Raw genomic sequence first — 267,697 nt, forward strand, 5'->3', positions numbered from 1 at the left:
AATACAATTTTAGCAGAAAAGGGGGAAAGGCCAGTTATAAATTATTCTAATAACTTGCTCACGTGCATTCCTGCTATTACCAATCCAGCCATCTCCCATCACCGCAACCTAACCCAGAGACGGAAGTGTCCGGAAACGCTGCGGTTAATAAGAGAAAGATCCAATCTGAATTTGGGCAGTGCTTTAAATCTCCCTGGAGATAGGGTGATGAGCAGGCTGAACAGCCAATTGCAATTGTAGAACGGCAGTCAGCGGAAGCCCAAATGATTGACAAGCATATTGGGCCAATTCAAGTTGGGAAAAGTACCTTCTTTTATGAATGAGGCGCCAATCAGTGATGAGGAGGGTGGGAGTTGTACAATCAGCTTAGGTTGAGGTGGAGTTGCCGTTCGACCCTTTCATTTGGGAGTTTATACGTTAAAAGTGAGGGAAAACCGTGCTTCAGTGAGGTGAAAAAAAGAGTGTATTGTTTTGACGCTGTTGTTGCTCTGGGGAGGTTGTGAGAAACGATTTTTCTAATTTGTAGGGGCACTTTATTTTAAACGAAAGGTAAAATATTTTGAGTTGTGACTACATTGTGTCCTCCGCGGGATCGTTCGCAACTGAAACGTGTAACATTGTTACCGTTATCTGAGGAATTTTTGTCTTGGCTCAATCAGCCGTGGGTGAGGTAATTGAACTACTCTGCTAAACTGAATTGTTTCAAGCATAGTTTAGTTGTAAATGATTTATTTATTTAGATTGAAAATCTCGGAGCTACCTTTGTCACTTCATGCTTTCCGTTTTGGCATTCATTTGGTGTGTTTTTTTTCTGCATCTCACTTTTTTTTAACTCCAATTTATATTTTGCTTACCATGCATTCTTAAAAGTGTGAACTTGTAGAGATTTGTTGTATTCAAGGGGGGACTGCATGTCTGCGGGCAGAGAGACTACAGCAAGTGAAAAGTAAGCCACGTTCTGGAGTGGGAGCTGGTCAGAACTCGTGAAATACTCTTGCATGTGTCCACTCAGCCACAATGGGAGCATTATTTTTTTCATAACTGTCGAACTGTGGGTTTTGAAATCTTAGAAAATCGGTTCTGAAGGTACCAGCACTGTATGCTGGTCATTCTTATTTAAACTCCACCAACGAATACAACTGTAGGGCAACTCTCGCTAGAATTCTGAGTTTTTTTCCCAGGTCATTCAAATATAGGACTTTATGTGGGTCCTCTGGCATCTGCCATTTATCGCATTGGATAAAAACAGCTGTGACTTCGCATGTTTGTGTTCTGAGCATTTTGTACTCTTAATGATGCAGCTTGTTGTTCACCATTCTATTTATAGTACCTGCATAAGCCCGAGTGAAGAAACCATCGAAGTCGGGCAGCATCTGTGCAGAGAAAAATATTAATGTTATATTTTAAGGTTAATGATTCTTGATAAAATAAAATCGCCCAGAGACATTCTTTCCTTCCACAGCTGCCCGACCTGTGGTGTACTTCCAACATTTGGATTTGCAGAATTTTACTTTTGTCGAACATCTTTTTGAAAGAGAGCGCTTAAAAGGCAACTGTTGGGTGAAGTAATTTGCATTGAATCTTAATTTACTGAATGCAAGTCATTGTGTAGCTTGTCTCTCTTGCAGTCAATGAGATACTTCTGTTGTAGCAACCAGTTTTTTTCCCCATGCTTGTATTTTTTTTGCTGTAGGGGTTCTTTCATAACTCTAGCAGTGCATTATTTTAAATATTGAGCACCACAGTGAGATAGCAAGTGGCTATCACTGACGGATGGGAATATTTTATTTATAAGGGTTGTCTCAGATTTTTGTCAGAGTAGGAGCTATTTTTGTAATTGTGATAATGGTTTTTAAGGGAATTTGGGTATTGCTGGCAAGGCCAGTACTTCCTTTGGGAAGGTAGTGGTGAGCTGCTGCAGTACCTTCTAGTGAAGGCATTCCCATTGGTCTGGGTTTTAGATTGTGGAGAGAAAAAGTTGTATTTCCAAATTATAGTGGTGGGAGATGTGGGACCTGCATTCCCATTTGCCCTCGTCCTCTGTGGCATAGATCATGGGTTTGATGGCTGCTATCAGAGTAGCCCTTGAGTGATTTGCAGTGCACGTTGAGAATGGTACACTTCATTGTGTAAATGAAGGGAGTGAATATAATTGCCACCCTATTAACTGCCAATCGGGTAGACTCCCCTGAACCATATCAGGGTGCTTATGTAATTGGAGCTGCATCCATCCATGCAAGTGGCCAATATTTCATCACACTTCTGATGTCTGCTTCATAGATAACAAGGCTTTGCAGTCAGGAGATTTAGAGGAGGTACTTGCCAGCAGTACCCAGCTTACAACTTGAAGCCACAACATTTTTGTGGCTGGTATTGTTTAATTTCTGGCAAGTAGTGAGGCCATGATTTGACTGTGGCAGACTTTTATAGTTAATACTGGTAAACATCAAAGGTTACAAATTCTTGGAGATGGTTGTTGCTAACACTTGTCTGTTGCAAATGCTGTACATGCTTGAATGTCACATTGGTCTGACTGTGCATTCATAGCCTCCCATTTTTTAGCAGTCATCATATGGAATTGAACATCCCTCTTGCACCTCTGCCCCTTTTTGGCTTAAAGAAGGAAGAATATTAAAGCAGCTAAAAAGGTTGGAGCCAAGGTACTGGTGTGGGAATTGTGGGGTTGTAATTTGATCTCAAATTACATCTATTTTTCTTCATTGTATGTCTCCAGCTTTTGACGTGACTTCCCTCGTTTCCACTAACCAGTTTTACTAGGGCTCAGTGAAGTAGAGGGCATTGATACCTGTCTCTGGAATTCTGCACTTTGGCCCATGTTTGGATTAAGGTTGTTCTGAGGTCTACGTTCCTGACAAAACCCAAATGGGGCATCAATGAGCAGGTTATTGGTTAACGTCACTTGATAGCAGTGTCAACACCTTCCATGGCTTGAGGACAGGGTATACCTTGGGAATTTCCCACAGTGGCTAGATGACAGTGCTGTAACTAGAATAGCTTGTTGGAGATATGGCTAATTTTCAAGTATGAGCCTTTGGTTCGGTAAGGTTGTGTGGTCTGTAGCCTTTGCCGTATACAGTGCTGTTCCTTGATCTAACATGGAGCAAATTGAACTGGGTGAAGAATGGTATCGGCGGGGATCTTGGGAGGAAACTGGGATGGATTTGGTACTTTGTTTGGCTGAAGATTTGCAGTTGTCCCTAATGGTATTCATGCAGAGTTTTGTCACTGAGGATTCTGTTGTTGGACCTTTCTTCACAACCCCCCCCCCCCCCCCCCAAAAAAAAACTAGTTGTTTGTGTGCATTGTTAGCCATGGCCACAACAGCAGATCTTTAGTTGTAAGGATTCCTTAACTCTGTCTGTTACAGGAATGGAGTCCTAGGTGGCAGCAATGGCAGGTTGGTACCTAGTGTTACTCATGGCATCAAATTCCTCACTTCACTATACTAGGGTTTTATTTTCCATTTGCCATTTAGTTATGTGATTTCTTATGAGCGAGTTCAATTCTGCTGCTCACGATGGCTTGCACCATAAAACTCAACATCCATAAAATGCAGCAAGATGTCTGTTGCAAAGGGAGGTAGCCTTGATGTGGCAGTGTGCTTGCATACTGCACACTTAACTGCATGCCTTGAGGATTTGGTCATTGGACTGCAAGAATCTGCAGTTCCATTGACGGTATTGTGGAGTGTGGTCTTGGTTTTACTTGCATATTTAATTGAGTATTTGCACTTTTACTACTCAGTTTTATCCTTGATCTAAATTAAATGACATCATAAAGGTATTTGGAAAAGGGGATGATTCAGATATGTTGTGAAATTTTGGATACAAGGTCACTTCAAAAGTGGTTGAAGTGTCCTCAGATAAAATGTAACCCAGACTATGTATGAAAAGGAGTAATGCTGGTTACTGGGATCTTTATCAATTTTTTTTTTGCCTTTGGGCATGAAAGGAGAACTAAAACTTATAATTTGCTGCAGTCTTTTTCTTTTGGAAAAGAGGATAAAGCTGAATAACTACAGTCTTGCATCATGGACAAATTTATAAGAGACTTAAGAAGTTGTAATTCGGCATTTGGAGCAGAAAAGGACAGGCAGCGTGGACTTGAGGCTGTTGTATCTGACAAAGAGGGTTGATTAAAGGTAGAACTTCTGATGCAGTAGCATGAATCATTTCACAAAAGTCCCACATAGTTGTGAAAGAGGTGATGGGATCCAAGAGAGAGTGCCAAGTTATTTATATGGTGGGTGAAAGAATAAGTCAATAGGAATTTGGTGTCTGGTGGTCTGTGTGCTTTGTAGGGTCCAGTACCAGTCTCTTTTGTGCTGTAAATTATTTGAACTTTGACACTAAAATTGGCAATTTTTCCCCAAACTACTTAATGTGATTACTTTTGTGGAGTATATGGAGATGGATTTAACATGAATTGTGAGTTGCAGAATAAACCTGAGGTGTTAGATGGTGCAGTCCTCCCTCCCTCCCTGCCGATTCAATAGTGAAACACTTAAGGACGTTGGGTTTAAACTATCATTGTAGTTGGACAACACGTGTTTGTAATGGCTGAAAGTTCTAAGCTTGAATATCACTTTTTTTTAATCAAGCCTTTCCAACTGATTTGGAAAACAATGTCATCTCATCACCAAACCCCAGTGTTCATCCTCTGGGTTGGAGTTAAGCTCTGCAGTGTCATTTGGGTTGCTTTAATCTTGCAGGACAATGCCTGCCTAAGTGACAAAGTAAATAGAACTTGACTGGAATTTTAAGAGAATGAGCAAGAAAGTATTTCCAGGGTTGATTCAAGTATTAGGAAACTTAAAGCTACACAGGAGAAGGACAGCAAAAAGGTGTCAAAAGTAACTGGAAGGAAAATATGGGAGAGTGGGAGGTGAAAATACTACACCATTGACATTGGCAGTTACCTGTGTTTTTATGTATATTGTCTTGGGAATTTGACAAATACAAATTCTCAATAGTTTTAGTGAAACAAGGGAGGAGACTTTACACATTGACATTGAAGACAAAGGAGTTCTTGATGGACTGGAAGCTCACGAATGCATATTCAAAAGGGAGGATGTATCCAAACCAGGGTGCTATGGAACCCATACTGAAGGCAGAATAATTGAATTCTAAATGAACTGCTCTCTATAGGTCATATTAATGTTTCAAATTTTGCTCATGTAACTCGTACAGGACTTTGGCCTGGCTTTTCTCAGTGTACTGTAGGAACAAGTACCAGTTGAGTGTCATGGGCAAGTTATCCTTGGTAGTGAATTACTGCATTTCTACTGCTGAAGGCACTTTCAGGGTGTTAAAGCAGTTTGATAGCAACCAAGCAGTGAAGGGACGATGATATTTCCAAGTTGAATTGCTGTGCAGGTTGGAAGTGGTGGTGTTGCCACATGGCTGAAGCCCCTGGCTGCCTTGGTGATTGAGGTCATGGTTCGAAGGTGCTGTTAATGAATCCCTGGTGAGTGACTGCAGTGCACTTTGTAGATGATTTGCACTACAGGCACAATGTACTCTGGTTCTGGAGGGAATGAATGTTTAATCTGGTGGTCAGACTACCAGTTGAGCAGGCTGCATATGTTGTTGGAATTCTACCCATCTGCGCAAGTGGAAAGAATGCTATCACACTTTGGATTTGTTTTATTATTAGAAAGGGGTGACTTTTTCACAAGATTCTCGTAACATGTTCTTGTAGCCATTTGTATTAGCATAGCTAGTCCATTGGAAATTCTGGTTAGCAGTTGATAGTGACTTGGCGGTGGTAATGTCATTCCATGTCATTACATCTTGTTGAAGGTGTTTGTTATCCACCACTAATCTGCCTGAATGTTTTTGTCTGGCTGCATCCAGACATGGATCCTTCACTTTCTGAGAAATTGTGAATGGAGTTGGATGTTTTGTGGATATCATCACTTCTGACCTTGTGATGGAAGGGAAGTCATTAAAGTGGCTGAAGATGTTTGGGTTACTGCCCTGAAGAACTGCTCCTGAAATGATGTCCTGGAATGACTGATGGCCAATAACCAGTTTTTTTTTCTTTTGAGGTATGCTCCAACTACTGGAGTGTTTGTCCCCTTAATACATGCAAAATATTTGGAAAGAAATTGCAGGATTTGCTCCTTTACTAGGATCAGTAAGTATTGCAGCCCACATGGATGATCAGTAATTAACGAAAGGGAGGGAAACTGATTGTTATGGACAACTCTACTCCTGCATCAACTTGCTGCTGGAACGTATCCCATACCATGACATTCTGAGATGCTTTCTGGCAATTCTTCCTTATCTATTTTGCATAAGCTTCGAAGTGTCCACTAATTGGCACCAAGTTCTGTTTGCCTGACACCCTTGTGCCTGTTGACCTACTTTGGCTCTAATTTGAAAAGAGCACAACATTTCCAAAACCTCAGTGAGCTTGCCCTTTCCTACCTCTGTACTGCATTGCACCATTTCTGGACTCCTGTGTATCCCCGAAGTTAATCACTCCTCCATTGGCTGTTAAAGCCCTTGGATTCAGCTTTTTTATTTTGCACTTCTCCTCTTTTCAAAGTGTTCCTTGCACCTGACTTTGTTCAAACCTTTCATCACTTGTCTTGTGGACTCCTTTTGTTTTTGTGGCTAGGCATCAGTTTTCTTAATGGTTCTGAGAAGTGTCTGGGGACACTTGCTATGTTAAAGGCGTTAAATGGAAGGCTTGGAGATGTTTGATGAAGATGATCAGTCCGGGAGTGCCTGTCATTGTGTGAGTTACATAGACATTGGTTTGATCCCTTGCTCTGACAATGGATGTAATCAAGCTCATGCCACCACTTGAAACAGATGTTGCAATGAAGTCTTGTTTTCTCTGAATAGCAGCACATTTGGGGTAGGTTTGCCATTGTTCCTGACCAGCAAGAAAGTAAGGGGCATATTCTAACTTGAAATAACAAGCCCTTGGGAGCACAGTATTCCCACTGAAATCCTAAAACTCAGCAATGAAGAACTTCAGTCACATCCACAGTCTTGTTGCCCACATAATAGCAGAGGAGAGTATTCCAGGGGATCTCAGATACTGTAATTATCTTCAGAGGGTCCTCCCTGTTATCTCCCACAGGGAAAGCCATTGCTAGGGTCCTCCTCAACCACAACCTCCCAGTGCCTGAAGAGCTATTCCTCAAATCAGTGTGGATTCTATCTGTCGAGCAGCACATTAGGCATGATCTTCACTGTATGACAACTCCAATAAAAGTACGAGGCACAACACCAGATACTTTGTTCTCGCCAAAGCTTCTGCTCCATGAATTGTCTCCATCTTGTGTGTGCAGCATGAAGGTACGTATGCCATGATACTAACCAATATAACAAACATGTCAGTGAAGACCAGTGTCAAACAAGGCTGCATCATTACCCCAACTCTTGGTCTTTCTTGTGGCAATGTTATATTCCTGTCTTTGGAATGGAGCTGATCTTTAAACTAATGGGAAGCTGTTTAACCTACAGCAACTACACTCCTGAACCAAGGTTATCCAAATCAGTCAAACTGCAGTATGCAAATGACACTTGTTTGCAAAAGCTCAGATCAAACTTGAAGTAGTCTTTATTTTCATATGAGCCATAAGCAAGATAAAAATCCTCTATCAATCTGTCTGCATGCACCACACTGCCTCCTGACAATAAAAGTTTATGATGAGACTCTGGATGTGGACCACTTGCCACACCTTGAGTTCCACACCTTGAGTGCTACCTCATGGCAAAGTTGGATATCACCAAAGTTCTCCACTGCCTTCAATGTGCCAACAGACTTTTGGTTGATGGATGACCTCCCACAGAAATCATGGTCTACTGGACAGCAGCAGTCCCTATCTTTTTCATGCTACTGAGACCTGGATCACCTTCAGCAGGCATCTCAAGACATTGGAAATATACAGTGCAATGCTGTCTCTGTAAAATTTTCCAAGTTTATTGGAAGGATAAGCAAATCAATAGCTGTCCTCGCCTGGCCAATCTCCTTGTCATTTGAGGCCCTGGTTATCCTCAGTTGGCTTTAGGCAGGCCATGTTGTTCACATGCCCATCACTAGACTTCTGAAATGTACTTAATTCTGAGCTCCTTCATGGGAAGGAGATGATGACGCAGATAGAGAAAGATTAAATGATGTGCACCTTTGAGCAACATGCCAGCTGAGTCTTCAGAATCTCTGGCCTGTGATCACTCAGTTGAGGAGTCTCTCAGGATGGTATTGAGAACCTTGGCCATGCATTGGGAGCTTGTCATCCATGTGTGAGAGGTGTCCACTGCTCAAACCACCTTTTCTGCCCTATCTATGCAAGAGTCTGTGGTTCTCAAATTGGCCTCATTACTACCTCCAGAATGCACCCTTGATTGGTAGCTCCATAATGTGCTGCTTCTAATGCAGTGTGACTTCAGTAGATGTAGTCTTCTGTAATCTTTTATCAGGTATTTTGTTTTTGATTAAGTACTGACCAAGTCTGGAATGGTTTGTATTTCAGCTCAGTGACTTCATCAGGATATTTCGGGTTGTTAGTCTCTCATCCATTAACTCTCCTCCACAGAAGCTGCCTGACCTGAGTGTTTTGCAGTTTTTTTTTTGTTTTCAAAATTTTCACCATGAGTAGCTTTTGCTTTTCAGTTACTTAAGCAGCACATTTTCTGCAGTAACCTATACCAGAAAGAATGATGGGAGAAGCAATTTTGTTGGTAGTGTTCCCATCAGGTTATCCTACCACTTGTTAACCTTATTCAGAATTTTGGGAACACTATGGAAACTTGTTAATTGAGGATCACAGCAGTTTGGGATTCTTGCAGTTATCATCTGGGGGCAAGGGATGGGTTGGTGGAAGCTAGAGAAGGGAGGAAACTGATGGAAAACAGTACTTAATAGTACTTGCATCTTGATTACAACAGTCAAATTTGCAGATGGCACTCATCTGAGTAGACAACTCCTGTGAAGATGACTTGTAGGGATTGTGTTTTAATGTGCATGTGGCAAAATGATAAAATTGGAGTGTTTATTTCACTGCATGGAATTGAACTTGCAGAGATGGATGTTGAAAGAATTTGGTTGAACACCCTGTTGCTCAATGTCCCACTAGTGAGAAGTATTAAGCAAATTCAACAGGATGCCAAGGTATTTTGCCAGAACATTTTGCCAAAACATTTTGAATTAATATCTCAAAGTTGTGCAAGGCTCTGGCCAGATTATTACATTTTGATTTTTGTGTACATATGTATCCTTAATGTAAAAGGACAATTTATGTTCTGGGAGGAATGAATTTAAGTCTTTAATTTGTCTGTAAGTAACTGAAATTGGTGCAAATAATTGCTTTTGCTTGGGTAATTATTTGTATTTTTTAAAAAATGCACACGCATAGCAGAAGCTCATCAAAATGCCCTGCATCAGATATTACTTGACCTTGCAGATCCAACAACGTTTTAAGAGCCTGTCTTGATCCAAATCAAATTGTAATTTGAACTCCATGACCTAAGTGACGCATTCACTTTTTATAAATTGACATGAAAACGTTTTTTGTTAACCCAGTAATGTTGCTATGTAATTAGGATACAAATGTACAAAAAGACAGTTGGCTTTTAATAAAGACCTTGCCCAAATTTAATATAGGCATGGAGGTGAGAGCAAGATCAGGATTTCTTTTTAAAGCCTTTGATCAGATGTGGGCCAGCTTGTTGCTTTTGTGCCATTTCTTTGTTTGTATTCTGTTGCAATATTTAACTACTGTTTGTGCCTTCATTAAAAATTGTTCTAAAATTCTTTTCAGAATTCTAAAAAATATTTACTCATTTTGTTCAGTGAATACTGAACCCCAGTGTACTTTTGTAAGCTGACATTTTCCCTCTGGTTTCCATTCTGCTTTTGGCTGTAAAATTGATAACCAGCCAGTGTTTGAAATGTCTCCAATTATTAAATTTTAACAAAACTAAATATGACATGTAGATTTGTGACCCTCACAACTTCTGAAATGATGCCAAACTCTGGCTTAAGTCCAAGATTTTGAGTTGATTTGCGCAGAATGAGTCCATAATTTTATTGCACACTTTTTAAAGGGTTTTAGTCTGTTGACATCCATTATGAAAGCCATATCCACATATTATAGGTGTCGATAAAAAGCTTGGTGCATTGTTATACCTCCAAACCTGTAAGCAGCTGCACTACTTGCACTGAAGTGGTTGATTATAACCTGACGACAGTTTTTATTTTGACTTTTTTTTCCATTGCCAAACTGATATGGGAATTTCTAATTGCTGTCTTGGATAACAGTAGTTGGTTAGTGGCCCATCTTAATGTTTGGGAGAAACTTTGTGGGATAAGTCAAGTGAATGGAACTTGTGACTGAGATATTTGAGATGCCTTGTGTTCAAATGGGGATGTGTAAAACTGAAGCATAGGTATTTCATTAGGGGTCTACGTGAGTGGGATATTCTGGAGAATGCAAATGCTTTAAGTGAATTAAACCTGAAAGTGTTGGAAACATCTGTGGACAAAGTGTTTCAGATCAAAGGCTCTCTGTCAGAATTGGAGCAGAGAGAAAACGAGGTTGGTTCTGAAATAGAGGCTCTGACCTGCATCTTTTTTTACACTTGTATCATTATGTACATTAGGAAAAGACTAATGATCAGAAATGGGATCTGACAAATGATCAGAGATGGAATCAAATGATCAAGATTTATGATCTAAACTCATTCACTGTAACAGTGGCAGAAAACTAATTTTCATGTCATGACTGCAGTAAGATTGGTGTTTCTTCATTTTGTTTTAGTGGGGTTAGGGTGTTGATGAGGTTAACATTTACATGTGAAAGGGGTGATGGAACTGCTTAGAACTATTGGTTTGTTGGAAAATACCTTTTAATAAGTCTTTGAGGAGTTCCCAGTTTCTGCCACTTTTTTTTTGGATTCAGGGTCAATCCTAAATTTATTTTTATTTCATGATCAATCAAGTGTGACCTTGGAGAATTTGGAAGTGCTGGTGTTCCTGGTAGGTTTAGTAGTTGGATCTTGGGGTTAGAAGTTGAAGAAATCCCTCTTCAAAATACCTCAGGGAATGTGTAGATTTTGCACACTATAGCTGTGGTGGTGGAAGGAGTGAAAGTTGGAGCTGTGCTTGTCTATGATAGTGGAAAGTATTCTACCATGTCCAATCTGTTTTGTGAACAACAGGAGGCTTTAGGGAATTGGAAGTGAGACATGTGCTGCCTCTGACCTGCTGTGCCACTGTGTTTATGTGAAATGGACTAGTTGCATTTCAGGTTGATGACTTTTGTGAAGACGTTGATGTTGGATTTGCTGGTGGCAATGCTTTTGAGTGTCGGAGGTGACTAGACTCTGTTCCTGTTCGCTTCCTGGTACTTTTGGTATGCCTTTTTAACCTGCCACTTACTAGCATGGGTGCAGCAGTAGTTCATTATCAAGGGACTCTAAATGTGATGTTCAATACCATCTGTGAACATCACCTCCTAAGAGCAGTTTTAATTGATGTCATTTGTGACCGGCAAAACTATGACCTGACCCCTGGATTTTGGGATCAATTGCTATCTATAGATTGCTGATTCAGCTGTTTCACTTGTGCAATTTCTTCCATTAATTACAAAACATTTTGAAGATACTCACTCAAGATCAGGCAGCATTGGAAATTGTTCACATCTCCAGTTAATTGCCTTCTGTTGGGGGGGGGGGGGGGGGAGGAGGAGAAGTTTATTTTCATTTCAGATTTCCTGCATCTGTATTTACTTGCTTTTAGATTTCTGTATTGTGGTTCCACCAGGGTGATGCCTCCTCTTTGGGTATGTCTGATGCTTTCCCTGGCATGCTGTTCAATGTGCTTCTCTTTGAACCAGGACTCATCCCTTGTCTTCTGTTCAGTGAGGGATATGTTGGACCATGGCTAAAGGTAGTTGCTGTGGAATACAATGCTGCAGTACCTTGTGGATGCCAGATTTTGAACTGTTGAATTTTTGGATCTATTCCTTGTGGCCTAATGCTTCCAATATGCCACATGTCCTTGTATGAAAAATGGAAGTCACTCTTACCAATATGGCTATGGTGATGGATATATAGTAGATTTAGCAATAACCATGTAGAGTAAGATTTCCCTTGCATTGATTTTCTTCCTACTTCTTTTGGTTTGTGTACTCTCTTCCACCCAAGAATTTTTTTACACCATATAACTTTGTTAACAACATTTTCATGGATTCTCTTTTTTTTATATATAGGTGAAGTTTGGCTGCTCCTAAATTCCGATGGCGCAGCGGAGTCTCCAAGAAGACCCAGAGAGGTATCTCTTTGTGGATAGGGCACTGGTTTACAACCCTGCTACTCAAGCTGACTGGACTGCCAAAAAACTTGTGTGGGTGCCATCAGAACGTCATGGTTTTGAGGCTGCAAGCATTCAAGGGGAGCGAGGCGATGAGGTCGTGGTAGAGCTAATGGAGAATGGCAAGAAGGCTCTGGTCAACAAGGATGACATTCAGAAAATGAATCCACCCAAGTTCTCAAAGGTGGAAGACATGGCTGAGCTAACCTGCTTGAACGAAGCATCAGTCTTGCATAATTTGAAGGATCGATATTACTCTGGTTTGATTTATGTAAGTTTCAAGCATGTAAACAATTTTTTCAAATTTTAGTCTTTGTAGAAAGTGACTTGATGTACCTTAGCTGAGGTTGCTCAAGCTGGAAGAGGCTATGTGAGATGTAGTGCATTTGCTGTCTTTTTTTAAAAAAGTCCTGTTGGGTGGGGGAAGAGGAATTGACAAATCTATTCAAATTACAGAAAGTTCTTCCCTTTGAGGGAACTGGAAATTCTTGTCTTGCTGCTACAAAACTTATCCAAGTTCAATCATTGCCTCGAATATTGCCAGCTCTTCCCTTTGCCTTGTACCCCTTCCTCTTGAGAAGTGATAAATAATGAAGTGTCATGCCTATCAGTTAAGTTATTGTTTAGTTATTAAATGATAAAACATGGGTATTGTGTATTTTTTGACTGAGTTGTTTGCCTGTTAACTTCCTATTATATTGACTTGATTGGCTATCCTGCATCCCAGTGTCTGTTTAATTCAAGATTTTCAATCATGATACTAGTTATACCACTTGCATTATACAACCTTTTTAAGAGGTTTTAAGCATGCTTGCCATTCTCCTTGCGTCAGATCACTGGCGTTGCTTTTCATCTGCTACTTGTTAGCTCTGTTGGACAGTGATCCAGTGCTGGAAAGCTGAGAGTTTCCATCTCCTGATCTCAAGTCTGTCCCAATTAAATGCAAATATGCATCTTCATTGGTTGTAGAGTCCACTGATTTTTATTTTTGAGATGCACAGTATTTCCCATAACTTAACACCTGATACAGAATTGTCACTCTCTCAGAATAAAGTTGGGTGAAGGGAAGTTACTTTAACATGCAATGGATTTGGTATTGTGATGTTGGGTTAAGCACATTGTTAGAGCAGAGTTCTTGATTTGAAAGTATGTGATGCTGCCCAAGAAGCAGACCTGTTCCACCAACTACCAATGGCATTTCCCCTCATCTTGGCAATAAATATCCAACAGATACGATGCAAGTTCCAGCCACCCTTTAAGCATATGAATGTTTTAATAATCCATTTGGGAAATGATCACTTTTAAATGTCACTTAAGTTCTTCCTTATTGTCTACAGGTTAGCCTGGTATGCCGGAAACAATTTAAACTATTGTTTTCTTGAATGTTAATTTCTGAACATTATATGATTGTTGCAAGTTAACAGCTGTGAAAGACCGCAAGCAGACAAGTTCCATTTCTTCGTGTCCAAGATGTATTGTTCCATTCATTGTAGCATTTGATGAAATGCCTTGATTGGATTTTTGTTTTGTTCTGTTGTGATGCATCCACATGTCCTAGAAAATTAACAACGAGCTAATATGTATTGGGGGCATTACTCTGGGTTCACTTAAGATTTCTGCATGAACAGTTTCTTCAGAATGAGAATTTTGAAGGTTGCAGAAATTGCCAAGTATCATCTGTTGAATGCAGATGCTGGTAGGGTGGCAGACGAGAACAGGGCAACTGTATCCAACAGGAAGGTGTTGAGAGCAGAGGTGAGGGAAATTGTATTTTGGGTTTCAAGTATCTGCAGGTTTATTTTTAATTCTTTAAAATCCCATTTAGGATTTTTTTTAGATTATTTGTAGGTGGAGAATTGTAGGTTTGGCATTTTTAACCTTGTATAAATTAAGTTTAGACCATCTGTATTTTTAGGGGAATTTTGGGTGGGTTGAATTTATTTTTTGGCGCCATAACTGACTTGTGTAAAAGGAATAAGAAGGTTAATGACCCTTCCCCATTGCCAGCCTCCGTAGCTTTGAGGCCTTGTTCAGTAACTTTGACGTACCTAATCAATATGACTAGTAGAATAGCTATAAGATAATTCAGTTTTACAACTTAAGGATATGACAGATTATTCTGTCTGGGTTGTTAATTTATTGACTATAGTTGAAAGTCTGCCAGGACTTGGAACGAGTTCTGTTGTACTTGGTTTCTCAGTATTATGTAAGCACTTTTTGAAGGCCCACTGAACTTTGTAAAAACATTCTGAATAAATGCCTGGAAATATTATCTAGCTGCTCAATGAATATTCTATTATCCAACAATTTTCTCCTTTTCCCATAACTCTCCCCTATTTTGTACAAAGGAACTTGTGTTGAGGGTCTGTTTGTCCCAATGGGTGTGGTTCACAAGCACTTGCAATTTGATTTGATGTAAAATATCAAGAATCTGGTCATCAGAGCCAAGGGTTGTTGCTCTCATTTACTGTGCAGGACTGTTGAGGTTTTAGTGCAGCTTGGTAACTGCATCTGATGATCCTTGATATTTTTGGACAGTGCCATCAGTTGTTAATGTGCTCAATCTTTCTTCCACCCCTGGGGATATTTGGGGGGGGTGGGGAGGGGAGGAGAAGGAGAAGTGTTGTCTTTTTTTATATAAGGAATAAATATTACTAATACTAAATTGTCTGCATGTTCTCTTTCTTAAATGGGTGAAGTCAGATGAGTTGCTGTTGCCTTGTTCAAATTCAAATGATGGGCAGAACTAAGGGCAGGGTGTGAACTTTTTTGCATGTTGTGTTGCATTCTTTCCTTCAGATTAAGTACAAATATGTGATGGTTATTAATCCAATAAAGAATTTGGATGAAACTTGTTAACATTTGAATAAATCTGGTATTCTCAATCATGTGACATTATTGATCCATTGAAGGAAATGGAGGGATATTTTAGGGTCAGGTGAAGTAAATCTGGAGGATGATTCTCTGGAACTTGCCTTTGCAAGATGTATTGGGATGAAGTCAGGTTTTAGTGAAACTAAACATTTTAAACTGCATATGGTCTTTTCAAAGTATTCCATTATCACTCTTACTCCCATAATGTCAGATCTACACTGTCTGCCCTACAGATTGAGGGCATACTATTGCAATGTCCATTACTGAATTTGTGGGTGGGTCGTCCTCCTGAACTGCAGCCAACCCCAATGTCACAAGTAGGAAAGGTAAATATAAACACAGCATCTGCTTTGTAATCTTAAAGTGGGGACAGTAGCTAAGGAGGTATCTTGGGCTGTAACAGCCCAGTTATTAATACCACAAGCCCAACAGTAATTGACCTCTTCTGCAACTCCCAAGATAATTGACATCAAAACTAGACAGCATGTTTTTGTAGTTACTCTCATGCCATGAAGCACAAGAACTGAATATTTCATCTCACAAGCTGAACATGTAAATTGTGTTTGTGTCCATGCAGTCAAATTCAAATTGTTCAATCAAAAATGGGCTATAACAATGGTGCTGCCTCTAATGTAGGTCAGTTTAAATATAAGCTAGCTTTGCATTCCTCTGAAGATGAATGTGTTGTTCATTACCATGACTGATTTAGCTGTATAAACATTCCTTAAAAATGAGGCTTGTAACCATAACCATGGCCAGGCTGAGCCTTAATTTAACAAAACAGCAATCAAACAAAACAAACTTAAGTGCAAAAACATTTCTAAGTGATTGTAACCACACCTTTCCTCCAATACACTAGAGTCTGGTTGCTTTGTAGTACAAGGCTGAAAAATGGAAAATTGGTTTTATTTTTGATCTATGGGCCAGTTTTGGGTTTGGGATTTAAGTGTCTGAGTTTAATTTCTAGGTCCCAAAGTTAATTGCCTCTTCGTTGGTGGTTTTGGCCCATTTTTGGGGGAGAAACACCTTTTTGGCTATACTCTGCAACAATGAGCTAGAGAATTCTACTAACATTTGTTTATCAGTTTTAAATTTGACTTGTGACAGCTTGAGGCATTCTTTTATATTTGGGCTTCCTTATTTCTCAGATTGTGCTGTGATCCAGTGGGGAACCTATCTGGACCTGATGCAAGGGGCTTATTAAAACAAGTGTTTCAATTTTGGGTGGGGAAATGCAGAACTAACTTCCCAAAATTTTGATTTCACACTTGATGTATTCTGTGGTCATGATTGCTCCTTCATTTTTTCATGAAGGGGTAGGGTACAGCTGACAGTGGAGGAAAGAGAAAGTGATTCCCTTTCAGGGATCGACCCAAATAAAGCCCCTAATTTCTTGGAGCAAAATTCTGCTTGAGAATTGACAATTAACTAACCACCTAAATGCAATGAAAGGTCATTTTGCATGATGTAGACAGCAATTTGGTTCCACGTTTGTGTTGGAGCACAAACTGCTATTCTATGCCAGTGAATTTGATCATACATGTACAATATTACAAATGTTGTGAAGCATCATTAATAAACAAATTTATGTTTAAATCAATTTAATTGGAGAGCGAAGGATCAACTTGGTTGGGTCCCAGGAACTAAGATACTTGGAGTGACCAAGCAGCAACTTAAAAGCTTTCAATAAAGATCTTTTATTGAAGCAGTACTGCCTCGTGGTTTTAAAATGACTGCCAGTATTTTCAGAATTTTGGGTGATCAGGCATTCATTTTTACTCTGCAGCTTAAAGTTTAAGATGTGCAACAGCAGATTTTAAATACTTTTAAGTACCATTGCCATATAAACTAACTTAACCATGCTTGATGCAGATGTGCTTTTCCCACTAAATTCCGGAAGGGTTGCTCCCAATTTCCTTTCAACTGCTCAGCAAAATAAATGTGAAATATCTTTCTGTTAATGCACACAAGTGCTGGAGCAAATCTGGCATGGGCTCTAATCCTGAACAAATGTGACATTATAATCCAATGTCTCCCTTCTGACCCACATTGTTGACATGAAAATGAGCCACTCAGTAATGAGCTTTCTATATTTATTTTACCTGACAAACAGGCCAAGGGTTCAAACCTTTCTGCCAATGCTGAGATTCATGCACCTCAGATCTACATGATAATTACAAACTTTCCTGCAGTTGGTAACTTGTGCTCCCAAGCTGCCTGGATCCTCAATGTTCTGGGCAATGTAATATCACTTTGTGGGGTTGGGGAAGAGTATAATCTCTGTCTATGATGCAACTGACCAAACTTGAGAGACAAAATGTTTGAGTTTAATTTCTACGCTCCAGACTCTATTACCTTTGTCACTAGTATTTTTGGCCTGTTTGATAAAACCCTTTTCAGCTATACTCTGCAACTATGAACCAGAGTTCCAATAATTCTGTTTATCATTTTAAAATTTGTTTTGAACAGCCAAGGCATTTATATTCAGGGTCCCTTGCTGGCTTGGTCATATCCACCCTGTCAAAAACTGCTTAAACACTAAAATATTCAAGAAAACTTGCACACACTTTTAAAACCTTTTGGTTACAATTTAGATTTTGTTTTTAAATGGAGTTGATATTTGCTCGCTCACACAGATTCCTCTCCCATTCAAGTAAATGGAATTGCTGCTCCTGTGCCAGGTTTTACCTGGTATAGATCCAGTGGGCAAATTTCCCCAGTGTAAATGCTAGACAGCAGCTTCCAACTTTGCTCTTGGTGATTGGCTTCCAATGCAGTCCTCTCAGAAAAAACACCAGGAAGTACATTCATGACTGAGTTTAGACTTTCTGGAATTAAGGGAATGAGAATTATGGGGTCTGTCTGTAAAATGAACTTGAAGCCCAGGATCTACCATGATATTTAATGGTGGAGCAGATCTAGGCGGCCTTGTGGCCTACCCCTTTACGAAGAGCAGCCAGCAAATTTACACCAGAATTCCTATCTTTACGGTGATCCCCTGAGGGTGAAAAACCAGCCATTATCATGGAACTGCCAACGTTTCTCCCCTTTTTTTCCCACCCCCTTAAATCTGGTCCTATGATTGAGAAACTCATGTTATTTCCATTATTACTCAATGAAAGAGGGCAGTCTTTGTATTCCAAGTGATGAGAATAAGGGGAGGAAAACAAATGTGACCTTGCCTTTCAATTGCTGAAGCAATTCGCTGACTACTGACTTCAAAGGAAACACACCATGAAGACTAATTGACCTGTGCAACGTGGGTTTTGCTTTCTGGTTTGCAGTTGAACACTATCTGAATAGATTCTTGATATACAGCAGCAGTGATGTCATCAATCTGGCTGAGGAGCCTTTTGCATTGAATTCTCACTATGCAATGCAGAGCTATAAAGTGCTAATTTTATTTCTTGAACAGTATTATAATTGAGCATGGATTTAAGGAAGAAGCCAAAATGCCAAACATCAGTGTTAATGTTGAGTGATATTCCAGTCAGGAAGATTATTCAGTAGTAGTAACATATTAGTACTGTTACAGCTTGCTCAACCAAGCTTAACTTTTGATTTTTATGACAGCAATATTAATTTAAAATTTGAAGATTGCTTCAAATTGCTAAAGCATACACCTACTGAGGAGCAGTGCAACAGTAGCAAGTTCTAGATTTCCAGATTTAACTACATGTCAGGAGATGCCAGGAGTTACTGTCAGTTTTACAGAGTAATGATGGCAAGTGTTGATAGTTTTCCTATCATTGCAGCTTCCAAACTATTTGAGTTCCAGTAGTGGATTTACAGAAGTTTTCTACAAAGATGAATTTGGCTTGTGATGCTTCTGGCTGATTATCAGCCAAATCAGATACTGTTTATTTCTTAAAATAGCAGAATAGGTAGGAAGATTTGAACCGTTTCTAAAACTATTAGAAAAGAGACTTATCAGGATAAGAACCACCAAGTCACATATTCTTATGGAAAATAAAATCAAAATCACAAGCTGGCAGCATAGAATTTATTGTCCCAGTTAGCTGGTAGTTACTGTAAAGTAGTATAGAGTTAATCCCAGTTTCATCTTGTGTTCAGTCCCAAGTTCGTAGTGGCAAAGGGTTGGTCGTTTAGAAATTCTGATGGTTACTTACAAAATGGATAATTATGCAGAACTGAATGTTTGGATTTTGGAATTTCAGAATAGTTTTACATGAGTCCCAAAACTTGCAATGCTGATTAAGTGAGATGCTGAACAACAATATTCTTGCCTTCTAAGCATGACCTTTGATAGGGGAGTGTGGGGATATGAAGACTAGTAGTTTAAAATGTGTTTTTTTTCAGTTTTTTTAAAAAATTATGTTTGTGATTCTTGGTGTTGGACTGATATCTTTTGATCTTAGTTATATACCACTATTTAAAATGCTATTTTTCTTAATGATTTCTGTTGTTTTCCTCGTTTAGACATACTCTGGACTGTTCTGTGTGGTGATAAATCCATACAAAAATCTCCCCATTTATGCGGAACAAATTATTGACATGTACAGGGGGAAAAAGCGACACGAGATGCCACCACACATCTATGCCATTTCTGAAAGTGCCTACAGAAGCATGTTGCAAGGTAAGATGCAAATCTGGATTGTCTGGGAATGGAATAAGTAATGTAAAATTCCTTATGCTCATTTGTATTGTTGCGTTTGTTGAATTTGTAATGGTTTTCAAAAGGATGCAATGGAAGGAGAGTTTGGGTTAGAGATGTCATGAATTTTTCCCAAACCCTTGGGCCATGCATCTAACCTGACTGATATTGTGTGGTGCTTCCTGTGGTGTGACCCTGCAGGGCTTACTACTTTATTTGTTCACATGAGTGGCCATTTATTGTCCATCACTAATTGCCCTGATCTGAGGTGGCAAGCTACAAGCTTTAAGAGTCGGCTGCATTGGTGGATCTGGAGTCGTACAGGACTAAATGGTAAGGAGGCCAGAAATCCTTCCCTGAAGGACACTTGGTGAATTGAATTTGTGCATACCAATGCAGAGCCCAGCTTTAATTCCATATTTATTTAATTTTATATTCCTCTGCCAGTAGTGGAATTTAACTAGTGGACTGGACTAATGAATCTGGTTGCTCGTCCAGTAACAAACAAGATGCTGGAGGAACTCAAGTGGGTCAGGCAGCATCTGTGGAGGGAAATGGACAGTTGATGTTTTGGGTCAAGATCCTTCATCTGGACTGAAAGATAGAGGGGAAATGGCTAGTACAAAGAGGTGAGGGCAAGGGGTGGAATGAGAGCTGGCAAGTGTTGAGTGGATTCAGGTGAGGAAAGGTGACGGGCAGCCGGAGTGAGGAGTGGAAATTGTGACGGGTGGGCGCGGGGATGATAGGTGGAGGCAACAAAGGGCTGCAGGTGGCATCTGACAGGAAAGGAAGGTGGAGCATGGAATTGACTAAGGGAGGTGGGCAGATGGGAATAGTAGGGGTAGTGGACCCAATGGGGAGAGTGTGTGGGTGATGGTGGAGAGGGGAAAAGAAATGGTGTGGTTGGGGGACTGGTATGGGTGTAAGAGAAACTGGGTAGATCAGAGGGAAGAAAGAAAAGGGATGGAGGGTGACACAAGAAATTCTGCAGATGCTGGAATCTGGAGCAATACACACAAAGTGCTGGAGGAACTCAGCGGGTCAGGCAGCGTCCATGGAGGGAAATAAACAGTCGACGTTTCGGGCCGAGACCCTTCATCAGGACAGGAAAGGAAGAGGGCAGAAATCAGAGTAAGGAAGTGGGGGGAGGGGGAGGGGGAGGAGCACACGCAGACAGGTGATAGGCGAGCCCAGGTGAGAGGGGGAAGGGTGGGGGAAGGGGGAAGATGTAATAAGCTGAGAGATGATAAATAGAAGAGGCAAAAGTCTGAAGGAGGAGGAATCCGGTCAGTGAGGGCAGTGGACCATGGAATAAAGGATGGAGGAGGGGAGGAGAGGAGATGGGCAGGTCATCAAGTTGGGGTAAGGGAGCTACAGGAATAAGGGAAGACAAAGGAGTGGTGGGGGGAGGGGGGAGGAAAAGGTGGGGTTACCGGAAGTTAGAAAAATTGATGTTGAGGGCATCGGGTTGGAGATTCCCAAGGCAGAATGAGGTGTTGTTCCTCCAACCTGCGCCTGGCCTCAATGTGGCAGCAGAGGAGGCCATGGATGGACATGTCAGTATGGGAGTGGGATGTGGAATTGAAGTGGGTGGCCACTGGGAGGTCATGGCTGTTGCAGCAGACAGAGCAAAGGGTGAGCAGTTTATCTGAAATTGGAGAATTCAATGTTCTTAGTCCAGTAACTGTTTTAAAAAAAACAAAGAAGAAAATTCCAAGTTTATGCTACATTTGCAGCAGAGGAGGATGAATTGGGGAAAATTCCTACAGTTCTTCAGGAAGAGATGACATATCTATGAGCACCACTTGTAGTCCAGAAACTAAGCTGATGGTGTGGGTTGGAAAGGGAGAAGAATGAATCACTGGATTAAGATATTTTCACAAAAGGTCTGACCTCTTCTGCAGGAAAAGCTTTCATCCATTCTTGTAGGTGGGACATTAAAGCCAAATGAGCTACTGTGCTTGTGTTGGAGTGAGTGTGGTATCAAGTGAGTTTGGGGTTAATCCTTCCAAACTTAAATCTTGGCTCATGGTAGGACCTTTTGAATTGCACATCCACTCCAGGGCCTTGCAGGTTTTCTAGGCTGGTACTGCTGTCCTGTACTGAGAGACCCCTATTATTGCTAGAGATGACTGGGGTAGGCCATGTAGCTCCTCTACTCTGGTCTACCATTAAGGTCATGGCTGATTGCCATGTCTGATCCCAGTTTTATTGGTGTCCAAAAATTTATTGCTCTTGTCCTTGAATACACTCCGACATCCACAACCTTTTTGAGATGGAGAATTCCAAATATTTACAGACTTGTGCAAAAAAATCACTATTTTGGTCTAAATACTCCGCATTGGTATGGAGTTGCCTTCCTTTGTATGTGTTTAGTAAGTCGGCAATCCAGATTCTGGTTTTGGAGGAAGGAGAGTGGATGGAATTGTGGATTATGAAAGAATATGGGCAGATACTAGTAAATAGTGATGTATAGATCAGTATTTGTCTAATAGGCTTAAGTTTTATAGCAGAATGTGAATTTACTTGACTCTATACTTCCTAGTTAATGAATACACTCAGATGCAGGAGGTATAGCTTGTCTTCCAATCGGCTGAATCTAGCTTGGTGGTCCTGCTATAACTCACTTGGAAAAGGCCAACTCACATAAGTGAACTTGAACAGTTGGCTTGGGAATGGTGTCGTGCCAGCCATGACACCATCAGGTACTTGGCAGCACACTCCACTCAGAATTTCAGCAAACTTTTTTTCCCCCTTATTGGTTTGCTCACTTTGACCTGAGTGGATGTGATGCAGTTATAAAGGTGAATAACTGAAATGCACATTGAGAATGAAAGTTGATGATGATAAACTGCAGTGCTTAAAATGGCACAAGAATTGGTGCATGTAAGTGTTTTTGAACATCAGATGTTCATAACTGCTGTTACAATACATGTTGGGCCAGCTTGGAAATGAACCAAATTTTTGACTGTTAATGTAAGCCTAAATCGCTACATAATGGTTGTTTTGTTTAGAGGTTATATCATAGTGAAAGCCAACATGGTTACTGAGTTTTTTTGTTTCCATATCTTTCAAGATTGAGTAGAGATATGCCAGGTGGTCTAGTCAGTTGCATGGGCATGAGTTAAGCAAAATGGACTTTAAACAGCTGCTTAGTGATTGCATTGTTATGGTTTCACTACAAGAGACTAAATGTTAGCTTTAGACTAATCCTTTGTGTGCAGCTGGATGAATTTTGTGATCGTTTTTATTGGTAAGCAGCTGTGTTAGTCTATCTGGGTAAGAGGAGTTGTAGTTGCCGTGCAGTTAAATTACAACTGAGCTAGTGATCAGGGTTCTAGACCTCTGGTTCCCAAATATTGAGCACAATTTCATCTAATTGGTAATTTATGCAAGTTTGGATAATATGATTAAATAACCTTGGGTCAGTTCTTTGAGCAGATGTACAGGTTTACATAGTTTCTTCAGTGGCATTTTTTTTCCACTGGAATATGATCCTTGAATTGCTGAGAGTTGTTCCTGCAACCTTCACATCCTTGTTCATTCTGTGTTCAAATAGTTACAAATGGACTGTACTCCAGTCACGTATCCTTTCTGACATCAGGGTTAGGGGAGGGGTGTGATAGATGGACATTAGGATATAATTTTAGTTTGTCCCATTTTGGTACATTTATATAGGTATTGGTAGTAAAAGTACATTTTGCTTTGTGTAGAACTGTCTGGTTGAAGTGCCGACTGGTCCCACAGATAATGAGTGTAAGATCCCAAATGTATAATCACAGATCATATGAAGCAAGGGAAGTCAAGGACAGCATAAAAACAAGAGAGGGCATACAATATTGCAAAAATTAGTGGAAGCTAGAGGGTTGGAAGCTTCTAAAAACCAATAGAAGGCAACTAAAAAAGCATTAAGGGGAGAAAAGATGAAATATAAAGACAAGCTGGTCAATAATATAAAAGTTTTTTTTCAGATATATAAATAGTAAAAGAGGCAAGAGTGGATATCAGGCTGCTGGAAAATGACGCTGCAGAGAGGTAGTAATGGGGAAGAAAGAAATGGCAGATAAACTGAGTAAATATTTTGCATCAGTCTTCACTGTGGAAGACACCAGCAACGTGCCATAAATCCATAAGAGTTGAGGCAGAAGTGAGTGTAGTCGTTATTACTAAGGAGAAGGTGCTTGGCAAGCTGAAGGGTCTGGAGGTAGACAAGTCACTTGGACCAGATGGACTACATCCCAGGCTTCTGAAAGAGGTAGCTGAAGAGATTGTGGAGGCATTAGTAGTGATCTTTCAAAAATCAGTAGATTCAGGAATGGTTCCAGAGGACTGGAAAATCACAAATGTCACTCCACTCTTAAAGACGGGAGGGAGACAAAAGACCGGAAATTATCAGCCAGTTAGCCTGATTTCAGTGGTTGGTAAGATGTTAGAGTCCATTATTAAGGATGAAGTTTCGGGGTACATGGAAGCACATGATAAAGTAGGCTGAAGTCAGGATGGTTTCCTTAAGGGGAGATCTTGCCTGACAAATCTGTTGGAATTCTTTGAGGAAGTAACAGGCAGGATAGACAAAGGAGAGTCACTGGATGTTGTTTACTTGGATTATCAGAAGGCCTTTGACAAGGTGCTGCACAAGAGGCTGATAAACAAGATAGGAGCCCATGGTATTACAGGAAAGGTACCAGCATGGATAGAAGATTGGCTGACTGGCAGAAGGCAAAGAGTGGGAATAAAAGGGGCCTTTTCTGGTTGGCTGCCAGTGACTAGTGGTGTTCCGCAGGGGTCGGTGTTGGGTCCACTACTTTTCACGTTATATGTTAATGGTCTGGATGATGGAATTGATGGCTTTATGGCCAAGTTTGTGGATGATACAAAGATAGTCGGGGGGCAGGTAGTGTTGAGGAAGCAGGGAGTCTGCAGAAGGACTTGAACAGGTTGGGAGAATGGGCAAAGAAGTGGCAGATGGAATACAGCCTAGGGAAGTGTACGGTCATACACTTTGGTAGAAGGAATAAAGGCGTAGACTATTTTCTAAATGTGGAGCGAATTCAGAAATGGGAGGTGCAAAGGGACTTGGGAGTCCTAGTGCAGGATTCCCTACAGGTTAACTTGCAGGTTGAGTCGGTAGTAAGGAAGGCAAATGCGATGTTAGCATTCATTTCGAGAGACTAGAATATAAAAGCAAGGATGTAATGCTGAGGCTTTATAAGGCGTTGGTCAGACCACATTTGGAGTATTGTGAGCAGTTTTGGGCCCCATATCTAAGGAAGGATGTGCTGGCATTGGAGAGGGTCCAAAGGAGGTTTACCAGAATGATCCTGGGAATGAAAGGGTTAACGTATGAGGAGCATTTGATGGCTCTGGGCCTGTACTCTTTGGAGTTTAGAAGGACGAGGGGGGGATCTCATTGAAACCTACCGAATATTGAAAGGCCTGGATAGAGTGGATGTGAAAAGGATGTTTCCAGTAGTTGGAGAGTCTTGGACCAGAGGGCACAGCCTCAGAATAGAAGGATGTCCATTTAGAACAGAGATGTGGAGGAGTTTCTTTAGCCAGAGGGTGGTGAATCTGGAATTCATTGCCACAGAGAGCTGTGGAAGCTAAGTCATTGGATATCTTGAAAGCTGAGGTTGATAGCTGCTTGATTGGTAAGGGTGTTAAAGGTTACGGGGAGAAGGCAGGAAAATGGGGTTGAGAGGGAAAAGTACATCAACCATGATCGAGTGATGGAGTAGACTCGAGTCTGTTGGTGGCGCTCCATGGACTAAGTCATAATTTGGTTTTGGTCCAGGCACTTTTCAATCTATTATTTACCACCCTTTAATAAGTCTTTTACAATACTGGCATAAGTTTAATCTTGATTTTTAACTGTGAAAATGACCAGCAGATCTAAAGCCTCTGCTAATGGTAAAGGTAGTGGAGAACAACCTACTTTGGAAGCTATTTCTAATCTGGACAGAAAGTTTGATCGGAGCTTTGCCGAATTGAAGTCTATTTTAAAAGACTTTGAAGGAAAGCAAAATACTCTTATCCAAGAGAATGCCAAACGAAGGCAATTAATTGCTGATGGAGTAGACTCGATGAGCCGAATGGCCTAATTCTGCTCCCATGTCTTATGGTCTAATGGAACTATTTTTTGTTCGACAAAACTCCCACTTATTTCATGATTAATTATGTAACTGCATTGAATCCCATGTAATTACCAGATTGAGTTTAAGCACAACCATGCTTGATGCTCTGTTGCTTCAGCAGAATAAGTATAGGAAAAGAATAGCCAGCTACAATATGTGTGAAGAGAACAATCCAGTTCAGTAGATGCAAACAGGAAAGGCAAGGTATTAGCTGCAGAGGCTGTTTATAGCAGTGTACTTGAATGTAACAAAACAAAAAAAAACGTTTGTGTTCTTGGAAAGCTACAATAATGTTGAAGGCATTGTAATTTGAGTATCAACTTTTGAATAACAATTGTTTGCGTTGCCCTTGGAGAGAAACTGGAAGAAGCAAGCTGAAGTAGAAACGGTGGACTCTAAATACTTCTATTGCAATGAAGAAGTCTACATTAGCTTGCTGCAATAAGCATATTTAATAATATTGCAGACAATATGGAATGGAGATACTATACAAGTACCTCATTCAAAAAAATTTTCAGTTTCAGAACTGAATTTTTTGTGACTGACTTGAGTTGGAATCATATTTAGAATTTTGATCATAAGCAGCAAGGCAGATGTGGAGGAAAATCTTTTAATGTAGAACTCATTGCTTGTGAAGGAGAAGGCTTCCAACAGGGGACTGGGCAGGCAAAAGGAAAATAATTTGTGGGGCTTTCGGGGTAAATGGGAGACTGGAGTTGATTGAAGTGAAACTGATGCAGGCCCAAATTAATCAATTCTGTGAATGTACGTTAGCAAAGAATTTTTCAACTTTCCTAAAGGGAGGGGGAAAAGAGACTTCAATTTCTATGTGACTTGCTGGAAAGTGCTTCAGGACCTCTTAAGAAATACAAGTAGGGTCCTTGGGTCCTGCCTTTGTTACTAATTTGCCTACCAAAGTGGTTTGGTTTATTGTTTCATGTGAAAGACAGCACCTGGCTTATTGAGTTGAGTTTTGGAGCTATTTGCCCTGGGTTTAGTGACATCAGATGCATCCAAGTAGAAAATGCATCCAAGTAGAAAATGCATTCAGCACCTGCTGACATTGCCTCCTGCTGCAATGTCTAATCAGTTACCTGAGGATATTGTGGCAGTATCCCCCAGTTGAACCAGAAGTCATGTTGTGTATGCTTCTCCAGTCTCTTCAAAGGTTAAGGGAAGGTGAGTAAGCCAAGGGCGGATATGAGTCATTATTGATTTGGTTTGTAGAAAGTAAACGTGCAGAAAGACCATATGTTTGGATTTGTAATTTTGTGAAATGATAGAATGAATCTTTCCCAAGTGAGGTTTCATTGTTTGACATCCATTTATATCTAGTGAAATATTGCCCTTGCACCTTTTGTTTTGAAAATTCTTAATTGTCAGTTGTTGCCAACTTGGATAGAGGGCTGGTCACATGGGAACTTGAGAGCGAGGAGCAGGAGTGGGCCACTTTGCCCCTCAAGCCTGCTCTGCCATTCAATAATAGCATGCTAATCTGACTATAACTCTCACATTCATGCCTACTTGCAATGATCTTTTGCCCACTACTTCTCAAGACTCTACCTCTGCCCTATAAATATTTTTTTAAAAATGGTAGAAACAGAATCTTTAAGAGCTCCAGAGACTTTTGACATTCTGAGAGAATTTTGCCCCTTATTTTTAAATTGTGATCTTTGTTTTAGATTCTCCCACAGGAGGAAATGCCTTCTCCTCATCCTCTGTCGAAACTCCTCAGGAACTTGTACCTTTCAGTCAAGCCAGCTTTCATCTCAACTTAATTGGGTACAAATATAGCCTGTTCAATCTTTCATCCCAAGACAACCCTGCCCATTCCAGGCATCAGTCTAGTATATCTTCAAACTTCCAACACATTAACATCCTCCTTTATGTAAGATCATTCAGTGCTGCTTACAGTACTCCTTGTGTGGTCTTCCATAGCCCTGTATAATTGAAGCATAACATTTCTCTGCCTTCCACCCCCAACTCCACTCCAAACTTATGTATTCAATTCCCCTTGCAATAAATATTTATGTTCTGCTAACTTTCAAAATCACTTGTATCTGAGCACTAACCACATTGTCTTTTGTAAATCATGCACTATGGTACCCCAAGTCCCCTGCACCTCAGAGCTCTGCAAACACTTATTTATATGGTATGCATCTTTTTGTTTTATCTGCCAAAATGAGCAGTTTCATTCTCTCCTGCATTATGCTCCATTTGCCAGATCTTAGTCCACACATTACATATCTATGTTCCTTTTGTAGTTTCCATGTCATCTTCAAACTTTCCTACTTTGTGTCATTAGCAAATGTATATCTTTTTGGTGCATCCTTCCGAGTCGGTTTCTACCATTCTTTTTAAATGTTTACAAGGCAGAGGTAGAGTCTGGAGAAGTAGTGGGCAAATGATCTCTGCAAGTAGGCATGGATGTGTGAGCTCCAGTCCTATAATTTCCCGGTTTGTCCCTTTTGCCCTTTTTTTTAAAACAAAGGAATAATGTTGGCTATTCTCCGGTCTGCTTGGATCTCACCTATAGCTAAAGAGGATGCAGTGATCTCTGTCAAGGCCCCAGCAATCTCATCTCTTGCGTATCTCAATAATCTGGGATAGATACCATCGGTCTCTGAAGATTTGCCTACCTTAATGTTCTTCAAAAGACCCAACACCCCCACCTTGATATTAACATTCATAGAATATCAACATACCCCTTCCAGATCTCCCTATCCCCATCTCATTCTTGGTGAATACAAATGCAAAGTATTCATTTAGTATCTTGTCCACTTCCTCTAGCTCTTGGCATAAATTCCCTCTAGTACTTGAGTGAACCTGTCCTTAACTACCCTCTTTTCAATGTATCTATAACATGCCTTAGGATTCTCCTTAATCAAATTTGCTGGGGACATTTCATGGTCTATTTTAGCTCTCCTGATGCACTGTTTAAGTTCTTTGCGCTTCCATTATATTCCTCAAGGGCCCAGTCTGATTTCAGCTTCCTAAACTTGTGCTTTCTTTTTTGACTAAATTCACAATGGCTCATGTCAGGCAAGGTTGTCTGACCTTGTCTGTCTTCCTCATGGGGACATGTTGGTCCTGAATTCTGACCAGTTGGACTTTAACTTCCACATGTCAGATCTGGACTTGCTCAATAACAGCTGCTCCTAATCTGCTTCCTCCAATTTGGCACTTTCCACTGAGGTCCAGTCTTATCCTTTTCCATCACTATATGGAAACTTAAAGTTATGGTCACTGTTTCCAAAATGCTCTCCCACTGATACTTTTATCATCTGGCCAAGCACATTTCCCAATACAAAGTCAAGTATACCCCCTTCTCTTGTTGGACTATCAAGATATTGTTTCAAGAAACCCTCCTGGATGCATCTAACAATTTCTGCCCTATCTCAGCCTCTGGCACTAGAGAACTCCCAGTCAATATTGGGGAAATTAAAGTTGCCTATAACTACCCTGTTGCTTTCATATCTTTCCACAATCTTGCTACATATCTGTTCCTTTACCTCCCATGGGCTTTTGGGAGGCCTAAAGTATAACTCTAAGGAATGGTAAGAGGCACCCATGTTGTATTCCTCAGTAAACTAAAACTCTAATTATCAACTTTTTGCTAATGCATCTACTGAAGATTTGTATCTCCTAATCATTTTTGTAAGATTATTTGATAGTTTTGGATTGATCAGCATTTGGAAATAGTTTAATGAGGAAATACTAGGCTATTTATAAGTGGATCCAGCTGTCTTAAATTTGGCTAAGTGGGAAAATTTTTTTTGCAATATTACATTAACTTGAGGCTGAAAGTTATGAAGCAGTTATGTTCCTAATAACAATGTCATATGATGAATGCAACACAGTTGCAAGATTTCACTAAAGGTGTACTGTCTTGGTTGTGATGGGCACCAGTCTGAAAACTTGGCATGCAGGCATCCCTGACCCATTTAACTGAAATTATTGAAATCTTTTGCTTTTTGTATGCTGAACTTTGAACTTCAGTAGTTTACACCACCAGTATTGTGGGATGTAGCTTTAAATTGTTTTGTTAAGCTGAAGAGTTAAAGCTTAAATTTTCCTGTAAAGTGAGTAAACCTTGGCATTGTGTGTTAATGGAACAGCAACTTCAGATAAGGACAGATGTGCAGTTAATCTCAATCCAAATGCCACTTCCTTAGTTGCACATCTTTGCTGTTACCTACATGGAAATGGCATCTGGCATCAACATTGGCTATGGATTTGTACACTGCAAAGTCACACCCAGCCTCATTGATCTGGTAAAGCAGGCCCTTGTTAATGGCATTTCAAGGTGTTGGTGATGGGCAATAAATATTAGCCTTGTTAATGTCCAGTTAGAAATTCAAAAATGAGTGGTCAAATTTAAACCATCTGTAGTATACGTACTGTTCGTTAGTCCTGGAGGACAAGTGTGCAATGGGGTAACGTGTCCTTTCTGAGGTATTGCCAGATTTTTTTAAAATGAAAGATGTGCAATGGTGTTTTTTTTTAGCAAATCCATGTATCAAGGTAAAATTCTCGGTGGCTGTCTGGAGTTTGCTAACTGTTATTTAGTCAAATTCTGAAAATTAATTGCTAATTTTATTTGGTGCACACAGAATGTATTTGAAATAAGTTGCAACAAATGGTTTGCTGGAGGAACTCGACGAGTTGAGCAGTATCTATGTTTGTGGGGGAAAAGAATTGTTGATGTTCACGTCAAACCCCTGCATCAGGACTCCAGCAGACTATTTGTTGCTCCCAGTTCCAACATCTGCAGTCTCATGTTTCCTAAAGTTGCAGTTTGATTTACTGCTTTGGTGATCCTGTTAATCCTTTCCAAATTTTTTGGTTGGTTTATGGACCTTTTTTTGTTTTGGAACATAGAACAGTACGGCACAGTATAGGGCCTTCAGCCTAGGCTGTTGTGCCGATCTATATAAACCTACTGCACAATCAATCTAACTCTTCCCTCCTACACAGCCCATAATCCTCCATTTTTCTATCTAAGAGTCTTTTAAAGGTCCCTATTGTATCAGCCTTTACCACCACTCCCAGCAGTGCTTTCCAGGCACCCACCACTTTATTTTTTATGTAAAAAAAACCCTACCTCTGACATCTTCCCTAAACTTTCCTCCTATCACCTTAAATGGATGTCCTCTGGTATTGGCCATTGCCACCCTGGGAAAAAGGTGCTGGCTCTCTATTCTATTTATACCTCTCATAATCTTGTACATCTCTGTCAGGTCATGTCTTATCCTCCGTCATTCTGAAGAGAAAAGCCCAAGCTTGCTCAACCTTTCCTCATAAAGACATTGTTCTCTAATCCAGGCAGCATCCTGGTAAATCTCCCCTGCACCCTCTAAAGCTTCCAATGATGAGGCGAAAACTGAACACAATAACCAATTTTCTTGCTTAACTTTTTTAAGGTGCCTGTAATTTAAATTTGCATTTGTGATCAATTCAGTAAATTGCTTTCTGAGCTATGAAGCTGACCTGCTAACTCATCTTGATTTAAGTGCTTGACCAGTTTTCAAAGAACATGATATCTTCAATCATTAAACACAAGTTTAATTCACACCATGCACTTATGAATTTCTTGAAGCATTTTCTATGCACAAGATGGGAATATCTTAAGCATGTAGTCATTCTGGATTTAAAAAGATGAATTTAAAATGCCATCTCAAAGCTGGAGTATATTCATCCTATTAGACTAAAGTGACAGTTTATTTTTATTTTTAAAATAAAAAATAAGCTGTCCCTTTAGTCTAATAGGATGAATATACTCCAGCTTTGAGCATGCTGATGACCTGTTTACGCATTTGTCCATTTCTTAAATTATTCTTTGGCCTCTTGGGTTACCAACTTCTCAATTTTGTGTAATTGAGCTGTGGATTCTTTCTGATGAGGGACTGGGTCACAATTGCTTCATTTGGGCCTCTGGCAATCACATCTGGATTTGAATCCTGGTGTATCATGAGGCTTGTTACTTGTACAAACCCACTCTCATCTCCCTTAAGAAACTGAACATTAAGGATGAGGCCAGAATTTCATGTCTTGCAAGTGGGCAGAAAATGAGCAAAGAGAATTGAATGATGGTTAAATTTGGCCCCTTAACAATAAAGTAATAAATTGGGAGGATGTTGTGGATTTATCAGTTTAATTTATAATAAGAATTAATGTGGTCTGCATAGTAATGATACTAGTTGATCTGTTGTAAAAGTTTATACACTAATAATTTAACTTTCACCATTAGTTACAACTTTGTCATCCGTAACATTGGATATAACTTGCTATTAAAATATTGTACTTTTTTATATAGCTGATCCATTTGGTTTTGTGCAGAAAATTTGTTTTTGCTTCATGGAATTTATGGTGGAAAATGTGTCGAAATTTACTTAATTTAAATGCTTGAATAAACACTTTGCATGAATAATGACCTTTTCAGCTCTCCTTGACAAGCCGGAAAGAACACTTAAGGACATGAGTTACTTAATGTGGCCAAATACAGCGCACAATTTGTTGGGTGCTGCTTGAAAAAGATGTTCATATGATTAAGTAGTTTCTCTTTCAATAACACAAACTTCTCTTTGACAGCAGAGCAAGGCTTAGTTTAATGCTTTCATGCCAAGCACGAAATGACCTTTGAATAATACTGCATGAATAAGCCATTAGACGTGTCCAATCTTTCCCACAGATCACAAAGTAGTTGAATGCAGTTGCACAAGGCTTCACAACATTCGCACTTTCTCTTTCTCTCCTTCCTTGCACAAAAATCTTTGGATCTAAGCTAAGGCATAGTTTTCATCCAGATGAGTGACAGGACATGTGACATTCGGGGGTAAAAAAACAGTCAGCTCGGGAAACTCTGGGTCAAGCAGCATCTGTAGGGTGGGATAGACTTGGTGCTGAGGCATTAAGTCGGTATTCAAAACTGGTGTGATAAAACTGCAGATTTTAGTATCTAATTCTTTTACATTAGTTGCATTATATGGTGCACAGTTGTCACAAAACCAAGTTTTTAGTAATTGAGCATCAAATGAACTGGTAATTAAGTTGTTTAACCATCCACCCCTAGCCTTTACAACTTAAAAATCTGCATTGACTTTTATTGTACAAGGATAGGAGAGGGGTCTGTTACAAACCTGGAAAGATCAAGGTATTATGATACAGGTGAATTACTAATTTAAGCAATTCAAAACCTTGCTTTTGTTTACCGATACTGAATTACCAGATGTATTATTTTGAAGTTTGAAGTGTTAAATGAAATTTTTATTTCAACTGGGCTTTGTGAAATTCATGAAAAAGCTGGTTAATGTAAAAAGGGCCAGTAACTTCCTGAATGGACTTCCTTTTTAAGTATTTTTGGTAAAACAAAGGTAAAGTTTTTAAGTGTTTTCGAATTGTGCAAACGCAAAACTATTTTTTAATTATTTCACATCATCTAAATGAGAATGGAAAACGAGTAGAATCTGATCTAAGTCTGAAGGGAGTAAGTTTTTTAAGTCTGTCACATTTTTTTGGGTGAGTTGAGCCCACACTTTACATTGGTATTCCATTTGCCTTTTCACTCCTTGTCGTCTTTGTTTTAGAAGACAGCATTGAGTATACGGAAATGATATCTAGTATCAGCCAATGCATAACTTGAATTTTTTTTGATGGGGCAAACTCATGAAATGAGGATGTGCGTAACAGCAGCTTGGGATTCTCTTCCTTGGTATCTTTACTTTCACTACCCCTCTTGAGTTTTCAGCAGTAGAAAGCAAAATATTCCTTTTGATTAATTGCCATTTGGAAATTGAGTAGCCATAGTTCATATTTTATTTACCAATGAGTTAGAAGTTCAGATATTATTAATATATGTTAACCTGGTTTTTGAGGAATTCGTGACTTATTACTTTATTTCATTGGGTTTTAACCTGATGAATCGTATGGACATTATTAGTTGCTTTTGGCCCTCTACTGTCATGTATCACTGCAGATCCCTAAATAACACTAAATTTTGTCTTATTTCTGAATGTCTTTTGCTTCAAAACCTAGTGTCCAGAATGTACTGAAAAACTGTCGAAGACATCTGAAGATGTCTGGATTTTTTTTGTAATTTTTTTGTACAATACTCTGGGAGAAACTTTTGATTTTAGTTGAATTTTCAAACTGTGGTATTAAATCCATCTTTGCCCTCCTATTCTGCATCCAGCTGGAAAGCTGTTGTAAATTTCTGGGTTGCCTTGTTGTGATTTTTCCCTTTTTCCCCTTTTCCCCCAGTTGACTGCAGTTCTCTTCTGGAAAAAATTGGAAATTTTTTTGCCTTTTACTTTTTACTGCAGTCAATAAGTTAACCGATTCTGTACTTCACACTCTAAGAAGGTATTGTCCACTCATTTCTTTGGGATGATGTCTGCCAGTAGCTATTTTGAAAGTTGATGTTTAGGTTGGCAGTAATGGATGAAGCTTATCTTGGAGAAAATAACCAGACTGTGCTCTCCTGACCTTCCAGGATTTCAGCACTAAAATTTTGGCATGTTTTTTTATTCAAACAAGTAATTTATCAAGTCTATTTGATTTGACAGCCACACAAGAGCCTGAGGAAACCATTTCACATTACTTTTTTTTTTGGAAACAAATTTTCCTTCCTGACACTTTGGTTTCAATAATAAGCCAGTGATGCAAAGCTGGTGCAAAAGAGTTTAGTGTCAAGAAATTTGAAGGCTTTTTCATCTGTACATCTGATGGTCCTGGCTGGAGAACTTGCAGGTTTAAGAACATTTGGTAGTAGAAAATGGTTGTCTCCTACTACTGAATCTGCAAATCTTCCCTCATCTAAGGCATGAGATTTGATCAGTTTGTCCCATGCTGTTTTATTGTCCTGGAGTTTTAATAGCAAGGATTTGTGGGGGGGGGGGGGGGGGGGGGGGGGGGGGGGGGGGGGGGGGGGGGGGGGGAGGGTGGGGGGTAGTTCATTGAATTTTATAGTACAGGAGGGGGTCATTTGGTCCATTGTCTTTGCCAGCCAAAATTTGAGTTTAGGTTGATCCTATTTCTCAGCATTTAGTTCCTGGCCCTGCAAATGATTTGCTTTTAGGATATGAAATTTCAGTTGGACTTGATAACCCTGCATACAGGGGATATCTCTGAATGTTAGAACTACTGGTAGTGATAAATGAGGCTGCCTTTACTGGAGTCTAAGTGGCAAACTTAGTACTGCTACAGGAGAACCAGCTTTCATTGCTAGTTGTGTGTTTGGTTTACCTGTGTTGGCCAGTGAAGTCATTGCTCCTTTACTGGTCCGAACCCCTTCACCACTAGGTTTGACTTTTGAACCACTTGCATAATCTCTCATCTATACAATGTGTACTATGATGTTTGGATATTCTGCAGTAATGACCTTTCGCAAGACCACTGCATTAAAGGCAGTGGGTTTATTCTGAGAATCTGGATACCTATATATCCTTTGAGGAAAAATGGAAAACTATATGTATTGCACTCTGCGATGTCTGAAGTATAATTAGAACATATTTTCATGTAATTGAAATCCTTAATTGACTTTTTCATTTATTTAATCAAAGTTCAGTTTTGCTGTAGCCTCTTAAATATATTTGATTCCACGGTATAGCAAAAACTGATCCCAAGTGTTTTATTGTGCTTGGTACCTATAACAAACCATATTTATGAAAGTACACTTTTTAAGGCCGTGCGAACTGGAGTCTTTGCTAACTATATTGCTTTAGTTAAGATCTGTATTAAACTTTCTTGATGGCCATCTGACTGCCTTCTCTGTATGAGAAGATGGAATTTAGCTTCATATTCTGTATCCTGTGGTGAATAATACAAATTTGCGTCAATAAATCACATTGCATATAGTTACCAATCAGTGTACTTGCTTAGGATTAGCAAATTGATGAAAGTACATGGTTATAACATGCTTGAAATTGGTTAATTTAGGAAAAAGCAACTATTTCTTTTCCACAACTCTCCACCTTTTCAAACATGGCAGAAGAATGTGGATTTATAAAATCTTAGTGTTGAAGCTCATCCCAAACACTGCTTTTTCACTCTTATTGTTAACTTTGGAAGAGTTCTGTTAAATGGAATGTGAAAGGGCCATACATGGTCAAGGCTAAGTTTTTTTTAAGTAGCATATTATTCAAAATAACAAAGAAGTGAGTACAGCTTTCCTGTCTGGAATGGTTGGAATGAGCAGTCTGTAACGTTATTTATCCAGCCAAGACAGATTAACTAGCTCCAGTGAATCCCCACGGTGATCTTGATGTACAAGCGGTGTACTTATGTGTCAGGATCACTTTTTTTCGATGCCAGCTTCTTGGATACAGTTTTTTTTAGTTATTTTGGATTACGTTGTTGCAGTTGATAAGGATTTAGAAATGATGTCATTTGTCTTTCATGGAGGAAGGGTATCCGTGCATGTCATTTCTGTTAATGTGATATTAAACTGCAATTGTAGTTTATTATTCTAATTCCAGGCACTATTGCCTGGATGGAGTCAATGGATGACAATTATTTTACGATCTAACCTTTATAAATGGGTGGTCGACAGTCAATGTGGACTCAATGGGTCGAAGGGGCTGATTGAAGGCCACATCTCTATTTTAAAAAAAACATAACATTGCATTCTTCCTGTTTGAAATGGCCTAATGCTTTTTGAAGACACAATGCTTGGAAAAGGTTATTGATCAAGAAAATCTCTGGTAGAGCATATACCCTTAAATCCAGGTGAATGTAGAACAAGGTTTCACTGTGCAGATCAGTTAGACAGTGTACATGTTCAATATGATTTAGACTTTAGATTCTTATGAGACACATTATGGGAGACACCATATAACATGCTGTGTTTTTTGGGTGGCCATTGTGTGAACTAAGATTTGCAGAAGCTACGGCATCAAAGGTTGTGGATAATAAAACCTCCTAATGAAGGAGGTAATATACTTACAGGCTGAAGGGAAATGGGCATGTAGGTCTAGTTGGCAAACTGGAAACAGTCACATGGCATGGGGATTGGTCCTGGGGCCTAATACCTTTCACTTGCCGTGATAAAAGAATTTAAAAATTCAAGCATTCTGTCTAATGAGCAGAAATTTATCTTGGCTTAGTAAAAGTGAATAAGAACTTCTGGTGTTTCCTGTGGGCCTAAAGAATAAATTTTGCAGGACGTCATTAGTGAAAGATCCAAGAGATGGGCTTCAATGTCTGAAAGCAACTCTTCTAAAAATTAAAATGATTTCCTCTTGGCTAAATATCATTGCCACAGTTAGCTTTTGTACTGTGGGCAGCTGATCTACAGTTAAGTCAGTTGGAAATGGGATTATTACATTCATTTATATGGTTTCCTTAATTACGGTACATTCTATGCCAACAAAACAATTCCAGCTCTTACTTTTAATTTGAAACTGGCTGCCCATGAAACATCGGGAATGATTCAAAGGCTTTGTGAAGTTGAAAAATGAGCATTTGAGGTAAATGGTATTCGTAGCATTTTCTGCCACAGATGGGTTAATATTAAGAACAATTTGCATGGTGTGAAGTTTTGATCACTTTTTTTAATTATAAATTAAGGAACTGGGAACTGCTGGAAGTGTTTACTTTTGCTGCTCTATTGTTGACTCCTCTCCATATGGCAGCCATTCAAGAGAATGCACTGTTTTATTGTAATTAAAACATAATGTGCTTCGCAAAGCAATCAAGCTGGACTGTAATGTCAATTTAAGTTGTGCAGAATTAGATGTTAACTTCACTGCAGCAAAAAGTGCACAATATTGGTCTAAAACATTAACTGGTCACTTTTCTGTCTAGAAAATGAGTCTTCATAAAAATTACCATAAAGCAACATTTCGCACCCCCCCCCCCCCCCCCCCCCCCCCCCCCAAAGGTGAGTGGATAGAAAATAAACTGGGTGGCAAATTTTATAGTCAATTTAACATTCCTTGAGTGTGGCAGAGATTGACACTTGAACTACTTTTCAGTACACTTTTGGTTATGGTAATCCAAGGGTCACTTTTCAGGAAGAATGTTCATTATGCACTTGCATTGATCCAGTGTAACGTGTAAAACCAGGCTGGTTTCCCATAATCACACCAAGATTTATATGGTCAGATCAAATGCTGATAAGTTGCAGTGGTAATATTTGCTCATTGTTGCAAAAATTGCACTCATGGCTCTCTCAAAGAGATCTGAGTAATTAACAGCATGGGATGGGCACATATGCTGCCTATTTAAAATGTTTATTACAGCCTCTTAGCCTCTATTTCAAGTTGATATCCTATCCAGGAAGCACTCTACAGTAGTTTCTTGTGTCAAGACCCTGTAGGGAAAATGGGCTTTGATACCCTACAGATTGGACCAAATCAGGGTAAAAGTGAGGTCTGGTTTCTTAGTGTTGTATCAACAATGTCAGATAGTGGGAGTAAGCTCTTTACATTTAAGTTGATAATCTAGGATTGCGTGCAGTGGAACATTAATGTTGGGTTGTCATAAGCCATCCTTTCAGATGATTAAAATGATGTCCAAGCCCACAATATTTAAAGAAATGGCTTTTTTTTATGTGAGGCAAGGAAAAGATGAAGCAAGTGGTTCTTGGAATGTGATTATGAAGTTGTAATGAGCACATGATTGATCAGTCCCAAGGGGTATAAGATTACTACCTTCCTATTTGAACAAAAGCAAAATTCAATGGTTGTTGGGAACCTGGAGTACTGGAAGCACTCAACAGGTCTGACAACTTGACCATTCAGTCCTGGGCTGTTCTCCTTTTTTCTGATGGTGTTACTGGTATCTCTTGATGAAGGGCTGGGAAAGAGTCAAAACACTTTCAGAAAGTACCTCAGCCAGCATTGGTGGACAATGCAAGAGAAAACTTCTGAGGCAATTTTCGTCAGAACTGGAAAATTGTCATTGAAACTTTTTCACCAGATTTGGTCAACAATCTTAATGCAAGTGCTATTTAGAGTGAACATTGTAGAAAATGTTTAACTTCAGAATATTACAACATATATATGTGTGCTGGTTGAAATTGGTCTTGTCCCATTATCATGTGGGTCAGGTCACCGACTTTTTAAAGGAAACATTTGTGGTAATGTATGAGGGATTTGTAGAATCCTGAACTTCTGAGCAATTTTCATTAATCTGTTTATAGGGAATTTGGAGTATGCTGCTTGGAATGATCAGTACAATTGAACATGAGAAAATTTGATGTTTGTTTTTGCTTTAGTATGTTTGGCTATTAAGAACCATCTTTTAAGTTTAAGATACCCAGTCAGTTTTCTTCTATACCCACTCAGTTGCTTGCACTAATTATGTCACAACTTTGTAGTGGCCTTGAGTTATATTTGGGCAAATGTTGGTCTGTCCAAGAAGTTGATGTCAGGATGTTGATAAATGGATTTGTCACAGTCATACAGCATGGAAATAGGCCTGTCAGCCCCCATCAGGCACTTATTTACTATAATTCCTTTTTGTTCTTCTCACATTCTCATTAACCCCCTCCCCAGGTTCTGTTGCTCTCCTACACATTAAGAGCAATTTACAATGGCCAATTAACCCAGATCTTGAGGATGTGGAGAAAACCTGAGCAGCCAGAGGAAACCAATGCTGTCACAGGGAAATTGATAATTTCATTAAGATTGGAGCTGTGGTCATGATCAAACCTGGGTTAGAACATAGAACAATTACAGCACAATTCAGGCCCTTCGGCCCACAAATCTGTGCCGAACATTTCCCTACCCTAGAAATTACTAGGCTAGAAGCTGTGAGGCAGCAGCTCTAGTACTTTGTCTCTGCCACCCCTAGAGACTGCAGTTAGTCTAAAGTACAAGATCTAATCTTGATTTAAGTTGTATAAGATCTGAGAATTGCCTTATTTTTCAATCAAAGTTGTTTGGTTTCTTGCTGGTCTTAGTTAGGAAAATATTTTTCGAAACTACCGACATATATTTGGAATGTGAAGTATTTCCCTCTGCAACAAAGTGTGGAGATTTATTTTGTGTGGGCACTTAGTGAAATACAGGATTGTACTTTATGGGGAGAAATATTTATTCATTGAAACCATGAACAATGTAGACAGATGTGCAAGGTCTGTCTTGATTCAATGATGTTAGTTAATGACTAAGAGGTTGCTGAGTGTGAAATTGCAGGGGTGGCAAAATTAAATGCACAGTAGGTGATCCCAAATTGCAAATGACCCAAACTTAATGTGTGTGACTCAACTTGGACAGGAATGATTTACTGGTGCATTACATCAATAAGCCATTGAGTTTCCATGCCATGTGACACACTAAAATCTTTCTCCAGAAAGTAGATGGTATTTTAATTTGCTCAAATATGTGATGTTGAGGTTCTTTTATGCTCAGATCTAAGTGATTAGAGAGAACGTGGGTTTGAAATAAAAAAAATGCCTGTGGTTTATAATGAGGTAATCTGGCGCCTAAAGCAATGTTATAAAGGATTCTGCTGCACAACATGTGGACCATTAAATCTATATCCAGTTCTGCACATTTTTTCCTGTTGGAGTCGGGGCTTGATTATTGCCATAATGTTATCCAAATACTTGATGGTTACTGTGTCTCATAGTTGGCTGGTTTCTATAAAACCATATTCGTGTTTGAGATGGCTGTTGAAGGATACTGTTGTCACCTAACAAAATTGGAAGGTAGTCATTAGGAATAAAGAAAAAGGTCAGCATGTATCCAGTATTGTTGGCAACAACAAATACCATAGTTTGTCTTATAACTTGAATTGTTAAGTCTTTAACACTTTTTCCTGGACGTTGATCCAAGGAATGAATTTCATGATTAAGAAAATAGACTGTGAGGTGAGCATGACATATTAGCATGTGGTTCCTTCAAATTAAAACTTATTCATTTCAAACATTCAGTTGTTAAGTTCTAATATTTTTGTTTGTCTTTGCCTGCGCTGCACCTGCCTACACGCCTTTCCACCAGCTCCAATTACTCAAGGGCAATATGTAAACAGGATATTCTTCCATTTTTTTAATTCTAGTTCCTTGCATGAAAAATAATTTGGGACCCCAGGGGATATGATAAAATCCAATCCTGTTTTTAACCTGCTCCCTTAAATAATATGCAGTACAGTTTGCTTGAGGAAAAAGATTGTCCCTTTCTGCTACTGCCTCCACCTTTCTCACTGAAGCTTCATGAAACAAGGTCTACTGTCCCTGATTAAGATCAGCCAATTTGTCAGATTGGGTTTCACCTGAGATCTTTTCAGCTAATCGAATTGTGGAGCCATTCATAGTTGGGTATAAAGGTGGGCAAATGTAGATTAGTAGGTGTAAATGCCATCTATAAAATGACCAATATTTGGTAAGAATTGATACCACTAAATGCGTATCTGCTGTGAAAACAGAAACTTTTGGAATAAAACATTGAGATTCAAACTGAAATATGAAATTTAACTGAAATCAATTTTCAGATGTTGCAGATCGGAAATAACTGAAGGATCTTCAACCTGAAATGTTAACTGTTTCTCTTTCCAAAGGATACAATTTCAGTGGAGTGTTTTCAGCATTTTCTGTTTTTGATACTACTACTTGGCATCCCAAAACCTTAGTTTGTGTATGACTATGTTATAATCAAGCATCAATAAGATGTTTACAAGAGTATAAGTTTTTGAGATAAAAGTTCAACTAGCCTTACAGAAAATGTAATCACTTGAAAAGGATTGTACCTGATGTATGGAGCTGGTGTAGTGATTTGATTTTAATGCAGTGAATTCTTTACCAACTTCTACTGTATGATTTGAAATATTTATCCATTTCACCATAAGGGTATTTTTTGGGTAAGTAAATTCACCTGTAGCAATGATTTGTAAACATTAAAACTGAAGTCTTAATCATTTCCAACAAAATTAAGAAGCTCTTTTAGTCAGTTTCATCCTATGGTTTTACATTTCAGTTGCCAAGCTGCTAAGCTTTGCTGGTGTGCTCCACAATTTCAAACTTGACATTTTGAAATGTATATTTTAATACTTATAAAGAAGCAAACAATAGTGGACCTCTTCCTAAAGACAGAACAGAGAAGTCTTTTTAAAAAAATCCTTCCTGGAGAGAGACTTTAATGCAAAAAAAAAATTTGCTTTTACAATATATTCTGTGTTGTCTAAGTGTTTTGGAATGACCCGAGGTTGTGGAAAGTGCTATATTAATGCATTCAACTTTGAATTGGAGAATATTTTTATCATAGAACTGTTACGCAAGTACTAGTGAAATATTATAGTCCCATTGAACTACTGTTCCCTTAAAATTCCACATGGAACTTTCAACATTTATTTCTCCTTTGTTTTTTTCACATGATTTAAAAATGTGCATCACTGACTTGAGAATAATCAAAAACTAGTTGTGAAGCTGAATCCCAATTGGATATATATTTTCAGAAATGACAGTGGTCTTCATAGTTTTGTGTGGAATGCCTTTTAAGGGGTGTACTAACAATGGGATGGTAAGTCATTGTCCTGGTCCAGTTCAAAGTTAGTTGGCTCTCTGCTGTTCCAAATAATTGAACTTTAATCACTGACCAGATATACTTAATCCAAAATTGGCAGAACTATTTGTTTTGAGAATTACTGAGAAATGTGGCAGTTTTGTTCTAATCCATTTGAGCTCTGGTTACAATTTAAAACGGTGCATCATCAGTATGTGCTTGGCTCTGTTCTATTTTCTATGGGGAATGTCTCAATTCAGACCACATTGTACCAAGGATTGTCTCCTTGATCAAGGTTGTTTGAGTAGAAGGGATGACTTGACTAATATTTTATAAATGGCTGGTATCTATTGCAATTCTGATTCTAATACTCATAAGCTTTATTCGGAAACTGTCTGCATGGAGTCTGAAATGACTCCAAGTCTCGATTCATCCTAACTTGGAAATGTATATATTCATAACTTTGCCCTCAGTGCTGTTGGAATATTCTAGGATAAAAAGGTGCTGGAAATGCTCAGCAGGTCAGGCTACATCTGTGGAAAGAGAAACAGTTAACATTTCTTCATTGGAGCTGGTGAAAGGAAAAAAAGTTGGTTTTAAGTTGTAGAGGGTGGGAGGGGGCAATGCAGTGGGAGAGGCAAACAACTGAACTAATGATACAGATGGATGATGTTACAGCAGAAGTATCCAGTTCTGATGCAAGTTATCTGAAGTAGTTGAATTGAATATTGAATCCCAAGGATTACAAAGTGCCTAGATGAAAGATAAGGTGCTTTTCTGCAAGTTTACATTGGACCTCAATAGAACAATGAAAGAGCTGCAGGCAGATGAGTGGGATGGAGAATTTGGTGGCAGTGGACAGGCAACTGGAAGCTTAAGGTCCTCCTCGTGGACTGAATGGAGGTATTCTGCAAAGCAGTCACCTAATCTGTGTTTGATTACTCAGTGTAGGGGAGGCCACATGAATACCAAATATAATGCACTGGATGGGAAGAAATGCAAATGAATAGCTGCTTAATCTAGAAGGACCTATCTGGATCCCTGGATGGTGGGAAGAGGAGGTAAAGCAAGATGTGAAAGTTCCATAAGAAAAGGGGTGGTTGGTGGAAATGGAAGTGTGAATCAGGGAGTCTCAAGAAATGAAGAGAGGAAAATATGACTGGTGATACAGCACCTTTGGGCATGGCAAGGAGGAAAGGGAGTTCTCCTGGCCTTCCATCCATTACATAGAACACTACAGCACAGTACAGGCCCTTCGGCCCACAATGTTGTGCCGACATTTTATCCTGCTCTAAGATCTATCTAACCCTTCCCTCCCACATAGCCCCCTATTTTTCTATCATTCATGTGTCTATCTAAGTCTCTTAAATGTCCCTTATGTATCTGCCCCCACAACCTCTGCAGGCAGTGCATTCCACGCACCCACCACTCTCTGTGTAAAAAAAACTTACCCCTGACATTCCCCTTATACCTTCCTCCAATCACCTTAAAATTATGTCCCCTCGTGTTAGCCATTGTCGCACTGGGATAAAGGCTTCTCATTCCATGCATCGTTCTTCAGTTTCCAGCACCTTAAATGAGATTCCACCACCAGATATGTACATCTTCCCCTCTAAGAAACACTGACGTTTCCAGCATTCACCCAATTCATTCCAAGTTCACCAGCAACAGTTGACCTCCATCTCATAGCTTTGTGTCCCTTTTGTTTTCTCACTCTGTCTTCAACCTATTGCCAGATGATTCTGTAAACCTTGGAATCGCTTGAGCAACGTTGGCCTTGCTATTTTGTCCCCCTCCCCCTTCCCAAGCCTGCCATGCCCTCTGAAATGTAAAACTAACTTGTTTTCTCACATAGCTCATTCTCTGTTCCTATCCCTGAAGTGCATGGACTTGCTGTGGTAAAATTATGAATACATTTTAAAACTTGCTTTAGACTTGTGTAAGATTTTGTTTGAAGAGCTGAAAGGCAGAGACAACATTTGTGAAAGATTGAAGAAAATCTTTGAGTTTATGAGACATGCATCTGAGGCAGTTGCTTGAGGGAGTGAGGTGCCTTCTAGTATGTAGGTCACCTTGCAAACTTTTTTTAAACATGTTTAATCAACATTTAAACTACATTTATTCCAGCTCTAGTTATTAATCACCAAAATAAATCCATGCAGTCAGTTTCTGTTGGAATTTGAAGGACACCAGTGAATATGCAGGACTCAAACTGTGAGACCAACAATTACACTTGATAAGCATTCGAAACAAAAACACAATTAATTGCCCTTTGCCTAATTACTGTCTGGTGAGCCTCTAGCTGTGTTTGCCTCTAAAATACTAACCTTAAAGAAATTTATTGGGCTACGGAAATATAAAGTTCTGAATATAGTTTTCCTAAGGATGTGAAACTTGGCAATGTAGAATTTTTGTTTTACACAGTAAATGGGACACACGGAAATCATTATCAATGGTGAGCTGTTCCAGATTTATAAACTGTACAGTTCATAATTAGCTCCAATGCCTGAAGCCTGATTTTTTTTCCCCCCTGTATTGGCAAAGCAAAAGTTGTTCTATTGCTCGGTGCTTTTGTTTTGCTCTTCATACAACTTGGGATATAATGTTTAAATGTCATTGTGAACAAAGAATTTGTTGAGCCTGGAACATTTGATTATCATATCCTTGCCTGTTGATTCAGGACATGTAACAGTACAGAAAAATTGCTCTCAATTTGCAAGTGAAGTCTATAGAAATCTGAAGATACTTGTTGCATTAGTAATTTATTTAACATTGCAAGTTCATTATTATCCTTAGAAATTGAAAGAGCTTGTTTTGTAACTGATTGGATTACCAAATAAAACTTGAAATGAATTTGATAACTGACCTATAATATAAAATAATGGGCAATAAAGACATTTTCTTTCTCGTAACAAAAAAAAATTGTCATAGCTTTACACTGGTGACCAGCGTCTTAGCTGAAAATATGTTCAATATGTCACGTTTCTTTCCCGTGTTATATTTACGGTTAATTATTGTACACATGGCTTCAGTGAAACGTACTCATTATTCATTTATCAGATGCTTTGCTGGCAAGGCCTGTTTTTATCACCCTCCCTCATTCCCCTTGCAAAAAGGGAGGTGAGCCATTTCATTCAACTGCTGCAATCCTTCTGGTAATTTATTCTGTAGACTTTAGACCTGATGACGGCAGCAGAATAATAGTTAGAAGATAGAACAGTGCAGCATAGGAACAGTCCCTTCAGCCCACGATGTCTTTGCCAACTATGATGCCAATCCCATCTGCCTGCACATGGTCTATAGCCCTTAATTCCCTGCCTGTTTGTCCAACATCTCCTTGTAGGTAATATACTCTAATCCAGGCAATTTCCTGGTGAACCTCTTCTGCACCCTCTCCAAAGCTTCCACATTCTTCCTGTAATATAGTGAACAGAACTGCACACAACACTCCAAGTGTGGCCTAACCAAGGTTTTATACAGCAGCAACATGACTTCCCTTCTTTCGTACTCAATGCTCCAACCAAGAAGGATAAGTATGCCATACACTTACTTTACCACACTGTCAACTTGTGTTGTCACTTTCAGGGAGATATGGACTTCCACCCCAGTATCCCTCTGTACAGACAAGTGACTTCATTCTACTGCTGACAAGTTCCTTGTAGACTGTTGAAGGGCTTTGTCTTGTTATTTGCTGCAGGATACTTGGCTCCTTCAGCACTGTATTTATATAGTTGAGTTTCTGATCGTGGGTTAGTGGGGGGGTACATCATTGGTACTGCTTTGAATAACAAGTGCTTGGATCTGCTCTTGTGGGAGACAGTTGATCATCATCCATCCAAACACTGCTCTAGTTGTTTGATAATCTCCTGTGTGGTACTTCATTGAGGAATTTCTAGAAATACACTATATTAGCTGGATTGCCCTGGTTTGTTAGTGCATTAAATCTACAACTAAAATAAAGTTGGCAAATGTGATTTCCCTTTTATAAATCCATATTGTCTGTCTAATCCTATTATTTTCTGTGTCCTGTTAGCACTTTAATGGATTCCAGCATTTTCCTATAGCCGGACAGGTCCATAAGTCCCTTTTCAAATAGGAGCTTGTTATGTTTATAGCTAGCATACTCTCGTATTCTACTTTGCCACATCTGTGCTTTGGTCCACTAAATTCTCAAATGTTCTTGGTCCTCAGGCTTGCTGTGCTTTTGGCAAGATTATTAGGCATTTCTTTGCTATCATCTGTAATTGACAATCATGATTTTGACCACTTTTTTTCTGTTTTTAATCCCCTAAATATTACTTGTATTCTTTGTGTTTACTGCATACCTTAATGCATTTTTCTTAACCACCATAGCCAATTCCTTCTTGCTGTAAGTATACTTGCAATTTGAGAATCAAGAGGTAGTCTAGAATTGTTCTGCTACTGACAGTTTTGGGATAATCTTGCTCATTGTACCATCTGGCTGTACCTCGTCCTTGCTGTAGTTGGAGTTCATGAGTGGAGGAGGACAAAGGCAGACCAAAAACAAGTAACGTAAACCCGTGTCTGTTGTTAATGCAACCCAAAACTGAATCTCTCACTTATTGAGTCCTAGTTTTGTCACTCATGTTGTCATAGCAATGTGGCCAGATGGTCATCTTTGAAACCCCAAGGACACAGCATTGTGTCGTAAAATGTCAGGTAAAAACAAAATGCTGGAAAGGCTGAGTAGGTCATGTAGTATATGTGGAAAGAGAAACAGAGTCAGCACTTCAGGTTGAAGTCCCTTTTTCCCACAGATACTACTTGACCTGTTTTTATTTGAGACTTGCAGCATCTGCAGTTTTTTGCCTTTCATTTAATGTGAAATGTCTCTTGATTGGAATGGAATTTGACCTTTCTATTTAAATCAAATCTAAAGCATAGCATTTTTTTGAGCATCAATTAAGCAATGAAAATAAACACTTCAAATAGTATTGCCTGTTCCTCAATTCTGTTTAGTTTGTCCCTCATCTGGTGGCCAGAAGTTGCATTGTTACAATTGTACTATTTTGATAACTTGTAGACAGCTAAGTCCACTTCATGTACCTGAGATTTTAAAGGACGATGTTTCAATGTAATCAGTTAATATAACCACAATGTCGATCATTACTGACTTTTATCTTTTGTCTTCTTCCAGATCGTGAAGATCAATCGATTCTTTGCACGTAAGTACATGTTTTGAATGCTATATAACAATGTGTATTGTTCTGTTGGCTTTTATCCTGGCATTGGCCAAATGTTTTGGAATTGCAGTCAAAATAGTACTTTAAAAAGTTAGTCTGTGTTTAAATTTAAAGTGCATAGAATTTCACCAGCAATTGTATACTTGCAAATATTTGCTTATATACTCCACGAGCTGCTTTACTAGCCCCAAACGTAAAATGTGAATCAGATGATAGAACTGTGCTATTTGTTTTAACCAGTGAGGAAACAGCAGTCTTGAAGAATTTGAATCTATTTACTATATGAACTCTGCATCCTCAAAGTACCATTCATGTAGATAATGGGAATGCCTAAAAATTCAATCATTTAGTGCTTCATTTTTTGCCATGGATGATCACTGTTCATTGTAAAACAATGCGCATGTAAAGTGTCTAGATTTAGATTCATGACCTTCGTGGCAGGATACGTCATGTATTATGCAAGTAGCCCACAGAAGAGACCTGAAAATGGGCAGGATTTTCAGTTGTGAACAAGTGGTCCACAAGGTCTGTGTGGCACTTTAGAAGCAAGTTTCTAATGTGCCTGTGAAGCCTACTCTAACACAGGAACCCTGATTCTGTTCTATCTCCTTTAACATGCTATCCTTGAGAGCTTACCATCACCCGAATGCACAGCACCTTATCTCACCATTCCACGTTGCAAGCGCTTAAGCAGAGGTGCTCAGAATTGCGAAGTCCCAGGTAGCACTAGAGATTAAAAGATGCAACCCATTTTCCCCACCCACCACTTCAAAGGACATGTGAAGAACTAGCTCTGAGCTGAAGCAGTACAACTGATTAATGCCCGCTTTGGGGATTGAGGAGTGATGAAAGGTGAAAACCCAGGGTTGAATTATGATGGATAAGTGTTGAAGACTTTGAACCTTTGGAGGGCTAGAGTGTAAGTATTCTAAGAATTGCTATGTAAGGTGTGATTTGAGAGATGTGAAATGTCTTGCTGTCCTGGGGTAAATGATCTATGTTTAACAGCCTGCTTTTATTATAAAATTAAGGACAGAACAAATGTCCTTTCAGGTTTGAAAACTAAAGGTGCAGGTTAGTTTGAATGTTGCACAGTGCAAGCAATTTTTATGTATTTTGGAACACTCTGAAACAGTGAAATTAATCTGGTGGGATGATTTTTTTGTCAAGATTGACTGGTTTCCCTCTGATTTTGTGGGTGGCTAATGAGGCCAATGTGGAACTGCAGACTTGTGCCCAGATGGGGAAGGTCATAGTTAATGGGGCAGATGGCTGGGTAGTTTGTCAGGTGGTCAGCTCCTCCCTCCGGTTTTTAAACCCCTTGATGCCATTCTGAACACTGCTCCTCCATTTTGATCAGTTATGGGCCAAGGATTTGCAGGAGCTAGTGGTAATGTTGCATTTCTTCATGGCGGCTTCAAGCACATCCTTAAATGTTTTCCTCTGCCACTCTAGTACTCTGTTCCATCGTAGAGCTCTGAACAATGTGTCTTTTGGAAGTCTAATGTTGGGCGTGTGAATGATGTAACCTTTATAGCGTAACTGAACGTAATTGGGGCCCAAATATCAGGAATATTGGCTTGAGAGAAGTCACTGAAGTTGTTTCACTCATCTGTCCAGGGAATTGTGGATGTTAAGGAGACAGTGATATTTTGCCAGTGCCTTGAGATGCCTCAAAGACGTTCGTGCTTAACTTGGGCTTCAGACAAATATATAAAAAAACACAGACAGTAATCAGTCCTACACTTTCAAGGTTGAGTTCAGAATGTGGAATTCATGTCCTTCTTGCCTTTACCTGAAATGAACATTCTATCAATGGCTTGCCTTGGTTGGAAAAGGCAGTTCTTGTATTTGATATGCAGAATGACAGGAGAGGTTAGGCATGCAGAAAGCAGTCCTGGCACAGTGTCATCTTTAATTTGGCTTAACCATTTTCAGTGTTTTTGCATATAATTTTGTGCTACAACTCTGGCCATGTCTCTTCACCTGAGCCCTAAGGAAGTCAAAGATTCAGTGGTAAAAAATCTTTTGGACTATGACTAGTGGCCACTTTGTAGTTCCCATTTGGTGTCCATGTCACAGCTGAATTATTCCTTTGCAGGTACAGCCATTTGGAAAACCATTTTTTTCCCCTGTTTTCAAATGCAGTACTATATTGCAACTAAACTTTAACACAAACAAAAATTAGACCAGTTTTTGTTTTGCTCAAGTTTGCATCCCATTTAGAATATTGCTTCACAATTTTCTCTCCTGTTTTCATTTGTATCTCTTGCACACAGATCACCTTCACCCCAATTCCTCTCTACATTTCTCATGTGGCACCAAGGCCACTAGTTGATCTCTACTTGTTTCCCTCCTAACTAAGAAATTCCCATTGTTCACTCCCTTCTTTGCAATTTAAGACCTGTTTGATTTCTATCTTTGTTCTCAACGTGTGAAAGGTCACTAACCTCAAACGTTAACTCATTACCTTCATAGATGCTGCTTGACCAGAATATTTAGCTTTTCTTTTCGTGCATACCTGTTCAACCTCAGAAATTTAACAAAATAATTTGCTGTTAGAATTCTAAACTCTAATTGTTATTAGTAAATTTGAATGAGATGTCAAATATTTGTCCTTGTTAAGTTGTGCAACCTACTTAACAATAAAGTTTCTGTCGGCAGTAGACATCATTCCATTTTTCTTGCTGAGCTGTCTGGGTTTCTTAGTCTTTGGCAAAGTGCCAGTGCTTGTCACTGATCTGGAAGGAAACTGCTCAGCAGACCAAGTGATCTCTTAGGTAGGGATTTCCTTTCTTCTGATCTCCAGCATCCTGCAAGTGATATCATCAGTCAGAACAGCCAATTGCGTTGAAGAATTTGCAGCAAACGAGGAGGTGCAAAGTGCAGTTTTTAATTGAGATTAATATAGGGTGACTAACCTGAAGCCTATGTATGAACGGATTGGGTATGATTCCATTTATTTTAGTAAATAGAGAGTTTTGAAAGAAGAGGGAATAACAGCCCTCACACAACTGTTTTCTTGGTCCTCAGAGGTGAATCAGACAGCGATCCTGCATTAATCTGGTATCTAAAATCTTCCCCATTGTGCAACAAGGTTATTTTTGTAGTGAGAATTGTTCATAAGCATCTGAACTTGCTGGTATTTAAATTTAAGAGCTGCAGAACAGTTTGCCCTGTGGAAGAGCAAAGAATTACTTCTGGATTTCAGCATTTGTCTTGTGTGTTCTCTAGAACTTTAGTTCTATGGTATAACACAAACTGAGTCTCCCAACTGCAAACTGACTCTCCCAACTGCAACCACAATATCTGGGCCATTACTGTTAGAAACTCAGTTTCATATCCAATGGTTTCCTTATCTGATTTCCCACGGAGTTGTACACAAAGACACAGTCTCTTCGACTCACCACATCCATTCTGATCATCTTGTAACCACCTACACACATCCCATTATTTCCCATCCTCATCAATAACAACCCTCGCTGATTCTCCTGCCACCCTTCTACACGAAGGGCAATTCCAAGTAGCCAATTAATAGACCACTATTAATATATTGAATACTTGGGGGAAGACCACAGATCACAGGGGGATTGTGCAAAGTCTCGACAAATAGCACCCAATGTCAGGATTGTCCCTGGGTCTATGGAGCTGTGAGGAACTGCACTAACTATGGCACTATGTGTTGTACTTCAGCTATTTGTAACACCAAATTTACCATTTCTTTAGAAGTCTTCTGGAGTACCATATTTCAAAGTATTTGCATAAATTCCATTTTCTTGCATAATTGTTAAAATGTTATTTATGCTGACATGATGCCTGCATGTACATAAACCTTGAAGCAGTGACTTTTTTGTTCTTTCCTCATTCCAATTTTGAGCATCCATTGCACACAACCCCAACATTCGGAATTCATCTAGCTTGCACCAATTTTAAAGGTGTGCATCTTTTTCCTTTTGAGGTTAACTGAAGTGAACACTGTGTCCTGCCAAAGACTGCATTTGCTAAATGGCCTTAGCTTTGATTTTGGGGAAGGATTTTAAATATTATTGCCTTAAAAGGAAATGTGGCTGTAACAGGGCTTCAGAGAATAGAAATAGCAGTTTGGCTTTGAATGCCAACAACAATGGATACCACACATTTTTGTAAACTAATTCAGGACTGATTACAGGTTCCTATCTAGATATCAACAGGAAATTTACTGCTTTTAAAGCAGCAGGGGATGTGACCTCCATAAAAAGAATGTGACCTGATGTTCAGTCATGCATTTCACAGATTGACTCAAGTCACTCTTATAATGAATTACCTGCTGTGGTTACTCCATGATCAGTTGGTCAGTGTGACAACGTTGTCTAACAAATGTTACTGGGTGTCAGCATTGCAATGCCAACTGCTGCTATTTCTTGTGTCATTGCTCCCTTGTTATTCCGTAGTGCAGTTTATGTAATTAAACTGAAATTATTGCTGAAGGAAAATATTATTTAGTCCTGAGCATGGAGTACACAAAGAATGGTTTAATGGTTTTGTCATTTTCCAGTACTCTTCAGAATTCATTTGATACAAATGTATTATTGTTAACACTGGTTTTCCACATTCACCTATCTGTTTTCCTTTGAAAATTAAGGGGATTTGGATTATGAAGAAGTTGAGTTGCAATGGGTAGATAAATAAATACTGTGCTGAAACTTGCTCAGTCTAGCCCATTAACAAGCACACCTCTTCCATGCTGCAATTCCATGACACAAGTCCAAGATGAACTGACTTTTGAAGAACCACCTTCTGTTGGTTCTCCACCAAAGTGCTGAAGAACAGGAAGTATGCTTTGGACCATTAGTTTCACCTATTTACTACTTGGGAGCAATCCTGTTTTCTAGAATGTAATATGAATTGCTGGAGTATTTAAGCATTTTGCTGTAATAATGATGTGTGGTTTTGTTGTGGTTCAAGATGTTTCATGTTTTTACCCTGAGATCAGCTATTTTTATTGTTGCCAATGGGAAAGATTTGTGTAAAAGTCTAGGAGCCTAGAAGATTTATTGTTTATCTTGGGGATTTTTTACAGTGTAGTTTGTATTCATGGTTGCACTCTTGTTACTAGAGTTGGCACTAGCCTGTTACTGCAATGGCCTAAGTAATATCATAAGTCATACAGTTGTGTAGCATGGAAATGGGCCCTTTGGCCCAACTAGTCCATGCTGATTAAGATGTCTATCTGAGCTAGTCCCATTTGCCTCAGTTTGGCCCATATTCCTGAAACTGTGTCAAGGTTATGAGGGAGTGACTTTCTGCTGACTCTTTTCAGCTGGTAATCATAGCTGACATTTTGGAGAGGGTCCATGAAGAACCAAGGGCCCACTGAGAACCAAAGTTTCTCTTGGGGGAGAGGGGGATGACTCCAAAAATAAAGTCCTCTTGTCCCTAGTAGTGACTAGTGTAAAGAAACCTGAGCTCCCTCTAAATTCTTTCAGGCATAAAAAGCATATCTGGCCTGTAACTGGGCATTAATTTAGAAGTAAAACACTATTACTTCAATGGGTAGAGCAAGTTAAGAGGCTATTAGATGCATGAATATGCAGGGAATAGAGGGATATTGATGTACAGACAGAAGAGATTTGGTTTAATTTGGCATCCTATTCGGCATAGACATCGTGGGCCAAAGGGTCTGTTCCTGTGTTGTACTGTTCTATGTTCTGTTTATGTTCTAAATCCCTTCAATTTTCGTTCCAGTATTTAAGCCTCTGTAAATAGATGCTGATTCATCCATGTTCTCTTGCCTCTTTCAGCTATTCAGCTGCTGAACTGGCCAAAATATAGGCAGCATCTTCCCCTTTCAGAAAGTGTATATTGTTTGCTTTGTCTTGGTTGCTTAATTAAAAAATTTCTCTGCTTTCAGCATACAGGAAGAACATGTCACTAAAACCTAGATGTTTAATGTGACCTTGGGCTGTTTGTTCAACTTTACTGAAGTTAATTGTTTCCTAATTTTTTTTAATATAGAGGAGAATCTGGTGCAGGCAAGACGGAAAATACGAAGAAAGTTATTCAATATCTGGCCCATGTAGCTTCCTCTCACAAAGGACGGAAGGACCACAATATTCCAGTGAGTTAAGTTTTCCATAAAACTCTTTTGACATTAATCCCAGGTAATTGGACAGGTATGCTGGTTACAACATTTTCTGATGCTAATACATTAATGCTGTTGTGGCTTATGATTGAATAATGCAACTAACTGACAATATTGTGTTGCAGAATATTGAATGCAAATGTCTCATTGGTATTCACGATATGGCATATGGATATCTCCTTGCTTACAGCTTTAAGATGGTTCTTGTAATATCTATATGCTGAAATAACCTGTAATGTGAGAATTTGCATTTTAAAGTGCTGTTCTGTTTTGCTTCACGGAATTTTCAAAATGTATTTTTTTCCAGAAAATATGGTGATGACCACTATGAAATGATTTGCAAATCAGGAAAAAAGGGTTATTAGAACCTTGATACAGCATCAATTGTTGCTCCAATTTGAGCACAAAATCCTGGCTATAATGTGAGCTGTAATGAGAGAAAGTGACATTGATAGTGGTGTCATTAGTCATTATTTAGCTTTGGTATTAAACCAAGGCTTTTTCTTTTTGAATCTTTTAATACTGGGAAGTGGGCACTGTGGAATGGTATTTCCACATTTATTCCTCCAATAAATGGGTTTTAAACAGAAAGATTGGCTGGTTATTGTCACATGGTGAAATAATTGCCTTTTGGGTTTCTTGCACTTCAAAAGTACTTCATTATCTTTAAATTTCTTTGCGGCATTATTGTATGTGAAACATACAGTGAACCCAAGTTTATTCTTTGTTTTGTATACTACAGGATATTGGGATTATATAAACCAGTTTATGGTTGCAAATGTTAACACCTTTTGGGGTGCTTGTAATTTTGTGGTCCTCTTTTGAAAATATTTCGTGTTGTGGTGAGCCCCTCTTGTATTAGTTACAAAACATTCCAAAAGATGTTCTCAGCATGGTAAGAGCAGATGTTTTGAAATTGCTATTCCTGCCCCATCTGCAATTTCCACATTGGGCTCATCAGATACCTCAGAAGCCTCAAAACCAATGGACGCAAGTCGTGCTTGATTCTGAGAGTCTGTCTGAGATGAACAAAAATGTCAAGAGCTTTTCCTAATCCCATGCGCACTTCTGCTTCCCAAACTGGCATCACGACTGTTTATCTGTGGAAAAAACTTTCCTACCTAACTTTTTTTAGATGTGTATATACAATATATAATAATCCAAAGGATAAAATACCAGCCAATTCCTTCTTACTATATTTAATCATTCAAGCTGGAAGTATATCCTTCTTGGCATGCTAATTGCTTAACCAAAATAGTCTTCCAGCTATCTTCACTGATCTGGACAAATACCTTCATATGCTGTTAACACTCCACGGGTCAGGCAGGATCTGTGGACAGACCTCTCAGAACTGAAAATATTGTCATTTAACAGGGCCCCAATCTTTCAAGTTGCCACATACCTGTTCCAGATCTCTGCACTTTAACTATGAGAAATATTTTGAGATAGTAGTTCATTATATAGTGCAAATGAATTTAACTTGTTTTCTTTCCAAGATTATTATTGCCTGAAATTTAGTTTTGAAATGCTATTATTGCAGTACAAAACCTAGTACCTGTTATAACAGCCCCTGTCAAGTCAATTCTTAAGTGTTGGATAAAAGGGAGTTTTTTTTTAGTGCAACTCTTCTCGGACTAAAGTACTGTATAAACTCTATTTCATGGTGGTGATCATTTCATAAATTGAGTCCACCAAGATTTTTAATTCCTTGAGCAAAATCTGCTGTCTTGTGCTTCATTGAAATGCTTGCTCTGTAGAAGTTGGAGAGATGTTCCCACCCGTTTTGAAGTTTATGCATATTTGAAGTTTGTGCATATTTCCTAACAATACTATTTAATTTGTTTGCGACAAGCAGCTCGAATCGCCTAAACCAGTGAAGCATCAGGCAAGTGTTGAATGCTGTTCAGTTTAACTATTTGCAGCATGTAATTGACAGCTTTTTTCCAGTTTGATTACATTTATTATTCTGAATCATCTCTGCATGTCTTATCCTTTTGCAATTACACTGAGAACTCTTGAAGGAAGTCAATAGACAACTTTTCACACAACTGTGTCTTAAAATCTGAATTGAACTGATTTGCACGTTATATCAGTTGTAACAATTTTGTAAATGGACCTTTCACTGTTCAGTTTTGCAACTGTTGTTTTGAACAGCATTTCAATGCTACTATGCAGATGACAGTTGAACACCTATGACAAAATGTGTAATTTCCAGCTAAACTGAAGAGTCTCTCCCAAATGTTGATACTTTTCATAGGAGCATTTGTTAGCCTGAAGCTGCTTCACTTGAATTTATCTGTATGACATTTCTAGTAGAAAATGGCATAACTTGGGCCACAATTTATTAATGAAAAGTTATTGGAACATTAGAAGGTTGACTTCTGTGGCACACCAGATTTTCAAAAGCAACTTGTTTGTAAGAAGGGATTTTCATTTCAAAAAAGAATACTGCCTTGAGAGGAAGTTACTGTCTGGCCTTTATATGTGAAATCGTCCTTGACTGTATTGTCTTCCCCAGTGTCTGATCTTTTGATGTCCTGCTCATCTCTAGAAACCTGAGCATCTTATTAGAACTTTGCCCGTATTGTTCAGCTGAAAACAAATTTTACCTGCTTCCCTTAAACTCCATACAATGGGTGGTGATTTGTTCATTCCTTAACCACTCAAAGTTCTTTGCCAACAGAGGAAACTTGCCAGCCACAATTGGCAATAGTTCAAAAAATTGATGTTAAAATGGTTAGTGTGGCATTCCCATTTCTGCAATATAGTGTTATCATGTCCATTTGTTTAACAAGTTTCCAAATTCTTAGATAAATCTCTGGTAGAATCTTTGTAGAATCTCTCTTGGTTGCAATCCAGACTATAGATGCACTTTAAAATCAATCTGTCGCTAAAACTTTAACCAGCTTTTTAATCTTGATTATTCCAGCGCTCTTCAGGCTGGTTTGTCATCATCCATCACCTTTCTATCCCATGAGCCTGATATTATCCAAGGTTTATGCCCACATCCAAGATTCTGCAAAGTTCTGTTTGCCCAATACCTCCAAGCCTTAATGGCTTGCTTTAGTTCTCAGTCCACCAATAACTTTAAAATTCTTACCTCAGTGTCTGAAACATCTTAAATGGCCTTTTCCTGTCCAGTCACTTACTCCTCTCGCCCTATAACCCTCAAGACTTTTGTCCAACTCTGTCTTCTGTGCTATAATGACTCTCATCCCTCCTGTTTTCCTTGACCACCAAGGAAACTCATGAATATCTTGAATTCTTTCATTTTCTTATTGGGCAATCCATAATGGGACATTGTCGTAGTTTAAATTCTTGATATAAATGATCAAGTTACTGATACTGGAAATGTGACCACATAGATGCTGCACTTGTGCATCAGATTTGATAAAATAAAACTAGTTATCCATCACAGGGCATTGGGGGGGGGGGGGGGTAGAAATGGAAAGTGGAAGAGATGAGAATAGGGAGGAAAAAGTCCCATTAATTCAATTTAATGCTGTGTTCTTGAGAGTGTGGGGAATTATGGTTAAGAATGTTGAGCATGTAAAATAAAATATGTTGGGGTTTAAATATAATCTTGTGATTATAGATATTTTGTTCATTGGTTGTTTAAGCCATTTGAAATGCTATATTTTGGGTTTACTTCAATATAACTGACCTACCTAGGGCTAGAGAAACTGAAGATGCTGGAACCTAGATGAGAAAAACAAGATGCTGGAGGGACTCAACAGGTCAGGCAGCATCTGTGGAGAAAACCAGTCAATATTTTGGGTCAGGACCCTTCTTCAGGACAGAAGATAGGAAAAGGGAAAGCCCAATAAATAGGGGGATAAAACAGAGCAGTGATAGGTGGACAAAAAAGGGGAGGTGGGGTGGGCACAAGGTGGTGATAGGTGGATGCAGGTTAAGAGATAGTGATAGGCAGATACAGGGGAGTAGGGAGAGCAGATCCACCAGGGGATGGGTCACAAGTTGGAGGGGAGGAGAGGGAAAGGAGAGAAGCTAGGAAAGGAAAGAAAAGGCAAGGTTATGGAGGGGGGTTGGTTTACTTAAAGTGGGAGAATTTGATGTTCATGCTGTTAGGCTCTAAGGTCCCAAGACAGAAAATGAGGTGCTGCTCTAGTTTGTGTTTGGAATTCTCCTGGCAGTGGAGAAGGCAGAGGACTGTCATATCAGTGATGGAGTGGGAGGGGGAATTGAAGTGACTGGCAAGGGGGAGATGCAGATTGCAGTTATGGATGGAGCATAGGAGGTCTCCTCTATATTGGCAACACCTATGGTCTGTCCATAGCAGTGATCTGCATCTCCCCGTTGCCAGTAACTTCAACTCCCCCTCCCACTCCATCACTGATATGTCAGTCCTCGGCCCCCTCCACTGCCAGGAGAAGTCTAAACACAAACTGGAGGAACAACACCTCATTTTCCAACTTGGGACCTTGCACCGAACGGCATGAACATCGAATTCTCCCACTAAGTAAACCAACACTCCCCCCCCCTCCCAACTTTGCCTTCTCTTTTATTCCCTTTCCTGGCCAATCTCTCTTTCTCCTCACCATTCTTTCCCCTTCTCCTTTCCCTCTCCCCCCCTCCCCTCCCCCCATGCCGCCTGCCTCCGTACCTGTGACCCATCCCCTGGTGGAGCTGCTCTCCCCTCCTCCCCAATACCTGCCTATCACTATCTCTTACCTGCACTTTGTGTCCAGCCTGCTTCCCCTCTTTTGTCCACCTGTCACTGCTCTGTTTTTCCCCCCCTATATATTGGGCTTCCCCTTTTCCTATCTTCTGTCCTGAAGAAGGGTTCTGACCTGAAACATTGACTGTTTTTCTCCAAAGATGCTGCCTGACCTGTTGAGTTTCTCCAGCATCTTATGGTTTTTTTTCTACCTACCTAGGGCTGATCAGGTTCACTTTGGGATTGCATTGCTATATTGAGATGTAAATTTTTAAAAAACAAAATGAAACACTTCTGCCAGAATTTGTAAATTGTGCCTTTGATTTAATTAAATTGCATGTATGTAGTGTAACTTTGCATTCAAAGTTAATGTGCTTCCCGTCTCTGGTACAGATCTAAAGTAGTTTGAGTAAAACTTGTGTTGTCATGTCACTAACATTTTTATTTTGGTATGCTATCTGTTTCTGCCCATTGACTACAGAGTGGAACATCAATGTTGTATGTGAGTAGCATGTAGTTTTAAGTCCATTATTGTGACTGGTAATAATTTCATATTTAATCTCACAATGGGCACAAGAAACAGGATGCTATTGGTTTGTTTGCAACAGATGAGGTATTTTGCCTCTAATTACAACAAGCAAATAGCATCAATTCTTGATTATGTCTTGCCTCTTGCTTTGCATGACTTTACTGCTTTATCTGCTGAAGCCAAAGCAGCCCTGCTCTTTTCCTTCATTACAGAAATGCTGCCCTGTTTCCAAGGTATTTATCAAATGAAAACTCTCTTGTGCTTTGCCCTAAATCATTTGTTTATCCTGTTTTACTCAACATTGAAGGGAATGTAAACACTTAAAAGCTACCATTTTTTAGATTTGAGACATTGCACTTGAGATTATGATCTTTTAAGATACTCAAATGTATCAAGTTTATTATTCTGCATCTTGATTTATCCCCACCAATAGTCTTGGCATTCATCCCTTGGTGCATTTTAATGTAACTATTTAAAATGCTTTCACACGTGTTTGAGGCGTGCAATTTACTTTATAGGGGGCTGGGTTTTTTTCTAGTATTATGTCTTAAATGGCTTTATTGAATACAATCTGAAGCTTATAACAGATTTAGGAATGTGTTTGGGGCTCTAACTATATAATTTCCTTATTTTTTAATGTCTTCTTGTAATTGCAGCCAAGAACCTAATATACCCCACCCTGCAAAACAATAAATGGAAAGTAGTTTTTTGTGCAGTATGTCAGGAACTTTCTTTCAACTTTTGGAAGTTGTTTCTCAACGCCCTTCAAAGCCCTTTCATGTTTGTTAAGAAAGCTGGCTTCTGAAGAATATAAAGAACGGGAATATTTTATTTGCTGTTCAGAAATGTGAATCTGGATGTACTAAATATTTGACCAACAGCAAGCTAAGAGATTACATGTGAAGGACATCTGTTTTCCAATATACCTAGCCTAAATTTTATTCGGAAATTCATCTTCTGCTTTCAAAAGTTGTAGGGTCAGATAGCAGCATTCATTAAATGTGCCAGATTTCTGAGAGGCTAAAGTCTTGTTAAATAATCAGCTGTGCAACTCAGAGAAGCAGTTTTGTTCCACTGCAACTGTTTCTTATCGGAGATTGACTTGAAATGCACATTTCCTCCCTCTTCCCAGATATTTAAACCTTCACCTTGTCTGTATGCAATGAAAAATAAGGAAGATGCAGGCCCATTTATAATATATGGGCTCTAATGAAATCTTTGCAGAAAATATCTGCAGCTTTCAAGATAAGGATTTTCTTCTTTGCCTTAATTGAAATTACTTGCTGAATTTATTGCCCTCTTGTAGTTAAATGAAATACATTTAAAAGCGTGTATATTGTTAAGATTTGTATGTTGGATGTGATATAATCTGAAGGTTGGTACTGCATATTTTTATTTTAGTCTGGTTTAGCAAGTAAAATTGCCATCAGATGGCAGTGAAGCATGGTGGTAATTGCAGTATCAGATATTTATCATGATAATGTTAGGGTAGTTCAACTGATGCAAGGTGACTTTTTTGTTTGAAGATCAGATTGAGGCTTCAGATCCAGACATGGACAAACTGGTTTGAAACTTGTTTGAGATTTTAAAATGAGTGAGGAAAGGTCAAGTGAAATTACAACTGTTAGTAGGACATTTGTAACTTCAGTGAAACTAAATGCAGAATTTCAGGAGATCATTGTGTATCAGTTGAATGCATAGTATGTAACCCCAGTTGTTATGTCACTTAACATACTCAAACTTGCTTTTGTCACTGAAGATGTGACCTCTTTTAACCACTGCTTAATTGCTCCAACGAGGAGCATTTGAGTGAGAAAAACATGCGAGTTGATATTAGTCAGAGTTCAAGCAATAATCTTGCTTCCTGTCCATGGCATTTTCAGGCTACTGGGAATGTTGTTGACATCACCCATGCTGAGATCAGCAACTCTGTCCAGACCTGAAAATCGGCCTGAGAGCTTCCTGGTGTGAAGGGTCTCAATGTCCCCTGTTCTTCTGCTGCCAAACAGCCAGGAAAATCTTAAACTTAATCTGATTATCCAGTTATTTGTGTTGGTGTTTACATATAGGCTGACATGGCTGTAAGTACAGAAAATGCTGGAAATACTAACAAGTCAGGCAGCATGTGTGGAGACAAAAATGGAGTTGATATTTTCATCTCTGAAATCACACCTGAAATATGAACTTTTTTTCTCTCCACACATGCTGCCTGACCTGTTAAGCAGTTTAACATTTTTTGTTGGGGTTTTTTATTATTGCTTTTAGCTAATGTGCTAATCCTGGACAAAATTTTACTTTGTGGGACTATTTGATGTAAATTAAAAATTGTTGCTGAAAAATTAAATCATCCTAGGAAATGTGCAGATTGCTGGTTCATTTATTTTTTTAAAAAGAAACACAGTACAATAGGTAGCCATACAAAGTTGTTTTGAATTTCCCTTCCATTGCTAATACCAGGAGGGGATTTGTGTACTGAGATTTTTCAGGATGTGAGTTTTCAAAAAAGCTTAACGATGCTCAATCAAACTGTTTTAAATTAATTCACATTTTAATGGATTGTCAAATAGGGAATGTTACCATCCATTAAACTTTGAATTCATTTAAAATGGTTTGATGACAAATGTGTGAAGTCGACAGAAGATGATTTGCAACAGCAATTTTTGCATTACACCAAGTCTACAAGGGATAAAGGCATGGACTTCCAGCGTATAACAAAATTGCAGATTCCACGAGGGCCCTTCATACTCAATGCACTCCTACTATTGATTGTAGTGATAAGTGCAGGTAGTGATTGGTTTTGAAATTATTAGGTGCAGCAACGTAAGCCAAGACTGTGCTCTATTCAAACCATTCACAGCAGAAACTCAACTGACACGGGTGGTCTGGAAATGGATCACTAATTAAACAGACGGTGGTTGATAGGTACTTCAGTGTGTACATATATGTAGATGCATTTTGTTAGGGAAAGTCTTGAGGTATGGCCTGGAGCTGACCTTGCATGAGTGTGGATCTGCAAATAGAAAATCAGCAGACAATGAAGGCTGTGTATAGGTGTTTTTCAATGAATTGAAAGCCATGGTTTTGTTCTTGGTGGGGTTGGTTGAAGTTTTTGATCTGGTTTAATGAACTGATGGTGTATTGGCATGAATGAGGGAAAAATTGCATTAAGAACAATCAAAACACGTAGTATGATCTGGTCAGAGAGCTGCACGAGTCTGTTCTGCTTTTCAATGACTGGCTGATCTGATCTGGACTTCAGTTCCACTTTCCTGCCTGATCCCTGTGATTTGTCTGGTCCAAAGATCTGTCTTGAATATATTTAATGGCTCCATCTACAGAATTCCATTGGTTTGTCACTGTTTGAAAGAAGTAACTCTTCCTGCTCCTCATTCTTAAATGGGTGGTCACTCATACTCATTTAATGTAACAAATTCTTTTGCTGCTTCATTGGCTGTAGTATGGATCTATTGGTTGCAGGGAAATCAGTGAATTGCTATTCCAGTATTCTAGTTGATGATAAGATACAATTGGGAAAGCTAAATTTGAAATATAAACAGAATTTTTTGGGGTGAAAAGTAGATTCTGAAATCTTGTTTATTCCAACCAATTACATTTAACTGGTCTTTGGTCAAAGGATGCCTAGTGCACCAACCAGCAACTATCAGCTTGGCTATCCATAAACAATTGAGACCAGAAAAGGAGATTAATAAATTGAAAATTCCACAGATAAATGTGTAATATCGATAATCTGCACGTGATACAATTTTGGAAGCTGCAAGTAGCAATTTTCTATTATAAACAAAAGGAGAATGTAATATTTTTAACATGAGCTCTGAGCTGTGCTGTCATTTGGATGTTAATAATATTTCTTTCGGAATACCAATTTGCATATTAAGTGATTACATGAGAAATATTTTATCTGATGAAGGTGCAATTGATAATTCTGGAAGATGCCCTTTGGCCCATCACATCTATGCTGACCATCATGTCAATTGACACTGATCCCATTTAGAACAATACAGCACAGTACGGGCTCTTCGGCACACAATGTTGTGTCGACCTATATAAACCTACTCTATGATCAATCTAACCCTTCCCTCCTACACAGCTCATAACTTCCAGTTTTCTTACATCCGTGTGCCTATCTAAGAGTCTTTTTTTAAATGTACCTATTGTATCAGCCTCTACCACCACCCCCAGAAGTGCATTTCAGGCACCCACCACTCTCTATGGTTTTTAAAAAAAAATGTAACTACCTCTGGCATTCTTCCTCCCCCCACACTTTCCTCCACTGATCTTAAGCTGGTGTCCTCTGGTATTGGCCATTGCCGCCCTGGGGGAAAGGTGTTGCCTGCATTAATTCCATATCTCTCTCTGCCCTGGTCATTCAAGTTTCTGTTCAGATGCCTCTTAGAAGTTATTACTGCTGCTGGCAGCTCATTCCAGATATCAACTATTTTCTGTGAAGATTTACCCCTCTGGTCACCTTTAAGTCACCACCTCCCCTTGAACCTATCCCCTCTAGTTTTAGGCATCCTTGCCGTTTTGGAATTATCAATCAAGTGTTCAGCAGTGTTGAACTGAAGCCAATTAGAGGTTACAGTTCTAAGCATTAAACATATTGCTATTTGTGAAGATGAGCTAATATTTCCAGACTAGAAGGTAAGGCAGTAGCAGTGAATGCAGTAGCAGGGAAATCACAATTAGCTTTGTTTGAAAGCATATTGAGCAGCTTTTGACTTTCATGTAGCGAGTCAAATGCTTTCTACTAATCTTAACTTTGTGCAGAAGGTATGGATATTAGAACTCTATAGGTTTGCAATTTTATGTAACTGCTTAGAGTTCAACATGGTGCTCCTCATTGTTGCTTCCCAGTGGGGAGGGGAAGGGTGTATATTACATGAAAATCAAACTGCGGATGCTGGAAATCTCAAACAAAAACAGAAAATGCTGGATATTAGCAAGTTGGGCCACATCTATGGGCAGAGAACCAGAATTGGCCTTTCAGGCGAGGGACCCTTCATCAGAACTGAAAAGGAGACACAAGTTTGTAAAGCTGCCGGGAGGGTGGGGAAGAGGGATGCCTTTGATAGGGTAAAATCAGGGAGACCATGGAGATTGGAAGGAATTGGAATTGGTTTATTATTGTCACTTGTACAGAGGTACACTGAAAAACTTGTCTTGCATACCATTCATACAGATCAGTTCATTACACAGTGCATTGAAGTAGTCCAAGGTAAAACGATACATAATGCAGAATAAAATGTAACAGGGTAGAAACAAGGATATCAAGTTGATGAATGAATGGGAGCAGTTAGAGAATGGGGACATGGACCGAAGAATGTGGGTTATGAAATACAGAGCGGGAAGACATGCCCAGCAGCTCAGGCATGTCCTCCACTCCCAGAGAGAGTGAAAGGAAGGGGGGCGGGGGGGAAAGAAACAGCTGAGCTAATATTACAAATGGATGACTGATGCAGACAGATCAAGTTCCCTGAAGTTAAGAATTCTAGAATATTGCAAAGTGCCCAGACAGGAGATGAGGTGCTGTTCCTCAAGCTTGCATTGGGCCTCACTGACAGTATAGGTGGCCACAGACTGACAGATCAGAGTGGGATGGGGATTTAGAGAGGCAGGCAACAGGAAGCTCGGGCAACTCCTATGGACTGAATGCAGGTGCTTTGCACAGCCATTGCCCAATCTGCGTTTGGTTTCTCCAATCTAGAGAAGACTACATTGAATGCTGAATGTTGTACACTAGATTGAAAGAAGTGCAAGTGAACTGCTGCTTCAACTGGAAGGCTGTTTGTGTCTCTGGATGCGGGGAATGGAAGAGGTGAAAGAACAATTGTTTCATGGCCTGCAGTTCCAAGGGAAAGTGTTGTACGAAGGCGGATGGTTGGTGGGAACAGAAGAATATACAAGGAAGTCATGCAGGGAGAGGTCCTGTGACATCCTGAAGGGGGAGGAGAGGGGTAGATGTATCTGCTGGTGAAATCTCTTTTGAAGATGGCTGAAATGGTAGAAACTGATTTGCTGAATACAGAGGCTGGTGGGGTGGGAGGTGAGGACCAGGAGAACTCTTATCATTGTTCTGTCCCAGAGGAGAGGTGAGAGCAGAGGCATGCAAAATAGATGATGTGGTCAGGGCTTTGTTAACAGTGGTAGAGGGGAAGCTGTGGTTCAGAATGGAAGACATTTCCGAGGCCCTTGTATGGAAAATCTCATCATTGGACCAAATACTACAGATGGAGGAACTGAGAGAATGTTATAAAGCCCTTACAGGAGGTAGGATGGGACGAAGTTGTTGAGATAGCTGTGGGAGTCGGTAGGCTTGTGATGGATGTTAGTAGCTAGACTGTCTTCTGAGAGGGAGACAGATATCCAGAAAAGCAAGAGTCAGCAGTTGACCATGTGAAGGTGAGGGCAGGGTGGGAATTGCCAACAAAAGTAATGAAATGAGTTCTGCAGGAGGCAATACCAAAGCAGTTATTGATGACTGGATCATAGATGGTCATCAAGGTGTTTATCACTATTACTTATATGCACAGAGTACTTGAACTATCTTGAGTACATGGCAAATAATGCAATGGGCATGCACTCTGTCTGCAACAATAACTGGTTGTGACAGAATAGCCTTTAAAATTTTTGAATGCTGCTTTGAACTGGGGACTTAACCAGTGCATAACTTCAGCTCTGCTAATTAATCTCTTGAATAAACTTGGTTATTAAACAAGTGCGAAAATGTCCAGAAATCAAATGAGAGGTGGCAAAGGTGATGACTTGGACTTAAATGGTCCTTAAAATATAGCTTCGATGGCAGTCGATGAAAATGTGCTCATCTTCAGTAAAGATATTTCTGTGACTATTTCCCTCGTGATTTAATTTGCTTTCAATGCTCCAGGTTTGAGCTACATGCAACACTGATCAGTTTATAATCCAAGTCAAAAGCAATTGTATTCTATCCAATTTAATATTACTCCCCACTGAAACCACTACTTTGAACTTGCTCTTTGGATATACAAGTGTCGGAGGATTTTCTGTGAACTACAGAAGTAGGAAGAGCTTGGATCAGTGTTTCAATTCACAAGCGAATCTGTGGTGTTGGCATTGTGGCTTGTGAAATAATAAAACCATGGAATAAGTTTCAACAGTTCAAAACGATGCAGTACAATCTGTATGTAATCAGAAAAGAAACTTTACCAGATCTAAGTCTTCCATCGATTTGTTAAATGCTGTACCAATTGCATAGTGGAAGCAGTGCAGTGCAAGTATCTTGTTTCTCCAGTTTAAGAAAAAAACTTAATCCATTCTTTTGGCATTCACATCTGACTTGTGTGGATATTTGAACAGCTTCACTTTTCCTGGCTAGAATGCAGTTGCTTTCAGTAACATTATCTTGATTGCTTCTGCATGTTGCTTCTATCAGGTGCTAGTCTCAACCATTCTTGATTATATTAAAAAGCCTAAAAAATTACAAAGTCTGTGTCTCACTAATTTTGTTGATGTGCAGAAATTGGGGCCGCCATGGTGGTATCGCTTTAGTAATTTTTGATTGTTGTAAACACTCTTATTTGTCTTTTTTTTTAAAAGGGAGAACTGGAACGGCAGCTTCTGCAAGCAAACCCTATACTAGAATCATTTGGCAATGCCAAAACTGTGAAAAATGACAACTCTTCACGCTTTGTAAGTAAACTAGGTCAAGTTTTGAGGGTGACATACTTTTCATAACTACCAATGCTCTAAAATATATTGTGTACATTTTGGTTCCAGTCCAGTTCCAGATTTAGCTCTAACCATTCAGATTGATGTATTGGCTCAGTGCTGAGAGAGTACTGAGTTTTGAGAGGGTCAGATAGAAAGTGTGTAGCATACAATGAGAAATGGGAGAGCTAACTATTTTAGGATCTGTCCTCCACCCAAATTGATCAAAACAAATCATTGGGGCTTTCATTATCACTCAAACTTTTTGCTGTTTACAGACTTATAGCCACGTTGAGCTGTAAACTATCATTTTCTCAACTAATGAGCTGCAAATGTCTTAAGTTATCGTCTGTCTAGCTGGGTGTCTGTTTGAGGCGGGGGATAGACAGATTTTCTTTTTTTCCTCAAATTCCCTTTTCTGAATGTGGATAAAAATTCATCAATTGGCCTAGAGGTGCAACTGAGAATTTTATTTCCTTCTGTATTGATAATGTTTTACCAAATATTATTATTTTGATAGTTGGTAAATGTAGGCCATAAGGCATTGTGTAATGTTGTATTTAATAATGGAATATACTGTCATATTTGTATACTAGCTTTTAAAGAGTATTAAGCTACTTTATGAAGTATTAATGAATGATATTGTACACTAAGCCACAGAATGCAAGGCCAAAAGGCCACATTTGTAGGTTTTAAAGAGCATCTTAAATGTGGAAAGAAGGTTAAAGATAAATTCCAAAGTATTACTGCCTTAGCTAAAATCACAGGTGTCAGTAGTAGTGAAAATTTGGGTCAGGATTGAAAGAGCACTATTGTTTAGGCTTTCAAATTTAGTTGTGGTACTTGGCTATATTTTGGTAAAATAAAAGCAGTGAGTTGTCAAAGAATTTAGCTTGGCATTTATTCTTAAATATGAAAAGCAAGTTGAATCCATGTGACTGTTCCTGCAACAAAGAAAACAGTATTGCTATTTTATCTTGTATAGCTCAAAGTTTTACATTGGTTATTTGTCAAAATTTGACTTTGCCGTGGGCACTCCCCTAATTGCTCTTGCATGTTTGCTGTTTACCTAATAGGACTAATGATTATAAAACACTATTCAAGAACACTGGAAGCCTTGATGTCACTTAATGATGCCACAACCTGCATCTTTATGTGTGTGTGGTATATATATTTCTACTGGGGAAATGGTGAAATAACTTTTAAGCTTTAACTTTTCAGAAGTAAATCCATTTCAGAAAACAATAGGCATCATTACTGCATTTTTGCTCTTGACTGGCCTTTGGTTAATAATTTAGGATTTCTCCATAGCCAGAGGCAAGAATAATTCCATTCAAGTAAAAGTGTTCCCCTTCCAGTTGGACTCTTGACCTATACTATTCTATCAACTGAATCACATTCAATTTGGGGGATTTTCTTTAAGCTGTTGGAGGAAGGGTAAGGCTGCAGTTGACCAGGTGATCACATAGCTAATCTTTTTTGTGCCCATTATCAAAATTCATCTTGAATTCTGATATTTTTTGGGCTTTAGTTACCCATGCAATTTTGAAATGAAATCAATGTCCTTTGGCCAAATATGGCTTTGTGGGGGGGGGGGGGGTGGCGGGAGCTTGCTTTGTGGTGGAAAGCAAGTTCCTGGCTCAATTTGTTTCCTTGAATATAAACTAAGGTGCATTTTCATAACTAGGGATAATTCAGGCAACTATCATCACACTGCTCTTGTATCTATTGAACAGCTTTGGGCAGTATGATTGAGAGACCAGGACATAACTTTAGTGCTGTATTGACTGCAGTTGGGATAAGACTTCAACTCACATATTGTCATGACTATCTAATCTGGCTTTTTGAATCGGAGAAAGAAAATTTATTTTTTAAATAAACTTCATTTTTGTGCCATTTTAAGTTGCACACCACATTATTCTAGTAGGATTTTAGATATTGGGTGTTAAAGGGAAATAACTGTGGATGAAAAACAAAATAACCTTAGCACAATAAGGCTAGCAGTTATAGATCACTGTTTAGTTGTGATATTTTTAGACATAGACAAGTAATTTCAAAATGGATTATTAAATTTAGTATGCAATGCTCTAACTATTTGCAAGAATCATATGCTCTGTATACCTAAATGATAAAGTGCCAGTGAAGGTTGAAATGTACATTAGATTTTAGTTTTGTGGATGAGCCAACAATATCTTTGCGTACAACTTTAGGGAGCAAATCCATGCCTGGCAATTGTTTTAATCATGTGGTAACATTTGGCTGATAAGCATCAATATGACTAACTTTTTAAACTGAAATTACCAACCTGGATTGCAAAAGCCAAACTTGAATTCATTCAATCTTTGCCATATTTGGAGTTTTGGAATAGAAAAAGGATTTGTTTGCTTAAATGTTTGAGGCTGAAATGCTGATTCCAGAATAATTGGGCCAAGATCTTTAGAAGTGTGAAATGCTAAGAACATTGTAGCCAAAGTTTGAAATATTTGATCCAAACCAGGGCATCTGCAAATTATTTTCATGTTTTCAGACTGTTGTGCTGTGATTCTCAATGTCTTTATTCATAAACCCAGTGGACATCATTGGAGCTTTAGAAGTGGAAAGGCCCATATCTCCAGCCACAACCTCTTGAATATAAAAACTTAAAATATATATAGCAAACAATTGATTATCAAATGGAGTTGGTAAAATTACCTGAAAAATTTTCAAATATTAAGTGATACTGGGGGGAAGGAAAATTTGAATGACTGGTGACATTTCTTAATGCATTTTCAGTTCCAAAGCTAGATTCCAAACAGTTTATTGCTCTTGAAGTCCAAAATATTTCAAGTGTTAAAAGAAAGATTTGAGGACAGATAAGTAAAATGTTACACTATAGACATGGTTTTCCTTGTTGACTTTTCCAGTCAAGCATCAGTTGTGGCTTTGAGAGACATTCTCCCTAGAGTCCGTTAGTTTGGATTGAAGTTCTATGACTGGGATGAACACAAAAATCTTGTTTCATGCTGCACTGAGAATTTACATCCACCATAGCCAGATACCTCAATCGAGATCACCAAAAACAGATTATCTAGTTATTTTTCATGTTGCTGTGTGTATGCAAGTTTGGTTCATGCTGCCTGCTGGAGTTGGCTGAGCAGAGGATTTGAAATCTGATCTGCATCAGACCTGACCAAGACCATTCTGAACCTAATATGACCTGAAAGTTCTTAAAATTATTTTGGTGCCTGCCATGCACAGTTTAGTCCTGTCAGGAAAACACGAGGCTGCAGATACTGGAATCTTCAGCAACAAACAATCTGCTGGAGGAACTCTGCGGTTTGAGCAGCATCTGTCTGGGGAAAGGAATTGTCGAGTCAAAACCCTGCATCTGTGGAAAGATGATCTGTTAACATCTGAGCCTTTATCAGAAACCCATACAGTCACTTGCCCTTCTAAATCTAGTTTATGGCACTCAGTACTCATTTGTCCATTGCTTTATGGATCACCTTTTTTGTTTTCAGTCTGCAGAAAAACCCTGAGCTTCAAGTTACGTATAGTATACTCTAATTCTCTTCCCCACTCCTACTTCCTGTGTGTGGTCTTCTTCTTCATTCTGGGCACATTACAGCCTATGTTGATTTTGAGTGACCCACTTTCTTGGTTTGTATCAGAACTGTCCAGTTCTGCTGCAGTGTTATCCATCTGTAATATTAATGTGTTTTTTTTCTCTCTGCTGACATAGCCTGGACATTTCCAACACCTGTTTCTTTTGGTTTCAGTTCTCTATCAGCTCTGGCCTGCATTTCACAGCTTTTGCACAGCTTTCTTTCCTACAGCCCTCATTAATACATTGTCCAGATGACTCTGTAAATATTGGAATTATCTGGGCAACCGTTGCCCCTCCCTATCAAAAAAGATTTCCGTTGGCCTAACCACCCCCTCCTACCATCTCTGCAACTTTAACTTGCTTGCTTATTCTTTCCAGTCTGAATGGTTAACTGTTTCCATGAGTACTGTCAGTACACTTGTTCTGTATATTTATTTTATTTCTCTTTTTATTGTTGAGCTTTCCTTCTTTCCTACCTTTTTGCTGGGTGTCCAATTCCTACCATCCTGTCTTTTCATTGACGATAATAGTGGGGTCCACAGTGGTCAGTGCTCCTGCCTCGCAGTTCCAAGGACCCAGGTTCAATCCTAACTTTGTAGAGTTTGCATGTTCTCTCCAACTGCATGGGTTTCTCCAAGGTACTCTGGTTTCCTTGCATGTGCAAGTGACGGTAGCCGACTAACCGACCCACCATTCAAGGTGTGGGTTTGTAGGCTAATTAGTCTTGTAACTTGCCCCTCATAGGAAGAGTGACAGGGCTGGTGGGTGGGGAGGGGAAGCTAGCTGATAGGAATGTGAGATAAACAAAAGGATGAATGTAGGATTAACATAGACAGATATTTGGTATGGATGTGGTGAGCCCAAGAGCCCGTTGCTTTGCTGTACAAATCCAACATTCTCTATGAATAGGTTCCTTGTCCTATTTTGTACAAATTAAATTTTGTTCAATGATGTAAAACTGTTTCTTAAGGATCCAACAAAGTTGGAAGTTGCTTCATAAGCCAATTATATGCTGGCAGCAGGATCTTTAAATGTAGAAGAGAACCTTCTGTGAGAAGACTTAATTCAATCTTCTAACTAACAATTACATCTTCTGTAAGAGATTTTGGAAATGTACCTTAAAAGTACAGGAGTGAATTAACCATTTATAAATAATAAATTAGCGTCGGATTTCCATTGTATAAGATGCTTATCAGTAGCTGATTGAGATGTCATTGTTTAAGACCTCATGTACCTATTATTGACATCTTTGTTTTAAAACCAAATTATAGAGCATAAAAGAGTGGAGTTATTCAGCTGTGGAGAAAATGCATGTTCGAATTAAAATAAAACCTCTGGCCTTAACCCTTCAGTTCTTGCATTTACTATGCAAGTTTCATTTTGTAGCTTGAACAAAGAATTTCAGTTATAAACTTGTGCTGGGAGTGCAAAACTGTGTATAATAAATTGGATGTTCTGCAGTAAACTAGTGCATCATTGGAATATCAAGCGTTAGAACTCCATAGGAATGTTATTCTTGATCATCAGTTGCAGATTATTTAGAACTGATCCAGGTAGAGATATTATTTGAGATTTGTTCTCATTGCTATAAACTAATTTTATTTATAGTTGCCTTCCTGGCATCCACCCAACTACTGTTAGTATCCTGCTAGCTGACAAAGAATAGATACTTAATGTGGTATGGTGATACTTAAATAATTTGTAGGCAATAAATTAAGCTTCACGGGTACTTAGATAACTTCTTAATGGTAATGACTCAAGTGTAGTGAGTGTTAAAATAAATGTGACCACAGCTGTCTTATGTTCCCAGTTCCCTTAACAATCATATTCTTAGCCAACTATGAGATTTGTCAGTAGGAATTTCAACGCTTGGTCTTGAGAGGCAAGCAAAAATCTTATTCTTTCACAAATCTTTAGCTGTGGGCTTGGTAATGATAACCAGATGGAGTAGAGCTGCTTGCGTAAAGGGTACTTCACCTCCACCTTCATCCAGCATAGCACATTTATATCCTTGTATTCACAATACTTTCTCATGCAGAAGCCGTAAATTAAGACTCAAATGATTGTGCATTATTTCAAAGGTCTAATGCACTTTCCAGCCAGAAAGAATAACAAAATATTTGAGGATAGATGAAGTATTTGGAACACCAAGTATGCTGGAGGTGGACTGCTTCAGCTTTCTGTGAAACCCAATACTGAAAAGCAAGTTCAGATTCAGCTGCTTAATCTGATGCTCAAGTGGTAACGTCAATGGAATCGATTCCTCTGAATGGGGCTCCTCCTGATATTGGTCATGAAAGTAGAAGTTTAAAACATACTGAATGGAAAGATGTTTTTAACACCAACTTCCTACTGAAACTAGAGCAAGCAGATAAATGTCCAGTTAACTTAAAACCCTGGTATATTCCCTATTCCTGGGGTGATATGAAACAAGAGGCTAGAATGGCAAAAATATTAACATGTAGAATACTCTAAGCTTTGTGGCTTGGGTAGACTGTTCTGAAAGTGTGTGTGAAGCAGGAATATTTTCAAAGTTTAAAATGGAATCTTTATGAATAAGCTAAAATCCCTCCTTTTTAAGTGCTGTGGCTTTCTGGCATCATTTGGGATTTTTTTCTTTTAAGCTGTGCTTAAGTGAATGTCTTGTGTAGGTGTTCAGCCATTTACTCCTGGAGTTTGGCTGGATTTCCACTTTTAACTGTTGGTGCATTCTTTCTGAGTGATCTTTACTCATGAATTTACAAGAAAAAAGTGCTAGAAAGGATTATTGAAGAGATGCTTTGTTTTCTTTTTTTCTTTCAAATTAAAAGAATCATCACAACAGTTTGAAACATTATGGCTTGGGCAACTGCAAAGAAATGCTTTTCTACCTAGTGGTGGAATGTGTAGTAAATCAAAGTTTACTAAAATTCAGCCATGAAATTATCAAAATTGGTTTATGCCCAGTTGGTATTCATTCAGCCTTTTAACTTTGTACTTTAAATTCTTCTCCTCTTCTACCCTTCCTCCCCCTTCAATTTTTATTTACTTGCATCCTTGTTCTCTTCCCATCGACCAATCCCCCACTGAGTTTTCTGCTGTACAGCACTCAGTAAAGCATATTCTTTTAAACAGTCTTCTGGGAGCCATCAAAGTTGCTCTTGATTTAAGTTTTTCAGAATGAAAACAATCCAGTTACAGTGGAGCAATATGACTTCAATCCTCCAAGGACTACAAATTAGTAACAGATACATGTTCATATGCTGTGCCGATACGAGTGTTGGCAGTACTTTGTGGAAGAATTTTAAAATGTTATGGTTCACGTAGGAAGTTTAAACTTGTGAAATAGCAATTTGAGCTATTTCTTAATAAAATTCCATAAACCACACAGCTCATCAGTCATGAGTCTTAGACCGTAAGATATAGGAGCAGAATTTGGCCATTTGGCCCATCGAGTCTGCTCTGCCATTCGATCATGGCTGATTTATTTTTCCCTCTCAACCCCATTCTCCTGCCCCCCCCCCCCCCCCCCCCCGTAACCTTTGACGCCCTTACTAATCAAGAGACTCCTCCTCATTTCTATTATAAAGGGACACCCTTGTATTCTGAAGCTGTGCCCTCTGGTCCAAGACCCTCCCACTACTGGAAACATTTTCTCCATGTCCACTCCAGGCCTTTCAATATCCAGTAGGTTTCAATGAGATTTACCCCCCCCCCCCCCATCATCCTTCTAAACTCCAGTGAGTACAGGCCCACAGCCATCAAACGTTAACCCCTTCATTCCTGGGATCATTCTTGTAAACCTCCTCTGGACCCTCCCCAATGACATCAAATCCTTCCTTAGATATGGGGCCCAAAACTGCTCTCAATACTCCAAATGTGGTCTGATCAACACCTTATAAAGCCTCAGCATCACATCCTTGCTCTTATATTCTAGTCTCTCGAAATGAATGCTAACATCGCATTTGCCTTCCTTACAACCCGACTCAACCTGCAAGTTAACCTTTAGGGAATCCTGCACTAGGAATTCCAAGTCCCCTTCAATTTCTGAATTTACTCCCCGTTTAGAAATAGTCTACACCTTTATTCCTTCTACCAAAGTGCATGACCATGCACTTCCCTACGCTGTATTCCATCTGCCACTACTTTGCCCATTCTCCCAACCTATCCCAGTCCTTCTGGAGACTCCCTGCTTCCTCCTATGCTTCTGTGCTTCAACCTAATTTTGTATCATCCGCAAACTTGGTAACAAAGCAATCAATTCCGTCATCCAGATCATTAACACCGACCTCTGCAGATTACCACTAGTCACTGGCAGCCAACCAGAAAAGGCCCCCTTTATTCCCACTCTTTGCCTTCTGCCAGTCAGCCAATCTTCTATCCATGCTGGTACCTTTCCTGTAATACCATGGGCTCCGATCTTGTTTAGCAGTCTTATGTGCAGTACCTTGTCAAAGGACTTCTGAAAATCCAAGTAAACAACATCCACTTACTCTCCTTTGTCCATCCTGCCTTTTACTTGAATTCCAAAAAAGTTGTCAGGCAAGATCTCCCCTTAAGGAAAACGTGCTGACTTTGTCCTAGTTTATCATGTGCTTCCAAGTACCCTGAAACCTCATCCTTAATAATGGACTCTAACATCTTACCAACCATTGAAGTCAGGCTAACTGGCCTATAATTTCCTGTCTTTTGCCTCCCTCCCTTTTTAGAGTAGAGTGACATTTGTGATTTTTCCAGTCCTCTGGAACCATTCCTGACTCTAGTGATTCTTGAAAGATCACCACTAATGCCTCCACAGTCTCTTCAGAACCCTGGGGTGTAGTCCATCCATTCCAGGTGACTTGTCTACCTTCAGACCTTTCAGCTTCCCAAGCACCTTCTCCTTTGTAATAGCAACTACACTCACTTGCAAAATACTTATTCAGTTCATCTGCCATTTCTTTGTTCCCCATTACTACCTCTCCAGTGTCATTTTCCAGCGGTCCGACGTCCACTCTTGCCTCTCTTTTACTCTTTATATATCTGAAAAAACTTCTGGTATCCTCTTTTATATTATTGGCTAGTTTGCCTTCACACTTCATCTTTTCTCCCCTTATTGCTTTTTTAGTTGCCTTCTGTTGGTTTTTAAAAGCTTCCCAATCCTCTAGCTTCCGGCTAATTTTTGCAATATTATATGCCCTCTCTTTTGCTTTTCTTCTGCCTTTGACTTCCCCTGTTAGCCACGGTTGCCTCATCCTCCCTTTGGAATGCTGCTGCTTTGGGATGAAATGATCCTGCATCTTCCGAATTACTCCCACAAATGCCCGCCACTGCGGCTCTACTGTCATCCTTGCTGGGGTTCCCTTCCAATCAACTTTAGCCAGCTCCTCTCTCGTGCCTCTGTAGTTATCTTTAACTCAACTGTAATACCAATTCATCTGATTTTTAGCTTATCCCTCAACTGCAGGGTGAATTCTATCATATTATGATCACTACCCCCTAAGGGTTCCTTTACCTTTAAGGTCCCTAATCAAATCTGGTTCATTGCACAACACCAAATCTAGAATTGCTTTTTTCCCAGTGGGCTTGACCACAAGCTGCTCTAAAAAGCAACCTCGTAGGCATTGCACAAATTCCTTCTCTTGGGATCCACTGCCAACCTAATTTTCCCAATCTACTTGCATATTGAAATCCCCCATGACCACCATAACATTGCCCTTCTTGCATGCCTTTTCTATCTCTTGTTATAATTTGTACCCCACATCCTGGCTACTATTTGGAGGCCTGTATATAACACCTATTGGGGTCTTTTTACCCTTGCAGTTCCCTAACTCTAACCATAAACATTCTACATCTTCTGATCTTGTGTCACTTCTTGCCAAGGAATCGATTTCATTTCTTTTAAACCAACAGAGCCACCCCACCCCCTCTGCCCACCTGCCTGTCTTTTCGATGGGATGTGTATCCTTGGATGTTTAGCGCCCAGCTGTGATCTTCTTTCAGCCACGACTCTGATGCCCACAGCATCATACCTGCCAACTTCTAACTGCGCTACAAACTCATCTACCTTATTTTACATACTGCACGCATTCAAGTATAATTCCTTCACCGGTGTTGTGTCACTGATTTGAATTCAAAAATGATATTTTAATTGCTGTTAATGGAATCACAATAGAGTAAGATAAATTCTGACCCATAGTGATAAACTTTAACAAGGGGAAGTGGTGGGGAGGTAATGAATTTGATAGACTTAGAGTTGAGCCTAACTTTTTGCCATCAACTTCCATCTTCTTTTGACGAAGGATTGCTCAGTTCTGCAGTTCACTCATCCCATTCGGCACTCGCATTTGTGCATGATCTTCACTTGTCAATTTTTATTAATAGACAGTACATATTCCTAGATTTCAGTGAGGTAATACAAGTATTTGTCAGAGGTATTTGATCCCCTTGTTGGCTTTACTTGGGTATTTGAAGTTTTCTAATAAGTGTTTAATTTTGGAATCTTCAAAAATGAACGTGACTTCTGTACATATAAAAAAAATCTGATTATATATGCACTTCCCCTTAAGTTTGGGGCAAATTCTATTACATTGACAGAAATATTAAGACCATATGACTTTGATAAAATGCTCCTTCTCTCTTGCAGGGAAAGTTCATCCGAATCAATTTTGATGTCACTGGCTATATTGTGGGGGCCAACATTGAGACCTGTATCCTCTTCACTGCTGCGTTTTAGAGAGGGTGGTGGCAATAGTGTGCTGAGGTGGTACATAAAATAACCTGAGCTTATGCCTGTATTTGTGTAAGAAGTGTTCAGCACTGTGATTTTTCACAGTAGCAAACTGTATTTGAATATGGTGGTGTGAGGGGAGAAAAAATTTTAAATGAGTGCAACTTTGGTATACCTTCACTTTGAAATCGGATGACCATGTTAACTCAGCAGCCATTTCATCCTTGCTCTATCTGAAACCCTAACAGCAAAAGAGGAAAGGGAAATTGCAACTTGTTGTAAAAGATTATTCTTCCATTTGGTTTATAGAGTATAAAAGCAGGAGGGTTATCATAAAGCCATTTACTACTGTTTTAGATCCCAGTGGAATATTATGGTCAATTCTGTGCACCATTGATTAGGAAAGATGTGGAGTCACTAGACATTGCAGAGATGTGCCAGAATAATTCATGGAATGTGAGAATTCTGTAATATGGAGAAGCTCAACTGGTTTTCCTCAAGAGAAAAGATTAAAGGAAGATGTAATGTGTTCAAAATCGGGGTCATAGAGTAAATTTGAAACGGTTTCCATTGGCAGAAGGGTTGATAACCAGATGATGCAAAATTAAGGGTGACTTTGAAAAGAACCAAAAGAACAAATGAGGGGAAAATAAAATTTATACAGCAAATTAAGTTCTGGAATGCACTACTGTAAGGATGGTTGGAGCAGACTCAAAAAATCCTTAAATGCAAGTTGAGTTCTGTTGCTTTAGTTAAATCTTTGGGCAAAATTGGCTTGTGGGATCCCATTCAATATGAAAGACCTTAATTTGTGCTGTGCTTCAAACTTGAATGGAATAATGGTTAAATCTCTATTTTAATTACATTTATTGTATATTTAATGTGCATTTTGGTTTAACTGGTTTTCAGCCATCGGTAGGAAGTTGTGGTTTGGCTTTACACACGGGTATGTCATTAACATCAATAAAGGGTTCCACTGTTCAAAGTAAGTTGTGAAACTATGAAACCATGTAATTCGGTGCGTAGAAACTGTTCAAGCAGAGGAGCCCTGTAATCTTTACCTTTTTAACTAGGACAAACTGGCCAAATAGCTTTGTTAGCAGGTAGATGACAATTTATAATTGCAAATAGTCTTACATGGGTTGGTAAAACTTTTTGGTCTATTAGGCCCAGATTCCTTCCTTGAAAACTTGTGAAGCTCTAAAATCAGCTGCTGTTCCTCATGTCACCATCTCCAAGCAAAACAACTTGGTTATCAGTTTGATTTTGTTAACTAACCTATAAGGTACAAATTTTTATGTTGCCAAATGTTCAACTGTTTCACATTCAGCACTGTTTGAGTAAAGTTTATATTTATTAGGATTTTGTTCACAGCTTAAGTGTAGACTGCTACAGAAATATCTGCATTTTGATTAACTGATCAACATGTTTTAGTAGTTGCAAATCATTTAGTAACTTGACTTGACTTTGTCAAGATCTTCTGGAAAAATCCCGTGCAATACGTCAGGCAAAGGAAGAACGAACGTTCCACATTTTCTATCAACTACTTTGTGGAGCAGGAGAGCATCTTAAATGTAAGTCAGTTCTGTAATAAATCATGTTGAGTGTATTCTCTTTTACCTCCTGCCCCCCCCTCCCCAAAACCACCACCAATTTTCATCCATCACCCACTCACTAGTCTCAAATGTATGAATTCAGCTTGGGTACAGAAGAATTTAAAAAAAACTGCTGCTTTTCTTCATCCCAAGTATGATGGGTTAGAAAATCGAGGTCAGGTATGGTTCAAGAACATAAACCACCATTTCTTTCCAAATTTCATTGGCAGTGAGACATCTGGGATTGATCTTGATTTCATTTAAGGCTTTGGTCTCAGAAGTGGTTGCAAAATACACAAGCTGGAAAGTTTACAGTCTTCGCTAAAATTAGACTTGATGTTATCCATTGTTGATTTGCACAAAATTTCCTGAACAATGTGGAAAGCATCAGTGCTTAATTTTTATAATGCAAATATTTTGGCTGCTTTGAGAGAACTGGAATGCTTTAGTGTTGACCTGTTGTCTAAATGTTAAGTGAATACAGTTTTGCAATGTTCTGTCACTTCAGTTAAATTCATATTCTATTAGTTTATGGGTGTGGTGGGATGAGTTTTATCTTGCATTTCCTTCATGTATCAGTTTGTTGCTCTAATTGCTTAATGGGTTAAAGCACTAACCATACAGACTAGGTTTAACTCTGTGTCTGCTGCACTAGGTCCTGTTGGCCTCTATCTTAACTAGTTAAGAGGATATCACGGCACACAGTGAGGTTCTGCAAGACTTACATTTCAATGATTTGGATGTTAGTATAGGGGCTAAAATAAAAATTTGCTAATAGTACCCAAATTGGTAAAGTTAATGAGAAACCTGTATGTGGCCAACAAAGTTGTAAATGGAATTTGATCTGGTAAAATAAGGTCTAATATTTGGGAAGGGCATACAAGGCAAGGGAATGCTGCAGTGAATGGCAGAATTCTGAAGTGGAAATGAACAAGGATCCTGGAGTGCATGTTCAAAGAGATATGAAGGTAGCAGGACAGGTGGTTAAGGCAATGTAAGGGTTACTTCATAGGCTGAGATACAGAATACAAGAACAGGGAGACAAGTGTTAGAACTAGAATAAAGGCTTGACCATAGCTAGAGTGTTCCGGCTGTCATAGCCGAGGAAGGATGTGATGAAACCAAAGAGGGAACAGAAGAGATTTGAGGATATGCCAGAGCTAAAGAATTTTGTTAATGATTGTTTACCTATACTGAGATTGGTTACCTTTAGGAAAACAGTGGGGGTGTATCAAATTGAGATCTAGGCAGGAAAGACCCATTTCCCTTTTTGGAGGTGCTAATAACCTCAGGATGTGGATTTAAGTAAATTTGATAGAGTTGAGGGGAAAAAAATAGACTTGGGGATTTCTCTAATGTAGTAGCTTAGATCCCCTCTGCTGATTTGCCACTGAGTAATCTTTGCTCTGTGTGTACATTGGCTCAGCAGGCTGGGGTTCAACTCTGGTTTCCACTGTCAAAATGATGTTTATTAATCTGTTAATGTAAAACTTATTATGAAGCTGACTGGATTTTTGGAATCTCAAATCAGCCAGGCATTGCACTTGAGGGGTCATTGTAAAATGTGGGGTGGTTGGAGTGCTGCGGGAGCCTTTCGTTTGAGACAGACTTGTTTAAATTATCACCTTAAACCTGTTTTATGCAATTTTTCCCATCTGTTCTTAAATAACTTGTCCTCTATTTAATAATAGAATTTGCTGGGAGGATCCTACCCTTCCTACAATATGCTGCCTTAATTTGCAAGTAATCATTGCTATGAAATCAATGTTGATGTTTTTTTTAAAAAAAAATTATTTTTGCATTCAGCTGATTTGCTGCTCGAAGGATTCAATAACTACCGGTTCCTATCCAATGGGTATGTTCCTATCCCTGGACAGCAGGAGAAGGACAACTTCCAAGAAACCATGGAGGCAATGCACATCATGGGTTTCTCCCATGAGGAAATCATGTGTAAGATGCTGCTGGCTACAATATTTATAACCAGTCCTTGTGCAAGTGTCAAAGTTATTGAAGGATTCTATGATAGCTGTGTGATGAGAAAGCATGAAGATTGAATGATTTTAAATGGAGATTTTTGAGAAGAATGATGTAAAATGCGACAATATTGTCTGGTGGATGGTTAACAAATAGAGAACATCTTAATAATAGAACCTAATGAGGTTACTCTAAATTGGTTTCCGGTCCACATCAGAAAATTTATTCATTTGTACAATTTTGTAGCTGGAATCACCAGCACTGTGTATGAATGGTTCAGAAACAAATGATGTAAAACACCAAACTCCCTGGGCATTTTGTAAGTTTAACACCTCTCCAACCACATGTAAACTCTGCAACTAATAAAAAAACAAACTCTGCTTTAGATTTTAATAAAATATTTCGGTCTTGTAGACTTCAAGATCCATTTGCTGATATCAGATACTTAAATGGGAGAGAAAAACTAAACATTATACTTTGCACACTGCTTGCTTTTCAGTGCATTTGGAAAATCTTGAATGCAAAGATTATAGTCAATATATTAACATTTGTTGGGCATATTGAGCTCTGGATTTATCATCTGAGAGAAATGATTTGCCTATAAATTGAATATGAAGTTGAGATACAATTAACATAAATGCAACCTTGGCAAAACTTATTCAACCTCTCCTAGCTCAGTATCTCATTATTTTCCTGGTTCAGCTGTCTCATGCAGGAAGATAGGATTTTTTTGGTACATTGCTTGGTTTTTAATGTACATACAATATTAACTTATTGAAAGCCAGTTAAGAATGGAATTCATATTCTTCTCTGCAAGCTAAATGGATTTGGATTAAATAGTTTGATTTTTAAAATGCAGCAGTGTTTTTCTTGAATCTAATTAGTCAACATAACTTATTCCAAAAAAAAGACAATATTTGCTAAGAAAATGCTGGAAATATTTGGCAGGCCAGCAGCATTTATCTGAAATGTTAACTTTCTTTCCTTTGCACAAATTGGCTGACCCGAGTATTTCCATTTTCTGTTTTTTTTTCCAGATTTACAGCATCTTATTATTTTGCTGTTGCGTTTTCCTAGAACCTAGTTTCTGCATTTCATTTGAATGTGATGCTAATTCCACTGTGTTCGCTCTCTTGGCCCAAACTTGCAGTGTAATATGGTGGTAGTTATGCAAAAGGATGAAAAGGAATTGTAGTGGAAAGCAAACAGCAGATCATTAATTCCTTCAATACAATAATACAGCACACTTCTAATGTAGTTTTAGCTTCCAGTCAATAGTAAAAGTAACATTTAATGTGTGAGCAATCATTAAATTTACATATAGGCAGATATAATCAGAGGACAGTCTAAAAAGATTACAAATGAAGTCTGAGTACATCACTTTCTCCCTTTTTTTTAAGCCCACCTTTAACAGTAGTGTCCAAGATTTATATTGTGCTAAAATTTGTTCAATATATTTCAGCACTTCAGTAGGAAAGTAACAGCATCAAACAATACTAGATGTACAAGCTTGTTTTTCTGGAATGAGCTGTGGTAGAATTTGACAAGTTTGCCTCCCAGATGAATATTTATTCACTCTAAGAATACTCAAATATTTGACATATTTTGTCACTTGCATTCTTTGCATTTTTTTTGCTTGTGGTCTCACATGTTCATGTAGCTGGTGTTGCATGCATGTTGTCTTTGGATGGCTAGACATCTGGAGTCCATGATGACCCAAATGTTGAGTGGTATTTACTGGAGGAGGAGTTGTTGCAAAGGTATGCCTAGATGCATACATGGCTTATGATACTTTAGGTCTCCAATATTTAAATTTCAAGAGCACTTTTTCTCTCGAGGGTTTTGTACTATTTTAAAGTTGCATTCATATTCAGATTATTGCAAGTGCTTTTGCCAAGTGCTTTTGTTTTACTGTAAATAGTATTAATGATTTGTCTGACACCTGAACAAAGTACTTCTGGTTTACTTGGCACTGCCCAATTTGTATTCCCAGTTTAACTTCTATACAAACCTAATGTTGCTCCACCCATCAGTAAAAGTTGAGCTGCACTGCCTCACCTATATCCACCGATGTCACAATGTTTATTTTCTTTGTTAAAGCAGAGATGATTGGTTGGAAAGATGGAATCTTAGATTTGTGGGAAACGTGCTAACACCAGACAAAAATCTGGGGGTTACTCCATGTTATTAGAATGATATACAATTTTCTTTAACCTGATATTTGATAGATGCTTCATTAAATTCCATCCCGTTAATTGTTCTAATTTAATATCACAGCAATGTTGAAAGTGGCCTCATCAGTCCTGCAGTTTGGTAATATTGTGTTTAAGAAGGAAAGGAACACAGATCAAGCATCGATGCCAGACAACACTGGTAAGTTATTTCATCAGTTCCTATAGATTGTCATCATCAATTCCAACATAAGTGGGCATTAAGCTTTTTGCCATTTTTTTGAAATGCAGGTAAAAATTCCATCATGGGTCCAAATAATATACATTTTGGTAGGAAACATCATTACTCTGGCAATCCTGTGTAAACTCTTCATATTCTAACCTCAGCTGTCTTTCCTCTTCTAAACAAAAGCTGCTGAAACTATTTGAAGTTCTATACCACCACCTTGGCTGGGTTAATTGACACATCAATCTAAAGATCAACCAGGGATCTCATTTCCCCAGTGGATGCAAATACTTAAATTGCTGGAAGAGAATTTTTTGTGCATAAAATATGAGGAATGTATTTGAACTTGATTCAATGTCTGTTTAATCACACACAAACCCAGAAACTTAAGGTACAGTAGAAGATTGCACCAGAGAGAGCAGATTTTCCCTTCACTTCTGTTTTAAAAGAAACAAAATTAGTTTTTTGAATTCCTTTTTATAGAACTTTGGTTAGACTTTGTGTAAGGTTATGGTCTCTCCTAATTATAAAGAGAACCACCAGAAAAATGAAGGTTTTTGGAAGAATAACGAAGTCTGAAAATCAAAAACCTTTAGAAATGAATGATCAAGCTTTCTTTAAAAAAATAACAAGACTGAGAGCTTGATGTTTTGAGAATTCTGATAAGCTAGGTAAAGCGTACATTTTCATTTGAAATCCCCAAGTTAGGGGGCCGTAAATAAGGGTCCCAAATAAATCAGTACAATCCTCTGTACCCAAGGAGGGGTTAGAATGTGGATCTCAGACCACAGTAGTAGAGTTGAATTAAGGGAAAGACTAGGTGTATGAAGGTGAAAGGAATAGAGGAATGTGTTGATAGGGTTAATGAAAGCAGAATGATTTTTCAGGCATAAACTGACACATACCTGCATGATGAATAATGGTGTTCTTGGGTTAAGTTCTATGGCATTATATTGACCATATTTGCATACAGGTTTGCAGCACCAAATATTATCTTTCACCTGCAGTGTTTCCAAAAATCATCCTTGCCCATATGCCTACATCTTCTGTTTGCTATGTTTCTTCAATTTTTTTAAAAGGTGCAGTAGTCTCTGCCTCACACTAATTATCTGACAGTGTTCCATGGTTTAATGACTTTATCCATGAAGGAATTTTGCCTAAACACACCTTGCTTTTTGCTCACGCATACACACTATATACTTAGTTGGGTATTGGAAGGCAACTGCTGCTAGTATGATATTTAATACCTAAGGGAGCAGAATATCAAGTTGGGAGATGTACATAATTGTACTTCTATTCTATTCCAAATTTTGATGGCATCAGGCCCCCATTGAGGGTTTATCAACAAATTGGCCTGTTTTTGTTTAATGCTGGTCTCCAGTTTGAAATATTTTTACTTTCAGTAGTTTGTCTTCCATATTCAAACCTAATAAATCAAAGTGAGGATTTATCCGTAATCAATTACAAAATCATTCATCTTAGAGATGCTGTCCATAGAAAATTTTGACAGCATGTCTGTTGAAAGGGGATTTGTATTTGGACTTGCATGGAATATTATGAAGTCACGTATTTCGAGTACCTTATAGATTAATGAATGTCTTCTTAAGCTGCTCAGAAACTCTGTCACCTGCTGGGAATGAATGTAATGGAATTCACTCGTGCTATACTCACACCACGCATCAAAGTTGGCCGAGACTATGTTCAGAAAGCGCAGACCAAAGAGCAGGTATGGTTGAGGCTTGTAGAGATGCAAATGAATTGAAGCTGCTGCATTAGTTTGATATGTTTTAAAAAAAGAATATTTTGATTCAAGGCTGACTTTGCAATTGAAGCATTAGCAAAGGCTACTTATGAACGCCTCTTTCGTTGGCTTGTCATCGCATCAACAAAGCTTTGGATAGGACAAAACGACAGGGAGCTTCTTTTATTGGCATTTTGGATATTGCTGGTTTTGAAATCTTTGAAGTAAGTCCATTTTGATTTTCTAAAATCCTATCCCTTCCATAACTTGTTTCCCAGTAGAATCGCAAGAGTAACCGGGTAGAAAATGCAACTTGTTTTCAGACAGACGTGTGTCTCAAGATTGGGTTTTGCAGACTGGCTTCTGCATAGAGATCTGCTTAGCTTAGCTCTGAGCTCGAGTGGGTGGTGAGGAAAATGGTGGTGGGACATAGTGCAAAAAGAGCTGAGATGGAAGTTACAATACAGTCCCAGGATGAGACTATGATAAATTTGAATGCACTGAGCTGGGGTGGGAGCAGAGCTAGGGATGGGGAAAGAAAAGAAAACTTGGAGAAAATTAAATCTTTTGCAAAAGATTTGGAAACAAAAATCCAGTTGCATTTTTGCAAAATTCATTTTCCTCATTGATCTTCTAACCAGTGCATCTAGTCCCCAGTGAATGAAATCATGTGTATGGCATGCTCCAAAAAATCACCTCATTTTTGATATCTGCATTTAAGGCTGATAAAAGAAATTTCTTGGAGGAAATTGAGAAACTTTGGAATTTTCTACAAGAGAAGACAGTGGATGCTCCACCTTTGAGTTCATTCTGGTCTTTGGGGATTGTGAATCTTGGATATCTGGGATGAGGTTGGAAAGATGACTAGAAGTGAAACATTAATGATACTGTAAGGCAGAATGGGATTAGTGGAAGGAGGGGGGCAGGGCCTTTTGACCCACCCTAATTTTCTTGTTCCTATGTTTAGGCTCAACAGACAGATTTTGTTCTAACAGAAATATTACTTTTTACTGCAGCTAAATTCATTTGAGCAGCTGTGCATCAACTACACCAATGAAAAATTGCAGCAACTGTTTAATCACACCATGTTTATCCTGGAGCAAGAAGAATACCAGCGAGAGGGCATTGAGTGGAATTTCATTGACTTTGGTCTGGATCTTCAGCCTTGCATTGACCTCATTGAAAGACCTGTAAGGATAAGAATTCTGCACATTGATTTGTTTCATAACTACCACTTAAGAAATATAGTTTTCAAATTATCTCATCGACTTCATTTGGGAATAAATTGACTAGGTGATAGCAGACATAGGCAAGTTGATGAAAGTGACATAAAAAAACATTATGAAGACACCTTTAACAGCAGGGAGAAAAGAAAAATAGTAAGTTCTAAACAGTAGAACCTGTGGAAATGGACAGAAAGTCAGGGTGTGATGCCCATCATTTGAAAACTGCCCTGTACCATCTTCAAAAGTTGCAAATGTATTACCCCCACACACAGAACTAAATGTTCAGGACTTCAAACTAGTTTATACCCTTTAACCAAACAAGCCACAAGACTGCCCTTAAATTTTTAGTCACTCCAGTGGAGAAGTAACTTAGCTCAATTTGGGTGTTCAGTTTTGGACACCATTATCTGCGAATGCTTAAGGGACATGCAATTTTTTTAAAAAACAGAAGTTGAAGCTATGGTCAAAAAATTCTAACTTAGAAGATTTAAACACTCCTAATATTCTGTGAAGAAAATGGTTTGAAGAATATTAAACATCAACTTCAATCTGTTAAGTATTTACTTGTTTTGCCAGGCAAATCCTCCTGGTGTGTTAGCTCTGTTGGATGAGGAATGCTGGTTTCCTAAGGCTACTGATAAGACATTTGTGGAAAAATTGAGCCAAGAACAAGGTACTCATTCAAAATTCCAAAAGCCAAGACAACTCAAAGATAAAGCTGACTTCTGCATTATTCATTATGCTGGCAAGGTATGTCTACTAAATGGAATGCTAAATGTTGAGAATAGATTGTACTGCCTGTTCGTAACTTCTTAAACTGAAAACCTTAAATGGGCACTTGGGTCAGGTAAACAGCTTCAAGCTGGTTTGTATAGGTATGTTTTTAGGATTATGACTTCACTGGATTGTAAGTTTGTTGGATGATGTACCAATTTATTTAAATAGAATTTGTTACCATGCCTTGGCACACTGTTTTTAAGCATTAATCATACTGAGAAATGAACAATATTATCTGACTTTGCCTTAGGTAGAAAACTTGTTTATTCTTTCTTTCTAGTCCCAGTGTAACAAATACAAAGGAAATTTTTTAATGTAACTCTTGACATGTACAACTATCCCTTAAAAGGAGTTGTTTTTCAGTTCCTCAATGGATCTGTACATCACTCTTAATTTTAGCAACTTTTTTTCCGCTCAAGAGCATTGGTGACCAGGCCAGCTTTAGTTCCCAACCCTAATTACTCTAAGTAAGTGGCTTGCTGAGCTTTTCTGAAATCATATTGGGGTGTGGAGCGACCCTGTGTAAGGAAAGTACATTTCTTTTTCCCTTAAGACATTTGGTTTAAGGACAAAGGACATTTGTGGAACTCCAATTTCACCATTACCACTACTAATACTGGATTGTAATTCCATTTTAACTTGTTTAATTACTGGAATTCTAGCTCTCTGGCTGACAAGGTAGGATTGGAGTTGACAACACACCTCCTAGTCCACCAACTTAACCACTGTGCAAAGTGGTTTGACGCACAACTACTAATGTATAGAGATACGAGACTGCAGGTGCTGGAATCTGGAGCAACAAACAAAATGCTGGAGGAACTTGGTGGGTCAGGCAGCATCTGTGGATAGAAATGGACTGGCTGATATTCCGGATCGAGACGCTTCATTGGCTGGAGTCCAGAAGAAGGGTCTCAACCTGAAACATTGACTGTTCATTTCCCTCTACAGAAGCTGCCTGGCCCACTGAGTTTCTCCAGCAATTTGTTTATTGCAATGAATAAACTTTTCATCCTTGAGGTGCAATTATCCTGATATACTGCTTCATTTAGTAATTTGAATTCAAACTAGGCTTTTTAGCTGGGTTCTACTTAATTTGACAAGAAATGCTTTTTCCTAAAGTAAAGCAATTGCAGATGAAAGTGAGTGATTCTTTCGAGGCGCTCTGAAATGTAGCAATTTCCAGGAAGTATTTTGCAGTGGTTTTTAAATATGCCACAAGTACCAATAGTGACAGATAATCTGTATATAATAATTTAAAAAAATTTGGTACCAGGTGGATTACAAGGCAGATGAATGGCTTCTGAAAAACATGGACCCACTCAATGACAATGTTGCAACCCTCCTTCATCAATCATTGGACAAGTTCGTGGCAGAGTTGTGGAAGGACGGTCAGTAGTTGTATTTTTTTTAAATAATATTTTGTGAAGATGGTTTATATATTCACTCGGCTTTCTCTAAATGTTGTTAAATTGCAGTAATATTTATCTCAATAACTTTAATTCTCAAGCTTGAAGTACATTTAGTTTTCGAGTGGGTTTTGGAGATCCTGTTTCATTGTTTCTCCTAATTTTCAGCATTTTATTTGGACTTCTGAATGCTTCAATGATCAGAATCAGGAAAAGTTAGAGAAACAGGTTTAATGTCGAGAATAGGAGAAGAAAAAGTTTTGTGAAAGGCAGGAAAGAGTAAGCGACAGAGGCAAGCAACTGTAGATGCTGGAATCTGGAGCAAAAAGCAAACTGCTGGAGGAACCCAGCAGGTCGGCAGTATCTGTGGAGGCAAAGGGGTAGTTGACATTTTGGGTCAAGACCCTGCATCAGGACTGTTGACTATCCTTTTGCCTCCAAGGATGCTGCTTGATCCAAATAACAAAGGATGATGGCCCAAGGTAAAAGAGGGTGATAATGGGATAAGCAGTCTAGTCTGAGGTTTGACTGGGAGAAGCAGAAGGATTATCTAATGATCAAAGGAAAACGCAGCAAATACTACAAATAAGAATTTTTTTAAAAGCTGGAAATAATTATGTAAAATTAATCAAATCTGAGCACCTGGCCTTCTAGATGAGATACAATCAGAAGATGAGGTGCTGGTCTTTAAACTTGCTTTGATCTTCAGTGGAACAAAGTAGGAGGCCAATTCTGCAGTGGGTCAAGGATTAAAGTGACAGGCAACCAGAAGTTCAAGGGCACACTTGTGCACTGAACAGAGGTGTTCCTCCAAAACACTTGACCAATTTAAGAAAGGCCACTTCAGATGGAGTGGATACTGCATATCAAATTGAAAGTACAAGGAAATTGCTGCTTTACCTGGGAAGTGTACTTGGTGCTTTGAATGGTGGGAACGGAAAAAACGAATGGTATGTGAGTGCACGTGAAAGTACTGTGGGAATGGAAGTGTATTTTGGGGATATCGGGGTGGGTGGTATATCAGTGACCTGGAAGAAAATGTCCTGGAATACTGTGAGGAAGTGATGTGCTTGATGGTGGAAGTTGTGGAGATTGTTGCACTTAATGTGCAGGGTGGAGGAATGGGCAAAAGGACTTCTTTTCTAGGTTCTGGGCAGGAGTAGAAAATGTGTAGAAAATGGAACAAACATGATTGAGGGCCTTCAGTTATGCTAGAGAGAACTCCACTTAGAAAAGCCTGTCAGAAATGCTGGTTTGGAATGTGTTGTTGTCCAATTAGGAACTCGAGACCTGAAACGAGAATAAAATTGGAGGCCTTGCTGGAGGCAAGTTGAGAGGAATTGTAGTTGAGAGATGGTGTGTGGGTTTGCAGTGGATATGGCAGCTTATCTAAACATCGAAATGGAGAAGTCCAGAAGTAAAAATGACCATGTTGAGGATAAATGTTGGCAGCAAAGTTGATAAATGTTTTAGTTGGGCAAGAGTAGGAAGAAACATAATCAATATATTATAGAGACCATCCAAGTGACTTCTTTCTCATGGAAAAAAAACTATTTCTCTTTAGTCACTTCCTCAGTGGGGTGTTCAGCTTCTGCAAGACTTCGGCTTTGTTCTTGTAAAGCCTGATGGAAACTTGAGAAATGATGCCTTATCTTTTGGTTTGCACATTATAGATGTCTACACTTGAGAGTTCAACATTTTTAGCATTTATGACACTTTATTTCAGTGTTTTCCTTTAGTAATTTCAGATAATTCAGCTTTGCTCACTTAAACATGTTCTAGAGATGTACAGCACAGAAATAGGCCCTTCGGCCCATCATAACCATGCCAACCTTTCTACCCATCTACACTAATCCCATTTGCCTGCATTAGGTCCATATCCTTCTATGCCTTGCCTGTTCAAATGCCTGTCTAAATGTCTCTTAAATGTAGTGATTGTTACAGATTCCATCACCACCTCTGTTAGTGAATTTCAGTTAGCAACCATTTTTTTTACATTTAAGAACTTTCCCCTGAAATCCCCTTAAATCCCTTCCACTCACCTTAAACCTCTGCTGTCTTGTTTTTGATACCCCTACTATGGGAAAAAGATTCTATCTACCCTACCTGTAATTTGTTACATACGTCTATCACCCCTCAGCCTCCTTCACTTCAGGAAAACAAGCTCACCCTCTCCCCATAACTGAAGTCCTTCAATCCAGGCAACACCCTGATGAATCGTTTCTACACTCTATCCAGCACAAGCTACAGAATTCCTGGCGATCAGAACTACGCATACTCCAAGTGTGGTCTCACCGGTGCTTTGTAAAGTTGCATCCTAACATCCCATGTTGCACCGGTTCTAGACTGACTTTTTGTTTCTTGTTCCTTTCCCACCCTCTCGCCCTGCAGTATCATTGGATATCACTTGCCCTTCACTTCATCACATTCCTTTGTTCTGTCCTCCTCTTCCATCTTTTCCATCACCTTAACCTTTTAAAATCTTCAACTGAAACAGTAACTGCCTTTCCACAGATAATGCTTGACTCAATATTACTGGCTTCTCAATATTTTTCTCCATCATATTTATCTTGTGCTTATGTCGAAGATCAGTGATTATTTAATTGGTGGTGCAAGCACGAAGGGCTGAATGATCTATTAATGTTCTGTTGATCTAGTAGTCCAAGAACATCTCGCTGCTTTTGTAATTCGTGAGATTTCACATTGCATAAGTACAACATAGTGTTTTTTTTTTAAATCGCAAATTATTTTTGCAGTTGATCGCATTGTGGGTTTGGACCAAGTCGCTGGAATGAACGAAACTGCCTTTGGTTCCGCTTACAAGACAAAGAAGGGCATGTTCCGCACAGTGGGACAATTGTACAAAGAGTCCTTGGCCAAACTAATGGCAACTCTCCGCAACACTAACCCCAATTTTGTTCGGTGCATTATTCCAAACCATGAGAAAAGGGTAGGTATATTTCCAGAAAGGGGGAATGGCAATCCCCTACAGTGCCATTATAAGAACAAAGTTACTCATTATGTAAAGATCTTTCAAAAGTGACTATGAACCTGGGAGGATTTCAGCAGATTGGAAGATCAAAAATGCAATGTCCTTGTTCAAGATGGGAGAGAGTCAACAAGTAGGAAGCTATAGGCTAGTTAGCTCAACATCTGTTGGGAAAATGCTGGAGTCTGTAATCAAGGAAGAAATAGCTAGTCATTTAGAAAAGCTTAATGCAATCAAACCAAATCAGCATGGTTTTATGAACAGGGAAATCATGTTTGGCTAATTTGCTAGAATTCTTTGAGGATATAACAAGCTGAATCGATAAAATGGGACCTATAAATAGTGTTTGGATGCTCTGAAGCCGTCCAATAAGATTAAAAGGCTAAGGCATGAGATCACAGTAAATGGAGTTTGATGTTGGAAAGTCTGAGAATATATAGTTTGGTAGAAGGCATCAAAAATGAGCTATTATCTAAATGGGGAAAGAGGCAAATGATTGGTGTGCAGTGGTATCTGGGTGCTTTTGTGGCTGAAACAAAGACACGGAAATTGATTAAGAAAGGTAAAAAAAAAAGCACACTGGCCTTTATTGCTCGGGTGTTTGAGTTTAGAAATGTATTGTTATAGGATATTGGTGAAGCTGCACATAGAATACTGGGGAACAGTTTGGCCCCCATGTTTAACAAAGGATACAGCAGCATCAGAGGCTGTCCACGAGATTCGTTGGGTTAATTCTTGGGATCGGAGGGTCTCCTGTCATAAATAGCTTAGAGTTTAGCATGTTTTCTTTGGAGCTCAGAAGAATGAGAGGTAGTCTTATTGAAGCACACCCTTGGGGGGCATGACAGGGTAGATGTTGAGATGTCTCCAATAGTGGGAGAGATGGTCATACAGCACAAACATGCCCTTTGGTCCACCACGTCCATCCCAGTCATAAAATACTCATCTGTATGAATTGCATTCACCGGCACTTGGCCTGTAGCCTTCTGCAGATTACTGCTGTAACCATGTGTTGATTGTTCACTTAGCAAATGGCAGTAATATTTAAAGGGAAATTCAATGAAATTGCTTGATAATTTGCTAATGTACATGGCCTCGTGTTTTGCAGGCTGGAAAGCTGGATCCTCATTTAGTTCTTGACCAGCTGCGCTGCAATGGTGTATTGGAAGGAATTAGAATCTGCCGTCAGGGTTTTCCAAATAGGATCGTCTTCCAGGAGTTCAGACAGAGGTAGTGTGTTTGCAGGGGGCGGGGGTTGAATTACTGACTACAAGTGTTCTTTAATTTGCATACATAATGAATTCTACATGTGCTCTATCCAGTTGTTTTGGAAACTGATGTATCAAATTTATTGATCAATTTGATCTGTTTTTGTAATTCTAAGATGGTACCAGTCAAAGGGGTCATTAATGAATAGAACACTAGTTGGTGCATATTCTTAATTTAATATCTCACCTATAGACAACTTCTCCCACCCAGCTGTCAAACCATGTTGGCCCAATATATTTCAATTTTGTTGTATTGTCTTTAGTTAGTTCTACACTAAACAAGGGTGAATGGAGATGAGAACTGCCGTTAAGGTAAGATGGAACAGTTGACAGGATGAATCAGATTTATTATCACTGACATATGACATGAATTTTGTTTTATGGCAGCAGTTCAGTGCAAAGATATCAAAAGCTGTAAATTATGAAAATAAGGAATAGTGAGAGAGTATTCATGGATCGTTCAGAAATCTGATTGCAGAGTGGAAGAAGCTGTTCCTGGATCGTTGAGTATGGATCTTCAGGCTCCTGTACCTTCTCCCTGATGGTAGTAACGAAAAGAGGGCACGTCCTGGATGGTGATGGTCCTTAATGACGGATGCCGCCACCTTGAGGCACTGCCTCTTGAAGATGTCCTCAATGGTGGGGAGGGTTGTGCCTGTGATAAAGCTGGCTGAGTCTATAGCCCCCTGCAGCCTCATGTGATCTTGTGCATTGGAGTTTCCCTACCAAGCTGTGATGCAACCAGTCAGAATGCTCTCCACTGTACATCTATAGAAATTTCTACGAGTCTTTAGTGACATACTAAATCTCCTCAAACTCCTAATGAAGTATAGCCGCTGGCATGCCATCTTCATGATTGCATCAATGTGTTGAGCCCAGGATAAATTTTCTGAGAGGTTGATGCCCAGGAACTTGAAGCTGCTCACCCTTTCCAATGCTGACCTCAGTGAGGACTGGTGTGTGTTCTCCTGACTTGCCCATTCCTGAAGTCCACAATCAGTTCCTTGATCTTGCTGATGTTGAGTGTGAGGTGGTTGTTGTGACACCACTCAACCAGCTGATCGATCTCACTCCTGTACCCCTCCTCATCGTCATTTGAGATTCTGCCAACAACAGTGGTGTCTTTGGTAAATCTTGGTTGAATAGAGCTCTTTTATAACTTTGCACAAATTTAATCATTTGACTTGCCAAATTTCTATTCTAACCAAAAGCAAACTATGGATGTTGGCTGAAATAAAACCAGAAAATACTGGCAATACTCAGCACACCAAGCAGTATCTATGAAAAGAGAAATAAAACAAAACTTTCGATGATGCCTTTCACATGCTGATGAATCATTAGATGCAAAATCTTTGTTCGCTGTACAGATGTTGCCTTACCTGCTAACCAGCATTTTCTGTTTCAGTTCTAGGCCAGGTGAGGTCCATTTGAAACTGGCTGCTCTATGGTGAATTTTGGCTCTAGCAGTGGGGCTGAATTTGCTTAACAGACATATTTTGCACAATGTTCTACTGCAAAATTGGGTTAGGAATGTTTTTGTTGGTCATGGAAAATGGACTTAAATTTAGAAGCCATTTAATCTAATCTTTCTGCACATCAGGAACAGTGTAGAGGAGCCAATGTTTTGATCTAATGTGAATTTTCTTGGTAGATTAAGCTCTTCATGTTGAAGTAACTATGTATGCATGTTCAAAGGGAAGATTGGTGTGTGGAAGTATCAACTGCATGTTGTTTAAAATGAAGAGACAAATTTAAATTGACAGATTTCTTAATTTTAACAAGGGGATGAAAAGGATCTTTTGAAAGTTGGATGTTTGTAATCAGTTTGTTTCCTTTCCAGGTATGAGATCCTGACCCCCAACTCCATTCCAAAAGGTTTCATGGATGGCAAGCAAGCCTGTGAACGAATGGTAGATAATGTGTTCTTTTGTCATTATTGTAGGATTTTGATACTGCGCAAGATGCTTGCTTATTTATTTATTTACTTTAAGATTGGACAGCACAGTCATGAAGTAGTTAATTCTGCTACATCATAGCTCTACAGATGTAGGTTTGATTTTGACGTTGGATGCTTTTGTGGAGTTTGCACATTCTCACTGACAGCTTGGGTTTCGTCCCTCATGCCAGAAATGTGCTTGTTAGTGGATGGAAGGAGAATTGTATGGGGTGGGGCACAATTTATAGGATGCAAGAGGAAAAATGAGGTTAGATCCATGTGGATGTCGGTGTGACTACAGTGGGAAGAGGGCCCATTTTTGTGCTCTATGATCTACTTGGGAATGCCTATACATTTCTTTATGGATATTTTCTCTTGTTTACCTTTTTCTCTTTACTCTGAAATCAGATACATGCCTTGGAATTGGACCCCAATTTATTCCGTATTGGCCAGAGTAAGATCTTCTTTCGTGCTGGGGTTCTAGCGCACTTGGAGGAAGAACGGGACCTAAAGATCACGGATATAATCATTCTCTTCCAAGCTGTTTGCCGTGGATATTTGGCCAGGAAGTAAGTTCTACATGTTCCAAGTTAATTTTTGTTGCTATCCAGAATGGAATCCAGTAGAATTTTGAATGATAGCTGGGATCTGTTGTAAATGATTTTTGACCAGTGAATGAATCATTTTTTCTTGTGAACCAATAAGTTTGGGGGAAAAATGGAGTTAGTCAGATTTAGGAGAGGAGAATGGTTGTTCCAACTGAACGTTAGAAATTCGCGATAACCAGGTCCAAAACCTCAATTTGGTATTAATCTACTGTGTTTAGAGAAACTAGTCAGATAAAATGAATATTTTCAATATCTGTTGGGCAGTTCTTTGTTTGGCTATCACTCAAACCACAGTGCAGTGCCTGACTTATGAATCAATCCTGTCTTCTCAAAGAAAAATCTTAAACATTATAAACTCCTGCTGGTGTAAAATGATCTTTTCATCTTCCCAAATGAATAACTTGTGTCAAGCTTGCTAATGGTTGATTGATGGCATTAACTACAAGAGAAAAATGCGTAAGTTCACTTCAGGTCACAGAGGAAGACTGAGGCTTGTTACTAAAAATAGCATGTCCCTCCTGGGCAATTTAATATCACAGCTAGAGTTTGGAGCAGGAGACGTATACTGATGGAGCTTTTTGTTACTTAACCAGCTTCTGGCTGCTGCAAAAATGTCATATACTTTTGTCTGTTGTACACCATTATTGTCCTTTGTCCTTAAGTCAATGTGAAAACTGATGCTGCTTAAAAGTCAGTGCATTTCTCCAGGGTTTTTAAGGGTATTGTGCACAAATGTTTATGATGTAAGAGGACAAGTAGATCATGTGTACAGCTTCTATAACATGTCAACTTTCCTTCAAAGGGTTAAGAAAAATGGCCTTTTTTCATAGAACAGTGCAAATATATCATTGAAAGCTGTCCAGAATTTGTTAGGCTTCAGCCCATGTTATTATTGGGCATTTATCAGAAAGGAATACTGTGAACAGTTACACCTTTAGTTGTAATTCAGCATTAACACTATTGGATGAGCTGCATTGCTCTGCAATCAACCTTTCAAAAATTTAAGCTGCTCTTAAATCACTTTTTCAAGAAGTTGCAGGGTTTAGATTTGTGCTCGTGTATTTTTTCAGAAAAGTGGTTCACTGTATTGAAGTTGGTATTTAACAATATAATGATCTTTTTAATCAGATATATGCTCCTGCTTTACCACTTAACCTTGAAGTTGCAGAAATTGGAAGAACTGAATCTGTGTCTTACTCCTGCAGGAGGAATATGTCTGGAAGTTTTGAAATGTTACCCTTATAAATTTTCTCCTCAATACTACTGTTTCCCTCTCCCATGTCTAACTTGACTCCAATTAATTTCCTTTTGTCTGTATTTCATGCTATCTCCTATATTTAACGAGATAAACTCTGCCTACCTTTGCTGAGTCTTGATAACTTGTTTCCAAACTGCAGTCTTTTGTCTGTGTGTTGCAGTGGAGTTAACCATCAAAGCTGCTGGAGAATAGAATTTTGTCTCCTTGACAAATTTAGACAATGCTAATATAATGTGATAGAAAAGACAAAAGCAGCACAGCTAGTAGTCCTGCTGCATCACACCTCTCGTGACGTGGATTCATTTCTGACCTTGCGTTGTCTGTGTGGAGTTTGCATGTTCTCCCTGTATTTTGCTCTGGTTGCTCCAGTTTCCACTTGTATCCCAAAGATGTGGGTTTGTAGAATAATTGGCTGCTGTAAATTGCTCATAGTGTGTGGGGTACTTGAGAGGATGTGGGAAGAATAAAATGTAGGATTAGTGTAAATGGGAGCTTGATGGTCAGCGTGGTCTGAGAAGCCATGATATATGCCTTTTATGATATTTACAACTGAATTAGCTTAATCTCTAAACTAATGCTCTTCTTTGCTTTACAGAGCATTCTTAAGAAAGCAACAACAGTTGAGTGCACTGAAGGTTTTGCAAAGGAACTGTGCAGCTTACCTAAAGCTCAGACACTGGCAGTGGTGGCGACTCTTCACAAAGGTTGGATTTGCATCTTGTCTCCACAGATAGAGGTCCAAAATAGGTCACCCGGACTTGCAGATGTTAGCTATTTGCTCTAAGACAATGAACTTCAGTATGCTTGGATTTGTATTTGATGTCGTGATGCACTCAGGATCACTCAGTTTTTATTAAGTGATGAATTTTCTAAAGAGATTGACAGAGGTGCTAAAATATTTTATTTTTGTTAGCAAGACATCATTATTTACTATGTTATTTTCTTGGTCTTTTAGGTTAAGCCACTGTTACAGGTAACCCGTCAGGAGGAAGAATTACTTTCTAAGGAGGATGAGCTGACAAAGGTGAAGGAGAAACATGTAAAGGTGGAAGCAGATCTTACAGCTATGGCAAGAAAGCATCAGCAGGTGTGTAGACCCATAAACACTGTACATGGCCTCTAAGTTCCATGGCAAATATTTCTGAGTTGTAATATGACCTAAACATCTAAAATATTTTTTCCCCAGAAGTAACATAAATTAGAGGAGCCAATTCCAAACAAATAGCAAGATCTGGGGGTATTTTTTTTTTGCATAGTTTGAAAGTGGCAGAGTAGCTTTTTGGGGGTATCGGGAAATATATAGGAACCTGGGCTTTGCAAGTAGAGGCAAAGACTAAAAAGCAGAGGTCATGAAGAATTACAAGAGACTGCAGCCATAACTGGAGTATTTTCCAGTTCTTTGGCCATATCTTATGGAAGAAGTTAAGACTTTGCAGAGGGTATTGATGAGAGTAACCAAAAAGATTCTAAGGACTTCAGTTTTACAGACAAACTGGAGAACCTGTTTTTGTCCTTGGACAGGGAAGATTTTTGAAGGGATTGAACAGGGGCATTTCAAAATAATAAGCGTAGATAGTAGATGATGAGAAACTATTCCCATTGGTAAAGGGTTCAAGAACTAGGGGACACAAGTGTGAGTGGCAAAAGTGACATGAAATATTGCATGGTGAGTTGTTTGGGAATGGAATGTTGTCAGAAGTAGGACTGGAGACAGATTCAATTGCTGGGTTTACAAGAACTGAATAAGTGAAATGTTTGCAGGGCTGAAGAGTGGGACTAGCTCTTGTATTGAACCAGTATGATCTAGATGGGCTGAATGGTCTCTTTCTAAGTTGCAACTATTGCGATTGTTGGGTTCTGTCTGGAGTCTGACTTGCCACCAAAATGTGCTTGACAGTTTAATGATCTGTGTTTCTGCTTGCAGGCTGTTGATATTTGACTAACTGAAAAGTCAAAGCATTAAGTCCATTTAGGTTGAAGTTACTAATGACTTCCATGCTTTGTTCTCTGCTATAAAATCTCTAAGGAGGTGTGGGAGAAAATGTAACAACTGAAAGGGGATGAGGTGGAATTGAAACCTTTTTAATTGCTTAGTCTAACTGCTGGGAGGAAGGGGGGAGTTGGATCCTTCCACGAAGCTTATAATTGATCATTCTGTTTGGTTTTGGAAAATTGTGATGGGTTGATCTATGTTATGCCAATGCACTTGTGAAGTTGGTTAAATGTGGGAATTTAATGTCTGCGAATGAATTTTAATTAACGATAAACTTTAAAAGAACATGATTGTTAGGTGTTGTCTACAGCAGTATATAGCTACCACAGTTGAATTGGTTGGGTAGGAGCTTGGTGTAAAAGTGTATTTTCATTTGAGTTACCCATCTTTTTGTGAAGGGTTTTGTAAGTGTAATTTGTCGCTTGGTGTAACTGTAATGAATGCTCCACCTAGATAATTGAAGAGAAGAATATTCTGGCTGAACAACTGCAAGCCGAGACTGAGCTCTTTGCAGAAGCTGAGGAAATGCGGGCACGTCTGGCTCATAAAAAGCAAGAACTGGAGGAAATCTTGCATGACTTGGAAGCAAGAGTAGAGGAAGAAGAAGAAAGAAACCAACAAATGCAGAATGAAAAGAAAAAAATGCAACAACATATTCAGGTCCGTGCACAGATGCTAACATTTAACCTTCATTTTGAAAATTGTAGGAGGGTGGATACTGGGCATTGCCACTGTAAACTACAATTTTATTGCTTGAGGCTCCTAATTGATCGTGAGGTTGGGTAATTTCAGTGGAGAGCACATTCAGGCAACTTTGGTCATTGATCTGTAAGTTTTTGTGTTGTTAAATCATGAGGTTCCAGAAAATATTTGCTCTGCGTCCATAATTTTTTCAAGAAATTGATGTAACGTAGTGCTTGAAGTTCAGTTTTTCCTCACTCCTATCTCCCTGTAACACCCTCTTGCCAATTGTCATTTTTGCCCTCATCCCTTATCTGTCAAATCTTTTAAATGATTCAGACAAGTAACATTTCTCAAAGTAGCTCTTGAATAATTCTCAAACACTCATTTATTTACTTATACGGATATGATCTTTGACATCACTTTTATCATCAGGGTTCTAATTCGGTTGAGGTGAAACAATTATGTGCACAAATCTGAAGTTACTATTTGGTAATGTTTTCTTACCAGGATCTCGAAGAGCAACTCGATGAAGAGGAAGGAGCTCGGCAGAAGCTTCAGCTCGAGAAAGTAACAGCAGAGGCTAAAATCAAGAAAGTGGAAGAAGAAATCTTGATGTTGGAAGACCAGAATTCTAAATTGGCCAAAGTGAGTTACAGCATAGGAGAAAAAGAAAATGGTTTTGTTTTTTTGAAAATTGTAGAATAAACAAAAATGTAATAAGTAACAATTGCACTTTAAATGATTAGAAAAATGTTCTCTCTGTTGAACTATTTGTGTTTCATATTTCCAGTAGTTTAATTTGTTTGATTCATTTCATTTTTGATTTAACCCCTTGCCAAAGTTAAGGCTGCTTTAAATTTCTACTGTGTATTCCTCAGAAGACAAATGAACAAAAATTCCTTCCCTAAACTGTGTGCTTTTACAAGTGATATTGAGGCTATCAGAACTTGTCTTTAATGGGATCTAAGCTCTTAATCGCCCAGCATCATATTAAAGGATGCTTCATTCTGATTTAGATTGCGTGCCTTCCTTTCTGAGTTAGGTCATTAATGATTTGTTTCCCTGACTTTTCAATAGTAGCTTAAGTTGGGAAAATAGTTGGTTTTGGAAAATTACAACTTGCTATTAAATTTAACAAGTGATCAATTTAAGATGTTTTTAATACAATAGGAGAAAAAGTTGTTTGAAGACCGGCTTTCTGAGTTTGCATCACAACTAGCAGAAGAGGAGGAAAAGGCAAAGAATTTGAGTAAGATTAAGAACAAGCAGGAGATGATGATTACAGACCTAGAAGGTAAGGCGGCCTTGGTTCTAAGCCAATCCAGACATGCTGCCAATGTTATCAGTTCCACAATACAACTTGAGTTGTAGCTTTGGTCCACAGGTCCTCAACCTGAAGTGGATGCATTTAATATAATGATTAAAATGTGAACTTTTGAATCTGATAAATCAAAATGGGAAATAGGTTAATATTTAAAATGTGACCCATCAGGTCCCAAAAGGAAACAATATTGTATGCTACTGGACTCGTAACCCAGAGGCCCAAGCTAATGACATGGGGGCACGTGTTCAAAGCCTTCCATGGTAGACTGTGAATTTCAGTTAGTTACATGTAAAATAAAACTGGTGATCTAAAATAAAACTAGTAATTTTGGTAATTAAACTATCAGCTAATTATGTAAACCCATCTGTTTCACCTGCCCTATGCAAGTCTAGACCGATAGCAATATGATCAGCTCTTAACTGCATTGTGTAAGTCAGTGCCTCAGTTAGCTTTGAGTAGTTTAAGAAGATTGCTCACTACAGTTTCCTCAAGATAAGCTGGAGATAGGCACATCCTGGGAGAAAAAAAATCATCTCTTCAAAACAGGTTCTCAATGGATGGTTAAAATGGTGCAGGGCCTTTCAATTTGGCTTTTACTTTTTTTAAATAATTGTAAAATTTGTTTATAAAAAGTTAATAGGCTTGAGTCTTTCTTAGCTCAGCTGTTGCACTGGAATATATACTATAACTCTTGCATTCACTGGAACAATCCCAAAAGTTTTTACAAAACTTCTGCCCTGGCATTCCCTTCTGTTTAGTCCTGAGGCATGGTTCCAGAGGGGACAGCAGTTTGTTTTTGCTTTGAGCAAGTGCCTATATCTTTGTAAATCTGACAGGCTATCTGTCACAGAAAATTCGTGTCCTGTAACTAGTAGCTGCTTGTGGCAACTTCCCATGGAGGAAGCTGGATAGTTATGGGCAGTAGAAATCCAGTAATTTAATTTAAATCTGTTCTCTCCACCTAGGCCCCACCTGTGCAGACAGTCCAAATGTCCTTTTATTTCCTGCACAATAAAGTAGCATGGTTTTATGAAAGCATAAATTATGCAGCTTGAATGTTTTGCTTTGTGAAATATGGTTGATGGCAGTAGATCAAAATTCTTACTTTGAGTTCTGGCAGATAGGGCATTCAGACTAATGGGAGAAAAGAAAATGAGTATTCTTCATTGTTGATCTAATTATTTTGTGTAGAACGTTTGAAGAAGGAGGAGAAAACCAGACAAGAACTGGAAAAATCAAAGAGGAAACTGGATGGTGAAACTACTGACTTGCAAGATCAAATTGCTGAGTTGCAGCAGCAGATCGAGGAACTGAAGATACAATTGGCAAAGAAAGAAGAGGAGCTGCAGGCTGCTCTGGCTAGGTCAGTGACCTAAAAATCAATTCTACTAATTGTCGTGATATAGGCACAGCAGCATTTATGAACTATTCCTATTTGACAGTGATTTAGGAATTCTAGTATTGAGTCACAGATCTGGGAGTTGCTGTTGAAGTTCTGGTGTGTACCTGTATTACACCTTGTAAGTGTGCCAAGAGTGACTTCTTATGATACTAGATAGGATGTCAATCAAATAGGCTGCTTTGTATTAGACACTGAGCAGGTTTTGTTGGAGCTTCTCACATCCAGGCAAGTGGAGCGTATTCTACCACCTTCCCGACACGTGCTGGGTAGTTGCTGAACTAGTTTTGACGAGTCAGGAGGTGAGTCTTGGCATTGTAGACTAGTTCTAGCAGCTTTAAAACTTGGACTTCAGGAATCTAATCACTAAAAGATGTAAGGATTGTAATCTGTGTAAAATTAAGTGGTGTCTTGATCCAAGTTTTCCAGCATCCCGGGGGAAATGTTCAAGAGAGTATTTCTACTGCACGTGGAGTGCAGAATTAGGGTCATAACCTTAAAAAAAAATAGAGCCAGCCTTTTTGGAAATTGGGAAGGTTTTACATGCAAAGCATGATGTTTGAAACTTTCTTCTGCAAATGGTAGGTGATACTGCATCAATTCTTAATTTTTAATCCAAGACTGAGGTTTCTTTTAGATCAAAGGTATTGCTGAATGTGAGGTCAAAGCAAGTATATGGATACGGGTCAAAAATTGTCCATGGATCAATAGCTGAAGGGGCTAAACTTCCTGCTCCTATTCCTACACAAGCGCAGTTGGGTGTCCTGTGTTTCTGTTGCTGTATTATTAAATATTGTTTTATTTTGGACTGCACATGGATCCAATCTGCACCAGGAAACTAACCTGTTGAACTCTGCAAACAATGTCTGAATTTGAGTGATGGTTATGGCTGGGACTTAAACTCTTGTCAGTTTGAGTCTGTAGGAGATTTGCTAACTGGTGGAAGCATAATGAATGGAGTGATGGATGTTTTATTCTTCAATCCATGGTTTTCTTTCAGAGGTGATGAGGAAACTGTTCAGAAAAATAATGCTCTCAAGCTAATCCGGGAGCTGCAGGTTCAGATTTCTGAGCTGCAAGAAGACCTGGAATCAGAGAAGGGTGCCCGCAACAAAGCAGATAAGCAGAAGAGAGACTTAAGTGAAGAGCTGGAAGCTTTGAAGACTGAACTGGAGGATACTTTGGATACCACAGCAGCTCAACAAGAACTGAGGTAAACTTTTTTTTACACTGGAGCAATGAATTTATTTTAGATTTACTTGATTATACCACCTGATTTATACAAAATTTTGAAATGTTATAATTCCTTCAGTGTTTTTAAAAATAAAAGGTGTACAGTGTACTGTACATTTACTTTTAAAACAATAATTCAGTCATTTTGTGAATGAAATAACAAAATTAATCTGTCTGCAACACTGGAAAAGATTACACTAAAACTATTCAAATATCTGAAAGGTAAAGCAAAATTCTTGACTAAATTTACATTATCATTAAGACCTTAAGATTGCAGCTAAGAGGCAGATGAGATGTTCAAAATTGTGGGAAAATGTAATCTCTTGTTAGCTGTAATTTTCAAAAGTCAGGCTTATTTATGTGGATGAAGCAGCTTCAACCATAAGTACTTGTAAATCATTTTGTGCCTTATGGCTGATATTGAGAACCAGCTCCTGTCTGTACTTGGCAGATAGCCATCATTCTTCATGAGGATGATGGAGGTGAGTGAGCAGGCACACAGCACTGACTGAAGGTGGGGTTGCCTCACTGCCTTGCCTTGCCCTGCCTTGTCCAGACCATGAGAGTGGCTGCCCAACATTTGGTCCTGGGAGCAGCTGTCATCAACTGCCACTCACTGATGGGTCAGAATGACTTCACAGGACCTCTGTGGGCATTTCTCTGTATCCACCATTTTGGCAATATCCTCACAACATGGAAGAAGACACTTGGCCCACCAAGTCTCTGACTCTCAGAGCAACCCCAGCAGCCCCATTTTCCACATGCTCCCTGTGCCAAACTCTGCCAAGACCCACTAGGGGCTATTTGCAGTAACCAATTAATAACCAGCACTTCTTTCGGATGTGGGAGGAAACCAGCACACGTAAGAGAAACGCATGCAGCCACAGGGAGAATATGAAACTCCACATATAAAGCAGAGGTCAGAATTACACTGGAGTTCCTGGAGCTGAAGCAGCTACACTGCTACCCTTTCTGTGGCAATCACAAACCTGGGCCCAAACGTGCTTCTGCACCACTCATTAGCCACTGCAGCTACATAGTCTCTTTCCCTTTTGTTTCCCCTTTCCTTCTGGTTTCCCATTGTCTGGAACAGAGTTGGCCAGTAAATGAGGCAATGATGTTGGACTCTGCCTCAGGCCAAATCATTGCAGTAGAGGCCTAACTGCAGATTCTGCAAATTCCACACATTGCATTTAGGTTTGTCTCCTTGAATGTAACAAGTTATACATTACGCTTCAAGAAAAAATGTCCCAGGAATTTTCTTGCTTTGATGTAATTGAGCAATTTTACTTTGACATTTTTTCCTTATTATTCCTCTTGAATGTGAGGATTTGCACAGAAATGTAGTTCTGAGTGCAGGTGTACTTATTGTCTCATAGAACTGACCTTTTGTCCAGTAAAGCCATACAATGGCATAATTGGGACTTGCCCCAGCCAAGCCTGACATCTTCATGCCCATTCCCCTTCAACTCTGGAACCTTCCTGTGCAGTGTGCTGTTCTCCTATTTTACAGACAGACTGTGATAAAGTTTATGTTGAAGTTGATAGCATGAAAAAAGCAAGTCCAATATTTTGGATAAAAATTCTGACATGTCTGTTACTTGAACTAATGACAGATCCAAACGTGAGCAAGAGGTGGCTGAGCTGAAGAAGGCCATTGAAGAAGAGACAAAGGCCCATGAAGTTCAAATCCAGGATATCCGCCAAAGGCACAGCACAGCCCTGGAGGAGCTCTCGGAACAACTTGAACAAGCCAAGAGAGTCAGTACCACGGAACTTAAAGTACACTTCGAAATATACTCACAGAATGGGATTGAGGGCTTTGGCTCATTAAACTGTGCATGCAACAAAACATTTGGCAGATGTCAAATTTATAGTATTTAATTCAGTTACCAGATGCAACCCTGGAATTTGCCATAAATGTTAGAAAGCCTTGGATCAGTATGACTGTGGTATAAAATAGTCTGAGGAGCTCGCTCAGAATTATTATTTCTTGAATAAATCTTTCCTTAGTTGAGTGGGTTTAATTATTCAATGCTCATTAAAAGTGAAACTCTTAAATTTTGGTTACAAGTGAGAACTTGAACAAGTGACTTATAAATTGTTTCTTTTTCATAAACAGCACAAAGGCAACTTGGAGAAGAGCAAACAGGGTTTGGAAAATGATAACAAGGAGTTGGCTGGTGAAGTTAAGAGTTTGCAACAAGCAAAGGCTGAGTCCGAACACAAAAGAAAGAAGCTTGAATCTCATGCACAGGAGTTGCAAATCAAGTTTGCAGAGAGTGAAAAGGCAAAGTCTGAACTAGCTGATAAGACCCACAAACTTCAGGTAAGAACCTTGAGATCAAAATTTGCAGCAGCTGAACCACAAGAAATGGATCTTTTTCTGTGCTTTGGAGTTCTTTGGTTTCGTTTTGACCTAGGACCTCGTCTGTAGATGGTGTATATTGAATAAAACAAATGCTTTTTTGTTTTCTTTTAAAACTTCGGGAGGACAATTTCAGAAAAAGCTGATGTTCTTTTTTTGGTCAGTCAGCAGCTCTGCATCAATTGAAATGTTTTTTTGATACTGTGTATTAATTTTAGCATCCCTAGTGGATGATCATATGGCAGATGGAAGTCATTAACAAAGGGCAGCAGTCTGGAGAGGCTACCTTGGTTATGCCAGAAGTGAACCTGTTGTGTATCTGATATGTTAAATTGATTCCAGATTCAGTTAGCTTTTTACAATTCTAACAACAACTTTAAGTTTGTTTAAATAACTTTTTTTCAGGATTTTTAAAATATTTCATCCTATTATCTGATGGCAGTAGTGCAGAATATACTTGTTAAGATACTGGAAATGTTGTATTTGAAATTGATGCCAAATATTCAGTAAGATACATAAACAATCTCATGTGAAGTTTCTTTTGCAAAGACATACACATTGTGAATTTATCCTCTCCTTTACTAGAATGAATTGGACAATGTCTCTGGACTTCTCGAGGAAGCTGAGAAAAAAAGCAATTAAACTACCAAAGATACTGCCAATTTGGAATCTGCACTCCAGGACTGCACAGGTACATGAATTGACATTTAACTTTTTGTTAACCCGCAGATCTTTAGTTGGGAGGAAGAGAAATGGATCACTTTGTATAAGTTATCAATAATATGAGGGAAGAACTGTGTGGATTTTTATGATAATCTTGCATTATTTCCCTTTTAAAATCAGCTTGATGATGATGAACTCATCCACTAATGGAGAAGGGTGTGCACAGGAATCGATGGCCTTTGGATGCACCACATAATTGAAACCTTTGCATTCTTGTATCGGGGGAGCTGGCTGTGTCTTGCCTATTTCCAGATTGTAGGCTCCTGATCAAAATGAAATGTCCAAATGCAAATGGTATCAAAAAGCATGCTGGCAATCTGAATTGAAAACCCAATATGCTGAACTGGGTCATCTGAGAAGAGAGAAACGGTATTAATGTTTCGGATCAATGACCTCATCAGAACTGATGGCTTAAATGTGTGATTACTTTTGCAAAAATGTACAATTATGAATTTAAGGAGTAGGAAAACAGTTACATCTGGAGTTGATGACCCTTTCATCAAAACTGATGAGGTGTCATCAATCTGAAACATTAACTATTTCTCTCCAGAAATGTTGCTGAGGATCTTCAGCAATTTGTTATTGCAAATATTGCTTGTGGTCATACTCTGGGTACAATGAAGCTTTGCATTGAGTAATTGTATCTTAAGCAACAGAGGGCTAAGGATGAAGTTGCAGTGTTTGTCACCTTCATTTGGAATGAACCAGCTTCATTTGCATTGAAGTTGATTTTTGGTGAGAGTCTAATCCCTGTCCTAAAAATTAAGAGGTTTTAATGTGTGAGGGTCAGAGTCACAGTGGAAGAAAAACAAACAGGAATTTTTAATCTGCCACAACTTGTGTTTTTGCATTTTTTCATTTGTGAATTGCACTAATTTAGCAATATGATGTTTAACTATCTTTGCATTGCCTTTGATAGGAGCTGCTTCAAGAGGAGACGAGGCAGAAATTGAACCTCAGCAGTCGAATTCGACAACTGGAAGAAGAGAAGAACAATCTCCAAGAACAGCAGGAGGAAGAGGAAGAAATAAAGAAGAACCTTGAAAAACAGTTAGCCTCTCTCCATATGCAGGTTAGTTGTTGGACCATGTGGAGGAAACTGCTGCTATGGTTACTGGTCCTCTGCAGTCAGTTCTGTTTTCTGTATAAATGTCTGTTAAAGAATTAAACTGACCCTGAACCACTTTGATTCAAGTTCAAATAAAAATTTCAAGGTGCTTTAAAAATCGGGTTTAACAAAGAAATGGAAGTTAAAGTATTGACAGACCTTCTTTCGCCCTATTTAGTAAATTCTGTGCAGAGTATCAGACAACAAATTGTTCTGTAAATATTGAACTTTTAATCTTTTAACCTATGTCTCTTCAAGAAATATTACTGAATTCTTTGAAAAGTAACACAATATTGCAGATAAAATTTTACAAATAATCTTTTTATTGAGTATTTAATACTTCTATTTTTCTACTTGCAATGTGTATCTGCTTTGCAGTTGAGAGCCAAAGTCATGGTATAACAAAAGTATTTCTTTGAATTCCAGAAAAGAGGCCAGATGCAATAACTAATCTATTTTTTTAATTTAGCTGGTTGATGCAAAGAAGAAAGTGGATGAAGATGTGGCGACAATAGATGGGCTGGAAGAGGCCAAAAGAAAACTTCTGAAGGATGTGGAAGCTCTCACTCAACGCTTCGAAGAGAAAGCAGTGGCCTTTGATAAAATGGAGAAAACCAAAAACCGTCTACAACAGGAACTTGATGATTTGTTGGTGGACCTTGACCATCAGCGTCAAATTGTCTCCAACCTTGAAAAGAAACAGAAGAAATTTGATCAGGTACTTTTGGTTGAGTAAAGTGAGCCTCCAACAAATTTTTTTTCCAACCCCAAAATTATTAACATATTCAACAATTTTATGGCTCTGCAATACTGGTTAAAAGGCTCAAGTTAAATATATATTTCTTTGTGACTCAGACTATGTAGCTTGACGACTATTCTGTTCTTGGCCTCAGCATCTGCATCATAGTTCAGTTGAAATTACTAAATTGGAAAGAGCTAAAGAGAATTAAAACCAATTTGAAATGCACACCTTAATGGAATCCTAAATAGATTCTATAGTTGGTTAAAATATTATAGATTAATGCAAAATAAAGATTATAGCTTCATTATTCCAAATGAACTTTGCTTTGTTAATCAGATGCTGGCTGAAGAAAAGAGCATTTCTGCTCGCTATGCTGAGGAAAGGGATAGAGCCGAGGCTGAAGCCAGAGAAAAGGAGACAAAAACCCTGTTGTTAACCCGAGCACTGGATGAGGCTCTTGAAGCTAAAGAAGAGCTGGAGAGACACAACAAGCAACTCCGTACTGAAATGGAGGACTTGATGAGTTCCAAGGATGATGTGGGCAAGAATGTAAGTTGACTTAAAGAACCACAGAGTAATGCATAACTAAAGTACTTCAGCACTTTAAGCTAGCCTTCATATGGTTCAGTGCAATCATCAGTAGTTAAGTTTTTAAGATGAATTTAAAATGGTATTGTATCCCAAATGGATTGTATTTGGGTTTCCTGTTGCAACACAATTTGTCACCTCCATGAGATTTGTTGCTGCACCTGTCCATGTACCATTAGGCCTTTATCTGAAGTTGGAGGGAAGTAAGAAGTCACTGTGTGGTTACCTGAAATGGTTAGTTTAATTTTTTTGGTTTTGAACTAATTTGTCAATTTCAAGGTTTTTAAAATGGCATGAACAGCAATTGCCTGAACACAAATATTGTGACATGGGCATCAATGGAAAAAAAAAATCTAGCAAAATGCAGTAGAAGGTTCAAGATGAAAATCAAGAAATAGCCTTTTCATTTGAAACCATTTGAATAAATAGAACCTGCTGGATCCTTTTGAATCTATTTTTTTTCCTCTAGCAGTAGAGTGAAAAGGTTTCAATGGATATAACTAGTATTTAAATTTTTGTATTTCTCAAAACTGAAAAATAACTGTCAATTTGGCACTTATGCTTTTTTCCCCTCTTGGCATTCTGTCTATTTAAGGAGTTATTCCTATTGTGCAGTTATGAATTTTTTTCTGCAAGTTTTTAGCCTTGTCTGAAGTTGGAACCCCAAGTGGTTCCCATCCAGTGTAGGACTGCATCCCTGGAAGAAACAAAAATACCTTTGCAGCTAAGCAGCCAGTAAACAGAGTTAAAATGCATTTTTGATTTTAATATTACTACAGTACTAGATTACTTTAATGTTATGTACTGAAAGATATTAGATGTTAATAGTAATTTTAACATTAAGTTGGAAAATGTTTTGGATATTCTGGTCTTCATAGCGTGACAATAAATCTACAGGCTAGTATAAATGTTATGATGTAAACTTGCACACTTGGTTTCAAGATCATTTACCATTACCTTATCACAACTGCTTTGTTCAATGGCATGTAACATCTTGGTATGTAGCAAGGGAAGGTGAAGCTTTCCTCAGTTTGGGAAAAGTCCAGTTACCACAGTGTAAACTTTAAATTGTAGCTCCTGAAAAACAACGTTATGACCCTAGAGTTGATCGATAAATAACTGTACCTGATCGATCTTGTCTTTTATTATGGAAGGTGCATGAACTTGAGAAATCCAAGCGGGCCTTGGAGCAACAGGTGGAGGAGATGAGGACTCAGCTTGAGGAGCTGGAGGATGAGTTGCAGGCCACTGAAGATGCCAAGCTTCGTTTGGAGGTCAATATGCAGGCCATGAAGGCCCAATTTGAGCGAGACCTGCAAGCCAGAGATGAACAGAATGAAGAAAAGAAGAGAATGTTGGTTAAACAGGTAAATTCTTCATCAGAAGATAGCCTACTCATCAATGTCCTTTCCATGAATACAAAGTAACGTGCTAAAGTAAATAGTGTTAGTTGTCTCAAAGTAACGTGCTAAAGTAAATAGTGTTAGTTGTCTCATTATCCCAGTCCAACATTCAGAATTAAGTTGTAGAACATCTGCAGTGATTCTCGTGAGCACTCTGCCACAATATTTGGTTAACTTGAATGGCTGCAAACTGACCTGCAACTCAGTTACACCAGGTTCTGGGTTCACCCTTTCATTCATGTATGACCTTGTATAGCCAGAGCACCCAGTCATCTGCTTGAGGTCATTTACACACAAGTGGCTCTAACTTCCTGACCACTAGTTAAGACTAAAGATGTACTTAAGTGTGCATCAACGATAAATTTGCCTACTCATCCCATCCTGGCTCACACCTCATGATGGAGGAGGCTACTCACACCGCATTCTGTACCAGTTCACTTAGCAAGCCCATTCCCCCACTTGGCATGGATGTTACATAAACCATTAGGTGCTTCATCTGGTGTCTTTGATCCCAAATATTTTGACATGATCAACAATTCCTAGCTGTTGGAATATGCTATTCCCAACCCCAATGGATATTTTCTTTTAACCATTGATCATACAATTAATTTCAGACCAGCTACATGGTTATTTACTTGAGTTTAAGATCTGGGATTCCAGTCTGATTTAATATTTGCAATTTAAATGCTATAAGGTTAATACTAGGATTATCAGTCATTCAGTCATGGTGGAATTCTTGAGAGCTTTAGTTAATTCTGGCATTATTCAGAAATTTGGGCTAAGTATCCATTATATAAAAAAAACATTTTATATTTGATCCAGCTGTCAACACTAAACACCTGAAGCAAAGGGCCAAACATTAAGCTGGAATTTCAGTTATAGGCATATCAACAGACCCAAATTAAATACCTTTACTAATAGCTTTTGGTTGAATGTGATTACGTTTGCAGTGGAGGTGCTTTGTGAGAATTGTGACAACAGCAGCTATAAGTGAACCCAGTTCATTGTCAGTGACACCAAGGTTAACGGTATCTGGAAGACTGAATGATTTAGTTTCTTGGTGATTGGAAAATGTTCCCATTATCGAGTCATTTTCATAGAGATCTCCCTTTCAACAACTTCATTATATGAACTCTACCAAATATTGAAGAAAACTTTGGCAAGAATTGTCTTGAAACTGCACATTTTAGCCCATCTGCTTAGTGGTTGCTCATTAGGCCACTTAGCACTAATGTTCTGATCATTTAAACTAGACCTTGTTTGTGTTGATAAATAGGACAATTGTAATAGTGAACATAAGAACAACAATGTGGCTTTGCATTTTAAGCATTTAGCATTTAAATAAGTAGCATTAGATCTAAACTGAATAGATGGTCACATTACCATGAGGTTGAGCTTGGATTTAGTGATGCTTGGAAAGAGTGAGAGTTTGCAGTTCAGTAATTTTATTAATGCATGCCGTAGGTTCGTGAGCTTGAAGCAGAGCTGGAGGATGAACGGAAACAGCGTGCTCAAGCAGTTGCTACAAGGAAGAAGCTGGAGATGGACCTGAAAGACCTGGAAGCGCAGATTGAGGCAGCGAATAAAAGTCGCGAAGAGGCAATTAAACAACTTCGTAGGCTTCAGGTAAATCATTTTAAACTTTCACAATTATAGTTTATTTCTGCAAATAAAGGGATCGTGGTTCTTGAAGTCAAAAACTTTAAACTACTGCAGGATGCAGTTTATAATGCTTTTTAAGTGAGTGACTGTATAGTTGAGCAACAGTGAGCTACATTAAAGTTGTATAAAGTGTATTTCATTGCCTGATGAACTTGGAGGATGTAAACAAAGTTCACACCTTTTTTCAGGCACAGATGAAAGACTACCAACGTGAGCTGGAAGAGGCTCGTGTTTCCAGAGATGAGATCTTCGCTCAGTCAAAGGAGAATGAAAAGAAGCTGAAGAGTCTAGAGGCAGAAATTCTGCAGCTTCATGAGGTCTGTTGATCCAAGCCGCCATACTTTGTTATTTAGCCATCAACCAATCCAAGGAGAAATCTCATGCTTATGTGCAGATAAAGCAAGTTTGAGTAAAGAAATTGCACATCTGGTACAACCACGTGAACAGAATTGAATGGTTTGATGATTTGGTCAATGGACAAGCTTCTAATTTATTTAATTGCAAAATTTTCGAAATAAATTACAAAAACTCTGAAATTGGGAAAATGAAACTATCTGTAGTTGGGCTTCTAGCAGGGCAGGCTATATTGAGCTGTGACTGATTAAATTATGATCTATAGATATAGTATTGTTCCTTTAAAATTTTATACAACAGTATGACTGACACAAAACAACTCCCCGTGGAAGCAGTTTTTTTAAGTTCAGTGACTGATAGCTCATCTCAATATATTGAATTTGGCAGCCTAAAATTAATTGGATTTTGGCTATTTTTATATTGCAGCTAAATGTCTACAGCTTGTTCATGGCTTGGATTATATCCTAGAAAATGAAACATCCAAGATTGTCTGTGGCACAGTATAGTCATCAATATAAAATTACAGAAATGCACTGATATACTTGAGTGTGAAACAAACTGACATACATTTCAATACAATTAAATCTGAGGGCATCTATTTGCATCTAACTGATAAAGTATGGAACACCTCCACAAATAAAAGTTGATGATGGCTTAATTGATTTTAAATGTAGTAAACATTTTGCAAGCCAAAGGTACACTGGGTATATGGAGCCAAGGTTAAAGATCAGGCATGATCTCATTGAATGATAGAAGAAGTTAATAGTTCTAAAACTTGATGTACGTTTGAGGAAATTTATTGCAACACTGATTTACTCTCAAGAACTGGTATTTTTTTTAATATGCCTGCCATATGATGTGATCAGCTTAGCTGGAGCCCAATGACTGATCTGTGCCTTTGGGCCTTGCATGGAACTAAACTTTGCGCAATTTTACAGGAACTGGCTGCTTCGGAGCGAACACGTCGCCATGCGGAGCAGGAGCGTGACGAGCTGGCAGATGAAATTGCAAACAGCACGTCTGGAAAGTAAGGAAGCGTGACATAGGCCCATTACCCCAGTTCTTAATATAAACTGGTTTATTTAAAGCACTTGAGGTACCAAGATTTAAATCTAAATGAAATTCATGTGTCAACAGCAATAAAGACTAGATCTGATGTCTCCAGAGTTTGCAGTTGTCTGAACATACCCAGCTGTAAGATGTTTATAAAGGGAGCCAAACTGATTCAAGCTTCATGGTTTTCTGAGGACATGTCTGCATCTTTTGAGTAAAGGTCAAAGTAGTAGTTGATTTAAAGATTGTCTTTCAGTTGTAACATTCATATTTTACTTAATCTGCCTCCACAGTTTTATTCCCAGAACTGAGATGTACTGCTTCATATAAATCACAGATGTCACATATTGCCACATTTCAGGGCACCCTTGGATAACGTGCTTTCCCAAAGACTTTTCTCTTTCTCCTAGGACTTTGCTATCCTCTTTAGTTTCACAGATACCTATACTGCTTGTCCAAATTGTCATGCTTTGTGTTGGCTGGGTCTTGGCGCCAAGAGACTTCTGGGACAAAACCTGATTTGGTTTTTGACCAATGTATGCAAAGCACTTACTATGAAACAGTATTCAGCCATAGAAATCTTATGCATACAAGTGTCTTGTTCAACACACTTGGAAAGGAGAGTGGGGTGACGGGGAAGCTGTATGTAAGCACACATGATGTCTTAAGGTTGCAGATGGAAACTGGTGCATATTTTCCCCCAGCCATATTGCTCTTGCAACCTGTCTTTCAGTCAAATGCTAGAAACAAATCTCAGCTAATTAATGGCATAATTATTGAAAAACCAACTCCCTCATTCTTGTGGATGATAACTTTTTTTTTACCTCTAGGTATTTGTTAATAGGTGGCTAATGCAAAATTGGAATAAATTTTTCATGGTTTAAGTCAGTTCCTCACATTTTTGCGCCCTACTTCTAATGGCACATGTCCAGCTTTTGCCTGATGTTTATATCCTCCACTCCAGACCATGTTCTTGCTTTTACGTTGTTGGGAAATCTTAATTATTTTCACCAGTCCTTGAAACTGTGTAGTTTTATCCTCATGTTGGTTTCTGGTTGGGAGCTTTAACAATTCATTATACTCTGTTCAGATCTCTGAATTTGCTTATTATTTCTTGGAAGCTCCCAGAGATTTTGAAGCCAAAGTAATTGTCCAGCTTGATAAGGTCCACAAATTGTTTTCCTTTAACCTCCACGATTCAATTCACAAGAGAAATGCCTCCCTAAATTGTGCTCCTCTGTAAATTGGCAGCAGTGAGAGTGGTGTCAGGATTTTTCCATCTGTATTTCTGGATTTTGTTTTCCAGTCAGGTTACACAATAGAATATGCAAAGCAGCACAAGGAGAAATATACTTGTACATTTGGCAGGATCTGGTTGCTGCACACACGATGGTTGCTGGTAAATTTCAGTCTTGTGAATTGCCTTTACATTTAAAGGTACTAAATAAATGTGAATCACTTGATTCTGCCTGCTTGCAATCATTCTCCATTTCAGTTTAGATTTTGTGTGCTTCACTTGGAATATGAAGAATGCGTAGTGAGTGATGGATTACTTGGCTTTGTATTTTCATTCTTTGAATTTGTATAATCCATATACAAAACTCTAATTTCTAAGGATATGGGAAATTAAATAACTGTTACCCAAGCACTGCATACCTGGTCAGTGTGTCACAGCACTGGTACCTCATTAAATAGCTGATTAGCCTGAAATTGAATTTTGAGTAGTTTTATTTCCAAAATAGAACATTTAAGTGCACAGCCAGTCACATTTCCTGAAGCTTAGGGCTACATTTGAAATCTTAAATTCCAGTGTTAATGTGTCCTTGTCATGGTTCCTCAGGTCTGCCTTACTGGATGAGAAGCGTCGCCTGGAGGCTCGTATTGTCCAGTTAGAGGAAGAGCTTGAAGAAGAACAGAGCAATATGGAGCTCCTAAATGATAGATTCCGAAAGACCACGATGCAGGTTTGATCTTTTTAATTGGTTGATTAAACTTACTGTTGTGTAAAGCTTCCCAATGAAAATATTTTGTCAATCCTTTTAGCCTTTGACATCTTTTTACTTTAGAAATCATGTTCATGTGTAGTTTGCATACCAGAAATTTCTAACCTGTATGACCCTGTTACTATTGCTTCTGTGGTCCTGGATGTAATTAAATGTTAGTAATTTGTAGAAAAAGGATAAAGTACAGTACAGGCACCATCACACATAGTTCTGCAGCAGCTGCATTTACTTTGGCTTTTAGTGGAATGCTTATGTTGCCAGCTTCTGTTTGAAACAACCCGGGTACCCTGGTCAGAGATGGCTTATCTTCCTGCTTTCTAGTGAATTAACAAGTTCCTTTTAAAAATACTCCAGAACAATAATTCTAAATGATTAGAGCCATAATTGTCAGGGCTGATACTCTTACCATAATGGAACCCCACGTTGAATGCCCTAAACACATTCTAACCAGCTATCATCCAGCCTTCATCTTTGTGTGAACAGAATTCTTAGTTATTTTGGATACCCTATATACTAAAGGACAGCATGAGAGTTAGAAGTCATCCCAGCTTGGAAACCAAATTTTCAACTGTCTGGATCTTTCTCCCAATTAGCTTGGATGTTTTATGGAAAGCTGATCCGAAACGGTGGGATTTTGACAGATAAATTACATTGGAATCTTCCTACAAGTGATCATGAAATGGTTTTTAATTTAAAATGGGTTCAGTTTGTGGCGTGTTGATTTCTTATTCCATGCCGTCTGTTATCTGCTGATTTCAGCTGGACACAGCATTCTTTTGCTAAGTCAAAACATTCCGCTTCATTTTGATACATTTAGCTTATCAAGGTTTTGCAAGCCAGCAGGCTATTGTAGCATAGACCATACATAGATACTGAACAGTTGTTGGAAATAAAAGGAAGGTTATTCAGAGTTCAAACATGAGAAATCCTTTCCAGCAGTGGACATTCTAAAATTAATTCTATTTTATGCACCTCAGTTGATGACGTTTAGTGATTTGCTCTTGATAAAATTTGCTTCCTTTCTCCAAACTTAAATTTCAATGCAACTTGTAAAATTAAATTTAAGAATGTTGTTTCGCTCACCAAGAGTCAACTTGGCCAGCAAGACATCAGACACTTTGCTGGATCAATACTAATATGAAAGCCAAAGGCTTGGAGAGAAACTTGGCAATTATTACGCTCATGAAAGACAAATCCTGGATTTCTGACACATAATCTACTTGTGGTTCAACTTTCTTTGTGGCAGGTTGAAACTCTGAATTCAGAACTTGCTAGTGAGCGCAGTGCTGGACAGAAGAGTGAAAATGCACGGCAACAACTTGAGCGCCAGAATAAGGAACTAAAAGCCAAGCTGCAAGAGCTGGAGGGATCGGTCAAGTCCAAATTCAAGTCAACAATTTCAGCATTGGAGACTAAGATAGCACAGCTGGAAGAACAACTTGAACAGGAAGCAAAGTAAAACAACTATATATTAAATTTGATATGAAGCAGTTGATGCCTGGTTCCTTGGAGGTTCACTCGTTGGTTTAGTAATGCAGTGAACTAGTCCCACTAAACACCAGAAAATGAATGTGGCTGCTTGAATTTAACTGAAGGGCATTTTTTTTTCTAGAGGCCTGTATTTCTGTTGTAAAGTGCACTTGATAAATTGGCCCCAAATCAAAACTTGCAAGTTTTGTAGAAGCAGTTTCCTTTATTCCAGAAAAATACTCATTGGAAATTTTTGTTTTGCTCATGAATAATGACATGTTCCTAAAGCTGGATTGATGTGATTATTGTATTAGATGACAAAATGAGGATAATAATTAGCTTGAAAAACACGATGATGCTAGAGGAACTCAGCAGGCCAGGCAGCATCCATGGAGAAAAGCAGGCGGTCAACATTTCAGGTCAGGGCGCCTGAATAATTCGCTTGATTAGTGCAGATCTGGTGGAAGGAGTGCAGAAGAGATCCACCAGGATGTTGCCAATGGAGGGCTTCCATCACAAGGCAGGGTTTGATAGGCTGGAGCGCAGAAGACTGTGGAGTGACCTTGTTGTAGAGGCTTATAAAATCATGAGGGGAATAGATCGGGTAGATGGTCACAATGTTTTTCCAAGGATAGGGGAGCCTCGAACTAGAAGACACAAGTTTAAGGTGAGAGGGGAACTATTTAAAGGAGATCTGAGGGGCAAATTTTTCCACATAGAGGGTGATGGGTATGTGGAACAAGCTGCCAGAGGAGGTGGTAGAAGTAGGTTTAATCAGTGTTTAAAAAGCATTTGGACAGGTATATGGATTGGAAAGGAATAGAGGCATATTGGCCAAATGCAGGAAAATGGGATTAGCATAGATGGGCATCTCAGTCTGCGTGGATGTCAGGCTGAAGGGCCTATTTCTGTGCAGTTTGACTCTGACACACAATTAGTGGAATGGCACTGTGGTACAGCTAGTAGAGCCACTGCTTCACACCTCTGCCCAACCAGGTTCAGTCCTGATCTCTTAAAGCTATCAGTGTGGAGTTTGTAGGTTTCCTCCAGGTGCTTCAGTTTCCTCCTACATCCTAAAGATGTGCTGATGGGTAGATTAATTGACTGCTGTAAATTGTCCCTAGTGTGTAGGTGAGTGATAGAATCTGGGTAGAGTTGATAAAACCAGTGGGTGGTTCAGGGTTGGCACAGACTCAGTGGACCTAAGTGTAGTCTGTGCAGTATGAATCTGACTTTAATTTTGGTTAAAATAATTTAAGCCTTGAGCTTTGCTTGTGGTAGCTTATTTAAGCTCCAGTGTTAGTGGCACTTCATTAAAGACATTAGTGGTGGAGCAGGCAAGCCATCAGGGAACAGATGTGTGATGTTTGTAGTTCAGAATGATGTAGACTTGACTTTTGACTAATTGATGTGTAATTTTAAAAATGTAACTTAAAATGTGGCAAGTGATCTTTCTCTTTATTCAGTACAATCTCCTATGCAGTTAGCCATCTGCTCCACTTACCACTTTGATTTCCAGGAAAGGAAAAGCATCTGTGCATTTTTCCTGTACATTGGTATTGGGGATTGTACATGCAGCTGGGAACCTGGAGACAATGGGGATGGATTCATCTGTCTATCAAACATGTATTCTGTTCATTCTAGTGTAGTGAAGTGAATTGAACAGAAATGCAGCAATATGTTGACGTTCGGAAAATCTGAAGGCATTAGAAATTTAAAAATGCGCATGTTAGAATTGTCGGCATTGTAATAGTTCGCATTGTTTTTTCAAATTACCATTGTGTATGTAGCACTTGAACTGAAGGTTTTGAAATTTGGTGCTCCGAATTTCTTAGTGAGTAGAAATCTTAAGAATTTTATTTCAATTAGTCAAAAGTGCATCATCTTGTACAGGCCCAATTTGGTCCTTCTAATAACTGGTCTCTATCTCCAGAAAAGAGGAGCTGTGATACACAGGCTTGTACTATGATCAAATAACGTACCTTGGAACTGGCTTCCTCAATGCCCTGAATGTGTTCCTCAACAAAAAAAAGCTGATGAACTTATTTCCTTTTTCAATTCATCCAAATTGCTTTGGAATTAAATTTGTTTAGATATCTTCATCCTTCCATCAGTGTTTGTTGGAGCCTGCTGCTACTTTTCTCTGAGCCTTTGCCAATTTGATTTGTACACTGTAGTAGATCTGGTTTGTTTTTAATTTGGTGACACTTTTATTCGCAGAGAGCGAGCAACTGCTAACAAGTTGGTGCGCCGCACGGAGAAAAAACTGAAGGAAGTGTACATGCAGGTGGAAGATGAACGCCGACATGCTGATCAGTACAAGGAACAGGTAGCATTTCAGCTTCCAGTATTTCTCAAAATAATCTTCCACTAATGGTTGATGGGTTAATTGGCCACTATAAAGAGCCCCTAATGTACAGGTGAGTGGTAGGATCTGAGAGGAGTTAGAGTACTACAGCATGGAAATAGGCCCTTCAGCCCAATTGGTCCATGCTGACCAAGATGCCCATCTAAGCTGGTCCCATTTGGCCGATATCCCTCTAAACCTTTCCTATCCATGTTCCTCTCCTAGTGGATTTTAAAAGGAGTTGATGGGAATGTGAGAGAATAAAATGGGTTCAGTGTAGTATTAGTGTAACGGGATGATTGATGGTTGGCATGGAATGGTGGGCCATGTTTCTGTGCTGTATTACTGATTGTCTTTAACTGACCAGGCAGAGTGGCTTTTACAGTGGTGATGGTCTGCCCCCAGCTTGCCTTGCTGTCAATAGTGATGTTTGAATATCCTCCATGTGCTAATATATTTAAAAAATGGTAGAAGAATTAAAATTGTTAAAACTCTTGCACATTTGAAAATGGCCTGTACTTGGGAGCAGCCCAGTTAACTCTGAGGGTAGAGCTGATGTTCAGCCATTCACTTGGCTCTGAAGCTGCTGCTGAGCCTGTGACAGCTACGGTAGTCCCCTTCTAGGTATTAAAAAAATGGGAAAAAAGACAATTGCTGGAAAGTTGGTTTAAATGGTTTTGTGTGTTTTAATAATTTAAATTCTTTCAGGTTTATGTTTTAGCATATCAAAGGCATTCCTAATGGATCTTGGCAGAAGATCTGCTCCATGGTCCATTGGTGAGCTGTACAATAGATATGAAATCAATGTTCCCTTGTTCTACACATCTGAGTTTAAAATTGCCCTCATTTTCTGAACAAAATTGTTCACGGTGCCTTGGGCTTATGTTGGATATACAGGGTTAGATTTTAATTTTGGTGACACCTTTTGTACCTCATGGTTCTACTATAAAAACTATAATTGTATAATGGAGGAGTGATGGATGGGGAGGGACATTTGTGGAAACTGGGCAGAAGCCTCAGTTGCCAGTCTCATTATGGGCACTGGTTAGATGGTGCACAGAACCCTAAGCTGCAGTGTGGGTCCTACTTGCCATAGGACCCCAATTACATAACACAGACCTGTAGCCTGGCACTGTCCCAGTATTTCAGAAGGGCCTGAATTACTGTCCCATTTAATCATAAATTTGTCATCTTAAAACTGCCACAATAAAACATGAATCCTATCCTGCTTTGCACTTGGAAGCCTAAACGATTGGACCATAGAAACTTCTGGTAGTTACTGAGTTGCTCAGCAGTAGAAAGATGAAGATCAAATGCTTGGTGTTTAAGTCTACAGGCAATACCTGATTCTAACTTCCAGAAAATTGATATGCTTTTTTCCCTTTCTCCAGGTGGAGAAGTCAAACTCGCGCATGAAACAACTTAAACGGCAGCTGGAAGAGGCAGAAGAGGAAGCGACCCGCGCAAACGCAGCCCGTCGGAAACTCCAGCGGGAACTGGATGATACCACGGAGACTGCTGAGGCGATGAACCGTGAGGTTAACACTCTGAAGAGCAGGCTCAGGTAGAGCTGGTTTTGATCAAAGATCTTTTAAGAATTTAGCAAAAAAAAAGCCTGGATGAACTTCAGATGGAATTGGGATCACAGTGCTTAAATTCTACACTGTGTGACTTGCCAGTTCTGAGGCCTTTGTCATTTGAATAGAGATCAGGAGTTACTTGGATGCTACCAATATCAATGAAATTTATGGCACAGGAAGCCATTTGGCTCACTGTGACCATGCTGGAAACCTCAATGTGTTTCCATTATCATCTATCATCTACCTTTCATCTTGTACCAGCACAGTAAGCCATACAACCCATTGATTCCATGTTGGCTTCCAGAGGAGCAGCCCCATCCCTCTCATTTCCTGGTACTCCAAATTATTGAAATCACTTTTGATTCTTTTTGACATGACCTACATGAAGTGATAAATTACAGTGGCGAAGTGATAAATTACAGTGGCCAATTGACCCACAAGCACATCTTTTGAGATGTGGGAGAAAATGGGAGCACCCGGCAGAAATGTGTGAGCATGTGCACGTTCCACACAGTACCTGAAGACAGGATTGAATCTGCATCCCTGGAGCTGTGAGACAGTGGCACCAATTGTTGCACCACTGTGCGAGCAGCGTTCTCCTCTCAGATTTCAGTCAGGATCAAGATTAACTTATCAACAAGAGTCACTAGATGTGATCAGGCAGTAAATCATATTCTGCTACCTTCATCTCCTTCCTTATCCCTAAGTTCAAGAACGTTTAACTCTGATGAGATGTAGTGGTTGATTCGGGCATTGGTGTGGAGGGTTATGGTTCAAAATCACATGGATCAAGTAATTACTGAGGAGTTAATGTTATATACTGTTGATTTGTTGAAGCAAACCAACTTAACAGCAATTTTGGGTTTCCACTGAACAGCTGCCTGTGTATCTATCTGACAGAATTATTTCAATTTGACTAACTCAAAAAGAGTGAGAAATTGATATGATTACTCAGCGGAGATGTATGTATACTTGGTATGTTCTTTAATCGTCTCTTCTGTCCCCAATCCCCATTCTGTGCCTCTTATTTCCTCCGCAGTCACAAAAATTGTAAGTTGGGTAATGTAGCGCTACTTCAATATTGGAATCACTATATATTTGACATCAGGTGAAAAGGTTGAAGTTGAGGAAGCCTATCAGAGGCAAATGGAGCATTCCCACTTCCCACCAGTTACGTTATCGTATCTTGAGGTACAGTGCAGAAACAGGTCCTTCAGAACATCAAGTCCTGACTGACCACACCACCCATTTGCACAAATTCTGCATTAATCCTGCATTCTCATCAACTTCCACCACCCACCTACCCCACTTGACAAATTACAGCAGTCAATTAATTTACCAACCTACATGCCTTTGGGATGTAGGAAGAAACCAGAGCACCCAGGAGATACCCACACAGTTACAAGGAGAATGTGATAATTCCATACAGACAATGCCCAAGGTCAGGATTGAACCAGGTCTCAATCCTGACCTGTGAGACAGCAGCTCTACTAGCTGTGCCACAGTGATGCCCTATTGTGACCTATTTAAATGTAATTTATAATTTTCTTGGTACTAAGCTTGTCAGGCAGTGTGCATATTACATTCAGTGTCACCAGGAGGAGACAGAAATGCGTGTGAGCAGTGAGACTTCTTCATCACATTGGTCCAGGCAAACATTTCAAAGATGAAAAGGATTTCTTTTTCTGCTGAACCGCAGTAATGCTCTGACCACTGTTGTATAAGAATTAGTACACGCCATAAGCTTATTAACAAAACTGCTTGAAAGCCAAAGTTCAGCAATGTATATTTCATTATTGCTTGTTTCGAATGCGGCACAGTGTATGCATGGATCCAAAGCACTTGCTGGTTTTTTTGAAAGTCAGTCACTTGATAATGCAAGTTGTTGATGCTCAGTTTGTTCCTGAGTCCAGTGGAAAAAATTGCTATAACTATGTCGCATTGGCATGTAGTATTTGGCAGTGAGGTATTTACAACTCTAGTTCCATTCCTCAGGCGAGGTGGTACCGGTCTGACGTTCACCACTAGTCGAACCGGAAGGCGTGCACTGCAGCTGGAGGGTACTGCACTTGAACTCTCGGATGATGATGTGGACAGTAAAGGCGGTGGTGACCTCAATGAATCATTAAACCAGGCAGAGTAGAGTCATTTCATGGTTAGCGTGGAACTCCCTTCTCTGATCAAAGAGAAGTTGAAGATTAAAATGATTACTGAACTGATGACTTCTGATTCTTTCCTACCTATTTTTATTTTTTATTAAAAAACAGGCAAGTTATCAAATAAGCCATTGTCCTCTTGCATCTTAATTTTCTTTTTGTTTCGACTTACTGCACCCTACATATTATATCATAAATTTTCTTTGATTATCCAGTACTAATTTGAGCACATTTTGAATGTTGAATTACACCTGAACCCAATTAAAATCTGGACATTAGGGTGTATTCAGAAGGAGTCTTGTGTATTGTAATGCATGCTACATGTACAAATAAACATGTATATCCATATATAATTTTGTGGACAATGGCTTAGAATTTATCAAGTTATTAGTCTGCAGCCTATTGCTGCTTAAAGACCAAACTGTGAGCATTGCTGGATCTATGTAAACAAGTTTTATAATAGGGAAAGAGAAATTGAAATAAGTCTACTAGGATGGCAGTATCTGGTTAGCACCATGTTCAATGCAAGGACAGGCCTGCATTTTTAGTGCCAACATACACTTTGAGTAACCAGGGACTAATGAATAACTCAAATTTAGCTACACTGAAATATCCTCGAATTACCATCAGTCGCAAATTTGTAACTTAATTCACTCGTGTGACTTAAAATGTACATTCACTCCTATCACTCCAACTTGTTGGAAATCTTTTCAAATTGCTGGTGGGGTTCATGTAATTTGCACAAATCATTTTGAAGTACAACAATTGGAGTTTTAATAGCTATCTTGTGATTTAAAATGTTCTTTAATTGTGTTTAGTGTTTGAACTGTGTTCTTGTGTTTTCCCCATTTAAGCTGCTTTTTTGACTTACACAGTGGACATGAGTACTTCAGACACTTTTTTTTGATATCCTAATCCATTCCTAAGTAGCAATTTTACCCCAAAATATGGATGAAAATTTTAATTGTAATGGACCCAGGCCCAGGATGATTGGCCTTTCTATTTTACCATTGAAGTCTTTGAACACTGTTCTGATTAGCTGCTTTCCTACAATCTGATCCTATATGACTTCACTTCTAAGTAGTGTTCAACTACTGTTTTTTTTACATATGGGGTGATGGACATTTGATTTTCCAAAGTTCATAAAATATTTGCATAAGTCTCCACAAGCTACCAGATGCTGCATGTTTCAAAGTCATACAAATAGATTCATATCAATCTTTATCCAAACAAGAGTTCCATTAGAATTTATGTGAAGAGATTTCATAAAAGTGCCTTAGACACGGCTTATAATTTGGTTACAAGACCAGGCATCACAGTCAAAACTGATATAATACACTACGCTGAGTATGTAACCATTAAAATGGTTTTATATTTTATGCAGCTGTGCTTCATGCCTTGTACAATCCCTGTGATCAGAATTTATATAGGGGGTTAACTCGGTGTTTTGAATATGTACCTTGAGCCTTCTGTACCATGCAGGAATTTCTTAATATCTTTAAAGCTTTAACATCTGAAGTATTTTTCTGTACCAGCTGTTGACCACCAGGCACTGTCACTCTCATACCTTTGTATACCTGTATTTCTAAACAGCTATACCATTCAATAAAAAATTCTTTGGAAGCAACAATTTTTTTAAGAAAACAATAAACTTAAGTGCAACATTTTATCCTGTGTAATCCTTTTACATTAGACAAACTTTACCTGTTTAATTTATTTCTGACCTTCGCTGCTTTTCCAGTAATTCTTATTTAATGTTGTGTTGAAAAAGCTAAGTCATTTATTTGCTTTGATGGTTTTAAAATTTGTGCTGATTTCAGTTGGGTGTTGACATATGGACAAATTGTATTACGTTTTTTGGAGATTTCAACCCTGCTGTGTTCCCCCTCTAACCTAATTGCCTCTATTGAAAAGAGCCACAGCCTTTATTTCTCCCCCTATCCCCTCCCACCCCCCCCAAAAAAAAAACAAAAAAAGGTTGGGACAAGAAGGAAGTATGTGTATGCAATTGGAGTAGGATTTTATTTTGGGTTCCCTAAAATATGCAAAATAGTGAAATTTGCAGTTAGTTTTTTAAATAAAAGGCCCTGCTTCTCATACAGAATAGATGTGAAGAATAAAGTGAGTATCCATTTTAGAAATGAATACTTTTGCTGTCTTTCCCTAATTTTGTTTTTCCTAGTGTTTCAACAGTCTGAGTGCATTAATGATCTGGAATAAATTTGTTTGGCTTAATTAATGTGGAATTTTCTGGGAGTAGATCAGTGGGGTGAGTGAGATGCACACTGGGGCACATCTCAATGGTACTCTTTTTTAAAGTTGGACCAAAGTTGCTGCCAACATTCTTTGCTGAGCGACATGTTAAATAACGTCTTAACCTTTTGGATTGGAGAGCACCAGCTGAGTGGAGAGTACATCCTGATCCTAAAATCTAAACACTGTGGTGACCAGGAATTGTGTGGTGCAATGCCACCAGTGGCTGGGAGGGTATAAACATGCTCTGCCCATGTAGAAGCTGGGGCAACGGCTGTCAGCTGATTATCAAAAGCTGTGAACTTTTAGAAATGTTCCTGGTGATCATAAACTACAAAAAAAATCAATGGAAACATTTTGGAAAACATAATTCATAGTTGCTCCTTCAGTGAAACCAATTGGTTGGTTATGACTGTACCAGCTGAGTGGGCAGATGGTTGGAAGCTCAGATTCCATCACTGAATGCTGAGGTGTTAATTGTCACAGCAGAGTTGGGAAATTGCCGCTGCAGAGTAGCCAGCAAGTTTTAGGATTTCCCTATCTGGGAATCCCAAACTTGGTGGTAGTTAAGTGGTAAGTTCATATAGCTACTAGCAAGTTCTATTGAACATAGAACATTACAGCATAGTACAGGCCCTTTGGCCCACAATGTTGTGCTGACATTTTATCCTGCTCTAAGATCTATCTAACCCTTCCCTCCCACATAGCCCTCCATTTTTCTATCATTTCATGTGGCTATCTAAGAGTCTCTTAAATGTCCCTAATGTATCTGCCTCCACCACCTCTGTTGGCCAGTGCGTTCCACACACCCACAACTCTTTGTGTATATTTTAATAAAAAAACTTGCCTTTGATGTTCTCCCCCCACCCCCACCCCCCCCCCCCCCCCCCCCCCCCCCCCCCCAACCTTCCTCCAGTCACCTTAAAATTATGCCCCCTTGTGTGAGCCATTTTCACCCTGGGAAAAAGTCTGACTGTCCACTCGATCTATGCCTCTTATCATCTTGTACCTCTCTATCAAGTCACCTCTCATCCTCCACTCCAAAGAGAAAAACTCTAGCTCACTCAATCTATCCTCATAAGACATGCTGTCCAATCCAGGCAGTATCCTGGTAAATCTCCTGTGCACCCTCTCTAAAGCTTCCACATCCTTCCTATAATGAGGCAACCAAAACTGAACACAATACTCCGTGTGGTCTAACCAGAGTTCTATAGAGCTGCAACATTAGCTGGCAGCTCTTGAACTCAGTACCCCGACTAATGAATGCCAACACACAATACACCTTCTTAACAACCCTATCGACTATCAATGTCCTGTTGTAACCTACAACAACCTTCGTGTCATCTGCAAACTTACTAACCTACCCTTCCACATCCTTATCCAAGTTGTGTATAAAAATCAGAAACATCAGGGGTCCCAAAACAGATCCCTGTGGAACACCACTGGTCATCAACCTCCAGGCAGAATACACTCAGTCTACAACCACCCTCTGTCTTCTATGGGCGAGCCAATTCTGAATCCACATAGGCAAGTTTCCCTGGATCCCATGCCTCCTGACTTTATGAATGAGCCTTCCACGAGTGACTGGTGCCACCATGGCTCGGGGGTTGGGAAGAGGTGTGAGGAGAGTAAGGGGCTGGAGTTGGGTGGTGGGGGAATCAACCAGTTCCCCATCCTGAATCTCCTCACCCACACAAGACAAAGAGCAAAGTAGGACTGTTATTCATGAATGGCCTCCTGCCACCCAGACCATGAGCAAAAGACATCTGTTTGGGCAAGGTTAACGATAAGCCGCTTTGTCTGTGTGACTGTCTCCTCATAAAAATTGTGGTTTTCATGACGAATGATTTTGCCAAAATCTAAGAACAATATTTCTGGCTTGGATAAAGCCTAGCCAGAGCTTAAAAGCTCATATTAATTCACTACTGGATAGAAATGGCTGGCAACTTTTGAGGAAAATATTTCACTATTTGAAATAGAAATTTAACTGAACATTGTGTAAAAAGCCAGTTAATTAATAACTGGAGTTTGTCTGTATTGTACTCTGATCTTAAAGTTATAACCTTTATCCCAGAAATGATCAAATAGCACTGAGTGCTGGCTGTTCACTATTGTGTAACTGCCTAGCTGGAGAATTGATAAATGGTTGTTCCAGCATTGTTTGCTCTTTGATCCTGGTATTCAGGTTTAGTATTATCTGGTTTCTACCAGTAAAATGCAATATATGCAAATTGTGAGATTATGCACTGTATAGATGAGCTCAGACCCCTCTGTATCCCTTAACATTCTGGTGCTGTAGAATGTGACCTTGCCTGAGCTGACACTTCACGTCAATGGATCTTCAGAACTGGAAGCTACGGTTTCACAGATGGAACCAGAACAGAGTGATGAGGTGAGGCAAGAAGGCGAGACTGCAGATGCTAGAATCTGGAACAAAAAAAACCCTGGAGATGTGAAGAAATATTGATGTGACCTGCTTAGTTAACTGACTAAAATTTTTTATATATTAAAAAAAATTTGGCCAGCATTTTTATAATGGAAAGTAGAAAATGCACCAAAACTTGTTGTAACTAGGAATGCAGTAACACTGGTTCAATGAGATGCAACTCAGGGAAGTAGTAAAACCCATTGAAAGAAGGTTTACGCTTTTACAGTTTGAACTCAATCTGCCAGCATTTTGACCATGTCTATTCTCCCACCTCCCTCCCCTGCCAAAAAAAGAAAATACTTGGATATATCAATGATGACATTAATACTTCTGAGAAGGTTAAGAAAGGACTGAATGACGCTCACCTAGGCCGTAACAATTCTGTTTCTGTTTTCTAGGTAGATTCAGAAGACATTTGAAGTTCTCCACAAAAGACTGGTTAACAGAATTATAGAGTGAGAATGGGTTTAAAAGTAGTAAATAATCCCAGATTTGCTTAGTTGGAGGCGGGGGGTGGGGGCGGTGTGGTGAGTGGGTAGGGCTGTATTTGCTACCATGCCACGGTAAATGCCACTAATGATTGAAATTCCAACTACCCCCAACACTGATCTCAAGTCTCAACTCAAGTGGAGTAAAGGTAATGTAACTGACCCCGAAAAGAGGGACCAAAGCAGATTCTCACCATGTTCTTTGTTTGTCTACTTGATTTTCTTTTTTGTCTGGTGTAAAAATCATTACCCAACACCTGGATTTATTTAAAGCAGGTTTCAGATCATTCCAATGATTAAGCAAAAATCTTCTCAAACTTTATTTTCATTTTGATAATTTTAAAGGCTCTAGCAATTTTATAAGTGGATAAATTCAGGCCTGGATAAAATGTATCCAGGTTCTTGGATCAAGGAATGAAATATTACAGGTTTTTGACCATTTTTCAAGTGTTCTGGAAGATCAGTTAATGTGATCCTGTTTTTTTTTTTAAAAAAAGGAAAAGGATAAAGGCATTGGTCCATAAATCAATCAGCTTAACATCTCTAGTGGGTAAATGATTGGAAAATATTGAGGAACAAGGTCCCATGTGGCAGGTGTCAGGAATCACCCAGCGGATCCATGGAGGGGTGTCAAGTTTGTCTCGACATTGGCTCCGTGGGAGTAGGAGGGAGTAATGGTTGGTGGGGGTTTGGTTTGAAAGGCTGTGTGCAGTGGGATTCCAAAACTTAATATTAGGTCCCTTGCTTTTGGTGTAGATATTGACTGGATTTCAATGTTAAGGATCATGATTAAGTTTGCAGAGAGTCATCAAAATTGGCAATGTGATTGAAAGGCAGAAAACCGGAAGCTGCAGAGAGATGTGTTTGGATTAGTTCGTTGGATACAAAAGCATTTAGAATTCACTTGGAGCTGAAAGTTGTGGGGGATAAACGAGGAAAAGAAATAGTTAAATCCAAGGGGGCACAGAGGGAGATTGAAGAGCAGATCCACAAATCCCTGAAGGCAACAAGACCAGTGGATTTAGTGGCTAATGCGAGAGTTTATTGGCAATGCCATAGAGCGCATGAGCAGGGAAGTAGTACGAGAACTGCATTAAGTAGGAGTACTGTGAACCGTTCTGATTATCGTACTACAGGAAGGATGTGATTGCAATAGAGGAGATTTACGAGGCTGTGGCATAGCTGGGACTGTTTTGGACAAAAGATAAGATGTAAGATCTCTTTATTAGTCACGTACATCAAAACATACAGTGAAATGCATCTTTTGCGTAGAGTGTTCTGGGGATAACCCGCAAGTGTCGCCACGCTTCCAGCACCGACATAGCATGCCCACAACTTCCTAACCTGTACGTCTTTCGAATGTGGGAGGAAACCGGAGTACCCGGAGGAAACCCACGCAGACACGGGGAAAACATACAAACCCCTTACAGACGGCAGCCGGAATTGAACCCGGGTCGCTGGCGCTGAAAACATAATTGCGTATTTAAAAACCAAGGGATCCAGAAAGATAAATGGGAAAGGGGCTATTTTCCTTAGGAGTAGGGTTGATCACTTGAGGGTGTGGGTGTAAATTAATTGGTGGTAGAATTACAGTTAAGTTTGGGAAATATTTTCCTCAGAGGAATCGGAGTTTGGAACTCTGCATGAAAGGTGTGTCAGAAGAAACCCTCCATATTTAAAAAGTTGTTTTTGTACCTCAAGGAGCCATAACCCATGACATGGAGCAAAAGCTGAGAAATGGGATGAACCTGAATATATCTTTTTATGAAAATCAAAAGAAAACTGCAGATGCTGGAAAACTGAAATAAGAGCTGAAAATACTGGATACACTCAGCAGGTTGGCAACCATCTGTGGGGAGAGAAACAAGAGTTAACTACTCAGATCATTGACTTTTCTTAAGAACAGGGTTATTGAGTATACTTGACAGAAAGGGTCTTCGATCTGAAACATTGACGTTCTTTCTTTCTGCAAATCCTTTAATGGTCTGTAGGGAAATGATGGGGTGAATTGTTTCCATCCTCTGCTGTGATTTACTGCAATTCTATGAAATATCTGTTCATTTTTCCAGCTCTGAGAACGTCTTAAATATTAACTCTAATATTTACTATGATATACATTTTACCATTTGCTCCATTATGGTTTTTAATTAGAATTCTCATCTTATGACATAGACTCAATAGGCTGATTACCCAATGCTGTTTTTTTTTAATGAGTAACCCCATCAGCCCTGTTTCCCTTCCTATTCTCTCGCACATTCCCATCAACTCTGGTTCCCCTGTCAGCCGCCCCCACTAGGGGTAATTCACAGTCGCCAACTAGCACATCCTAGGGATGCAAGAGGAAATGGGAGCACCCAAGGGAAACCCAAACAGTCACAGGGAGGACATATAGGCTCCATACAACTGACACCAGAGGTCAGGATTGAACCCAGGTTGCTGGAGCTGTGAGGCAGCTGCACTACCTGCTATGTTACTAAGCTGCCCTTATGTTTGACCACTGCCTACTTATTCAAAGCACTCTGAGGGATCGCTGGTGATTAACTTATTTCAGCTGAATGCATTGTAGCATCTTTAGATTTGCATTGTACATTTTGTGGATCGTTACTTTTCATAATCTCTGCCTTGTATTAATGATCATTGTGCTGATTCTATTTGCCCAGTTTCTGACGTCAGTGGTAAAGTGACTGCTCACTACTGACCTCGAAGGAAGATCCGGCCTTCTCTGGTGTGAAGCTCACCTTTCCAGAGGTAGATTGCTGAGGGCTGTCAGTTCCACAGGATCTCCGGTGTTAATCAGCAGTGATCACATCAATCAGATGGAGCATCAATCACATTGAGGAATTCTCGGTCAGCAAACATGGAAGCAAAAGGTACATTTTCTAACTAACATTTTAAACATTTTGCAGAGTGTAAGTTCAGATCATACACAAGGTTATGGAAAAAGCTAAAATATTAATCTTTACAGATAAAAATTAAAGATTACTTTTAAAAATAGTTTGATAACGTACAACTTTAATTATCTGTCAGGATCTTGATCCACACATACAAAGTAATTTTTCCAAGGTCAGAAAGAATGAGCAGTCATTATGGCGGAGTACACCATCAAATATTAGCTTGTGCTTGGTTGCACGACGTGCAACACTTCTGGGTGTTTACAGGGACTGACAGTGAGTGGAATTGCACCAGCTCTGACTGATGTTTCAGAAGAATGCTGTCAGGTAAGCAAATCCTTGACTTGTGTGGGCACAAAGTCTGAAGTGAGCTGTCGAGTTGGGAGTGAGAGTGGTGATCCTGATGTCCCTGGGATTCCCCAGCATTACATGGGGGATTTTTTTAAAAAAAAACTAGATCCTGGAGGAACTCAGCGGGTCAGGCAGCATCTGTGGAAGGAAATGGACAGTCAATGTTTCGGGTCGAGGACCTTCATCTGGACTGTATTACACAGGGGTTTTGCCACTGTGATCTTTCACTGGCTGGATCTGTGCAGAATTAGAATTTCTATGCATTCTGAGTATCTTCAACTGGAGATTGGTTGGAGAGAAGTTTCTTTTTCTTATTTTAATATTCCAATAATTTCTTGTTTCAATGTTTTGAACATTATTTCAATACTTTACAGCAGTTTTAATAATTTTTGGATATTTCTAAATGTCAGAGATGTTGTCAAGCTGTTAAAAATGCCTCCTAGCTTTGGCTGGTGACAAGACTCCAACCCCAGCCCTGTGTCCAGTTGAAGGGTGTGAGGGTGATCGTGGAGTGGAGTGGGGCGGGGTAGGGACGGGACCCCATTCTCACCATCCAAGGTTGGAGAGTCAGCTCATCCATCCTTCTGCTTCTGGCCCACGTAAGTGGGGGCTGGGAGGGGCTGCGGTCAGTGACTCCTGGTGGTGGAGCTCATTTCACCCCAGTAGATCCTCACTGAGGATGAGCAGGTAGTCCCTGACAGTGGGATTGGAGTTTTGTCTTTAGCTGTGCATCTGCAGACTAAGATGGCTATTAGTTTGGATATAATGATGGCAAACACTGACAGTTTCACTCCTGAAAAATCAGGTGCAATTATCTTTTTCCCTCCCATACATTTTTTCACTTGTTTTTATTTAATTTTGTTGATGTAGTTTCATAAATGATCTATATATTTTTTTCAAAATCATTATATGACCCTTATCATTACAGCTTTTGTTCTGATGTCTGCTAATTGAAAAAGTTTGTAACTGCTTACTGCAGCTATGTCATTTGGACTGGTCACTCAGAAATATAGTCCTCGTTCCCTCGCCCTCATGAGCATGGACTTCACGTGGTTAACAAAAATATGGACACCAATAAAGCCTCTCTCTTCAAATATACCCTACAAATAAATGTGAATGTGCCATGTGATGTTATAAACACAATAAACTTTAAAATGTTTAAATACCTAAAAAAAAAAATGACATCAGTTAACAAAATATAAAAATTAAATGCCATCATAAAAATATATGCATCTTTCGTGGAATAACCTTGCGTACTGCATCACTTCAAGGGGAGATGATGTAGCAGTCAAACCCCTGGACACTTGTGGTTCATCTGCTGGCTTGGCTCTTGTAAAGAACACTTGTCCAGACCCTCCACTTCTTGTTTGGAAGGCTTATAGATTCATAGAACAGTACAACACAGGAACAGGCCCTTTGGCCCACCATGTCTGCGCCACCCATGATGCCAATCTAACTAATCCCATGTGCCTGCACGAACTCCATATCCTTCGATTCCCTGCCTTTCCCTGTGTTTGTCTGAATGCCTCTTGAATACTGCCATCATGTCTGCTTCTACCAGCTCCCTTGGCAGCCCCTTCTGAGCACCAACCACCCTGTGTGTCTAATTTAAAAAAAACTTGCCTTTCACATCTCCTTTAAGCTTTACCCCCCCTCTCACCAGTGTTTCAAATCTTTTTGGTGAGTACACGGTTCCAAGGATAGTGATTCAGAGGATAATGAGGACTCACTATAATGCAGAGGTTGACTGTACCTCCTTACCAAGAAACCAAGACACTTGTATTCATTGGTCTTTGACGATAGTTGGCTAAAAATCCTAACCAATGTCATGGGGAGCTCATTAGACAAGATATCTTTATTCATCACATGTACATCGAAGCACACTGTGAAATACATCTTTTGCGTAGTGTTCTGGCAGCCCCGCAAGTCTCACCACGCTTCCGGCACCAACATGGCATGCCCACAACTTCCTAACCCGTATGTCTTTGGAATGTGGGAGGAAACCGAAGCACCCAGAGGAAACCCACGCAGACACGGGGAGAACGTACAAACTCCTTACAGCGGCCGGATTTGAACCCAGGTCGCTGGCGCTGTAAAGTGTTATGCTAACCGCTACACTACCGTGCCTGCCCTTGAAAATTTCTTGAAGATACTTTTTAACAAAGTTTTATTTTGATTATTTCTACCAAACTATTGCTGAGTTAAGTGTTCTTCCTGAAAAGTGGCCCAGTGGTGGAGCCATCTCTCATCTCCAGTGACCCAGCTTTGATTTTGACCTCCGGTGCTTTCTCTATGGGTTTGCATGTCCTCCGTTTGAATGCATGTGTTTCCCTTGGGTACTCTACCTTCCTCCAGCATCACAAAAGATGTGCTGGTTGTTAGGTGATTGGTTACTGTAAACTGCCCCTAGTAGACGGAAAATGGGCATGTGTGTGAGAGGGGAATCGAGGGGGAATGGGATTGTTCTGAGAGCCAGCATAGTTGGGCAGGATGGCTTCCTATGTTATGAAATACAAAACATTAACTTGGTTTCTGTCTCCACATGCTATCTGAGCTGCAGAGTATTTCCATCTCTTTTTGGCCTTTGATTATAATTAGTATAACGTGCAAGTATGAAGTAAGCTTCTTTTAGACTACTCGGGTTGTATGAGTTGATCTCCAGGAAATTGGTGTCAAACATTGGAACAATGGACCAGCAGCAAACAGTGTGGAATTTGCTACCATTCAGACAATTCTGCTTAAACTGAGGATAGAGGGAGTTGCCCCTGGTGTACCCTAACACTACCCAACGTTTGATATCACACAATGCTGGCTGAGACCTCGGACCATGTTGACATCTACTCTTTCAAGGGCATAGCAAAGCAGAGAAGCCATAAATCTCCACTAGAAATGCAAGTATGGCAGATGCTAAAGGTGAGCCTTGACCTAATCCAGCTCATAATTTTAGATATTGACTAAAGTGACCTTTCAGATCATTTTTCAGCTACGTCTATTTTTGAATACTCAAAAATATCAGGAAAAATGATGAAAAACCATGTGAAAATGCTAAATGTGGTTAAAATAATGGGACTGGGTGAAGGGAGATGACAGTAAAAATGTTCCTAAGGTTGGTTTTATTATCTGATTTCCAAGTATTTTGGTTGTGTCCAGTATTGACCTCGGAAGAGTAGATGTCAACATGCTCAGATGTCTCAGCCAGCATTGTGTGATATCGAACATTGGGCAGTGTTAAGGGCACACCAGGGGCAACTCACTCTATCCTCATTACAGCCATCAAGTTAGAAGCCAGGTTGTAAAAAGAAAATACAACTGTTGGTCAACCAAAGATCAATGATAGCAAAGGGAGAGAAGACCTTTGTCTCATTTTCAGAAGCTGCCTTTGGATTGAATATGAATTTTATGTCTGAGTGGCTGCAAGTAAATTCAGACACAAGTTAAGTAAAACTATAGATGGAGTGCAGAGCATAACGTCTATCAAAAGCTAACCTGGCATTTTTGTTTTTTCCACTACCGCGTCTCCTTAAAAGGTTCTCTTAAACCTTTACCGATCATGTCTCCATTGTTTTTAAGATCGTGTAGTGGGAAGACATCGACCTTTTCCGAGGTTGCTTAATTCAATCAGTTTTTAGTTCAAAGTTATTTGCTCCTGCTTAAACACAATCTGCTTGATGGATGCAGGAAAACGGCCACTGAGAGCAAGGACTTTACCAGAAGCCAGTTTGGCAGCAATAACTAACTTGTATTTATGTAATGTTCCTTGTGCTTCTCCTGCAATTAATTACTGATCTGCACAAGTACCTGGTATTCTGGACAAATATATCCAATTTGACTTAGGGGTGTGTCAGCTGGAACAGCCATCAGTTGACCTATTTTGTGTTGAGCTTTGGTGAACACTTGGCCAGGGATTATAGAACATCCTGATTCTCCCAACTATTTTAACAGACTTTTAGCTTCCAATTGAACAAGTTTGACTGCTTTTACCATCCTATCCTGGAGTACATCCAAGTCCATGCTTGGTATCACCACACAGTGAAACAGGAAAAATGAAAGCACACCTTGCTTCCTCTTAACCCCCCACTTCACAGAATAAGAGTTCTGAATGTGTGTAATCTAATGAGCGAATTTATACTGTCAAACTTTTCTTATTAATTTCAAACTGCCAATGCTTTAGGAAGAAACAGGCCTTAGCATTCTGTTAAACTTTACTGCAATTTTTAAAATACATTCAGCATACCTGCCTTTGAGTTGGCAATATATAAATGCCCTCTAATCCTACTCGTAAATGCACATCTAGAAATAAGATAGATTCTCCACACTTTGTGTGATATAAGGTTTAGATTTTACATGACTGTCCTTTCCTTTTGTTGCAGAATAAATTATAAATTTTGATTTGAAGTACAACTGTGAAGCTGAGATTGCCTGTATTAATGGAAACAGGAAATGGAAGGAGCATTACTACTTGTATTTTCTGAAGCAAGGTCAAGTAAGTCACACCAGTCTTTGCAATCTTTCTTCATGTTCTAATGCGAATCAAAATGGATAGATGTGTGGAGAACGTTGTGCATCTGTAAATGGAAAGACCATATCTTTCCAACAAAGAAAATTATTATACTGCTGCTTAACTTGGCATAGTTTTACCTGTGAAACAGTTGACCTGGACGTTAACTACACATGCAAATTACCTAATATCTACCATCATGTACACTTAAATGAGAATTTCTGAAAAAATTAAATATAATTAAGTAAAACATTTTTCTCTTTTCGAATCCCTGATTGGTACTTGAACTTTAAAAGCAAAACTTTTTATTCAGTCTACTTTGCCTATAATTAAATGTACATGCCAGAATAAGAGGAGGTCTACAACATGCCTTCTGATGCAGAGAGATTTGCCACAATCACTTGCTTTTTGCTATAAGAGTCCAGTTTAATATTTTAGCTTTTGGCAGCTAAAGGCTATCATTGGTGTTAACTATCTTGGAGGGAAATGTTAATGACATCTTACCCATTACAAAGGAAACTCCACCCAGCCATTTGAGTTTTCAGGATACATAAATCACATAAATCCATTCCAGGGATTTTAGTACATTATCTAGGCTTATCAAACATGCTGACTTTCAGATTAAACCAAGGTTCTGAATTACCCAAGAGGATGTAAGAAAGATCCTGTGACATTAATTGAAATCCAGGCACGTTTTCTGCACATCCTGATAATTATCACTCCCTCGTTTCCAAAACAGGTTTTCTGTTTTCATCTCAGATGTTCAGAGGCACAGAGTTTTCCATTAGTAATTTCAGATAATTCTGCTTACATTATTTTCACTTCCCTTAGGCTCATCTTTTATTGGGTTACTTATCCCATTACCACCCTTTTTCATGCATATTTGCATCTTCTCTACAGCTTAAAGTCTGTTTATCTCCAATCTTTCCCAGCCTAATGAAAAGATACCAACCTGAGTTGTAATGGTTTCTCTTTTCACTGCTGCTGTCTGACCTGCTGCATAATTACAGCATTCAGTTTTTAATGATCAAGTAATCTATTGTAATCACTTTGTTCATTGAGACCTTGCTTGTTGCACTTGTCAGGTTTCCTTATATTACAATAGTGATATCACTGCAAACTAAATCTTTGAATTAAATACCTGGGAACTGATTTTTTTTTTGACCAGCTGGGGCACAGGCAGCCCAAATCTAATATCAGGTAAAAATCAAAAACACTGCAGATGCTGGGTATCTCAAATAAAATCAGAAAATCCTCGGAAACGCTCTGCAGGTTAGGCAGCATGTGCGGAAACAGGAAAAGTGTTAACCTTTTCAGGTGTGAATGAAGGGTCTTTGTCCAGGCTGTGAACTCCATGTGCTGCACTTAATAATCTCACAGGCAGGTGGAAATTGAACTGTGCGGTACCAGACCATGACAATAGTGTCTGGGATCCTTTATTTGGGGGGGATGTTAAATATACCTAACTGAGCCAGCTTGTCGCCGTGATGATGATCCTTTGCACACATGCAATATTTTTAAATGCATGTCTTCAGTCACTGGGAGAGATTTAGAAGTGGCTTTTTTTTTAAAAAATCTGAAAATAATGCAACTTTGAAATATTTACTTGCAGTTTTCCCCAAATGGAATATTCTAAAGAAACAACTCGGGTTGTAGGTCATTGCGAGTCTGACAATTCTCAGTGAAGTACAGTAAAAATTCACTCTCCAAATGTGATGAACTGATCCCAATTTGTTTGGTGGTATCTGTGGTTACCAAAGAGCACAACGTCACCCCATCACATTTATTTACTTGGTTGCTATTTTGGCAATACTTCAAATATAAAGCCATTGTAAATTCTATAAAGGAATTAAATTAATGTGGGAACATAGAGTATTAAGATTATAACTTTAGATAATCCCTCTGCTGACTTGTTTAAATTTAGTCCAACCTTCTAATACCAGTCTGTGATATAATAGATATTGCTACGTGGACCTGAGATTTACAAAAATAATGTTAAACAGTTATATTGAACACAAAAGAAATACAAATATTAGGATTACTATACATATAAACACACACGAGAATATATAATGGACTCTTCACCTTAAGTATTGTTTTGACTTGGTTACTAATATACATCAGATACATTAAATTACATTATCAGATGCAAAAATTACATTTTAATACCTTTTTCAAATATGAAGACATTGCATCTTTACTATAGCCGACATACCACTGTTTTAAAGAATCTTTACCTTGCTTTGCCATTGGATCTGTGTTTGCAGAGCTCCACATCAATGGCTACATTTAAAGATATTTTTTCAATAAAGCTATCATTCCAAGTAAAAATGAACGTGAGTGAAATTTTTTAAAAAATGATAAAGGACATCAAAATCTTGTCTGCCACACAGTCTGAGTCTCCTAACTAGCCCTGATATTTGCTTCCTAATGGTCCCATAAATTAATTAAGATTTTACCCAGATACAGGGAATTTTTAAATAGAATTCACTCCAATAAAAGTTTGTGATAATTTTGAATGTTTGCTGCACTAAACAATTTCCTGCAGTGTTACTAACAGCTAGAGAGGATGCAGTATGTAACTTGAGTGTGAAGATTTTCGCACCAACTCTGGACCAAGCATGAACATTCATTTAAATAGAGGTAACAGCACCATCCACTGGACAAAATAGGTATTTACCTTATTGCATCACACTGTGACTTCAGTGAACTGTTATTCCAATTATGACCAAAGAAAAAAAAACTAGAATTTCCTACAACAAGAACATAGATAAGCTGCTCGGTAGGATGGATTAGTAATTTCAAAGGATAACTACTTGTGTCTTCCTGAGCTCCTCCCATTTGCCTGCGTTTGGCCCATATCCCTCTAAGCCTTTCCTAACTGTGTACCTGTCCCAAATGTCTTTTAAACATTGTAACTGTACCCGCCTCTGCCACTCTGACAGCTCGTTCCATGTAACCACAACCATTTGTGTGGAAAAACTTGCCTCTCAGCTCCCCTTTGGGTCTTTCCCCTCTCACCTTAAGCCTGTGTCCTCTAGTTTTAGACTCCCCTACCCTGGGAAAAAGGCTGTGACAATCTGTCTTATCAGTGGCCCTTATGCTTTTGTAAACTTCTGTAAGGTCACTCCTCAGCCTCCTTTGCTCCATGGTACACAATCCACCCTATCCAGTGTCTCCATATAACTCAAGCCCTGCAGACCCAGCATCATCTTTGTGAATCCTTTTTGCTTAATCACATCCTGCCTATAGTATGGCGACCAACACTGCACACAATATTCCAGCTGCGATCTCACCAACGTCTTATACAGCTGTAACATGACATCCCAACTCTTGTACTCAGTGCCCAGTCTGAAGGTAAGCGTGCCATGTGTCTTCACCACCACCATGTCTATGTTGCCACTTTCAGGGAACTATGTACTTGTAACCCTAGGTCTCTCTGTTCTACAACACTCCCCAGGGCTGCCTGGCCCGCTGAGTATTTTGTGTCTTTATTTCAGATTTCCAGCTTCTGCAGTTTTTACTTTACTTTTGATGTTGTCCTTCTGCTTATATACACCCAGTGAAATTGAGTGGTGTTATAGCCATGATAGTATGATCACTGTGCAGTAGCCCTGCAATTGATGCACACTGCTACAAACTTCGGACATGCGTGAGGTCATTCGGCATTTAGCTTTTTCTTTGTACTGTCGAGCACTCAAGGGGAACGTGTCCAGTATCAGAGGGTTGTGTGGGGGGAGAGGACCAGCAACCAGACGCCCAGTTGGGGCTTCCATTAGGAGGCGTCAGAGGGGTGGGGATGTTTGGGGTGAGGCTGTGAAGATGTCAAGCTTGGGATACCTCTGTGTGTTTCCATTGCTGCTGTGCTATGAAAAGTGGATTTGCCTGGTAATATCTGAAAAGGAATGATGTCACTTGATGCATTTGATGCTGAAATTATATCAAACATGCAAGTATGACTCATGCCACAAATAGATTAGTCAGATTTTCAGAGTGTATCACAGAATGACCTGGAAATAGTCCTCATTATGTTCCTCTTGTGAACGCTGTCTCCAGCCACCCAACTCCAAGACCATAAGACATGGGAGCAGAATTAGGCCATTTGGTCCGTCGAGTCTGCTCCGCCATTCGATCGTGACTGATTTATTTTTCCCTCTCAACCCCATTCTCCTGCCTTCTCCTTGTAACCTTTGATGGGGTTGTGAGGGAAAGAACCTATCAACCTCTGCTTTAAATATATCCAATGACTTGGTCTCCACAGCTGTCTGTGGCAATGAATTCCACAGATTCACCACCCTCTGGCTAACGAAATTCCTCCTCATCTCTGTTCTAAAGGGACATCCTTCTATTCTGAGGCTGTGCCCTCTGGTCCTAGACTCTCCCACTATTGGAAACATCCTCTCCCCGTCCACTCTATCCAGGCCTTTCAATATTCGGTAGGATTCAGTGAGATCCCCACTAATCATTCTCATAAATCTCTTTGGAAACTTTCTGAAACAACCATTTTTAAGTTCAGAATTTATGCCATGCCATTGCTAATATTACCCACTTCCACATTCATAACATTGACTGACTCTAAAATAGGTGCTATAATGGACAACGAATGTTATCAAAAATTACAGGGGGATCTTGATCAGCTGAGTAAGTGGGCTGAGGAATGGCAAATCAAGTTTAATTTGGTTAAGTGTGAGGTGTTGCATTTTGGAAAGTCAAATCCAGGTAAGAACTTCACAGTGAATGACAGGGCCCTGAGGAGAGTTGTAGAACAGAGGGGCCTTATGCTACAAGTACACGATTCACTGAAAGTGGAATGACGGGCAGACAGGGTGGTGAAGAAGGCTTTTGGCACACTGGCCTCCATCAGTCAGGGCACTGAGTATAAAAGTTGGGAGGTCGTAGTATGGTTGTACAAGACGCTGGTGAGGCGTTCAGTTTTGGTCACCCTGCTTTAGGAAAGATGTTGTTAAACAGGAAAGAGTGCAGAAAAGATTTACAAGGATGTTGCCAGGACTTGAGGGACTGAGTTATTGGGAGAGGTTCGACAGGCTAGGACTTTATTCCTTAGAGTGTAGGAGATAGAGGTGATTTTATAGAGGTGTATAAAATCATGAGGGGCATAGAGTGAATGCACTCGATCTTTTTCCCAGTGTTGGGGAATCACAAAACAGGGCATGGGTTAAGGTGAGGAGGGAAAGATTTAATAGGAACTTGAAGAGCAATTTTTTTTACACACAAAGGGTGGTGTCTATGTGGAATGGGCTGCCAGAGGAAGTGGTCGAGGCAGGTACAATAACAATTTTTAAAAGACAGTTGGACAGGTACATGGATTGGAAATGTTTACAAGGTTATGGGCCAAATGCTGGCAAATGGGACCAACTTGGATGGGGCATCTTGGTCAGCATGGACCAGTTGGTCCGAAAGGCCTGTTTCAGTGTTGTTTAACTCTGAAACTGCTCCATGACTTTACTTCTAGTTTTGATGTTCTGTCCTGTTCTGATTTCCATAAATTTGAGCTCATCTGAAAGACATGGAACCCTCAAGCTTGCATGTTACTTCCAGCTAGGCAAATCCTCCAGACTGAAATTCCTATTGTTTTCAAATCCCTTCCTGTTCTCATCCCTCTCTAATTTCCTCCAGCCTCCATAATTCATTGTGGCTTCCACACTAGAACACCAGTCTCTTGCTCATTCACAAATTTAATTGCAGCACAGTGGCATATAGAGCTGCTACCTCACAGTGTTGGGTACCCGTGTTCAATTCTGAACTTGGGTGATGTCTGGGTGGAGTTTTCATGTTCTCTTGTGACCAAGTGGGTTTCCTCCCACATCCCAAAGACGTGCAAATTGGTAGGTTAATTAGCCAGTAGCTAAATTGGGGAGGGGGTTGATGGGAATGTAGAATTTTAAAAAAATAGAATATAGAATTGGTGAAAATGGGTGATTGATGGTCAACACAGACTCTGTAAGCTGAAAGGCCTGTTTCTGCTCCATGGCTCCATTGGCATATGTCTTTCAGTTACTCATACACAACATTTTGGAACTTGCTTCCAGGCTTTAAGACGCTCCTTCAAAATGTGCCTCATTGAATAAGCATTTAATTGTCTTCTCTAATATCTTATATGTAGTTAGTTTTAGGATGCTTTTGCTGTATTAAGGATACAATATATAAAAGAAAGTGTTAATCAAGAGTAGTGTGATAAATAACATTTTTAATTGATTTAAAGGATGGCGGCTTAGCTAATAGCTTTTGAGATAGTGGAGGTGATCTACTACTGTGAACTGCTGCAGTCCTTCTAGTGAAAATACTTCCACAGTGAATTCCAGGATTTGGAGTCAGTCATGATGAACTGGGGGATATATTTTCAAGGTAGGTTGGTGTGCGACTTGGTCTTTTCATGTACCTGCTACTCTTGATTGGAGTGGTCAGGAGCTTTGAAGGTGCTGTCAGAGTAGTCCTCTATAGGTGCTGTACAGTCTGTTATACAGCAGTGCATTTATTAGATAGTACACAATAATACTACAATGCATAGAGAAAGTGGGTGTTGAGTGAGGTGGATAGGTGTGTCTTTTTTAAAGTCAGATTTGCACATTTTAGGCGTTGATTGTTCATCCTTAACTGGCCTGTAAGATGGAGACTAGCCACGTCCTTGAACCACAGGTGGAGTACCAGGATTTAAACTCAGCAACAATGAAAGGAAAGGCAGGGTGGTGGCGACTCAAAGGGAGCTTGTAAGTAGTAATGTTCCCATTTGCTAGATGCACTTGACCTTGAGAGTAGTTAGTGTGGTTTTGGTAGGTGTTGTCAGTAAGTAACTGCACACTGCAGCCACTCTGCGTCTTTGGTGGTGGGTATGAATGCAGGTTGCTTTGCAGTGGATGGCGTCAAGAATCTTGGGTGTTTAACAACAGAAGCCGTGAGTGTGGTGGACTGCACTCATTGAATGCAAATGGAGAATATACCTCACACTCATGATTTGTGCCTTGCAGGTGGAGGAATGGTTTTGGGGTGGCAGGAGCAGAGTCATTCACTACAGGCTACCCACCCTCTCGCCTACTATAATAGTCACAGTATTTGTGTTTCTGGTCATTGGAAACCTACGCCTGGAAGTGAATGTTTTGGGAATTCAGCAGTAGTAATGTTATTGAATGTCAAAGACAGGTAGTTAGATTCCCTTCTGGAGGAGCTGGTCATTGCTTAATACTCACATGGCATAGATGTTACCTAACCTGTTTTATTTTGAACTTCAATATGGTAAAATGTTGGTTAATTTATCAAACTCAAGTCTCTGCAGTGCCAGTCTAATAGTCCTGAGATAAGAGTTTAAATTGCACCAGAACAGTTAATTGAAATAATCAAATAAAAGGGCAACAATTCTGTAATTTAGGACAACATGTGCAGGCTGGTTGTTGAGCATGCTAAATGATCTCAACTCTCATCTACAGTGCACATTTTAGAAGTTGTGAAAAACTATCCTGTGCAGACAAGCTATAAATAGACTGACCTTGCACAGGTGGCGCTGAGGTTAGACTTGATCTGGAGGGTCCTATTTTGGTGTTATTTAAAAGGATTGCTTGACCTTACCTGCGCTCCTGCAGTGAATTGAAAGCATCTGTCATCTTTATTAGTGCCTCTCTCACCTTGCTACTGTCCTCAGGCCAATCTATTGACCCATTGCCATGTCAATATCTTTGTTCCAGGAGTTTTACCATGGCAGGAGTTCCCAAAACTTAGTGCAAGGCTTGTTCTACAGACACTACCTTGGGTTTCATTGCAATGCTGAGGCTCACACAAACCTGTCATCAATCCCTCCAGTGTCACTCTGCTTCAATACTCCTTTTCAGGCACCTTACCATTTCTAGCATAGTGTAACAGTAATTTTGAAACTACTGACCTTAACCAAAGTGTCCTATATCTAACATCAGACCCTGTGACATATTGGTGTAATAAAATCATTACTGCTTCCATTTACAGTGTATGTTAATCATAACACAGGAAGCAGGATATTATGGAAAGGAAGTGCACGTTACGAAGAAAAGTTCATATACCGGTAGAAAGACAAGTTTTATTTCCAGTTCCTCCTTTTGATATATAGGCCTTGTACAAATTAGTAATCATTGTTTGTTCAGTGTCATAGTTACTAAACCTTAATCTGTACTTTAAAAAAATAAAGTTTAGTACGATACTTTCCACAGGCTTACCAACAACTCCTGCCTGTATTCCATTACATTTTAACAGACTAACACACTGCAGCTGTTGAAAGAACAAATTTATTACTGTAAGATTAAACAGCAGATTCTACAACATATCATGATTTGTTACAACTGTATGGTAAACGTTATATTAAACATGCCATATAGAATCTGAATAAATAATGCTACAAAGCCCAAGCTATGTACAAATGTCTTGGGAAATTATGTTTACAAACATATACAGTAACAATGTAAACAGGTAACACAATTATCTGAATTATGCAAAAAAAAGTGATTTGAGTTGATGCATAGAAACAAATGCTGCAAATAATTCAAATAAATTGTATTAGTTATCCAACTTTTGCATTTTTTTTAAAAACAAACCATTTGCACTTAAACAGTGCTTAAATATATCTTAATAAATCTGACATTAGAAATCAAGAATTGTACAGTACAACATAAAAATTACAGGATTTGGTGCTTTAAAATATCACCAAATCCAGGCACATAACCAAGAAACCTAGACCAATATCTGGAGAGTCACAACCGTACAAGTGGCATGAACAAATACCATGTATACCACATTATCTTTGAATATGTAGACTTTTCCAATACTGCTTGGAATTTAAATTTTGAATGTCTGTTGTTGCTGTAACGCATAATAGGAATAGCATTAATATCAACAAGAAATCTAATTAACATTTTACCAGAGGCAAACTGGTTAACTGAAAATCTCATCCAGAACAAATGAAAGTAGTTCAGAAATTTCTACACACTGCAGTGCACTCCATTTGTAGCCAGGTTACAAAGGTTATCCTGTTGTTTGTCGATATTTTCTTTTTTAAAAAAAAGGTGCAGTATGGCTATTTAGACACTGAGTGGCAGCATGCCAGGTGGGGAAGAAGGTGGTGCTGATCCAATTCCAGCAGGTCCTTGGTCTAGACCATTTACTGCCCTACATTCAACAAAAGAAACTCGTTACAGTAATGCATTTTACACAACAATGCTACAGTAAATGGGATCTAACGACCTGGCAAATTCTGATCAAGATTCAAATGTTAATTATTACAGTTTCTAAAGTGTCTCAAGACAATTAGAGTTCACTGTTCTGCGTGGGTTTCCTCCCACATTCTAAAGACATATGGGTAGGTTAATTTGGGGTTTAAAATGGGTGGTGCGGACTCATTGGGCTAGAAGGGCCTGTTACCACGCTGTAAATAAAATTTAAAAATTTTTTTTAAATTTAAAAAAAGCTCATTTCCCTGGCTTGAGAGAGTAAACTTTTATATAGACTAATCAATTCATTTGCTTTGGTTTCCTGCTGAGTCTATTTCTGGAGATTTGACTTCCTTCAATACTTTGTCTGTATCCTGCAGCATTGCCTGACCTTAAAAGTTAAAGAGCTACATTACTCTTCTACTGTTGTAATCTGGCAAAACTCTACATGAAAATATTAAAATATTCTATTGGAAAATGGCATTAGATTATAAATTACAACTAAATGATGATCTCATTAGCGATTATAGTCTGAAACCTACATGATAGTTAACATGTTATTTCAAACTTCAGGAGTTGAACTGATTTGCTCTGGTTTCTTTCAGTAGCACAATGTGCATGTTGAAAAATTCGTAAAGAAAACTATCCCAAGAAGATTGGAATGCTCATGAATTATCTACATTAAAAAAATTAATAGATGTGATTTTATAATTGATTTGGAAAAGGGAAACAGCAATTTTCATATTTCAAAATTGACTTTTATATACAATCTAATGATCATATCTAATTACAAAATTTATTGCATCTGGATAAAGCTTCTGTAAAACTACAAAATAGTTACATCTAAGCATTGATAGAATATTTTTAAAACAAAACTACAGAAAACTTGAAGATCGAATGTACACACTTGTTAGTACTAGTTTAGCCATGCCTCAGCTTTCACAGTACAAGGAATAAATCCACAACCAGGTTTTTTTTTGAAAAGAAAACATTGTGTATTGGGTAGAATCAATTTTGAAAGTTACTCTTTTATTTAAAGCTTTTCTGATGACATAAACTTCCAGCTATATTCCAGTATTTAAATTTCCATTTCAAAGTTCAGCCCAGTACACAAAACTTTAGTTTTGATTTGACCATAAACCTCCACATTTAGCAAGCAGTCCTTGTGTTATGCAGATACAAGACTTCACCAGAAAAACTTTCACAATTCTGAGAGAGAATCTACCCAGAAACTAAATGTTTTGCGGTATATTTGCCTCTGTTTCTTGTAAAGAAACTCAATAATGTGTAATCATGAACTCATCTAAAATGCTGTTTCCAGACACATGCACACATATGGCTTAAAAAAGATTGAATTTTGGCTCCTTGGACTTCTGACATTCCAAATCCCAAAATACACTCTCAGCCACTTTCACTCTCTATTTGGTTCCCCTTCAAGTGGAAAAATGTGCTCTACTCAATGCAATTGTACCAACAAAAACCCGTGTTTATTGTATACAGTATTTTTAATGCAGCAGATCCTACCAAAGTGTTTCAGAGAGCAGCATTACCAGACAAAATTTGACACCAAGGTACAGATGACCAAAAGCTTGGGCAGAGGCAGAATGACACTAAGCAGAGAGAATTTTTTTAATCTTAGCTGCATTCAAAGACAAGTTATAACATGCCATGGGATTAAACTAACAGGCGGGTATTTCAAGTCAGAGTAAGATTTAGAATTACCAAGAGCTGAAATTTGAGGAATTATGCTAGATGTGTCATTTTAGGGTAGGCTCTTACAACTTGCCACAGAACACTAAAATCCCCGTGCAGTTAGTGAAACTTAAGCCTAAATCCAGGTGTTAATACTGCTTCCATTTAACATCACCATTGCGACAGCATGCAGGTGATCACTTCGGAGGAATACAATAAAATGAATTACCCATGATATACTTGGTGAAAAGGACTTTCTCTTTTCTGATAAAAAGAAAACATACTGAATCAACTTTATATACTCATGCTGGCTACAAATTGAAGTTTAAACCAGTTTAAGATGGTTAATTATTAAAATCACTTAATTCATAGCTGAAATTAAATTCTTGAATGTAGAAATTTATTCTCTGGTGCATGCTAAATACATGATGCAATAATCTCTGTGCATAGAACTTTACTGTTGTTATTCAATTCCACACACTTCAATAGAACTGAATTTAAGCAGAGGTAAGTGCATGTGTTAACAGAACAAATTTTACTTCCAACTACTGTAGGTGGATGGCAGAAGAATTAGGGAGAGTTGGTATGTACCTGAGAGAGAATGTATTACAGGAAGGTAAGTGGGAGAGTGGGACTGATGAGAGTGCTCAGAGCTGGCAAAGAATTGATGGGATTAACGGCCTCCTCCCATGTTGTTAGGGGTGTTGAGGTCACAACTTTATTGATTTTCTTCCCGAAAGAGAACAATTCCTGCTGAAAACATTTCTTAGGAGCTTACAGCTAACAAGCATCTCTCGAATGGACTAATCATGCTTGAGCTGAAATGGTGGAGATGGATATTTTCCCTTGCAGTGTGCATGCCAAGTTAAATTCTTTCTGTACAATTCCTCATTTTGCCCATACGTTAAATTCCAAGCACAAAACACTGGATAGTAGTCCGGAGAGGAATCCTAGCAGCTTTTTCCTTACTTAACACTGCAACACAACTGACAATTCCAGCTCAAATTGGCCAACTGCATATAGATGTAGAATCAAATTGAACTGTCCCAAATCAACCTGTATATATCTATTGATGTTAACATTCACTTTACCATTAGAACAGATAATTAAAATCTAATCTACATACTTGTTCCACATGAATAGAACTGGTTAGAAGTAAAAAGATAAATGATTATCAAAATTGTACAATTGATATTAAAATTAGTTAACATTTAATATATCTGCAGTTAATTATAAAAGTACTTTTTGGGATAGTATTTCATTTTGTAAATTACTAAACATCCAAGTTGAAGGATTTTATTCGGTTTCTCTCATTAAAACCCCATGCACCTTTACTTGGTTACATGTGGGAAGGGGATGAACAAACTAGAACACAAGTAATTTCCCACCAATTTGTAAAGAATGATAATCCAGCTCTCATAAGCAGAGTATCAAACAAAGTTAATGGTCTTCAGATGCAAGGAAATGCCTCAGGTATCAATGCCATCAGAAAACGAGGCAATAACAAAAAAATGTCAGAGTGCTAGCGTGTTGAATGAAACAGCACATGGCATTTAGCTCTGCTTCTTAAATGCTGTTCTACTGAAGTCAATGGAAGTGAATTTCAGTAGCAGAGTTCCAGGCACAAACAAATGTGTAAATTGTGTTAAGCATAGCTAACAGAATAGGCACTTCTAAACCCAAGAATTTCATTTTACCTATTAGGTGTTTTAGAGCAATTACTTTGTTTGTTAAACACTAGAATGACAAAGCAAAGTAAATTTGTCTGCCAAATAAATCATATTGCAAAATAACAGGATGTGTTTTGGTCAGCAATGGTGCAGCAAATGTTGGGGAACCACTTCAAGAAACAATATGAACTGAGGATAAAGCTCATTATTACAAACATATGGCACTTTAATTTGCAGAATATTATTTCACGTAGAAGATTTTGAACTTTTTTCTTCTAGTACAATAAACTTGATTATTTTGAAATCTTGCCATAAGCATCCTTTGTAACTTGTGGTGAAGAAATTATGATTTTAAAGCATTTTTTCAGATGTAGGTATAACTGGCAAGACCAGCATTAATTCTCCATCCCCAACTGCCTTGAGAAGGTGTGGTGTGCTATCTTCATGAACCACTACTGTCCTTCAGGTGAAGGACAGTGCTGGTCATGTGGAGCCTTCCAAGAGTTAAACCCAATCACAATGAAGGAATAACAATCAATTCAGATCAGGTGAGTGTGCAGTCAGGAGGGGAAACATAGCATTCCCACGTGCCTGATATCCTTATCCTTCTTGAGAAATGGCATCACAGGTTTGGGAGGCACTGTCAGAGTTGCCTGGGCAAGCAACTTTAATGCATTTTGTAGATGGTAGACACTGCAACTACAATGCAGCAGTGGTGGTGGGAATGAATGTTTAGAAGCAGTGGATGGATGACAATCAAGCAGGTTGCTCTGTCCTAGTTGATGCCACCTTTGATTTTTTGGCAATTTCAGATTATTCCATCACAATGCTAACTTGTGCTATGTAGATGGAGTTAAGGCTTTGGGGCATCATGGTATGAAAAGGAAGCTCTCTTCCCCCAATCTGTTCTTGATCCACACTATTTATGTGGCTGGTCCAGTTGAGTTTCTGGCCAATAGAGATTCCCTGGAAGTTGATAGTGGGGGACTTAGCAAATGTAATGTCATGGAATGTCGAAACAAAGTGATTAGATTCTCTGGCAGGTGATGGTCATTACCTGGCACTTGTATGGTACAAATATTACTTCACATGACAGCCCAAGCTTCCTGCCGCAATCAGCCATGGACTGTTCCATCAGACCATCTTTTTAGAATTCTAAATTTTAAATGTCTATTACTAAAGTTGGTTTAGATTTCAGCAAGTCAGGTGAACAATTTAATCAGGGAAAGCAGAGAGTTACTGAGTTTCAAAGTGGGTGAGTGGGTTACAATACAAATTGGTTAGATGTTAGAACATGTAGAATGAACATTAACAGTTTTAACTAAATAGATTAAAGGGTCTTTAGTTAGCTATTGCTCCTCTATACAATATCTGGAAGTATTTTCATTTCTTGACAGTAATATCAGCCACAAAAATAATTCAAAAAATACAAAATAAAACAAGTTCTGATTTAAAGCTGGATCTATACATCTAAAAGTCAGATCTGTTCCACAGATATTGTGTGAAGGGATATTAAAATCAGAATCTTGTTAAATCTTTTGTTGGCAGAGTAAAAGAAAATTGTGCCAAGTGCATTCACTACTTTAAGTTTGAGGCAGAAGGTTATTAGGAGGGGTGTGGGGGCTGGCATGTTATTTTCAGTGTGATCTACATACCATTGATCAGCTGCTTGATCAAAAGCAACAGCTGCCTGGTGGGCAAAAGAGGAAGTTTGAGCAAATAAAGAGGATATTTGCCACCACCTTCAACAAGATTCTACCATCAGACACCTTCCTCATCCTTCCCCTTTCAGCATTCCAAAGGGATGGTTGCTTTGTGACTCCTTCATCTGCTATTCCATCTTCACCAACCACACAATCATTAGCATCTTTCCAAGCCATCGCAGGAGGTGCAACACCCATCTTTTTACCTCTTCCTGTCCCACAAACCAGGAATCTAAAAATTCCTCTCTGCTGAAGCAGCTTCTTCCAATCTAATATACTGCGTTCAGTGCTCACAATGTTGTTTCCTCTGCAATGGAGAAAGCAAATGCAGACTGGGTGGACCACTTAGCAGAGCACCTCACCGCAACTTGAAATTAATTTGCTTTCTCACTTTTCCAGTTCTGACAAAGGGTCTTCAACCTGAAATGTTAATTTTGAATCTCTTCCCACAGTTGCTACCTGACCAACAAAGTACAGAGTTAGTGTCAATCTTGGAAAAAGCTTTTAAATTTGTTCCACTATCCTCTTCCTTCCAGAAGCCCTTGTAAGTTTGTTTTGTTTTGAAAGTTATGATTGTATCAGCTTCTGTCTACATTGCATTACAGATCATAATAATTTGCTATGTCAAGTCTAACATCTTCCCTCTGGTTCTTTAGCGATGACTCTATACTGATAACTATGAGTGGCAGAGTCCCAGAAAAGCTTCAATATTAGTGGATTTACTGACAAGAACAGCTGTGTTATATGTTGATGGATCTTAAATACTTACCCTTTGTCAAAGTACGTTGCAAGACCTGAATTTGAAAACTTTGCACTGTTGACCATAGCAGAGGTGCCAATGCCATTCCCTGAACCGTAACTTTTCCGCGTTGCTTGGTCCTTTGCAAAATTTCTGCATGCTGCTAACTTTGATTCTAAGGCCTGAAAAGTTTTATGCATTAGTTAGCAGGGAAACCAAATAAGAAAATGCCTGCAGAACAGCCTAATCTAAATAAAAGCAACACTCATTTTCCATTAAATAAAGAGGACTCATAAGCCTCCTGCCATCTACCTCTCTGCTCCCCTTCCTCCCACCACAAAAGCACTGACTTCTTTCAAACTAGAAAACAATTACAAAATAAGAAGCTAAACAGGAAAAGGATGCAAGGCTTTTGTCTTTAAACAGAAGCATTCAAGCTAACTTAAAATCAGCCCAAATTCTCAATTCCGAAAGTAGTGAACAACAATTAGATGGTACAAAGAATTTTTAAAAAAATTTAAATACACAGACTTTCCCAAATGACACAGCTGAGCATACCTTATCTAGGCAGAAAATGAGTTTATTTCCCATGCTTTATCTCATCTCTCCTAACAATGAATCTTTTTCTGGTATATGTCCATGGGCAATCCTTTGCCATTTAACAGAACTAATTATTCATCCCCTACAAATTGATAGGCAGCAAGCCGTTTATGTTGAAATTCATCTCAGCATTTACACAATGTGCAGGGGTCTCTGATGAACAGGAAACCTTAGCCTTCTTCCCTTCCTTAGTTTAAAATAACCATAGTGTTCTCTTCCCAATTAGCTACCTCAAACCATGCAAAATATTCACTAAATAATGGATTTGTTGCATACTTCTGTATGAAGAATATGTCTAAAGATAACATGTTTATAGAGCACCTCAAATTGTTGATCATGCTTTAAAACAGAACATGCAATTACTTTTAAGATAAAAGCTGAATTATAAAACACCTTTTACAGCCAAGAGGAATTTACATAATTGTTGAATTTATGAATGTTTGCTTCATTAAATTTTCACTATAACACCATTCTTTATAGTACACCTCCATTTAAATTTTTTTTGCCGAGAATAGCTCACTACACTCGTGTAGTGATGCACTGCACCAAAATATCCAAAATGTGTTTCTTGGTTTACAAAATTTCACTTAAAAATTACTTTTTTTTACAGGAACGTATTTCTTATCCAAATTAAGGGATTACTGCACAGCTCATGAATTACTTAAAGTGTAGTCAAGAATCTAAGACAGCAAATAAATTGTGATAAAAATAGTAAATACTAAATTCTCTACTGTGTCTGACTGTGTCCCAGAAACAAAAAAGGTGATGGACTACCCAGTTTTAGTACAGTTGGCTGAAGATAGCAGAATACTGATCTTCCTTAAATAGCGATGTAGAACCTTTGATGTTTCATTAGCAGGCAGACATACTAATTAAAACACATCCCAAAGGACAAATTCTAACAAAGAATACAAGGAACGAATTAAACAGAAACTTACCCCTACTTTTCTTAAAAGATCGCCAACAATATTTAGTGCAGATATTCTAGCTGATGGAGTTAAAGGAGTAGTGCCATAGCCATTTGGTATAGCTGGAAAACAAACAGCTTGGTTTTGGAGCATGTACATATTGGGGGAGACTCATATTTACAGTACAGCACACCCACATGTTCATTTTAAAAAGATGATTAGAAATAAAATGACAAGTCATTTTACATTATTGAGGTGACGAGACCAGATTGTGCACTACATCACTATGCATGCCCATAGAATTGCATGAGCTAGCACACTGCTATATAGAGAGGACCAAACTGTAACTTAAGGAAGTACACCATCACCACACCAAGTTATGTACTTAGGTTTTTTGATAACCTCCAGTCATTTGTACCGAAGGTCATTATGTTGTGCACAGAATTTCAAGAAGTGTGTTTAGACTTGGCACACCACAACCACACACCGGTGTGGTACCTCTGGTGTGAAGCTTCAATTTTACATCAAATTTCTTGGCTTGTACTGGAGGGAGAAAAAGAATCTTAGCATCCAATCAACTTTATTGCTTGATTTTCAAATTTGCTCTTATATTTTCTGAAAGTCAAAAGATAAAACATAAAAAAAACATAAAAGTGAGTTCTTCCATAGTTAGAGTCATAAAGCACTACAGCACAGAAACAGGGCCTTCAGCCCATCTAGTTCATGCTGGCCTGGTTTTATGCATAGTCCCATCTACCTGCACCCGGACCATAGCCCTCCATACCCCTCTCATTCATTTACCTATCCAAACTTCTCAAATGTTACAATCGAACCCACGCGCACCACCCTCTGAATGAAGTACCTCCCCCTCAGATTCCCCTTAAATATTTCACCCCAAACCTATGACCTCTAGTTCTAGTCTCACCCAACCTGAGGGGAAAAATCCTGCATGCATTCACCCTATCTATACACCTCAATTCTGTATACTTCTATAAGATCTCCCCTCATTCTCCTGCGCTCCAGGGAATAAAGTCCTAACCTATCCCTGTAACTCAGGTCCTCAAGTCCTGGCAACACCCGTGTAAATTTCTGCTGCATTCTTTCAAGCTTATTGATATCTTTCCTGTAACTAGGTAACCAGAACTACAAACAATACTCTAAATTTGGCTTTACCAACATCTTATACGTGACATTCTAACTCCTGTACTCAATGCCCTAATTTATGATGGCCAATGTGCCAAAATCTCTCTTTACGACCCTATCTACCTGCGATTCCACTTTCAAGGAATTATGGATCTGTATTCCCAGGTCCCTTTGTTCTACTGCAGACCTCAGTGCCCTACCATTCACTGTGCAAGTCTTACCCGGTTTGTCCTCCCAAGGTGCATCACCTCACGATCTGCATTAAATTCCATCTGTCATTTTTCAGCCCATTTTCCCAGCTGGTCCAGAGCACTTTGCTAGCTTTGATAGCCTTCCCCGCTGTCCACCACACCCCCAATCTTGGTGTCAATTGCAAATTTGCTGATCTAGTTTACCACATTACCATCTAAATCATTAATATAGATGATAAACAACAATGGACCCAGCATCGATCCCTGCGGCACACGACTAGCCACAAGCCTCCAATCAGAGAGACAACCATCTTCTTACGCTAAGCCAACATTGGATCCAATTGACTACTTCATCCTGAATGCCAAGCGACTTAACTTTCTGGAGCAGCCTCCCCTGCAGGACTTTGTCAAAGGCCTTGCTAAAGTCCATGTAGACAACATCCACTGCCTTCCCTTCATCAACCTTCCTGGTAACCTCTTCAAAAAACTATTAGATTGGTAAGACATGACCTACCACGCGCACAGCCATGTTGACTATCCCTAATCAGGCCCTGTCTATCCAAATACTTATATATCCAGTCCCTCATAATACCTTCCAATAATTTACCCACAACTGACGTCAGACTCACTGGCCTATAACTTCCCAGCTTATTCTTAGAGCCTTTCTTGAACAATGAACAACATGAGCTATCCTCCAGTCCTCTGGCACCTCACCTGTGGCTAAGGATGTTTTAAATATCTCTGCCTGTTTGCATTGTTTCTTTTGGCACAATTTTAATTTTTTTAAACTTACTTTCTAAAATGCTGGACAATTGTGCTGGTTCATGGCAGATTTTGAATTTGGCAATAAGTGAATGTGGAAACTTGATGGGAATAAACACTTGGGTGCAATTTGCATCTGGATGACCAATTGTATTCAAAACTGAAATCCGACCAGAATGTACAACTTCAAAATGAGGATTTGACTTTGACTGATTACATACTTTGCCTTAGAGTTGATTGTTCTTGAGAAATTAAATCATATTGATCAAGTGACTATGAAATGCTTCACCAACCATCAATACATTTTGCCATCTCTGGTCAATCTCCCTCAATACACACTTTTAACATTATTTTAAGTGTCAACACATTCGAGGAACTAAATGTAGTTATGAACGGTGCCAAACCTATAATAGTTGCATTTAGAAAACCTGCACTGAAACTCACCTAAGTATTAACTCTGTGCCTGTGAAAAGGCTTCACCACCTACTTATACAAGTTCAATCACCAAAGTTTGTAAGCTTGTATAGCTGGGCAATTTAAACAATAGTTAGTCATGTCAGGTACAATGTACACAGTAACCAAAAACTCGGAATGGGTTGGGGCATGGGTAGACAGATACGCACAGGAATATTATTGCATTACGATCTGTATGAATGTGCCTTTAACAGTTTTGAGATTCTTAAGTATTGACATTTGAATCACCTCATTCACGCAACGTTCTATCTTTGACTTGGCCACCTGGCTTCACCAGATGCGAATGGATGGCTCCATAGTTTATCAACTGGATAACTAATTGAACAATTCAGTTTTATCAAAACCCTGCTGAGTTAAACTGGTAGCCTTCTTAGATTTATGCCAGTTTACTGTAAACATAACAATCTATACCTGTACATGTATACAGAAACTCAGAAGAGTTTCTGGTAATTACTAGAAAACCTGTATCACGTACCTTTAGGTGAAGCAAAACCATTGTCTGCTGTTCTTCCTACAGGTGTAGCTGGGAGAGAGAGTGAAGCTTGAACAGCAGTATCCATCTTCTCACACTCCAATGTTGGTGAACTAGGGGCAGATTTTCTTGTTACTTCCTGCCTTTCTCGTACTGCTAACTCTTGTCGCAGATCTAAAATATTCACAAGACTGCAGTTAAGCAAAAGATTTCATTGTTGCACTAAAGAATAATTGTTGCGAATTTTAATTTCATATTGTCACTTAGTTAATAATGCTTACTATAGTACCACAGGACCAAACATCAAAATAACCAACTTATATTCCATTACTAACAAATAATTGGTAATTGGTTTATTATTGTCACATGTATAGAGATACTGAAAAAATTTGTTAGCATGCCATCCGTATTGATCGTTCCAAACATAAGTACATTGAAGGGGTAGAGTAGAGAATGACTGGGGTGGGAGGGGTCTTTGGCTTCCCCCACCCCTCCTGAGGCAGTAGGAAGTGTCGACAGACTCAGTGAAGGGGAGGCCGCTTTTCATGATAGACAGGGCTGTGTTCACAACTCTCAAAGCAGTTGCCATACCAAGCTGTGATGCATCTGGATAGGATGTTTTTTATGGTGCATCCAAAAAATCAGCGAGGGTCAACAGGGACAAAAATCCCAAACACACTATTACAGCACTTTGGATCAGGTACAATGTATAATGCACTTCCAAGCTGAAATTTAAGTTAGTGTTCAGGACTGAATATAGGTAAGGTTGCCTTTATGCAATACTGCCATTGATCATAAAGCACAGTATCCTGGGGGAAGCACATTGATCTGCTTCTTTCTTGGTCCCACTAGTCTGCCTTTTCTAAACTCTGCATCAAGATCTGGTTGTTGATCTCCCACTGAATTAACATTGATGTCCAGCAGCTGCAGTTCTAAATGCAACCAGCACATGCATTGACATCAAATTTCCCACATGTCACTAGAGCACTTGGAATAAGATATTTGAATTTAATGTGGGCAATCAACAACTTTGTTGATAAGCAACTTGAGGGATAATCTAATTGAGCAGAACAGAATAGCTGGAGAGCAGCCAGTAATAAATATAAACAAATTTGCTTTCATGTTGTATGTCATCACTTAAAGGATAACAGCACCAATGTTGAATCATTCTCAAATAAAAATTAATTGTATTAAAAACAGATTCCATAGTGATTTTTCACTTTGATGAAAAAGTCATGCTACGATTAAAAGATATGAGAATTACAAAATTGAAATAACAATGTAATTCACACATGTAATCACAACCCTTTGCAAGAACAACAGAGGCAGAAAAGGTTCACTGGACAAGAGTTTATCACCTTCATTATTACACATCAAACTTGTTCAACAGCAATATTGTCCTTAAAAGTAAACTCACCTCTTGCTTCATCTTTTAACCTCTGAACAGAAACAAGAAGCGATTCTTTCTCATCAAGTTCACTTTCTAAAAATGCATTTCTTTCAATTGCTTGATTCAATCGCTGTTCAAAATCTTCCAGAGATACTATGGTAGCCCTAAACATTAACAACAGTACAATTACATGTGAAGGCTCTGAAATGTTGATGGAGCGTTCCCTTTAAAAAGTATTTCACTGCTCCATATCAGCATTAAATGAAGAACATTTTAACAAACTTTATGCAGCATTTAAAATGAAAGAAAGCATTTTGTACAATGTTAACCTTGCTTCCAACAGGCTGGTTCAGGCAAGGCCAACATTTATTGCCAATTCCTAATTCCCCTTGAAGTTGATGGTTCACCACTTTCTTGACAGTTCTGATCTGCCATTTACATGGTAGTCAGGCTTTGGGAAGCGAGTTAATTGTTATAGAATATATGACTTTGACATTTTAAACATTGTTCTTAACATAATTTGCATCAATGTACATGATCAAAATGCTGTTGATGGATCTCCAACTGAACTTAGTTGCCGGAAAGAAAGTATTGTTCAACATTTTATATAACATTTTTAATGCAGGAAATATTCCAGAAGTACCACTGAAACAAACCAAAGTGACACCAGACAAAAGTTGACGACTTTAGGATAAGCATTAACTTGATGATATGAAATCAGAGCAGCAGCAGGTAACATCAGTCTCTCTCCTCAATTCAATAATAATATCTGATATCTGACCTCTTATCGTCTGCTATTTCTAATAACCTTCTGTTCCCTTAAAACACAAAAATTACCTGACTTTAATGAAATCTGTAAAAATAGAACTTGGTAAGGGCACTGCTGCTTGACTAGACAAGAATAGGGTGACCTGTCAAGCTAATCGCTGCAGAAGCAGAAAAAGGAGAAGGAAGATTGGATTCAAGTTGCAATTGGGCGGTGCAGGCTCTTTGGGCCAGAGGGGCCTGTGTCCGTGCTGTATAAATAAAGTTATGACTTTGATCAGGGCCATTTCAATCCTGTGATTTGGACAAAACTCTGACTGCAGACATTCAAACATGGTGACTGTGGGAAAGACAAGCTCATATTTGAGTGGTGGAAGTAAGGCTTTAGAGCGATTTGGTGGGGATTGGGAAGTTGGAGAAAAGGTGGTGGTTTACGAGAACAGGGCTTTATTTTCAGTGGATACAATGCCAGCAGATTTGAAAAGTGGTGAAGCAAGAGGTGACAAATACGTTTACAAATTCAGCCATTGGAGTTGTCAAGGAGTCAAAGTTAGGAGATCAAGTGGAACTCCCAGACAATATGAACGTGGAGAGACCAAGAGAAAAGAGAGGAGGAAAACAATGCAAGATCAGAAGAAGAGTTTGGTCTGGTGGGCAAAGCAAAGGGCAGGATGTGGGAAAGGTAGCTAAATTGATTATTATTTGATTCTGGCTGGCAAATAACTCGAGTGCTTTGTACTCATTACCTATCAGTTTTAACTAAAAAAAGTCAATTTATTAATTATCTTAACATTATGATCTCAATATCTAGGCAAGTTCATTTTTTTGAATTTCTATTTTGCAGATTTCCTCTCAACTTTTAAAATAAAGCATGATTAATAATTTTGTGTTTTGTTTTAGTTCACATGGACAATATGCCTCAACATACGGCTCTTCTGGATTGAAACTTCCCACATTTCTTTAAAACAACCTAATTCTAAGTAGGTCAGAGTAGCACATCCAATGACCATCCTGTCCAAATCATATTAGACAAGATAAATTATAGAACTAGGCTTGGTTGTTGTGGGCGGATAAACCACTGAGGCAGTTTCAATTTAGTTTTTTTTTATTTTTATTGAATACTACAAAACACAAGGAAACTAAGCAAGTGCCAGAAAACTCTAATTTCCATATTCACCATTATTAATTTGTGAAAAGAAAAATCCATTACGTCTCAGTGATAGACTAGTTTACTACACTAATTGGAATTTCTCTCATTAAAACCATTTAGGACTGGTATTTTGTACTGTCAAGACATTATTGATGACACAAATTATGATCTTAACAAGCCTGGACACAAAGTAAACAACAAAGCTGTGCAGTTTCATTCAAAAGATAGCAAATTGTTCCAATAAATTTTTGAAATGTGTCATTCACACACTTATCAATGTTGGAAGAGTGAAAGTTTAAGAATATAAAGGTCTTTTGACAGATGAAAGTCAGATATATTAAAAAAGGTGCAGGTTATGAGTAACTGCAACATGATAGGATATAATGAACGTGGCTTATCTCAGACACTTAAAAAAAGATATCTGTCGACATATAGTCTTCAAAGTTCCCTACCACTCATTTTCTTCTTTGCAGTTCTGCCTCCAGTTATGATTGACAAAGATAGATTAAATATGATCAATATATAACAGTATTACTTTAAATTGCAACTACCACCATGAAAGAAGTCTCATAATGCCTAATGAGAATGAATGGTGCCACAGGCTCTATACTTCAACAGTTAAGACCAAAAGGAGACAAAATTTATACCATTCACTCATTAACTTCTGAAGAACCAATGCAACAAATTCTCAAACTAAACTAATAGTAATGTCCTGTTCTGGTGCTTCATCTTACTTAAAATAAGTATCTCTTTCTATTCTCGATCCACTAGCTTGTTCCTTCTACTTCCTCTGTATATAATTTCATGACAATACACCTGTTTTCTTTTCCATTGTGTACGTTTCTTTCCACATCATTTAATTTCACTGCTTAAATTGATAAACCATGGAACATGAACTTAATGAGATCCCAGATACAACACTGATATTACTGCAATGCTTTCAGTTTGGCATCTAGTAATTGATATGCTATCTATAAGATAGCCCAGAAGTCCAGTTACGACAGTCACTTCTGTATGTACAAAAATCACACCCAAATATCTTTTCATGCAATGAAGTTAATTGTAATTGCATTGTCTTTTCTTTAAGACAATGTAACAGTAAACCTCCAGTAATTGTTATCCTCTAATTGTACTGATGCTAAAAAAGGTTCAGAAACAAAGGTTTGGAGATACAAGGGGTTTCAAACAAAATTACAAACAAATGATCACATACAAATAAATCAAATTGGTCCTATTTAACACAAATAAACCTCAGGAAACTATGTCCTTACCTTTTAGCTCTTTCTAAATCATCATTTGCTTGCTCCAATTCCCTAACGTATTTATGCAGTTGATCTTTGATACCTCTGGTTTGACCCAAGTCATCTTCTAGCATAGATATCTGCTTATAACTCTGTGCATATTGCTGTTCAAGTTTTTCCTAGGTGAAAAAAATAAAAGAATTTGTATTATTATTATTTTGATTTTCTTTAAATAAAGACGCGATGTTTGATCTCATGGTACCCATTTACCACGGGGCAATTTAAATTCAACTCTGCCTGCGCACCATTCTAATGGAATTGTGGTATTTACAAAGAAAGTGTCTTCAAGGTCATTATTAATTCCAAGAAATACATCCTAAATTAATCATCTTAGTCACCATTCAAGTAATTTCAAATTCTAAATGACCAAACTATTTCATTGCAATGATTATCTTATTGCACAAGTGAATATGCAGATCTATTTCTATACACTGCCATTCACTGAAAAGAAGATTGGATGGCACAGAGGGTTAGAAAATAGGCTTTTCACCTCTGGGACCAGAATTCAGATCCAGCCCAGACTTAAAGGGAAATGTCACCTCTTCTTTCAGGCAGCAATAAACCCTATTCTTGGTGACGTATATTGGTAGCACACTCTGCCAGCACGGTGGCAATCTCAAGATAATCTACACAGGTAAGCAGCAGGGAAAAAATCTTGTAATCACCATTTAGAGCAAAAATCAAGTGAAATGAATTGCTAGAAAAATAAAAGCCTGTGGGATTGCAGTGGCAGCATGAATACAAAATTAGTTATGGGATAAAAAGCAAAGTAGCAGTGAATAATTTCTTTTCCCAGACTGGAGGAAAGCTTTCAGATGTGTTCCCCTGGGATTGGTATAAGACCACTGGCCTTTTCAATATATATTAATGATCTGAGCACGAGTACACAGGACATTAATTTCAAAGCCTGCAGATGAAATAAACTCAAATGTAGAAAACAATAGTGGTAAAGGACTTCAAGAAAGCACATGCAGTCTAGTACAACGGACAGGCATATGGCAGATGAAATTCATTGTACAGAATTATAAAACAATAGTTTTTGCCAGTAGGAAGAAGTGAGGTCATATGTACTAAAAAAAAAAAAATTTTTTTTTTAAAGGGGTTCAAGGAGCTGGCCAAATACATAAATCATTCGTCAGGATATTAAGAAAGCAGATTTTAATATGACACATTGGATTGTTGACTTTGATAATTGATGAAAGGAAGAACAAAAGAAAATTATGTCATATAAAACACTGGCTGGAGAGCAGCTGACTACTGTTGTTAATCTGCACACCAAAATGTACAAATGAACAGAGGGCACAAAAGAATAGTACCAGAGTGGAGGGACCAATTATGTAGAAAGGTTAAAGAAGCTGGGGTTAGTATCTCTTTTTGATAAAGGAAAATAAAACGAGACTAGTTCCAGTGGCTTCAGAAAGCAGAATACACAGATTTATGGTGATCAGCAAAATAACCAGGTAAGTTAACTGGCTACAATTGTGAACGCACCACTTGTAAAGGTGATGGACACAGATGCTGAAGAAAATTGGATAAAAAATTTGAAGGCTAAAAAACTAGATCTTAGAGAAAAGAGCAGGAAAATTAGATTGATAAGGATCAGCATAAGTCTGATGGGCTAAATCATGACACCCACCTGACCCCAAACGTTATACCATACTATTAGTCCATTCTATTTGCAAAATAAAACAGGACAGCAGGATGTTATAATCACTGGTAGACAACCATTTCAGGGCATGTAATGTGGACAACATCTAATATCACACCATTTCATAAAAACCTTGTGAAATGAGATCCTGCAGTGTGAGGAAGAGGAACTCAATACCCATGATGCAAATTTTCAAACTATAAACACAAATGTTCCGGAAGGACTGAAAAGTAGCTTCAGCAGCTCTTACTGCAGCAAGGATATTCCGATATAATATTTATAGCATTGAAATACTTCCAGCAGTGAAAGGCATTCAAGATGGGATTAATGAGGGTAGAGAGTATACTCTTTTTCCTTTTCACGACTATTTGTTTGGGCTGATCTACCAAAATAGACTGAACTACCTATAATAGTCTTTAGTCATGGACCCAGAGAGATTCAGAAGGGAAACAGGCCCTTTGGCCCACCGAGTATCAACCACACATTAACACCAATCCTACATTAATCCCTTTTTTCTTTTAAATTCTCCACACTTTCTCATCAACTCTCTGCAGATTCTACCACTCACCTACACACTAGGGACAATTTACAGTAACCAATTAACTTATCAACCTGGCACTAAAGTGCTGTCTCTAAACTACATGGTCAGCTGCACCCCAGAAAGTCAACCAGAGATTCTGAGTAAATGAAACAGAAATAAAACTATTTATTTTTAGGTTTAGGGATATTTTGTATGGATTGCCCAAATATTGCAGCTAGTCTCATGTTAAAAGCTAGTACATGAAGGATAATATGAACACCAGCTTAATATTAATGCTGCTGGAAATTCAGTTTACCTTTAATACCTCCAAATCTAGCTTTAGTCTTTGGTTGTCAGATACTAAATCTCTATTCCTGTGTTCTGCCTGTTCCAATTGTGCCTCCAACTCAGCTTCAAGTTCCCTGCTTCCTTCTTGGAATTCTTCCAGCTCCTCCCGTGTTTCCTGAAAACTGAATCACAAGTTCAACAGGTCAGAATAAAAGAGCAGAGGATGGTCAAAATAAACAGAGGATAAATAACCAACAACATAATATGGATCGAGCCACAAAAAGAAATCATTATTGATGCAAGTCCCAGTCTGTCTAATTTGGATAATATCAACAAGAAAAGCAGTTATGCTAACAATTAGTCACCACTCCCCATGAATATGAAATAGAGAAGAAATCAGGCATGATTATTATTAAATAACTACTTTTGGAAAGTGAAAAGAAACAAAGTTAACTTTTCAGGCCTGATACATTAACCCTGTTTCTCTTTCCACAGATGCTGCCCGACCTGCTGAGTATTTCCAGCATTTTCTATTTCTATTGATTTATTGCTTCTGGAAAATATTGGGAGCCAATTATTTCTGCAGTAAACAGCCTTTGACTAGTATTATAAAAACAGAAATTGCTGAAGATACTCGGCTGATCAGGCAGCATATGTAGAGAGAGAAACAGTTAACATTTCAGGTTAATGACCTTTTCTGCATTGAAAAGCGAGAAAAAGTGTGTTTGAAATTGTAGAGAAGGGGTGGGAAGAACATGGGGTGGAGGTTAGCAGAATCCAACTGTGTTGATGTCATTTCAGAGAGAATGGTAAATGCTTGTTAATCATAACTGATCTGTCTGGAGGAAGTGCAAATAGGAGGAGATGAACAAAGACAGGAGATGAAAAGAAAACAAAGTAAACACTGCTAGAACAGTTGCTGCTGCTGGAAATATTCAGCAGGTCCAGTAGTATCTGTGGAAAGAGCGAGCACACAAAACTGTTAATCTTGCAGGTTGATGACCTTGCATCAGAACTGGCCAATTCTGACACAACAGAAAAGAATGGATACACAAGAGATTGCAGATGCTGGAACCTGAAGCAGAAATGGACAGTCGATGTTTCAGGTTAAGACCCTTCATCTGGACTGGTCCGATAAAATGGAAGCAGTGCGAAAGATAACCTGCCAATTTAGGCACAGAGATAATTGGGTTTGGAGAAAACTACCTGCCTTAGGTCCAGATTTTCCTTGCTGTTTACTGGAATCAACCTCCCAATCATAATATACAGAACTGGCAAGCTTTTATAATCGACATAAATCCGCTCGACAGTTCAATTTCAGTGACTTTTGAATAACCCCCTAAATAAAATTGAAAGCCAGTAAGGCAAACACAGTATTATTATTAACTATGTTTTTCAGCCAGTAAGTTTCACTGTAAGTTTAAATGCAGCAAAAGCTAGTTCCAAATGCTGAAGATTTATATATGATGTGATCTTAACACAAGATTATTTCAGAGGATTTTATTTATAGGGAAAAATGAAACTATAACACTGACATTTATTAATTTGTATGATAAAGGAAACAAAAATTTCAATACAAACCCAAGTACCACAGTAAAAAATTAATACCAGACCATGCTCCTATGATATCTAACTGTCCACAATACTGGCAAAATTTCAGCTTTACAAATAAACAATTGCACAACCATGCTGCTATCACATGCAAGTGTATCATATTTAAAGTCACGAAGTATCCATTTACAGGGAACTGAGTAAAGGAATAAAAATACAGAATTGAGTCATACCAATTGAAATTTCAGAAAATTTTATAAAGAAAACACAAATACTTCAAATTAGTCTAAATGATTAAATAATACAAATACTGAGAATAAGAATACACCATCTTAAGTACCTCCCAAATAACCCAAGGAAATTGATGCCTTTAACTGATACTTTGAATTTATTTCTACAAAATTGTACCAACTAATTAAATGAAAAGGAACATCTCCAGTCAAATCCAAGGTCAAATTTTTGATACATTTTATATAACAGTAGTAAATCAACAATGAACAGCTTACTCGTTTGGGAGGTGGTGGGGAAGGAGTGGTCTTAACATTAAAACCAACCATACATAGGGTGTTAAAAAGGTAGTCTAGAGAAGGGCCATTAAACAAATAACTATGACATAATGTTAACAGTTAATTTCTAGAAAATGTCACAATATCCATACTAATTACACCACCCTCAAGCAGAGCATTATGTGTAGGTTTTGAGCAATCTCACAGGCTATTTCATTGATTCAGTACCTTTGTAAGTACCAATTAGTCAATGGCTGTTCTAAAATTATAGGGATATTGTTTTGTAGCCACTAATAACATTGTATTCAAATCTGTAAACAAAAGAGCTACCTAAAAGTGTTTTCATGTTGCAGTAAGGGGTGTGCAATGTTTATTGTAAGCAGATAGTTGCTTACAATAAACATTGCACACTCCTTACTGCAACAGTCCAACTTATGTCCACTTAAAGCACACTATGGAATGGCCCACTGATCAACATTTCTGATGAAACTGCTTTAGCTGCAACTAATTGAACACGATAGAGTTACTTCAAAGCCACACATTTTAAATGTTTGTAGAACTTCAACACCGATCTTCCATTGTGTGTGAATTACCCAACAAGCTAGGGTCTTCCAGATAGCTGGTCTTAGCAAGTCTTCATAAACTTTACATTTGCTTGTAGCTTTGTATTCTGGAGTATTGTTACTTCATGCACAATGCAAAAGCAGCAATATTATTACGACTATTTCACTATTTCAGCAGTGAATCATTGTTAAGTAACAACATAGCCACAAGAAATAAACACAAAATATGTACAGCAGCTCTGTAGTTTCTGGGAATCTACAACCAAAGAACAAACACAAAGAAATCCTACAAGTTCTGAAGCACAACAAGCATTCTGAACTATTTTTCTAGATGTATTTGATTCACTGACAAAATTCAGCATTAGCATTGTGTGGTATAATAAAACCTGATATTCCAATTCAAAGCACCGGATAATATGTACCAGTACACAGAACAAAACAAAATACACTCTACTTGCCAAAAATAGAATCAAACACTAAATCCCAGTGGATATTATATACAGCACTGATGCCTAGAGTGCAGTTTGTAGCAAATCTAGTTTATAAATTTATATACTCATTATATTAACTTGAACTCAAATATCATCCAAAAAACTTAGAAACTGAAAACTTAAAATCTAACAACATAGAAAACATTCAGTAAAACAGACATAATTTTAATTGGTTGACACAACCTTAACCATTGTAATAAAGTGGGAATATTTCTAAAATCAAAGCAGACAGCAGAGGTGAAAGCTAACTTGGTGTGCAATGTTTACCTTCACAGATTTCTTCCTGCAACTAACATAGTTCAGAACCTAACCTTTTAACTGGATTTTCTAAACATTAACTGTTTAGAGAAGTAATTACATGAAACAGTCACCTTTCGTTAGGTAAAGGCCCTTATCCACTGAAGCAAAAAGGATCCAACACCACCTTCCTCACATTAAGAATCCCTTCAGACTCAAAGTTCAACTAATTTGCTTTCCTCATCTCAAAGCAAACACAACTTGCAATTCAATCACCTAAATGAGGCTTTATTTATGCTGTTAGTCATACATTTTATTTCCTTTTCCCATGGAAAATAAGTCTTTCAGAATGTCCATTTTTTCTTTTCATAATTCGAGGATTTAGAGATTCCCTGCTTCTGGGGCTGACTTTTAAATCTTCATTTTTCTTCAATATTTTTATTATGGAGCACCATACACCAAGTCTGTAGCCGATATACAAAAATTCAGTTTACAGCTTCTGAAATAGGGGGCTACGTGGGAGGGAAGGGTTAGGTAGATCTTAGAGCAGGATAAAATGTCGGCACAACATTGTGGGCTAAAGGGCCTGTACTGTGCTGTAGTGTTCTATGAAATCATTCTAACTCACTTGCTGACATCACCTCAGTTTTCAAGATGCTCTTTACCTAGCTTCAACACAAATCCAGCAAAGTAAAGAACTTAGCTATTTCTGGTGTCAAGTACCCACTCCAATTATCTTTTATCAAAATGCAAGAATCCCAAAGTTATGGAAACTTTCCCCATTTCCCAACTCTCTCCTTCCAGCTTTGATCTCTATCCAGTGTTCCAAAGCAAAATTAATCACATTTTGCATGTTAATTAACCAGACTTAAACTCTCTCAAATACAATGTTCGCGAGGTACTCACAGTATGAATGTCATATACAAAGCTGGGGGAAAAAAGATTTTATTGTACAAGTAAAGGATTTACAATTGTAGTTTAAAACTGACAGTTTCAAAGAGGAACACCATTAACCTGCCCAACATTTTAAATTGTATTAATCTTTTTCTTGTGTTGGACATGGAGATTGATACACACACCTACCCCCAGAAAACCACACAGACAAGCATTTCCTCACGTACCTCAATTTGCATTCAGATTCTCACTTGCATCCAGTAACAAAACCGCTGACCCACATTTTCCTGAACAGATATTTGAATTTGAATGTATACGAATTCAAGAGACAATTAGGTGATGTATCCAACAGCAATAGTTACTGATATTATATATAAGTGCAGAACAGTATTTCAAATGCAATTACATCCAGAGAACTGAAATGATAAGCATTGAAACAAAAAAGTTTCATCTGGACATAAAGATCACATGCTAAACCAAAATCAGAAAATTTCTCTCCCTCCATAGATTTCTCATACTTATGTCTCAATCTGCTCACAAGCTCTTTAAAATACTTCATTATTACAACACCAGTACTGGAGGATATATCATTAAGTTTTCATGACTGTTTAGAAAAACCAACAGTGCACCAAAATTTATCACAGTATGCATTTGGGAAAATCCTCATAAGCCAAAGAACAATAATCTGACTGTCAAGTAATGTGCAACGATTATGACATTTATGTTCAGATGAAAATAAATATATGCAACCAATACCAACCTTTTCTTATATTTCAGGGCCAAGTCTTTCCAATATTTAATTTTTTCTTCTGGGGTTGCAAATTCTGGGTTTTCCTCATCCATGATGAAATGAGCCTAAAATGGCAAGAAAACATTATTAATTTCAGTTCAGAATAATTGCTGGAGCAAGATTAAGAACACAAATTTCATCTCATATGCAGAGCTGTTGGTTAAAACATGCAACATTTTGTAACCATTTTTTTAAAAATAGGACAACACAGGCCATATAAAATTGCTAAAATCAAAAGTAAGCCAACATTTTACATTAAATTTACAAAGTTTCATGGGTTGAAGACAAATCTACATGTAATTAGCGCCATGCCAATACTTCTGCCTATTAACACCCCATCAGCCTACTCTCAAAGTAATGGAAGGCATGGCGAGAAACACGAACAAATGACACCTCCTCTCCCACAGCCACTCAGCTCCAGAACTGACATCAAAGCTCCTAACAGTGAAAAGAGAGTTGAGTTCCAGAAGACTGATTGTCCTTGACATCAAGGCAGCATTGGACCAAGTTCTGCATCAAAGAGTTTTAGCAACACTTAATTTTGAGGAAGAATGACTCTCCTTTTGCACAAAAACACAAGGTTGTGGATGTCAGAGGTGAATCACTTCCTCCGGCAGGGCAACATCAGAGGTTCCTTAGGGGAGCGTCCTGGGCCCAATCTTCTGCATTATCACTGGCCTTCTCTTCATTAATGAAGATGTTCACGAATGATTCAACAGTGTCAACTCCACAGCAATCAGTTCCACTTACAACCAGTCAGTTGGTAAAATAATGCATGTCCACTTGCAGCCAGTTCAGGCATGAATTGTTAAATGAGCAAATGATATTCTAGTCTTTATCTAGCACTATTTTGCACATCTCGAACAAGCCAGAATCTGAACACTTTTTACTGACATTCAAAAATAATACCAACACCAAAACAACTATCATCAAAACACCTTTGAACTCTTTTTATGTAGCTTCAGTGTTGCCTGAAAATAGAAACAGCTTCTCTACATATACACCAAAAAACCCTTCAATAATCCTATAAACTTCTTTTGGATCACTCCTCGGTTTCTGAAGATAAGGCCAAGCCTGTTCAATCTTTCATAATTTCAGTTCTACTAAAATCCTTTTTTGCACCTTCTTCAGTGCTTCTATAAATAGTCAACACTTCAATTAGTCTAACCACGGTTCAGTAAATTTACAACAACTCCTCTCCTGTTTAGTTCTATCCTTTTGAGGAATTAACCTCAGTGCTTTGGTAATTTATGGCCTTATTAACCTCGAACATTATCTTTAGTGATACAAGTTTGAGGCAGCACAGTGGCACAGCTGGTAGAGCTCCTGCCTCACAGTTCCAGTGACTCAGTCCTGACCTCCAGTGCTCGCTGAGTGGAGTTTGCATGGACTCCCTGTAACAGCATGTGTTTCTTCTGGGTGCTCTGGTTTTCTCCCACATACCAAAGACTTGCAGTTCAGTAAATTAATTGACTGCTGTAAATTGTCCCTCATGCATAGGGAATTGGTAGAATCTTAAAGGAGTTGGTAGAGATATAGGGAGAATAAAATGGGAACAGTGTACTTGGATGTTTTATGGTCAACATGGACTCAGTGAACCAAAGGGCCTGTTTTCATGCTACAGAACTCTATGATCTCTCTCTTTCTATAACTCTGGAATCCCAGATTCCTCTAATTTCTAAGGAATATGTAATCTCTTTATTTTCCCTACCAAAAATAATCTATATTGAAATTAATTTGACAATAATGCATTAATTCTTCTGCATTTTGTCACCTATCTTCTGCTGTAACTTCAATCTCCAATTTAGCACTGGTTGCAAACTTTGAAATTGTTCTTTTGATTCTAGAGAATTAAATATTTATTCTAATGGGAGACTACTGCATAAGTGGCCCTTTCCACATCAGCCAATCTACTAAAAGTATCCAAGTTACTCAAAACATACCTGCCCACAACCTATTCAACAATAAACTCAAACACCCATCACTCCTTCCTCCCAACATGCTCATTTGAATTGTTTTGTAGCGTCATAGATTAAACAACAAGAGGCAACTGATTTTCATTGAGACAACAGCATCCAGAACCATCAAAACAGCATTTCCAGCTGTTGGCAGCATATCTGGAATCTCACTGTACTGGTTTTAGCACCATAAAGAATTTATCCATGGCCAATCATATTTAATCATCTGCAAAATTAGCCTCTTGAACTGTGCAATGCAGATCATGTTGCTCATTCTCTGCTGCAACTGGTTGTAAATGAAACTAGACTTTTACGAGATTTACATCTAGATAAAAAGGCACTAACAGTAGCTGAACTAAACAGCAAACAAAACCAAATGTCTGACATCACAAAGTGTATGATATCAAAGTCAATGGTAACAGGTATTGGCAAGCAAACTTGACCATGAATATTAAATTCAGGCTGAATGGCAACTGCATCCTCAGTGGGTATGCCATGGCATAAACTTAAATAATAGTCATAGAGAGATACAGCACCAAGTCCATGCCAACCATTACGCACCTAATCCACTTTATTCTCCTCACATTCCCATTAACTACCACCAGAATTTCTCTCTCACCTATACATCAGGGGCAATTTACAGTGGCCAATCACCTACTAACCCGCACACCTTTGGGATATGCCACTGTGTCGCAAACAGTGTGCCCACAAAAAGAATTCACTCTTTCTGTGTCAACTCTCAAACAAGATATTATAACCCACCAATTCTTGACACCTGCTGACCTTGTGAAGGCCAAAAGCCAACTTCTTTGTACTTGCCATGGTCAATCACGCTACCACTGAACATAAAGCCATCGATTCGCAGAATGTCACACAACTGATCTCCTTTGAAGAACTGTCCTCAACTCCCTAATCTCAATCAGTCCACTTCTATCTCCCTCCCAGAAACTAGAGGTTGGACTGCCCTGGTGAATTCATCATTTCACTTGGTTGTCACCCCACAAAATTTTATTTCTTCTTACATTTCACAACTTTTTTTTGACCCCTTAATCAGTGTCTTTCCACCTGCATTTGAGGTACTATTGATACTCCTCACCATTTTAATAAGTTCCAACTTTTTGGTCTTAATAGCATCATTTTCTTCATGGATGTCTCACCTTGATATATCTCCATCCCCCAAAAGGCAGACAGCCCTGTTTCTTTCTCAGATAGAGGCCAACCCACCACATAAAAACCTGGCTAAACTTCTTTACACATTGAACAAATTCTCCACTGAGTCCACTTACAAAAAGAAGTTTCAGTAAGAGCCATGATAAGGTCCAAGCAATGCCCCTCTTTATGTGAGATGTGAAACATTCTTTTTCAGGACATTGATGACAGTTTCCCATTTCCTACTCTCAATTCAGGATTCCTGGCACAGTATGTTGACAGCCTGACTAGAGGGAATGCCATATTAGGTCTAGTTTTAGGTAATGAACCGGGTCAGGTGACAGATCTATCAGTGGGTGAGCATTTGGGGGATAGCGACCACTGCTCCATAACCTTTAGCATCGTCATGGACAGGGATAGGAGCAAAGAAGATGGGAAGATATTTAATTGGGGAAAGGCAAATTATGAGGCTATAAGGCGAGAACTTGCAAGTGTAAATTGGGATGACACTTTTGAAGGGAAATGTACTATGGAGATGTGGTCGATATTCAGGGATCTCTTGCAGGATGTTAGGGATAAATTTGTCCCGGTGAGGCAGAGAAGTAATGGCAGGGTGAAGGAACCATGGGTGACAAGAGAGGTGGTACAACTAGTTAGGAAGAAGGCAGCAGCATACATAAGGTGTAAGCAGCAAGGATCAGATAGGGCTCGTGAGGAATACAGAGTAGCAAGGAAGGAACTTAAGAAGGGGCTGAGGAGAGCAAGAAGGGGACATGAAAAGGCTTTGGCGAGTAAGGTTAAGGAGAATCCCAAGGCTTTTTACTCGTACGTGAAGAGCAGAAGGATGGCTAGAGTAAAGGTAGGTCTGATTAAAGACAAAGGTGGGAAGACGTGCCTGGAAGCTGTGGAAGTGGGTGAGGTTCTCAATGAATACTTCTCTTCAGTATTCACCAAGGAGAGGGGTCTTGATGACGCTGAGGACAGTGTTGGTAAGGGTAATGTTCTAGAGTATGTAGATATCAAGAGAGAGGATGTGTTGGAGTTGTGAGAAAATATTAGGACAGATAAGTCCCCGGGGCCTGACGGAATATTCCCCAGGCTGCTTCGCGAGGTGAGGGAGGAGATTGCTGAACCGTTGGCTAGGATCTTTGAGTCCTCGTTGTCCACTGGGATGGTACCGGAGGATGGCGAATGTAGTCCCCTTATTCAAAAAGGGTAGTAGGGATAGTCCAGGGAATTACAGACCAGTGAGCCTTACGTCTGTGGTGGGTAAGCTGTTAGAAAGGATAGGATCTATGAGCATTTAGAGAATCATGGACTGATTAGGGACAGCCAGCATGGCTTTGTGAAGGGAAGATCTTGCCTCACAAGCCTGATAGGGTTCTTTGAGGAAGTGACCAGGAAGATTGATGAGGGTAGTGCAGTAGATGTGGTCTACATGGATTTTAGTAAGGCGTTTGACAAGGTTCCGCATGGTAGGCTTCTTCAGAAGGTCAGAGGCCAAGGGATCCAGGGAGGATTGGCCGTGTGGATTCAGAATTGGCTTGCCAGTAGAAAGCAGAGGGTTGTGGTGGAGGGAGTGCATTTGGATTGGAGGACTGTGACTAGTGGTGTCCCGCAGGGATCGGTTCTGGGACCTCTACTTTTAGTGATATTTATTAATGACCTAGATGAGGGGGTGGAAGGGTGGGTTAGTAAGTTTGCAGATGACACAAAGATCGGTGGTGTTGTGAATAGTGTGGAGGGCTGTCGAAGCTTACAGAGGGATATTGATAGGATGCAGAGCTGGGCTGACTAGTGGCAGATGGAGTTCAATCCGGAGAAGAGTGTGAGGTGGCACATTTTGGAAGGACAAACTCCAAGGCAGAGTACAAGGTAAATGGCAGGATTCTGGGCAGTGTGGAGGAGCAGAGGGATCTGGGGGGCAGGGTTCACATCCACAGATCACTGAAAGTTGCCTCACAGGTGGATAGGGTGGTTAAGAAAACTTATGGGATGTTAGCTTTCATAAGTCGTGGGATAGAGTTTAAGAGCCGCGAAGTAATAATATAGCTTTACAAAACTCTGGTTAGACCACACTTGGAGTAGTGTGTCCAGTTCAGGTCACCTCATTATAAGAAGGATGTGGAGGCATTGGAGAGGGTGCAGAGGAGATTTACCAGGATGCTTCCTGCAAGAGTATGGTTTATGAGGAGGGACTAAAGAAGCTAGGGCTTTACTTATTGGAGAGAAGGAGGATGAGGGGAGATATGATAGAGGTATACAAAATCTTAAGAGGAATAGATAGAGTGGACAGCCAGCACCTCTTTCCCAGAGCACCAATGCTCAATACAAGAGGGCATGGCTTTAAGGTAATGGGTGGGAAGTTCTAGGGAGATGTCAGAGGGAGGTTTTTCACCCAGAGAGTGGTTGGTGCATGGAATGCGCTGCCTGGGGTAGTGGTGGAGGAGGCTGATACATTGGTCAAGTTCGTTAGATAAGCATATGGAGGAATTTAAAATAGAGGGATATGTGGGAGGAAGGGGTTAGATAGGCTTAGGTGTGGTTTGAAGGTCAGCACAACATGGTGGGCTAAAGGGCCTGTATTATGCTGTGTTGTTCTATGGTTCTAATCTGAACTGGAAAACAATTTATTTGGCTGCCTCTTTCCATCTTCTCTTTCAATGTGGCCCTTCTCCAACTTCTCCCTGCTTTGACTTCTCCATCTCCATCTCTGGGAGTAGCCAGTGACTAACATTCACTATATGCCCACAGCTACCTTGACAACACTTCCTCTCACTCCACTTGAAATCCTGGTCCCAACTGAAATGGCAGCAAGAGTTTAAACTTCCAGACCGGTAATCCTGAGGCCTAGACAAACAATCAGCAACAGGTAGAGGACTTAAGTTCAGTAAACAAATCTGGAATGAAAAGCTATTATTAGTAACATTGAATATTAAATTGTCCAAAAAAAAAATGAAATAATCATCCTTACCCAGTCTGACCTATGTGCGATTCCAGGCCCTTGGCAATGTGGAAAACTACCAACTGCCCCCTGAAATAGCCTGGTAAATTCACTCAGATGTATCAAATCATTGTCAAAACACAAGAATTGTGGCATTGCTCCAGACTCTAATTAACCCCATCATAATGGTGCAAAGATCCCAGTCAACCCAGCAACATCAACAGAGTGGTTCAGGGATTCCTCAACAATGGCTCTGGACCACATTAAGACAACAGGTCAAACAAAGGCAAATTGAAGTCCTGATTATCATAGAACAGTACAGCACAGGAACAGGCCCTTCAGCCCATGATATTGTGCCGAAAAAAAGAGATCTACAGCTTTTCTCAGCTGGTGATTCAGTAATCACTTGGTGGAAGTACTGACAGCAGTAATGGTATTGAACATTGTTGGTTGGGGAACTACACCAAGAGTTGCTCAGTGACATTCCAGCTGGGCTAGCTATGGCTAACTAGTCTGTGGCAGACGATTAGAGAACCTACTAGATTTCATCCTCATCAATCTGCTTTATTAATGCATTCGTTGATGATAGTAACAGTTGTCGTGACCACCAAACATGCTTTGTAATAAAATCCAAGCTTTACATTTAATACATCTTCCTTGTTGTGTAGCTCTATCCTTCTTTTAAATGGGATAGATTCAGATCAGATCCAGCAGGTCAAAACTAGACATCCATCAAGCATTGTTGACTATTTTCCCACCTCTTCCCTTTCCCTCCCTCCAGAATCATAAGGTTTCCCTTATCTTCACCTTCCATGTCATCTGACTCCACTTTCAACAGTTTACTTTCTATTAAATACAAAATATCTGTACAACTTTTTGTAAATGTTAGAACATTAATGCAAATTTAAAACAGTAATACATGTTCCAATGTTATTTTTTTCCCACAGACTAAAATAACAAGAGGGATGGAAGCGAAGCAACCTAAGGAAACTGCATTCAGAAATATATACCAACATGGAATTTTATGTTTGTAAGCTTCATAAATTTCAAAACTTGTAGGTAATTGTATTAATTTGTTTACTTGTAGGCTTCAGTGCTTGGGGGAGTTTTTTTTCCTTGGAGATAGAGGAATAATTAGAAGGAAAGTCAGGTGATAAGGCATTCTGGATCTTGGGTATTGATGTAACTTTTCCATACATGGCAAGAGCATATACATCATTAGATCATCTGTGTTAGTGTCAAGGGGAATCTGTGATGATTCTTCCTTTTTATTGGACCATCATCTCACAAAGCAATGTACACCGCAATAATTTTCAAAGCAGCACAGTTCTCTTAACTTGACTTTTATTAAGCAGCACTACATCAACATTGTTTGCTCAGATATCCACATTTAGCACACAATTTGCTGATGTACCTCATTTTCATCCATATAATGAGTGTTCATCAGTTTAACTAAATTTGTTATCGTGCCTGCTCTGTTACTACCCATCTGGCAACATTCTTAATTCCCCACTGCAATAAATCCAATAATGCATCACTGATTTGCTCGTTTTTTAATGTAATTATAATCATAACTAATTTGAAATGGCACAACTCACTGCAGCCAATTTAATGCTTACACATTAAAAAAAATCAATTTGACAGTCAAAATTTTAACAGGTTAAAACTTGCAAGACATAATACATTTTACCATAGTTCACACATGTGCATTCAATTTATGTTGTAATATTGCACTAACATCAGTTCAAAAATTTAATCTTTTCATTGATCAATCAAAAGCAACACATCTTTCTTTTCTAATTAACAATAATAAATAGCTTTAATTAGTTCTTTCCATGCCATTTGGACTGCAGAAACAATTCCAATTTTTCCATCAGAATCTTTTTGTTCTACTCAGTGAGTTGTTAAGATCAAGGATGCCCAAAAGGGCATTGAAACAGACTTACTATTAAATTCATAAAAAGAAATGAAAATACTTACATGGCTGAGGGGAAAGAAAACTGAGAGGGATTCACGAGCACAATAAAACATAGGAACATAGGACCAAGTAGTTTCTTTCTGAACTATGTCATTCTATAAACAATATTGCCACAGAGATTATAAGCCATTTTAAGAAAATGAACTATCAAGCATATTTATAGTAAGTAATGAGAGGATATTTTGTAGGCTGCTGCTTACCAAGAACTAAAATGTTGTTAAATTCAGTACCAATAGGCATTGCATGAATCTTACTATCAAAAACATAAGCTAGGAATGCAGTAGACGAGATGAATATTAAGCAGATTTTTAGCAGATAATTGCATGGATTTCAAAATTCTGAATGGACTGCATTAGATTGATGCCACAGCATTAATTTAACAACTGGCATATCCAGAAATACATGTCAGGAAGTAAGAATATAGGGCTGACCACGTAGGATAGAGATGAGGGAAAATTTCTTCCCCCAATAAGTTGTAAACCTTTGAAATGTTATGCTTCAATGGCTACTCAGCCATTAAGGATTTCCAAGACAATGATCTTTTTTTTATAAACAGTAAGGGAATAAAAGTATATGGAATTCGTGTGGTAAAGTAGAATTGAGATTGCGGACCAGTTGTAATCTTGGTGAAGCAGGCTGAAGTACCAAGTACAGAAGTACAAAGGGACTTGGGGGTACTCGTGCAGGATACCTTAAAGGTTAACCACCAGGTCGGATCGGTGGTAAAGAAAGCGAATGCTATGTTGGCATTCATTTCGAGAGGTATAGTGTATAAAAGTAAGGAAGTGTAGATGAGGTTCTACGGGGCACTAGTGAGGCCTCATTTGGAATATCATGCGCAGTTTTGGGCCCCACATCTTAGGAAGGACGTGCTGACGTTGGAGAGGGTTCAGAGGAGATTTACAAGGATGATTCCAGGAATGAAAGGGCTTACGTATGATGAGCGTTTGTCGACTCTTGGACTGTACTCACTGGAGTACAGAAGAATGAGAGGGGACCTCATAGCGACATTTAAAATGTTGATAGGAAAGGACAGAGAAGATGTGGCTAGGCTGTTTCCCTTGGTGGGCGAGTCCAGGACCAGAGGGCACAATCTTAGAATTAGAGGGTACAGTTTCAAAACAGAGATGAGGAGAAATTTCTTTAGCCAGAGGGTGGTGAATTTGTGGAACTCCTTGCCACGTACAGCAGTGGAGGCCAGATCAGTGGGGGCATTCAAGGAGGAGATAGATAGATATCTAAATAGTGAGGGTATCAAGGGATATGGGGATAAGGCTGGAAAGTGGGATTAGAATAGGTTTTTTGATTCTCCCCATTCCCTTTTCCTTGGAGCAGACTCGATGGGCCGAATGGCCTGCTTCTGCTCCCTTGTCTTGTGATCTTGCGACCACTGCCTACAATGTTCATGTGAATTTACTCAGAATTCAACCTATAATATTGATAACAGCTTACAGTAAATCACAGGAGGTAATACAAAATATTATGGGGGTGGGGGGGGGGGGGAGATTCTACAATGAAAAAGTCCACACATTGAAATGTACATCTGAAAAAGTCTTGAATAGATCATGCTTTATTGAAGGGATTTATGATACTAATTCCCGAGTAACTTTTTAAACCAAGCCTATTAACAAAACATACTGTAAAGAAAATTTAATTCAAATTCAGTCAAGAGTTTACAACCTATTAAAAACTAAATTTCCACCATATTGTATTCAGAGCTTTCCATTTAATGTAAACAACTCCACCATAACTGTAAGTTTCATTCATCTACATTTTGCAGCTGTGATAGATATTCATCATTTGACACTGCAGGAGGGTAATTAGCACTGAGCTATTCTCACCAATCTCAACAAAACATTACTCAAGGGTGCATATACTGAAATGCAATTTAATTGCTGCAAGAAAGAATAATCATCTCAGCCAATAATCTGAAGAACAATTGAAAAGATGTAATATAAAACTTTTACAATTGTCTGTTGTTAGTAAGGTAGCAAAGCGGTGAAAATTCAAAGCCTGAACAAAACTGTCTCTGTTGGCCAGCTGCAAGAGTTTGACAAGAATTCCTTCTGGGTGCAGGTAAGCAGTTAAAAATGACAGTTTTTCATGTATTCATCTTCTCCGCCCGCCCACCCCCCCCGCCCAAAGACTGGGTATCACTGGGCAAGTTCAGCATTTACTGCCCATCCTCAATTGCCTTCGACAAGGTGGTGGCAAGCTGCCTTTTTCAGACACTGTAGTGCTGTTGGGTAAGGAGATCCAGGACAGACAGAGAGACAATGAGGGAATGTCCATAATTTCCAAATCAGGATGCTGTGCAACTTGACGGAGAACTTGCAGGTGATAGTATCCCCATGCACTTACACAGAACATAGTATCTCCCATGCACTTATACAGCACAGAAAAGGGCCCTTCTGCTTGCACATGCTTGATATCCCCCCATTCCCTGCTTATTCATGTGTCTCTCAAAATGCCTCTTAAACATTGCTATTGCATCTGCTTCCACCACCTCCCCTGACAGTGTATTCGAGGCACCTATCACTGAGTAAAACAAAAACTTGCCTTGCAAATCTCCTTTAAACTTTCCCCCTCTCTTCCTAAACCTATGCCATCGAATATTTGACATTCCCACCCTGGGAAAAAGACTGACTAGCCACCCTATGCCTCTCATGATTTTATATACTTCTATAAGTTGCCCCTCAGCCTCAGAGGCTCCAGAGAAAACAATCCAAGTTTGTTCCACCTCTCTTTATAGATAATACTCTTTAATCCAGGCAACATCCTAGTGAACCTCTTCTGCACCCTCCACATCCTTCCTGTAATGCAGCAACCAGAACTGCACACAATACTCCATTGTTGCTGTCGTCCTCCTCTGTGGAGAGGTTTCCGGTTTGGGAGTTTCTATTGGAGTATGTTGAGCAAGTAATACATTTCTTGATAGAATACATTCACTGTGTGAGAGAATGAATGTTCAGGGTGGTAGATGGGGTGCAAGACAACTAAGCTGCTTTGTCCTGGATAGTGCTGAGTGCCTTAAAAGTTGTCGGAGCTGCATTCATGTAAGCATGTGGAGAGTATTCCATCTTGTGCCTAGCGCTGGTGGGAAGGTTTTGGGGTGTCAGGAGGCGAGTTAACTCCTGCAAGATACCCAGTCCCTAACACTCTGACCTGATCTTGTAGCTACCACCCAAATGTGGCTGGTTGAATTGAATTTCAATTCAGTGGTGGGGGAACTCCATGAAGGTAATGCTGCTGAATATCAATGGCAATGTAATGGTTAGACTCAATATTGTTAGAAATGGTCACTGCCAGGCACTTCTGCGGTACAAATGTTACTTGTCTTTATGTCATGATCAGTCAAATTCAGAATGAAACAAGATTTGAGAACATGAAGAATGGAGATTTTCTTGCTGCTGGACAAGTAATATAGGTATGATGGCATATTATTAAAATGCAAATTCTTATTTTGCCCATACAATCCCATGAATCATTTAAAAGAGTTGACAAGGCTATAGGGTGGGGATGGAGAGGCTACTATTAGATTTATTGAGTCTGTACTGGCTTATTCAGAGCTAGTATAGACTCAAAGCTTCCTTCCATGCTGTGACCCTGCAGGGATTTTGAGATATGCAAGAATCCTCAAAGTTGACATGATACAAAAATAAACATTAAAAAATTAAAATTCTTTAAGAAAATCAAGACAAAACACTACAGCGGTAACTTGAATCCTCCTCTTAGCTACCAATCTTAAACTGTATTGTATAAAAGATGGAGTGTGGAAGGAAGGTACACAATTTGGTGATCTTTGCAGATCTTAACTGGACACATAGTGGAACCCTGCCGAAGAGACTACAGGTGGTCCACTGACTATATCGAAAATAGAAGAATTGGGCATTTTAACATAACCTACCAATAACTTGAAAAATACTCTTAAATGCAGGGCATTTTGCTCTTTTCATACACAACCCCATAAAACACATTAAATATTACTTCATGTTTTACAAGATATATCATCTGTATGCATATATAACACTCATCATCTAAACCAACTATGGCAAACATCTCAAAGCGAAGTCCAGTTTTACCACATTTACACAAAAGGTATGCTTATGAAACCACGCTGATTATGGTTTCCATACCAACAATCCAATTAAAACTTCAACTGGGCTGACACAGTAAGTTCAGTACAGCTTCCTCTAAACTTATTCCAATCGTTTACTTTCCAATATTCATCAGAATTCTTATAAAACAAAGACAACTCAAAGCAAAAATGATGACTGTTTTTCTTATTAGTAGTCATCTTTTTTTGATCAATTAAACCAAATGTTCATTTTACTTCATTTGTGTGGCTAGTGTACTGCTGCATCATATACAAAAGAACAAATTATGGGGACTTGATTCTCTGCTAATTTTTATTATCATTGGAACTTGGCAAGTGGGGGCTAGGGGCTCTCGAGGACAAAAGGATAAATCAGAATATACCAAGCTCATGTGACATGACACACAAGTACGAACTTCAAAAACACTATTTATTCTTATGCCTTAAATTACCAAAAAACAAAATTATAATCCTAAAAATTAGCAATTTTCATCACTTCCCATATTTACTAAAAACTGTTTCTTAAATTTGTGATAAAGACTCAAAAGTTTGACTTGCAGCTACGTGTCCAAATAATTCACAACAGCCACAATTCATATCAATATGACTACAGTATTTAAATCATATTGATGAAACTAAAAATTACATTACATCAACAGAATTATCTAATACAAGTTGCTCAATGAACTCAAAAGAGAATTATTGGTATAAGCAAGAACATAACAAATAAAATAACTGAACTGGAGACACAAAGGTAATATGAAATGCTGTACAAGAATGTTGATTATTAGTGGTCACATTTGTCTTCTCATGTCATCTGGAAACAAATAGTGCATTTGTCATATTATTTTGAAAAATAAAAGAACATTTTGAATGTGAATGCTGGCTAGTCTCCCCATAAAAAAAAGTCTCAGAACTGACCACACAATACACAAAATTTTCCTACCAATAATATAATAGTCACCTGCAGTTTCAATTTGATATCACATTGGTGCACTTCATACACAAAAGAGGAATAGGAAATGATCAGAACTCTAGCATTGATGTCAGGTAAGAAAGTTGGAGTATGCATGGACAACATCAATATGGAGTATGTTTGTACAGCTTCAATATATTAAAGTTATGGTTGGCATGCTGGTCAAACTGACACTCAGATTGTACTGTGTAATTCTTCAAATCCCTCATGCAAATAAAATCACAAACTCAACCTATTTTTGTTTATTAGTGAATACAAAGCAATTGCTTTAGCAACTAATTTAGAAAACTAAAATTAGGATACAATCTGCTGGTGCGTTCTGCGTGTGAAATGAACAACACGTCTACTTAAAAGAAAGCCTCCAAGGCATTGGAGGATCCCTGAACTAAAATCAAACAGCCTTACTCTCAAGCCACACAGAAGATGTTTAAAATTGGATACAAAAGAAACGAAGTACAGCATTCTACTTAAATAGAAGTTATCTAGAAAATACGTGCACCTTCTTACATCATTAATTATTGTAGTAACTTGAAAATTATACACAATCAGAATTGACAATAAACCAATGTACAAATAACTACTGACCAAAAACAGGATACTTTTTTTTCTGGGAGTATCCTGTACACCGAAATTCTCTATATTCTAAATCGGGTGGTTTAGGTCACCAGTAAACCGAAGCTCTAACGTGACACACATCTGCCGTTTGACCATGGTTTTCAGTTGAAAGAGCACACGAACAAAAGTTCTCAAACGCAACTTCAAATTTGCGGTAACCTAACACTTGTCATCGGAGTAACTTTCCGTGCTGTACGATCAAATCAAAAGCCCAGAGGTCGGAGAAAGGGGACAGCCTAAGCGTAAACAGACCTACGAGTAGCTCAGCCAGAAATAAGCCCGGTAAGGATCAATGTTTAACCTTCATTGCAAAACAGTACATGCCGTCTGTGGAAGGTACAGAACAGTACGAGGGCTCCGGTCCCGCCCGGGGCCGACAGTAGTCCAAGCCCGGGCAGTCCCACCGCGACAGACCGCCGTCACTGACGGGTGAAGCAGCCAATTGGAAGCGAGCCGGCAAACCGCAGCCAATCGGTAACGGCATCAAGGGCGGGTCCTGGCCGAGAGAGGCGTACCTCAGGTCTGGGCCTTTTTTTCCACCCCTCCCACGCAATAACCTTCCCTCCGCAGGGTGGCCGAGTTCACGGGGCGGGAGAAGCCCCTCGGTAATCCTCGGGGCGATCGGGCCCGGCCGACGCCGGGTGTGAGGGAAGCGGCGAGCCGGCGTCGGGCTTCCCCCGCCCCCCGCATTAAAGAGGACGTGGCAGCGCCAGCTGTCACCGGCGACAGCCCCGGGCCGCCCTCACACAGACACCAGCTCCTGCCCCGCCGGTTCCTACCTGCACATCTCCGACACGAAGCCCGCCCGATCCCTGCCGCCGTTAGCACCTCACCCACGCCATCAGCAGCTCTCTCCCCCTCCGCTCGGCGCCGGCTTCCTGTCCGCGCATCACTTCCGCTCCGGCTTCATTGTGCGAGGGATCGCGCAAGCGCGCGGCCGCGAGCCCCCGTTACCGCCGCGCGCGTCAGCGGCCGCCCGTCACTCAACCGACGTCACAATGGTCGGATCCCAGCCATGTTCCTGCCACCGCCCCCCGCTCCTTCCCTGCAGGGACTCGTCACCGGCTATTTCTGTGCATGACATCAGTTCCAGAATAAGTTTATATCCTCCTAATATTTTGTTCCGTCTTAGTCACTGAAGGGAATGCACCGACTTATGATTTTACAGCTTTACTGTTTCCTGTAAACGTCTGCTTAATGAAGTTTTCGGTAAATCCCACTTTCTGCAGGTCATGCTTCACTTACAATGTACACCAGCAAAGTTGCAGCACAGAATTAGATTACTCATGACTCTGTCGGCCGGTAATGCTGGACAAATGAGATTTCTGTGAGGGTGCATAGCAAAATGGTTATGTTACTAGACTCAAATCCAAAGGCCTGGATTACTCATCTGGAGACAATTTTGAATGCATGATGGCATGCATGAATGCATAGGGAATTTAAATTCCATTAACTAAATCTTTCGATTTTTTAATGTAAAAAACGAGTATCAGTTGAGGTGACCATGTTTTATTGTACAAACATCTGAATCACTGATGTCCATCGGGGATGGAATCCTGCCAGCCCTTATACAGTCTGGCCATTATGTGTGTCCAGACCTGCCATTGTGGTTGATGATCCTTTACTGCCCTCTGATATGGCACAGCAAGCAACTAGGTTCAATTAAGGATTATCATTCTCTGCCAGTAATATCTGCATCCAATGGATGAACAATTTAACAATAAATACCTAATTTTTGACAGATTGGAGGTTAGGGCACTAAGTAATTATCCAACTAGTTTTAAAAAATAAAATTGGTTTCTTCCTCCACCTCCCTTAAAGCAGTGAGCTCCACTTCTAGGGTGAGAGTTAATCTGATCCTCCCAAGTTATCTTAAATTCCCTTAGTTACTGACTTCCTGGCCACGGAAGGTAGGTCATCTTCACCATTTCTAGGTCTTTCCTAATTTTATACAACTTGATTAAATCTCGCTTCTTCCTCCTGTTCTTGGAGGAGAAAATTTCCAATAACTCTTTATATCTAAAATTTTGCTGCTCTGGCAACATCTTCATAAACTTACCCAACACTCTCTCTAATGCTATTGTATCCTTGTTTCCCCGAGGCCAACCCTTGTAAAGAAAATGACAACAAACAGAGGCAAAAAAAAAGTACCCAGGATTTGGCAATTATGAGTGTCAAGGTTCTCAATGCCATTCCAAATGCTCATTTGTCAGTCATGGATGAGAGATTCCCAGCAGTCAGTCAGTAGCATTTCTTCGAAGAAGGTTTGAGCACATCCTTGAATCTTTTCCTCTTGCTGCCTGGTAATCTCTTCTCATGACAGAGCCTGAAATAGAGTGTCTGTTTTAGGAATCTGGTATCAAACATGTGAATTAAGTGCCTGCTCAATATAGCCTACTGAATGTAACTGCACAACTCTCTTTCTACTGGCATCCCCCCTGACTTGGCAAGACCTTCCTGCTTGGGTGCATCTCCATCTCTTCCTCTCTGATTCCAGTACATGGAAGGTCCACAAGTGAGGCTGTTCTACATCTTTATTCCCGCCCCACCTGCTTGCATCTGAGGCAAATGGGAACTGCCATCCTTACCATCAAATGCTTCCATCAGGGATCTGGACACCATGCAATATGTTTTGTCCAGTGGCAATTAAAACATCATTTTGAACAAGCTCTTTGAGATTGGATGGCCTCCTTAACAGTAATAGCAGGACCTCCTGCCTTTTACATCTACATGACTTGCAGTTTTCCTGCCTCTGGCATTCACTTGACCTTTTTTCCTAATGAAGGCACTTCTAATATCTATATGGCATGACTGTACGGAAGACTACATCACCATTACCATTTCCATGGGCTTCCTCCTTGCCGGCAGTTCAGGGTTGTTTTCCTGAACAAGACAATTTACTTTTGAAATACTCAGTAACATCTGTGAAGAGAGAAACAGAGTTAATGTTTTAGATTGATGACCTTTCATCAGAAACTTTACAACATCAGCATATTTTACACTGAAGAGGAGGGGTGGAAATAATAAAAAGAATGTCTATGAATAGAGGAGACCGAGAGAAAATGGATGACACAGATTAGTGTCAAAAGAGATAGGGTGGCAATAGCTTATTAATGGCAGCTGGTCTGCCTGGAGAAGGTGTAAGTAGAGGGAAAATAGAAGAGAGGGGAACAAAGCTAGAACTGTGAGAAACAGAACACAGCAATTATTGGAAACCTGAAAAAGAAAGGTAATTCTGAAAAGGCCTCGAAGGTCAGGCAGCATCTGAAGAGAGAGAAAAACTGAGCTACATCAATATGGGCCAGGGACTGAAACGCAGATGTTGGAAATCTGAAACATAAACAGAAAATGTGGAAACGTTCAAAAGTCCAAGCAACATCCGCAGTATGCAGTGTCCTAACTGTGGTCCAGCATGGCTTCCAAGATCTTACATATAATGACTCACCCAATAAAGGCAAGTGTTCTTATGCACCTATCCTGCTACCTTCACAACTGTGTGGACATGTACTGTTCAATGTACCTTGCAGTATCCAATTGTCTCTCCAGATACGTTACCTCATAGTTCTCAGGAATGAATTCCATTTGCCGTCCTTTTTTCTGCCCACTTGCCCAATACATTAATATCTTCCTGAAGTCTACAACTTCCTTGACCTTACTGCCAATTTTGGTATCACTGGCAACGTTCTAATCATTGACACATGATATAAGTCACTGATTCATTCAATCATTTGTCATCTGTTAAATTCCAAGTCAATCGCTCTCTAGTTGTGGTTAAACCGAATTAGCTAAAATGTACTCTCTCCCCGCAGTGTGATGACCCCGAAAATGAAAGAAAGACCAACCTTACCCCTGTCCCCAGAGATGCTGTCCGACCCATCAAGCTCCCTCAGAATTACTGATCTCACACCAAAACTAGCCAGTGTTGACACAAACCGCAGAGGCTGGTTACATGATATTGTGGAATTCAGATCTGATCCCCGTGGGCTGTGTCATACCTTGACGGAAAATGAGATTTGTTCCTTGAGCTTACATTCAGCTTTGTTGGCAAAGAGCCCAGTGTCAGAGTAGGATGGAGAATTAAAGTGACAGGTACCAGGAAGTCCAGTGACACTGCTGTGGACTGAACAGATACTGTATATTCTGTAAAGCCACCAGTCAAAATGCATTTGGTTTCTCCAATGCACAGGAGATCACATTGTGAGCACCAAATGCAATACATTGGAAAAGTGCACACAAAATGCTGTTTCACCTGGATGCTCTGATTGGACAGTCCCTGGATAGTAGGAAGAGAAAAGGTAAAAGGATATGTGTTGCATCTCATTTTCTATCAATGTTTGCTCCAATTTCCTGGGGATCAGAATCGAATTCCGCAATATCACATAACCAGCCTTTCCAGTTGTGTCAGAACTGGTGATTATATGGGAAAGTACCTTGTGAAGGTGAGTGCATAGTGGTGGAGATGGAAAAGTGAATCAGTGAGTTACAGAGGGAACAGTCTCCTCAGAATGCTGAAAGGGGAAATGAGGGTAAGATGTGTCAGATGGTGGTATCACTTTCACGTTCTTCAATGCTCTTTCCATACTTGTAGCTACTCTGCATTTTCCCTCATATGCCAGATCTAGAATGCCAAATGGTTTTGTTTAGAAATCCAACCTAAGCTGTTGTTTGCCAGCCTGCACACCAAGTGATCCCACACATCTAAAAGAATATGATCGTTTTAGCAAGTCAAATCAGAGACTAGAAGATTTGTGTAATTTGAGAAAGTTTCTGAAGGTGCTGGATTAAGATGTCACTTCAACATTTTGACAAGTGTCCTTGTAAAAGACCTCATCCATGATTTGTGGAGCTATTAAGCTCATTAACATTTTGTCCGTCTCTGGCCCTATGACTAGCAACAACAGCAATGTTATTGTCTTCCTGTTTTCACGTATGGCTGCATTATTCTAAGTTGTGTCCTCCCCGGGACCTCAGTGACATCATTTGCTCTCAGGACCATCTCTCTCTGTTCCTTGTACAGGGCAAATGGCTACAATCTCTCATGCTTTTCAAGCTCATCAACATATCTGCGATGTGCACTGCCTGACATGTATACCACCTGCATCCAGAGAAACACACTCGTGTTTGCCTTACTGCCTTGCTACTTCCTTGGAAGCAAAATCCCAATCTCATCTCCAATGTTCTTCTAAATTGCTGCTCAGGAGCAGGGTTGAAGTTTCTGATCACTTCAGGTTACCAACACTCAACTAACAGCAGTGTCTAATCCAACAACATAATCAGAAGTTATATTGCATAGTTATTAAAGATACATAAATGCTCAATATACAACACCCACTTCAACATTTGAAAGGGAAACTAATTTTGCTTCTACGACTTTGAGCTGTTCTTACCATTGAAATTGTGTTAGAAATACATCTTTGTTAAATAATCCCTTTAATATCTCCCAGACAAATATAGTGTCAGATCTAGAAAATCAATCTTCTGGTTAATAGATATTTACATTATTAAATAAGGTATCAACTTATTAAATCAGATGATTTATTAAAATAATAAATATATGATTACATTGTGTCTTGACTGACAGTGTTTCCATGCTGAGAAAATGGAATGCAATTATTTATTGATAGAATGTGCTGCCGTGGCCTTTGGCCCTCTTCGAACAGTTTCTTCTAAATGAATGTTTCCAAGGTTTCTACTTATTTGCAGTGCATGCTGCCTTTCCTTTGGCTGCACGATAGCATTACTTGGGCTGTTTATCATACTTATTTGAGCAGATGAAGTGAAACTGTCCCACTTGTATAATATGTTGCTAAAAAAGTGGTTCAATGAGAGAAGCAGGGGCTGATATTCCATTTGTTGACAGCAGCCCGAAGTCTTTGCAGCCGTCTGCCATCAATGCTGTTGCAAATCACTCAGGCTTGTAGCAATAGTCAGGTTTTCACCACCACTCCCAGATGTATACTCCTCCCAAGACCACAGACCTGGGCAAGGTGTATGTCTGTTACAGGTCTGAGGCAAGCCAAAGTTATCATCTTCCAAAATTCTATCGATTCCAGAATAATTCCTACTATTTAAAAAAAATAGGGAAAGAAAGTGGGGAACTATAGGCCAGTTATTCTGACAACACTAGTAGGGAAAATGCTAGAAATTATTACTAAGGCAGTAGTAACAGGGCACTTTGAAAATAGTAGTAGGATTGGACAGAGTCTAGTAGATTTATGAAAGGGAACACATGTTTGTCAAATCTCTCAGAGTTTTTTGAGTTTGTTATTAACAGTATGGATAAAGGTGAACTAGTGGATGTGATGTTCTTGGATTTGTGTGGCATCTTACTGGTCTTTAATAAGTGCCACACAAGGGATTATATAATATGTTTGCATGTGGGATTGGTATTGATTGAAGATTGGTTCATGGATTGTAAGGTTGCGACTAGTGCGGTCCTGCAGGAACTTGTTCTGGGACTCTAACTGTTCACAATCTATATTAATGATGTGCATGAGGGGACCAAGTGTAATATATCTAAAATTGTCAATGATACAAAACTGGGGGACAATGTGGTTATGAAGAGGATACAGAAAGTCTTAAGTGGAGATATAGACCAGGTATGTAAATGGGTGAAGACATAGAATTTGGAATATAATGTGGAAAAATGCAAGTCAATGTAGTAAAAATAGTGAAGTGCGTTATGTCTTAAATGCGAGTATTGATGTTCTAATGCTCTGTGCGTCCTTGTACATAAATCACTGAAAGTTAACATGCAGGTACAGAAAACAATCAGGAAGGCAGATGATATAATGGCCTTACTGCAAGCAGATTTGAATATAAGAGTAAAAACATCTTATTGCTATTATATGGGGCCCTGGAATTTTGTGTATAGACCTAATCTCCCTGCCTAAGGAAGGATATACTTGCAATAGAGCGAGTGCAATGAAGATTCATCAGATTGATTGTCCTTTGAGGAGAGATTAAGCAGACTGCGCCAGTACTCCCTTGAATTTGGAAGAATAAGACGTGATCTCAATGAAGCTCCGGTTTCCTCCCACTTTGCAAAAACGTACGGGTAGGTTAATTTGGGGTTAAAATGGGCAGCGTGGACTCGTTGGGCTGCAAGGGCCTGTTACCACGCTGTAAATAAATAAATAAACAAACAAACAAACAAACAAGAGTTAGTTATGTGCTTGACAGAGTAGACACAGGGATGACCTTTCCTTAAAGATATCAGTAACTGTATGGAGTTAACCATTTAGGACAGATGAGAAGGAGTTTCTTCACCCAGAGAGTAGTGAATCTTTTCTATCTAGAGGGGATGTGAAGGCTCAGTCACTGAATATATTCAATACAGAGATAAATAGATTTTTAGAAATTCCAAAATGAAGGGATATGGGGTTAATGTAAGAGAGTGGTTCTGAGATGAAAAATCAGCCATGATCTTATTGAATGGTTAAGTGGGCACAAGGGACTAAACAGCCTACTTCAGCTTCTGTTTCTTATGTTCTTCTTTTCACAAATAAGAATCTACTGTGGAGGTGATCATTACAATTAAATAAAAATCTGCCTCACTCATGGAGTTTGAAGGTCTCCAATGGAATCTATGTAAATGGAGAAACTTTAAATGACTCTGAAGTTAGCAAGGTATTTATAAAGAAGACAGAACCACAAGTTCACATAAGAAATCCGGTGTTGGCATTATTGTTGCTTTATATAGTCACCTCTTCCTGTTCATTGTGTGGAACTGCAATATCTCTCAAATCAAGATGTTTCTTCAATCCGCTGTTGTAGTTGTGCATTAATCAATTTATTTTCTAGTCCTGTGGAAGTGGACATGTGATTAATTATGGTCCATTTGTTAACTTTCTGTAGAATGTCACCTCATTACTAGGGCACTTAACAAGTTTATCTTGTTATTAAAGCCAGAGCATCAATAGCATTTGCTATAGTCCTTGCTGATGACTGAGGGTTCTTGAATGCTATCTGTTATTGTAGTAAAGACTTGCCACAATAAGTGATTTCTTCATCTACCATTGAAAGCTTATAAGACAAAATAATTGTCTTCTCCCCTAATGAGGAAGGATCTATAATAGAAATGAAAAATGGCAGAAATACTCAGTAGATCAGGCATCATCTGTGAAGAGAGCAAGAGTTACTGTTTCAGGACAAGGCCCTTTCATCAGTTCCGTGTTCTCCTCCACATTTATCTTCTTGCTGCAAAGTTTTGCAGCCCTCCTTTTCCACCATGTCACCTCATATCAAAGGATTTTCCATGGCTTTTGGGAAGAGAGTTCCAGATTATCATCATCCTATCATTTGATTCCACCCCCCACGCCCCTTTCCAGTCACTCAATATTAAAAAAAATATATTGATTTGTCTATCTCAAATCTAAAGTGCCATCTTCAACAAAGATCCACATTTAGTCACATGTCCCTTATCAACATATTGAAATGTTATCTGCTCTATTTCTTGATGCTAAAGATCCTCACTGAGTGCCTGAACCAAAATTCCACATGGTGCATTTGTGCTTCAGAAAGGTCAACTCTTGCCATACTACACATTAATACAAAAGAGTCTAGTGCACACTTGAAAATACAAACTGCTTTATACCTAGTGCATTTCAGATTTAAAAGTTTGGTGAATAATAAACTCTTAACAGAAAAGCTGTAATTACCACATAAATAATATATGGCTATAGTAAACTACTTTTTCATTACTATTCAATTATTAAAGTCTTCAGGTGGAGACCATTATTTTTAAATAGGAAATGATATCTTAATGGAAAATTAAAGCTAAATGACTATATTACAATCTTACAGTAAGTGTATCTTTGTTTGGCAAAATAATTAAAATGAAATCATCTGTAATAAGTCACTTATGCTTTTAACATGTTTTACCTGCAGAGGGCAAACATGTACCAAATTTGAAAGTTGCTGTTATGTATGAAAAATGGTAAAAGTTCATGTCTTCAATGGCCTATGGGTGAGAAGCACATATACTACAATGTTTTAAAATACATTTTTTTTTGTAAAATGTAACATAATATTTTTGAAACATGGACTAAAAAGCAGATGTCCTGGGTGGGGACTAAATGTGCTGAGAATGGCAGCGTTGGGAAGCTGTGTGCATCAGGGATCGACTGAAACAATTCCCTTTGGAGAGATGGTGTATATCTTCAACGAGGTCAAAGGAGTCTTCTTCTCCTTCTCCCTGGGTTTTTTCCCCAACTTAATTCCACAATCTAGGTTGGCACATGATATTGCATTCAGGATAACCAAAGCCAGGGCTTCCTGAATGCTGAACAATTTAAAGAATAAGATGAAGTAGAGAAAGGGGGATGTATGACACATTAATCCCATGAATGAGAATCTGGCCAAATACAGAATGATTGAATGGATATATAAAAAAAGAAATAAAAAGGGCAGAGAGAGAATATAAAAGCTGTCTGACAGCTAACATAAAAGAGAATTGAAAAACCTTCTGTAGGTGTAGAAATAATAAATGGGCAGAATGAGAAGGATTAGGACCAATGGGGGACCAAGAGGGAGATCTGCATGTGGAGGGAGAGTCCATAAAGGGGATACTGGCCTGAGTTTGTTGCATCTGCCTTTATGAAGAAAGAAGAGAGCGAAATAAAAGTTTAAGGCACTAGATAAGCTAAAAATCGATAAAGTGAAGAGTTTGCACTGTAGTCTGTTAAGGGTACTGCATGCCAGGATTGTGGAGGTGCTGGGTATGACCTTTCAATCCTACTTAGACATGCTGCTGATGCTAGCAAACCAGATGACTGCATATATTGCACTCCTGTTCAAAATTGGATGCAAAATAAGTCCAGCTATCAAGCCCAGTCACTTTAACATTAAACTTCAGTAATGTGAAATCTGCTGCCAGCAATAATCAGGGAGAAATCAATAGTTGTTTGTATAATGGATTAATAAAGGAAAATCAATACGATATGATAAAGACAAATGTTTTTAACAGATTTTATTTTGATAAAGTAATACAGAGTGTGTATAAGTTGATGTTATCCACATGGACTTTCAAAAGACAGCCAAAGAGAAAAACAAAAAAAAAACCTGCAGATGCTGGAAATCCACAACAAAAACAGAAAATGCTTCACGTAGTTGCCAGACCTGCTGAGTGTTTCCAGCAATTTCTGCTTTTGTTGATGCTTAAACTTGTCAGAAAAATTGAAACCTACACAATCAAAAGGTGGAGAAAGATAAGTCGTGGCACTCTCCAAAAGATGGCATTCCCTAAGAACCACTGCTTTTCTTGAGATAGACCAATGACTTATGTTTGGGTGTTCCGGGCCTTAATTTCAAAATTTGCTGATGATACAAAAAATTGGATATGTAGTAAACAGTGATGAAGATGGTGATAGACTTCTGGAGAAGGTGAACAGGCTGATAGAGTGGGCCATCATGTGGCAGATGATATTTAACATATAGAAGTACAAAGTGAAGCATTTTAATAGAAGGAATGAGGAGGCAATATAATATAATATACAGGAAAAGAGGAACCAAGCCATGATGGGACTTAAAAAAGCAACTGAGATCCTGGGCTTTATAATTGGGATAGAGTATAAAAGTGAACTTAAACCTCGGAAAAAAGGAGATTCAGCATAAATACTGGTTTGGTCACTGCCCTATAGCGATAATACATTGACCCTTCTTATTTAATGAGGGGACAAGACTCTCTTTAACATAGTGTGGATTTTATGGCCTGACAACTTATAAGCCCGAAACGCAATGTCCATGCATGTGTCTGTGTGAATAAAATCCCTCTGTGTGGCAGATTTTCCCTCTTTCCACAACTTACCATTCTCACAAAAATGGGAAAGAGAACATATAAACTACTAACCAGAAAATGAAAGACAAGTAGAGATCAGCTAGTCCATTTGTGTCCTCCCAATGTGACATAACTTCCTGACGGTGGCACTAAAAATGATGATCTAGTGCATTCAGTACTAATATCTCTTGAATTAGTACAGATGGTACACCTGCAAGTCATTAAGAGATGAGAATACTTGGTGGAGGTGAGATGAGCTAGGACATAGTTTGGTCCATTATTAATGCTGGCAGGATAAATTGCAGAACTGTACATTTGAAAGTTTAATTGGAATTAGAGGTAGAAAAAAAGATTATTGGTTCTAGTCATTGTAATCATATGAATGAAAATGAGTGTAAATGGTGAACAGCAAGTACAATATCTCTCAAGAATGACTATGTCTGGTACTCTGGAATTTTATATTTGCTGTATTGTTGCATGACATATGTTATGGATTATCTGTATCAGTAGTTCCTGCTATGTTAAGCCTTTGATCACAAAAAGTACAATACCTGTCACGTGAATAAAACTGGATTTTTTTTGTATTCAGCATCGATGCAAAAATCAACAAGTATGTTACTGTTCAAAAATATCTTACGTATTTTCAATATGGACCCACTTTCTTCTTTCCAAAATATACAAAGCTGTTCAGTTGTCTGTAATCCAGCAATTACTAAGGGAAAGGGGAGCAGCAATGTTGCCTAGTGAGTGTCTACACTGGATTCTTAAAATCAGCATAGGTTTGAATGTTAAATTGTGCAGAGCTTATTATTGAACCAAATGCAAGATTCATAATAGGTGCTTAATAAAAAACAGACAATGCTCAGTTAAAAACTGACAACAAACAAGGAACCATGAACTCTCCTATATACATACCACTGGATAACAAAAAACTGACAAAGGAAGAAAGGTTGCAAAAATAACATTCACATTTTGCCAACAAGACAAGAGCATGATAAATTCATTAGTCAACAATGGAACATTATGTACAGCTTGCCTTCAATTACAAAATGACGAAGGGGACCGACAGTGTTGAGTTCTTAAACAGTTACAAATATAGTAGAATGGAACTGTTTTTAATCAGCATGGGTTAGGAGGGCTCCTAGTGAATTGGCAAACCCTTTTGCACCATGCTCAAATTTCTTCTTGAAAAGTAGACTGTGGGAAGCTGCAACTGGAAAGATAAATCTGAATTAAAATGCTCACTTTAATGTGGAGCCAGAAAGAGCAGCATTGCACGTTAAAGCTGTGGGCCTTTGCCACCTTTGGCCTTTGGCCAGCACCCTCTTTGGTTGTTCTATCTCCACCTCCCTCACTCCTGGCGCAATCTTATTCCTAGTCTATAGACCTTTGTGGCATTTCAAAATTACTTTCAATGTCCATAGAGAGCATACTTTAACTCCTATCAACACAAACACATGACTCCTGACAATATACACAAACTTCTCAAAAATTGTTATCATAAAATGCATGCCCAAAACATTGAGTCCAGTTGAAGGGTCTTGACCCAAAACGTCGACTGTCCATTTTCCTCCATAGATGCTGCTTGACCCACTGTTCCTCCAGATCCTTTGTCTGTGCTCCAAAATATTGAGTGATGACTTATTTATTCAGAGTAAGTTTAGTTAGTTTCCTTGTCAACCAGGTTGCCCCCACCTATTGAACATCATATTCACTTACTCTGCAAGAATGTTGTACAATGATTATGGTTCCAGAAAATGGATGGATCGAGACAATTAATTCCAAACCAAGTAGAGATACATAACTCTCTGTACTGAGACCAACTGCCTGTGCAGTCATCCAAGTAAACCTTAGATTTTCATTTTAATTTCACAAAATAGATTTTATTTGTTAAAAATAAATTTTAGAAATACAAAAACACAGTGCATGGCTTTCTTTACATTCGTAGTGTCATTCAGCCTTTACATTCACAGTGTTATTGGCTCTGTGCATTGGTAGTGTTCACATATTCTGCATACAGAGCACCATTGCCACTCATGTGGCCTCCTGGGATGATACAAACTTCCAGTGTGTGAGAGGCTTCTACACAGCCCCTCAAATCTAGTGGCAGAAAGCCCTTAGACTACCATCCTTCCCCACAAAGACTTTGCATTGGCTGCATCGAGCTTCAGTGCATCCCTCAGCATGTTCTCCTGTAGCCTGGAATGTGCCAGTCAGCAGCATTCCTTAATGGACATCTCATTATACTGGAAGACCAACAATGGTTTTGGACACATCCAAGAGCATCTGTCACCAAATTGATGATCTTCCAGCAGCACTTGATGTCTGTCTCCTTTGCTTGTCATGATATTTCCGATGATCATGTTGTATTGTCAATACGTAGACAGTAGTCAACTTCAAAACAATTCTCTTTCAAAGGTTGTTTAACCATAAACTTCCATCAACTCTTGCTTCCCTTTCCCTGATGTAATTCAGTCCAGTAGTTCAAAGTGACAGGATTAGCCCACTTTAGCGGTTCCTCAGATCAAATGTACATTTTACTGATTTCTTTTCCTGACCTGTGAGTGGATGATTCTACATTCAGTGAGTCTGTTACTACCCATAATGCTCACAGCCTGACTTACAGCCAGCTCATCACAGTTTTTGCACAAATTAGACAATGTCTTTTCTACTACTTGAAGGAGTTGTTCCTCAACTTTTGCTTCCATTTTAAATACAATGTCCTGATATTTGATCACCTGCAGCACAGGGGGGCAAATAGACTGGAAAACCTCCTACTGGACCCATTTCTGAATCAGGTTCAAACTGGCAGTCACAAGTGTTAAGTATTAAAAAGCCAAGACGGAATGTTCTGGAGGCCCGGCAGGAGAGGGAGACAGTGGATCCCGTCAGATAGTTCCCCAAGTAGACTGTCAAAGTCATTTGGCAGAATGCCTCATCACGTCAACTCTCAAACAAGCAGAAAAACCTCATTTGGCTAGTGGTGAGAAGAACCCGTCCCATCAGATCTTTTATGCACAGCCAGAGTCTCATGTTGGCAGTGGTGCAGATGAGGTTGTCATCCACCTCCTTGTGTATTGTTTGCCAAGAGATTTGGAAAGGAATGCAATGTTCTTTATTAAGGTTTACCCTGAGGAGCTGCTTAACACTGCCAAGTTTTCCCCCAAGTGCTCCGGTTTCATGTCCCAAATCCCAAAGACAGGCTGGTCAGTAGATTAAATGGCTGCTATAGCTAGACAGAAGGAGAATTGGGGTCAGGGGAGTTGATGGGCATGTCAGAGAGAATAAATGAGAAATAAGTAGGGGAATCAGACTAATGGAAATGCTTTAGGGGCTGGCATAGACCCATTGGGCTGAATCGCCTCTTTCCATGTCATAAGAAAATATGAGAATATGAGAACTACAGAACTCCGTGTTCTGCAAACGTTTCCCGGACACACGAAGACAAAGAGATACTGGAAGATTATCAGCTTGGTGAAAGGCACTCTTTGATCTGCCTAAAACTTGTTCGTCTCCAATGCAAGGAGCTGTCTGCAACTGAATGCTCCTGACTGGCACACTCCAAGGTGCAGGAGTGTTGCTGAGGGATGCACTGTAGCTCGGTACAGCTGCCACAAAGTCTTTGTGGGGAAAGGCCATTGAGTATCCTGCCACCACTGGACACTAGAAGCTGGACCCTGTGTTATGGGAATGTTTGGGACCGAAAAATTGATGGCATTGTAAATATTGCAGGTGAATGTAAGTGAATGAATATAACACCATGCCTAGTTTGTATAAACATCTATTTATGAAGAAATTATATATTTTCAGAAAAAAATTAAAAACCAGCAATTAATCATGTTTGTGGCTCAAATCATAGATTTGGCAAAGTGTTTACCAAAGCTCCATTTAATGTTGTAATACAGAAATTAGAACATTATGAAATTTGAACACAGTTACTGTATTGGAAAGAATGCACAAAATGTGTAATCCTCCAGACAAAGATGGCATCTACAAACTTTAAGTTAAGTGAGGGGAGAGAAGCAGGGTTTTGACAAAAGGTCCAGACCTCTTTTTAGAAAACTGGAGATTGGCAGTGTATTTGGCTAACTGTCTATTTTTACTTTACATTTTGACCCTTTGTAATTTTAAAAGAAAAGTTCCTTGAACGATTGTTGTTTTGATCAAGAAGTGGAAATATAAGCTTCAGGAATTGCTGTCCTCCTCAGATAGTTGGCTTTGTTACAGCTGGACAGCAAGGATTAGGGACAGAGTAATATTGGAACTGCTAAGATACTCAGCACGGAAGATAGGAATTTTAATTCCACAATACAAAGTTATTGCAGTTGGATAGCATACCTTGATTTAAAACAGCTGTAAGTTTTGAATAAGTAAACAGTACTTTAAAGAGAAATCTGTTCTCGAAACATAACACTCATACCAAGTGCACACTGTGGAGAAGAAAATAATAGACGTAGCAAAAAATAAGGGAGATTAAACCGTTGATTGGTATAACATTATAACTTCGGTAATACTTAGAAAACAGATCTTATTACACATAATGAGCAGTGTACATAGCTATTCTTCCAATCAAAGAATAATAAAATAATTGTTCCATAAAAATACTTAAGAAAGGTAAATTAGACAAATAGTGAGTCTTGCACACGTTGTAACACTTAATCTCTGCAACAGAATTACATGTATTTTCAGAGGATTGATAGAAACTGCCTGAAATTGGAAATTAATCCATGAAATAAAAATGGATTTTGATATATTTATAAACCAGAAGTCCTGTGATCTGAGTTAAATAAGTTTCTCCTTTCTAATGCCTTACCCAGAATACCAATAGATTGCCTTCAACCTCACACCCTGCTGCTATTATTTTTATTAATCCATCCCTGCACCACGTTTACCTCCCCCAACCCTATGGAGAACATGCCTCTTACTAACATTGCTTATCTTCCCCCACTCCTGATCCATTCCTGTTGATATCTTTTACCAGGCCTTTACTATTCTGCTGTAGCTATTGCTTGCTTACTAAATTCCTGCACATCTGCCAAGACTTTTTCTTGGCTTTGTTCTATCAGATTAGTTTACCTGCACTGTTGAAACCACCACTCTCCCCACTTCACCAATCCCATGGGTTACTTGTCAGCCAAATAGTTTCTCAGCATTTGCTGATCTGTCTTTCTTCCTATTCCATTTCTCTCTGCTCTTTCTGTTTTCTTTCTTCCTTTCTCCATCCCACCGGCTTTCCACTATCATCTGCACACACTTTCAACCACCACTTGCCCACCATAACATCCCTTCACCTGCCTCAATATAATTACAGTCTATGGCCTTCGAAGCTTTTTCACCTGCTTTACCTCCCCATATGCATTGACATGGGAGATTGACTTGTTAAAGATAAATTCAAGGTTCCCAATAACCTCTATTTATCATTTTTTAAAAATGGTGTAGTGTGATTTTCCAATGGAAATCCATCTTAATCTACCTCGAGAAGCAACCCAGTATCAATGCAGCTGTTTCTGGTTACCAACAAAGGAGGTGTTTACAAGTTTGCATAGACTGTTACCACTGGAGACTACAGCTATGTCTTCCAAGCTTAATCTGGAAAATAGGGGTAAAGTATAATATTTTACACAACTTGCTCAAATGCTGAATCCCAACAACTTACTACATTGCCGTTGAATTCAATGTGGAGCCTAGCAGCAGAACACAGCTTGGAAATTGCCAACAGATCTCAGCCAATAAGTTTGGGACATTTGCATTTGCATAGGAAAACCAACAAAATTCAGATTTTGCATGTCTGCATGCTATTTCTGCAGAGAAGGCTATCTGGTGATGGTACTGCACGTGAACATATTTTGGCAAAAGATCAAGGTCTGGATGCTGCCCTGTTTTTTTTCATGATTGTTGCAATGAGCTTGATCAAGCTGATCTCCAGCTGGAGGCACACAAGAGGATCACTGGCTATCTGCAGTCCACAGTTCTGCTCATTTCAGCTTCTATGCATGTGAGATCAACACACAGAAGTCAGTGAGAAGCAGGTGTTGGGTTGTGGGTGCATCTAACCTCTCAATCTGCTGCTGGACTCATGTCTGAACACATCAGCTGAACATTGATGTGCTGAACTAAGAGGGTGGATACTTTCTGGTACAAGAATTGCTACCCTATTTCTCAAACCTCTAAAAAGAGGTAGGTTAATGTAGGTGGTTTGCTTATTTTACTTTATTTTAAGGTTTATAATAACGTAATTATTTTAGGACATTTTAGTGAAATTTTAGAATTTTTCTTAATTAACTTAACATTTTAAAAAATTATTTATACTTATTTAATATTCAGAAAATAGTTCCTCAGGCCTTTGTCATCAATGAGCTATCATTGAGTCATAGATTTACGTTGCACGGAAACAGGCCCTTTGACTCAACGTCCATGCCAACCAAGGTGCTGACCTAAGCTATTCCTATTTGCTTGTATTTGGCTCATATCACTCTGAACCTTTCCTTTCCATGCACCTGTCCTTCCTGTCCATGTACCTACGTAAAGGCTATCAGGATGTCCAAAGTTAAGGAACAAGACTGGTGAAATAATAAAAGGAAACAAAGAAACAGTAGATATGTTAAATCAATTTTTCCATCAATTTTCACCATGGAGTACACTGCAAACATCCATAAGATAATTTCAAATAATGGAGGAACATGTAAAAACCCTAATCACAAGGATAAAGTATTAGAGAAGCTCATGAGGCTAAAGGTGAAAAGTCACCAGGAAGTGATGGCTAGCACCCAGTGATTTTATAGAGGCCGCCAAGATAGTGGACCTATTGGTTGAATTATTTCAAAACTTGCTAGATTCTGGGAGCTTACTGGAAGATTAGAAAACAGCCAATGTGATTCCCTTGTTCAAAAAAGGAGGAAGACAGAAGGTGGGGAACTTTAGGCCAGTTAGTTAAATCTATTGTTGGCAAGATGCAAGAGTCAATAATCAAAGAGGAAGTAACCAATCATGTAGGAAGGCTGAATTTAATCAAACATAGTCAACGTGGTTTTATGAAAGGTCAATCATGTTTGGCAAATTTGCAAAAATTCTTTGAGAATGTAACAGAGAGAGCTGATAGTAGGGTACCTGTAGATGTCATGTATTTAGATTTCCAAAAGGCATTTGACAAGGTGCTACATAAGAGGCTGGTGCATAAATTAAGAGCCCAAGTTATTGGAGGATGTGTGTTAGCATGGATTGAAAACTAGCTGTTACGTAGAAAAAAGAATTAGAATAAACGGGTCCTTTTAAGGCCGGAGGGATGTAACTAGTGGAGTACCCCAGGGATCAGTTCTTGATCCTCAGTTGTTTACTACATACAATAATGACTTGGAGAAGGGATGAAAGTGTAAGGTATCCAAGTTTGCAGATGATATGAAAATAGGTAGAAATTGTGATTCTGCAACAGGATATGGATACATACAGTGACTGAGCAAAACCCTGGCAAATGGAGTTTAATGTGGGAAGTGCGAAGTCATGCACTTTGGTAAGAGGAATCAAAAAGCAGGTTATCTAAATGGAGAAAGACTACAAATTAGTGAAGTTCAGAGAGATCTAGGAATTCTCATGCATGGGGTAGCAGAAAGTTAGCAAGCAGGTTCAACAAGTAATTAAGAAGTCAAACAGCATGTTGGCCTTTATTGCAAAGGAGTTGGAGGGTAAGTATAGGGTAGTTTTGTTATAATTATACAAGGTGTTGGTTAGGCCACACCAGGAATATCATCCACAGTTTGGATAATAGTAGCATTGGAGTACCAAAGGAAATTCACCAGGCTAATTCCTGGAATGAGAGTGTTGTCCTATCAAGGGAGGCTGGAAAGTTTGTGTCTGTGTTCCTTGGAGTTTGGAAGAATGAGAATTGACCTTATTCAAACATATAACATCCTAAGGGGAATTGACAGGGTAGATGTTGAGATTTATTGCTCATGGGAGAGGCACAAACAAGGGGACATAGCTACAGGATAAGGGGCAGGTCATTTAAAACTGAGATGCAGAGAAATTTCTTCTCTCAGAGGGTGGTGCATGCTGGAATTCTCTGCCCTGAGGGTGATGGAGGCCAAATCATTAGGTATATTTACGGTGGAGATAGATAAATATTTGAAAGATCAAGGAATTGGGGGTTATGGGGAACTGGCACAGAAGAGGAGTTGAGGCTAACATAGATCAGCCATGATCATATTGAATGGTGGGGCAGGCTTGAGGGACCTGATAGCCTACTCCTGCTCCTATTTCCTTGTGTTCTTGTGTCGATGCCGACACCTGAGGCCTGGTAGGTGCTGATGGACCAATCTGCCTTGCAGGAGGACTCTTGAATGGGTGCCCCTTCATACTTGGATCAGGTTAATGCAGGTGGCTGGGTACTGCATGTGGTGTGTTCAGGCAGTGGGTCAGATCCAAGTCAGTCCAGCCCATTCCTATCCAAAGATGCACTGTGGTACTGCACAGCAGGTTGCATTTAAAACCTAGTGTAGGCATGGATTAAAATTAAATTCCATGAGCACTCAGGCTTTCTGCTACTGAAAGTATGCTTCCTGTGTCTTGGCAATAATCCTGATGCAAGTCTTATACTTAAATGATATAATTAAAATATAACCTCTGATCTGTTTGCCAACTGAATTGCTATATAGTCAGAAATTGAATTGCTAGTAAACAGATAAAAAATACTAATGAAAATCCAGAGGGAGTGGACAACATATTTAAGCAGCACCAAATTAGGAGCTATGATAAGGAAATTGTATAGTCGAAGTAAAGTTACCATTTATTGAACTACCCCTTTACATGTTCCTAAAATTAAAATACTCCCATTTGATTTTGGATTGTTTAATTGGTGTGCACCTGAGTATTTCCAGTGATGTCAAACACTGTTTCCCCTTCACTGTACACGTCAAATGCATTTTCTCATTCTAATGCTAGATGTGTAAAATTAAGTAACAAGATTGTGCTGAAGAACATATATAATTTTACCGGTTTAGTAAAAAATGTAGGGTAAAGGAATAGTAAACAGGATAATGGTGGGAAAAAAAAAGCAGAGAGGTCCAAGGTTGAGGGTCACACTATCCTCTTACACTGTTGTTCTGGCAACCTTTGTCTAGGATAGAGTCCTGATACTGAAACCCGGACATTGGCTTCTTTCAGTTAAGTGACTACCTGTAGTATGTTAGTTGGGGATCTGTGCTCAGATTTCCATGGCACTTCAGGTGACACATGAAAGAGTAGACTGCATACACTGCGGCGTCTGCACCAGATGGGTATCGCCTATAGCCAGAGTTTTTTATCCCTGCCTCTTATTACTTTTACTCAACTATTGGCAGAGAAAGGCACATGCTGCTTCTTAGTAAACATATAGTCAAGTGGTGAATGGCATATGGACTTCTGAATTAGGAGCAGGACTAGGGCATGCAGCCTCCTCCACTGTTCAATAATACCATGGCCCATTTTTTCTTACAACAGAGACAAGATGGCATTCCCATCAATCCCATTCTGCCACTTTTTTCCCTGTAATCTCTTGGCTCACATGTCTATCAACTCCATTCTGATCTTCCTACCATCCACCCAAACCAGGGGTCAACTTGCAGTAGCCCATTAACCTACCAACCAGTACATCTTTGGGATGTAGACACAAGAGACTGCAGATGCTGGAATCTGGAGCAACAGACAATGTGCTGGAAGAACTCAGCGGGTCAGGCAGCATCTGTGGGAGGAAAGAAATTGTTGATGTTTCCGGTTGAGATGCTGCATCAAGACTCAAAGGGTCAGGACTGATGCAGGGTTTCGACCTGAAACGTCGACAATTGGGCACAGATATTTTGGATTAAGGTGCCACATGAAGACCAGGGTTGTGAATGTAGCAAGTCATTCTCTGATTGAAACATGTGGGGATGAGCTCTGATGAAAATATCTCCACTATGTTTTGTACATTTTGAGACCTAGACAATGAATGACAATTGATCAAGAACTGACATGATCTAGAGACACAAGATCTGGAATCTTGGAGCAAAAAACAAACTGCTGTAGGAACTCAGTGGATCAAGCTGCATCTGTGGAGGGAAAGGGACGGTTGACGTTTCAGGTTGAGACCCTGCATCAGGACTCAAAGTGTCTCAGGTCTTGCTTTCTCTCTTTCTCACTTTTGATGAAATGCCTGCGACCTGAAACATTAACTGTTTCTCTTTTCATGTATGCTGTTTGACTTGCTAAGTTTTTCCAGCATTTTCTGTTTTAATTCCTGCATATAGGTCTGAGACTGAGTCCCACTTATTATCTTGGTGTCTCAATAATACAAGACACCTTCAATTCCAGATCTATCTATTCAAAGTCCATCCAATAACTACAAGTAGCCCATCTGAATACTATTCACAGCCCATTCACTTATTGTTCATCATCCTTACCTGATCTTGATCTTCCAGGATTGAATGTGGATCAGTATTTTCATGTTGACTGACATCTTGTACCCTGCCATGGCTGAACCGGTGAAGATCAGCCTGATGCATTCCTGCCAAGTATCCCATCAAGCTTCATGGTTAGGTTAGATTTGTAGTTTATTATATTGGCGTACTTATACATGATTTTTACTATGTGCATTTAAATAAAATTCATTGTGATCATATAGAAGATTGAAGGCTGTTCTGTAGTTTATAGATTTCTATTTCCTGCCCCATTAAAGAAATATCTATGAACTAACAGTAAGTATTAGCTGCTAGCTGGAATCAGCTCCATACATTCAGTTCCATTGACTTTAATGGGTCCAAATGTGCAGTACAATTATAGTCTATTCTCACTCATTCATCTGTTACTGACCAAAGGTAAATCTCTCCTTCAAATTGTTTACTGTAAAAGAAGTTTTGCTCCATTTTGAAATAATGTAGTCAGAGGTGATTTGTATTGATGCAAATTATGTCAAGTATTCAATCTACCACATTTGAAATTAAATATTTATCAAATTCTATTATGAAACTGGTACCTTTCAAAAATTCAGCAAAGCTTAGTAATTGCTTTATGGCAGGCACTTTAATTGTTAAAAAAGTGTGGACTGGGGTTCAGCAGGGTGGATAAATATAATTAAAATGGAAGTGCAACCAGTAGCCAATCTCAAAACATCCATTTTTACTTTTAACTCGGGTGTGTTTGGAAGCAAGTGCATAATCCCACCCAGTGAAGGGGCATACAGATTACCATTGGCGAAATAGGCTATTTGAATAAGACTTACAATTATGTTTATATTTAAGGTCATGCACAGCTTTCTGGACTTCCTGAAAGTCATCAGTGCACAAATGTTGAGACGGATGTTGTCAATTCATGGGATTAATTAAAAGGCACAGATGAAGAAATCAATAAGAGCTCAGTGCTCACGGCCGCTTTTTTAATCCCCACTGGAAAAATGTTTATTGTGATTGTTTGATGTGAGAGGCCAATTTGTAGATTTTCAGACTATTGACACTCGGACTCTCAGGATGGATGATGTTGTAGCTACCTTGACCTGGGCTTCAGACAATGAACAAAATAACCATGTGCAGGGTTAATAGCCTCCACTGGAGAGACTTGCAGAGGGAAGGGTTTGTCATCGGACAGGAGGGCAACGGAGAGAGGAATGACAGAGAGGAGGGACAGTGAGAGCAATAACCAAACAGTAGAACAACGGAGGGGCTGGACACAGGGAGATATGTAAAAGAAAGGACAGCAACAGGGAGGTGAGTGACAGGGCAGCGGAGTGACAAGGAATGACAGGTGGGGTAATGGCAGTGAGGGCAGTGTCAGAGAGGGGAGCAGTACAGAGTGATTGACAGAGAGGATAATGTCAGAAAGAGGAGGAACAGAGCAGGGACGACAGAGTAGGCAGTGATGGGAGAGTAACAGAGAGGGAATTGGCAGACCGACACGAGTCACAGAGACTCAGCTTCCTGAGTCTCAGCTGGAAGAGCAGTACTTCTGGAGGCTGTTGTCACATTATATAAAAGCAGAATTATGAGTCCTGCTGGAAGAGGACCTGCTCATTACTGCAACTATTTGTCCTGCATTATCAGTACCCATGAAAAGCTGTGAATATCTTCCCTACTGTTACCAGTTTTGGTTCCAGGTACTCCAGGATCTGGAAGATTCCACTCTCTTGCAGTTAAATACATAGGGTAGGTAGTTTTCTTTTATTGCCAGGGTTGGAATTTATGTCAACTCTGATGACATTAATCAGAATGAATGGGAGTTGCATTGCTCCCAAAGATGCAGGACTTCACTGATGACATTGATTGCACAAGTGACAGTCAGAGTACTATCATGACACTTTGTCAACCACAAGGGATTCCACTCAATGCAAATAGTGCTGGCACAACCTCAAGAAAAGGTTCATGCAACAGTGGGCCAGATTCAAGCTTCCCTATTACTTTGGACCCGGAAGCAAACTTAAGGAGTAGCTGCTAGCAGCTATGGGATCCCCATCTATCCCCCATACCATCCTCATCCCACCAGCCACACTGCCCCCACCTCCTCACCACCACCCCCCTGCCACTCAGAGGGGTTAGTGGAGGCAGGTACTCCCACAACATTTAATAAGTATCTAAGCAAGCACTTGAATTGCCAATGCATAGAAGGCTAAGGAACAAGTGCTGGTAGATGGGATTAGTATAGATGGGTACTTGATGGCCGGTATGGACATGGTGGGCTGAAGGGCCTGTTTCTGGGCTGTGTGGCTCCATGACTTCATGGCAATTTAAATGATCAAATCAAGAACATGTCAGGCAGGTCCATTCCCCTCCTGGTGTCACATAATGCAGACACCAAACAGAAATATTGTACTAATGCAATTAATCCACTTTAAATGCACAATTAACGCTGCAAATTTTTTCAAGAAAGGGAGTAGGGATAACCCTGGGAATTACAGACCAGTGAGTCTTACTTCAGTGGTGGGCAAATTACTGGAGAAGATTCTTAGAGACAGAATTTCTGGGCATTTGGAGAAGTGTAGGCTGATTAGGGACAGTCAGCATGGCTTTGTGAGGGGCAGGTCATGCCTCACGAGCCTGATTGAATTCTTTGAGGATGTGACAAAGCACGTGGATGAAGGTAGAGCAGTGGATGTGGTGTACATGGATTTTTAGTAAGGCGTTTGATAAGGTTCCATGGAAGGCTCATCAGAAAGTCCGGATGCTTGGGATCGAGGGAAACTTGCCTGTGTGGATTCAGAATCGGCTTGCCCATTAAAAGACACAGGGTGGTTGTAGATGAAACATATTCTGCCTGGAGGTCGGTGACCAGTGGTGTCTTCAGGGATTCTGTTCTGGGACCCCTGCACTTTGTGATTTTTATAATGACTTGATGAGGATGTGGAAGGGTGGGGTTAGTATGTTTGCAGATGACATGAAGGTTGGAGGGGTTGTGGATAGTGTAGCAGGTTGCTGTAGGTTACAACGGACATTGATAGGATGCAGAGCTGGGTGAGAAGTGGCAAGATAGAATTCAACCGGAAAAGTGTGAAGTGATACACTTTGTAAGATGGAATTCGAAGGCAGAATACAAGGTTAATGGCAGGACTCTTAACAGTGTGGAGAAACAGAGGGATCTTGGGGTCCACGTCCATAGATCCCTCAAGGTTGCCATGCAGGTTGATAGAGTTGTTAAGAAGGCGTATGGTGTGTTGGCCTTCATTAGTCGGGTGGTATTGAGTTCAAGAGCCGTTTAAGAGACTTTTTCCCAGGGCAAATATCGCTAACATGAGGGGGCATAATTTTAAGGTGACTGGAGGATGGTATAGGGGGGATGTCAGAGGTAAGTTTTTTACACAGAGAGTGGTGGGTGTGTGGAACACACTGCTGGCAGAGGTGGTGGAGGCAGATATATTAGGGACATTTAAGAGGCTCTTAGATAGGCACATGAATGATAGAAAAATGGAGGACTATGTGGGTGGGAAGGGTTCTCCGTCCATAACTGTGATCTGCATCTCCCCATTGTCAGTCTCCCCCCCCCCCCCCCACTCGATCACAGATATGTCAGTCCTCGGCCTCCTCCACTGCCAGGAGAAGTCTAAGGCAAACTGGAGGAACAACACCTCATTTTCCGTCTTGGAACCTTGCAGCCTAATGGCATGATCATCGAATTCTCCCACTTTAAATAATCCCCACAACTGCCCCCCCCTCCCCACATCCCCCCAAACCATGCCTTTTCTTCCCTTTCCTAGCCTATATTTTTTCTACCCCCCTTTTTTCCTCCTTACCTTTGACCCATCCCCCAGTGGATCTGCTCTCCCCACCTCCCCCACACCTGCCTATCACTATCTCTTACCTGCATCTACCTATCACCACCTTGTGCCCACCCCGCCTCCCCTCTTTTGTCCACCTAGCTCTGCTCTGCTTTTCCCTCCTATATATTGGGCTTCTCCTTTTCCTATCTTCAGTCCTGAAGAAGGATCCTGACCCGAAACATTGACTACCTGCTTTTCTCCACGGATGCTGCCTGGCCTGCTGAGTTCTTCCAGCATCATCGTGTTTTTCATTTAGATTCCAGCATCTGCAGTCCTTTGCTTCTCTCAACAGATGTTATTGGTTGGGCCTGTAAAAGAAAGAAGTCCCATTAATTTTGTGCTTTACATGATCCCAGAATTTTCCAAAACATCAACAATGTACTTTTGAAATCAGTGATCTGATATTGATGTTTGCTGAGCATAACCTCATAAACAGCAATAGAATCATCCTTTTTAGTGCTTTAGGCTGAGAGAAAAATGTTTATCAGGTCAGCAGGAGAATTCTCTTGTTCCTCTCTAAATATGAAGATCTGTTCTGTCAATGTGGAGGTTGCTCTGATTTAACATCTCATCCAAAAGTGATACTTCCAACTGTGCATTAGTTGTTGGATGTTAAATTAAATGTTGTAGTCTCTGAACTGCGGCTTGAATGCCTGACCTTCGAACCCTGAGGTATGAGTCGACCACTGAACCAGAACTGGGACGATGCATGTGTGCAATGCTTATCCACGATGTAAGAAGGCTTGCTCTTTAATTATTGCATTAAACTCTGTTTCCCCTTTCCAGCCAGAAGAACAGGCTTCCTGTCTCTGAGATTGATCGTCGAGAATATGCTGCAGCTGAGACCAGAGCATGGTTTGACCAATCCAAGCCAGTCAGATCAAGGTTACAAGTACAATTTTGTTCAGTTGGTACTGTTTTTTTGGCAGCAATTGTCAAATTTGATGGTTTGCATTTCAATTGCCCTCTAGAAAGAAAGACATTATCATGTGATGAATGCACCATTCATTTGTTGCCAGAAAGTGAGCACATTGTCAAAGCTGGAACACATACCCAACAAAGCCAAATCACTTGGCCTTCAAATGAACACTCAGTATGATTAGGTTTCTTAAATGTCATTTCATGGAAACTGGTAAGGAGGTGCCAATGATATGCTGAAAAACAAAACAAGAAATTGAATAAAGATTCCAGGACTGTGCTAACAATGCATTATTACTTAAATTTCATTCTAGGTGAAACAATGATGACAGCCAACCAACACAAATGCTTGCAGCTCATGTTAATGAATAAAAGCAGATGCCATTTCCCTCAAAAAGATTAATTGCTCCCTCCCTTCTCACCCACTGAACATTTACTGATGTTAACCCTTGCATGTGCAAAGACAAAGGTTAGCCTCAATGAAGCCTTATGTTTAGCTACTTTACAACCAACTTTATAAAATAGTCAATTTTCTTGAAATAACTGACACCAGTTGGCTAGTCTTTCTGGGATCTACACATATGAGAAACTACTGAAAAGTAATTAGGATCCTTAATAAATCATCGTTCTGAACTTACTTGCATTTGGAACATGAAACAGCATAGAACCAAACACAACATGAAATCAGAAAAATGCATATTCTGGAAATCTGAAATAAAAACAGAAAATGCTGGAAAAACTCAGTAGGTCAGAAAGAGAAGCAGTTAATCTTTCAGGTTGAAGACCATCCATAAGATCCTGCTGAGTTGATCCCGCATTTTCTGCTTTTATTTGAGCTAAACACGAATTGAAATACTTCTAAATGTCTGAGAAAATGCACCAATGTGGCATCATTTGAATCAGTTGTTGTCATTTATTTTTTTAGGACAGCATCTTCATTAAAGCAGCATCAATTTACAATTGCAAAAATAGCAACTGACATTTGCACCTGACATTTAAATAGAACAGATTTTGAGTCACAGAGTTGTACAGCATGGAAACTGGCCCTTTAGTACAACTCGCCCATGCTGACTAAGGCACCTGCCTGAGCTAGCCCCAATTGTCTGTGCTTGGCCCACATCCCCCTAAATCTTACCTGTCCATGTATCTGTCCAAATGTCTTTTAAACATTGGAATTGTACCCACCTCTACTACTTCCTCTGGCAGCTCATTCCATATACCTTGACTCTCAAGTCCTCTTCATACCTTACCCCTCTCACCTTAAAGCTATGCCCTCTAGTTTGAGACTCCCCTACCCCAGGTAAAAGACTGTGACCATTCACCTTGTGTATGCCCCTCAGCCTTCTTCCTTCTGGGGAAACCATTCCCAGCCTATTCAGTCTCTCCTTATAACCCTTCAGTCCCGGTAATACGGCAACCAAAACTGCACACAATATTCCAAGTGCAGCCTCGCCAGTGTCTTGTCTAACATGATGTCTGAACTCTTGTACTCAATGCCTTGGCTGATGAAGGCAAGCATGTCATATGCCTTCTTCACTACCTTGTCTACCTGTGATGGCACTTTCAGGGAACTATGTGCTTGTACCCCAAGGTCTCTCTGTTCTACAACACTCCCCAAGGCCCTGCCATTCACCATAGTGTCCTGTGCTGGTTTAACTTCCCAAAATGCATCACTTCGCAGTTGTTTAAGTTCCATAAGATCATAAGACCATAAAATATAGGAGCAGAATTAGGCCATTCTGCCCATCAAGTCTGTTCCGCCATTCAATCGTGGCTGTTTTTGTTTTCATCCCCATTCTCCCACCTTCTCCCTGTAACCATAAACCCCTTTATCAATCAAGAACCGATCAACCTCTGCCTTAAGTATACTCAATGACTTGGCCTGTACAGTCCTCTGTGGCAACAAATCCAGATTCACCACCCTCTGGCTGAAGAAATTCCTCCTCATCTCAGTTTTAAAGGAACATTCCCTTTATTCTGAGGCTGTGCCCTTGGATCCTAGACTTCCCTCCTAATGGAGACATCCTCTCCACGTCCACACTATTCAGGATCCGGTACGTTTCAATGAAATCCTCCCATCTGCCGTTCCTCTTCCTACTTTCCCATTTGATCTAGATCATGTTGTAACCTTAGACAACCTTCTTCATCATCCACTAGACTACCAATTTTGGTGTCATTGGCAAATTTATTGACCATGCCACCTCCAAGTTGTTAATATATATGACAAACAACAGGGGACTCAGCACTGACCCCTGCGGCACACACTGGTCACAGGCCTCTAATCTGACAAACAATCTTCCACTACCACCCTCATACCACCAAGCCAATCTTGTATTCATTTGGATAGCTCACCCTGGATCCCGTGTGATCTAAGCATTCAGACTCACCCTACCATGTGGGACCTTGTCAAAGGCCTTGCTAAAGTTCATGTAGAGATTGTTTACTACCCTGACCTCATCAATCCTCTTGGTCACCTCTTCAAAAAGCTAAATCAAATTCGTGAGACATGATTTCCCACACGCAGAGTCATGCTGACAATCCCGAATCAGTCCTGGCCTTTCCAGATACAGATAAATCCTGTCTCTAAAAATCGCCCCCAGTAACTTTCCCACAACTGGCCTGTAGTTCCCTGGCTTGCTCTTGCAGTCCTTCGTAAATAAAGGTACAGCATTAGCCTCCAGTCTACAGAGGGATAAGCAAAGTGCTTGAGGTAGAAGGAAAGTTAATCAGCCTTCAAAGGTCACTTTCACATCAAAGTAAAAGTAAAAAGTTGGATTTAATTGAGGAAGTATTTTATTAATAATACCCTGAAGATAATATCAAAATATACAAGTAATATGTAAATTCAAAAATGTGCCTTATAGTCATGCAGCATGGGAACAGGGCCTTTGGTGCACTGAATCCATGCCAACCATCAAGCACCCATTTATACCAATTCTACACTAATCTCATTTTATTCTTCCACATTGCCATTAACTCCTGCACGCTTGAGAAAAGTTACAGTGACCAATTAACCTATTAACCCACAGGTCTTTGAGATAAGGGAGAAAACCAGAGCATCCGGAAGAAACCTATCTGGTTACAGAAAGAATGTGCAAACTCCACACCTGAGGTCAGAATTGAACCCAGGTTGCAAGAGCTGTGAGGTAGCGTCTCTGCTTGCTGCACCACTATGCTGCCTTATAGTCTCCTGCCTCAGACCCAATCTCCATGGTAACAGCCTCTTCTGGTATATATGCTGCAGCCTTCACCACATAGGCCATACCTAAAATATTCCGGCTCTTCTGGAAACAAAAGGTGACCTGACTTAATGGAGTGCGAGGTAAGGCACGCTGCATTGCAGGCACTCAGGGAATGACAGGGTGGAGAATCGGCCCCAGTGTTTTGATCATTTCTGCATTTTGCCCGTCAGCCTTGCCTGATGCACGTTCTTTAACCTGCCTCAGTTACTTATTATTCGAGAGGCTCCAGACACTGAAACTGAAACCTGAAAACCGTGCATGAAATTCAACAAGTGAATGTTGAAGCAGAACGTACCAGTACCCCGAAACTCCCAATGCATTCATTCCCATTTTATAACCTCTGAGAAAACGATTTAATTTTAATGAAACTGCTAAATAAAATAGTTTTAATTGAGTCCTGATGAAGGGTCTCAAGCCGAAGAGTTGATTGTTTATTTCCCTCCATAGATGCTGCCTGACCTGCTGAGTTCCTCCAGCATTTTGTGTGTGTTGATCCAGATTCCAGCATTTGCAGAACCTCTTGTGTCTTAGTTTTAAATTGTAGAGAAGGCGGGAAGAGGGATGGAAGGAAGAAAGGGAATATCTGCGATAGTTTGAGGCTGGGGTTGCTATGCAGACAAAATCATAAAATGCTGGAAAAACTCAGCAGGTCAAGCAGCACCTGTGGAGAGAGAAACAGATGATGTTTCAGGTCTAGGACCCTTCACCAGAAATAGGAGAGAAACAAGTTAGTCAGGGTAGCAGAGGGTGGAATGAAGGGAATGCCTCCGATAGGATAAGATAATGTGGCTGTTAAGGGGCAGTTAAGCTCTTTTGTCTGAATAATGTGCAGTGAAATTAAGTAGTTGAGATTGTTGTGTTAATGAGGGCAGTTAGAGAGTGAACAATACGAACAAGAAAGTTTGTTACCTGAAGTTGTAGTCTTCAATAGAATCTGGAAGGCTGCAATGTGCCCAGCTGGAAAATGAGGTGCTGCTCCTCAGACTTGTGTCGGGCCTTGTTCAGTACAGGAGAACAGTACAGGAGACCACAGTCAGAAGGGTGGGAGTGGGTGGAGAATTAAAGCTGCACACAATAAAAAGATCAGGGTTACCCCTGTGAACTGAATGCAGGTATTCCACAAAGCAATCAGCCAAACTGAATTTAGATTCTCCGATGTAGAGGAGACCACATTATGAACACCAAATGCAGCACATTAGATTGGAAGAAGCACATTTTGCATTTTCTCTTTTTGTTTCAGATTTCCAGCTAATGTAAGTTTTTTTGTTTTCAACATGATTTGCTTACTTGTGCTTATCCATAGATCTGTGCCACAGCTGAAGTTGCCAGATCCTTTGCATGTACATGACAGTAAGTACTGTTAGCATTTCTCATACTATTACTGGAAATTTAGATTTTTATGTTAATGAGAATCTTAAATCATGTCATTGTTTGGTAGGTTCTACAAATATGAAACACGTGTACCTTGACTTCCTGAAATTGCATAAATAATTTACATGAAGTATTTGGAGTAGATTTAATGACAATGTTTACTTGTGGTGCAAACTTTTGAGAATTGGAGCGTGTGCTCTCAAAATAGGATAGGATAGAATATCTTTATTAGTCACATGTACATCGAAACACACAGCGAAATGCATCTTTTGCCTAGCGTGTTCTGGGGGCAGCCCGCCAGTGTCACCACTTCTCCGGTGCCAACATAGCATGCCCACAACTTCCTAACCCATACGTCTTTGGAATGTGGAAGGAAACCGGAGCACCCGGAGGAAACCCACACAGGCACGGGGAGAATGTACAAACTCTTTACAGACAGCGGCGAGAATTGAACCTGGGTCGCTGGCACTGTAATAGCGTCACGCTAACTGCTACATTATGTGCCTGTGTCATGGTCAGCAGAGACATTGTGGGCTGAAGGGCCTGTTTCTCCACTGCACTGTTCCATGGAGGCACAATTTTACATCAGACATCAGCAGGTGCCACAAAATTTTCTATCAGTGCACATTTGTTAAATCTGTCCCATTTTTATGGGTCATTAGGTTAAATGGCTACACTAAATTTCTCCTGAAATAAGTGATAGTAACAGTGTCAGTGTTAACGGGCATCTGTGTGATAATAGGTTAAAGGAAGAGAAGTACGGGAGAGGGATTAATGGGCATCTGGAGAGCTGGCACTGGCTAAATGGCCTCCTTCTATTGCATAAGAACATTTAAGAAATGCGAGGGTAGGAACTTTGCTAACAAGGTCAGAATTAATTGCCCATCCCTAATTGCCCTGCAGTCCCGTCAAAAGGTAGAGCAACTTATACTCAAATGTGATTTCTACACTTGATGTTATGGTGGCATTTAAGTTTGAATGTTAATTTCACTACTCTGTTATTTTAGCAAATTTATAATCATGCATTCTGCTGAGCTTAAAAGAGTCAAGTGATTATGTTTTCAAGCCAGAAAGAGCTCCCTTTAGTTCATAAACTTTAAACTTGCTAAATCCTTACTACTTTACATCCAATTTTAGTCACATTCCGAGACACACTTACCTTTTTTATTCACTATTATTCTGCATTAGGCAGTGGGCTCCTGATTTCATTAAACGGTGCTCAGACTTTTACTTTACACATAATTTTGTTTGTAATCAGCAACTCTTGATCCACGCAAACCTGAATCATTTAATTTTAGTGAACATCCTCAAATGGAAGGGAACTTACTAAAATTTGCATGTCCAAAATTTTAGAATTCAAACTCCTGGTCTTCAGTTTTGTTAATCTAATTTCATGTTTATAATGTAATTCCATTTAATTCAAAAATATATTGACGGTCAATCATAAAAAAACTAATATAAATGAAACATGACAGGAGTATTACCAGCAGAATCTAAATTTAACAGATATATAGAGTTCGTTAGCGAGGTGCTACGAATCAGTTAGAGTCCTGTTCTGCTCGAATTTCATTTCCATGTCAGACTGGTACTGTGCTTTCCCAAATTGCATCAGTGTCTGGCAATGAACATTTTGTATTTCAGTCCTTTCATTTGTAGACTGTAATTATTCCTACAGCTGTCACCATTGCGTTCGTTGAAGGAAAAGTAGTTGAAATTTTGAAACAGCTGATGGTATGGGACTACGTAAAATACAAATGGAAAGTCAGCAGATGTCTGAGATTGAAAGAAGGACCTGCATTTAGATACCACCTTCCACGTCCCTTTCAGCGAGACCAACAACGTTGGCAATAAAGTACTATTTAATGTGTTGTCACTATTGCAGTCAGTAATCTGTAATTGTAAATAGATCGCTCCCCAGACCTGGGACAGGCTTTTTCGGTGCCATGGAGGTTGATGATTCGAACACCATAAACTAGGAGGATTTTTACTAAAATTTAATAATCTGGGTTTACATCTTCAAACTAAAACTTGAGCTCCAGAATGACTATCCAGTTCATCGAATATCACACTTCCAGTCCACAGCAGAGAAACTACTTCCAGCTTGGGTGATTGCCTTATGGAATACCTGCACTCAAAAAAAATAAATTGATTTTAACTGAACCGAACTGGAGTGTTTTGTTTATTATTTGTACCTGGAATGTGAGCAGCATTGATGACTTCTATTGACTATCCTCATTGTCCTGAAGGCGTTCAGAACCTGTAATACATTGCGGGACTGGCGTCAAATTAAGCTCGAACGGACCACGCGGGCACACACCTTTCCACAAGAACTGTAGGGAGAGTGGTAGCCTTTGCGGTTACTTTATCTAAGAATAAACCACAAGCCCCTTTCTAAACATTGAATTCCCATTCTGCGGGCTGCAAAACCAGCGCTGTAACAAATACAATGCCATGTCCAATCATATTTCCCCCTCACATTCCCGCTATTGCCGTTAAATCAAGAACTGCACCCAGCCAGCCATCGTCTCAGATTTCAGATCCGAAACCAACTTTTCCAAGTCTTAAAAAGCGGTGACAAGACCGGCTTGTTGCTTTTAAGGTTCCCAACGTTGGAAAATAAAAACCGAGTGAAATCTCATCGGTTGCCCAGGAACACAGTCCTTCCGCTTACAGTAAATGCAAAGTTCTCCTCAGCCGACTGGAAGTTGGTAAACAACAACCGCTGGAGAACAGCGGGTTCAGCAGCATCGGGGGGTGGGGGGAGAAATTGCCAAATTGTCAACGTTTCGGGTCGACACCCTGCGTCAGGACTATGTCCTTCCCACCCCCCCCCCCCCCCCCACAGATGCTGCTCGACCCGCTGAGCAGATTGTTTGTTGCTCCGGATTCCAGCTTTCCTGGGAAATGGTGCAGAGCGGTTAATAGAAACCGGAGACACAAGAGCCCGCGGCTGCTGGAATCTGAAGCAACAAGCGAACTGCGGGAGGAACTCAGCGGGTCAGGCAGCGTCTGTGGAGGGAAATAGTCGAGATTTCGGGTCGACATTTCGGCCCTTCATTAGGACCGGATCGGAAACCAATGCGAACAGAAAACGGTGTTATTTCGTCTGTTATAAGTTGTTATCCCGGACCTGAAATGGTTAGCAAAGGATGCCAAAATTTGACCTAACTTTTTCGCAACCGTAAGAAATAAAACGATTGAGACATTCAGTGACAATTCCGTACCTTTATAAATAACAGACAGTTTAACATTGCTGCTGCGGTGTCCGATTTGAGCAGCTGTGGATCTGATGACCATCAAAAGCCACGTCTGTTCCCTGGGGTGGGAATTCTTGGCTCCACAGTTCTGAAGCATCTCATGCTCCAAAAAATACGGTAGGCGAAGGATTCCACGCGCTCCCTCAGAGCCGCTCCAGTTGCTCAGAGAAGAGACTGAAAAATGGGTTGGTTGCTGAACAAGTTCAACAAGACTGGAGCGCTGATCACCTGCCAGGGGCACAAACCTCCACCTCACCGACCTTGTTGTGGAATGCGGATAGCAAGATGCAGTTATAAGCCAGGTGTTTCATCAATGCACTCCTGACAACACAAAAGCCTCAACATCTGGGAAGGCGACACCAAGGGAAAGGCTGCGTTGGATTTTTGGCTTCGCCTCTTGTCTGGGACCGGGAGCGGGACTGCTGAGAGAGTTGGGAGCGGCGGGAGGGGTAGCAATATGTCGGAAGAGGCAGGGTCCGAGTGCCCCGTTTGTTATGAGAAGGTGTCTCGCCAGAACCAGTCGCTCAGGACTCTGACTTGCAACCATATCTTCTGCCACGACTGCCTGGTCAAGACGATCATCAACCAGGAGGGGCAGCCCAAGAAGGTGGTGTGTCCCGTCTGCCGGCACGTCACCTTCCTGCACAGAAGGAGCTTGGGCTGGATCGCCAAGAGCAAAGAGGAGAAGCAGACGCTAGAGATTCCGCTGTCGCCCACCTTCTCGGAGCCGGGGAGCCCGCCGCCCGAATCTCACGGGGCACTCCCTCCGCCTCAACCCTCGCTCCTGCGCCGCTTGTTCGGCTCCTGCCCGCGGACTTTATCCTCGGCCCGGAATCCAGCACTAGGCACCAGCCAGATTTTCGTGATCAGCGGTCGGGGCAGGCCGATGAGCGAGGAGGAGGTGCGGGCTCCCGGCGAAGCGGTGGTCTTGGAGCACCGGCGCTGCAGGCTGCGCTGGGTGCTGGTGCTGCTCTGCTTCATTATCATCGGGGCCGTGGTCGCTGCCATCCTGCCCTGGGTCACCTCCTTCAAGTGAAGTGGCGCCGAGGACCCCCACGCCTGCGGTGGCAGGTACTGTACCTGTAAACTTTCATTCACAAGACGCACGTTTGCAAAAAAAAAACAAAAAGAGGATTAACGTGGAGCTGTGCTCACCTGTTCTAGTTTTGCTCTACTTTCCAAGAAAGTACTTCTTCGGCAACCCCTTGAGAGGCATGGGCCGGTTACAGGATATACAAATTGCACTTGTACAGGACTCTTCTAAAACAATATTTTTTTTAAAGTTGTAAATATTAAAATTGTGAACATTTGCTAACTCTTCTAAAGGAGTTACTAATCTTATTGACAACTTGTTCTGATTAAAAATATCTCGTGTTGCTGATATAAACGGATGAGTTGTACCGAATTGATTTAAGAACTCTTATTTAACATCGGTAAATGAATCAAAACTTCGCTCCTAAATACAGAGCAGCAGTTGTTACACTTGAATATACTCGTACTATATGTTGCGCACGTATAGACTAGCCACAGCGTACACCGTTTATTCCTTCCCAACGTCCTTAACTTCACGCTGTCCTTGTGAAGCAGTGTTGGCTCGGGGAATTGTAGGTTCGTGCATTACCTCAGGACTTCACTCATTATGGGCGACGTTATTGCAGGAATATTTCATATGCCGAATGTCTCTTTGGACTAAACCAAAGACCCGGTTTACTTGTTCTAATCATTTAATGTTAAGGAGAGGAGCTGGGATTTCTCAGGCTTTCCTGGTTTTCTCACCTTGCTCCTCCAAACCTCTCCGAAAACTGTCTGTGGTGCAGTGTGTGAATGACAGCTTTCGGCATGGCGCACTCACTGCATTTTAGAGTTATTCATACTATTCGAAGATCTCTGACACTTGAGAGAGGTGACAAGGAAGCACACGCAAATTGAAATACATAGATATTACAGGTTGTCCCCGAGTCACGAACGCCCGACTTAATGGACACCCGAACAAATGAACGAGCTCCCCATTATGTTATTGAATTCAAAAGTCCGGTGGAGGTCGGTTCCTCTCTATGGGACTATTAGTTCCCCCACCCCTTCCCCCTCTCTGCTTTTAGTAATTGTTCTTTCAAATTAGTCTTATGTACGTTTGATGCCATTCATTACAATTCTGTGGTTACTATAGCAAGTGATTTTTGTGTATTTTTATGGATAAAAGCGATTTATGGATGGATCCGTTGGCTACCGGGAAAATGCAAAGGTACAAAACATTGCAGTGTTACATTGGGAATTGTGACAGCCATCAAAAGGAATATTTTGCCCATAAGGACAATAACCTTAATGTTTGTTAAAAATTTGTATGTGGGTGTGGCTGTCAAGGCCAATCCCGTCCCTAGCTCCTCCTGTGAAGATGGGGATACACTATCATTTGGAACTGCTGCATTGCATGTGACAGAGGAACTCCAAATAGGTGTTCAGTGACCAGCTTCATGACACTGAACCAGCAACTTAAAGAAAGCACAATAAGTACTGCATGTGAGCTGTGAAGATGTGAGGCCACAGGTTGTTATGGACTGTCCAAGAAACCTTGGCAAACAGCTGCAGTGCAATCTTTTAGATCGTATGTAATGCAGCTACTTGCCAAAGCTTCTTCAGGGTGGAGACAGTGAATTCTTAAGATGGTAGATTAGCCACTGGTCGACCTGTTTTATCCTGGATAGTGTTAAGCATCTTGCGTTTTGTTACAGATGCCTGTCCCATCAGATGGAAAGTATTTCATGCCTGTGATCTGTAGATGCTGTCAAGGTTTTGAGAGTCAGAGGTTGAGCTGCTTATCATTATAAACCAAGCCACAGCATTGATGTGGTGGGTTCAGCTGAGTTTCTGGTCAGTAACCCAGGATCAAAAAGGTTGGGATTTCAGCAACAGCAAAAAAAAACAAACTGTTGGAGCAACTCAGCAAGTCAGGCAGCATCTGTGGAGGGAAAGGGAAATGGCCAGGCAATGCTTCAGATCAAGACACTGCCTGTCCATTTCTCTTTGCCTCCACAGATGCTGCCTTACCCGCTGAGTTCCTCCAGCAGTTTGTTTTTCACTCCAGATTCCAGCATCTGCAGTCTCTTGTGTCTCCTCTGACATGAATATTACCTGCTATTTATCATGGGTGTTCACCATGCCCTGCTGCAAAAGGTTATGGACATCTTCATTATCTGAATAGCTGCAAATGAAGTTGAAAGCTGTTCAAATCATTAATGCATAACTTTTATTCTAATCTTATGTTGGAGGGAATGTCATTGATAAATCAACCAAAAATAGATCAGCCAAGGAACTCCTGCAGTGGTGTACTGGGACAGAGGTAATTGGTTCCTGGAAATCATACAACCTATGACAGATGTAACTCCAGCCACTGAAGATATTACCTCTGGTCCTCATTGACTTCAGTTTGGTTAACACTCCTTGATGTCATCCAATAAAATGTCTTGATACCAAGGGAAATCAATTCTCACTTCACCCTCTAGAATTTGATTCTTTCATCCACATTTTGACCCAGAGTATGATGAGTTCTGGAGCTGAACAATCCAGTCAGAACGCAAACTGAGAAGCAGTGAGCAGAATGATTGGTGAGTCGGTGTCACTTCATGGCACCCTAGGTGTCTTCTCCAATCACTTTGCTGATGACTGTGGGGTTAATTGAAAATGTTGTATATAATTGAGTTGGTCTTCATTTTATTTTTTTGAGGCAGGATCTACCTGGGCAATTTTCACATTTCCAGGAAGATGCCACATTGCAACCTTACTAAAAAGCAGGTTGGCCACAAGTGCAGCTAGCTCTGGAGCACAGTCCTTCAGTGCTGGAGCTGGGATGTTGTCAGGATCCAGAACTTTTGTCATGTGGCCAACAAACTCAGGATTTTCTTGATAACATGTGGAATGAACTGAATTTGACAAAGATCTGAGATGCGGGGGGTTGCAAAGGAAGACTCAGATAGATCATCCACTCTATACTCCTGGCTGAAGATGCTTACAAATGGTTTACCCTTGTCTTTGGGAATCACATGATGGCTTAATCATCATAAGTGATGGGAATATTAATGGAACCTCCTCCTGTTAGTTGCTTAATTATTCATCACCATGTATATAATAGAATGGCAGGCACCATAGTACAGGTTGGCAAATTATTTGGTTTCACTAAAATGTGCCATTGCAGTGGTGTGAGACTTACTTCTAATGGAATTTGCATCAACGTTCATTAAACTAGCTGTCTTCTGGGAGATAACTGTGCTGCATTTGTTGAAGTAACAACTGTGATATATTGGGTGAGATAATGAATGAATGCGGTGGTAGTTTACTTCAGGGATTCTGTTTCAATTCCAGCTCACACATGTGGATGCAAGTTTCCATTCTTTGCCAGCTGCAAGCCAGATCAGCACAGCAGTTACCCAGCTTCTAAATAGAACTTTTCAAACAAAGAGCTATGGTTAATTATTTCATTTGATAAAAGAAAACTTAGAAATGTTATTACTGTGGAATGCATCACACCAAGGGAATGGTTGATGTTTTTCTGTTCCTACACTCCCTTTTCTGGATTTTATAAAATATTAAGATAGAAATTTGAATTTACATTATGTCTTATCATGTACTTCAGAAATATCTCTGAGAATGTGTCCCATTCCACTGTGCTGCATAAGGTACAAACTAAACTGGCAATGGTGTGAAGATTGAGTACATCATCTTGAGCCAAGTGGATGATCTTTCTTGACTACCTTCTAGGAGCCCCCAATGTCATAAATACTAGTCTTCATAAGTCTTCAGCAAATTTGTTTCATTCCACGTGACACCCAAAAAATGGCTGAGTTTATTGGGCTCAGCAAAAGCTATGGACCATGACAACATCCTGGCAGCAGTGCTAGAGACCTGCTCCAGAACCAGCAATACCTCTAAAGAAGTTCCTTCAGTACAGCTACAACACTGACAACCTCATCCCACAGGGCAGAAAGTCACTAAGGTGTATCTACAAAGGTGCTAAAAATCCAACCTGACAAATTACTATTCTATCAGACTCATGTGAATTGGCACATTGATATGCAGGTCTCACATCATGGATCAGCCTGCAACTTTCAACCAGGCTGTACATTAACTGAGAAAGGGTAACATTGAATACATTCATGTAGCACAATGTCATAATCTATGCTTCAGTGCAACTCTTGGTCAATTCTCACAGATTCTGTTATCTGTTATTGCTCAAGCTGTCTTATAAATAGAACCAGTTTTGCAATATGAAAACTGTCCTGGAATGGAAATGAGGTTTGTGTTAATGAACACACAGCACTGGTTTTGTTATATCCATGTTATCCCTATGTGCCATGGAAATTATTTACTTAACGAATTGCATCTTCACAAATCAGGCCCACTGCCTGGACTCCATGGTCCATTGTCCCTACCCAGTCTGACTTGTTTATTTCTGAATGTAAAGGACTGAAGAGCTCTGACCACCCTGCCCTTGACCAGTGTCCTATATGGTATTTTATCTGAAGCATTGGAAAACTATTTAAAGTGGTATGAATAACATAAAAAGTAGCTTGTTTAAAAATAAGAAAATTAAAGGATATTAAACAATTAGCAAACAATTAAAAGGAAGTAAGGCAAGCACTTATCTGCAGCTACCTTTCCCCCAAAATGAATGAGGTTGCCATTTTTATGCCAGCCCTCCATGGTGTAAAGCTGAGAACAGGATGCAAAGTGTATCTGGCCCTTTACCTTAGTAGATCAGGGCTCTGCTCCTGGGTTCAATGATGGGTCCAGATACACCAGCATTTGACCAGCTCGTCTTGCACATCCACCTGTGACAATGCAGGTGGGGAAATATAAGACAAGCTGAATTTGAATGGCTGGTACCTGGTGTTCTCTTTGGACCTGTCAGCTTTCAATCAGCACGACTAGGCCCAATGTTAAAAGGATGGAGAATTTGGAAACTAGAACACGCCACTGGTCCAATAAGCTGATTTTATCTTTCAGTTGATGTAAATCCCATCTCCCTATCATGATGTGCTATGCTTTCTTTCTCCAGAAACATGTTAAATTAACTATTGTATCCACTTGTATTATTTTAAGTTGGCAACTCTCTTAAAAGTCTGAATGGGAATGCAGTTCCAACAAAAGTTAAGGGTGCATTCATGCTGCAACTTTGCATGACAGTTTTCACTTAAAGTGATACTAAGTGAATAGGATAGTCCTACAGTTGGTACCTACTTTGTTGGGATCATTACATGGGAAGCTCTAGAGAAAGTCTCACCCCACTTGGGTTTAATACTGCAATGATTGTATCCTCAGCAAAATGTCAAAACTGTTGCATTTAAAAGAGAACTTGGCAGAGTGCTTTAAAAACTTAGCTTGAATTGACTTAACTGTTTAGAAAATGGGAGGCTTCTAAAGTCATTAACATCCTGTTGCCTAGGACAGGAGTCCTGTAGGTGGGTATAAGTGGGCTATTCCCCCTTCTTAAATGAAGTCCAGACCAGGCATAGTGAGTGAGGCCAGAAACAGACTGGTAGCTGCAGTATAAATGAATCAGTATAGTTCCTAGATTTATTGCATTTTAATAGTTGAACAGTTTTAAAAACAAGCACTGTATTACACACATGGAGAATAATTTCCCAATTTTGTCTGAAAATAAGTTAATGTCAGAAAGGATTTAGATAAACTTTTAGCAATCTTCTGAACTTTCTCTGGCTTTTGTTGTGGAACATTGACAATGACTGCAAGAAGAACTGAAAGCCAATTGGGAATCCACATGTTCAGTTAATGTAGAGGTGAAACAATCCTTCATCTTTATATTATTAGCAAAATAGCTTAAGGTCCTATGAAACAGGGTTGTGGTATTCAGCTGATACATTAAATTTCTTCAAGTGAGAGTTGGACTTACTACTAACTGGGTGGAGGTCATTTTGTATAATGATCTCCACCCAGTAAACAAAGGTCAGGGTGGCTGTCTAACCTAGTGTTCTTGACGAATGGGTAAGAGAGGATTGCTTTCAGTTTATGGATGTGGATTTTTATCTGGTTTATTGTCATTCTCAGGAGATTTGGATGAAGAGTGTACCTATGGGGTTGACATATACTGGCTGTGTCTGGCAGTTCCTTAAATCCCAGACCTCTGTACGTCTAAGACACAGTGAGTGATTGATGCTGGTACATCAACCAGGTTATTTGGCCTACAGGAAGTGTAGAGTAATCGGCAGAGAGGTAGCAATACCCTGTTTGACTAAATTGAAATCAATTCAATAATACAAGAGGCTATACAAGAGGTGAGCAGGCAGTGAAAGCTTTTACTAGTAAAGTAATAGAAAACAATTCTATTAACAACTGTGGTAGATGTGAAGTGATAGGAAACACTTGCAGAAATTAGACAAATGTGTAGCAAAAACAATGTGATTTTATTAGGGGATTTTAACTTTCAGTCTAAAACACATAAGCTCGTTCAAGTTTGAAAAATCATGAATATTTGGAGTGTGTTCTGCAACAAAATGCAGGGAATGGAGGGAAAAAAAGAGGAAAACAATACAAGGTTGAGTAATGAGCCAGATTTTGTTTTAACAGACTAATGGTGCATGAACATTTATCTAACAGCGATCATAACAAGGTGTTCAAAAGGGAGAAAACCGAAGACATTTTGCTGATTGGGGAGTCCAGGAATGGGGATGGATACCATGTCTTTTAGAAGTGTAGATAGGAAACACTTATACACATTGGGGCAGGGGCTGTGGGGGGCAGGCTGGACAGAAATTTATAGCTCTTTTACACAAACGGCAATTGATGTTAATTCATTACTTAATTTTAAAAGTGAGTGTCATAGTTTTTCTTTTACAAAATATGTTCAAGGATTAATGGAGAAAAAAAGATAAAGAGTTAGCTCGCATTTTAGCTAAATAATCAGTTTTATTCCCCTGTTCCTTTAACTGGGTGTAATTTACAATAAAAAAAGGCACAAATGTGCTGTTAACCGATTAAAATAGTATATATTTATATATATTCTGGTAGATTGCTGAATGGCAATAACAAGATTTTAGGGATCATCAGAGATTGCAGAAGACCAATTCATCATCTTCAGAGTGGAGTTAGTTATTATCAAAATGAGAATTTATGTTGATTTAAGTGCTTGTCAGACCACATTGTTCAAGGAAGCAGAAAGGATTACATCATTGCTCATAGTAGAATTATGTGGACTCACTGAAAATTAAAATGAACAAAATGCCAAAATATAAATGTCAATGAAGCAGACTATTTAAGGAAAAAAGGAATCCTGCAGAAAAATCAAAATAATAATCAAGCTGAGAGCTGAAAGGAGTGTTTCTAATGTAATCAGTTATAAGAATAAAAGCACGTAAGAAATAGAAGCAGGAATAGGCTATTCCATCCCTTGCGCCTGCATCACCATTTAATAAGATCATGGCTGATCATTTACCTCAGCACCACTTTCCTGCAGTAACTCTACATACCTTGAGTCCCTTAAAATCTAAAAATCTATTGATCTGTCTTAAGATACTTGGTGGACTACACAGGCTACTTGGGTCATGAATTCCGAAGATTCACACTGTCCTCTATGTAAACAAATTTCTTCTCACCTGTCCTAAGTGACCAAACTTTTACTTTGAGACTGTAAGCCCTGCGTTTAGACAGTTTGGCTGGAGGAAACAACTCTGCACTTACTCTGTAAAGTTCCTTTAGAATGTTGTATGTTTCAATTAGATCATTTCACATTCTTCTAAGCTAAAGTGAATCCCATATTAATCTTCTTAGAATCTCCTCATATGACAAACTTGCCATGAGATTAATATTTAACATTCAGGTATTTGAAATAACCTTCATACTTAAATACTTCAACCATTTTGTTTTCATCAGTGAAAATGTTTGTAATGCACACAGTGGACACTCATTAGTTGCATTATCCTCTCGAACAGCACAATTGAAAACTTGTTTTTAGGTAGTATGGAAGAAGTAGAACTGTGAGTAAAAGGGTGGTGTTAAAGGATCCATTCACTTCACCAGGAAGCATTATTAGTAGAAAGTTAATAATCAGTTTCTGCTAGAATATATGACAGGTATCTGATTTGTAAACTTTAAAGATTGGTTTCTCAATTAGCTATTCAATATGTGCGAAGCCTCCCCAAGAGGCTCAAACAAATGGGAGATCAGGTCATCTACTGATTTTTTTTTAAACTCAGATGCAATTTGGTTTTCTTTTTGTCAAATAAATTGGGATAATTTTTCAACTTCCATCTGTTATACTCTGGAAACAATTATAAGGACTTGACCCTATAACTATCCATCCATTAACTTCAACAGATACAATATCAAGGGACTCTTCCCCCAAATTCCCAGCATGCCATCCCTGTGCACAAAATTCTGCGCCGAGAAGTCTTGAACATGCAAATGCACTCCTTTTATATTTCAACATTGTCTGATGTAAAACTATTGATTTAAGTGATAGCTTGAACAATAGTGTATCTTTCACACTTTTTTGGCCTGGTGTCTTTCTCTGTGACCTGCAGAATGGGGGCATGGTCATTGTAGGTTATTGTACTTATATGCAGCTTACAGTATTTTTAAATATTTTGATAAAAACTATATTTTTTCAGAATTATTTGTTAACTTTCATGCATATATACCTCAAATACAATATAACACGATTAAACTGGTACAAGGTAATAGAACCCATGCCAATTACCAGAATGCCATTTTTGCAGAGAACCAGTTATGCAGTTTTGCCACCTGTTACAAGGATACCAACAGCTCTGCATTGTACAGGCAGCTTTGAAAATAGTTAGCAATGAATGCTCTGCATGTGACTTAATCCTTGTCAGTATTGAAGTATCAGCTAATGTGCTGTTATTCCACATTGACTGGTTTATCATTTAGCATGCCCATTAATTCTATTTATTTCCTCAATGATTAGTGTGGCTTACCTACCTAATACCACTACATTGGTTTCCCAAAGTGTAGCTGGCTCATAACTGAAACAGACACAAGCTGCCGATTAAGGACCATGTTCGTATAATGACAGATTAAGACTTTCAACATCCCAGTTTGTCTGGCGTATAACTGTCATAATGTGTCTTTTAAATGAGATGCAGTGAACATGATGTAAAGTTTGAGGGCTTGGCGTATAAAACAAGCTGCAGTCTAAGACCATATTCATGAAAGGAAACAGGAAATACTGAAAATGCTCAGCAGGTCAGGCAGCATCTGCAGAGAGACACACTAAGTATTTTCAGCATGTTCTGTTTCATTTAAGATTTCTACCATCTGCAGTTTAGACCACATTCATGAGTTGGATAGCCTTATGTTGTGATATTTCTTAAAGTAAGCTTATTGTTGCACTTTTGTTCTCAAGCCCTTCAGGTACTCAAGACATTGGTGAAGCTGGATAAAACCTACTGCTATCATCATGCATTATTCCTGTCTGGAAATCATGTTGTCAGGGAAACTCTCATGGCACCCAGCACATAGGGCAACATGTTCACTTCAACAGACATTAAACTGCCTTCTGCCATTTGTTCACGGATGCACAACTGAATCTAAGGATTTTCTTACCCTCATTTTGTTCTTGCTCATCCTTTTTTCTCCCCCCCCCCCCCCAAAGACTTTCAGAAATTCCAAGTGCATCATATGCACTGGTTTTCATTCATCTATTCTGCCAGTTACAATCTCAAATACCTGAACACCTGCTCAATAAGATTATGGCGGAACTCAGCACCAACTTCCTGCACTAGCCCCACATCACTTGATATCTGGGAACCTATTGGTTTATGTCTGACAGAGCCTCTTGAACAGTGAATTCCAAAGATTCACCAACCTCTCAGTGAAGAAATTTCTTCTCATCTGTCTTGAACGGCTGACCCCTTATTTTGAGGCTGTGCCCCCTAGTTATCTGATTATATTTTTATATTTCAGAATGTCATAGAAGGTCATTTTGGTCCATCAAGTCAATGTTGACTCTCAGAGCAACCCTATTCATCTACTAATTTGCCATGTAACCTATTATTTTCACATTCCTATTAAAACTCCCCAGGTTCTACCACTCACCTGCATACTATGTGAGTGCAATTTACAGTGGCCAAATAACCCACCAACTCACAGATCTTTGAAATGTGGGAGGAAACACCCACATGGTCACAGGGAGGATGTGCAATCTTGACTTGGCAGCACTGGAGGTCAGGATTGAACTTGGGTCCTGGAGCTGTGATCTGCAGTATCTACGAGCAATGTCACTGTGGTGCCCCTGCCAGGGTGATGCAAAGGGAGGGTACACACCTAGTCTGACTAATCCTTCCTTATTCAACAAACTTGCCATCCCTCATAATATCTGATGGGTTTAGTTTTACCACCATGTTGAAGCACAAAATAACATAGCAGATGCATCCTCACTGATTTTAGTTATTTACAAAATAATAATGAAAGGTAAAAGCCAGAAATATAAATTGATATCATGGGAATTTCCAGCACATGACAAAGACTTACTCCATATTTGTGTCCTGGGACTTTGTATTGTCTGAATTTGTCTGTTGAATTTCTGTATTCACAATGACCTATTACTGTACAGACAAGGAAACTATTCTTCTCATTGGGATTCATTGATTAAATTCTCTGAACTTTAAACCTTCTACATGGGTTGCCTCAACATGTCAGAATCTTGATCAAGACTTTCAGTTTGAAGCAAGTTAAATTTAATCAATTTAGAGACTAGTTGCTAGTAACACTAGACCAGCAAACTCTTACATTTTATTTCACGCAAGATGACAGAGCAGGATCTTTATGATCATTATTGCTCCAGCTATCATTCTTTCTGTAAAACATTTTAATAAAAATTTGCAGCAAAATCTTATCTTAAAATGACTTCTGAAACACTGAGATGCACAATATAAATCCTTCAGAAAATGCAATGGGCAATCAAAGGTAATGACTTGAGGCCACCAGCTTCTGTTTTCAAGGTGAGAGTGCTGCCTCAGAGCCATAGATAACACTTATTACTGCATTTTTAAATACCTAATCTGAATTGAATAATTTAGCACAGTGAGCTCATCAATGAGATTGTACAATTAGCTTCAATGTCTCCAAACGAGTGCAGAAAAAGCTGAAGGCCTGAGCCATAATCTTGTAACAGCTACAGGAAGAGAGCTCGGCTACCCTTGTCTCGATTTTAAATACGGTAGTCTATGCATGCTGGAGATTTGATTAAAAAAAGGATAATGCCGAGTCAGTCGGGAACTGTGGGGAGTGGAACAGAGCAAACGTTTTAAGTCGATGAGTTTTCATCAGAACTGAAGAACCGGGGCTGTTGGACTCCCAGCGTCTTATGAAGGAGCAAAAAACAGAGAGGTGAAGTAACTCACACACACACACACACACACACACGCAAAACGTCGCTGAAGACCAGGTACGACAATTTTGCATGTGCTAATATAAAAGTGAACTGGATCCTGGAACTGCCCTTTGAAACACTCCACCACGCTCCGCAGACCAGCTCCTTGTTTGCTGTATGTACAGTTGCCAGGTAGCGAACGCAAACATTGCCAATGGCGTCGAGGGCGAAGCGGCGGACACGAAGTATCCGGTTTGAAATCGACGATTTTACATCTGAATACCGGGGCTCCATGTTACTGCTTCTGCTACTGAAGCAGGGGGAACAGAGAAAGGTTTGTATATATCAGTTGTCTTTCACTCTTACCATAAAATCAATAAACTTTGTTGCACTTACTTCCACTCATGCTTCTACATTAATATTTTTGCTTATGGTTAGTTGTTGCACCCTTTGGTTCCTGCGCTAAATCATTTTCACAATGAATGCAGCGTTCTACATTGTAGTTCACTTGGTTGCATGAAGCAGTCCACAGTGAGGAACAAGGCTTCACAGTCTAATACAACTCAAAGTTAATTTTCGGGGTTGAACCAATTAAATTTGAATTAAATAACAGAATTCATGCTTATACAGACTTTAGCATTACCCACCGTTAATATTTACAAAACGCAAATGCCTCAGTGTACTAAACATTCAGACTGGGACCCGTGCCGCATTGTGTCAACAAGATTCAAACACAGACCCTGGAGTGGTGTTCAGTGCACGGCTTCTGTTTTCTGACCTTATGCTGGGGCGAGGATGAAATGCCAAGTTTTGAACGGCACTGAAGGAGGGTTTAGTGCAGCCTAACGGTTCCGAACCGTGGCAGAACTAACACGGCGCCCTCCGAAACTTGCCACTTGCAGGTTTTGGGCTCTGGATGGGTAGGATGAAGTTCACACCGCGCCTCCCGCAGGGATTGCAATTCCAGAAACAAGTCAAAACATAACGCAGCACCCCGATTAAAAAAAGACTAAAACTATTGAAAAAAGCTGCAAAATTGCAGGCAAATAAGGCCAACAATGCAAAGAGACCAAAGCGTCCAAAATTCGGAAAGGCTACATTTGCAAAGCATTAAATCTGGAAACCCACAAAGACAGGTAGTTGCAATGGGTCAATAATCCGAGTAATTAGGGGATCGCACTGCTGGTGGAGGTAGGGGTAATAATGCAATAACTCTGAAGGAAGTCACCACACGCCGTTAGATGAATGACAGGCACTGGATTCCAGGGGGACATTGCCAATGGCCATTGACAACGCTTCGCAGCAGACAGAGCCCCGTACAGCCAAACATAGGGCTACCGAGAGAGGGGGAAAACACAGGTTAATCCGTTGCCCGAGCAACTGACTTCAACGCCAAACTATCAACAGAACATTAAGAATGCCAAAACAAGAAATAAAACACTGCTGACAGGTGAATGAGTGAAAGAAATGGAGGAAGGGCCGAACCCACGCTGCCTGGACACCGGCACCGTTTGTAAACCAAGGGCTTTTTTGATCGTGTTTCATAGTTCCCAGAGAGGCAGGGCGAGTTAATCTGAGGGTTCTTTTAATGCAAGGAATAGATTTCGGCCAGTTTACCGCGGCAGGGCAGCACACACATTACTGTCTAGGGGCTGATTTATTCAGAATGGGTTGGGATTGAGTGTGTCTACCACAGAGGTATACACCGACTGGAAATGTCTTCAGCAGGAGACGCTGGTGGAAAAAGCAGGCGCTCCAAGGCATTGCCGAGGAGCGATAGGACTAGTGTATTTCAACGCCTCCTGGACAGGAGAGCGATTTCAAACTCGAAAGAGGAAACGGTTGGTTTATCTTACACAGGAGATGCGTGAATGGCGCCGTTTCTAAATGGGGCGCGTGTCACTGTGATTGTACTAATTTGGCATTTCTATTGCCCTTTAGAAGTCACTTCTCCACAGACTTGTCCTTCTGTCTAAAATGCACCCCGACCTGGTTGACAAAAGAGAACTGGGAGGTAAGAGTAATTTTATTAGAAAGATAGAAGAAACGGTTTCTTAAACTTGATTGGTGGTGGGGGAGGTGGTTAATGACTCTGTGATTGAAAAACAAGACTCAAACTTCCCAAACGTAGCATTTTGATGCATTTTAGCATCAGATAAGCAGCCCGTGGAAAACTATGAAGACTTCAACATAAATACTTCAACTATTGTGGAAAATATTTTTTAAAAAATTGCGGATGCAGAAACCCTGAAATAAAAGCAGAAACTTAGCGGGTCAGTCAGCATCCATGGAAGGAGAAACAGAATTAAAACCTTGCGCTGAAATATTAACTTTGTTTCTCTTACCGCGGATGCTGCCTGATCCGCTGAGTTTCTCGGCATTTTATTCTTTTGAAAACAGAAAATAAAGTTGAGTGTCCTTTAAAAATAATTATACCTCTGCCCTTAGAAAGAATATGGAAAGGGCCAGGATATTATTCCAGACATGTGAGTAAGTTTCTTGAGTTAATATTGTTTATGTGCTTACATTTTTTGTTTAGTATCATGAAACACAGCACAGCCTGAATGATTAACACAAGTAGGCAATGATTAGAAGCCTAAAAACAAACAAGCCATTCAAATTACTCATCCAAGGATACATTCATGTTATAAAGATATAAATACATGATTAAAGTCCACTGCCATTGGCTAAAGCAGGGTTGTGATTGGATTACCCCCAAGCAGTTGCTTCCCTAGAATGGCCTAGACCTAAATCTAGGAAATTATATTTCAGGGAATTTAACCAATTATTACCAACAAAATGAACACCTCCTCAAACAGTTTGGCTGATGGATGGTACCTTGTACACTGCTCCTGGGTCCTAATAAAGAATACCAAGAATATTTGGTTTATGACACCAGTTGCACAGCCTCTATGCAAACAAAACAAATTACAGTCCAATATTTCCCAGTCATTGACCAGTAACCAATATTGCTGAACAACTTGGAGCTGAACAATTGAGGAGGATATAGGGGCAAGCTGATGGAATGGGCAGAAAGCTTGCAGGTGAAATTTAATTGTGAGAGATGTGAAGTGGGAGGGAGAATGGGAAGTATCGATATATGCTAGAAGGCAACATTATAAAAAGAGTGCATGAATAGATAGATCTGGGGGTACATTTGTGCTGTTCATTGAGAAAGTGGTTAGAAAGCATACGGGATCCTGGGGTTTTTAAATAGAAAGCTTTATAAATAGAGGCATTGAGAACAAGAGTGAGGAAGTCATGGCAAACTTTTACAAAGCACTGGTTTGGCTCCAACTGGAGCATTGTGCTCAGTTTTGGGCCCTTTAAGAAAGATGTGAAGGCAATGAAAGGGGAGATTTACCAAAATGATTTCAAGAATGAGGGACTTTAGTTATGTGGATTGACTGGAGAAGACTGAGCTGTTCTCTTTGGAAGAGAGGAGTTTGCAAGGAGATCTGATAGAGGTATTTAAAATAATGAAGTGTGTAGGCAAGGAATAAGTGTTCCTGTTGGCAGAGGGCTTGAGAACTAAGGACATAGGATGACGTGACCGGCAAAAGAATCAAAAGTGACATGAGGTAAAACATTTTTACACTCTGAGTAGTTAGAGTTTAGATTGCACTGACAAGTGTGATAATGGAGGCTGATTTAACATGGGCATTCTACGGAGAGTTAGATAAGAAAGTATTTGCAGAACTATAGGGAGAGGCCAGAGGAGTGGGACAAGCTAGATCACTCTAACATAGAGCTGGTGTGGACTTGATAGATCAAATGGCCTTATTCACAGTAGCTATGGGAGCAGAAGTTTATTAAATAAAATCTGAAATTAAAATAGTGATCATAAACTTACCAAAATTGACTAAAGTCCAATCTGGTTCACTTCTGCCTTATAAGGAAAGAAACCTGCCACTCTGACCCAGTATGGCCCATTCTTAACTGCAGACATACAACGCTGTATGTTTGACTCTGAACTTTCCTTTACACTGGCTTAGCAAGCCAGAGTAGTTAGTGAAAGAATGAAACAAATACTGATCCATCTTTAAGTCAAATGTTTTCCCACTCTAAACACTAATATTCCTGGTAAAAGCAGTGGAAATTGTAACACAACAGTTAAATTGAACAACTATTGTATCAGTACTCTTTTTCAGGGATTGATGCTTTGGGAGAATTTATTGAGAGGTCCATTTTCAAACAGAAGGGTCTGCTGAAGTATTTTATCACTGAGAAATCCTAAGGTGCAAAATTGCATTAACCATTGTCAAAAACTCTTGTACCAGGAAATTCTGGACCTAGGTTACACTGGGGATGAGGGATTAAATGGAATAGGTTAGTGTTGGTTGGGAGCTGCAGGTGTTTTTAGACCAACCCATCTGATGTCTGCAGCAGTTGGCCCTGTACATTGCCAAATGAGCTTCTCTATATCACAGCAATCTTTGATGTATTCAAAAGTGGTATTGTAGTTGAGAAGAAATGTGTTTAGATTTGCAATGCAAAGTTTTAGAATAGCAAATAGGACATGACATTTTTAGCTGCACAATCTTTCAAATGATTTAGAGACACAAGAGAGTGCAGATGCTGGAATCTGGAGCAATAAACAAACTGCTGGAGGAATTCAATGGATCAGGCCTGACCTGCTGAGTTCCTCCAGCAGTTTGCTTTTGATTTCAAATGATTTATCAAGTTTGGTTCTTGGTCCATCTATTCAGTTTTAAGTTATTAATCTGAGGCATTACTTTAGGCACAATGAAGGGAATTTTGCATTCTCAGGGGTGCCCTCTTTCAGATTTGAATTAAACTGGAACACTATCTGTCTGGTTGAACATAATGATCTATGGCAATACTTAGGAGAAGCATAGAGCAGTTCTTCCCAGAGTCTAGACTAGTATTTATTCCTCAACAAGATAGACTCTCTGGTCATTGTTGTATTGCTCTTGGCGGGACTTAGCTCTGAGCACTTTAGCTGCTTTGTTTCATATATTTCAATAGTGACTGCATTCCAAAACTACTTAACTTGTTGTAAAACACTTTGAAACATTATATGGTCATCAAAGGCATTATATAAGTGCAATCTCTTTCCTTCTTTGTTAAGGAACTCTAATGGGGAATTGACATATTCTACCCTCAACCATCACTAACTAAATAATTCATTAGAATTGGGAAAGTTTTCGACAAACAAATTATTGTTGCATTTATTGCATGACAGCTGTAATTATACTTCCAAAAAATAATCACTGGATTCTAAACCAGCTTAGAGCACTCCAAGGACATGTTTATGTAATGCTTAATTCTTTATCCTGATGGCAGAAATTCCAACTATTTTTTTAAATGGATGATTACCATTGCTTTAGTCCTGCTTGAACACCACAACACAACTCATTCTTTATCCTTTCTATTTCTCCATGAGTGCTTCATCTGGGAATGAATTACAAACAAATTTGTGGTCAGTAGTAAAAATGCTTGGTGCTGACTTGGAAAAAAAATTGCTCCTATAGATTTAGCAGCCTCCTGAGTGGTAGGTTCCACTTTTCTGATGTAACGTTTACTGCAGGTTTTCAAATATCCCTTTGGAGCTGGTGCCATTTGTGAAGGATCTGTGGCATGAAGTCTTCAAGCAGACTGACCAGATAGAAGAATTTTCATACTAGAAAAATAGATTTTTACCCTGTTTTGGTGTCTTAAACTGCTGCCTCAAATTACACGATGTCCCTTTGATTTGTCTGGAAAAAATTGTGAAATAAGATCGAAATGGCATTAGGATAATTTACACCCCAAAATTTATGTTAGAGCAGAGTCTGCATTACTCTGGATGGGACCTTGGCCAATTTAGTGTAGCTGCTTGTGTTTTGGTTTTCACCAATCTCAGAGGGTTACCAGTCCTTAAAGTCATTATCCTGACAGTAACCAAACAATAGGAATACCGAATTATGGCTGTCTTTGAATAGAAGAGACTGAAGGGGAGAAGGAGGAAGATCCTTGTTTCATTCAGTGTGACACAGAGGTGAAGGTATATGAGGACAAGGCCTAAAGGGATGTTCTGTGTGTCAGAGGTCAGGAAACCTGCCAGTACCATTGCCAGTACCATCATTGGAAGAGCCCAGCAGAAAGCATTTGGGCTGATATTGATCAGAAATGAGAGCCCCTACACCATGGAGGAATGCTGAAAAAAAGTAATGACTCACCAGATACGTCAAGGTGAGCTCTATGCCAATACTGCTCTTCCAATGACTCTTTCTCTAACACACACATACACACACTCTTAGTTACATGCTGTACACACCCCATCCTCTTTTACGTCAACTCCTAACCTCACCCTATCATTGAAATCTTTGGGTTGAGGGTAACCTGCTCTGTTGTAGCTACAAGACCAAAATCGCCAAGTCTGAGAAAACCTTGTTGTGTTCTTAGGAATGCAGAATTATAGCAGTAAACAACCAGCTAAATGACAATTTACATCCTTTGATTGGAAAACAGAAATGTCATGAGTACATTGGAATCAAGTTGCAGCGAACAGTTTTATCTACGTTTCAACTGAGCTGTATCTAAGGTGGAATGTTTGTTGCTGACACCAACTGAGGGAAATATTTCATTCCTAAACACTAACCTCATACACCCTAAACGATATTTACTATTTTATTTTTAAAACTGTTCTTACTTAAGACACTTTATAACAGCAATGTCAATTAGTAAAAAATGAATTGCTGTTATAGTATCGTTTGTGCTTAAGGGGGCAGTGAATTTCAAAGGAAGTTAACATTGTTCTAACGACTGTGTGCTATTCCATCTCAACACAGAGAAACGCCTAGTTACTCACTTATGCCACGGCAACTAGATTCAAGTTTCAGCATTAGCTATTGTAATTGCCATCAGATGAAAATGAAATGCAAAGAGAATGTGAGCAGCCAATATTTCTTTGCTAGGTGACCACAAACCTTCTCTACATTCTACATTATCATTTCAAGACCAAATCTTTATCAATCAAAGTGGGTCTGAGTGGGGTGGCCAAGAGGAGCAACTCTATTCATATTAATCCACTAAGAAGATTATTCTCCCGCTAAGGGAAACAAAGTACTATAGATATTGGAAATCTAATATTTAAAGGAAATATTTCAGAAATGTTCAGTGGATATGTGAAGAGAGAAAGGAATTTAAAGTTTTATGTCTATGACATTTGGTTGGATCTATTCTTTGATGTTGTGGAAATAAAATCAGATAAGGAATAAGATTGTTTCTATTATTTTTTCAAAGTAAATTACAGTGATGTCATCTTTAACTAGAAAATGAATCTGGTCACTCCCCAACAATGAACTCTTTCATACGTTAGATATTATCAAAGTCTGAGAGTGCAAAGGAATGCCAGAAGGTGTTCCAGTTAAGGTAACAGAGAGAAAGAATGTTTTTGAATTTGCTATGCACTTCCACCACTTCATATTTAAATTATGAGAATACATTGTTAAAGAAAGGAAACAATTGTGCGGAACAAAACCCATTTATATTGTGTAAGGATTAGCAAAAGAATTGAGATCCAAGAGAATGTAGACGCTGAAGGGTTTCAACCCGAAACGTCAACTGTTCATTTCCCTCCTCAGATCCTCCCTGACCCGATGAGTTCCTCCAGCATCTAGTTTGTTGCCAAAAGAATTGCTAGTTTCTGATTTGTTTAATCAAACTTTGCTTCCCTTTGGTCCCAAATGACATTGTAGGGAATTTTTTGCAGTAAGGCAGTTGCAAATATTTACGAACAAGGGGAAAATATGGTGTATACTGTAGAAAATGTAGTGTGAAGACCAGGAGATAAACATCAGCACGTACAGCCCTTCAGTAATATCAACATGCACCTAATTATGTCCCTTGACTCAGAGTGAATATTTCATGCTCCAAGTGAAACTTGTTCTCTATAGTTGATTAAACTCAAGAGCCTGTAAGTTGCCAGCTGAAAAAGGGTGCAAAGAGAACTTATTTTGTTTTGTGTATCCCTGAGAATGCCAATCTTAACATGCTAATTTTTTTTTTCAAATTCCAAGTTAGATTTCTAATTTGGCAAACTTCATTTTTATGCCAGTTTATAGACGACTGTATCCAAATTGTCAAATTAAGATCCAATCTGGAATAAGTTTTATTCAATGCCACTTTGGAACATGGAACTGAAACAGTTTATTGTGATGACTAAAGATCACATTACTTCCATGTTTATACCACATCATTGCGACACTATTAAAAACCATAAAGAACCTAAAACATTTCTCTGAGTTGTCTGCCTCAAGGTTAGATTTTGCTTGACACAAAGTAGTCATCATTGCTGTAGTTGCACTTAATATATTTGGTTATTGAGAAGTTGATAGAAGAATCTCAGGTCACACCCTTAGTATCTATCAGATTAAGTATATAAAATGCGAAATTTGACATCAGGCAAGCTTTAGTTGGGAGGATTTCACAGGAGGAAGGAGAATTTAGAACATGTTCAAATGACGATGGTCCTCCATTCTATCTCTTCATTACAGATCTGTACTGGCTAGAATTATATAGTCATCATTTAGGACAAAGAGCATTGTCCCCTCCTCCCTCGCACCTGCCTATCATTATCTCTTACCTGCATCTACCTATCACCACCTTGTGCCAACCCCGCCTCCCCTCTTTTGTCCACCTATCACTGCTCTGCTTTTCCCTCCTATATATTAGGCTTCCCCTTTTCCTATCTTCAGCCCTGAAGAAGGGTCCTGACCTGAAATGTTAACCGCCTGCTTTTCTCCATGGATGCTGCCTGCCCTGCTGAGTTCCTCTAGCGTCATTGTAGTTTTCATCTAGATTCCAGCATCTGCAGTCCTTTGTTTCTCATTGTTAATATAACCGTAGCTGAAGACAGAATGAGAGTCATCTGCAAGAAAGAAAGGAGATTGGCAGGAATCAAAAGATAGAAACACATACAACATGTATAATTTCAGCAACTGGTGTTAATTTTCTTTACAGGATATTGTAAGACATTATAAACTAACAGCAGTTTTATAAGATGTTTTGTGATAGAAATCTGTCCTCAGCTGCTTATACTTAACATACTTATGTATCAGTATGTTTCAGAAGTTGAGTACAATGTGCGGCAGCTTTTAGAAGTCTGGAATTGAGGATGAAATATACTAACATTGAATTCAATGGACTTTCCAAAAAATGTTGAAGAAGAAAAATCTTGCATTTATATATCATCTTAATTGTCTTAGATGTTCCATAGCCAATGTGGTATTCTGAGACCAGTGGTCATTGTAATTTAGGAAATGCAGAACCAACTTTGACAGAGCAAAGTCCCATGAACATCAATGGGATGGTGACCAGATGATTTGTTCTCACTGATGTTGGTTGAGTAACAAATATCAGAACAGAACACGGCGGGAATTCCCCCACTCTTCATAAAAATAATGCCATGTCCACCCAAGAGGGAAAATGGGATTTTGGTTTCAGGTCCTGGCCAAAAGTGGAATCTCTGAACATGCCACATTCTTTCTGTTGAATTGACGTTTCTCTCGAGTTTATGTTTTTGTCTCTGGAATGGGATGAGAAATGGGAATTTTCTGATTCAGAGCTGAGCAAACTTCTAGTGAGTGGAGACACAAGTGACTGCAGATGCTGAAATCTGGAGCAAAAAATAAACTGCTGGGAGAACTCAGCAGATCGAGCCGCATCTGTGGAGGCAAAGGGTTGGTCGATGTCTCGGGTGGAGACCTGCTAGTGTGTGATGGCTGACACCTTAGTGGGAGTATTTCCTTTGGTACAGTTGTCTAACAAAGCATAATATGAATATAACCCCAGGGTCAACTTGTTTTGATTGTGGATCAAAGGGAGTTGATATAACCTGGAGGAGGCAAAAAATGTATGAATTTGGCACAACATTCACAAAATTCCATTGCAGTTTCTCACAGTGTTTGAAAGGTGTTCAGAGATCCTTTGTTCTCTCCAGTCATTTTCCAAACTTTAAATGCTTTGAGCAGGCAGTAATGTCGAAACCATACTGGTAGCTCCAGGAGAAGAAAGAATTCTGTATCTTCAACAATGAACCTACATGAATAGTGAATCATCGAGGGAAAAGATTGATCCTTGTAACACTGAGGCTGTGAATGGGAACATCTCCATTCCCCACTCTCACCGCACACTTTGTTCCAACTGTGCGATGTCATTCCTGATCCTTTATTTGCAAAACTTCTGAGCTTCCCGTCAATGTTAGACTTATTCTTTTGGAAGCAGAATTTAACAGCATTGTAGATCATAGCACTGATAAGCTCTGCTGCCTATAAAGCTCACTTAGAAAGCAAACTAGAAGAGACTAATATGAAGCAATCTAGTGAATATACAACATACTGTATATATCCAAGCGTATATTGTGTGAAAGGTAGAATGTGTTAATATGCAAGTGAATTAACATCAAACTCCCAAAACAGACACTCTATTCTGAGCACTGTCATGAAAGGAAGTTAGAAGGTGAACAGAGAAAGAGATTTAAGGATGTGCTCAAAGCTTGCTTGAAAAAGTGCAACATCCTCACTAACTCCTGGAAACCTCTGGCCAAGGTGGAGAAGGAGCATTTGGGATGGTATGGAGAACCTCAAGGTCATGCATCAGGAGTACACAGAAGCTCGTCATAAGTGGTGGAAAGAGCTCACCATAGAACAGTACAGCACAGTACGGGCCCTCTGGCCCACAATGTTGTGCCGACCGATATAAACCTACTCCATGATCAACCTCACCGTTCCCTCCTACAGAGCGCTTAACCCTGCATTTTTCTTACATCCATGTGCCTATCTAAGAGTCTTTGAAATGTCCCTATTGTATCAGACCCTACCACCACTCCTGGCAGTGCGTTCCAGGCACCCACCACTCTCTGTAAAAAAACCTACCTCTGACATCTCCCCTAAGCTTTCCTCCTCTCACCTTAAATGGATGTCCTCTGGTATTGGCCATTGCTGCCCTGGAAAAAAAGGTCTATCTTTGCCCCTCAATCTTATACACTCTATGAAGTCGCTTCTCATTCTGCGTCGCTCTAAAGAGAAAAATCCTAGCTCGCTCAACCTTTCCTCATAAGACATGTTCTCTAATCCAGGCAGCATCCTGGTAAATCACCTTTGCACCCGCTCTAAAGCTTCCACATCATTTCTATAATGAGGCGACCAGAAATGAACACAATACTCTTAAGTGTGGACTAACCAGAGTTTTATAGAGCTGCAACATTACCTCACGGCTCTTGAACACAATCCCTTGACTAATGAAGGCCAGCATGCCATATGCCTTCTTGACCACCCTATCGTCTTGTGTGGCAACTTTGCGGGATCTATGGACTTGGACCCCAAGATCTTCTGTTCCTCCACACTGCTAAGAATCCTGCCATTAACCTTGTACTCAAGCTGCAAAAGTTTGATCTTCCGAAGTGTATCACTTCACACTTTTCTGGATTGAACTCCATCTGCCACTTCTCTGCCCGACTCTGCATCCTGTCTATAACCTGTTGTAACCTATGACAACCTTCTACACTATACACAACACTTCCAACTTTCTGCAGACTTACTAACCCACCCCTCCACTTCTTCATCCAAGTCATTTATAAAAATCATGAAGAGCAGGGGTCCCAGAACAGATCCCTGCGGAACACCACTAGTCACTGACCTCCAGGCAGAATACAATCCATCTACCACCACCCTCTGCCTTCTGTGGGCAAGCCAATTCCGAATCTACACATCCAAGTTTCCATGGATCCCATGCCTCATGACTTTCTGGATGAGCCCACTGTGGGAAGCCTACCATCTCCCAAGCTACCCACTGTAGTGCTCTGTCATCCATCTCCTACCCCCTCTGTGGCAAAGCCTGCAGTTCCCACATTAGCCACCAGAGAACCCACAAAATGGGAATGAAAACAAGTCATCCTCAATCCTGAAGGACTGCCGAAGAAGAATAATAATTATTTAATCCATAGCTGACAAATTTTAAAACAAGTGTTAATATTTCCACATTGTACCCTCATCAGTTTGCTGTCTGCTGATATGATGTTTCATGATATGCAAATAGCCCAGTTCTTTCAGACCTCACTAACATTTCTGAATCAGATTTAGATAACAATTACTCAAATTAGATCAAAACTATTTGTTGTTTCCTTGTTTTTCTTTAAATTTTAGTAATATATTAAAAAACAGTCAGATTAACCTGTGAGAAGCTAAGACAAATCTAATTCAGGGTCTCCCTCTTTGGCAGTCCCACTGTCTAGAGGACGACTTGCTTCCTCTCCGTCATTTTGAGGAGTGGAAGATGCTTGTGCGTGATCTCCTTTAACATGGGATTGCTGTTGCACACCAACTGTCACAAAGCCTTGACAGGGTGAGGTCTGAATGCAGGGGCTCCACCATGATGAAGACCGTGACATGCTGCCTGTGCACACACCATACAGATACTTATATCTGGATAGGTTAAACACACACAAATGGACTCTGACCGCACATCCTGATATGGACACAAATGCACATGCTTTTGATCTCACCCTCTTCTTCTGCCGTCACTCGTTCATTCCCTCCCTCCTGACTCCCCTTCACTAAGATTTTGATTGGCTCACAGAGTAGCCAGTGGAGCGTTGGGTTGCAGGTTCATGCCTGTGATTCTTTTGCAGGCTGTTACTAACTTGTGCCTGATCCAGGAAAAGAGCAATGAAACAAAAAAAATCAGGGAACCATTCAACACAGAGTGTTCATTTGCACATATCTCCATATTTTATTTTCATATCTTCTTATGACATTTGGCCCTGAGTCTATGCCAGTTGTCGGAGCATTCCCATCAGTCCCTTCCTGTACTAATTTCTCTATAACTTGGTCCCTCTCATTTAACCATCAATTCTCTCTGATTTTCCTGCCACCTACCTTCACCAGGGGTAATTTACAGTAAGTAGCTAATAAGCCTGCCAACCACATTCATTGTCTGCTGTGTTTGTAAAAGTAAACAGCTAGATTTTAGCAATAAGCTCATTTGTAACTCTGGCCATTGTAAACCTTTTTCTCTAATGAATGAACAAGAAAGACCACATCAGATTTATAACAACCTGCTGAATAATAACATGTTTGCCAAACTTTATTTTCCCATGAAGGCAGGACCCCATAAACAAACACTTTACATCACTTTGGCCCCTATAAACACTGTTCAAAGAGGTCACCTACACATTGGCATGTAAGCAGCTTTAGCTGCTCTATGGCAAAATTAAATTGCAATGTTCATGAGAGCATGAGAACATTAGGAATAAAAGCAGCATTTGGCCATTCTCTCCTTGTGCCTTATCATGAGGTCATGGTGGATCTTTTATCTCAGTTTCTTACATTGTCTCTGTGTCCTTTGATTCCCTTAATATCTAAAAGTCTATCAATCTCTCTCTTGAATGTAGTCAATGACTAAGCCTCTTCAGCCCTTTTGGGTAGAGAATTCTTCACCTTTGGATGAAGAAGATTCTTCACATGTCTGTCCTGAATGGCTGACCTCTTATTTTGAAATTATGACCTTTGTTTGTAGACATCCCATCGAGAGAATCATCAATCCTTCATTACATTTACAATTCAATGAGAGCATTTTCATTTTTCTGAACTCAAGCGAGCATAGGCTTAGTCTGCTTATCCTGTCTCCTTATGATAAATCCTGCATCCCAGTAACCAATCTTTGCTCCACTCCCTTTATTGCAAGTATATCCTTCCCTATGTATGGAAACCAGACCTATATCCAGGGCCCTATACAATTGAAACAAGACATCTCTACGCTTGTACTCAAATTCTCTTGCAATGAAGCCAACATCCCATTTGCCTTCCTAATTGCCTCTTGTATGTGACTGTTAACTTTCAACACAAACACTTTTCAATCTCTCACCATTCAAAAAGTACTCCAGCTTTCTATTTTCTACCAAAGTGGATGACGTTATGTTTATCATTATTGCATTGTGTTTGCTATGTCTTGCCATTTACTTAACCTGTCCATATCTCTTAAAGACTCCCTGCATCCTCCTAACAACACACTCTGCTGTATAGCTTTGTATCATCAGTAAATGTATTGCACTCAATTTCCACATCCAAATCAATGATATAGATTGTGAGAAGCTGTGGCTCCAGCACTGATCCTTCACTAGTCACATCCTCTCAACCTAAAATAACCTGTTTGTTCCTGCTCTCTGTCTGTTAACCAATTTTCAATACATGCCAATGTATTATTCTGACTGCTGTGTGCTCTAATTTTCTTTAATAATCTATTGTGTGGTATCTTCTCAAAGACATTGTCAATGACTTAATCATACTTTATCAATGACTACATCAGCTGTTTACCTTTATTTATTCTGATTAAATCCTCACAAAACTCTAACAGATATGTGACATATTCTTTCTTTAATAAATCATGTTGATTCTTCCCAGTCCTATTATTATCTTATAAATGCTCTTTTACTTCTTCCTTAATAATAGATTCCAGTACTTTCCCTACTACTGATGGAAAACTAATTGGACATTTTTTTCCTGTTTTCTTTTTCTCACCCTTCCTCAATAGTGGGGTTACATTTGCTATCATCCAGTCTGTTGGAAGGAAAGTTACTTCCATGGTCATCTCCTTCAAAACCCTTGGATGCAGGTCATCAGGTCCTAGGGATATATCATCTCTGAGTACCATTAATTTTTCCAATACTTTTTGTTTAGTGAATGGTAACTTCTTTGAGCATATCATTTACTCGAGACTTGTTATCCTCCTCTATTTCCAGGAGGTTTCTTGTGTCTTCTTCAGTGACAAGAGACACAAAATACTCGTTTAACTTCTCTGTTGTTGTTATTTAGCTCATATTTATATTTTTACATATCTGTGGTCTATATTTATGTTTCTCGCTACATTTCTTATGTCTATTTATTCTTTATCAATGCCTCTTTTGCTGAAACCTGAAATTTTCCCAATCCTCAGTCTCAGTGTATTTTTGGCAAATTTTAAGTCTTTTCATTCGATCTATTACTATCTTTAACTTTTCATGAAAGCTATGGCTGGACCTCTTTTCCTGCTTGTTTTTTAAGCCTTCGGGGAATATATTTTACTTGTGAACTCTGCATTAATTCTTCAAAAGTCAGCCACTGCTTGTTGACAGTCATATCCTTTAATGTAGTTTTCCAAGCTACCAGAGCTAATTCATGCTTCCTTCATAGTTTGCCTTGTTCAGATTGAAGATGGTAATTTTTATTCTCTGTTCCTTAAAGGCCCTTCAAGACTTGATAATCAATTAACCCTTTGTTATTACACATTACGAGATCTGAAATAGCCTGTTACCTGAATTCTGATAAAGAGCCTTCAATTTTGTCTTTGTACCATTTTTTCCCTTGTCTGGCTCGAATTGAAGATACGGTATATCTGTACAGACAGCGTCTTCCTGACAGACTTTTGTTATTACCCAGATTGCTACCCCACACTATTGATTTGTTCTTTGTTTTTAATTTTTTAAATTTTCCTCAGTAGAACCCTTTTGATATGAACAGAATACCCAACACCCTCTGCCACCCCACCATTAGGAAAACCTCCCTTTTCTACCTATAGCCTTTCTGATGTGGATAGACAATAATTAGAGTGGGAGGTGATATACTTATTTAGGATAAAATGGAAAAAAATACTAACCTGGAACCTTCCATACCTACCACTTGTTTAAAGAATTTTTAAACAATATTGGCTTTGAACAATTAACACAGAGATCACTCACAATTGTATATAGCATCCTAAGTTATGTCACAAGGAAGTATCTTAAAAAAAATGCCAAACCAAATGAGGAGACATTCGAATAAGATTTATCAGAAAGGTTTGTTTTAAGGAGTGTGCAATAGTAGAAGGGAGAGGACGAGGTAAAGACGAAGAAAACTCCTGGGATTAGGAAATTACCAACTGCCAGCCCTTAACAAATTTGGAAGTTCAAGCATTAGAGTTTGACCAGCAGAAGGATTCTCAGAGGACTGTAGGCTTTGGCAAGTTTACAACGAAAGGGCAAGGCTTTGGAGGAATCTGAAAAAACAGACTGGAATTTGAAAAATCTGGACTTTCTATTCCTAATCCACTGCTGCATTTCTACCAATCCTGCATTAAGTTGCCTCTTAAATTCTTTCTGTTCTAATATTTCCATATGTGGCTCAGTGTCAGATTTTGTTGAGAATCACTCACTTGAAGTTGCTTGGAATGTTTTACTGCATTAAGGACTGTTTTTGTTGTTCAGGAATGACTTATTCATTACTTTTTCAAATTAACCCAATTTCCTGTCAAGCCTTAAATCTCCCAATTCAATAATAAATTAATTCTGGCATTAGCTAACAGTCAGTTTTATGAAATATCACCAGTCTCAGACACTTATAGAAACAAGATGTTTTCCAATTGAAGCACAGAGAATTATAGCAAATATTTTCATGAAGTTAACATTTATTTCAGAGTAGCTACTTATTGGCATGAAAAGCATTTCAAGACTGGTGGATCATAAATTATCAGTAATTTAATTTTTATGAGAGAAATTGTAAAAGAGAGATAGAAAAATGTTGTTCTCATTTTGGAAATATGTAATCTCAAATTTCATTGTGTTGTGTGACAGGATACTATGAAACCTTGTTCCAGAAACTCCAGCGCTATCATCAAGGGGATACAATCACTGGACATCTGATGCTGTACCCTAACTATGCTGTTCATGTGGTAGAGGTGAGGCTAGTAACTGCCGAGCATTGTTAAATGAAGAACAGCAGGGACAGTATTTTATATAAATGCTTGACAATTTTTGGTTTTGTAGTTTTTGAGGGTTGATACAAGCTCATATATCATTAGTGTGGAAAAACCTTTAAAATAAACACTGTGAAATACCTTAAATATGAGAACAGTTGTAATACAACACATACTAATCCTTTCAGAGACTGTTTATCAGATACATTGGCTTCCCTAAGTAGTGCACAAGAAAGGAATAAACTCTTCTCTAGGTATGGTGCTAAGTTCCCTACAAGTAAATTAAACTTATTTTCTTATAATCCAGACACACACTTCTTAAAATAAGAATAATTTGATGCAAGTTTAAATCAGTTAAATTAGTTAAATTTGTTTTAATGATTGCTGAAGTGAACTTGCAGTTCATGGATTTCTGTAAAGAGAATTGGACTTAAAAATGCAAATGCATCCTGAGAATATCGATTCACGTAAATGCTTGTTCTTAGTGAAAGTTACAAAGTTGGTAAACATTGGAAGTAGATCATTAAACCTGCAAGTGGATCAAAATCAAATTGGGTAGATTAATGGGGCCTCTGGTCTGCTTTTTTTTTGCTTAGCTTGACGCCAAAATAGGTGACAAAATAAATGTACTTGTTCCCTGGAATGGCCAATCTTAGACCTTGGAAAAGGGGAAATACCAGATAACACTAAAGTCCTTTAAAGACACAGCCAAAAGAATGGCAGTGGCACAGAATGAGCAAAAGCTGTGGAGTTCTATTTATCTATTTTGTTTCAAATTTGGACTGATTTTTGAAATACTGCGAAGTAAAAAGGAGCATCCAAATGTCAGCTCTGCATTATACCTTCAGTGCAAAGTGTCATAGTATGGAGTGAGTGACTGAGAGAAAAAGAATGGATTTGGCTTCAGTACGAGAAGGTTTCACCTTCTTCACAAGCACTTAGTAGATCCTTAAGGTTGGCTTGGTTCTTGTTATGCAATGAGCAGAGAGGTAGCTGGAAAGTATGTTGTGCTTCAGTGTCGCTATTTTTTTGAAGGTATGAAATGGCTTTGGTCTTGTTAAAGTACTCAGGATTTTCCTGTGGGAAAACAACTTGAACAAAAATCTTGATGGTACACAGCTGGAGGAACTCAGCAGGTCAGGCAGCATCTATGGAGGGAAATAAACAGTCGACGTTTCGGGTTGACACCCTTCATCAGGACAAGAAGGGAAGAGGGAAGAAGCCAGAATAAAAAGGTAAGTTGCTGCATTGGTGCTGCTTCCTGCACCCGTGCTGAGCTCGTCAAGTTCATCAACTTTGCCTCCAACTTCCCCCTGCCCTCAAATTTACTTAGTCCATCTCCGACACCTCTCTCTCCTTTCTTGATCTCTCTGTCTCCATCTTCAGAGATAGATTAACCACTGACATCTTTTACAAACCCACCGACTCCCACAGTTACCTTGACTATACCTCTTCCCACCCAGTCACTTGCAAGGATGCCATCCCCTTCTCCCAGTTCCTCCGCCTCCACCCCCATGATGAGGTTTTCCATTCCAGGATATCAGAGATGTCCTCTTTTTTCAGTAAACGGGGTTTCCCTTCCACCACCATCAATGCTGCCCTCACCTGCATCCCCTCCATTTCTTGCACATCTGCCCTCACCCCATCACCCCACCCCCCGACATAACAGGGACAGGGTTCCCCTTGTCCTCACCTACCACCCCACGAGCCTCCACATCTAACACATCATTCTCCGCAACTTCTGCCACCTCCAACAGGACCCCACCACCAGGCACATCTTCCCCTCTCTGCTTTCCACAGGGATTGCTCTCTCCGTGACTCCCTTGTCCACTTGACCCTCCTTATTGATGACCTCCGGCACTTATCTCTGCAACTGTGCGAAGTGCTACACCTGCCCCTACACCTCCTCCCTCACCACCATTCAGGGCCCCAGACAGTCCTCCCAGATGAGGTAGCACTTTACCTGTGAATCTGAGGGTGTCATTTATTGCAGGGGGCCACAGGAATGAGTGAAAACAAAGGGGGGGGCAAAAAAAAGGAGGGGAAGGGTTATTGGAAGTTAGAGGAATCAGTGTTGAGGCCGTCAGGCTGGAGACTACCAAGGCAGTTCCTCCAACCTGGCCTCAATGTGCCAGTAGAGGAGGCCGTGGATAGACATGTCAACATGGGAATGGGAAGCGGAATTAAAGTGGGTGGCCACCAGGAGATCCTGGCTATTGTGGCGGACAGAGCGAAGGTGCTCAATGAAGCGGCCACCCAATCTGTGTTGGGTCTCACCGATGTAGAGGAGACTGCACTGGGAGCACTGGATCACCCCTTGTCTCTCCCCTCCCCCACCCTCATAACCTGTCCATCTATTCCCCACCTGCTTCCCTTTTTTCCATGGTCCACTGTCCTCTCCTACCGGATTCCTTCTTCAGCCCTCTGCCTCTTCTACCTATCACCTCTCAGCTTCTTACTTCACTCCCTTTCGTCCCCCCCACCCCACCCACCTACCTCCCCATCTCACCTGGACTCACCTATCACTTGCCAATTTGTGCTCCCCCCCCTCCCTTTTTATTCTGGCTTCTGCCCTCTTCCCTTCCAGTCCCAATTAAGAGTCTCAACCCAAAACATTGACTGTTCTAACCAGAACCATTTCCCTCTGGCCACTTACAGCAGCAAGCATACACCAACAATCTGTGCGTCACTGACTGCCACTCCTTCATTTTTGGCAGTATGTCAAATCCTGTAAAATATTTCAAAAACTAAATTTTCTTTAAATAGCTGCAATACCACTGGAAATGTATTCCTAATTGAACAAGTAATCAGCTGGCACCCCTGTGAAGTTTGGGAACTCAGTTTGAAGTGTGAAGATGCATTGGAGTCAGACTAGCCAAACAGGCACCTTCAAAAACATATGAAGTTCAGAAATCTGTTCTCAATTCATTTTAAAGATCATCATTTGATAAATATAATGCATGTATTCTCCAGGATATGTAACATTCAAATTATGCAAATTTATCTTTGTATAAAAAAATTCTGCTTTATGCAGATTTTTACAGGTATGCAGGCAGGCATGTGACTACCTTTGGTGTTGCAGTCTGTGGCAGTCACCATATACAGTATGTAGCTGCTTGGTAAATCGAAGCAAAAAACATCATATTTTGCAGTTGCAGTCATGCCGAAAGGTGTGAGGAACTGTCATGTGATCATATTAGAGATGAAACCTCATATTATGGTGCACCATGAAAACGGGCAAATATTATCTTTGATATCAAGCTCTTTGCTCTGGTGCAGCCACATTCACTGTGAACACCATAATGAACAAAGATCGTGAAAGGTTTGGCACCAATAAAACAAAGTAACTATTTGGAGTGTTTTCAGAAATAGGAAAACTATTAACTGTGGCCAGAGGATCAAAGTCAGCGCCATGTGCCACTTAGACTTTTGACTACGCAGGAAAAGGCTAAAGTTTGTATGGAGACTTGAAAGCGAGGAACGGTGAAACAAGGGTGGCACAGTGCTGTAGCCAGTGGAGCTGCTGCCTCATAGCTCCAGTGACCCAGGTTCAATCCTGGTCTCTGGCACTATCTCTGTGCAGTTGGCACATTCTAGCTGTGACTGCGTGGGTTTTCTTTCCCATCAGAAAGCTGTATTGGTTGGGAGGCTAATTGGCCTCTGTAAATTACCCCTAGTGTGTAGGTGAATGGAGAGAGTTGTTATGAATATAGGGAGAATAAAATACTAATTAATCCATGAGTTTTTTTTCAGAATACAGTATATTGATGCAGTGCATAGAATATGATAGAATCAGGACCTACTCCCATCAAAGCATAAAATGAAACAGTAAACATATATATCCTTTGGTGAAATCTGACATGTAAAATTTGCCTTATGGAATGCCTTCTGGAACAAAACTCTTCTGTGAATCGGGGACTTTTAGCTTCTGAGAAGGGCTATCCCACCATTTTTATTAGTGCGGACTTTTACATCTGGTGTTAAGTTCCATCGCCAATACTTCTTTAGGGTCTGACAGATGCATAAAAAGTATTGCTTTTAGTAATGATAGCCTGAAAATGTCCCTATACTCCAATTGATTCACAAGTGTTGAGAAAAGTTTATTTTCCCAAAGCCAGTTCTATTAATAGAAAGCTATGCCATCACTTAATTAGAATTAGGTCCCTTGGCTATTTTAGAAGGGTGTTTATGCTGCTTCATGAGCTTTGTCCTTTCCTGTCCAGGACAGCTTCAGGGTCATCATTCCATCCTGATTGCCTCCACCTAGTTCAACATTTCCCCTTTGTCTTGTGTGCAGCTCACACCTTCTCATTACTCTAATGACATTTCACAAACCTGCTAGATCTCATTTTTCCCTCACTGAGTCATTTGCTATTATGAAAAAAAAACAACCACATTCTGCAAGAATCTCTACACTGAAAAATCACTCCTTGGTTACCATCGATGGTCCAGGAATGATAGTCATTGTTGACCACTCTGATTGCTATCCACATTTTTCTCATGGGCTCTTGAACGGCAACTTATGGTATTTAGAGGTATTTTTTCAATGTGTTCTCTTGAACTAAGATCTATTTGGGAAAGCACCAGCTTGTTACGTCAATCAGACAGATTGATGAATCTTCATTGAGTGACATGGAGTCTAAGCTCAGAAAAAGTCTATAATGTACAACCTGTAGAATCATGTACAGAAAGCCAAATAAAGAGGGAAATAGATTTAAAGAGGTTTGAAAAAAATAGGAAGGGAAAAAAGAAGGAACAATCAAGCTTGCATTTAGATAATACCTCTCAGGATCTCAGAAGTTCCTATAGAGCTTCACTTTGCATTTCATAGTTGGAGCGTGGACAAGTGGAACAACCTACCTGACACTTGCAAGATTCCACACCCTTCAATGAGAAGAATAAGCAACTTGAACACTTTTGACTACCATTTGGTATGGGACAATTTTAGGTTGGGACAGTGGAAAATCTGCCTTGCTCTTGGTAGAGAATTGCCAAGGGACATTTTAACATTCACTTGTGAAGTCTTAAGATGAATGCTTCTTTGAAAAATACTGCTTCTGAGAGAAGAGCGTCCTCTGTGTATGGTCACAAATTAAGTATAATGTTCCTTCCCTACTTCAAGCAGTCATGGGCTAAAAGGAGTCAATGGGATGTCACAATTTTTCAAGGAGGCTCTAAGCACTTCATTGAATCTTTTTCTCTTTCCGGTTGGTAATCTCTTCCTGTCACAGAGCTTGGAATAGAGTACCCATTTCTAGTGCCAGGCACATGACTAAGGTGGCTAGTACCAAAGTTAGTGTAACAAGGGCCTTGATGCGGTGGATGTTGGTCTGGGAAGAGGACGTTGACAAGTAGCTTGCCTGTGACTTTAGTTCTGTTGGCAATGGTTCCCTCTGCAAGTTTTTCCTCAGTCCCATCAAAAAAGCATGGATCATAATAAATAGGAACAGGAGGAGGCCATGTGGCCCCTTGAGCCTGCTCCACTATTGCATAAGATCATGGCTAATCCAATGATCTCATGCACTTCCCTGCCTTCTTCCCACAATCCTGATTTCCTTTCTGATTAGAAAGCTATCTCAGTTTTGATTATGTTCAAGTATTCATCCTGGGGCAAGAAATCCCATATTTCTTCCTCATCTCATTCTTAAGCAGGTTTTTCCTTATTCTGAGATTCTGCAGCCTGGTCCTAGACTCTCCCTCAAAGGAGACACCTTCCCAATATTTATTCTGTCAACCCCCCTAAGAATCTTAGAGTCATAGACTAATACAGCATGCAAACAGGCCCTTCAGCCCAACTTGTCCATGCCGACAATCAAGCTAGTCCCATTAGCCCGCGTTTAGCCGATATCCCTCGAAACCCTTCCTATCCACATACTTATTCAAGTGCCTTTTAAATGTCTGCCTCATTTGCCTCAACCACTTTCTCTGGCAACTCCTTCCATATACACCCCATCCTCTGCATGAGGAAGTTGTCCTTCTGATCCCTTTTAAATCTTTCACCTCTCACCTTAAACCTATGTCCTCTAGTTTTTTACAATTTCCCTTCCATGGGAAAAAAAAGACTATGTGCTTTCACAGGGAAAAATAGCAGACAGGTGCAGGAGATAATTAGTAAAGTGAAAGGAATGCTGGCTTTTACTTCAAGGACTTAGAGTAAAAATAGGGAAGACTTACTGCATCTGTTCAAGATAGTACAGAAACCACATCTAGGGCATGATGAACAGTTTTGCCCCCCTTATTTAAGGAAAGTTCAGTGAAGGTTTGCCACAATGATCCCAGGTATGGAAGGATTGCCTTATGAGAAAGGTTGAACAGACTGGGACTCAACATGTTGGAGTCCAGAAGAATGAGAGGTGATTTTTATGGAAACAAATAAGATTGTATAAAATCATGAGGGATATAAGTAGGGTGAAAGTGATCAAGTGATGCAAATCATCTCATCCTTATCACCTGCTTCCTGCCTATTAGACAACCCCCTGTCTATGGTAATGCATTATCTTCACACCATGAGCTCTAATTTGTGAAGTAACCTTTTGTGTGGTATCTTGTCAAATGCCTTTTGAAAATCCAAATATATTACATCTACAGTTTCCCCTCTATCCTCTCTGGGTGATACTTCCTCAAAAAATTCCAGTGAATTTGTTAGGCCTGATTTCACCTTTAAGTAGCTGACTCTGCTCAATCAGGTTATGACTTTCCAACTGTTCTGTTATTATCTTCTTAGTAATTGATTTAAATATTTTTCTAATATTAGGTATTAGACTATCCAGTCCATAGCTACTCCTACTCTTTTTGAATAGGAATATTGCATTGGCAGATTTCCAATTCTCTTGTACTTCTACAGAATCTAAGAATTTTTGGAAGATTACAACTGCTGCATTGATTATTTCTGCAGCCACTTCTTTATGGATCCCAGAATGCAAACCATCCAGTACTGGGGATTTATCAGTCCTTATCCCCATTATTTTGCCTAATACTATTTCTCTAGTGATGGTGATGGTATTTATTTTCTCCACCTTAATTTTTAACGAGATGTCTATATCATCTTCTACTGTAAAGAGTGATGCAAAATATTTGTTTCCGTGCTAGTTCCATGTTCCCCATAATAACTTTCCCAGCCTTGTTCTTTAAAGAGCCTATGTTCATCTTAAATTCACAAAGCCTTACCAAGCAGATTGGCTGAGATTGGGAATCACTCGGACAAAGAATAATGAGAAACAGTCTTTCTCTGGCAGTTACTTGATATTTTTAAGGAGGTGCTGCAGTGTCTGCTGCAAGTCCTCATGGTTTCGATTCAATTTGCTTTTGTAGAGCCAAGATCATTGGACTTGGGTGCACTTACATTATATTTAGAGTTGAGGCCTGCACCAGTTCTGAAACTGGCCCAAAACCAAACTAACATTAAATCACAAACAAGTAACATGCCAGAGTACAATTTCATTCCTGTTACATAATCTTGCAGTTCAGGTTCAGGTGGTAGTTCGAAACAATTCAAGCTTTGTTCCAACATTTAAGGAGCTTATCAGTAACTCCTCAATTTCTTGAAGTTCTTTTCACACAATATTGATTTCTTTCTGCAATCATGTAATATTAAATTATTGGAACACAGCAATTGTAATTTCTTAAACAAAGATATAAATTCTCTATTTAGAACTTCAGGTAGCTAAACTAGATATCACTGGAGAGTGCGCTCTGGGATCACAATGCACGGTTAGCTTGCATCTATTTAGCCCGTTTTGTGCACAACAAAATGTTTGGTGCATTGGGAGGCCTGCCTGAAAGCATGCTTGAAATCTCAAGGAGGAAGGGAGAGTCTAGCTCCAACCTTGCACATGGCTCTATGTGGAGCCTGGGTCCTGTTCTTTCCAGCATGGAAGTGCGAGTTAGCTTCATTTCAGTACTTCTGAACCCAAGCAACAAATGATCGAATGACCATCCACTTCTCATTTAAAAGAATATTAAAATATTCTATTAATTCATGAATATGCATTGTAAACAGCTGTTGTCCCAACACTAATGTGTGTGGCACCCCACTGGTTACAGGTTGCTTCCGTGGAAATTGAGGCTCTGCAATGCAGACTCAGTTTGCAGCCTTTGCCATACTGTAGCGACCTTGTTATGGATACCAGTGTCACAGTGCTCCAGCAAAGTGTCCTCCAGCAAATTTCGAGGATTGCTGAAGATCCATCCCAGCGGAGTGGTGCTGATTCCCTCAGGCATGAACACGCTGTCAACTCTCAGGATGACAGCATTTCCACTTCACCAGTGCCTTTGCTGTTGCCTGTTAGCCTGCCAGCCTAGAATGTTGACCCACAGAGCAAGATGGCTCAATCTGTCCACGATCATGTTTCCACTCGGCTGTAGGTAGGGAGTGACACAGAGGAGATGATTGTGTCAAAAAAAAGTCAAAGGAAGAACCAACTGAGGGAAAGAGGCCACTTTAAGCATAGAGAGCTGAGGGAAAGGGATATAGTGAAAAAGCAGAGCTGAGCAGGTTACTGTGAAATATTAGTTATGATAGATTGTATTCTGTAATAGGGTTGGAAAGAAGTTGGCTCACAGCAGATGAAAACTGTGCTTCCCTTTTAATCTGAATAGAAATTGAACAGAGAACCAATGTTGTATCTTCCTCTCATTTTATTTCCCCATGAGAGATTTCCTCAAATAAAATTGCTTTGGGCAGCAATCTCAGTGCCAGTGACTGTAGATTTGACTTTGCCAGGTTGCACACAAGTTTATGGTTTCTCCCTTTGCCCAATCTGCATTCTGGTCTGCCTGATATACCTTTGTGGGTTCAGTATTTCTGGTGGCAGTTTATGTGTTTTACTTTTATGGAGTTGACTCAGCTTGCCCTGTGTACTTTTACACTTGTATAACAAGCACAACTTATCTTAAACAGCATTCCTATGTGACCTGCACTGCCTATTTGTATCCTTGGCATGTATTTCTCAGATCTGTGCAGTTGGTTTGCATTATTATTAAATTGGTTAATATTTAGGTTAGCCTACTCCGTGGTAAGTTAAAATGTTCTGACTAGTACATAATGAACACATTTGTATAGTTCAGCCTATATTTATATAATGATACAAAAAAGAAAATATGATGCTACCCATTAATTTCATGAGGCATATAACCTATTTAATCAGAATAATGCTGCTTCACTCTCTCCTCATGGACCAGAGACGAATATGAATGGTTGATATGGAGAAATGTCAAACACTTCCTGGCACAAGACCAATATAGATTACAGCTGCCTTCAACTGAAGAACTTGCTTGCCCTGGTTTGAGGATGGATTTTTCCATTACTGATACTGGCCTACCTCCTGTACTGTGAGATTTTATCAATGTCCTTTCAACAATTTCCATTTAATTTAGCTTATTCTTGTTTGAAAAATCATAACATAAAACTGCACAATATGATCTGTGGGTAATAAGTTAATTGTAGTTTTATAAATACATCACTGTGGAAATGAATTAGAGGGTGATGTGTGTAGATGCTCAGACACAATTTGCTTTAATCCACTCACCTTTGAGTGAAAACTGCTCATCAAAAAGTTGACCTTCAGGGTATTTCGTGTTAATTATTGAACTTAACATTGTAGCCCATATGTATTTCATATGTCTTACTGTGGTTATTTTAACACTGGAATAAACAGCTGTTGAACAGGGAAGGTTGCACGGTGGGCTAACTTTGGCAATGCTTCTAACTGATCTCCTGCATAACCAAATCTTGAAAAGTTTATTTCTACTTCTGCAGTTTAAATATTTTAAAATGAGTAACTTCCAGTCATGACTAAAGGTTAGGACAACAAGACACACACAGGGATTGAAATTGGAAAGAGCTGGAAAACAGGGACAGGATTTTCAATGCGCAATTAGCTTGCAGCCATTTTGAGCTTGAAGAGGGCACATAGGAGATTTGTCATCATGATTCATTTGTAGTGATCAGTCAGTGCTAACAGTGACTTAGCACTGACATATGCCCTCGATTGTTTAGGATGGCAGACATCATTTGAAGCTGGCCAGCTATAATTGAAGCCATGCTGGCATCTGTCAAAGAGGAGCTGCTCTGTGGCTGCAAGTGGAGCCTGACTCTATGGATGTGGTTCCAACAGGCCAGGTTTATATTGTGATTACACGTTTGTGTTTGGTTTGGACCAGTTGGCTCAGTATATTATAATATTCTCAAGGTAATTATTTTGTTCTGTGAGCATGACCATTTTTGTGAATAAGCACATTTACAGCAGAATAGTTCTTTAAACTAGTGCAGAAAATTGTGGAAACTCAGTTTGCATTTGACATAATTTGTGCTTGAAATTCTATGATCTTTCGTATCTGTTTGACAGACTTTATTCAAATTGCGCTGGAGGTAATAATGCAACCTGATGGTAACTGTGCTCCCAGAAATTCTTTCTACTCTTGCTGTTGCACATCATACCAATTTGGGCCGATGCTGAGCGGCAGGTGCTTCTCCACCTATACAGGGAAAATTTGGAGCAATTTGATCGACATAACCCACACAAATAAAGATATGTTCAGAAAGATGCAAAATTCATTTATTTGACCTTTCCCATTTGCCCACAGTCTTCCAGTGATGTGCTATATTCCGTGATCCAGGATTTAAGGGATGTGCAGGAACAAGAAAGGTAAAGCTTATAGCGTGTCTTTAAGCAAGGCTAAATTATTCTTTCTGTATCCATGTGTCTGTTCATGTTATGATCCTATTGGACAGCAGAGATGCAATGTGCTACTTCTCAATAATGTAATATTGCCACATTCAGTTTGTAGTAACAGCTTAAATATTCATCATGTAAGTAGCTTAAACGTGCAAATAAACCAATGGGCTGTAATGTCAGATCTACCAGCTGGCAGTTCCTGTTGCAACTGTTGGCACTTCTTTAAAGTTGTTGAATAATAATGCAAACAGTTCTACCAGTTCCTGTCGCACTTTGTTTCAGACCTTTGCATTTGGAGTCCAAAATCCTGGTGATGTCTCACAATGTTCCCAGCAGACTGTTCCAGCAGTGGGAGTATAATGTCCTGAGTATCTCTGCAAAACGACTGGATGATAATTTGCAAAGGGAACCAATAGAAAAGATCATCAGTGAAAGCCTCACTTTGCTTCTTAAGCTAGGAATGCATATGCAGGAAGCATACAAGGTATCCATTTGCAACATTATTTTTAAACAATTCTGTTTCGGTTGGCTCATTTATTATAATTAAGTACATCAGTAACTTTTGATTCCTTTCTTTAATCTTCTGCACCATCCCTCAGCTTAACTGAACAACATTTTGCTTTTGGCCTAACACTTCACTGTTCTATACTATTGCCATTCATTGTAAAGTTCAGCAAGTACATTGTTCCAATGTACTGCTATAGGAAAATCTCATAAACCATTTCCATGTTGTGTTATGAACATCATGTTAAAATTCCACTCAATATTTCAGAATTTCTTCCATGAAATTTGTTGATAGTTCATACCACAGAACATTTTATTAATATAAAGTAATAACAGAAAATGCTGGAAATACTGGCCAGTTCTAATGCAGACTGGAAAGGCTGGTTATCTGAAATTGTATTAATTGTTATCTACTGAAGGCTGTTATGAGCCTGGGTGGAAGATAAGATGTTGTTCCTTGAGCTTACATTGGGTTTCATTGAAACAGTGTTGGAGGCCAAAGACAGAGAGATCAGAGTGGGAGTAGAATGGAGAATGAAAGCCACAGGCAACTGGAAGCTCAGTGTCATCCCAGCAGAATGAATGAAAGTGTTCTGCGTAATCGTCACAAAACTGATTGATTTCATTAATATATCATCATTAATTGGAAGAACTACAAGTGAGTCATTGCTCTGCAGTCTGCTGCAAGTGACTAAACCCTTTCATGAGCAGCTAAAGAAATTAGATCTACGTTCTTTGGAGTTCGGAAGAATGAAAGGTGATTGTATTGAAAATATTAGGGGGTTAAATTTTATTAGGGGGAGAATGGGGTTGAAAAATAAATTGGACATGATTGAATGATGGTGCAGAATTGATGGGCCAAATGCCTTATGTCCTATCTCTTATCTTATGTTTGCCTGCATAACAAAAAGCTACACAAAGATTAATTAATTTGCTATAAAAGATACAGAAGAGAGCTACAAATGCATATTTTCTTTCTTGGCAAACAAAATGATTGAGAAGACCATAAACTACTTACAATTAACAGTCAATTGATTGCAAAGTTTTAAAGAATACAATGCACATAAAAAGAGGCCGGCATACTCCATTTGGAGCTTCTAACTTCTGTCTTATCTGCAGGAAGTTAATATAGGACAGGTATGTTACAAATCCTTCAAGAGGAGAAAACTATAGATTCTTTCCCTAAATCATGCTCAGGCAACTGATAGTGGAAAATAGTGGATAATGTTTTACAGTTAGAGAATCCAAATGGCCTAATGTGATTTAGTAGCAAAATAAAGATTTGAATCATTCAAGGATTTGAACAGATCTGAAAAGTGAACGTATCAAACATTTGGGTAGAAGGTAACAGAATGGAAATTAGATATATTTTTGATCATTTTATCACAATTTATAATAAAAAAAGAAAATGCATGTGATAAATATAATATAATACAGCTGTTGAGTGACAGTATAGCCATATTGTGATAATAGACAGGCACAGTGCAGTTTCATTTAAATTTTATGGACACAGATTTTTTTTTACTTAAGTATGTCTATGGGCTTTTAAAGAAGGCTTTTACATTGTGTTTTCAACATTCAAAAGAAATGTAAAAATAAAAGTTCCATCACATATAAGCATTATAGAGCAATTACATAATACAGTCTCTTAGCTTGTTGTGTTGTATCAGGCAGTGAATTTCAAATACTTGATCCTCATTTTAGATTCAAGAGCATGTTGTGGATTAAATGTAGCATTGCAAATGACTTAATCAATACAGAAGGATCTGATTTTTATAAATTTAAAACCTATTTTTAAAGGTCAGCTGCAGAGATACATGCACATGCCTAGAAGTTGAATTTTATACAGTGAACTATACATGAACACCAAATCAGATTGCAAAAAATTAATCATGAATTTGTTTAAAAACAAGTATGCCTTATGAAAGCAGGTTGAGGGAACTCAGCCTTTTCTCCTTGGAGAGACGGAGGATGAGGGGGGACCTGATTGAGGTGTATAAGATGATGAGAGGTATTGATAGGGTAGATAGTCAGAGGCTTTTCCCCAGGGCTGAATTGGTGGCCACAGGAAGACATAGGTTTAAGGTGCTGGGGAGTAGATATAGAGGAGTAAGTTTTTTACTCAGAGAGTGGTGAGTGCATGGAATGGGCTGCCGGCAACAGTGGTGGAGACTGATACGATAGGGTCTTTCAAGAGACTGTTAGATAGGTACATGGAGCTGAGTAAAATAGAGGGCTATGGGTAAGCCTAGTAATTTCTAGGGTAGGGACATGTTTGGCACAGCTTTGTGGGCCGAAGGGCCTGAATTGTGCTGTAATTGTTCTATGTTCTATGTTCTAAATATGTATCAGCATTAGCGTTGTTTCCACTTGAAAAGACGTGTTGAGTGGCAACCTGTGGGGTTCCAATGAGTGTAATATTATTGCAATCAACTTCTGCCACTTTGCTGTGCAGCACACCAAAAAGATGGTCAACTAAAGGTGCATTCTCCATGCAGCCAGACACCAGTAACACATAGGCTCCCGGGGAGAATGTCTTTTCCATTGTGAGTTACTGTGCCTCCTCCCCCACTGTCTGCTACCATCCTGGAGATGCCTGCGACACCAACCCATGAGCTTATATTATTTGAGCCATGATCAGTAAATGAGCCATAGCATTACGTTCTCAATAGTTACATTCTCCAAAAATAGTTTGATCATAAACTGAATGATTTTGGAATGTGTACGAGTAGTTTGCAGTGAGTTCTGGAGTTGCCCTGTGAAATGTCCCAGTATCAGCAGTGTCCTTTTAAATCTCAAACAAAGCTGGAATATAGTGCAATGTGCACCTGGTTCTGAGACTGTTCCACAACTATCACTGGCGGAGCTTTGAGCTTTGGTCTGAAACCTATGCTGCATAATGATGATGTCATTTGGGTGCATGCCAGGCAAAGGATAAATATCAGGGCCGCTAACATGGGTGATGAATGGGATTACTTGGTCTAATTTTGCAATTGGTGCAATTTCAACCAGAAATGATAGCAAACCTGATTTACTTGGGTTAAAATTGATTTTGCAGTGAGTAATACTGAAAAGGACAATGCCCTACAATCCACTTTCTAGGTGACAGTATGTAAAATTGAAAATGAACCCAAAGAAACTTGGTTTCTAATTTTCAGGAGTTGGTAATAGGATTAATCTCACAATCTGTCATTCTCAAATTACAATTTTATTTTGGAAACACCAAAGCTATTATTACTGGTGATATTCCCTCAGGTACAGTGATGCCTGCATCTTACATTCAGGAGTGTGCTTGCCCACTCACACAATAGCATAATCCAAAGGTCTAACAAATGGGCCTTGCTCCTTTTGCAGCTACTTCATATGCTTTCTCCAGTTTTTTTTGAAGATAAACTAAGACAAGGTAAGATGGGAGATTGAGCTGAAGTCAATGGAAGTGAAAATCAGAAGGGATCTAAAATGAGCTGCCAACTCACTATTCCCAGCGCTATGTGAATACAAAACGTCAAGATCCACCATGTCATGAAACAAAGATTGAATTGCAACAAACATGGGGTCTGCTCGTTAGTGATGTTCAGAAACTATGCATTAAAATAATGGGCCTGAACTTGCTGACTGTAACCAGCAGTTCTGAATAGCACCATCAGTGTTTAGTTGTTTAAACAATATGGAGTCTTGGACTTCCATGCAAGCGCTGGCAAACGCGGAAGTGTGGGACTTATGGACTTGGAACAGCAAATTTCTCACCGTGTAGTGTTGGCAGTCTGCCCATGGTGTCCAGGGTTAGTACCCAGCTTTGTAGGGATTCCCAGCATTCTCTCCTTGGGATTGTCTATCAGATGTCAGGCCAAAGATTTAGGAAACAAAGGGGAAAGTAAAGCACTTCTTAAAAAATGACTTCACTTTATAATGTTTTCAATTATTGATTTGTTTCAGGTGATTTTAGTAATCAATAAATTTTTATTTTCTAATTATTCACTTCAATTTTAGTAATTTGTAAATTTCTCTAAAGGAGACATTTAAACACTGTTAAAAATTTCTCACAGCTTTTACAGGCACAAAGTATTGGGGATGGGTTTTAATCAGCTGTCAGTGGTTTCAGGGGCAGGTCCACTTCACTGCATTGCCAGGGATTCTGCCCCTGCTGAGGCCATGTACTTGGAGTCATGGATTTTCAGGCCCAATGCACTTGGCTCCTGGACCAGGTAAGTACAGGTGTGGGTGCGTCATGGCAAGCAGTTTTGGCTAGATTTGTTGGTGTGGTGCAGGACAGTACTGGGTTAATGAGTTTCCCTACGCAGAAAATGAATCAATGAGTTTTGTCTGAAATTACTCCATTCATTTATTTGTAGAGGCATTAGCGTGTTTTGAACAAGATAATGCCTCCTATTAAATAACGCATATAAATTCCAGACAACACACTGACCTTTTATACGTGAATAAACTATGGAGTGTTATTTTTCTAAAGCCAATAGTTGTTCTGAGTGAAAGTTGCTGTACAAAGTTACTATTATCTGTTGTCTCCTTATATCAGCTCAATTCTGAGGTTCAGTTGATGTTTTATTTTGAAACAATATTGCTGTCAATAAATAAGTTCTATCTGGAGATTAAGATTTCTGGAGGTTACCTTTATAAACCATTTATCACTCACTTGAGGTAGTGTTTTCCATGCATTTCCTGTCTATTACCATTTTACCTCTTGTTTACGTTCTTTATTCTTCTCTGCAGGAATCCCCCAACAATCAAACTGATTCTGTGCTAGGTGATGTCCCGGAACTGATTATTCCTCAGAATCTGATTGCTCGACTGGTAGAATCTCATGAACTTTTAACGCCTGCCCAATTTCTGCACAATTATAGTGCTCCATTAAACATACTTATGGACTCAGGTAGGTTATAAGATTGCCTGAAGTTAAGTGATTTGACAATTTTTGTCACAATACACTTGATATTTTGATATAGCACAAGGGAAAATAGTCATAAAATAATAAAACATCAAGGGTTTATATGATGAAGGAGATGTTTCCATTGTACAAACTTTGTTTCAGATTTAACTTTAAAAAGCTACTTAGTTGTCTTACAAGTATCAGTTACAAATCTATGTTGCATGAACCCTTCCATCAGTTTATTTGGATCAGATATTTTTGGTTATTCCACCTGGTGCCTGTTTCTTTAAAAGCATTCATTTTAGAACATAGAACATAACAGCACAGTACAGGCCCTTCGGCCCACGATGTTGCGCCGACATTTTATCCTGCTCTATTATCTAGCTAACCCTTCCCTCCCACATAGCCCTCCATTTTTCTATCATTCATGTGGCTATCTAAGTCTCTTAAATGTCCCTGTTGTATCTGCCTCCACAACCTCTGCCAGCAGTGCTTTCCACACACCCACCACTCTCTGTGTAAAAAAAACTTACCCCTGACATCCCCCTTATACTTTCCTCCAATCACCTTAAAATTATGTCCCCTCATGTTAGCCATTGTTGCCCTGGGAAGAAGTCTCTGACTGTCTACTCGATCTATGCCTCTTGTCATCTTGTACACCTCTATCAAGTCACCTCTCATCCTCATTCTCTCTAAAGAGAAAAGCCCTAGTTTTAAGGCATAACCATCACTGGCAAGGGTGACGTTAGTAGTGATCCATGAGATTGTGAAAAAACTTGGGAATAATTGCAACAGGTAATCAGATACATCAGAATGTTTGGAACTGCAATGTCCATATAAAAGTAAACATATTAATCAGGGAAATACCCAAAATGCATGTACTTCTTTGCAGAACCATCAGCCATAGGGGGTACATGGGATACATCAGCATTAGCCACCACCACTCAATGGAAAATCTGCCTCAAAGCAGCTCCACAACTGTGCAGAAGGCCCAGCATTTGCAGTTCTCCATTAGTTGGTTGTTTGTACCATCTCTAATCCTTTAGAACTCCCTCCCTTGATCGTTCCATTTTGTTCTGACCTTCCCTGCTTTTCATAAGCTTCTTACTATCTTTCGTCCCTCACTCTATCATTTCCTTTTCCCAATCTCCTTCTGGCCAAGTCTCTACTAATTGTTTCTCACCAAATAAATGAATCTCTCTGTGCTCATTGTTAATCAACTTGTAGACAGGAGAGCCTATGATTTTCATTAATATAAACATTACTTGCTCTGTAAGCTGCACTGAATTCCATAGCTTTGGTAGGTATACTAAGCTTATAATAACCTATATGGAAGTAAAAGAAAATCACAGAACTGCAGATGCTGGAAATCTGAAATAAACATGGAAAATGCTAGAAACATGCAGAAGATCAAGCAGCTCCAATGCCTTGTGCACTTGCTTACTTTGTTATTATTCACTCATTTTCATAAAACATTTTAGGAGTGAATTGCATACCTATCCTTACCTATGAGTAATACCTTGAAACCTGCATTAAGTAAATAAATTAGACTAGACTAACTATTTCAGTATATTGATACAATGTCAATGTTAATTCATGCTCCTTACATCCTGCCTTGAAATTTAAGTCTGTTAGAAAATCAAACAGTTCTTGAAGTTTTTAATTTTGCATGTTGGAATAACAGTATATTAATGGAAATAATGAAGTTTAACATGAGATATCAAGCACACATAAATGCTTGAGTTGGCTGTTGTAATATATTCAGAGGATTACATCCGATACAATCTAATATGCATCATCTACTCTGGTGTTATTGTTGTAGATTTCCTTCACCATCCACCCAGTTCGAGCCGCTACCAGGGCTGTACACAGAGCTTAATGCCTGTGCTGGATGTTTCATTAGCTCTTCTACAAAAAAACTCAATGTGGGAAGCAAAAATGGGCAAAAAGCCCCAACCGTTGCAGCTGGTGTGCCTCTGTCAGCAGAGAAACAACAGTATTGCTGGCAGTGAGGGTGTAATCACTAGCCCAGACTGTCCCAGCAGGAAGGGGATGGCACAAATGGAAGGCGGCAACAAAATAGGGATAACAGTGATTTGCTTTAAAGACTTAATAGAAGATTCACAGTTGTTTGCTTACCAGGCAGCTGCCACAAACCAGAAACCCTCATTTAGAGCATTACAAAACGAGGACTCTGATGTTTGGCTATAATGGTGTGAGGACTCATTGAATGGTAGTGATTACAGACTAAAAGAGAATATCTTTATTCACAGCCTACGGATGTCCTTTCAGAATTAGCTTTTCAAATGGCTTTTCCTCTTGCAGAGCAGAAACCTTATTGTGTGACACAGCTGACAGTACTGCCTGATTGTAATTACTCCTTCCATTCAGTTCAGCTGCACCATATTTCCCTGAATTTCCGAGGTTTAATTTTTGGGACAACTTTCTGTGTCATCTAATCAAAACACCACCATTCTTTCTGAAAATTAATATTAATGCCTTTTAAAATATGAGTGTTGGTAGTTTTACATTTTAGAGCTGGATTAGAACCTCAGAGAATTATATTAAAGTGCTTTAAAATTTATGCTTAAACAGATGGAAACCACTGTGAGCCTACCAAAATACACATTACTCGAGGTTTTGATCATTCATATCATTAAAGTTAATTATAATCTATTGAAATTACCTCAGAAGATGTTATCTTTAGATCCTCACTGCTAAATAATAGATGTTCTATAACAGAGCTCTAATGAAGTGAATCTTGTATTGACTTACAATGCAATAAATACACTGCTCGTTGTTTTGAAGTCATTTCCTCTGCTGACCAGGCAAGCACACCATCTGCTCCCAATCTTCTTTCAGTGCAGTCATGTTAGTTGCAGGATGATTTGCCTTCAAATGTTTCTCCCTGCCAGGATGTGGCATGTAGCCACATGGCACTGGATTGCTTGTCTCTCTCCCTCTCCTACCAATCCTTGGACCACCATCAGTAGTACATTATAATCACATCTAGAAACACTGGGGGAGTGGGCATTTGCCATGACTTTAACATAATGACTGCTAGCTCTTGGTCAGGCTATTAATAATATGGTTAGATTTCCAGGAGTTGGTGGGAGCATTTTCTAAGAAAAAATAAACGTGAGAAGAACAGAGCCACACCAAGCAGATAACTAAAACTGCAGTCCAGTCATCTGATTCTTCTGTTCATAGATATCTTGTAATCTGATTGTAATCTTAGTTTTTGTTAAATTATGTGTGCAGGGTTTGCTACCTCTTAAATTCATCCAGTAGCAAGAGGCAAGATAGAATATTGTACATTACCTTTACAATGCATGAGTTAATAAATCATTGTTTTCTAATGTAAATCTGCTCTTTTTCAGAATTTGTATGGCCAGCACCGGAACATATACTGCCTGCCAAAAGAAAATAATGGGCCTTGTGAAATATGGGCTGTTTCCTTCTTCAGAGAAAGAATAATATTTAAGTTTTATAGTGATGGTCTCCTTGCATTTTCTCAGAATAGACAGTGCATTCCAAGAATTATTATAAAAAGCTTAAGATAATATTGGGTGCATACATACTTGTAGAGATTATATGATTGCTACTATTCGGAGGCATTTATGAACTATAACAATTGATATTAATAATTTAAAGAAACAGAAGAATATTTTAAAAGTGAAAATAAAGTAAAATTCTTCAAAACACAAAATCACTAATAAATCATTAAAGATGTTAAAGTAAAAAAAAAATTGCTTATTTTCCTATTCAGCAAGTAGAGAATCCACATTCAAATGAATGGGGTTTGCAGTCCCACACTAGGTCAGACCAGGTGCAGGTTCAGAGAAACCAATTCCCCAGTGTAATGCTGTGGAATCCCAGCAAGGCTAAGCACTGCTGGACTCCATATGCAGGCAAGCAACAGAGTGGAGTGAGAGATATGGCCTGAAGCAGACTTGAAGTTGAAACATAAATCTCATAGGTCAGCATTCATCACTTAGTTCACTGAGGACATTTTGATGGTTTTTAAATAAAACTTTTATATTTAAAGTTTGTTGCCTCCCAAAGTCCCTGCTCTTATAACTGTGCAGGATGACTTACAATGGACAAAAACTTTTGATTGATCATCAGCTGACACCTTTGGGCATGTGTTCCAGTCATGTCACCTATTTTGAGCTGCATCCTGGAGCACAACCAGCTTCTGTACCATCAGATTGTAATTCATCCATGGAACCTTGCCATTTATTGGAAGGCCATTTTATGGATAATTTATAAGTTACCGTTGTCAGCAGCACTCTAAGCTCCCAGACATCCTCTCTACACTGCAAATATGCATCCATTAATGGACAAACAGCACATACTAAGGCCGAGATTACACAGCATGATAGAAATAAATGAATGCTTACACTATTCATATGGATTTTTTTATATTATTTGTTGTCTTAACTAAGCTAATCTCTGTTAAAAATAGCAAAGACCGGTGGGTGAGTTGTATGATCATTCTGGAGAGGTGGATTAGGCAGGCATTCCTCCTCTGCAGTCATATCATGATATTTGATTTGTTCTATAAACAAATGTTGCCTTGAAAGTGGGGGGGGGGGGGGGGGGGGAGGTGGTTGTTTTAGGCAATGAAGGGATTTAAGTATAGCAATTTTAAAAGAATGTTAGGGAGCCAGGCGTCAAATAAGGCATGAAGACACCCAGTCAGTCATCTAGACATTGAAAATGTATTCAGGCTAAACTTTCATTAAGATATTAAACCAAAGAGGTTTGAAGTGACATTGTCCATTTCTTTTCAGTGTAAGTTTTAAATGAAGAATTTGCACTCATAATCTACCTTTTACAACTTTAGGGCAACCAATTACTGCTGTTCTTGATGTCATTTTGCACACAGCAAGATTTCAGTAGACTAAACAATTGACTGATATGTTGAAATAACATTGGTTAAGGAATAAATGTTCACCTGGAGAACCCGCATGCTGCTTTTCAGTTTCGCAATGGGAAATGTTAAAAGATCTGTGAGATCACTGCCTATTTAGAAAAACAAATTTTCAGTGACAACATCACCCAAATGGGGTGGAAGTGGTAGCCACAGGTATGACACACAACAAGCAGTTTATCACACAGAAAACAAAGGCAATCAACTCAGAAAATTAACCCATTTAAAAAGCGGAGGAAGTGGAAACTATAGCAATCTCTTCTAATAAAAGCAGAACTATTTATCTGGAAGAATGCAGTGGGTCGAAGATAAGTGGCATATAAATTGTGTGCATAAAATTAGTCTCTTCAATAGTGTGGCCACCAAGCTTGATTAACAGAGGGAATTACCCAATTATCTCCATTCTGCCTGGCTGTTGCATTTAACAACTGATTTGAAAGAGGTCATCTTCAATAGTCCTGCATTTCCTCAGCCCTGCAGAGAAATGTTAAAAGATCTAGTTTCTGTAATGAGTCTGGCACTCACCACCTTCTGAGTCAGAGGCAATGGTTCCATTACTGAGATTGCTCAATAAAAAGTAAGTTTTTTTGTAATTGCAGCAATTTACAGAAATAATTAAAAGTATGTAAACCTTCTGGGGAGTTACTCATTTCTGCCACTGAAACTAAATGACCACATTCTAATATTGACATGTTATTGCAATGATAATCTCTATTGCCAATAGCTGAGCAGATAGCACTGCCATCTGTTGGTTAGATTTGTTTTGAAAGAACAATGCAAAGAAAGGACAATTCTTACTGACTTAGGGTTTATTTCCCTAGAAATTGAACTGCACTTTTTCTCATGCTACAGTACCGTAAGTAGCATTAACACCAAATTGGATTACCCCCCTCCCCCAAAAAGATATTATACTCAGTCCTTGATCTGCTATCTGTAAATCTGCATACTTACAAGGTTGGTCCCAGGCCCCATCTTTAGTTTTTTTCTGAACTAAAATTCCTTTATACATGTACAGATACAGGAACCAAACATTGTCTATATGAATATGGTGATCAGTATCCAGATCTGTAACATGCTGCATGTGGTGTTTGAGAGTGCTCTTTGTTTAACAGCTACACCATGTGACTGTAAATACAATCACTGTTTGTAAGTATCAGTGTATCCAAATGAGTAGTTTGTCAGCCAATATTATTTCCATATGGGTATGATTCATTAATGTATATTAATGTTTTTAGAACATTAGAGGGCATATTTATATCTAATCAAAGTGTGTATTTTGTGCAAAGGAGAGGGTTTTAGTGGTATCTGCGTTGTTTGTTATCTGCGGGAAGTCCATGCCCCTATCCCCCGCAGGTAATGAGGACTTTATGCAGTTAAAAACAAGTGAATTGCATCATTAGCATGGTTACATCAGTAAAGGTTATTATTTTGGGATTTCTGTGAGTCCCAACAGGAGCGGTTAAATTGTGTTACAGCTTCTGTCACTTAGCTCTGCAGAAAGGATCCAGATTCTAGCACCTGCAGTCTCTTGTGTCTACACAGAAAAGGTTGTCATCTCCGAAAGGCACAATCCCAATCACAGCTAGATACCAGTAACACACAGTCAGCCATGGAGGAGAGAATGACTGAAGGGCTTCACAATTGTGCTTTTTCCTCTCCTTCTCCATGACCGTGCAGCATCCCAGACTTACCTGCCACATGGAGCCCAACATTTGTGCACCCTATGGGATAATCATTAAGCAAAACATTGTTTTATCATTAGTAACATTCCCCAAAGTGCACTTGTTACTTTGAGCATAGACTGAGTACTTTGGAAAGTTTATAAGCAGGGTCAATGAGTTCCAGAGTTGTGAGTCCAGATGCAGGGTTTAGACCCGAAACATTGACAATTCTTTTCTCCCCAGAGATGCTGCTCAATCTGCTGAGTTCTCCAGCAGGTTGTTTGTTGCTGTGTTGTGCACTAGAGTGTCTAGAAATTGTGCTTAAATGGAGAATACAATATATTGTGCATTTGATTTGTTGTGATTGCTTTGACCTGTGAATTCTATGTTGCAGGAGGTTGAAATATGCATCATGTGACAATTGATGTTGTTGGCTGTAAATCTCATTTCCTTATGACATAAATGGAGACAGTTTAGTCCATCGAGTCTGTGCTTCTCTCAGAGCAATCCTATCAATGCCATTACCTTTCTTAATTCCCTGCAACCTATTCTCTCACACATACCCACTCATCTTCCTCACCCACTCTGATTCTCTTTCTACCTACTTACACTAGGAGCAGTTACTCACAGTAGCCAGTTCAACTAATAATCCAGTGCATCTTTCCAAAGTAGCTACCTGGTTCACAGAGTAATAAAATCAACATTACTTGAACCCCAGAAGTTTTACCATCATTACCACTGCGAAATCCAGGTCAACCAATATAATAAGCAGCATCTTATATGGATATTTAAAACAAGACCAATATTCCATAAGTAGACATATGAGCTGTGCATGAAATTGCTGTAGCTTTCAGTAATTATTTTTGAAATGATACTGCATTTTGTATAAAAACAAAACACTGGAGGGACTCAATGGGTCAGGCAGCATCTATGGAGGGAAATGGACAGTCAACGTTTCGGGTCAAGACACTTCATCTGGACTGCCTTGCTGCTTGACCTGCTGAGTTCCTCCAGCATTTTGAGTGTTGCTCCAGATTCCAGCACCTGCAGTCTCTCGTGTCTTCATTTTAAGATTTCTTCATTAGTCACATGTACATGGAAACATACAGTGAAATGCATCTTTGCGTAGAATGTTCTGGGGCAGTGCCCATCGGTCGCCACTCTTCCAGTGCCAACATAGCATGCCCACAACTTCCTAACCCATATGTCTTTGGAATGTGGGAGGAAACCAGAGCACCCGGAGAAAACCCACGCAGACAAGGGGAGAACATACAAACTCCTTACAGACAGCGGCCGGAATTGAACCCAGGTCACTGGCGCTGTAATAGCGTTACGCTAACTGCTACACTACGTTGGAGGCAGAAGATTTAATAGCAGAAGCATTGATGCAGTACATAGTGGACACAGTCAAGCTTTAACTATATTGACAACTGTATTTGGCCACATGGCACCAACCCAAATTAAAAACATTTTAGGAATGACTTTCCAACTTGTACAAGATGACAGTATGACCAACAGGACCATGCATGATAACATGTCAGGGAAAGATTGACAGCAGTGTGCTTGAGGTAAACTTATCATTACAGTGTTGAAGGCTTTGTTTACAGGGCAAATCCATTGCTG

At 39.4% G+C, this 267,697-nt stretch overlaps 4 protein-coding genes and 2 long non-coding RNA genes across 9 annotated transcripts; 4 read left to right on the plus strand and 2 right to left on the minus strand.

The window, feature by feature from the left end:
* Positions 1-339: 339 nt before the first annotated feature.
* On the plus strand, positions 340-123,958 carry LOC127580046 (myosin-10-like). The gene is given in 44 exon segments (XM_052033192.1): positions 340-670; positions 12,251-12,622; positions 19,666-19,822; positions 47,575-47,602; positions 53,615-53,717; positions 55,597-55,626; positions 66,542-66,634; positions 76,843-76,906; positions 78,402-78,500; positions 80,328-80,471; positions 82,773-82,868; positions 84,500-84,618; positions 84,706-84,763; positions 84,766-84,857; positions 85,650-85,823; positions 86,436-86,609; positions 87,910-88,024; positions 90,799-90,992; positions 92,140-92,261; positions 94,140-94,209; positions 94,644-94,804; positions 96,697-96,805; positions 97,057-97,188; positions 98,548-98,754; positions 99,286-99,423; positions 99,949-100,072; positions 101,294-101,465; positions 102,502-102,714; positions 104,351-104,495; positions 104,857-105,063; positions 105,688-105,793; positions 106,593-106,594; positions 106,748-106,897; positions 107,403-107,651; positions 108,012-108,224; positions 109,418-109,630; positions 111,131-111,292; positions 111,517-111,645; positions 112,621-112,709; positions 114,576-114,699; positions 115,985-116,193; positions 118,429-118,537; positions 119,947-120,119; positions 122,131-123,958. Coding segments are annotated over 43 exon segments (5,961 nt in total). The 5' UTR covers positions 340-670; positions 12,251-12,277; the 3' UTR covers positions 122,279-123,958.
* Positions 123,959-126,821: 2,863 nt separating this feature from the next.
* Positions 126,822-143,264, plus strand: LOC127579983 (uncharacterized). The gene is made up of 6 exons (XR_007957754.1): positions 126,822-126,936; positions 129,162-129,297; positions 130,121-130,330; positions 135,073-135,185; positions 141,424-141,566; positions 143,172-143,264. It is a non-coding gene; the product is annotated as an uncharacterized LOC127579983 (long non-coding RNA).
* Positions 143,237-181,482, minus strand: LOC127579982 (nuclear distribution protein nudE-like 1). 2 transcript variants are annotated; one of them, XM_052033104.1, is made up of 10 exons: positions 181,329-181,482; positions 166,804-166,898; positions 161,830-161,983; positions 159,316-159,464; positions 156,157-156,293; positions 154,743-154,913; positions 151,728-151,819; positions 150,220-150,371; positions 146,307-146,341; positions 143,237-144,344 (listed from the first exon to the last, which is right to left on the minus strand). In XM_052033104.1, exons 2-10 carry the CDS (start codon positions 166,884-166,886, stop codon positions 144,337-144,339), a joined length of 981 nt encoding a protein of 326 aa, XP_051889064.1. In that variant the 5' UTR covers positions 166,887-166,898; positions 181,329-181,482; the 3' UTR covers positions 143,237-144,336. The 2 variants fall into 2 exon arrangements, with proteins under 2 accessions (XP_051889064.1, XP_051889062.1); XM_052033102.1 differs by lacking the exon at positions 146,307-146,341.
* A 9,086-nt stretch (positions 181,483-190,568) lies between these two features.
* Positions 190,569-215,756, minus strand: LOC127579820 (uncharacterized). Of its 2 annotated transcripts, none has more exons than XR_007957732.1 (7): positions 215,518-215,756; positions 213,298-213,362; positions 210,644-210,799; positions 206,628-206,728; positions 205,764-205,882; positions 201,736-201,839; positions 190,569-192,539 (listed from the first exon to the last, which is right to left on the minus strand). It is a non-coding gene; the product is annotated as an uncharacterized LOC127579820 (long non-coding RNA). The 2 variants fall into 2 exon arrangements; XR_007957731.1 differs by lacking the exon at positions 215,518-215,756 and adding an exon at positions 213,582-213,764.
* LOC127579819 (RING finger protein 222) lies at positions 214,101-215,627 on the plus strand. The gene has a single exon (XM_052032777.1). The coding sequence runs from the start codon at positions 214,820-214,822 to the stop codon at positions 215,396-215,398; it is 579 nt and encodes a 192-aa protein (XP_051888737.1). The 5' UTR covers positions 214,101-214,819; the 3' UTR covers positions 215,399-215,627.
* An 11,105-nt stretch (positions 215,757-226,861) lies between the features above and the next one.
* Positions 226,862-264,033, plus strand: LOC127579818 (testis-expressed protein 47-like). 2 transcript variants are annotated; one of them, XM_052032776.1, is made up of 7 exons: positions 226,862-227,036; positions 228,644-228,716; positions 243,291-243,394; positions 253,997-254,058; positions 254,371-254,572; positions 259,321-259,480; positions 262,858-264,033. In XM_052032776.1, exons 1-7 carry the CDS (start codon positions 226,917-226,919, stop codon positions 262,905-262,907), a joined length of 771 nt encoding a protein of 256 aa, XP_051888736.1. In that variant the 5' UTR covers positions 226,862-226,916; the 3' UTR covers positions 262,908-264,033. The 2 variants fall into 2 exon arrangements, with proteins under 2 accessions (XP_051888736.1, XP_051888734.1); XM_052032774.1 differs by lacking the exon at positions 226,862-227,036 and adding an exon at positions 228,413-228,543.
* Positions 264,034-267,697: the final 3,664 nt, after the last annotated feature.

Source organism: Pristis pectinata, chromosome 18 (genome assembly GCF_009764475.1).
Source record: "Pristis pectinata isolate sPriPec2 chromosome 18, sPriPec2.1.pri, whole genome shotgun sequence".
Lineage (NCBI taxonomy): Eukaryota > Metazoa > Chordata > Chondrichthyes > Rhinopristiformes > Pristidae > Pristis > Pristis pectinata.

Bases quoted from the DNA above. Each gene is read 5' to 3' on its own strand.
- LOC127579982 (XM_052033102.1), bottom strand. From the start codon at position 166,886: ATGGATGAGGAAAACCCAGAATTTGCAACCCCAGAAGAAAAAATTAAA. The intron at 154,914-156,156 runs GTGAGTTTACTT...TGAATATTTTAG, and splicing joins GTTAAAAGATGAAGCAAGAG to ATCTGCGACAAGAGTTAGCA. The intron at 144,345-150,219 runs GTAAGTATTTAA...TGTTGAATGTAG, and splicing joins GCAACGTACTTTGACAAAGG to GGCAGTAAATGGTCTAGACC.
- LOC127579818 (XM_052032774.1), top strand. From the start codon at position 228,418: ATGTCTTCAGCAGGAGACGCTGGTGGAAAAAGCAGGCGCTCCAAGGCA. The intron at 228,717-243,290 runs GTAAGAGTAATT...GTTGTGTGACAG, and splicing joins TGACAAAAGAGAACTGGGAG to GATACTATGAAACCTTGTTC. The intron at 254,573-259,320 runs GTATCCATTTGC...TCTTCTCTGCAG, and splicing joins ATATGCAGGAAGCATACAAG to GAATCCCCCAACAATCAAAC.
- LOC127579819 (XM_052032777.1), top strand. From the start codon at position 214,820: ATGTCGGAAGAGGCAGGGTCCGAGTGCCCCGTTTGTTATGAGAAGGTG.